We start from the raw sequence: 242,800 nt of genomic DNA, 5'->3' as shown, positions 1-242,800 counted from the left end.
GAGCCGGCCTGGGGCTCTGTGCCGGGTGTAGAGCCTGCTGAAGATTCTTTGTCTCCCTCTGCCCTTCTCCTGCTTGCTCTCAGGCGCGCTCTCTCTTTCTCTCAAAAAAATATTTACCATTTCGACCATTTTAACTGTGCCGTTCACAGTTCAGTGGCATTTAAGTTCAGATCGTTCACCCCCACCGTCCATTCCCTGAACGTCACCATCTTCCCCGACTGAACTCTGTCCCCGCAGAGACCCGCTCCCCAGCACCCATCCCGTGCCCCCACACCACGCCCGCCACCCTACTATGTCTCTCTGTTTGCCTACTTCAGAGATCTCATAGAATGGAATCGTACTCTATGCATCCTTTGCTGTCTCGGCTTATATCACTTAGCAGGCTTTCCAGGTTCACCCGTGTTGAAACATGTATCAGAATTTTATCCCTTTTTGGGGCGCCTGGGTGGCTCAGTCGGTTAAGCGGCCGACTTCCGCTCAGGTCATGATTTCGCAGTCCGTGAGTTCGAGCCCGCGTCGGGCTCTGTGCTGACAGCTCCGAGCCTGGAGCCTGTTTCAGATTCTGTGTCTCCCTCTCTCTGACCCTCCCCCGTTCATGCTCTGTCTCTCTCTGTCTCAAAAATAAATAAACGTTTGAAAAAATTAAAAAAAAAGAATTTTATCCCTTTTTGGGGTGCCCGGTGGCTTGGTCTGTGGACCATGCAAGTCTTGACCTCGAGATTGTGAGGTTGAGCCCCACGCTGGGTGTAGAGATTACTTGAAAATGAAATCTTTTTTATTTAAATATGAAATTTATTGTCAAATTGGTTTCCATACAACACCCAGTGCTCATCCCAACAGGTGCCCTCCTCGATGCCGGTCACCCACTTTCCCCTCCCTCCCACCCCCCAGAAAATAAAATCTTAAAAACATAGAATTTTGTTCCTTTTTAAGGCTGAAGAACGTTTCATTGTATGTCTCTTGTCACATTTTGTTTATCCATATGACATTTTGTTTATTCATTCATTATTGGTTGCTTGGGGTACAAATATCTGTTCCAGTCCCGACTTGCGATTCATTTGAGTTTACGCCCAGAAGTGGAATTACTTCAAATATCTCTTAGACATCTACTGATGTCATGTTTTTGCCCTCTGATACATTCATATTACTAATTATAGTAACATAATTCCTAATTGAATCATCTGTGCACTCTTGACATGAACTTCACTTGATTCATTCTTCCTTCCTTCCTTCCTTTCTCTCTCTCCTTTTTTTCTTGCAACAGTACCCTTTTATTATTCTTTTTTAATGTTTATGTGCTTATTTTGAGAGACAGCATGAGTGGGAGAGAAGGAGAGAGAGAGGGAGAGAGAGAATTCCAAGCAGGCTCCTGGCTGTCAGTGCAGAGCCCGGCGCAGGGCTCGATCCCACAAACCGTGAGATCGTGACCTGATCCGAAGTGAAGAGTCAGACGCTTAACTGACTGAGCCACCCACATGCCCCCCCCCATTACTCTTGAAATCGTCGTTCTATAGATGATAAATTATATGGGCACAGTTCAATACAGTGAAGCAACAGTTATCATTTCTATTGTATAGGTGAAAGGGGGAAGGTTCAGAGAGGTTAGCTGACCTGCTCAAGGTCACACGGCTAGAATTTGTCTGTTAAAACACAGGTGCAGAGCAGGCCGAGTGCTATTTCTTGTGCCCGGAAATAGTCCTTATACCCCCACCCCAAATACAAATGTCACACTTTCTGACTATATATTTGTGGGGGGGGGGGGGGGCTAAATTATTTTTTTATTAAATCCCTCTCCTCGGGGAACCTGGGTGGCTCAGTCAGTGGAGTGGCTGACTCTTGATTTCAGCTTGGGTCGTGATCCCAGGGTCATGAGATCGAGCCCCAGGTCCACACCCAGTGTGAAGCCTACTTGGGATTCTGTCTCTTTCCCTCTGTCCTTGTCTCCTGCTTGTGCCCTCCCTCTCTCTCTCTGTCTAAAATAAAAAAATAAATAAATAAATTCGTGTCCTCTATTAGATGAGGGGCCCCAGGGGAGCCCAAACCAGACCCGTCTCATTCGTGACTGTACTGCAAAGTATATTCACTTCTTAATCTGCTTTGGAAATTATATCAGCAATATTTTTATTTTCAAAATGTGCGTTACTATTTATCAGTGATAGTGATCTGCAGTCTTCCTTGTTGTTGTCTTTGTCACGTCTGGAGACCAGTTGCGTCCATTCGTCAGCCCGGACTCTTGCAACCAACCCACAGACGGGGCATCTGTGGCGCTAATGTTCTCCTGGGAGGAGAGGTCCTTCCGCTTTCATAAAACACATTTGGAAGCTTTTCTTTCTTTTCTTTCACACACCAGAACTACCTGCTTCTGAAAGGTCTGAGACTGACGTCTCTCCCCATTTTCTTCTCCGCTCGGCTGTTCTCTTTATTCTGGGGCCCATGTTGGCAATGTCCATTTCCTCGCCTCCCTAGCCATCCCGCTGCGGGAGTGTGCCTTAAAACCCCGAGGCCCCTGTCCTGGCCCACGGGGGCATTGGGGCCCCTCCGTCTGGAGCCAGGAAGCCTGGAGCAAAGGCACAAGGGGCCCCACCCAGAGCCCGGGAGAGAGTGAGGAGCCCGGAGCCTGGCCCCTGGGGGGGGGGGCAGTGCTTCTCCCAGCTGGGCTCTGCCCCTCCCCCGGCCTTCCTGCCCTCTCCTTCGCGAAACCCCTCTTCTCCCGGTCTGTCTGCCACCCTTGTCTCTGGCTCTGCCCACTCTGGCAGACCGAGAGGAAGAGAAGGTCCACCTCCTGAGTCCAGGGGAAGTGCAAGAGAAAACCAGAAGACAGTTCACACATACCGACGAATGCCTGACGCTAGAGGGACTGGTCATACCAAGTGTCGGTGAGGATATGGACCCGGGGCGGGGGGGGGGGGGGGGGGGCGGGCTGTGAGCTGGGACAGCCACTGTGGATACCTTATGAAAGAAGTTCTTACGGACTTGAACTTCACCTACCCTAAGCAATTCCACTGCTAGGTTCTACCAAAAACACATGAATGCGTCTGTCCCCACAAAGACGCGTGGGTGACTGTAGCAGCTGCAAAGCAACCGAATGCCCGTTAGCAAAATGAGCAGGTCGACAAACCTGGTGAATCTGCACTGATGCAGACTGGCTGGGTCCGTGGACTCAGAGGGGGTCCCGCGGGAGCAGCCCAGGCGGTCGTTGGTTTTGCACAGGATAGAAATGAAATGTGAGGCAGAGGAAATGAGAGCGGGGTTGATTGAGAGAGAATGTACATACAGACGGAGCATCGGGGACGCTCAGAAAGGAGAGGGCGAGGCGTCTCATCTTTGCCTGGGGCCTGGCCTTGTTACTGAGGACAGCGGCCCGGTGCACGTCTTCTCCGTAATTGAGGAACAAGGGCGAGGGTCGACGTGTCCTCGAGAAGTCACCGGCGCCCTGGTGCCAGGGGTCTTGATGAGTCCGTGGGCTTGGAAAGCCTTTGTGACAACCCCGTCCGTGACTCCTTAGATGTCACCTGCTGTGCTGGAAGACTCCAAAGAAAGCATTAGCTCTTGAAGAGAAACAGGAAAGCAGGGGGGAAAAAAAGCAGTTTTTCACAGGGTCCCTCTAGTTTCCCTGTGTCAGTATTCTGGGACGCCACTCACTTCTAGAAAGGAATAGATGTCCTGTTATGTGTACAAATGTCACAGGTCATATGCGTCCATTTAGGCGAAGTTGTCAAACACGCAAAAGCAATGTGTAGGGATAGAGGCCACAAGGGTGTTTACCCTTGGGGGTTGGTTTCACGGAGCCTCCGCTGTCCACGCAGGGAAAGGTCAGGTCGCACAGTTAATATGCTTTGGCTCAGCGGAAAAACTTTACTTTTATTAATGTAGTTCTAAGTATTTTTAAATTCTCATCATGATCTTGAAAACTTTGCAACGTATGGCGATTGTGTGTGTGTGTGTGTGTGTGCGTGCGCGCGCGCATGCTACTACTCCTGACCTAATTGTGCTGGGCTCCAAGAATGCTTTGTGGCTACAATGCTCTCATTGGCTTCGGATGCCGCTCACAGACATGGGGGGACAGCAGCCTCTCAGAGCACCCCAAGTCACAGGCTGGTTCACATTTTCTGCAGCGTCACAGACTGTTTTCTGTTTGACTCCGATACCTTCCAGGGAAGCCCACAGAAACCTCCACGATGTTAGATTTGTCTATTTCTCCCTGGAGTTCTGTCGATTGTTGCTTTATGTATTTTGAAAGTATTTTAACATTATTCCTAAATGTTGTTTTGTGCCAGAGTCGACTCTGTCCCACAGCTCTCCAGTTCCCTGGGCTAGCAGGTGCCCAACACTATCTTTTTCCTCATCCTTTCACACCTAATCTTCTGCAGTCATGTGTTAGGTGTGCCTCTAGTAAGCGGCGCATGCCTGCATGTTGTGGTTTCGATATGCCATGACAATCTCTCACCGCGCCCCCATCTGAAGTCCCCTCAGAGGTGACATCTGTCGGGCCTGCCTTGTCCGCACCTGGCCCACCACGCATCCTGACACGTGAAAATCAATCACGATCAAAAATCAATAACAAAAGCCGGCGGGGCTGTGGAGAAATTGGACCCTTCTGCCTGGCTGCTGGGCGTGCGAAACGGGCTGCCCCCGTGGGAAACGGTGTGGCGGCTTTGACAACCATACGTGGAATTAGCGTATGGTCCGGTCCTGCCACCCCAGCTGTGCTCCCAGGAGAAAGGAAAACATCCGTGCACGCCATGGCGTAACCCACAGGGACCAAAAGGTGGAAGCAGCAGGACGAACGGATAAGGGACGGTTGTGCGTGCGCACGACGGAATACTCTGGGGCCCTTTCAAGGAAGAGAGACGCCCCACAAAATGGATGAACCCGGGAAACACGCTGACCGAAAGGAGCCGCACACAAAAGACACATACTGAGTGATTCCATTGCTATGACACGTCCATAGCATGCAATCCATGGAGGCAGACGAGTGGGTGTCAGTGGCTGGGTGGGGGGCGGGGGGCGGGGGGAGAGGGACTGACGAGTGACTGCTCATGGGTCCAGGGGCTCTTTTCGGGATGATGGAAACGTTCTGCAATGAGACAGGGGTGATGGTTGCACGACCCTGAGCATATACCAAAACACCAGTGATTTGGGCCCGTTAAAAGAATGAATGGCATGGGATGTGATGTAGATCTCAGTTTAAAAGTGTATTTTCAGGGCACCTGGGAGGCTCAGTCGGTTGACTCTCTGACTTCGCCTGAGGTCATGACCTCACAGTTCTTGGGTTCGCCCCCCCGTCGGGCTCTGTGCTGACAGCTCGAGCCTGCTTCGGATTCTGTGTCTCCCTCTCTCTCTGCCCCTGCCCTGCTCGCGCTCTGTCTCTCAAAAAGCAATAAATAAGCATTTGAAAAATAAACACTTAAAAAATTAAAAAAATAAAAGTGTATTTTCAAAATGAGATTTGGATCCCAAGTCACGGTGGTGAGGGCTTCAGTCACAAACAAGAAAGTAACAGCCAACAGCCAAGGGAGGGAAGTCTAAAGCCCCGGGGCAAACCCCACCTTGACTACTTCCTACCTCCTTGAACTTGAAGGTCATTCAACTTCTCTAAACTCACTTTCCTAGACGGTAAGCCCTCGAGAACTGTTAGCATCTGGCAGTGTGATGCCGTTTCCGTCTCCAAGGCGAGCCAGCCATGGGGAGCCGGGCCCCCTCCCCACGGACCCCCGCTGAGCTGCTCACCTGCACCCTCCCCTCGGCAGGAGACAGAACTCCCAGAGCACACCCCGCTGGTGAAAGGCAAAGGTCGACACCGAGTGTTTTCTAATGTGGCTAAGTGCAGAAATAAAATGTATCATTTGAACCATTTGTAAGAGTTCGGCTCTGTGGCATAAAGAACATTCATATTCTGTGCAACCGTCCCAAAGTGATCCCCCTCCCCCTCCCCTTCCCCCTCCCCCTCTCCCAGCCCCGCCCCGCACCCACCCTGCTTCCTGTCTCTCTGAATCCGACTGCTCCGGGCAGCCCGTAGGAGTGGAATCCTCCGGTATCTGTCCCTTCGTGTCTGGCCTCTTTCACTCAGCCGTGTGTCCGAGGTTCATCGATGTGGGAGCAGGTGTCTGCCTCCCCTTCCCTTTCTTTCTTTTTTAATGTTTACTTATGCTCAAGAGACACAGAGTGAGCATAAGCAGGGGAGGGGCAGAGACAGAATCCGAAGCAGGTTCCAGGCTCCGAGCTGTCAGCACAGAGCCTGACACGGGGCTCGAACTCACGGGCTGAGCCGTGAGATCATGACCTGAGCCGCAGTCAGACACTCAACCAACCGAGCCACCCAGGCGCCCCATCTCTTTCCCTTTCAAGACCGTGTTAGGTCCGTGGCTGGGAAATCCTCCGATGGTATCCGGTACCCCGTGCGCCCCTGCACCTGGCTACAAGTTGCCAAATGGCTCAGGGAAGAGGTTGCTGAAACGGCTGTGGGTTCACAGGTGCAGGGGCGCACGGGCAGATACCCTCGTGAAGGGCGCACATGCAAGGTCTGGACCGTGTGGCACAGTTATGGAAAGTCACAACGCGTGCACTAGGACTTCTCACCCGTGGGAAAGGTATGAGAGCCTGTGGGGCAAGGGTGTCCCCATCTCCGCACGGTGCGTTCCTCTGGGGCAGGAAGGCAGGGACGGGGCTCCAATTTAATCCGTCGGGTTTCCCGTCTTTCAACGGAAGAGACCTGAGCCGGGGAGATGGCGGCAGCGCGTACAGCCCGGCAGAGGCCCCCGTGGAAGTGAGGCAGGGCTGAGAAAGAAGAGGCAGAAGTAGAACCAGAAGTCAGCGATTCTGAAGAGACACAGAGGGCAAAGATCAAAGCGAAGGGCAGGAAATGGAAAAAAGACTAGAAAAACAAGACCACGGTTGGAAGCACCTGCCATGCTCCCGGGGCCCAGGCTGCAGACGGCAAGCGGGCTTGGGCGGCTCGCCAGACCCCCAGGGACCAGGCCCCGGAAATCAGCGAGCCGCAGGCCCAGCGCACGCAGCGCTCGTCTTGGCGATGGGCACGGCGACCACGGAAAGGACCCGGGATACAAGCCTCCACTCAGAAGGGGAAGAGTTGCTCCCTAATCACATGGGTATCTGGGGGCTGAGCGGAGGACATAAATCACCCAGTTTATCCTCATGCAAAGATTTCAAAAGAGGAGACATGGAAACACACCATAAGAGGCTCTTAGCAATAAAGAACAAACTGACGGTTGACGGAGGGAGGTGGGTGGGGGACGGGCTAGATGGGCGATGGGCATTAAGGAGGGCACTTGTGATGAGCACTGGGTCTTGTATGCAAGTGATGAATCACTGAACTCCACTCCTGAGACCAATATTGCACTGTGTGTTGACTAAATAAAATAATTTTTAAAAAATTTCAACTTACGGAGATCTTCCCAGGTGAGAGGGAGCTGTTGTCCCAGAGCGCCGGCTAACTCTGGTTTGGCAAACTGTCATGTTGACAATAACAGCCGCTCTGTTTTATTTCTAAATGTAGATTCTGTTTTTACAATTATGGTTTTTACTAATTTTTTAAATCTTTAACACCCAACGTGGGGCTCGAACTCCCGATCCCTAGATAAAGAGTCACAGGCTCCACCGACTGAGCCAGCCAGGTACCCCTGTTTTGAATAATCTTTGAATAATTAAAATTTTATAATGAAAGAGATCTGAAGCAGCCATAGGATGCTAAGCAAACCTTAGGATGCTAAGGTTTGACAAGTATAATCTACGCACCCAGAAAAATGTTTTCAGCAAGACCCGAAACCCAAAAACTATGTAGAAAAAGACAGACATCTAGACATACAGGACTCCGTAAATCTTCAACCGTGTTACTTTAAAATATCCACAAAGTCAAAAGACAAACGATAGATAAAGAAAACATATTTACCATCTGTATGACAGATGAATGGTTAAGATCTATACTATAAAAAAGGGCTCCTACAAATTAAGAAAAGACAGCTGCATGGGGCGCCTGGGTGGCTCAGTCAGGTGAGCGTCTGACTTCGGCTCAGGTCATGATCTCATGGTTTGTGAGTTCAAGGCCCGCGTCAGGCTCTGTGCTGACGGCTCAGAGCCTGGAGCCTGCTTCGGATTCTGGGTCTCACTCTCTCTCTGCCCCTCCCCTGCTCACACTCTGTCTCTGTATGACAGATGAGTGATTAATGTCTATAATATAAAAAAGAGCTCCTACAAATTAAGAAAATACAGTTGCAGAACGAGGGAAGCATATCAACAAGCAACTGACAGACAAATCTAAACTTGCAACAGACGAGCCCCTGAGCACTAGCTGCATACGTGCGTGTGCGCGTGTGTGCCAGTGTACGGAGGGGGTGGCAGGAATTAAAGTCGCGATGAGATCTCGCTTTGCCACCATCAGATTGGCACAAAGTGAAAACGTGTGCTCACACCTCTCTGGTACGGGGCGGCCGGGGGTGGCCTCCATGTCGCTGGTAGAAACGTGAATCATGAGCGTCAGGTGGAAAAGCAGCCCAGGGTTGTCAAACCCACATGCCCTTCGATGACACTCCTGAGACGGACCCAGATAAAGGCGGCTCGTTCCAGGGCATGGAAGCGGAGGACCCTTGCAGGCAACGAAAGCTGGGAAGGAGTCAGGGCACCAGATGAGGACAGGGTGAAGAAGCCCACGATTACCCACAGCCATGGGCACAACGTCACTAAAGCGCAAGGGGCCCTCGGGCAGTGTCTGCACCTGTCACGCACCTGCACACGCCTGCGTGTCCGGTGGCAGGGCCCCCAGAATCCTGCCAGTCCTCTCCATTGACTCGTGGTCCGTCCCCCACCCCCACGAGCCTGTATCCCATCCATGGGCAGCAAAGCCACTACAGCTATTTTCACCGGGGTGGGGGTGGGGGTGGGGGGGCTCGGATTCCCAGGCTGTGGTACAGGAAAGCAAGGAGGAGACCAGGCTGAAACCCCACCGTCGCCCTTTCCGGGGACAGGCAGAGCAGCGCCGTGGGTGGGACTTTGGGCACGGAGGTGGCATGCCTGCATTTCTGATGCAACCGTCAGCCAAGTTGGACCTGTAGACTTTCAGTTTCTGTGAAGTGAGGGAGTTGGGGCAGACGGTTTCCGAGATCCCTCCCAGCTTTGGGACCTCTGAACCGTTTAGGCCCAAAGCAGGGAGAGGGCCCCTCTAGTGACCACCAGCTTCTCAGCGGGAAGAGGGACGCCACACTGCCAACAGGGCCAAGGAGAAGAGGGAAGGGCGGCAGAGCTCAGTGGGCAGGGTCAGGGGGAGGGCGGGTGGGGGCACAGCCACCTGCCTTCTTCCTCCAGGGGCCCCAACCCAGGGGTTGGGCTGAGGAACAGAAGTTTCCCACCCTCTGGCTTTGCTTGGATCAGCTGACTTAGCAAATAAAAAGACAAGATACCCAGTTAAATGTGAATTTAGGATAAATAATGAAACAATTTTCTTACTACAAGCACGTGGTATTTGGGACAGGCTGGAACTGAAACATCATTTGTGCTGCTGCGTTTTATCAGATAACCTTGGACAGAGACCAGCAGGATAGAGGGGTTCAGGTTTCTGGAGGTCCCCACACCCTCCCGTGTCCCCTTGGGTGCAGCCCCCCCCACGCCAGGGCCCCCCGGGCCCCCCAGCGGCGTGCACAGTTCTCCATGAAACTGTCCTGAATCACCCTAATCTGAGCCTGCCACCTGTTTCCTGTGGGGACCCAGCCTGACACAGGAGTGGAATGAAAACCAGAAGGTTCTCAGGCTTACTTATTAAATACGTATTGGTAAAAACGAAATGAAACAAAATGAAAAGTTACTGCTCAAAGGTGTGGGATGAACACAGCTATGCAGAACCCCGACACTTCTCAGGGGACCCGCCCCGTTGGTGACAGAAACAGCTGCTGAGAGCAACCCACCCCATATGAGACCCTGGTCCCCTCTCCCTCCACCCACCCACCCTCACCTCTCACCGGGCCCCCGCAGGACAGGACACAGGACGCAGGACACACATCTCCCGGTCCTTCCTCCCTCTGGCCTGAGGGAAGGGTGGCCGTCCTGGCGACCCCCAGAGCGCTGTTCCCCTTCTAAGGCATCCGGAGCCTTTAACACACTGCCATGGAACAAAGCTGTTTCCCCAAGCAAATGCCAGCCTGTTCCTCACGCACTGGCGCGTCCCGCCTCTGGGCCCCAGACCCCGGGCCAGGCCACACCATCCGCCCAGGCCTTGCGGGAGGGGCAGAGCTCAGCTGGCCGCTGCCCAAGCAGAGGCGACGCTCGTGGGCCCCCACCTGTGGGGTTCTTCGGGCGGTGGCCTGGTCAGGACCCACCGCCCGCTCGCGGGGTGCCCAGCTGGGACAGAACATCCAGTACGGGGACCCGGTTTCCACAGCAATGGTCCACATGGCAACCCGCAGGCTCCAGGAAGAGGGGCCTGGGGGGACACTGAGTGGGTGCGTGTAGGCAGCCCGTCCCGAGAGGCCGTTTGGAAGGAACACAGTGTCCTCTCGAACGCTGTCTTCACCTCTGTTTCTACAGACTGAACGCCTCTCAGACAGCGGGGGATAAAACAGGCGTCTAAGAAGCACATGAAAAAAATGGAAAAAAAAGAGCACATTAACAAGTGGAAGAAAGAACATGAACAGCACGGCCTTCAAGGGTCCGAAGAGGGCAGAAACCCTCAGCCTCTCTTCGGCCACAGTGTCACCCCTGGGCTCGCTGCTTCGGACACTGTTGTCTGCACGAGAAGCATGGGGGGGGGGGGGTTCAAGATGCCCACTCCAGGGCCCTGCCTGACACGCCATCAGGAGACCGTGGTTCCTGAGGGCCCGGGACGGCAGGGGTGTGGGGCTGGCTCATGCCCTGCTCTGGGTCTCTCCATGGAAACAGACACGTGACACTTCAGTAACCACTGCTACGGAGGACATCTGAGCCACACCCTGGCTCTGAGGGCAACGTTGCGTTGAGAATTCAACTTTTGACATCTGTGTTTCTTCATCCGGACGGCCCTGTCTGGTTCCGTGAAGGGTCTGCGGTGACGTGGCTCCTTCCGTGTGACCTGCTGTCAGCACGGCCGTCACTGATGCCACATCGGTCTGCTCAGCATGGGTTTGTGACTCAGTCTCCCCGTCAGCAGCCCACGGACGTGACCTGAACCGCGAAGCCATTGCAGACAAACGTTCCCCTGCCGCCATGAGAGTGATGGATTTCTCGGGCTCGTTTTATTTGGAAAGAATTTCAAAGTACAGAAGAGTTACAAGAGCAGGACAATGAGTCCCTGAACCCCCTGCACTTAGCTATTTGCTTTATCTCTTTGAAAGTAAGTGGCACACAGCATAACATCTCACGCCTAAATACCGAAGCCCGTGGTTTCGGAGGAAGGGACGGCCCTCCACGGAGCCCTCGCATCTGTCACACCCGGGAAGGAAATTTCACACCGGCGACATGGCGGCAATCAGTGGCTGGAAGCGGCTTCTCTCCGCGCTTCAACGCGCCTTCCCATCCGGAGGAAGTCTCCGGCTGGTGCTTAAACCGGTCAGAAACAAGAAGGCGCAGTGGAACTGGAGCACGTCACACACTTTGGACCAGAAGTGGCCCGTGAGCCGCTGGAAGAGACGCCACCGAGCGAGCTGGTGGTCACACAGCTTGAGGACCACGAAGCCCGCGCAGGACAGCACGCCCAGCGCCAAGTGCCTTCCCGAGGAGGCGCCGCCGTGGCGCCCGTGAGCGTGCAGGGCCCGGCCCACGGCCACCGCGATGTGTGCGGCCAGCGCGGCCTCAAAGCCGCAGGGGTGCAGCCAGGCGAGGCCGTAACTGCCGAGGGAGAGGCCCTCGATAGCCAGGAACAGGCCGGGCCTCCAGCCCCTGTCCAGGGAGAGGCACCAGGCCGCGGGCCACGCGAAGATGGGCAATGTGAGCCACTGGTCCAGCACAGCGGCGCGGTGCGTCTGCGTGGCGACCCGCAGCCACTGCACCGGGCCATACACCAGGGCCATGGCGGCAAACACGTCCTTCAGGTAGCGAGCCCTCCATGCGTGCACGGGGTGCCCCAGGGGAACCGCCTTCCTCCGCAGCCAGTACACCCCCAGGAGCACGTAGGCCACGTTAACGAGTGAGTTGAAGGGCATGGCCAGGAAGACGGGGAGGCCGGCGACCGGGGCTTCAGCGTAGTGTTCGTAGCCCACTTGAATGGAGACGCCGTCGAAAACCCCCGCGTAGACGACGGCCAGGCAGAAGCAGCTGGCCACAGCCACGTGGCACAGCGCCCGCGTGGACTCGGGCTGCATGCGGAACCGCAGGTGTGACTGGCAGGTCAGAACTCACACACTCGGCTTCCGCCAAGCAACGCGCCCCGGCCCCCCTCGCTGGGCCAGCCGTGGCTCCGCCGACTGGGGAGCAGAAGTGGAAGGGCGTTCTGCCTTTTTCCTCTGTGGTTACAAAAAGAGGGTGGTTAGAAAGAAAACCATCCAGGGGGCGCCTGGGGGGCTCAGTGGGTTAAGCCACCGACCCCGGCTCAGGTCATGATCTCGCTGTTCCTGACTTCGAGCCCCAAGTCCGTGCTGACGGTGCGGAGCCTGCTTGGATTCCCTCTCCCTCTCTCTCTCTCTCTCTCCCTCGCTGCCCCTCCTCTGCTCACCTGCTCTCTCAAAAAATAAAAAAACTTAAAAAATTAAAAAATGAAAGAAAGAAAACCAACCAGAAATAAAAGTGAAGCGCTACCCACAGCATGGTCACCTTCTTACTCATGGCTTCCAGAATCATGGCTTCTAGAATCATCTAGATCTCCCCTAGAGGTTTCATGCCTTTCTCTCCTGACACCCATGCGCTCTGTCCTTCAGTCCTTCATCTGTGTACTGTGACACCCGGCTCACTGCCCTCCTTCCCTTAGAGCCGCTGCATTCACACACTTCAACCTTTCCTAGGACTGTTGCTACAATTCAGAATGGGCTTCCCTGCCTCAGTGGTGTCATAAATGTTGAAGTTTCCAGCTGGCCCCAAGCCCTTTTCACCAAATACCCAGTTTGACACCATTCCCTGTGGTCCAAGTTCTAGAATCCAAGGCAAGGGATGGGGCGGTGCGAGAGGAGGAGGAGGGGAGGGGGCAGGAGGAGGGGAAGGAAGGGGGGAGAGGACAGCGGGAGGAGGAAGAGCATCTGCCGGGTGGGCCTTCCTGCCCTGCCCCGAAGCGCCACACCATCCCAAATCCCCTGCTTCCCTTGGCCCACAATAAACCTTCCATTTCCTGCAGTTGGAGAAGCAGACAGTTTAAAAAGAACATGCAGTTATCATGACTGTCAACTGCTCTGGGGCCAGCTGCGCTGTGACTTGGCCCAGTAGCCTAGAAGCATGTTGCCATGGAACAGAGAAAAGGTTCCGCGCTCTGAAAATGACTCAAAGCCAAAACGGCAGGCCGGTGGGGAAGAGAGGGACTGCCTGTGTTCAAACTCCGGCTCCCCACACCTGCTAATTGTGTGACCTTGGGCCTTCACCGGTCTGGGCCCCAGTTTGCACACGTGTAGAATGGCGATGCCTCCAGTACCTCCAGGAGCAGTCCTCGTGTGGGCTAAATTCTTACAGGTGGAGACCACTTAGCACCTTTTGTTTTTGAGGCACAGCTCCATTTCCCCCTGCAACGCAGGCCCTGAAAGGGCAGGGCAGGGTCTGATTCCCCCGCTCTCCTTCCCAAGCTCTGTGAATACCTGCTCAATTTCAATTCACGGCCATTCAAGCACAAAGCCCACATGTCTCTGTCCTTCCTGTGCTTTCACTGGCACATTACCATTTCGCTTTTCACGTGGCCCTGGGCAGCCACCTCTATTTTCTGGGGACAGTGCTGCTGGCCTTTCCTGCTCCCGTCCTGCCTCGGGGGTCCGTTGTTAAGGAGGACCATGGGGCCCAGCATTTCCCCCAGTGAACCAGAGCCCCCATACTGACTCTACAGCTCCTCATTGAGCGTGAGCCTCTGCCTCAGCTTGCGGTCCACGCCCGCCCCAGCTCTTTCCCTAAGAGCCTCTGGGTCCAGGGGGCTAGGTCTGTCCTGGGGTTCCCGTTCCCAGGCTGCCCACTGCTAATGTGGTCTGTGCACGACAGCCAACCCCCCCCACCCCCAGCACGTTCCGCAAGAGCGCCCCTGGAGTGGATCGTGCCAGTCCCGCTTAACACCTTTTGGTGGCTGGCTCTCTACTCCACGCGTGATCACGTCCCAGTCTCTCGGCCACACGTCCAAGTGCCCTCCCGCTGGAGTCCTGAAAGCTCCCTAGGCCCGGTCTGTCCTGCCCAGAGTGAGATTCTGCAGGCCGCCTCCCCTCCTGCCTCACGTCTGCTGACACTTTCCACTCAGCTGCCATTCTCTTGCAGCGGCTTCCCCACTCAGCTGCTGACTCCAGCCGGGACAGCTCACCTGCACCTATCCGGGGCCCGGCTCTGTGTCATGAAGTGCCAGGCCTTTGGGACCTGCGCTAGCCTGACCCTCCCGTCTGCCAGCAAGCATGGGTAAGAGCCGGGGACAGGAGCAAAACACTGTCAGCTTGATAGAGAAGGTCCAGGAAGGGCGTGGAGAGTGACTCCTCTCTCTGGCTGCTGGGCAGAGTCCACCCGAGCCCTTGTGCAAGCTGAAAGTGACATGTCATCCAACCAATTTCCCAAGTCCACCAAGGAGACCAGGCTGGGTACTTTATGGCCTAGCTCCTCCATACACCATGGCTCCTGCCATGACCCTTGTGACATGACCCTCAAAGTTCTTTACAGATTCCCCCAGCACCTGGCACACAAAGGCCAAAGGCACTGGCCCACAGTTGTGGAGTCTTTTGGAGAAGTTCTGCAAAGCAGGACGATAGCCTGGCTAAGGGGTTAACACATGTTCCTCACTCTCCCCTGCTTCCCGCGGCTATATGCATTTATGCAGGAGCCACTGTCACCTGTCACAGTGCTGGCTTCTTCCCTGTAGCATTTATGACCACTGCTTGTTGTGTCCCTGACTGTCCCGACCACCCTTGCTGCCTTTCTGCAGATAAGGGGGTGCCAGCTTGAAGGCTGTAATGTGGGACATCCCTTGCAGGTGAGGTCACTCTGGGACACCTGGATACCCAAGAAGCCTCAAACAACTCCAGTGACTCCTGAACTCCAGGGAGAGAACTGCTGAACTCAGTCAAGGTCTTTGGAAACCAGCAGCTCACCTTCCTTATTTTACGGGGAGGGACCCGGGGCCATAGAGGGGAGGTGAATACCCAAGGTCATTTAGGGCAATTGGCGGCACACCCATATACAGGCCCCAGGGCTCTTGTCCTCTGGCCGCCACAGGTCTCTGTGGCCTTTCCCAAACAAATGCTTCCAAATACACAGAAACAGAGTTACAACATAAACTTAACAGGTCGAGAGATGGTATGAAAATATTTTGGAAAATGTGTGATATGGTAATATATGTGCTTCTCTACTGGTAAGTTAAATGACAGGACGTACGGGCAGGTCTTGTACTTGAGTTCATTTCAAGATGACTACAACAAAAGCTAAGTGATCTGAAATGGTGTCACTTCCATAGGCCACCAGGCTAACACTCTGTGTGTGCTCTGTGGCCTATATTCGTAGTTGCGGGAAACGCCAATTTCAAATCGGGGTTGGTGAAAATAAAAATGAAATAAAGCTGAGAGAAAGTGGAAAAATCCTCTGTGGTTGCCTCAAGCTCACAGACACCAGCTCAGGGCCCCTGCACTACAGCCTGAGTCTGCCAGTGCAGATAACCATGCAGCCACCGGCCGGCCTCCTGCAAGATTTAGCACATGGGGATGCCAGTACCCACCTCTTAAGGTTGCTGCGAGAACTTACAGTATTGGCGCGAAAAGGCCAGCGATCACCATCCGGGTATTTGCCTCTCTATCTTGGCTGGGGAAAATTCAAATCTCGGGAAAGGGCGGACCCGAGAAGCGGCCCTGCGCCTGCGCGCGGGGCGGGGCGCCAGGCTCTGGGAAGCAGGCGGAGCGGGGTGACGCGGGGTGACGCGAGGTGACGCGGGGCGACACGGAGCTCTCCCGCGCCCGCCCGCTCGGTTCGGGTACCGCCGGCCTGGCCGCCCGCCCTGCAGCCGGCGGGGCGGGGGACGGGGAGCGGGCCCGGGCGCGCGGCGCGTCTCCTTTCGTTAGAGCGCGGGCGGTGGCGCCGGCGCTCGGGGGCGGGGCCGGCGAGCCTGGGAGCCGGCTGCGTCACCGCCCACTCGCCCCGCCTCCGACTCCCCCCGCGGCGTGTCTTGGGCCGCTTCTCCCGCGGCCCCTGGGTGTGGGGAGCGGAAACGTGCACTCTCCGGCCCGAGCTGCAGCTCTAACGTTTCCCGTCGGCCGTCCCCAGCAGCCTATGCCCTGTCCCCACTGCCAGTTAAAGGCAACTCCTCGGGCGTGTGTTCCTTAAACGACCCGGGGGAATGTTCCCAGGGGGGGCGGGGCCGAGCTCGTTTGAGGCATCCTCATCCGGGCATTCACCAGAGGCCTCAACCGCCATCTTTGTTTTGTGCTGAAAGTCGCTATTGACGCCCGTGGACGGCCGGGCGAAGGGAAGTGGCAAGATGGCGGCTCCCAGGGCGGAGGCGTGAGGGCGCAATGGGGGGGGAGGGGGTGGGCCGCGGGGCTGGGCGCGCCTGCGCCTGACCCGAGAGCGGCCTGAGCCCTAGCTAGGCGCGCGGTGGACCTGGGCCCTCGCCCCGGGGCAGCGCGGGGGTCCTTTAAGAGGCCTTGGCTCTGAGAAGCCGTGCGAGGGCGGGGGGTGGGGGGGGGGAAACAGTGACGTAGCCCGACTCCGCCCCCTCGCCCGACCGCCGTTGCCGCCATGTTTAGTTGTTACTTCTTCACACAAGATGGCGGCTCCCAGGGAGGAGGCATGAGCGCCCTGCCGTTACCGCTCCTCCTGCCGTACAGTTGCCACTCCGGGGCCTAACTCTGGCTCTTTGGAGCGGCTCCTGTGGGAAGGAGTCATAAAGAGGGAAGCGAGGATCGGACGCTGCCTTGCGTTTGGTTTGCAGTGGAAGAACTGACCCAGGAGGAAGAGAATAGGGGGGAAGGGGGAGTTAGTCTCAAGATGGCGGCTCCCAGGGCGGCAGGCGCAGCCTGAGCAGCAGAGGCGGACTCAGGGGAGAGGTTCGAGACTTCACAAGCTGTACGGCGCGAGTCTCCGACCAGCCCCCGAGAATTCGAGTTCGTTCCACTGGCCTCCGGCGCGCCTTTGTCCTTCACGAGTGTCGAGGCTGTTTCGGGAGCGGCGGCTGCACTAAGCGCTGGGCGGGGAAGCGGGACGGTCTCAAGATGGCGGCTCCCACAATTGTGGTGTGAGCGCCGGCGGGGCTGGGACAACCGCGGCGCTTGTGGCTCCTTTCCACCCGCCCCGGAAGCCGGCCAGTGCAGGGGACTTGGGGGGTGTGGGAACCGGGCCGGGGCTCCGCCATTTCCGGCGGGGGAGGGCTACGACTGAGGAAGGGAGGAGAGAGGGACGGCTCAAGATGGCGGCTCCCAGGGCCTCCCGCCCGAGCTTGTAAGCGGGAGCGCCCGAGCGAGTTGTCAGGGCGGCGGGACTCGGCGGCCTCCGGCTTCTCGGGGCTAGGCGCTCGAAAGTTTCGGGAGGCTCTTGAAGAGACGGGGTGAGCTAGAAGAAGGGGAAGAGCCGAAGGGAAGGAGGGTAGTTAAGATGGCGGCCTCCATGGAACCGTCCACCGCTGTGTGAGGAACCGCTTCTCCGTGAGAGCTACCTTAGACGAAAGGGGGTGTGTGTGAGAGGAATTGGGGGGCTCCCTTCCCGCTTGGTGACTTTTCCCCCACCGCGGCCTTTCCCGTAACTATGGCTTCGGCCGTGTCGCCCGCCAACTCTCCAGCGGTGCTCCTGCAGCCCCGCTGGAAGCGAGTGGTGGGCTGGTCGGGTCCGGTGCCCCGGCCCCGCCACGGCCACCGAGCCGTGGCCATCAAGGAACTCATCGTGGTGTTTGGCGGCGGCAACGAGGGGATAGTGGACGAACTGCACGTGTACAACACGGGTGAGTGCAAAGCCCGCTGGGTCCTGGGATCTTTCCCTCCCTCCCTCCATCTCCTCCCTCTCCCTCGTCTTCCCTCCCTCCCCTCCTCCCCCTCTTTCCCTCCTCCCCTCCCTCCCTCCCCTCCTTTCTCTTCCCCTTCCCTCCTGCCTCCTCTCCCTCCCGTTCCTCCCTCTCCCTCCGCACTGATCTGCTCTCTCTCTTCCGAGACCCTTTGGTCGGCCCGGCTTCTGTGCCTTTTCCTGCTCTCTCCCCGTTCTTCCTCTGCCCCCCCTCCCCTGCGTTTGAGGGGTGCTTTTCATTATCCGACAGAAATCCAGTCCGGTTGGTGAGGGGGCGGGGGCGTCGCCGGCGTTGACTCGAGACAGACACCGTTACCCCGCCGGGCGGGCGGGCTGGCGGATGCGTCCCTTTGGCGCAGGCAAAGTCCCACCCCCTTCTTCCCTCCTTCTGCGCCTGCTCAGCTCTTCTTCCTCTTTGATGCTTTTTCGGGAGAAATGACAGCTTCTAGATGACGGATTAGGGGCAGAGTTGAGCCCCTGATTCCGACCTGGGGGGTTGTGTGCCCCGCTGGGTGACCGTCTCAGGGTTTGTGCACCCACAGATAGGGCGGCGTTGCTGCTGCTCCCCCTTTTGCCATTTAGTTCTGCGGTGTTTGCTCCAAATTGCTTCTTTTTTGGATCGGGGGCCCTCCGGTGTAGGAGGTGAATTCCAGTGACCCCATGGTGGGCTAGGTGGACCCTTACCTCTCCTCTTTCTGTGAGGCCGAGGTTGCCGTGCCCCCGTTCATATCTCCCCCAATCCCAGGGCGCTGTTAATTGGGAGGAACGGGATTCCTCGGGACACACAAAGCTGCGGTGCGTGCCCCTTGCCTGGCGTCCTTGCCAGGTCTTGGACTGGGCCGCAGCCTCCTGCAGCCTCTTGCCCGTGGCGGCCCCTTGGCCTGGTTTGCACACGGAGCCGTTGCCTGTGGAAGGGACGTTGGCTTACGGCGCCTCGCCTTGCTCAGAAGGAGGGGCTGGGCACTCTCCCTGAGGCCAGCGGGCCTGTGTGCGCTGTGTTCTGGGGGGGAGAGCGGGAGAGAGCCCAAGACACCCCCCCCCCCGGGAGGGGGGAAAGCAGTCTCACAGCGCACCCTGCACACCCACACGCCTGTCAGTAGTCTTTCAGGAAGTTCCCCTCTGTGGGGGGTGGGGGGGGTGCGTTGGGGTCGGTGGTGGCTGAGAGCTGTTTTCCAGCTCTGCCCCCAGGCATCACATCTAGCAGGCTCCATTTCTCCAGGTCTGTCCTTTCCCAGGGCTCTGGCAATACCAGCTCCTTGAGTCTGGGCCCCACCTCCCACCTGTGAGGGTGCTCTGGGGTTGGGAGTTGGCGCCCAAGGGAGAAAGTGGTTAGAGCAGTGAGGGCTGGGTGCTCCCCTCCCCCTCCCTTGAGGCAGAGTGCAGTTTTCTCCGCACCTTGTAGCTGGCTGCCCCTACCGAGTTGACTTTCAAAGGCTGGTGGGTTGATGGCGACCCTTTGCATTCTGGCTCTTGGCACCTGTTGCCTCCAGCGAGGCCGGGCTGGTTGGCGGTGCTCCCTGCAGGCGTAGACAGCTGCTGTGGCCGCAGTCAGCCGGGGAAGGTGAGGCTGAGGGGCAGGGCTGTTTTTAGAGAGGCCGTCGCCCTGAGCAGAACCTTCTAAACTCCTTGGACTGTCTTTATTCTCACAAGGCCCGGAGCAGGCTCCTTAACAGGGAAATACAATTTTAGAAAGTAGGACAGGGGCCTAATTACCATCAGCTCTGAAGTCCACTGCTTCCAGGGGCTTCTGCATATTCATTAGTTTATGAAAATGAATCGGGCCACTTTGGCATTAATTCATTCCCCATCTGCAAGCGTGGGTCGTGTAGTAGAGGGTAGTCCGCCTTCTGAAGGGCCGCAGCCCCGGATTCCTCCAGTTAGCAGTTTGGAAACTGCCCTTACCAACTCCTTAGGCGATTTCTCAGGAGAGTCACCAGCAGACCCAACTCCCGGGTCCTCACCAAGTGTTGCCCATTATCTGAAGGGCGCAGGAACTTGGCCGGCTTTCGCTGTGTGTCCGCGCTTCTGGTAGCTGCAGGGTTCTTGCGCTCCCTTCGGGACAGATGGGGCTTGGTGTTGCCCTCCTGCCGCCAGTGGCGGCACGGCTGCCTGGCTGCCTTTCCGCTTGCCGTCGTTTCGGTTTAAGTCAGGGCAGGGCAGATCCTTGCGCCTCTTCCTTCTTCTCTCGCCCTCTTCCTTCTGCGGGACGGGAGACCCATTCCTTGTTGTTGAGCTCGGTGGCTCCAGGGGGCGCGTTTGGGGCGCTTGTGAGCACTTTGCCGTCTTGGTTAGCTCGGTGGTCTGGGGGTGACGAGCTGGGGGCCAGCAGGTGTGTGTGAGAAAGTGTGTCCTTCCTCTTCAGCGGCGGTTACCACGGCGGCTGTGGGATACTTGATTGGCCTTTGGGAGTTCTTAGGGTAGCTACTGTCCTTGGCCTTGGGGAGTTGTATTTCAGGGTAGCAAAGCGGATTATGGAGGACCTGGTACCGAGGGAAGACTGTGACCGGTCACCACATCAGCTGCCCAAGGCTGGTCTGCGTCCGTGATTCTTTAATGTCCAGTGACTGTTAACAGCTGGAAGGAGCTTTGCAAAGCATCTAGCGGCACTTCCTTGTTTTTGCACATGAGGAAATTGGGGTATGTGAGGGGAAGTGACAGGTCTAGGGGTCACCCTGCCAGCCGGTGGTAGGGTCACGCGGGAGTGCCTGGAGTCCAGCTCTTCCTGGACATAGTTGGGCTCTCTTCTTCAGTTAACAGTCACAGGCCACCTCCTTGGAAACACCTCGCTGCTCCTCTGTCCCTGTAGCTCATTGGTCACTAAGTTGAGCTTGTCTCAGATCCGTTCCCCCTCCATTATGAGACCTCCCCTCTTCTCACTTGGCTTTTGCAGTCACTTCCTGATTGGCCCTATTAGTTTCATTTGTCAGGAAATCCTGTTCACCCTTCAAGGCCTGGCTCCAAAGTCACCTTTTCTGAGAAGCCCCCTCTGCCAAATTGCCCTGTTCTGTGCTCCCCAGACTTGACCTTGGTGCAGACTCCCCCCCCCGCCCCGGGCTGCTTTTCCCATCATGGGGGGGAGGGCGTGGCAGCCTTCCTACTACATTGGAAGCTTGAGGATGGGAGCGGTCTACTCCGTGCCTCCCCGCACTTGGTGTTGCGTCTGCCACACAGGAAGTGCCGTGTTATGACCGAGCGAACAGAAGGGCTACCGGTCGGTCGGTCTACCCAACTGTGCGGGTGCAGGTCTCTAGCGGAGGGTGCATAGAGGTTGACGGGAGCAACTACAGGTGGGTTTGGCAAGTGTGGAAAGGGGTGGGAGCGGCTGATGAAACACGGAAACTGCGGGTGTCAAGCTTGCTGAGGAGAGACAAGGTGGAGTCAGGTTTCTGACCAGCCCACGGAGGGTCCTGTGTGCAGGTGGCCTCCTCTCCTCAGACCACGCCCCCAGCTGCGAGCATTGACCGGCTGGAGCGAATGGAGAACAAGGGACCGGAGGCGGGGTCACCCGCTGGATGAGCTACAGATAACATGATTAAGGGGTACCTGAGAGCAGCCGGTGTGTTTGAGGCAGCGGCCGTGCCATCTGGAGGGCAGCACTGGGGCTGTGGCTTCATGCCACCAAGTGCCTGATGGACCGCTCTTGATGGCGGTGTAGGGCCCCTGCCCCGTGTTCTAGAACAAGACCAGCGCCTCTTAAATGAGGGGTGTCACAGGTCACTTCCAGCCTGGCCGGCCGCATCAGCGATGAGAGCGGGATAGGAAAGCAGCGGGTCGGTCCTGTTTGCCGTGTAGCTTTGTCCCAGGCCTGACCGCTGGCCCCATGGTGGCCCCGTAGCTGCGTGCATCAGCCCAGAGGGCGCTCAGGTGGGCGAGGATAGCCGATTCCTCCCTGTACGGTGGGCACCTAGCGGTCGCTTTTAAGCTGGTGACAAGGTTCTTGCCTGTGTCTGTCCGTTTTGCTCTATAACCTCAGGTAAGTCACTTCCTCTCTTGGGTTCTGTTCCTTTATCAATCGAGGGAGCTTGGCCTAGGCAGTCTCCCAGGTTTCTTTCAGCTTTTTATCCTGGTAAGTTGGATGAAACTCCGTCTCTTTCAATTTGTGCATGGGTGGTTTGCCTCGGCACAGAAAGCTGCTGCTTTTCTTGGTTTGTTTTTGCCCCAGGAATGACAGTGAGGGAGGGAGCTGGGACCTGGGGTCTGGGCGCACGCGTGTGCAGCAGGCAGTGCAGCCTCGCACCTGCACCAGGACGACGGCAGAGGGGGACAGTGGTGCTGGGCGTGCTGGAGTCCCAGTGACCCCACCGAACTGTTGAGGGGGGGAGGGGGTCAACAGCCTGTTCCAAAGCAAAGCTGGAGAGGTGGGGAGTGGGGAGCGACAGGAACGCTTTCACCTCGGGAAAGGCTGTAACTGTCCTGGGGGTTACTGGTGTGCTTTTAGATGAGGACAGGCCTTTGGGCCAATGTGTACATGAGGCCCCAGGGTGACAACAAAGGACTTGTTACCTAGTACGCAGGAAGGACGTATGCATAACCAAGTATGCATAACCAAGTACGTGCCTGTGCAGAGGCTGAGAAGCAGTCGAGCAGCCGGGCCCCCCCCCCCACCCCGAGGCCCTCCCTGTGGGACTATCCTGACCCTCATTTGGACTCCAGGGCTGCCCCTTTCATGCTCCGGTGCCTCCGTCTCAAGTCACTGACGTTTGACCAATACCGGTTTAGGGGCACCGAATCAGATTTGCATCTGGCACCCGGTTTGAGGTTTTTGGAGAAAGTGTGGCGTGCCGTTTAGGGAGAGTCCTTTAAATAATGTGTAATGAGAAGGACCCCTCAAAAAGAGGAGGATGTGTGCCCCGTGACTCTTCTGGGAGGCCCTGGCTTGGCAAGTGTCTGGGGAGCTGAACATAGGACACAAGCCTTAAGTGAGGGGAGGAGCGGGGTGCTGGATGGTTCTGGTGGTCTCCCCACCCCAGCCCCGGTTACAGGGGATGGATTCGGGGGACGCTTCTGCAGCCAGCAGAGGCTGTGGAGGCTGCCTCAGAAGCTGATGCTACTGCCACCGCTTCTGGATTTCAAGAATGTTCTAGATTGGTGTGGGTGTGGCATGAGGGGAGGGGTGGTATAGAACATCACCTAGGAAACGCCAGCCGAGATGGAGTCTTGCCCCCCTCCCTGGCTCTCCTCAGCCAGCGGACTGGACTTCCTTGATTGGCCACCCTCGCCTGCTCGCCTCCTGCCACTGGCACCTGCAGGGAGGGAGGGCACTGGCTGGTCACAGTCACTCTGTGAACCACTTGGAGGTGTGGCCCCCGTGCCCCCAGGAAGAGGTGCATGGGGCCACCGAGAGGGTATCTTGGGTGTTAGACCTTTCTTTCCAATGATCCACTGAGCAGTTGGGGAAGGAAGTCAGGGCCCACGTTCCCAGAAGCTAATGAATTAGTGACTTCCCGCTTATTAAGACGACCTTGATGAGAAGCCAGGTGGTTGCAGGCTGTCGCAAGGTGGCTTCTGAGGCAAGGGACTTAAAAGATGGCTCGGATGGGGTGCTGGGACTGGATACTGAAATGAGAAGGCCCCACACCCTGGGACAAGGAGGCGCTGTCTTGGCTCCTCCTTTGTCAGGCCACGTTTCGTGGGCTGCTGGATTTGGGGAGTGGGAGGAGTGGGGGCTCTGGTTCTTAGGAGTCCCCAAGGTATTCTGACTTCTTCCGCTTCCTTTTGTTCCCCCAGCGACTAACCAGTGGTTCATCCCAGCCGTGAGAGGGGACATCCCCCCTGGGTGTGCCGCGTATGGCTTCGTGTGTGACGGCACTCGCCTGCTGGTGTTTGGTGGGATGGTGGAGTATGGGAAATACAGCAATGACCTCTACGAGCTCCAGGTAACGGCCCCCAGCGTGCTCCCCGTGTGGGGGTAGGGGTGGGGAGGCTGCCCAGGAGGCCTCCCATGGTCCCGTGCCTCCCTCACCCCTACCAGGCCCTCCCTCCACAACAAATGGCCCAGGCCCCGATTGTGGCCAGCTCGTTCCTGATTAAATCCCCGAGTCTTGATTTTGCAGGCAAGCCGGTGGGAATGGAAGAGACTCAAAGCAAAGACGCCCAAAAATGGACCCCCTCCGTGTCCTCGGCTCGGGCACAGCTTCTCCCTCGTGGGCAACAAGTGCTACCTGTTTGGGGGTCTGGCCAACGATAGCGAGGACCCCAAGAACAACATTCCGAGGTGAGGCCTCGCCCTCTCCGTGTGCAAGCCCGTGAGGGTGGGTGTGCTTCGCCACATGCCAGCCAATGGCACCGTGCCGGGTTCCTTCCTTCTGTGATGTGAGAGGGTGACGCTAGATGCCCTCGAAGGAGTTTCTGGCTCCGAGGTCTCTAACCAGGAGGAGGTGGCATGGCAGGAGGGCTGGGCCCGGGGGTCAGCAACCCACCTTGCCTTGGGCCGGTCTCTGCTCCTCAGGCCACCTTGGGGCTGGCGCTCTCCTTCCTAGCCCTTGCTACCTGCAGACTTAGTGGTGGTATTTTCCAAGGCTGGTGGCTGAGTGCCTTCGTGAAGTCTGAAGGTAGTCCCAAGCCAGCACCCCTCTTCCCCTGGGGGCCCATGTACAGTGCCCGGCTTTGTGTGCGAGGCAGCCTGCCGCTCCCCTCGGACTCACACTTATCCTTGGGAGCTTCTGGCAGCCCCTCCTCCAGGCTGAGGGTAGAGGAACTTGGAGTTCAGCGTAGATTTGGCCCCCTCTGTCTCCCAGGGAGTCTGCCGTTCACCCCTAGAAGCTGCCGAGGCCTCTGGTGCGTGGAGTCAGCGCTTGCCAGAACTGACCTTTCTTCTCCAGGTACCTGAATGACTTATACATCCTGGAATTGCGGCCGGGCTCCGGAGTGGTGGCCTGGGACATCCCCATCACTTACGGCGTTCTGCCTCCACCCCGGGAGTCCCACACTGCTGTGGTCTATACTGAGAAAGACAACAAGAAGTCCAAGCTGGTGATCTACGGAGGGATGAGCGGCTGCAGGCTGGGGGACCTTTGGACCTTGGATATCGGTAAGACATGGCTACGGCTGTTCCGGGAGCCTCGGAGCAAAGTTAGCAGACTGGGCTGGGCCACCGGCATAGGGTGGTGAGACGGGCTGACGGCCCAGGGAGCGAGTGTGCTGCTCTGCCCCTCATCCTCTTGGCCGGGGGGCGGGGGGCCCCCGTGTGCGTCAGTCACCTTTGCCCCGAGCTTGTGGCACTGCTCTTAAGAAAGAGCGAGGCTCGGTTGGCTGAGTTGGTCTGCCGTCCTACAGGAGGATAAGGGGAGAGAAGCAAAGATCTTCCTAGGATGGAATTAATCTAGATGAGGTAGTGTTCGTCCGTGGTAGACTCTAACAGGAGTGGCATGCCCTGGTGTGTCACGGTCGGGTGGGATGTTGAGAGACCATAAGACCTCGAGGGGCTCCTTGGGCGGGTAAGCAGGGCGGGTGTGAGGACTGGTAGGAAGCAGCTTGGGTGTTCGACCTGAAGGCAGGCTGAGGGAGAAGCTGGCCGGTGGCACCCGTCCGGTAGGTCAGCACCGGCACTCAGAGGAAACCGTTGATCGCGAGTGAGATTCCTGGCACCTGGCCTGTGGACGGTGGGGTGGGGGCCGGTGCGCTAGCGGAGGGTGGGGCGTGGAGTGCAGGGCCTGTGGGGGACGCGCCCCAGCCCCGAGGGACGCAGCTGCCTCCTAGCAGGTGCTCAGGAAGCGTGGGAGGGGCGCAGCCGCCAGGATGGTGAACGCGGCTTGGGAAATGCTGGCATCTGCCGGCCAGAGGGCCTGTCGCAGGCTGGAGGGAGCGCAGGCCCGGAATTCTTACACTGCGCGCAGGCACCCATCTTCCAGAGCCTTCCCTACTTCTGGGCAGCGTCCTCTGGGTCGGAGGGCCCGTGTCTGGCAAGGCGTAGGTGACCCTCCTCCCTCCCTTGCTCTGCACAGAGACTCTGACGTGGAACAAGCCCAGTCTCAGCGGGGTGGCGCCTCTTCCCCGGAGTCTTCACTCAGCCACGACCATAGGAAACAAGTGAGTAGCGGCCACGGCTCTTGTCTTCCCGGCCCGCCCCCACCCCCACGGGGCTCTCGGTTTTGTTCCTGCAATTCCTAAGGCCTGCCGAGGCCCCTTTCCGGCTGGGCTGGCCTTCCGCAGCCCTGTCTTTACATTCCGGCCCTGGGAGACCGAGACAGACTCGGGGTAGAGGGGTGCAGACTGTCCTAGATACTCTCCACGAGCAGCCGGGTGTCTTTGTCAATGCCACGGTCCCAAAGCGAATATGAGAATGATGGGGACTGAGGTGAGCTTTAGATGAGCTCGAGTAACGGCTCCACGTGGTGGAGGTGACGCAGGTCTTGTGAGGGCTGAGCCACCAAGAAGGACAGGGTGGCATCGAGAGCTTTCATGCGCCCTGGGGGCCTCTCCCGGGGAGAGCTGGAGGACCAAGCGTGTTTAGAACTTTCTGGATGGAAGAGGTGGCCTCTAGCTCGGCACCTCCTCTACAACCCTCTCCTACTCTTCCCTCCTTCGTCCCAGAATGTACGTGTTTGGTGGCTGGGTGCCTCTCGTCATGGATGACGTCAAAGTGGCCACACACGAGAAGGAGTGGAAGTGTACCAACACACTGGCTTGTCTCAACCTGGGTATGGCCTCCTCGGGCTCGGAGTAGCCTGCGGAGGGCTGCGGGAGGCTGGCCCTCCTCGGTCCCGAGAGCTGTGTGGGGTGTGCTTCTAAGGCCCGTGCCCCTCGAGTCCACGAGAGGCAGCCACTGGTGCGAGCACTCTGAGGGCGCTCCCTGCTTTCATTCTTGAGTAGGCTCTTTTCCTACACGTGGCCCGCCGTCGAAAGCACGGACGCTTAACCGTGCGCAGCCTCCCTCCCGCCTCCTATCCTGCAGAGGCAGCCGCGCTGGTGGCTTCTCCTCCCCACTGCAGGGACTTTTCTACATGTCCAAGCGTCGTCTGTAGGTTCCTTTATAAACAAACACGACGGCAGCCTGCTCTCGGCGCCGCGCCACGCCTGGCTTTTCGCTTTACTCTGTCTCGGAGACCGTCCCGTCCCATCCCCGCACGGCGAGCGGCCTCATTCTTTTGAATTGCTATCGAGGTGTTGAAACTTGCACAGACGCTACTCCGTGAGTATCCTTGCACTGTCCTCACCTCCGTGCAAGTGTATTTGAAGGGTAAAAGCCTAGAGGTAGGATCACTGTCGAAGGATGTCGCCAAGCCATCCTGCACAGAGGCTGTGCCCGCGTAAATGCCCCCGGCAGTGCTGGCGCGGCGACCGTCAAACAGCTCTTCGCCAAGTTCAATAGGTGATTGACTCTCCCCACGGGCCGGCCCCCCAGCACCCCTGGCTCACCTTGAACCCCGGCTACCACAGGCACGGGAATCAAATTGCCAGGCACCTTATGGTTTAAGTTTGCATTTCGCTTATTTTGAGCGAGGGTATGTATTTTCCCCTAGATCCTCCTGTCGCCTTTTCCGTAACTTGCGTTCCTCTTTGCCTGTCTCTTTTCTACATAGGCTCTTGTGTTGTTTGATGTGCGAGAAGTGAGACCTTCTGGCTGTGCGTTTCAAATAGTTTCCCCAGTTTGTGGTTTATAATTACATCTTTTACGGTCTTTTTGCCGTACCGAGTTATCTTTCGTTCGTTCGTTTGTTTGTTTTTAATTTAGTACTCTTTAATGACTTCCTGGTTTGGATTCCCCATCCCTGACAGCGAAAGGCCAGAGGGCCACTGGGGGTTGTGGGTTCGCTTGCCGTCCTCACTGACCTCCAACCCCACCGTCCCCAGATACCATGGCCTGGGAGACCATCCTGATGGACACGCTGGAGGACAATATTCCCCGGGCCCGAGCCGGCCACTGTGCCGTAGCCATCAACACCCGCCTGTACATTTGGAGTGGGCGCGACGGCTACCGAAAGGCCTGGAACAACCAGGTCTGCTGCAAGGACCTGTGGTACCTGGAGACAGGTGAGGCGGCTGCACGGGGGCCTGCGGGCCTGCCGCGGCGCAGCGGAGCCACAGCGCGGGGCCTCCCGGCACGACCCCTTCTCACCGGCCGTGCCCTCTTGCAGAAAAGCCACCACCCCCGGCCCGGGTACAGCTGGTACGAGCCAACACCAATTCCCTGGAGGTGAGCTGGGGGGCCGTGGCGACAGCCGACAGTTACCTTCTGCAGCTCCAGAAATATGACATTCCCGCCACGGCCGCTACTGCCGCCTCCCCCACGCCCAATCCGGTCCCGTCTGTGCCCGCCAACCCTCCCAAGAGCCCCGCCCCGGCAGCAGCCGCACCTGCCGTGCAGCCGCTGACCCAGGTAGGCATCACGCTCCTGCCCCAGGCTGCTGCCGCGCCCCCGACCACCACCGCCATCCAGGTCTTGCCGACGGTACCCGGCAGCTCAATCTCCGTGCCCACGGCGGCCAGGACTCAAGGTGAGCGGGGCCTCGGACTTCAGAGGGTAGGGGCTACTCGCCGGGAGGCCGTGTGCCCGAGAGGGCCGCTGAAGATAGCACACCTGGCCGTTGGTGGCACTGGCTTGTGGCCGAGCATTGGGGCCGGGAGAAAGCTCGGGCCCGCTTGCGGGGACAGTGGCTGAGGGTGTCTGGAAGGACCGGATGTGAAGCGCCAGCAGGTCCCAGAAGCAGTTTGCGTTCGCACCGGGTGCGACGGAGGCCCGGGCCTCTGCTGATGGCCACCTCCTTCCCTCGCCAGGCGTCCCCGCTGTTCTCAAAGTCACCGGTCCTCAGGCCACGACAGGAACCCCGCTGGTCACCATGCGACCTGCCAGCCAGGCTGGGAAAGCCCCCGTCACCGTGACCTCCCTTCCTGCAGGCGTGCGAATGGTTGTGCCGACGCAGAGTGCCCAGGGCACGGTGAGGAGCTGGTGGGTGGGGTGGGATTTCCTGGTGGTTGGTGGCACCCAGCCTTAGTGCCGTTCAGCCTGGGCTTTTCTGGGCCAGGAATGTACCGGTGAGGCAAATTGTTCTCACGAGTTAATAAGTTGATGCCTCGGAAGGACTTCCCTGCTGTCTGAATCTGATTCAGACGAGGGCATCTTAAACGTGAACTTCCTTGTTTGGAAGCCTGCAGGGAGGACCTAGGCACCTGGGGTTTGACCCAGGGCCAGGAGGAGAGAGCTGTGTCTAATTCTGTGGTCTTTAGAAAGTATCTAGAGCTTCTGGCAAAATCTGTTGCTGGGCCACCGTACCCAGTCAGCAGCAGGGGCCAAGGTGGGGCCGACAGGTGCTGCTGAGAGGGACGCCGGGCGGGATGGAGGCTCTCCGGGCAGGGCCGGGCCTCTCGATGGGTTCTGCTGAAGCGTCTGGAGTAGGGGGCGAGGCAGCCTCGGTCCTGGTGCCGAGTGTGGGCTCATGCCCCCTGTGCCCACCGCAGGTGATTGGCAGCAGCCCGCAGATGAGCGGCATGGCCGCGCTGGCAGCTGCAGCTGCCGCCACCCAGAAGATCCCACCCTCGTCAGCGCCCACGGTGCTGAGTGTCCCAGCAGGCACGACCATCGTCAAAACCGTGGCTGTGACGCCAGGCACCACCACCCTCCCGGCTACTGTAAAGGTGGCCTCCTCGCCGGTCATGGTGAGCATTCCTTGTGCTGGGTTCTGAGCCGGGGCAGCCTCGGGGCCGGGGGCTTCTGAGCGCCGTGTTAAGACAGCAGTCACTCCCTCCGGGCTTTGGACCTGCCCTCGTGGGGCCACCGGCCCATAATTGCCGCTTGCCACGGGCTCTGGAATGAGTGGGTACTTTTCGGGACGTGGCAGCCTGAGGCTGGCCACGCTCTCCGTCGGTGCGGGAAAGGCAAAGCCCGGCAAGCTGCTTCGGGCCCCTCTGGGTGGAAGCTGGGCCTCTCCGCCCTGCCCCACTCACGGCTCGTCGCCACCCCTTCAAGGTGAGCAACCCGGCCACTCGGATGCTGAAGACTGCGGCCGCCCAGGTGGGGACGTCTGTCTCCTCTGCTGCCAACACATCCACCCGCCCCATCATCACGGTGCATAAGTCGGGAACTGTGACAGTGGCCCAGCAAGCCCAGGTGGTGACCACAGTGGTGGGTGGAGTCACCAAGACCATCACCCTGGTGAAGAGCCCCATCTCTGTCCCAGGAGGCAGTGCTCTGGTGAGTGACGGGTGCCACCCGGCTGCATGGGGCCGTGACCGGCCTGTGGCGCTACCCCGGGCCTGGGCCCGGGTCAGGAGAGGCCGGACCCAAGCCGTGCTCGTAATTGGTTTCCGGATCACTCCTTGCTCCGTCCTTTGTTTCAGATTTCCAACCTGGGCAAGGTGATGTCAGTGGTTCAGACCAAACCGGTTCAGACTTCAGCGGTCACAGGCCAGGCATCTACAGGCCCGGTGACTCAGATCATCCAGGTGAGCTTGTGGGACCCAGACTCTGACACTCACGAGGGGGCTCCGGGCCACAGGAAGGAGTTGTGTCCCCTCCTGGAGAAGATCCCTCGAGCACGTGTGGTGCAGAAAGTCCTGCTGCTTGGTGCGGTCGCTCTCAGTCTTCAGAACATCCCCTAAGCGGCTCGGGCCACCGGTGGAGAGTAGCCGGAGCAGACTTTCTGCCACAGTTTGCATCGTGGTAGTCGGTGGTGTCCGTTCACCTTGTTCTCCTCCGGCTGTTTTCCTTTTCGAGACGTACTTTTTGTTTGGCCTTTTTTTCTGAAATTTAAGTAAGCTTTGTGCCCAGCACACGAGCACAGAGCCCAGCGCCGGGTTTGAACGCTCAACCCTGAGGTCAAGACCTGAGCTGAGATCAAGGGTCGGATCCTTAGTCGGCTGAGCCGCTCTTTGCATCTAGACGTTGTTGTCGTCGGCGTTGTTGTTGAGTAGGCTTCCACGTGTTTTTCTGTCGCAGACCAAAGGGCCCCTGCCGGCCGGGACCATCCTGAAGCTGGTAACCTCCGCGGACGGCAAGCCCACCACCATCATCACTACCACGCAGGCCAGCGGGGCCGGGACTAAGCCCACCATCCTGGGCATCAGCAGCGTGTCCCCGAGCACCACCAAGCCGGGCACGACCACCATCATCAAGACCATCCCCATGTCGGCCATCATCACGCAGGCCGGCGCCACAGGTAGGGGCCTCCGCGGTGCGCGGCGGACGCCAGACGGGCAGACGGGGGCTGGGCTGCGGCGTGCTTTTGCTTTTGTTCTGCTTTTTCTCTCTCCTCTCTCTCCTTGCCTCTTGTCGCACGTTCATAGGGAGGTGGCGGGGCTGCGGCTGTACCTGGCACTCTGTTTGCAGTGAGGGGCAGTGGGAGGGACTGCTTGGAAGAGGGCCCGAGGGAAGTGGGGAATGGGCGCCAGAGAAGAGGAGCTCCAGAGGCCAAGCCGCCCTTCTCCCGTCCAGGTGTGACCAGCAGTCCGGGCATCAAGTCCCCCATCACCATTATCACCACCAAGGTGATGACTTCAGGAACCGGAGCGCCTGCCAAAATCATCACAGCTGTCCCTAAAATCGCCACTGGCCACGGGCAGCAAGGAGTGACCCAGGTGAGGCGTGCCGGGCCCTCCCCTCACCCCGGTGTCCAGGCCAGGACCCCAGCAGGCCACACGTGTCCTGAGGGGCCTGGGAGGGGGGCAGCCCAGGCTCTAGGCAAGCTGAGAGTGACACGGGTGATTTCCTCTGGCATTCCAGGTGGTGCTAAAGGGGGCCCCCGGACAGCCGGGCACCATCCTCCGCACCGTGCCCATGGGGGGTGTCCGCCTGGTCACCCCCGTCACCGTCTCTGCCGTCAAGCCAGCAGTCACCACGTTGGTTGTGAAGGGCACCACAGGTGTGTAGCCTGTAGGCTGGGCCCGCTTCCCCACAGGAGGGCTGGCGGGGGGCGCCGGCGCCCTCTCCCAGCCCCCCCCCCTTCCCTTGGGGTGTGCCGGAGGAGAGCTGCCGGAAGGGAGGAGGCGCGGCCACCGGCCTTACCGCCCCCTTCCTGCCCTTAGGCGTCACGACCCTGGGCACAGTGACAGGCACCGTCTCCACCAGCCTTGCCGGAGCTGGGGGCCACAGTACCAGCGCCTCCCTGGCCACGCCCATCACCACGTTGGGCACCATCGCCACCCTCTCGAGCCAAGTGATCAACCCCACCGCCATCACCGTGTCGGCTGCGCAGACCACTCTGACGGCGGCCGGCGGGCTCACCACCCCCACCATCACCATGCAGGTAGGGCGGCCGGAGAGCACGGCGCTGAGGGGTGTGGGGGGGGGGCACACGTCTGTGACCCCAGGCGGGCATGTCTGAGCCCCAGCTCAAGGCTTCTGGGCTTTGTCTTGGGGCCCTGTGCCACGTCCTCTTTTCCTCTCCCGCGTTGCACCCGGGGCCCGCGTCCCTGTCGCGCCATGTGATTCTCAGTCACTGTCTAACCGTCCGTCGTATTGAGACCTCAGACGCGAGGCCTTTCCAGTGGTTGAACACTGGGCTGTTCGACTCGCGATCTAGAGCACGTGACAGATCCCCTTCACGTGCACATGGCACTTTTCTTCCCTTCGTCCGTCTTCAGCTGAGTCCGTAGAAGCGGCAAAGCCTCTGTTGCTGGCCTTTGTGTGGTGCTGGGTTAGCGGGGTTCCCTCCCTGACCCCACAGCTGCTCCCCAGTGCCTGTGGCCTTTGAGGTGGGGACCGTGTCTCTTCCCCGGTCCCTGAGCAAGCCAGCGTCTGGGGGTCAGAGGGCAAGCGGGTTCTGGATTGACCAAGGAGGCTGTCCCTTTAGGAGCCGACGTGGTCCCGGCAGCACGGGTGGCGCTACAGGATGGTGGGAGGGACGGGCAGACGGGAAGTTCCCGAGCTGACTTCCCATCTGGCGTCTCCCGCAGCCTGTCTCCCAGCCTACCCAGGTGACGCTCATCACGGCGCCCAGTGGAGTCGAGGCCCAGCCCGTGCATGACCTCCCTGTGTCCATTCTGGCCTCGCCCACCACAGAACAGCCCACGGCCACGGTCACCATCGCCGATTCAGGCCAGGGTGAGGTGCAGCCGGGCACCGTGACTTTGGTCTGCTCCAACCCGCCCTGCGAGACCCACGAGACGGGCACCACCAACACAGCCACCACCACCGTCGTGGCTAACCTCGGGGGGCAGCCGCAGCCCACCCAAGTGCAGTTCGTCTGTGACAGACAGGAGGCGGCTGCTTCTCTCGTGGCCTCGACGGTGGGGCAGCAGAACGGCAGCGTGGTTCGCGTCTGCTCCAACCCACCGTGCGAGACCCACGAGACGGGCACCACCCATACGGCCACCACCGCCACGTCCAACATGGCTGGGCAGCACGGCTGCTCCAACCCCCCGTGCGAGACCCACGAGACCGGCACCACCAGCACCGCCACCACCGCTGTGTCGAGCATCGGCGCCGGCCAGCAGCGAGACCTCCGCCGTGCCTGCGTGGCCGGCACCGCTCCTGCCGTGGTCCGGGTCGGCATGGCCGCCGGGGTGTCGGAGGGAGCCCAGGGCTCCGTCAAGGCCTCGTGCCAAACCCGCCAGACCGGCGTGACCGGTACCGCCATGACTGTGCTGGCCACCGGGGCCCCATGCTCGGCCGGCCCGCTCCTTGGGCCGGCCCTGGCGGTGGAGGCCGGCGGCCGCGGCGCCACCTTCGTGCAGCTGGCCGCTGTGAGTGGCCAGGTCAGACCCAGCGGCCCCGTGGCCGGCTTGAGTCAGCTGGCGTCCATGGGGCGCCAGCCGGAGGCTCATCACACCCACACGACCAACACCCCCACCACGGTCCGCTCCGCCATGGGTGCCGGAGAGCCCGGCGAGGCACGGGGGACCCCCACACCCGCGTACAAGAGCTCGGCCAGTGGCGCCGTGACTGTGACGGCCCTGGAGGCGCTGCTGTGCCCCTCGGCCACCGCGAGCCAAGTCTGCTCCGACCCGCCGTGCGAGACCCATGACACGGGCACCACCCACACCGCCACTACCTCGAATGCCGGCAGCGCCCAGCGGGTCTGCTCCAACCCACCCTGCGAGACCCATGAGACGGGCACCACCCACACGCCCACCACGGCCACGTCCAACGGGGGTGCGGGCCAGCCTGAGGGCGGGCAGCAGCCCCCCGCCGGCCGCCCCTGCGAGACACACCAGACCACGTCCACCGGTACCACCATGTCGGTCGGTGTGGGCGCCTTGCTCCCCGTGGAGTCCGGCTTGGAGGTGGCGGCGCCTCCCTCCATCGCCCCCCAGGCTGCTGCTTCGTTGCTGGCTCCTTTCCCGACGCAGAGGGTGTGCTCCAACCCCCCTTGTGAGACGCATGAGACGGGCACCACACACACGGCCACCACCGTCACCTCGAACATGAGCTCAAACCAAGGTGAGCGAAGGCCGCCAGCCCGGCGTTAGTCGTCTCCCCGAGCCCGGGGCTCGGGGGCTGAGGGAGGTGGAAACCGAGAGGTCCCCTTAGCCACGGGCCAGTACTTAGATTTCTTGGGGCTCGGTTTCCCAGCAGAGGGTAGAGTTCTCCAGGTGACAGTGTCCCCCGGGGGCAAAGCCAGGTAGAGGTTCTCGGGCTCCTGCTGACCTGCCTCCCCACCCCCACAGGCCCCTACTGGCCTAGTGCTTGTCACCCTTCTCTCTGCTTGCCCCCCTCCTCTGCAGATCCCCCACCAGCCGCCAGTGACCAGGGAGACGTGGAGAGCACCCAGGGCGACAGCGTGAACATCACCAGCTCCAGTGCCGTTACGACAACCGTGTCCTCCACACTGACGAGGGCTGTGACCACTGTGACACAGTCCACCCCGGTCCCGGGCCCCTCGGTACCGGTAAGAGCCCCGGGAGGATCCCCTCGTACCTCCTCTCTGCTGCACACGGCACCCGTGGCCTGTACCATTCCCGAGTTGGACACCAGGTGTCGCTCTTGCACCGAGCACGCTGCCGTTCCTCGGCCCTCTTGCTGACCATAAAAGGGCCGCCTGGGGCACCCAGGCCTAGCGTCTTGCAGACGCTTCTGTTTCCTCCGCGTTTCCCACGGCTTGTCATTTGGCAGTAACCTGTAAGAGGGACACAGCGGGAGCCTGGGTGCCCCTTTGGCTAGACCAGGAAGCGTCTCTGAGGATGGGTGAAGATCAGCCAGCAGGTCCCAAGGGTCTCTCTCTTCATGCTGCATTCGCTCTCTCTCAGTCACCTGCTGCCCCTCCCCGTTGAATGGGGTTTTGCTGGCCCACGGAGAGTGAAAGTCGAGGCCTACAGGGAAGGATGAAGGCTGCCTGCTTCTGGCCGCTCCCTCCTCCCCGCTGACGGGGGCTTCTCTCCCTTTCTAGAAGATCTCATCAATGACTGAGGCTACCCCAGGGGCTCTGACCACCGAAGTCCCCATCCCAGCCACGATAACAGTGACCATAGCCAACACAGAAACTTCTGACATGCCCTTCTCTGCTGTTGACATCCTGCAGCCCCCAGAGGAACTCCAGGCCTCGCCAGGGCCCCGCCAGCAGCTTCCGCCACGGCAGCTCCTGCAACCCGCCTCCACGCCCCTGATGGGGGAGTCCGCCGAGGTCCTGTCAGCCTCCCAGACCCCTGAGCTCCAAGCCGCCGTGGATCTGAGCGGTACAGGGGACCCGTCTTCGGGCCAGGAGCCCGCCAGCTCCGCCGTGGTGGCCACTGTGGTGGTCCAGCCGCCCCCGCCTACGCAGTCTGAAGTAGACCAGCTGTCGCTTCCTCAAGAGCTGATGGCCGAGGCCCAGGCAGGCACCACCACCCTCATGGTGACGGGGCTCACCCCCGAGGAGCTGGCGGTCACCGCTGCCGCTGAAGCAGCCGCCCAGGCTGCAGCCACCGAGGAGGCCCAGGCCCTGGCCATCCAGGCGGTGCTCCAGGCTGCGCAGCAGGCCGTCATGGGTAGGTGCTGGGTGGGGGGGCAGCTCGCCACTCTGTCTTTGTCGAGGCCATACGGGAGACCCAAGGGGGAGATGGGGCCCTCTAGCGGAGCAAAGACACGGGGTTCTGGAGCTTCCCTGCTGACAGCTCTGGCCGGATGGCCGCAGTGATGGGCGGCCTGAGGAGAGGTGGCTCAGTCCACAGCAGGCGGCCTGAGTCAGATGTGACGGCGGCGGGGTGGGGGACCAGTGCGGCGTCTCGGCCGGGCCGGGCACGGCACCCAAAAAGTTAGGCAGGGTCCCTTGGGCCGGGGAGGGCCCGGAAACAAGGTCTGCAGGCCTGCGGCCGGCGACAGATTGCCCTGGCCGGCGCTCCTCTTGAGTAGCGTCTCTCCCCCCCCCACCCCCACCCCCACCCCCCGCCCCCCCGGAGCAGGCACCGGGGAGCCCATGGACACGTCTGAGGCGGCGGCGGCCGTGACGCAGGCCGAGCTGGGCCACCTGTCCGCCGAGGGCCAGGAGGGCCAGGCCACCACCATCCCCATCGTGCTGACGCAGCAGGAGCTGGCCGCTCTGGTGCAGCAACAGCAGCAGCTGCAGGAGGCACAGGCCCAGCAGCACCACCACCTGCCCACCGAGGCCCTGGCGCCTGCTGACAGCCTCAACGACCCGGCCATCGAGAGCAACTGCCTCAACGAGCTGGCCGCCGCCGTCCCCAACACCGTGGCCCTGCTGCCCTCCACAGCCACTGAGAGTAAGCGGGGCCGGCCAGCCGACGCGTGTGGTGTGGCCCGAGGGCAGCCCCTCCCCCCCCCCCCCCCGTGGCAGCCGGGTGTCTGGGGCCGTGCCCGCTGACGTCTTCTTTCCTCGCAGGCCTGGCTCCGTCCAACACGTTTGTGGCCCCCCAGCCGGTCGTGGTAGCCAGCCCTGCCAAACTACAGGCCGCGGCGACCCTGACTGAAGTGGCCAATGGCATCGAGTCCCTGGGCGTGGTGAGTCTTGTACGACGGGGCTTCGGGGGGTGCTGCCTTTGCGCCCCAGAGGCTGAGGGTGTGAGCCCTCCTTCTCCTCTTCCAGAAGCCAGACTTACCGCCCCCGCCCAGCAAAGCCCCTGTGAAGAAGGAGAACCAGTGGTTCGACGTGGGCGTCATTAAGGGTACCAACGTAATGGTGACACACTATTTCCTCCCACCAGACGATGCCGTCCCGTCCGACGTAAGTTTTCCTGGGAGCCGATGCCCTTGGCGGGGTGGATCCTGGCCGTGAGGCAGGTATCCAGGCTCGTGGGAACCTCGGAAGCTTCCCAGGGGTGCCTGTCTCGGGGCCGGCCCTGAACACAGCCAGGCGTAGAGCCTTCTCCACGCGCTTTTCTTGCGCCTCTCGAAGCAGCAGAGGAGCGCAGGCTTGGCCCCCTCCCGCCGCTGCCAGCCCTTTCCCCGTCTCCCTCTCCCACATGGGTCCACATCTTCCCCGGGACAGGACGCTGCTCTGCTGGCCCCAGAGCCCCACCCCAGAACTGCGGGCTCGGCGGCGGGGTTTACGTGCCTCTCTTCTCTCTCTCCCTGCTCTCCCGGCCTCTTGTGCCAGGATGACTCGGGCGCCGTCCCCGACTACAGCCAGCTGAAGAAACAGGAGCTGCAGCCGGGCACGGCCTACAAGTTCCGTGTTGCTGGGGTCAACGCCTGCGGCCGGGGGCCCTTCAGCGAGATCTCTGCTTTCAAGACGTGTCTGCCCGGCTTCCCGGGGGCTCCCTGTGCCATTAAAATCAGCAAAGTGAGTCTCGCCGTGGGGCGGGCCTATCCCCAGCTCGTCCCCCGCCTGCCCGCGGCAGGGCGGGCTCAACCTCAGTCCACACACGGGGTTCTCCCTTCTGTGCTGGGCCACGTGGGGGTGACTCAGCAGGGGCCCCAGGACATGGACTGTCTGCCGGTCATGGAGTGCAGCTTCTGGTCCTGGCTGTCACCGGTTGCTGGAGTGACGGGGGCAGATTCCTTCCGGCTCCCCGTCGTCCTCCTGCTCCCTGACACGGCAGCTCGTGTTCGGTGTGGGTCTGTTACGTGCTGCGTTCCCCGTGGCTCGTTCGGAGGTCTGGGACCTGATGAGGAAACTGAGGCACCCAGAGGCTAAGTGCCAAGTCACACGTTAGGTGGCAGAGCAGGTGGACGAAGGCTGTGTCTTCAGTCCCCGCTCGTTTTATTTTGTTGTTACGCCGGGCCGCCTTCCAGGTTGGGGCAGGCGAGGCCACGTCCTCCCAGCTCCTCGCGTCTGCTGTGTCTACCGTGAGACGGGTCCGTTGTGTCAGGAAGAGGGGCGGAGTCTGAGTGGTGGGTTCTGGAAGCTGTGACGCGTTCTCGCTCCTCTGTCCCTGGGCGGGCAGACGGAGATCGAGGTATAAAGGCCAAAGAAGGCATGGCTTGACCTCTGCCCCCTTGCTTCTAGAGTCCAGATGGTGCTCACCTCACCTGGGAGCCGCCGTCCGTGACGTCCGGCAAGATCATCGAGTACTCGGTGTACCTGGCCATCCAGAGCTCGCAGGCCGGTGGCGAGCCCAAGAGCTCTGCCCCGGCCCAGCTGGCCTTCATGCGGGTGTACTGCGGGCCCAGCCCCTCCTGCTTGGTGCAGTCGTCCAGCCTCTCCAACGCCCACATTGACTATACCACCAAGCCTGCCATCATCTTCCGCATCGCCGCCCGCAACGAGAAGGGCTACGGCCCTGCCACCCAAGTCAGGTGGCTGCAAGGTGGGTGTCGTCCGTCAGGCTCCTTGGCCGAGCCTCGGGTGGGGTGGGCTGACCTGGCCCCAAGCGGGACTTTGGAGCTTTGTTATAGACTCAAGGGAGGTGGCCTCGGGTGCTAGGGAGGAGTTGGAGGGCGCAGGAGGGGCACCTTGCCTCCTCTGTGGGCTCGGGGAATGCTGTCCAGGGTTGTTTGAGGCGAGATAGGGACAGCAAGAACTTGAAGTGGGAGGCACAGGGTGAGGCCCGAGCCCAGGCGGCAGGGGGGTGGGGGGGAGCGGAGGCCCCAGGATGCCCTGTCAGGTTTTGTGCCAGTTCCCGTGAGGCTGATGACGGGAGGACAGGGAGGGCCTCGGAGCCTGAGCCCGGGGGCGACCGCGGGAGGCGGCACACGAAGGCCGAGTGGCCGGCTGCCGACTCGGGCCGACGGGCTCCGGAGCTTGCGGGTGGGGGCCACGCTGTCCCCACGGTGGCCCTCTCGGCCTGTGTGCCGCCATGTGGCTGAAGCCGTCCTGCCTGCCCGCCTCGCTGAGCTGCTTACCGTGCTGTCTTTCCCTTCAGAAACCAGTAAAGACAGCTCCGGCGCCAAGCCAGCCAGCAAGCGGCCCATGTCCTCTCCGGAAATGTAAGCAGAATGCCCCTTTCGGGAACCTTCTAAGGCTGGGGGTTGGAAGGCTGGGGGCTCAACCACTGGGAAGAAGGAGCAGTGGCGATAGTATGGCTCTTCTCTTCCCTAGAAGGATTGGAGAGTGCTAACTGGGTATGAACTCCTACCAGGCCCCGACCACAGAGGTTCGAGTCCCTCCCGCGGTTTCCCAGCACTGCCGGGACCCTTGCTGATAGTGTCTTTCCTCTTTCTTTTCTTCTTCCAAGGAAATCCGCTCCAAAGAAATCTAAGGCAGATGGTCAGTGAGAGGCAGCTCCCTGCTCCTGGATTCTTCGCCAGACCCCCCCTCTGCTTCAGGAACGCCACCTGCCAGGGCCCACCCACCCCACCCTCCCGGCGCTCAAACTTCACCCTCAGGAGCCACTGGCCGCCACTCATTCTCTCTCCCTTTCTGTTTTTAAAATAATCTCAAGAAAGCACATTTTATCATTGCCGCGGGTGGGAGCAGAACCCAGATCTGGAAGAGCAGCGAGCACGTCCGGTGGCAGTGAGCCCCCGACCCCAGCCACGCCAGGGCCCTCGACGGGCGCTACACAGAGACTTTGGACAAAGAAGACAGAACGGAGAGCGTGCCTCTTGCAGCTTCTCCCCTTGGTTCTCGGGAGGGGGGGCGGCCCGGGGCGGAGGGGGTGCGGCAAGGAAGCGGAAGGAAGCCGGCCCCAGCCCCTCCCCTGGCCCGAGAAGACCGGCGGCCGCCCTCGCACCACATGTCCCATCTGCTTCCGTTTTACCTGTTCCCTTTGCATCTCCGCCACCTGGCGGCCCGTGCTTGAGCTTTGTCCAGCCCCGTCAGCCTGGCGATTTCTCAGCGGCCTTCGTACTCCGACCCTCTCCCCTTCCCTCTTCTTTCCTGGGTAGAGAGCTAGAACGCAAGAAGAAAGAGAAAGGAAGGGGGAAGAACCGGCCCCTGGTGGTGGCCTGAGCAGTGTTCTGTGCAAATCTCCTGACTCCCGGCGGGGCGGAGGGCAGCCCCCAGCGAGCCCGGCTTTGGCCCCTGGGTCGGGGTAGGGGCCGCACCACCAACTGCTGCATTTGTTGTATTTTTTTTTTTTTTAAGTTGGAATTGATGAAGTTAACATTTTTATTGTAATTTTAGCCTTAGTGTGTGGGGTTTTGTCCCTTTTTCATTGTTGTTAGTTGTGTACAGAACGTGTATCTTTTTCTTTTTTTTTTTTTTTTTTAACTTTTACTTTTTTCTCTTTGGCTAAGCCTTGGCAGGGATCTTTCTGGAAGAAAAGCTGGGGGCAGCCCAGGCAGGAGAGGTGTGGACTCTCCCCTGTAGGCGTGATGTTTGCCGCCTGGCCCGATTTCCTCTTGCTGGCCCCTGCCGTCTGCCCCTTTGCCCCTTTGCCCGTCCCCAGGCCTCTGGGACAAGGGAGGAGGGAGCTGGCGAAGCTCACTCCCCTCAGGCGATTGCTCCACACTTCTAGGACTGAGCTTGACAGTTGCCGGAGGAGGAGCAGGTCCTGGCCCGCCCCCCCCCTGCCCTCCGCCCCCGGGCCCCCTCCCTGGCATGACCGGCTCGGCTGTCTGCCGCCCTCAGCCGCCAAGCTTCCCGCAGCGGCCGTCTCCACGCAGAGTGGTGTCCAGAGCGGTGGGGTCGGGGGACGGAGGGGAGCTCAGTCTCCGAGGCGGCCCGGGAGGGCACGTGTGCGGCATCACTGGGAGGGAGCCGGGGGAAGAGGCGGGCTATCAGCACCAGCCAGCAGTTGTATACATTTGCAGGGCCGTGGCCGTCCTCCCAGGGCCAAACCCAGGTGGCCCGGGGCTCTGCCCAGTGTGGCTGGCGGTCCGGCTCTCTGCCCCACACCCAGGCTTCAGGCTCGCGAGCAGGCTGTGAGGGACAAGTTCGAGCGAGCAGCCAGTCTCTCCGGACCCCCCCCCCTCCCCATCTCCGCCCTGGAGACGCAGCCGCGGTGAGGGGCCTGGCCTGTGCATGGCCCTGCCGCTGGCCCGCACCTTCTGGGGCCTCTGGTTCGTTGTATTATAGTAGATTTCGCTGTGGAAAATGTCACGTTTAGTCCGTCACCTTGGAGCCCACTCGCCTGGTCCTGTCGTTTTCCCTGTCCCCTCTCCTGAGCGCCCTTGGATTTCTCTTGTTTCTGAGAACAGTACACCCGTTCATCTATTGTAGAGTAACCCCTGTGACTCAATATTACCATAGTGCGATGTCGTTTTGTGCTATTTTGAACAATTAAAAGACTTTTTTTGAAATAAGCACCTTCTGTTTTACTGTGTCTGGGCTCATGGGACTTCGAGGCCAGGGGTGTGACCCTCCCCCAGGGCTGCCCACCCCACCTGGGCGCCTCTCCATCCAAGACTGCTTCCCAAGTTTGAAGGGTCTGCCAAGGCCCCTGGCCCTTGGGACTGAGCTGGGCCAGGGCCTGGTTGCCCGCAGAAGGTCCCATGGTAGCCGGGGTTTAGAACACAGGGGAGGAGTGCCCTGGGCAGCTGCTCCCGACTCCCTGTCTAGAAAGCGGGTCATCGGCCACGGGCCTCCGTGAATGGCTGGGGAGGACTGAGCTGGGCTCTCTTGCGGTGTCCGCTCCCCGGGACGCACGGGTATCGCCTGCGGGGTGGTTCCCGTGTCCGAGGCCCAGCAAGCAGGTGCCGCTGGAGCGGATCCTCTCCTGCCCGGGCTCCATCCTGCACGTGGGCCAGGCCCTGGAAAGAGAAGGAACGGAATTCTCTCGAAGTAGCTCCTCGCAGCCCCGCTGCTGGCGCAATTGCCAGGGTGGGTGGCGTGCCGGGGTTAAACGGGCGGGGTTGGTACTTCCCGCCAACCAGCCAGGAGGGGCTGTGCCGCATCCCGTCACTCTTGCCGGGGACCCAAGGGCTGTGGGGAGAGGCCGTCCTCGTCACCCTCTCATCTAGTCACTCCCTCTCTCCCCTAGCGTGCGTGTACCCACGCGGTGCCAGCTCATGGCCACCTCTCTCGGGAAGCCTCCCAGGGTAATCTCCCCCCCAGTGCTCCCTCCACCGGGTTCACGGTGTCTTGTGTTGGGTCCTGTCCCGTCCATCTTGACACCAGGAGCCATGGCTCCGTCTTCCCCACGGCACCAGCTCTGATCTGGTTTGGAGCCCAGGCGTCTCCAGGGGGCAGGGACCCAGGGAGACGGCAGACATGTGTCCCTCAGGTTGGAGCAGCGGGAACAATGCCTCTGTGTGGGAGGATGCACACCAGCTGGTGCAAAGGGTCCACGTGGGGCTGGCCCCAGAAGGGGAGGGCCCGTGCAGCCGTGCCAGCCGTGCGACAGACGGCTCTGTGGATGCTTGCACTGGGGACGGCCGCCCGGGTTCTTTCCACCCGCCACTCCACCATCCCTCGGCCTGCAAGGCACTCGGGGCCGTGTCACTACAGCATCTTTGGTGCCGGCTCACATCTGAGCACAGCGCTCTGCAGCCTTCTGGGGAGAGGCCCATGCGCACGGGGAGGAGTGGGGCCAGTTCTCTGCCTCGGGACTGGCCAAGACGCCGTCCGTTGGACCCAAGGCCAGGAACCTTGGAACCTCCCACATACCAAGGCTTGCCCTTTGCTAGGCATGACGGGGACGGACGGACTGCAAGGAAGGCAGGGGAGAGGCTGGACGTGAAGGGAAATACCATGAATACTGACAACACGCATCTGTGAGCGGGGCGGGGAGGTACAAGCCCCGCTGGACCCAAAGCCAGCACCTCCCCTAAGCACGAGCTGGGGCCACCGCTCTGGGCTGCCTTGCCCTGCCCAGCCCCTCCCCCACTCGCCCCTCATCCCAACTCAGTTGAAGGGTGGTGAGAGGTGGCTGGGAGCCCATGTGAGGGAGTCGGCCCCGCATTCCCCGTCCCAGACTGTCCCGCCAGCTCACCCAGCATTTCTCCCCAGGAGGATCTTGAGCCCAGGGCGCCCAGCAGCGGCCACTGCCCGCCTCCTTTCCGACTCCGGGGCCTGAGGGGTCTGGGCCGGGCCAGCGTGGGGGCGGTGCCGGAGCACGGGGGGCGGAGTCGTGCGACCGCCAAGCCCCGCCCCCAGGCTCTGCGGCACCTCCCGGAGGAGGGGTCGGGTGGGGCGCCGCTGGGTCAGCTGAATGACAGTCACGGGACAGCGACCAGCTCCGTCTGGCTTCCTGGAGAAGGAGGGATGAGCGGGGGTCTCCGAGTGCGGCAGCCCAGCGGTGGGGCCCGTAGTGGGGACGGCGTTGTCATGAAGGGTTCCCGGGACGGTGGGGTCAGTCCTGGGGCCGGTCCTGGGCCAGAGGGCAGCCTCCGGCACGGGTGCGGGGAGACCCTGAGGTCTGGGTCCCGAGGCCTGGGGGCCTAAGGGGGGCGGGTCAGGTGGTCCTGGGGTCCACAGGAGCCTGGGGTGACTTGGGACACAGAGGAACCTGTCGAGAAGGTTGGGGCCTGGGAAGCTGGGGACCTCTGCGGGGCAGGCGGGTCTCCAAGTCCCGAGTTCCCCTCAGGACATGGAAAAGGAGCAGGAGCGGGAGGCTCTGCAGGCCTGGAAGGAGCGCGTCGGGCAGGAGCTGGACCGCGTGGTGGCTTTCTGGGTGGAGCACTCCCACGACCAGGAGCATGGGTGCGTCTCCCCCTTGTGGTGTCCTCAGCAGGGGTCTTTGCCCCTCCTGAGCCCCTACCTCGCTCTCCGCGGACCCAGATCTGCCGAGCCCCGCAGGGCGGTGGGGCGGGGGTGGTGTGTGTGTGTGTGTGTGTGTGTGTGTGTGTGTGCGCGTGTGTGTGTACAGCCCCTCCCCCGCTTCGCTGATACTGTGCCTCCCACAGGGGGTTCTTCACGTGCCTTGGCCGAGACGGGCAGGTGTATGATGACCTCAAGTATGTGTGGCTGCAGGGGAGGCAGGTAGGGGACGTCAGCTCCGCCTGTCTGCGGTCCACACACACACACGAGGCCGGTCCCCTCCACGCTCTTCCTCCCATGACAGCGGCACCTGAGCACTGCTCGTCCCAGCCCTGAGGACCCCGCTGCTCCCCACTGAAGCCAGATTCCCTCTGCTCCCCCACAGGTGTGGATGTATTGTCGCCTGTACCGCAAACTCGAGCGCTTCCGCAGCCCCGAACTTCTGGACGCGGCAAAAGCAGGTGTCCCCTCCCCTCCCCCCATCTCCCCAGAGGCACCTCCAAGTGTACTCTAGTTCCTAGAGAGGTCTAAAAGCAGCGAAGGGCCTGGGGACGCTCACGGGTGGGAAGGAAGGGGAAGGTGGCAGTGTCCTCACCTGAGTTCTAGCAGGCCGACTTCTCAACCACCAGGTGGCGAATTTTTGCTGCGTTATGCCCGAGTGGCACCTCCTGGAAAGAAGTGTGCCTTTGTGCTGACGCGGGACGGCCGCCCGGTCAAGGTGCAGCGAACCATCTTCAGCGAGTGTTTCTACACCATGGCCATGAACGAGCTGTGGAGGGTGACAGGGGAAGCGCGTTACCAGGTGTGTGGGAGGAAGGCTGCACGTGGGTCTCCCTGATGCATTCCAGTCCTGGGTACCCGCGTTCCCCGCCCCGGGCTCTGCCTGCAGGCCAGGTCTCTCATCAAAGTCAATCCTCTCTTCGGCCCCCCCACCCCGGGGCCCCAGGGCTGCTGGCTACACCCCCCTCGCGGTGCTGTATTGTCACCGGTGGCCCCTCCCAGAAGTCTCTACCTCTGAATCCCTACACTGGGCACCAGGCATAAAGGGACCAATCCTTGCCCTGCCCTGGCCGGGAGGGAGCTCTCCCTCCTCCCTGGAGCCCCCTGTGCTTTCAGACCTGACCTGGATGCCTGGCAGTGGCCTGCACCCACACACTGGGAACCCCCGAGGCAGGGTGGGGCAGATCCACCCCGGCCCCCAGCACCCGACACGGCCCCCAGCACCCGACACGACGCTGGGCCCAGAGTCGGCCCTCGGTGAAGGCGTCCCATGAGTGGGTGGGAGGAGGGGGCTCTCCCCCCACCCCCGTCCCGGTCAGGACCCCACCCCCAGGCAGGACCTCAGGGACCGGGATGCGGCCTCAGCCCCGACCTTCCCCTCGCCTCCCTTCTCCCGACCCAGAGGGAAGCAGTGGAGATGATGGAGCAGATCGTGTACTGGGTGCGGGAGGACCCATCGGGGCTGGGCCGGCCCCGGCTCCCCGGGGCCCCGGCCTCTGAGTCCATGGCGGTGCCCATGATGCTGCTCAACCTCGTGGACCAGCTGGGGGAGGCGGACGAGGAGCTGGCGGAAAACTACGCGGAGCTGGGGGACTGCTGCGCCCAGAGGATCCTGCAGCATGTTCAGGTTGGGGACGTGTCCGGGGGACGGGGAGGCGGATGCTGGCCGCCAGGACGGGTCTCGGGGGGCTGGGGAGCGGGGGACCCCCGCTCCCCACCCCCTGCAGCACCTCCTTGGCTCACGCCCCACCACCGCCACCCCAGCTGGGCGCCGATGGTCCCCTTTACGGATGGGGAGACACGGAGGCCGGGGAAGCGCAGGACCCTACACCCTGGGGAAGGACGAGGGCCCAGGAGAGCTCCGGAGGAAGGGGCCAAGGGCAGGAGGGAGGGTGTCGGAGCCCCTGGCCTGTTAGAGGGAGCAGGAGACCTGTTAGAGGGAGCAGGAGACCAAGTCCTTCCGGGCCTCTGTGGGCAGACCCAGGCCACCCACTCTCGGCCCCCATTCAGTGTGTCCCCCTTCCCACCTCTCAGGGCCCAGCCCGAAGCAAGGGTCAGAATGCACCCAGGCCCTTGGGCCTCTTCCCCTGTGAGCCCGGCCTGCCCAAGACTGCAGGTGACAGAGGGGAGGGAGGGGGCATCTTTCTGGTTGGATGGCAGGGGCTGAAGGCACATTTAGCTTCTCTGTTCCTCCCGCGACAGAGGGATGGACAGGCTGTGCTGGAGAATGTGTCAGAGGATGGTGAGGAACTTTCTGGTTGCCTGGGGCGACATCAGAACCCAGGTGAGGAGTAGGGTGGGCTGGGGGTGGCCCAGGAGGAAGGGAACGCTCACTCTTGGGTTCTGGGCTTCAGGTGTGGGGAGTGCCTGGGGGCTGCCTTGAGCCCTCTGTGCCCTCCACCTGCTGCTGAGGACCAGGCAGGGAGGCGGGGACAGACCTCCCAGGCTGGGGTGTCAGCAGCAGGAGAGGGAGTCGAGGACAGACGGCGAGGGCAAACTTTCTGCAGGGGGGTGGCCGTTGGGCCCGCTAAGGGGCTAAGGGCGACTCCTGCTGTTAGTGAAGGAGAAAGGGAGCCGCCTGCGGGCAGCACAGGGGGGTTGAGCTCCCCCACCCCTTCCCCTGCTTGGGGAAGGCTCTTCTGTCTGCCTCACTTGGAACCCTTGTCAGGCCATGCGTTGGAGGCCGGCTGGTTCCTGCTCCGTCATGCCATCAGGAAGGGCGATCCCGAACTTCGAGCCCACGTTATCGACAAGTTCCTGCTGTTGCCTTTCCACTCTGGGTGGGACCCTGACCACGGAGGCCTCTTCTACTTCCAGGATGCAGACGGCCTCTGCCCCACCCAGGTGGGAATGCGCCCGGGGCCCACGGTACTAGCCTGTTCAAGGCTTTCTTCGCCGGGAGGCGGGTGCTGTCATCACCCATTTTAGAGGGGGACCTGGGTCTCAGAGTGATGAACTTGCCCCGTGTGATCCTGGTGACAAACTCTTGACTTCTAGGCCGGTGGCCCTCAACCTCACGTACGTCCCCCTTGTCCTTGAAAGGCGCTCTGGGTGACTCTGCGGCCTCAGCAGCTGGGGCAGACTTGCCCCTGCAGAGGGTGACTGAGCCTGCCACCGGCAGGAACCGAGTGTCCAAGAGGCTTTAGACAGACTGACAAGAAGATGGGATTTCGATTCTAGGGTTAAAGGAGAGGTCACCCCACCCTGGCCCTTCGGAAGGGGCTGCATGGGGTGCATCCCGTTCAGGAAGCTAGTCCCATTCAGAGGGGCCGTTCAGACCCTCAGAGACATCCATCCTACGATGAAGCTCCAAGTGCTTGGGCCGGATGGGCCTGAGCCGTGATCTGGAGAATGGGGGTGGCTTTCCTGCTGACAGAGGTGGCAGAGGGTGGGACCCAGGGCCCTCAGACCCCGCCACTGCTTTGTGCTTTCAGCTGGAGTGGGCCATGAAGCTCTGGTGGCCCCACAGCGAAGCCATGATTGCCTTCCTCATGGGCTACAGTGACAGCGGGGACCCTGCCTTACTGCACCTCTTCCGCCGGGTGGCCGACTACACCTTCCGCCAGGTGAGTGGGCTCCCGGCTCGGCATGGGTGTGGAGGAAACAGCGGGCAGCCCTTCCTCCCCGGGCCTTTCTGGCCGTGGGAGGACGCTGGGCTGGGCTGGCTGACCCCACACCCCCTTCTTCTCCCCCACACTGGACACGGTCCCTCGGCCGGTCTGGGTTCCTAGAGGTCCGGACCCTCTAGTCAGTCAGCAAAGCGGCCCGTCTGGAGCTGGTGTTTCCACGGGAGGAGGGGCAGAATATAAACAAGGAAATAAGGGTCTGGGGGGGGGGGCAGTGCAAGTGGGAGAGAATACAGGCAGGAGTCTTTCTGCACAGAGGAGTTACCTTGTGTGATTCAGGCATTCCTGGGTCCGGGGGCTTTGGGAGGGAGACTCCAGACCTCGGGCAAAAGCAGGGAGGTAGGAGACTGTAGCTGTCCATCCTGGCCGGTGAGGACAGGGGCCCGGCCTGGGGTGCGAGCCGGTCAGAGGGGTCAGAGTCTGGTCGAGCAGGCAAGGTCTGGGCTGGCCACGATCACTTGGGTGTCATAAGAATGTAGACGATACTGTGAGCCGTGAGGCAAAGTAAGCTTTTGAGACAGGAGAGGAAAGAGGGAATACGAGGGCCCGGCCAAGGTGGCAAGAATGAATCAGCTGTGAGGTAGGAAGGAAGCCAGGGGTCCCTCAGAGGCCAAGCACCGTGAACAGAGTGACATACCAGCTGCCGCTCAGGGGACACCTTGGCTGTTGCGCCTGGTGATGAATGAAGATTCCTGATGTGTTTCTCGAGCCATGATGCACTCCACTGGTAAACCCCAGCACAGGAGGAACTATAGGGGGTCTCGTTCTGGGGTGTGTGGGCTTTGAAACGTGGGAGAAAATGACATCCCCATTTGCGCTGACCTCTGATTGGAATTCAGCACTCGCCTCCACAGTGGTATTAGCAGTGCCCGACTTTGTCACCGGTAGAAATCCCCAATGTGTTCACATTCCACGGCAGGTAGAGAGGCATCTCCAATACTGCACGCACACATCACGGCTTCCAAACACGGCATCAGGACAACTGAGGCTATTAATGCGGAATGCGTTCATAAACAACATGTGTTAGAGGCCAGCAGTGTTAATTGCATAAAGCAAAGTCTAAAGAATATGTTTTCAAGAGCTTGTGATAGCATTGAGCAATTGCAAAGGTTATCACCAACAGGTAAATCAGTACGCGCTATCCAACATAACAGAATACCTAAAGCAATAATTCAGATATCCATGGAAAACCTGGACAGGAAAACAGGTACATTCTTCCTGTGGCAGATCGAGTAGTGGAAAAATAAAGGACATAAACAAAGTCACTAGAGAAATGACATGAATAGACACAGCTCATAGGCCCGAATTTATTTTTTTTAGTGCTTATTTATGTAAAAAATTTTTTTTAATGTTTATTTATTTTTGAGAGAGACAGAGACAGAATGTGAGTGGGTTAGGGGCAGAGAGAGAGGGAGACCCAGAATCAGAAGCAGGCTCCAGGCTCTGAGCTGTCAGCACAGAGCCTGATTTGGGGCTTGAACTCACAAACCATGAGATCGTGACCTGAGCCAAAGTTGGATGCTCAACCAGGGCCCCCCAAGTGTTTATTTATTTTTTAGAGGGAGAGCAGGTGCATGAGCAGGGGGGAGGGACAGAGAGAGGGGGATCTGAAGCTGACAGCAGAGAGCCCAATGCAGGGGCTCAAACTCACAAACCTCGTGATCACAACCTGCCCCGAAGTCAGTCGCTCAACCGACTGAGCCACTCACGTACCCCACAGAGGCATCAGTGTAAAGACATTTTGATAGTGAACTTCAATGTCATTGATTTCGTCTATGATGGTTCCGAGAAGGGGTCCGCCGAAGTGTCTCTGAGGGTAGGAAGCAGAGGGGCCTAGGCCAGGGCTTTGAGGTCCATCCTGGGTGTCTGGGTGGAACTAACAGGCCCAAAGGGGATAGGTGCCTGATGGTAATGCTGGCAGAGGGAAGGAAGGCACACAGAATAATAGGTCGACGGAACTGCTGGGAAGGGGCAGGCTTCAGGTAGCTCTGAGGGAGGGGAAGATGTATTTGGGACCCATGGGGAGGCAGCCAAGAGTGGGATCTCGGTGCTGGGTGTCTACAGTGTCATGTACTGGAACACAGGCTCCGAGTAAGTAACTTGCTACAAAGTTACTTTTGCTTTTTCCTATCAGTTGTATTGAGGTACACTGTATATACACAGTAAAACATGTCCATCTGAAGTGTTCCAATCATTTATAGAACGCTCGCGTCTCTCTCTGTGACCAGCAGCACTATCACGATATATTACATTTATGTCGTCCCCAAACAGGGTGCTTCTTAGTCCTTCTTGTAGCGTTTCAGATCACAGCCTGGAGCCCCTTCCCCCAGCGGGTTATCTCGCGGCCCACTCCCAGCCCCAGGCAGAAAGGAAAAGCCCCACGTTTTCATCTGTGTCCCGGACACCATCTCACCTTTAAAAGCACTGATTCTGGAGCCATGTTACCTGGGGCCCGCCCCGGCTCTGACCCCCGGGTTGCCGTGCGGTGGGGACGGTGGGCCCCTCTTTCCCTGGCCCCGTGGCACCTGGGAGCCCCCCCCCCCCGCAGGCGCTGGCTGTCACGGTCTTGTTATTCCAGTTTCGCGATCCTGAGTACGGTGAATGGTTTGGCTACCTGAACCGAGAGGGTAAGGTCGCTCTCACCATCAAGGGGGGTCCTTTCAAAGGTGAGTGGGGGACAGGGCAGGGCCGCAGGGGCTCGGGGCAGTCGGCCACCCCTGCACCTCCCGACCCCCTGTCGTGCCTCTCCGCCGCAGGCTGCTTCCACGTGCCGAGGTGCCTCGCCATGTGCGAGGAGATGCTGGACGCCCTGCTGAGCCGCCTCGCCCTGGCCCAGAGCCCCGGCACGCAGTGCACTCCCGCCGCCCCCAGCCCCGAAGGCGCGAAATAAAACCGAGCGTGCTCCAGTGCCCGCGTGCGCGCGTCTGTGGGGGTCGCGGGAGGAGGGCGGCCTCCGAGCCGGCTGGAGGGCACGGGCTGACCCGGCCCCGGGGGCGCCGCGCGCGCGCGGGACCGCCCCACCCCGCCGACCGGCCCGCCCCTCGTCGGGGCTCGCCGGGCCATTGGCGCGCCCCGCCCCGCGGGCGCGCCCCACCCCCGCAGCGGCCCACCCCACGCATTGGCCGAGCGGCCACGAGGGCGGGTTCGGCGGCGCGCACTTCCGGCCCGTGGCCGGGGCCCGGCGCGCGCCGCCCCTTCCGCCGCCACCCCCGCGAGCCCGGAGACCCAGCTCCAGCCCCAGCCCCAGCCCCGGCCTGGCCGCCCTGGCGTCGCCTTGGAGCGCGGCGGCAGCTGACTGCGCGTTTCCGATCCGCTGGGAGCCGCGAGCCCCGCCGCCGTTATGAACATCCGCAATGCGAGGGTGAGGGGCAGGGGCGGGAGGCTGTCCGCGCCGCGTGGGTGCGGGCCCGGTGGCCGCGTGCGCATGCTCCCGAGGGGTCCGGCCGAGCCCCGGGCCGGCAGCCCCGCGTGCCTGCGGCCGCAGGGCACGGACAGGTGAAGGCCACCGTCCCGGTGGGGTGGACCTACCGGAACAGGGATGTTGGGGCTCCGTCGGATGGTGTCCCGGAGCCTCCCGGCGCGCAGCTCCATTCCCGGAACAGATGATCTTTGCACAGCGGCAGTGCGCCGCGCCTGTGCAGACAGATAGTCGCGGCGCCCGCCCAGCCCTGCGGGGGTGGGGGTCGGTGAGTAGACAGGGAGCAGGGTTCTAACGTGGCCGAGGCCTCCTGAGTCACCACAGCCCCTGGCCTTCCTGCCCCGCAGCCGGAGGACCTGATGAACATGCAGCACTGCAATCTCTTGTGCCTGCCCGAGAACTACCAGATGAAGTACTACTTCTACCACGGCCTCTCCTGGCCCCAGGTGCGTGTCCCTGCACTTTGCGGTTGGCCGGGGGGGGGGGGGGGGGGGGGGCAGGGGCAGACCCAGGGAAACCCAACAGGGGCAGATTTCGGAGCACCGGCAGTGGGGTGTGCCGAAGGAAACCAAGCCACTGGCCCGGGAGGTCAGGAGCTGTCACTGAACTCGCCACCCGTTCGGTTCCTGTCATGCACACAGTGACAGGCTGGCAGCGGGACCAAGTGTCTGCCGAGGCCTCCTCCAGCTCTGACAGGAGGTCCTTTTCTGACTTCTCTCTTCTCCCTGTCACCTACCTAGCTCTCTTACATCGCAGAGGATGAGAACGGGAAGATTGTGGGGTACGTCCTCGCCAAAATGTGAGTCACGAAGGAAGGAGACAGAAACCCTATGCCAGAGTTGGGGGTGGGGCGTGGATTTGGGGGGTGGGCATCAACATGTGCCTGCTGGGTCTGCGTGGATTGCTTTTTCTTGTTTTAATTAATCAAGAGACTGTTTTTTAGTTCAGTTTTGGGTTTACAAAAAGTCCGGTGGAAAGCGTAGAGAGTTCCGGTGTACCTCCTGCCATCTGCCCCCTGGTTTTCTGGATCGTTAACATCTTGCAGTACGTTGGTGACAGCTGATGGACCAGTCTTGCTACATTTTTACTACAGTCTACTTTATATTAGGGTTCACTGTTTGCACGGTAGCCTTCTATGGATTTGGACAAATGTATAACAACCCATATCTACCTACCTTTACAGAATCAGAAGGAGTTTCACTGCTATAAAAATCTTGGGTGTTACTGCATTTCTCATCTCCGTGTCCCCCCCCCCCCCCCCCCCCCCGCTCCATGGCAGCCACTGATACAGTTACTTCCTGTGTCTGTAGTTTTGCCTTTTCCAGAAAGTCCTATGACTGGAATCCTACAGTATGGAGCTTTTTCAAACTGGCTTCTTTCACCAAAGTCCTATGCGTCGAAAGTTTCCCCACGTCTCTTCATGGTTCGATGGCTCATTTCTTTCTAGCACGATCAGGATTTCCATTGAACTCCGTTGACACCACGCCTGTCTTTTGGCTGCACGAGGGGTTTTGAGAGCCTCAGCTGTAGCCCACCCTGGGTCTGGGGGAACGGTGGAGCCACCAGAGGACTTGGTGCTCCTGCTCTGGGCACACGCTGGGGCTGTGGGGCCCTGAGCGTATCTGCACCAGGCTCCTCTCTAGCCTCTCCTTTCTTCTTGCTGTAGGGAGGAGGACCCGGATGATGTGCCCCACGGACATATCACCTCACTGGTGCGTGGGGCTCGGCCGGGGTGGCGGCAGGGGTGGAGGTGGGCTTGCCTGGGGCAGCCCTCGAGGTCCCCTGCCCTCTCCCACCAGGCTGTGAAGCGTTCCCACCGGCGCCTCGGCCTGGCACAGAAGCTGATGGACCAGGCCTCCCGAGCCATGATAGAGAACTTCAACGCCAAATACGTCTCCCTGCATGTCAGGAAGAGGTGGAAGCCAGGACCGAGGGAGGGAGGGGGTGGGAGAGGAGACAATGTCTTGATGGGGGTCCTGGGGTGCCCTGGTGTGTGGAGATCTGGGGAGGGGGGTGGAGGGGGAGGCGGAGGACCCGGATGTGCTGTCACTGTGTGGCCGAGTCTGCTCAGCTTAGCAGTTCCTTGTTCCCCTGCAGTAACCGGGCCGCCCTGCACCTCTATTCCAACACCCTCAACTTTCAGTAAGTAGCTCCAGATTTTTCTAATGGAATGGGGTGGTCCCAGCTCTGGTGCATCCAGACGGCTGAGGTGGGCTGAGCCGCCTTCCAGGCGGGAGGATGGGGGTGGCTGGAGGACAGACCTGGAGTCAGCTGAGGTGGGGAGCAGGCTGCGGACTCCAGTGTCTGTGGTGCCGGCACCTGCCTGCTGGAGTTCGCTCGAGGCGTGTTGTGAGGCGGGAGAGTTGTGTGGCTTGCTGTGTCGCCTGACGCTGGCTGGGGCTAGGTGAAGAGCACACAGGTGTTTGGGTAAAGGTTCAGGAGTAGAGATGAGGGCCCAGGACATGAGGACAAGCCAAGGTGCAGCACTCGTGGTGAGCTGGCACCTAGAAGCATCTAAGCGGGACCAGGAGAAAGGAGAACATGGCGCTACAGAAACCTAAGCACATCCAGACAGGTAGAGATATCAGCAAGAGCAGTGGAGGGATCTAGAGCCCTGGGTGTCCTGGTGGATGAGGGCAGGTCCACTCAGGGACGTGGGAGTCTCTGTGTGCCTGGCACGGGACAGAGAAAGCCTGGCAGGGAAGTGATGTGTGCAGGACACTGTAGCAAAAGCTACTTGAAAGTGAGGCTGGGCTGGAGGGCCCATTGAGACGGCATTCAGTTTCAGCTTGGTGGCAGATAAAGAGGGACTATTGGGAAGGGCATCCAAGGAGGGATCTTTGACCTGGACGTAGAGGTCTCTGGTGGCCAGCAATCCCACGGTCTTGGGGCTGGCAGGGCTCTCCTAGGCCATCAAGTCCAGTGCCCCTTCCAGTGGCAAGGTCCCCGAGTATGCACACATACCTCCCCGTGCAGCCTTGGCCCCTGAGCTGCTCAGAGCAGGGGCCACATGGCCTGGTGGTGGCTGTCAGGACCCGCGACCGCAGCGCCCCTCCTCCTCAGCTCTAATTGCTAGGCCCGGGAATCAGCCTTGTTCAGTAAGTGACACGGAACCGGGCATGGGGGGGAGGGGATGGCTGAATCCAGGGCTTCAGTTCACAAGAAAGCACAGAAACAGATCCTTGGTAGCCAGATGAGGGACACAGGACAGGGGCAGGCCCCAGAGGGGTAAAGGCGCTGGACGCTGCTTACCGCTTGCTGCTGGACGGCGCAAAGGGAAGGCCACGTTGGAAACGGGGCTTGCTGTCTCCAAAAGGGCCCTTTGGGGGAAAACAGATACCCTGCCCCACTAGCATATGATGCTGGAAGGGTGAGAATTTGTCCCCTGATTTGGGTCGTTCTTTTCTCCACCTCCTGCCTCCAGGATCAGCGAAGTGGAACCCAAATACTACGCAGATGGGGAAGATGCATACGCGATGAAGCGGGACCTCACCCAGATGGCTGATGAGGTAAGTGTCCTGTGGGGCCAGGGCCACAGTCTCACAGATGAGGAGAAGCAAGGCAAAGCATAGGAGGCCCTGCTGGAGGTCAGAGGCAGCTTGGGGTGTGGGGGGAGCCCTGCTGGAGGTCAGGGGCAGCTCTGGACCGGGGTGCTGAGATGGTAGGAAGCCCTCTGTGGCCAGAGGCGAGATGGATTCGTGCCAGCCTTGGCGGCTGTGTTGCCAGGAGTCACGGCCCCGTTTGCCTCAGTTTCTTCAGCTGACAGGTGGGGAGCTGGGCCCCTATCGCCCCAAGATCGCATACTCTCCCGAAGCTTGTACCGCCTGAGGCGTGATGTGAGAGGTGAGGGAGGAGGTCCCTCAGTGTACTGAGAACTAGGGTCCCCAAGGCTCAGGGGTAAGACAGCTGGGCTGAGGAGAAGGTCAGGGGCCTGCCCCAGGCTCCTCGGGGGCCAGGGCCGTTCAACAGGCTTTGCAGCAGACCCCGTGGGGGAGGCACATGCACCCTCACTTTGTGGGACGGGAAACAGGTCCACAGAGGGCAGAGCCAGGACTCCACCCGGGTCTTCTGACTCAGTCCTGCAGGCTGCCCTCACCCGTGGCTTGGGTGGCAGAAGGGGGTCTCTGTGGTCTGGAGACTCAGACCTGTCTCCTTCCTCCTGCCTCTTCCTGGGCTCCTGGCGGCAGCTGAGGCGACACCTGGAGCTGAAGGAGAAGGGCAGGCACGTGGTGCTGGGCTCCATCGAGAACAAGGTGGAGAGCAGGGGCAACTCGCTTCCAAGCTCGGGAGAGGCCTGTCGTGAGGACAAGGGCCTGGCTGCTGAGGATAGTGGTGGTGACAGCAAGGATCTGAGCGAGGTCAGCGAGACCACAGAGAGCACCGATGTCAAGGACAGCTCAGAGGCCTCCGACTCTGCCTCCTAGAGCCTGCACTTGCTCCTCTCCCCACCCCGACCTGCCCGTCCTGTCCTCGCCCCTCAAGGTTTCACAATAAACTTCACCCAGTGGCCTTGGGGAGTTCGTGTGTGCTAGTGTGCACCTTGGGGGCGGGGGCTGCCTCTCCCGGGTCCCTCTGTGTCCCGGGATGTGGACCTCAAAGCCTTTTGGCATGGTGCGTCCTGCCAAGCCCAAGTAGAAGGAAAGAGCTCTGTCGGGGGTTTGGAGGCAGGGCTCCCAAGTCTGATGGCTCTCGGCCCCTACGGGTCCGGGGAAGGGAGACCCCGGACTTCTGGAAGCCAGTCCCTGCCGGGGAGGCAGGCGCTCTGGCTTCTGAGCCCTGCTCTACTGCTCCCTTGCCGGGCTCCTGATGCGTAAAGTCCAGCTGCTCACTGGGCTTCTCTGTTGCTGCCCTACCTGGTAATGCCCTGAGCCCTGGCAACTGTGCTGGATTCCTCCCTCCCCTGCCATCCAGAAGGTTGGCAAGTCCTGTGTGTTCCACCACTGACCACCTACCACCACAACTCCTGTGGAATGTACTCCATAACCTAAGGTTTAATTTGCAAGTTAATAGACTATTGTTAGTAGAGTGTTAGGTATACAAAACAGCTGGCAGTGCAGTTCCCGTCGCCTCTCCCCCCCACCCCCTGGTTTCCCCTATTATTAATATTTTGTATTAAATGTTTTTGTTACAGTTGATGAGCCAATATCCAAACGTTATTAACTATAGTCCAGGGTTTATTTCCCTCTTTGTGTTGTGTATTCTATGATTTTTTTAATGTTTATTTATTTTTGAGAGGCAGGGGATGGCGTGAGCACGGGAGGAGCAGAGAGGGAGAGAGTGAATCCTAAGCAGGCTCCATGCTGTCAGTGCAGAACCGACTCAGGGCTGGAACCCATGAACCCTGAGATCATGACCTGAGCTGAAATCAAGAGACGCTAAACCCTTGGGGCGCCTGGGTGGCTTAGTCGGTTAAGCGTCCGACTTCGGCTCGGGTCATGATCTCGCGGTCCGTGAGTTCGAGCCCCGCGTCGGGCTCTGTGCTGACAGCTCAGAGCCTGGAGCCTGTTTCGGATTCTGTGTCTCCCTCTCTCTCTGACCTTCCCCCATTCATGCTGCCTCTCCCTGTCTCAAAAATAAATAAACATTAAAAAAAAAAAGACACTAAACCCACTGAGCCCCCCCCAGGCGCCCCTCTGGGTTTTCACAAATTGATCATATCATTTCCTGGAGAATAGAAGCCCTCTTTTTTTTTTATTGTGGTTGGCAAATGTTACATTAATTTCAGGCGTACAACGGTGACTCCACAAGTGTATACATTACGCTGTGCTCACAAGCACAGCTACCATGTGTCGCCATACAGTGCTGTCACAATACCACTATCTTCCCTAGGCTGCGCCTTTTAGTCCCTGACTTCCTCGCTTCGGAACTAGAAGCCTGGATCTCCCACTCCCTTTCCCCCGTTTGGCCCTTCCCGCCCATCCCCTCCTCTCTGGCAACCAGCAGTTTGTGCTCTGCATTTCTGGGTCTGTTTCCCTAAGTCCTCCGTTTTTCACGGCTTTACTCCAACCCTAAGATTTGCTCCTGTGCCTCTGTCCCCGTCCTTCCCTCTGGCGGCGGCACTATCACTTGCTGCTGTTAGTCCCTGGCCAGGCCGTGCCCGGGCTGCCCACCTCCCAGCGGAGCCCAACACTCCAGAGCTGTCACCATACTTCACGCGCCTGCCGCTGCAGATGGTCCACCGCGCCCCTGCTAGGCTGAGTAATCCGCCAGCGGGCGGCGGGAGCTCCGTTCTCTCTTTGGCCGGCGCCTGGCACGTGACCCGCAGGCCGCCTGAGAAGCGGCGACTAGAGAGGGGGAGGGCGGAACAGTGCGCCTGCGCGAGCCCGCCGGCTCGCCCGCTCGCCGTAGGGTCGGGAGGCGGGGCCTCGCCTCGCCCCGCGCGTCTGGCGTCAGTCCCTTCCGCTTCGCAAGCCGCGGCGGGCTTGTTTCCCAGGGCTTCTGACTGGTCGGGCGGCGGCGGGGTCGGACTTCCCGCGGCGGGGCCGGACTTCCCGCGGCGGGGCGGGCATGCGCGCTGCGGCGGCCGCGCCCCGGCGCGGGTGGGAGGGAGCCCGCGGAGGCTCCCACGGCAGCGCCCAGCTGCGCTCTCCTCCCTCCCTGGGCCCGCCCCTAGGGACCTGGACCGCCCTCTGCCCTCCGCGCCCTGCGTCCCCGGCGGCGAGTAGACGCTGGGCGGCCCCCAGGGTCGGATTTCCTGGGCGGAGGTGGGGGCCGCGGCGGGGGCGGGGAGGGGAGAGGGGAAGCCGCAGGCCCGAGTGGCCCTTGGGGCCCAGCACTTCCCGCGTCTCTGCAGCGCCCGCCTCTGGGAGGGGCCGCCTCTGTGCCGGCTTGCTGAGCCGAGCTGAGGCTGGAAGGCCGAGGGTGGGAAAGCCGGCCCCCGCCCCGCCTTACCTCCTCGCTGCGTGCCTGGGGGTGGGCTCCGGAGACGACCCCCCAAGCGATGAACCTGTACACAGACCGGGTGCACAACCTTGACCCTTGAAGCCCCCAAACTTTTTTTTTTTTAAAGTTTATTTATCTTGAGAGAGAGCTTGAGCAAGCATGAGTTGGGGAAGGGGAAGAGAAGGAGAGAAAGAGAATCCCAAGTAGGCTTTACACCGTCAGCTGGAAGCCGAGGCGTGGCTTGAACTCACCAACCCGGGGATCATGACCTGAGCCGAAACCAAGAGTCTGACGCCCAATTGACAGAGCCACCTGGGCACCCCAAAATTATTTTTCTCATTCTTTTAGTAATCTCTATGCCCAACGTGGGGCTTGAACTCACTACCCTGAGATCACGAGTTGCATGCTCTTCCGACTGAGCCAGCCAGGTGCCCCTCTGAAGCCGGCATTCTATTTTTTTTTAATAAAAAAATTTTTTTAATGTTTATTTTTGAGAGAGAGAGAGAGAGAGAGAGAGAGACGGAATGTGAACAGGGGAAGGGCAGAGAGAGAGGGAGACGCAGAATCCTAAGCAGGCTCCAGGCTCTGAGTTGCGGGCACAGAGTCTGATGTGGGGCTCCAACTCACAGACCATAAGATCATGACCTAAGCTGAAGTCAGACACTCAGCTGACTGAGCCACCCAGGCACCCTTGTTTTTATTTATTTTTGAGACAGAAAGTACGAGCTGGGGAGGGCCAGAGAGAGAGGGAGAGGGAGACAGGAACCGGAGTGCACTCCACACTGATAGCTGAGAGCCCGATGTGGGGCTCGAACTCCCGCGTGGTGAGATCATGACTGTAGCCAAAGTCAGAGGCTCAGCCGACTGCACCACCCAGGTGCCCCTGAAACCCCCATTCTTACACTTCTGGAAAGTAGGCTTGTAGGAAAATAGGGGCCTCACAGCATCTTCATATGGGACCTTCACTGCCTGATTCATGCCCTTGTGTATTCTCGCTCTGACGTGGATAGCTGTAACAGTCTCCCCATTGATCTCATCTCCTTCTGGTCCATCTATTTGAAAGTAGGGGCTGAAGCCAGTTCACAGCAGTTTCCTGTGGGCTTGAGCTCCATGCATGGCTCTGCTGCGTGGGTGAGGGACCTTGAGGGACCAGTCAGGGCTCAGATGGAGCGTAGGGGGCGAGGTGTGTTGGGGTTAGCTGATGAGGGCATGGGTCCCTGACACAGGAGCAGGTTTGGGGGCGGGAGTGCCCGTGCATGCCTCTGGACGGGGCTCACCTGCCTTGTAGGAGGACTCAAACAGTGGTACTGCTGAGACCGGCTGCTGGGAGCCCAGGTCCTGGCCTGCTGGTGTCTGGCCGGCTCCCGGGGCTTCTGACCCCAGGCCCCATGGACACGTGGTGTCTTAGAGAAGGGCCTGGGTACTGGGCGGGAGTTGGGGTGGGTGGGCAGGGAGCTGAGGAGGTATGTTTTCCCCTTCTGGGCAAAAGAACTGCTCATAGTTTAAAGGCGGGAAGTACCTGCACAGCCTTCCCTTCCTCCCAGAGCTGTAGGTCGAGGTCATATGTGCCCACATTTGCACACAGCCTGACTTTGACATCCGTGCACACACATGCGTGCCTGGACTCCTTGCCCTGGTGCCTACAGGCCTGCCTCCCTGGGCACAAGTCTGGAGCCTCACTGCCTCGCCCCTCTCCCACCATCTTTACCCCGGGGATTTCCCTCCCTCCCAACTGGAGACCGTTGTCTACTCCGGTTTGTCAACTGCCACCTGCACCCTGCCTTCCCAATTTACTGGAGAAACTCTGTTGCCCTTGGGCTTCCAGTTGGTAGAGAGGGGTAGAGGGAAACTCCAGCACTCCCAGAGAAGGGAAGCCCCAAGATTTGCCCTCAGGCTTGCTAAGGCCTTGCTCTGAGGGGGGAAGAGGACGGCTGAACCCCGCCAGCCCCAAGCCTAAAACAGGGCAGGTGCAAGCTGGGGTGGGGGACGCACAAGAGTGTCTTCCGGCAGCAGGAAGTGGTAGGAAGTGGTAACTACCTATGGGGAAATGAGGCTTGTTCCTCCCTACGGGGTTGAGCAGAAGGGGAACCTTAGCCAAACCCTGCTCTCCTCAAAACAAGGGGGGCGGGGGCCCGAGGGAACAATGGCCGAGGTTCTGTTCTCTGGCGCTGACTTTCCTTCCCCACCCACCCTGGGAACTTCCCACCAGCCTCTCCGGGCATGCACTTATCTCCATGGCTGGCAGTGGAGATGGGTAGGTCCCATCTGATGTCCTGGGAGTCTGGGGGAAGCAGGTGACCCAGGGGCGTCCAGGGCCCGGAGCAGCTACGGTAGCGCTGCCCACCGGCATTGAAGGCCCAGGGGCCGTGCTGTGAAGGGTGTGGTTGGGCCGCGGTGAGCAGACAGTTTCTGGGGGCTGCCAGCTTCCTGGAACGTTGAGGCCCTCACACTGGCCCTGGCTGCCTGGCAGCTGAGCATTGGGCACGGGCAGCCCAGGTGTGTGCCCAGCGCTCAGCACGAGGGGGCAGCAAGGTCCAGCTGTAGCGGGACCCTGCCAGGCAGGAACCCCTCGCGGGTGGCGCCAGGCAGGGGAGGGGGGCCGCCCCGCCCCGGGAGCCGTGGGGGGGGGAGGGCGGGGCGGGGCGGAGCCAGAGCAGGGTGCTGGCTGCAGAGCCCCAGGTCCCGGCGCCCGGCCCTCTCGCGGCCGCGTGGGAGCAGCGGGGCTCGACGGCGCGGCCGCCCGGAAGCCATGGCCGCGCATGGGAAGCTGCGCCGGGAGCGGGGGCCGCAGGCCGAGTATGAGGCGCAAGTCAAAGGTGAGAGGACGCTGGGCGCTGCCGGCCCGGTTCCCTTGCGGAGACCCGGAAAAGTCCCGCCGCTGGCCCAGGGCCCGCTGCTCCGCTCCCCGCCCCCCCCAGCCCCCCCCCGCGACCTCCGGAGGGGGTTGAGGGAGGGAGCCCGAGCCTCTTGCCCGCCTCTCTGCCTCCCCTTGGCCTCAACCGCGGGCTGTTCCCCCTACCTTCTTCCCTCCCTTCCTTTGGTCGCTCTGCCCTCCTTGGGTCCCCCTGCACCTCACCCAAGGAGCCCGAGGAGGGAAGGGGGCCCCCTTGAAAGTGGCATTCTAGCCACAGTGAAATCGAACACCTCACTTTTGCTGGGGAGGCCGAGGTAAGGGAGTCTGCGTGCCTAGGTGGCTGGAGTAGCGATGGCTTTGCCTTGAAACCAGTTTTTGGCCCTCTGGTGGGCACCGAGGTGGCTCAGAGTTGAGGGCCGCTGTCTGAGGATGAAACCGGCACTTAGAGATACAGCGGGGCCAGCTTCGAAGCCTTCTGGGGGTAGACCTCCTTGGGTTCTGAGAAACACTTTGTGCAAATCTCATGCAAATCAGCTTTGCAAATTTGCTGTCAGTCTTACTCAGGGCACCGTGACTCTTGCGAAGGAAAGCAGGTAGCATCCAAGTGCCAACAGTTGGGGCCCTAAAATTTCCCCGTGTCTTCAGATGTGTGACCCTCCATATATGACTCTCAATCGCTCTGTTTTCCCGACGAAGGAAACCGAACCTCAGGGAGAAGTGCCTTGCACACGGTCACGGTTCCTCCGAGGGACACGGAGATGACCTTTGAAATTCCTTCCAACCCAGAGATGCAGGTTCCACCATAATTAACCAATGCGAGCAGTTTCCGCCAAAGTGTGCCTGGGTCCTCCCCTCTGGTAGCTCCTGCTGCCCGGAGCCAACTTGAGGTGACTTTGCAGGGCGTGCCAGCTCTGCAGGTGGAGAGAATGACCCCCCAACCCGTTTCCCCAAAACGTCAGGAGGCTGAAGGGCTTTGGAAACTCTTCGGTCAGCAAATATGGGTCAGTTAATTCACACTGAAAAATTGGGAATTTGAGCAAGGCCTCCAGTGACTTTAGCTTGTAAACCCATCCTCCCCCCCCAAAAACTTTTTACCATGCTGAAAAAAAAAAACCAGGATCACTGTCTTGACACCCTAAATTGTGAAAGGTCAGCACAGTCGTGGTTTCGGTCAGCAGAAGTGAGACCGTATGCCTTGCTCACAGGAAGTGCTGGTGGGGCCTGAGGCTCAGCTCTGCAATTCAGGCCTATGTGGATTCCATCCTTCCTTTCCACAGCTGTTTTGCACGCAGCTTTTCTGTCCCAGGCCCGGGGAATACAGCGCTGAGCAAAAGGGAACCAGTCCCTGCCCTCAGACAGCAAACGTCCTCTAACACGATTAGGTTCCAGAATGATGCTGGCCACTCTAAAAGGGGAGAGCGCAGAGGTGGAGGAAGGGGGTGGGAGGAGGGCCAGGGCTAGATTGGGAGGAGGTCGGGAAAGGGTTGATGATGAGTGCATTTGAGCTGAGATCTGAGAGCTGGAGAGTGCCGGGCCGAGGCGGGGGACTGGGCACCAGTTCGCCGCGTTCAGGTGATGCTCAGTCTACTCACACAGCCAGCGTATCTAACCGAGGCATGGCTGCCCTGAAGAAAAAATGAAACCGGCTGGCGTGCTGTTTTGTTCAGCACTGTTCGGTTGTAATTGGTCTCCAGGGACCCGGTGCTCTGGGAGGGCGGGGCAGACACCAGAGGAAGGTGAGGTGAGTGGGGACATGTCAGATCTTTCTTGGAATGAAATGAGATTCACTTTGATCTCAAAAATGTTGCCCTGATTCGGTGACGAATCCCCGGATTGCAGGTGGCATAGGGCCCGCTCCCCCTGGCGCCTGGAGCGGAGAGCCAGCCGCTGGAGCCCGGCCTCAGAGGGTGTGAGCGGACTGGGTCACTCAGCCCTGCCCTGCTCTGCAGCGGCTTTCCTGTCAGGAAGCACCCCCCGCCATCTGACTTCGGCTCAGGTCATGATCTCTTGGTTCGTGGGTTCGAGCCCCGCGTCGGGCTCTGTGCCGACAGCTCGGAGCCTGGAGCCTGCTTCGGACTCTGGGTCTCCCTCTCTCTCTGCTCCTTCCCTGCTCGTTCTCTCTCTCTCTCAAATAAATAAAAATTAAAAAAAAAAAAAAGAAAGAAAGACACCTTCTCTAAAGGGAGAGCAGACAAGGAGATGGGGATGCCGGCAAGCGGTACCCACGGAGGCGGCGCCACGCCCACGGCCCCTGGGAAGTCACTGGCAGGACACAAATGCAAGGACAGGCGCTGAGCTGTTTGCAGGGCAGTTTCTTCAGTGGACCTGGGCCCCTGCTGCTTCTCACCTCCTCCCTCACCTGCTCCCTGGTCTGAGGCCTCTCTGTCTTCTGCCTAGCGCGGCTCTGGAGCTGCCACCGGAGCTGGGCACTTTCTCTCTGCCACCGGAGAGGTCACCTGACCTCTGCCTGGCCTCCCCATGGCAGCCCAGGGGGGAGCCGGACCGTGGTGCTCGGCTGCTGTGTCTCCTCTCTCTCTCGGTGACTGGCTGGAAGTCCTTCCCTGACCACGGGCCCTGTGCCATCTGCGTGTGCCCACGGCTTGCTCCAGCCACACTGGTTCCAACGGCCCACGCCCCCTGTGTGACCTCCTTCAGCTCCTGGCCCCCCTCTAGAAGGACCCCTTCCCGCCCTCACCTCCAGCTCTGCTCTCACCTTGCTGGGTTTGCCTCCTCAGCACCCCGTGCTCCTGGACGTTCTAGTATGTGTGTGGCCCCTTGTGATCTGCACCCCCTTTCCCATCCTGGCTTTGTGAGGGCAAGCACTTGGTCAGCCCTCTGTCACACTGTCTCCGCGTCTGGAACATGCCTGGCACAGACTGGGTATGTAATCAACATTCTGTGGAATGGAGAAATCGATTAATGTCCCTCCCTGGGCACACGGATGGAGATAAATAAGTGGGCGACCCTTTTGCCCGAAGCCCGGGCCGGGACTTGTGACCCGGGAGCCCCCATGCCCACCTGGGCGCCCGGTGGGTGGCAGAAGGTGTCTGTAGCAGGTTAAGTGTGTCATTCAGGCGGTTCTTTGCTTTCGTGGGGAGAGCAGTGTTGCCAAATCAAGCCCGCGATAAGGTGTCAAAAGCCAGCGGTGTGGGGGCCCTGGGCGTGGCGCCTCTGCCAGGAGGTGGGGGTGGGGTGCCCTGTGGGTGGGTGCCGGGGGTGGAAACTGGAGACCGAAAGCAGGCCAACTCCCTCAGTACCTTTCCCTAGTCAGCCCCAGCCAGCTTGCTCTGGCCATTGGCCCCGCCGAGGGGGCTGCCCTTTCCCCGTGGGGGGCCAAGGGCACGCTTCCCGGCCACTGAGGCCACTGGTGGCCACAAGTTCGCCGCAGGTTCAGCAGAGCGCCACGGCAGCCTTGCCCCTGTGCGGCCGCCACCCTGCCTGGGGTCCTGGGCTCCCGAAGGGCAGGAAGTGGCAGGACACACAGCTCAGGGGCTTTCCAGGAACCACGGAGTGACGAGAAGCCCAGTTGAAAGGCACCTGGCTAGGGCCAGGGCCAGATGGCACTGGGGCAGCTCTGGGTTCCCACCGTTGTGACAGGTTCCCACCACCCCGGATCGGCCCCGCTGCCCGTCTGCCCGCAACAGCCTTCCTGTTCTTCAACTGCTTGGGCCTGGCCGGTTCCCTTTAGTCTTAGCCCAGAGGCCCCTTCCCCCTCCCCACCCCGGACTGCCCTGAGCCCAGCGTGCCCCCCCCACCCCGGGGGGCCAGTGTCCTTCCCCTCCTCCGTCTGGGGGGCAACCACGGCGCGGGGGGTGGGGGGGAGGCGCTCAGGCCGTGGCCGGGCCTGAGCCACGGTCCCTCGCAGAGATGCGCTGGCAGCTGAGCGAGCAGCTGCGCTGCCTGGAGCTGCAGGGCGAGCTGCGGCGGGACCTGCTGCAGGAGCTGGCCGAGTTCATGCGGCGGCGTGCCGAGGTGGAGCTGGAGTACTCCCGGGGCCTGGACAAACTGGCCGAGCGCTTCTCCAGCCGAGGCGGCCGCCTGGGGGGCGGCGGCCGGGAGCACCAAAGCTTCCGGTGGGTACTCGCGGGGTGGGGTGGCCACAGTAGAGCCCGAAGCCCGCCTCCCCCGCTCCCGGTCTGAGTGCCCCTCTGCCCCAGGAAGGAGCCGTCCCTGCTGTCGCCCCTGCACTGCTGGGCCGTGTTGCTGCAGCATACGCGGCAGCAGAGCCGGGAGAGCGCCACCCTCAGCGAGGTGCTGGCCGGGCCCCTGGCCCAGCGCCTGAGTCACATCGCGGAGGATGTGGGGCGCATAGTCAAGAAGGTAAGGCCTTCGCCCTGGGCGGCACGCGGCAAGGGAGGTGTGGACGGCCTCAGGGTCTAGGCGGGGCGGGGCCGGGTGGGCGCCAGGCCCAGGGAGCCGGGTGGAGCCTTGAGTGCTGCTGTCAGCACCCCCCCCCCCCCTGGCCCCGGGTCTGCAGCTGCTGTGCGGGGGCAGTGCTGTGGTCACACTCTCGTCCTCAGACCAAGGATCTGGAGCAGCAGCTGCAGGAGGAGCTCCTGGAGGTGGTGTCGGAGCTTCAGACGGTGAGGACAGGGCAGGGCCCGCCCCCGGCGCAGGGAAGCCATCATATCACATCTCCCCAAGCCGGGCTCAAGGATCAGAGGATCGAGAGCCCGGGACAGACCTGGGGTTTGGGGACTGCGAGCACAGCCCTCTCTCTCTGCTCTGGGCACAGGGTGGTTAGGCTGAGCGCTCTCGTGGGATTGGCTACCTCCCGGGTCTGAATCCCAGATGGCCCCGGGGCGGGGGGCGGGGGGGGGGGGGTGGGGAGGACGGGGCGGCCGGGCTGTGGCCGTGGCCTTCAGCAGGGCGGCTTGGCCTCGCTCCTCCCCGCAGGCCAAGAAGACATACCACGTGTACCACATGGAGAGCGTCAATGCTGAGGCCAAGCTCCGGGAGGCTGAGCGGCAAGAGGAGAAGCGGGCGGGCCGCACCGCCGCCACCTCCGCCGCGGCCACCAATGAGGCGGGCCCTGTCCGCAAGAGCTCCCTCAAGAAGGGAGGGCGGCTGGTGGAAAAGGTGGGCCTGGAGGGCGCCCGTCTTCGAAGGCTCCGGTTCTGGCCTTTGTCCCTGCGAGTCCCTGGCCCTCACTGGGGCCTGCCGGGAGGTGGTGCGTGGATGGGGAACGTCGGGCTGGGGAGAGGACAGCCACGGAGCTCCGGTCAGCTCTCCTGGCTTTGGACGGCTCCTCAAGCTGGGGTGGTAGACGCAGGGGCAGGAGAACAGTCTGCCCCGTGCTTCCAGCTCTCCCCTACCCAGCTGGAGTCAAGAGAGCTTTGGTGCTCCCGAGGCCGTCCGCCCACCCAGCCACCCGGCCTCGCACGGTGCCAGCAGGTTGCAGAGGGGCAAGAGGACGCGTGGCATGGGTGATTGGCCAACGTGCGGGGAGAGAGCGTTTGAGGTGGCCCCTGAAAGGATGGGGAGGCCCCGAGCCAGGAGAAGCTGAGGCGCACCTGGGGTTGCCGGCCCGAGTTCATGCGTCACAGGGTGGGGCAGGGGAGGACATTGCGACTTCTGGGCCATTCGTTTGAGGGCCCTGTGGGACATCAGGGGCAGAGGTCCGCACGCAGACGGGGTGTGGAGGTGGAGATCCCAGGGAAGGCCTGAGATGGGGGCCGGCTGGCCGAGTAGGTGACCCTGGTGTACTTGTGCGGTCTTGAGCAGCGTCAGGCCAAATTCTTGGAGCATAAAGTCAAGTGCACAAAGGCTCGCAACGAGTACCTGCTCAGCCTGGCCAGCGTCAATGCTGCCGTCAGCAACTACTACTTGCACGACGTCTTGGATCTCATGGATGTGAGTGCCAGGTGGGCAGGCTGCGCCCGGTGCCCTGTGCCCCGGGGCCCACCCTGAGCCGCATTCTTGCTTCCTCCCCAGTGCTGTGACACAGGATTCCACTTAGCCCTGGGCCAGGTGCTCCGGAGCTATACGGCTGCCGAGACCCGCACCCAGGCCTCCCAGATGCAGGGTCTCGGCAGCCTGGAAGAGGCGGTGGAGGCCCTAGATCCTCCAGGGGACAAGGCCAAGGTTCTGGAGGTGCACGCAGTCGCCTTCTGTCCCCCGCTGCGCTTCGACTACCAGCCCCACGAGGGAGATGAGGTGAGGGTCACGGCGCCTGCCCCTCATGTGCCAAGCAGCGAGGCAAAGGGCTCTGTGCTCTCTGGTCTCTGTTGTCACAGTGGTCCAGTCAAATGAGTTCCACTTGGCTCGGGAGTCTCAACTCCTGCACGTAGCTGATTGCTCAGCCCTCATTCAATGTCCTCGAGGCAAACGAGGCTCCCTGTAAGTTTGGCCACTTGCGTTTGAAGCGAGCAAACTTGTGCCGCTCACTTCTGCAGTTCAGCCAATGAACGCACACGTCCCCACCAGGACAAACACAGCAAAAAGATCACCAGGTTGACGCAGGTACTAGGTGGGTATATGGCTGTCCATATACTCCTCTTCCAAATGTTCTGCATGCTTTGACATTTTGTAATTCAAGGTTGAGGGGAAATGAACCAAAGCAGCGGTAGAATATAGCTAGCGTCTTTTCATTGGTCTCTGAGCTATTTTTTCCTCTACCAGTTTATCCTGGAGGGCACTGAATGGCCTGGGGTTACACGGAGCTGTTAGCTTTTTACTCTGTATTTTGACCCGAGTCACAGTTGAAAAAGTCAAATGTTACTCAAGGCTTACGATGCCACATAGCAGTTCTCTGACTCACCCTTTCTGTTCCCGATTCCACTCCCCAGAAACAGCCACCTCCCAGTGTTCTGGCTGTTGCTTCTGGGGCTGCTCTCCCTGTGTTCAACTTCACAGCAGCCTGCTAGTTGCTTTTCTACTGACTTCCTCCCAGCGCCGGCTAGTGCTCAGCCCCGCCACCCTCTCCTCACCCTCTGCCCTCCTCCACCTCCCACCCCCCGCCCCCGCGGGCAATCTGTGACTCTGCTTGTCTGAAAATGCCTGGATTCTATCCTTGAAATCGATTGGTAGTTTAGCTGGATATAGAATTCAGAGTTGAAAATAATTTTTCCCTTAGACTGGTAAGGGCATCGCTCTAGGATTTCAGTGCTTAGGTGAGAAACCCAATGCCATTCTGATTTCTGATACTTGTGTGTGACCTGCAAGTTTTCTCCCTGAAGCTTTTAGGAGTCTCTTCCCCCCTTGTAAAATTGTACAGTGATGTTCTTCGGGGATCCTGTTTCCTTCTCCATGCTGGACAACTGCTGGGTGCTGTCACTGTAAAATCGTGTGTCCTTAGGTTTGGGGCTCATATTATCCCTTCGATCACTTCCTCTTCTTAACTTTTTAACTTAACTTCTTAACTTTTAACTTAACTTTTTAACTTAACTTTTTAACTTTTCTCTCACTTTCAGGAATTCTTGTAACTGGTTGCTGGACTCCATGGGTTGGTTCTCTAATTTTCTTATCTTTTCTCTTTCCTATTCCCCAACCTCTATTCCTTTTAATTCTGCTTCCTTAGTGATTTCTTCAACCCCTCGTTGACTTTTTAAAACAATTTACTTTCACAGTTTTTGTTTCTAAGAGTTCTGTTTTGTTGTCCAAATTCCAATTTAAAATAACCCTTTGTTCTTGTTTCACGGATATAATATCATGTCCAATCATTCTGAAATATTCATTTTTGTTTTCTTGACATTTTTCTCTGCTCCCTGCATTTTCTTTGTTCTTGCAGTTTTTAAAAAAGCTTGCTTTCATCTTTCTCTTTCATTTTAGAGCTTCCCTCAAATGGCTGGCAATTCTTGGCCATCAGTTCATATTTAAGAGGAAGCGCTGAGAGGTGGATTAGGTAGTTGACATGCTCAGTGGGTTAAGCGTCCACTCTTGGTTTCAGCTCGAGTCACGATCTCACGGTTCATGAGTTCAAGCCCTGAGGTGCGCTCTGTGCCGACAGCTTGGGGCCTGCTTGGGATTCTGTCTGCCTCTTTCTCTGCCCCTCCCCGACCTGCGCTCTCTCAAAAATAAATAATAACAAAAAAATTTTTTTAAAGATATGTGATGTGCACAAACAGAGCTTGTCAACAGAGGGCTTCCCCTCAGGGACTCAGACCATTACTTTGAGGGAGACCCCCATGGTGGGGAGTTGGCGAGTGTCCTGGTAAGAGGGTGCTAGAAAGGGTCAGTAGGACTGGGGCTGAGTTTAAGGGATTTGGGGGAAGGACTCGGCTCTGGCCTAGATACTGTGAGGAAGCAGGGGTAACTCTGATTGGATGTGTTCATAAATCTTATCTGGGAGGCAAGAGGTGGGGGTGGGGTGGGGGATGAAGGGACACGAAGGCAGCCGTTACTCATAGTAGCCCAAACAGAGGGAGGTTTGGCCATTTTTGTGGCTGGGATAGAGTTCTTGTTTTGGTCTGCCCTCACATGTCATTATGGGGTGGTCTTGCTTTGGTCTTCCCCTATCGTGGTCACAGAGTGACCTTGTGTGATGTTGATGCTCTGTGACATTCCTTATGTTCAGTAGGATAACACCCAGTCCCATCTGGGCAGCTCCAGATGGCAGTGGCTGCTTTATTCTTTCTCATCACTAGGAAGTTTTGTCCCCTTCTTTGGCTGTGACTACTGTCCCTAAGTCCAGAATCCCTCTGATTTATCCTTTCTAGAGGGCAGATCTCTAGTTTGCTGCTAATTGTATGGGTTTGAGCGAGGGTCTTCTAACGTCAGTGTTCCCTAGGGCCTGAATAGACTTTTTAAATTTTATTTTTATGCTAAAATATACATGAAATTTACCACTTTAAATGTGTGTGTGTGTGTGTGTGTGTGTGTGTGTGTGTATTTTTAAATAATTTCTATACCCAATGTGGGGCTGGAACTCATGTCTCCAGAACTTTTCCATCTTCCCAAACCACACTCTGTCCTGATTAGACACTAACTCCCCCTTCCCCAACCCCCCCTCCGCGCCCACCATCCTACTTCCTGTCTCTGTGAATTTAGGTCTAGATCTAGACTACTCTAGATCACTCACACAAGTGAAATCATACTGTATTTGTCTATTGTGACTTGCTGGTTTCATTCAGCTTAGTGTCCTCAAGGTTCATCCATTTTGTATCCTGTGACAGCAACTCCTTCCTTTTTTTTTTGAGAGAGAGCACAAGCGGGGGAGGAGCAGAGAGAGGGGAACAGAGGATCTGAAGCGAACTCTGCATTGTCAGCAGTGAGTCCAATATGGGGCCTGAACTCATGAACCATGAGATCATGACCTGAGCCCAAGTAGGACGCCCAACTGACTGAACCACTCAGGTGCCCCACCTTTCTTTCTTTCTTTCTTTCTTTCTTTCTTTCTTTCTTTCTATGTTTATTTTGAGAGAGAGAGAAAGAGCTCGAGCTGGGGAGGGGCAGAGAGAGAGGCCGAGAATCCCAAGGAGGCTCTGTGTTGTCTCTGCAGAGTACGATTTGGGGCTCGATCCCATGAACTGTGCAATCGTGACCTAAGCCAAAATCAAGAGCCTGGTGCTTAACCGACTGAGCCACCTAGGATCTCCTTTCTTCTTTTTTTTTTTTTTAATTTTTTTTTAAATCTTTATTTATTTTTTTTTTTTTTTATTTTTTTTTTTTTTTTTTTATATTTTTTTTTCAACGTTTATTTATTTTTGGGATTGAGAGAGACAAAGCATGAACGGGGGAGGGGCAGAGAGAGAGGGAGACACAGAATCAGAAACAGGCTCCAGGCTCTAAGCCATCAGCCCAGAGCCTGACGCGGGGCTCGAACTCACGGACCGCGAGATCGTGACCTGGCTGAAGTCGGACGCTTAACCGACTGCGCCACCCAGGCGCCCCAATCTTTATTTATTTTTGAGAGAGAGAGAGAGACAGAGTGCAAGCAGGGGAGGAACAGAGAGAGGGAGACACAGAATCTGAAGCAGGCTTCAGGCTCTGAGCTGTCAGCACCGAGCCTGACGCGGGGCTCGAACTCACGAATGGTGAGATCATGACCTGAGCCAAAGTCGGACGCTTAACGGACTGAGCCACCCAGGACTGAGCCCCTCCTTTCTTTTTAAGGCTGAATAATGTTATACTCTGTGGACAGATCACATTTTGCTTATCAATTCATCCGTTGATAGACACTTGGGTTGGTTCCTCCTTTTGGTTGCTGTGAGTCCTCCTGCGGTGAACACAAGTGTGCAAATCTCTTCCAGGGGGCGCCTGGGTGGCTCAGTCGGTTGAGCGTCCGACTTCGGCTCAGGTCACGATCTCATGGCTCATGACTTTGAGCCCCTCATCGGGCTCAGTACTGACAGTGCAGAGGATTGCCTGACATTCTCTCTGTCTCCCTCTCTCTCTGCTCCCCACTGCCCTGTCTCAAAATAAATAAACTTAAAGAAATAATGAACTGCTTTATTGAGGTATGAGCCACATACCATGTCATCTACCCATTTAAAGTGTGCAATTCAGGGGCGCCTGGGTGGCGCAGTCGGTTAAGCGTCCGACTTCAGCCAGGTCACGATCTCACGGTCCGTGAGTTCGAGCCCCGCGTCGGGCTCTGGGCTGATGGCTCGGAGCCTGGAGCCGGTTTCCAATTCTGTGTCTCCCTCTCTCTCTGCCCCTCCCCTGTTCATGCTCTGTCTCTCTCTGTCCCAAAAATAAATAAACGTTGAAAAAAAAATTAAAAAAAAAAATAAAGTGTGCAATTCAGTGGGTTCTAGAATATATGCAGAGTTACGCAACCATCACCACTATCTCCTTCCAAAACACGTTCACCCCTAAAAAGAAACCTTGGACCCATTAAGCAGTCACTCCCCAGTCCCTGGCACCCACTCATCTCACTGTGTAACTTTCCATTCTCTTTATGATGTGTTTTTTTTTTAATGTTTATTTATTTTTGGGAGAGAGAGTATGCAAGAGAGCAGGGTAGGGGCAGAAAGAGAGGGGGAGAGAGAATCCCAAGCAGGTCTGTACTGCCAGTGCAGAGCCCGACACGGGGCTCGAACTCACAAACTGTGAGATCGTGACCTGAGCTGAAATCAAGAGTCAGACGCTCAACCGACTGAGCCACCCAGGCGCCCCTCGCTCATCTGCTTTCTGTCTCTGTGGATTTGCCTCTTCTGGAGTTGTATGTACACGGAAGCATACGACATGTGCCTTTTCTGTCTGGCTTCTTTCATTTAGCAGAATGTCTTCCGGGCTCACCTGCATCATAGCGTGGGGCAGCCAGGACATCATTTTTGTGGCTTGAGTGACATTACACTGTACGGATGTGACACACTTGCTTACCCTTTCATCTGCTGGTACATGCTCGGGCTGCTCCTGTCTGGGGGCTGTTACGAGGAGTGCTGCCCCCAGCGTCTTCACACATGCGTGCTCCTGTCTCTTGGGGAGGGGCCCTTAGCGTCTTCCGGAGCGGGTGTATCATGGCGCGCGGATCGGTGGTTCTGGACAGCAGCCGCCGAGGCAGAGGAAATGTGCATACCTCCCTCGCGCCCACTGCCCAGCCCCACTTCCACGTCTGAGCTTTCTGTCCCCAGGCTCAGCCCTCAGTGCCCTGGACGCTGCCCCACACAGGTGGCCGAGATCCAGGTGGAAATAGAACTGCGGGACGAGATCCTGCCCAGGGCCCAGAATATCCAGAGCCGCCTGGACCGACAGACCATCGAGACGGAGGAGGTATGCGCGCTCCGGCGGGGACTCGGGACTGAAGACGTGGAGCCAGGTGGCCGTGGCCTGCCCTCCCCTTCCCTTCTGACTTGGACTTCCTGTCCCTCGGTTGTGCCCCATTGCTTCCTCCCCTGGTGCCGTCCCCTCCTTAGGTGAGCAAGACTCTGAAGGCCACGCTGCAGGCCTTACTGGAGGTGGTGGCGTCGGAAGACGGGGACGCGCTTGACTCTTTCCAAGCCAGCCCCTCCACCGAGTCCCTCAAGTCCACCAGCTCGGATCCGGGTTCTCGGCAGGCTGGCCGGAGGCGGGGCCAGCAGCAGGAGACTGAGACCTTCTACATCACGGTGCGGCCCCGGGGGCGCAGGGGCAGGGGCAGGGGCAGGGCGCTGGAAGGGCCCAGAGCAGGGATTACAGCTCTGGGCTCTTCTCGGGGCTTCCCAGAAGCTCCAGGAGTACCTGAGTGGACGAAGCATCCTCGCCAAGCTGCAGGCCAAGCATGAGAAACTGCAGGAGGCCATTCAGCGAGGTGGGTCCCCGTCCCGGCCCTTGGCTGCTTCCTCCCCACCCCCAGGGCCAGGAGTGGCACCTGCCCTCAGCCCTCCTGCCTGGGAACCCCAGCCAGCCCACGTTCCTCTCTGCCCGGAGGGGTTGGTCGGCATGCAGGGGCTAGCCGGGCAAGGGTCCCGGCCCCTATCTGGCCACCACCCTTGACCTTCGGGCCTTCCCTTTCTCTGTGCGGTGCATTAAGGACCTGCCGGCCCAAGACGTACAGCAATGTTTTCTCGTCCCCAGGTGACAAGGAGGAGTGGGAGGCGTCTCGGTGAGTGCTTCACGTGGGACTGCTTCGGAGGAGGTGCTGTGCCGCGGGGGCCAGGCTTCAGTGTCCGCACCCCGCCTCCTTGAGGCTCACCTCTGCTGCGCATTGTCCCGCGGCTTCAAGTCTCCGCTTTGCCCTTTGGGTTCTGGAATACCTCGCGGGCTCCAGGGCCCCGTTTGCCTCGGCTAGGGGGCGGGACATCCTGTTCTCCATGCCCCCTCCCCTCCGAGCCAGCTTCCGTTGCCCCCCAGGACCCAGTACACACAGAGAAAACTCCAGAAGAGCCGCCAGCCCCGCCCCAGCTCCCAGTATAACCAGAAGCTCTTCGGGGGAGACATGGAGAAGTTTATCCAGGTACTGGCCCTGCCTCACAGTGCAGCCGCGCTCAGGCCCTCCCCCGCATGTTGGTTTCTGTCCAGCCCGGGGCTCCCGTGTCCTCTGTTGCCGATGACCGGCCAACTGTCCCTTCCTGGATGGGCCTTGTCCGGCCTCCACTGATGGAAGGGAACATCTTTCACTAGTACCAGCCACCTACAGAAAGCCTCGGGCGGGGACGCGCAACGAGTTGAGCCCACAAGCCCCACTTCTGGCTAGCACGGTACTGGGGACCCTAGAAAGCGAAATGAGGGAGGCGAGAAAGGCCTGAAAAGAAGAAATAGCGCTAGCCTTCTTTATGACGTGATGACGCACTTTGTACGTATTGAGAAGAAGCAGGGGGCTACTTAAGCGAACAAATTTGAGTTTTGCAATGTCACCTGATTCCAGGTCAACGTAGAGAATCCGGTTGCGCTTTTACCGGCCAACTTTAAGCAGCAAACAGTGTAAGGCCTAGAACGGCCCCAGGGATATCAGACACGTGGGAGCGACTCTCACAAACCGCGTGCCACACGTCGTTGCCGATAGCCATAATGGATCGTTAAGAGCAAATACAAGTGAGCAGATGACAAGGAGGGACAGTGACGTGAACACCCTCTCTGTTCCCAGAGCTCAGGCCAGCCGGTGCCCCTGGTGGTGGAGAGCTGTGTCCGCTTCATTAACCTGAATGGTAAGCCACCCCCGGGCCCTCCTACTGCCGGCCTGGCGCCCGGCACCCGGCACCGGAGCCTGGCGGGGTGGGGGGCGGGACTCAGCGCCCGTCCGCTCTCATCCTCCCTCAGGCCTGCAGCACGAGGGCATCTTCCGGGTGTCAGGTGCCCAGCTCCGGGTCTCAGAGATCCGCGACGCTTTCGAGAGAGGTAGGGACCGGCAGGATGGGGTGGGCGTGGGGGCTAGCTAGAGCCGCTGTGATCGGCCTTCTGCTCCCTCGGTCACCCTCAGGGGAGGACCCACTGGTGGAAGGCTGTACGGCCCACGACCTGGACTCCGTGGCTGGGGTGCTGAAGCTCTACTTTCGGAGCCTGGACCCCCCGCTCTTCCCGCCGGACCTGTTCGCGGACCTGCTCGCTTCTGCAGGTGAGGCCGGGGCCTGAGGCCGGCTGGGGGGGTGGGGGGCAGGGGCCGCTCTCTGGTGGCTGTGGTCACACTCATGCGCTCCTCTCCTCGGGCGGTGGCCTGGGCCACAGAGCTGGAGGCCGTGGCGGAGCGGGTGGAGCTCGTGAGCCAACTGCTGACCCGGCTGCCCAGACCCGTGCTGGTGGTCCTGCGTTACCTTTTCACCTTCCTCAACCAGTGAGTGTTCCTTAGGGGACGAGGAGGGCTGCCCGTGGGGGTGCAGGGGACACCGGGCGGGGAGCTCCCTGCCCGTGACCCGTGTGTGCTCCCCAGCCTGGCTCAGTACAGCGACGAGAACATGATGGACCCCTACAACCTGGCCGTGTGCTTCGGGCCGACACTGCTGCCCGTGCCCGCGGGGCAGGACCCGGTGGCCCTGCAGGGCCGGGTGAACCAGCTGGTGCAGACGCTTATCGTGCAGCCGTCTCGGGTTTTCCCGCCCGTGAGCCTGCTGCCCGGCCCCGTCTATGAGAAGTGCATGGCACCGCCTTCTACCAGCTGCCTGGGGTAGGCTCTTGGCGGGCCCGGCTCGGGAGCCGAGCACCGGGGAACCCCGTCACCTACTCAGATGCCTCCCTCTGACCTCAGGGACGCCCACCTGGAGGGCCTGGCGGGGGAGAATGAGCCAGAGCTGGAAGCCGGGACCCCGGCCCAGGAGGACGGTGAGTGAGGGAGCTGCGAGACGAGGAGGGCCCGGCCTCCTGGGCGCCCGCCCGCTCCGCCTCCCAGCTCGGACCCCCTTTTCTCCCCAGACCTGGAGGGGGCCGTGGAGGCCGTGGCCTGCTTTGCCTACACGGGCCGCACGGCCCAGGAGCTGAGCTTCCAGCGCGGGGATGTGCTGCGGCTGCTCGAGCGGGCCTCGGGCGACTGGTGGCGGGGCGAGCGCGCGGGCACCCGGGGACTCATCCCGCACAAGTACATCACGCTGCCCACGGGGTGAGTGGGCCGCCTCTCACTCAGCCAGCTTTTCGGCTCGTCCCCTGCCCCGCATCCCTGCTTCCCCAGCCAGCCGGCCCCCCGGGGCCTGCCCCCGGAATGGGCGCTCCCAACAGGTTGTCTCTCTGACCCCAGTGCAGAGAAGCAAGCCGCCGGCCAGGGACCACAGGCTACGGGGGAGCTGCTGAGCAGTCCAGGCGTCCTCCCGGCCACAGAATTTGCCCACCGGTGAGCAAGGAAAAGGTGGTTCCTCGGGAGGACTCGCCGTGGTGGCCCCCCTCACTCACCTCGGCCTGAGCACTGCGGTTGGGGAGCCGAGCGCCGCGCCCGGTCAGAAGGGGCGGGGGTCTGACTGTGGCCGCGTGGACAGGGGCCGGGTGGGGGAGGGCTGTCTGGCTGAGGGACGCCAGAGGAGGGCAGGAGGGACCCACCGGGCCAGCCTCGCTGTTCCCCCTGCCTTGGCCGTGCCCTGGCACGGGAGGAGGTGCCGTCAGGCTCACTGTCCGTCCCCTGCAGGCCAGAGCCATGCACCCCACCTGAGGCCCCTCTGGGCACACCCGGGGGTCCCGCTGGGCACAGGCGGCACTGCTTGGTCCCCACCTCCCCGGAGCGATATGTGGAGGTAGACAAGGTGAGAGCGGGGACTGGCTGCATGCCAGCTGTGGCCCGGTGGGGTGGCCAGGCCTAGGAGTCCAGGGGCAAGGCGGGGAGCTGGGCCACACAGATGCAAATGCCCGAGGGGCCGGAGCCAAGGGGTAAGGGTGGGGTAGGGCAGCCGGGAGACCCCAGGGGAGGCACGTGGCGGGCAGGGCCGGGTGGGGTGCGGGTGGGCACTGTCTGGGAGGCCAGGGAGACAGTGGGTATGAGAGGAGGAGGGGAGATCTGGGCCTCGGCCGAAGGGGTCCCCGCTTCGGGGCTGGGCTGAGGAATTGTTGTCCCCAGAGGCAGCTGTGACGGCCACGCCAAAAGTGACAGAAGAGAAACCGGGCAGGGCAGGTGGGGCGGCTCCCAACAGCTGCCCTCCCTTTCTCTTCTCTCCTCTAGGCCGTGGCACAGACCATGGACTCCGTGTTCAAGGAGCTCTTGGGAAAGACCTCCGCCCGCCAGGGCCTCGGGCCGGCAACCGCCGGCTCCCCCAGCCCCGGACCCGGCAACGTGAAGCCTCCAGCCTGCAGCCGCCTTGGCAAGAACAAAGGCTTCTCCCGCGGCCCCGGGGCCCTGGCGTCACCCGCGTTGTCCCATCCCCAGGGCCTGGACTCACCCCTCAAGCACTGACGCGCTGCTCCCTGGTCTGTCCAGCAAGCGCTGGGCTCCTGCTCTTGTCCCCTCTACAGAGGAAGGTACAGCCGCCCCAACGCCCCCCTGCCTGCCCTAGCCCCGGCTCGGGCCCCTTTGGGAGGGAGCTGAGGAAGGAGGCCGAGGCTGAGGGGCTCATCGGTGACTGTCGGGCGGTGGGCGCCCAGGCTGCTCTCTGCCTGAGCTGAGGGTGCCAGCCTGGTGGAGGTGGGCAGGCGTTGGCCGCTGTTTATAAAGACCTGTGCGCTGACTCCTCCGTGCGAGCCCCTTTTCTGTCTCGGGAGGCTGCACAGGCGGTGGCAGGGTCAGATGCCGGGTGCTCAGCACCGAGTTGCCCTTGCCCAGACCGTGTGGTTTGGGGGCCTGCACCCATGTGGGGGGTTCCCGAGCTGTGCACGTGTGTTGAGGGGGGCAGTCTCAGAAGGTCTTTCCACGCTGCCCTACGACCACTGTCACCCCGATGCAAGGAGGCTCACTGGGTGGAAAATGAGCTGGAACTTTTATTCAGGAGAGCGAGAGGGGAGGGCCAGGGGGGCGAGCGAGGCCCTGCCCCCTTTCCTTCCTCCTGGGCTCCTTGGGACCTCCGTCTCCGGGAAGGCACCGGCTGGGGTGGGAGCCCTGTGCCACCGCGCTGCCGCCGCCGGAGCCTGTCCCCACACCCAGCACCAAGGAGCTGACCTCTGGCTCTTAGTGCCACAGCCAAGTCCCAGAGGGACCCCTTTTCCCAGGGGCTCCCGGGGCCAGCTCCAGGTAGGTGGCTGAGCGTCGCAGAGCCTCTAGAAGGAAGGCGCCGCCTGGCTTGTCAGGAGGAAGTGTCCTTGGCCAGGAAGGAGCTGCCGGTGGCGCAGGACTCCTCGGGGGGCCCCTGGCTGGGGGGGGCCCGTTTCCGGGCCCAGCAGAGCAGGCTGCGCAGCTCAGAGGAGACGCTGCTGCTGAAGGCGGCATAGATCCAGGGGTTGGTACAGCTGTTGAGGCTGGCCAGCAACATCAGCAGCACGAAGGGGGGCCCTGTGGGGGTGGAAGGGTCCGGGCTGGGGCCAAGAGTGCCCGTGCAGGGGCGCGGCAGCCCCTCCTGCCCCTAGGGAATGGCGGTCCACGTGAGCACGTGCGTTGGTGGGGGTAAAGGTGCGTGTGCGGCCAAGCGCGAACGGCCCCTCGCAGCCCCAGCCCCAGCCCCAGCCCTAGCCCCAGCCACACCCACCTTCCCGGGGCGCCTCGGGGTCCCACGCCGACCACAGCTGCACGAGGAAGAAGGGCGCCCAGCACAGCACGTACACAATCACGATCACCAGCGTCATCCTCACGGTCTTGGCCATGGCTGCTGACACCCGGGCCCCCTCACTGGGACTGCCTGTCCGGCGCCCCCCACGGCAGCCCCCGGCCCTCTCTGCCGGCCCCGGCACCAGGCTGGCGTGAATCTCCCGGAAGATGAGCACCTGGCAGGCAGCGATGCCCAGGGCAGGTGCCACAAACACCATTAAGGCGATCCAGGTGACATAGGCTCGGAGGCCCCAGGGCTCAGCAAAGCGGGCCCAGCAGTCAAGGACCCCAGTACCGTCTCCCACGTCACGCTGGGCGAAGATGAAGAGCTGGGGCAGGCTGAGAATGAGCGAGAAGGCCCAGGCCACCAGCACCGGCCGGTTCCAGCGGGCTCCGCCTCCGTGGCGGTATGCCAGCATGGGGCGGCAGATGGCGCGGTGGCGATCCAGCGTCATGGCCAGGATCATGTAGGAGGAGGCGTACATGCCCACCATCTGCAGGTACTTGACTGCCCGGCACAGGGCATCGGGCCCACGGAAGCGGTCGGTGGCATCCCATGCCAGCTGGGGCAGTACTTGGAACAGAGCCACGGCCAGGTCGGCCAAGCACAAGTGGCCAATGAAGACGTGCATGGGCGCCCAGCGACCCCGCCGGCCCCGGCGCACTAGGGCGCTCAGCACCAAGCCATTGCTCAGGGCCACGGCCACAAAGACTGTGGAGAGCAGGGCCAATTCCGCCTGGGCCAGCAGTGGGTCCCGGGTGTCCGACAGCTCCTCCTTGCTGCCGTTGCCAGGTGGAACAGGTCGAGAGAGGGGCCGGGGCACGGCTGGGCAGGGGTGGAGGAAGAGGGCCAGGTTAGGGCGTGCGCTCTGCAGGGGGACCTGGACCCGAGGAAGTTCCAACGGGAGAGGCGGAGCCAGCGGCCTGAGCAGCCGTCCAGCTGGGCCTCCTGCTTCCCTCCGGTGTCCCGGCTCCTGGCAGCCGCAGTCTCCCAACCTCCCCCCTCCTCCCCGGGAGCTCGCAGGGCCATCCCCTCCCCTCCCCACGTTGGCAGCCTGGAGAGGCAGGTGAAGCAGATGTCTGAAAGAGGGGCTTCTCTGCTTCCTCCTAACCCTAACCCTACCTGGCTCATCCCTGTGGAGGGATTGGTGGGGGATGGGTAGGGGCCCAGGGGCTGGAGCCTTACCAGACGTGCTGCTGTATGCCATAAGCGTGGTGGAGCTCGGGCAGGTGTCTTGAGCGCCTGGAGGAGACAGGGTGTCGCACTCAGCCTCTCATCCAAGGGGCCAGGCCCACTGCCCCATTTCTACACAGGTCTGTGTGTGGGGGGGGGGGCAGTGGGGGGTGGGGGGGTGGGGATCCAGCCTGTGTGCAGCTGCGTGTGTGTGTGTGCGCGTTCGTGTGTGTGTGTTCTCGTGATGGGGTTCGGGGGGGTACACCCTTAGCCAGATCAAGGTTGGTGAGGTCTGGTCCCCTGAGCCAGACATGAACCTCAGGGCCCGCTGTGCCCCTCTCAGTACCGGGCAGGGTAACATAGACGCACGAGCCCTAGGACCCACCTCGTCATCCCGCAAGACCTGGAGCAGACACACGCAGACCCTCCCCCTCACCGTGTCCTCCCCCTGCGGCCCAACAGAGGCCAGGAGAGGTGGCCATCCGAGGGCTGGGGCTGGCCAGGGAGAGGCCGGCATGTCCCCGGGGCCCCTCGAAGCCCCTTACCTGGCTGGGCTGTCTGGGCTCCGGGCAGCTGGGCAGTGGCAGGCGAGGAAGGTGGCCCGAGAGCTCGGATCTGCTCTCCATCGCCTGCCCCGCCCCAGCCCGGCCTCTGGGAGTGACCTGCCCAGGAGGGGACTTCCTCTCCCTCTCCTCCCCCACGTGCCTCTCCTGGCCTCCTGCCTGTGGCGGCGGGAAGTAGTCCCCTGGCCTCCTGTGCTGCCTTTCCTGTCCCTGCCCTCCCAGGTCTGTCCCCAAGACTCCTACCCCCCAGCCCCTGAGGGCCTGGACCCTCTCAGGCGGGTCCTCAGCTTGGCCATCCCCCTCAACCCCTGCCTGCCTCTGCCCCCACAGGGCCCACCTTACTAGGTGGCAGGGCTGTGGGAGATCAGTTAGCTCAGCTCCATTTCATAAGTGGGGAAACTGAGGCCAGAGATAGGCGGGGCTGACTGAAGATCACGCAGCTTTTTCGTGGCACAGCTTGACTCCTTTCCCCAGCCAGGCTCCTGCTGTCCCTCTTGGGCCAGGGCGAGGAAGGGGTGACAGCTCGCGTGGAGTCCCCACTACAGAGTGGTGGCTCCTCCCAGGCCTATGAAGGGCCCGCCCCTCCTCAATTAGGGCTGCCGGAGATGAGGCACAGGAAGGGAGGGTGTGGGGTGGGTACAAGCCAGGGCTTAATGTGCCCCTGTGAGAGCCAGCTTCCTCCCCAGGGTCCTGTGGGGGCCAGGGACACCCCCCTCCTCCTGCCCCACCTGCAGCTACCTGTCGTCAGAGGAGGAGGCTTCAGATCTCTGTCTCCCTCTCTGTAACATGCACAGACACAGACACGCCCGAGTGTGTGCAACAGCCATATGCCCGCAAAGGCACACACACTTGACATAGACACAGATAAACACCCGTGTTCCCACACTGTGTGGACGGCCTGACAGTGGGGCTTCCCTGCCAGGGGCTTCGGGCTGGGCTCCCCCTCTCTCCTGTCCTCGGTGTTCAGGATCCCTCCCCGCCCCAGCCCAGCCTTTCCCTCCCATCCCAGGCTCCCTCTTCCCCACCCTCTCCCGCTCTTGCTCTTGCCAGGACCCTGGCCTGGCTCGCACAAGGCCTGCACGGCCCGGCCCGAGGCAGTGGCCTGCAGGCCTCCCAGGGCCAGGCTCTGGGCCCAGCTGGCCCCGTTTTCCTGTTTGTCTTCTCTGATGACCTACAAGGCTAGAGGCCAGCACAGCTCCTCGCTGACCAGGCCCAAGTCCGGCCGACACTGAGGCCTCCTCTTCCTGGCCAGAGGGCCCAGGGGGCAGCACGGCCATCATGCACCCCCCCCCCCCGCACACTGCATCCCTGCACGCTGCACGTACAGCGCACATACTACGTCCACACGTGCCGTGCATTCGCACAATCTCGCGAGCACGCGCGCGCACGCACACACACACGCACACTGCTAGGAGACAGGTTGCAGAATGCTGACAGCCCACGTCTGAACGCTTCAGCCACACCTCCTAAGAACAGGAACATCCTCACTCTCTCCCCTGTAACCACACTGCCGTTAATAACATAGAAGCAAAGAAACCACTTTCTACTGCCTTCCAGATCAACAAAAACGGTAGAAGTGGAGTTCTGGGCACAATTATAGAAGAGCGTTTTCGAGGGAGCCCCTGGTAGAGAATCACACCACACCCAGCACGTCCTTTTTCGTTCTGTCCACCCCTGGGCTGGGGCCTCACAAAGGGATGGGACTTCCCTCGTCTGCCCCAGGTGGGGGGGGGGGGAACCCAGGCACCCGCAGAGCAGCCTTTGTCCTGTCTTGCCCCAGCTGTGTGACCTTGGGCAGGCTCTGCCCAGCTCCTGGGGCCTCGGCTTTTCCCTCGTTTAAAGGGGAAGCCAACACCCGAACGCGGACCATGGTGACAAGTTGGGTAAAGGCCTGGAACCGGCAGGTGAAGAGCTCACTGCACGTAGGGCAGCGCTGGAGGCCAGGGCCGGAAGCTCTGTACGGGTCCCTCTGCCGGGACCTGAGCGAGGCCACGCAGGGATGGGTCCCAGCAGAGAAGTGACAGGCAGGGTGGGGCCCCTGAGCCATGAGGCCACTTCCTCGCCCATCTCTGCTCCCTACGCTCCTTGTTTCCTGTTGTTGAGCCCGGGGTAAGAATGTTGGGGAAGCCCCCTCCCTTCCTCACTGGTTTTCTCCCAGAGGCAAGGGAGGGTTTGTGTCCACATGTAGACCAGACATCATGGGGAGTCCGTACGCACAGCTCGCCCCTGCTCAGCCAGAACAAGTGCTGGGACTTTCAGGAGGAACTGAGAAGCCACCACAGCCAGAGGGCATCCTGGAGAGAGTCTGGATCCTTAGCTGAGAGCCCCCAAGGCTGGCGCGCATGTGCCCCGGGCGCTGTGCCAGGTGACATGCTGGGCCAGGCTGGCCGAGGCCCGTCACCTGCAGGGACTAGCTGATCAGAGGTGACAGGCCTCAGGCAGGCCCCTGCCCCAGCCACCCCCCAGCTCATGGATAGGCTGACTGGCTTACTCACTGTCAGGGCCACATGAGTTAGCAGAGATGGTCCCTGGTTACCCAGAAGCCCCTGTCCTCTGGGTAGAGTGAACTGACAGCCGGGCACTGACCTGGACACCACTCCTCCCTGAGACAGGCAGATGGGCAGGGGCTCTGGGGAGGAGACAGGGGGGATCCCTGAGAAATGTTTGGGGGGGGTGGCCGAATGGGCCCACACTCTCCCCAGGGAGCACTGAGAAGCAGGTTCTGAAGGACTGGAGAAGGCCCTGACCACATGGCTGGCCAGTTACCCCAGCAGGCCTTGGGCCGGGGACAGGACTGAGCAGACGCGCCCCCCCCCCATCCCTGCAGGATTGCATCTGCACAAAGGATTCTGTGGGTGGCCAAAGTGTGGGCTCGTGTGTGCCCCAGCCCCATGTCTGAGGAGAAGACAGGAGGCCTTGGGGTGGGCAGGTGATCAGAGCTGGCAGGCCCCGGGTCTTTGCTCTTCACTGGCTTTCTGTAATCAGAACGCTTTGCTGAACAAACAGCAAGTGCTTCCGGCCCTGTGCCACGGGGGTGTGGGGCGTGGGGCCCCGGGCCCTGCCCCCAGGCCTGTGCCCAGAAGGCTGGGGGCCGGCAGCCCAGGGGAGACTGTTGCCACCACACAGGGGCCAAATGTGGGGACCCCGTTAACGGGTTGACAGAATGGAGAGGAAGGACGTTTCTGAGGCCCGAAATAAACCCTTGAAGGACACTGTAGGGATGAGAGAGAAAGACGAGGGAGCCGAGGACGTGGAGAGTAAGGGTGATGGGGCCAGGAGAACACCCAGGAGAACATCTGCTCAGAGGCCGGAGGGGACACAGGTGCCCCGGGGTCCGGCGAGGGAGCGAGCTGCCCCAGCTGGTCATCCGTCCTGATGGGGTCCCCCCGCAGGTGGCAGATCCTGCAGGGTCGTGGGAGAGTAAGTGCACTGACACCTGCTGAAGTGACAAGCAGAGGCTCCAACGGGGTGAAAGGGCATTGGGTCAGAGGATGGGATCAAAAGGGCCAAAGATACATTTAATAAAACGACGTGCGTGCATGCGTGTGCACATGTATCGAAATGTGTATGGGCCAACGGTGGTGGCAAGACAAGGCGTCCACTCACCTGAGGCCCGAACGAGAGTGAATAAGTCATTTTGAAAGTGAGACCAAGCCTGCTCGCAAGTTTCTGGACAGAGGAGAGTGGTACTTGGACGAGGAGCCCCGAAGCCTGGGGGGTGCAGGGTCCCCCGCAGGACGGGGAGCACCCCTCGCAGGGGCTGAGGACCAGGGGCGTAGAAGACAGGTGAGCAGTTGAGGCCTCTGTCCCCGGATGACCACGAGGTCCTCATCCGAGGGGAAGGCAGCCCGGCAGGAGGCGTCTCCTTTTTGGTCCGAGTTACCCAGGCGCGTGGTTTAAAGTGGCCGATTGTTCGGGGGCACCTGATTTCACCTCCTTCCAGGGGCCCCCTGGGTAATCGCCGCCACCTCGCTCCATAATGAGCCTCCGGCATCCTTTCCCTGCCACCGCCACCGCCACCGCCACCGCCACCGCCACCCACCCTTCTTCCTCTGCTCGCCTCCCTTCCACTTATGGCTGCGTCGTTGTTCGGCGCTCCCACTACTCTGGCTGCCACGACGTACGCAAGGACTTCGCTCCTCGTCCCGCCTCGCTTTTTAAAATCAGACTTTCTGAGGTCTGACTAATAGCCAATCAAATTCACAAATTGCTTAATGAGATCTGACGCACGGACACACATGGTTTAATTTCTCCAGAGTAAATCCTTAGAACTGAGGCTGCTGGGTCAGTTGATGAGGTCCACTACTCTGCCTCTCTGATTTTAACCATTTCAACAGTATTTTATTGGGAACTTATTCTGCATTTTACTTATGACTGATGATGGTGAGAATCTTTTCATATATTTATTTGCCATTTGCATAGTATCTTTGAAGTATCTTTGAAGTATCTAGTCAAATCTTTTGTCAATTTTTTAAAGTTTTTTCAGTTGCTGAGTTGTAAGAGTGTTTTCATTTTCAATGTGTTTTGAATTTTTAAAAATGTTTATTTATTTATTTTGAGAGAGAGAGAGAGAGAGAGAGAGAGAGAAAGAAAGAAAGAGGTCGAGCAGGGGAAGGGCAGAGAGACAGAGAAAAGCACAGAGCCCGGCACAGGGCTCAATGTCACTAACTGTTAGATCATGACCCAAGCGTCAAGAGTCAGATGCTTAACCGACTGAGCCACCCAGGCACTCCTCACTTTTAATATATTTTGGATACAAATTCTTTAAAATTTTTTTAATGTTTCTTTATTTTTGAGAGAGAGACACACACACATACACAGTGCAAGCAGGGCAGTGACAGAGAGAGAAGGAGACACAGCATCTGAGAGCCCGATGGGGGACTCGAACTCACACACCGCAAGATCATGACCTGAGCCGAAGTCAGATGCTTAACCGACTGAGCCACCCAGGCGCCCCTGGATACAGGTTCTTTAACATATACGTTTTGTTTTGCCAGTATGCCTTGTCACTGTATTACAGTCTCTTTTAAGTAATTTCTACCCTGCAAGGTGGGGCTGGAACTTACAACTCTCAGATCAAGAGTCTCGTGCTCTATCGACTGAGCCAGCCCCTAACCATCTCTTTAAAATAAAACAAAAACCTTAGGGGCACCTGGTTGGCTCAGTTGGTAGAGCACATGACTCTTTATCTCAGGGTCGTGTGTTCAAGCTCCGTGTTGGGCATGGAGCCTACTTGAACAAAGAAAAAAAGAAAAAACCAACTTAAGGTGTTTTGAAGATACCGAATTTTATCAGTTTTTTTTCCTTCACAGTTTGTATTTTGTGTATCCTATCTAAAAAGCCTTTGCCTAATTCAGTGTCACAAAGCTATTCTCCTATGATTTATTCTAGAAGTTCGGTATTTCTAGCTCTTATATTTAGGCCTGTAATTCATCTCGAGTTAAATTTTGTGCGTGGTATGGATTAAAGATCCAGGTTCATTCTTTTGCGTGTGGCTATCCAGTTGCCCCCCCCCACAACTGGGAGGAATTGCCTGTTGTGGGTAGTGTATAAAAATACCATTGATATTTGCATACTGACTGTTTATCCTGTGACCTTGCTAAACCCACTTAATCGTTCAATTGGTTTTTGTAGATTTCTTAGGATTTTTTTTTTACCTAGATAATAATGCCATCCCAAATAAAAACGCTTTTACATTTCTTTCTAATCTATATGCCTTTTATTCCTTTTTCTTGCCTTATCACACTTGCTAGGGTTTTTCATAGATGCCCCTTATCAGGCTGAGGAAGTTTCCCTTTATTTCTACTTTATTGAGAACTTTTATCATGAGTAGGTGTTGAATTACGTCAAATGTTTTTCCTGCATCTATTGAGATGATCATGCAGTTTTTCCTTTTTTGTTGTTGTTCTGGTAATATGATTAATTACCTTGACTGATCTTCAAATGTCAAAGCAAACTGGCCTTCCCGAAAGGAACGTTACTTGGTCATGATGTATTATTTTTTTATATATTGCTGTATTTGATTTGCTAAAATTTCGGTTAATATTTTTACAGTGTGTGTATTCACAACGGACACTGGTCTGTAGTTTCCTCTTTGTGTAACATCTTTGGTTTTGGTATAAGGATAATGTTTACCTTGTCAGATGAGTTGGGAACTGTTTCCTCTATTTTCTGGAAGAGTTTGTGTAGAACTGGTGTTCTTTCTTTCGTAACGTTTGGTAGAATTCTCTGTGGCAACGTTTTTAGCTACAAATTCAACTCCTTTCATAGATACGGGGTTATTCAGGTTGTCTATTTCCTCTGGAATGAATTTGATAGTTTGTATCTTTCACATAATTCATCCATTTCATCTAAGTTGTATTGTAATGTATTAGCATATTATTACCATCCTTTTAATGTCTGTAATATCTGTAGTGGTGTCTTCTCTTTCATTTTACTTCTTTCATTTTTGATATTGGTAATTTGTGTATTCTCTCCATTTTTTCTGATCAGACTAGCTAGAGGTTTATCAATTTCACTAATGTTTTCAAAGACAGCTTTGGGTTTCATATATTTACTATATTGTTTTTCTGTTTTCTATTTCTTTGACTTCTGCTCTTCATTATTTTCTTCCTTCTATTTATTTTAAATTTAATTCGCTCTTCCTTTTGTAGTTTACTTGTTAATTTTTTTTATTTGAGAGAGAGAGAGCAGGGGAGAGGGGTAGAGGGTGTGAGAGAGAGAATCTTACACAGGTTCCATGCTCAGTGCAGAGGCTGATGAGTGGAGCTTGATCCCACAACCCTGGGATCATGACCTGAGCTGAAATCAAGAGTCGAAATCAAGAGCCGGACGCTCAACCACCTGAGCCCCCCAGGCACCCCTTCTAGTTTCTTAAAGCGGAAGCTCAAATTGATTTGGGACCCTTTTCCTTTTCTAATATGAACAGTGAATGTTATACGTTTTCCTCTCATCGCTTGTTTAGTTGAATTCCCAAATTTTGATATTTTACGTTTTTAGTTTTATTCAATTCAATACGATTTTTTTTGTATTAGAACAGGTTTTAACTTGTGACTTCCCCTTTGATTCATGGCTTATTTGGAAGTGTATTTTTTCATTTCTAAATATTTGGAAATTTCCTACATATCATTTTGCTATTGATTTCTTTCTTTTTTTAAAAAAAATATTTTTAAGTAATCTCTACATCCAATGTGGGGCTTGAACTTACAACCACGAGATCAAGAGTCGCATGCTCTACTGACCGAGCCAGCCAGGTGCCCCTGTTACAGATTTCTGATTCAGCATCACTGTGGTCAGAAATCCTACTTTGTAGGGCTGTTATCCTTTGTCATGTCTTGAACTCTGTTCTGTTGTCCAGAACATTGTCTGTCGGTGAATGTTACATCTATCCTTGAAAAGAATGTGTATATGTGTATTTTCTTGTTGTTGGGTGTGGTATGCTATAAATATCAATTAGGTCACTTTGGTTGTCAGTGTTGTTCACATCTATATTCTTACTGATTTTTCCCCCGCTTTGTTTTTTTTTTTTTTTTAATTTTTTTTTTCAACGTTTATTTTTATTTTTGGGACAGAGAGAGACAGAGCATGAACGGGGGAGGGGCAGAGAGAGAGGGAGACACAGAATCGGAAACAGGCTCCAGGCTCTGAGCCATCAGCCCAGAGCCCGACGCGGGGCTCGAACTCACGGACCGCGAGATCGTGACCTGGCTGAAGTCGGATGCTTAACCGACTGAGCCACCCAGGCGCCCCTCCCCCGCTTTGTTTTATGAGCTACTGAGAAAAAGATGTTATAGACTCCAACTACATTTGGAGATTTGTGTATTTCTTGACTGATTGCCCTTTTTCCATTATGAAAGATCCCTGCTTATCTCTGATAATATTCTTTGTGTTGAATTCTATTCTGATACTAATATCGTCACACCAGCTTTCTTACGCTGAGCTTGTGCGATATATCTTTTTCCATCCTTTTACTTTCAGCTTGTCTGTGTCTTTATGCTAAAAGTGTGCTTCTTGTAAATAACATTTTATCTAGCCCGACAGTTTCTGCCTTTAACTTGTGTGTGTGGCAGACTGTGTTTTTCAGAGGTAGCCCCAACAATATCTCCCATTCTGCTGTTCTGGAACCTTGCCATTTTGCCATCAAGAGGTGGAATTTGGGGCGCCTGGCTGGCTCAGTCGGTGAAGCATCCCACTTCGGCTCAGGTCACGATCTCACAGTTTTGGGGTTCAAGCCCTGCGTCAGGCTCTGTGCTGAGCCCAGTTGGGGTTCCGTGTCTCCCTCTCTCTCTGCCCCTCCCCTGCCCTTGCTCTCTCTCTCTCTCTCTCTCTCTCTCTCGCTGTCTCTCAAAAATAAATAATTCACATAATGTGGCATAAGCGATGCCGCCTGATTTCTGAGGCTGGGTCAGAAGAGGCAATGCAGCTTCGGCCCTGTTGGCAGGGATATTCAGTCTTCTGGCCTCTAGCTTCCCTGAGGCTGCCATGCTGTGAGGAAGCCCAAGCTAGCCCCTCATGGACAGACCACATGGAAGGGCTCTGACCCGTGAAGAGAGATGCTCACGCAGCTCTAAGTTGCTCCAACTCCACACTGTTCCAGCCCCAGCTGGACAGCGAGCGCACGAAGGACCCTCGGGCGGGACCACCCAGCTGAGCCCTTCCCAGATGCTTCTTTAAAAAAAGAATTGTGGACTTGTGGGGCGCCCGGCTGGCTCGGTCGATGGAGCGTGCGACTCTTGATCTCGTGGTTGGAAGTTCGAGCCCCACGTTGGGTGTGGAGGTTGCTTAAAAATAAAATCTTAGGGGCACCTGGGTGGCTCAGTCGGTTGAGCGTCTGACTTCAGCTCAGGTCATGATCTCACGGTCCGTGGTTCGAGCCCCACGTCGGGCTCTGGGCTGATGGCTCGGAGCCTGGAGCCTGCTTCCAATTCTGTGTCTCCCTCTCTCTCTGCTCCTCCCCCGCGTGTGCTCTGTCTCTCTCTGTCTCCAAAATAAATAAAAACATTAAAAAAATTAAAAATAAATAAAAATAAAATCTTAAACAGATAAGTAAAAATAAATAAAATATTGTGGCCTTGTGATCTGAGTGCCTGGAGATTTTTTTTTCAGTTCCACCTCACCCTGCGACGTTAGCAGATCCATGAACAGGTGCCTCAGGAGTGTCTCTCTCAGGTCTTCTGCCTCGACTGCTGCCGTAGAAGGCTTTTGCTTTGTCCTCAGTGTCGGACTCAGGGAGGCTGGAAGGTTTCTGTCAGTCCCCCTCCCCTGCCTTAAGACAGGTCAGGTCTTCTGTCCTTCCCCGGCCATGGACTGCTGCCGGCAGGAGTGGGGTTGCCCTCAGCTCTCCTGCCCCTGCATTCACACTTCACCCCGTTAGTGCACCGATACCTTCAGGGAAAGCATATCAGCCCAGCTATGCTGCCTCCAGCCTTTGCGGGGAAACCCGTGGAAGAGAGTTGCTGGGCGAACACAAACTCCTCTGTCTGAGGCTGGGGATTCAAACTGCACTGCCACACGACCTTTAAACGTTAGCGAACAGTTCTCTGCTCCCTTCTTCCTCGAGTCTAGGGCCGCTGCCGCCAAGGATAAAAGTGCCCCTGTGTCTTTTTCCTGGGAAGGGCCTGTTGTGTTTCACATTTTGGCCCACTTTGTTTTTCCCCCCACTGTAGCAACTTCAGCTCCCTGATGGGCTTATAAGAAAAAACAATCCATGACTTTGGAGGCTACCGTGCTTCCAAAGTCTTGCAACTTTCTGCATCCCAGACAGATGCAAACATCCACCTACTGACTTGTTCCTTCAGCCTTCCCAGTCTCAGGGGAGGGCACCCGACTGGCAAAAGCCGACCTGCTTCCCGGAGCCTGGCCGGCGCCGTCTGGGAAGTGCCACTCATTCCCCCCTGTTCTTGGTTGTCATTTACATGGATTGAATTTGTGTTCTTATCCCTCATGGTCCTGTTTCCCACAAACTGTTTTCTTCTTCGATTTCATCTCCATTGAAAAAAAATTCTTTTACTGTTTATTCATTTTTTTGAGAGACGGAGAGAGACAGCACAAGGAGGGGCAGAGAGAGAGGGAGACACAGAAGCAGGCTCCAGGCTCTGAGTCATCAGCACAGAGCCCGACGCAGGGCTCGAACCCACGAACTGTGAGATCATGACCTGAGTCGAAGTCGGACGCTCAACCCACTGAGCCACTCAGGTGGCCCTACTCTCTTTATTATTATTATTTTTTTAAGATGTGAAGGAGGGGAATGTCCAGGGTGTGGGTGCTGAGGGCTCAGGCTTGGAGGGCTCATCATCAGGGGTACCCTGGGTCTCGGGCTGCAACGGGGATTGAACTGGAAATCCCGCAAGCCCCTCCAGGTGGTCTGGGGGTGGTGGGTGGAGGCAGTCAGTGACCTCTGACCTCTCCTCGTCCTCAGGCAGTGGTGGCAGTGGTGAACCGAGTGGGCATTCACGCTCTTGCCCTGAGGGGCTGTCGGGCATCCAGGCCCGGCAGAGTGGGTACAGCGATGTGTTCTGGCTGAACTGACCCAAGTCCGTGCTCCGGTCAAACAGCTTGATCACATACCTGTTGGATCGCCGAGGTCCTCCCTCAGCTGGCCCATAACCCACCTCCCTTTCCCCTCCTCCTCTTCCAATGCCTGCAATGGAACAATTCTTCTTCTTTTTTTTTTTTTTTAAGATTTTATTTGTAGTAATCTCTACACCCAACACGGGGCTCGAACGTACAACCTTGAGACCAGGAGTCACATGCTCCACTGAGGGAGCTGGCCAGGCGCCCCTCGCAATGGAGCAATTCTAAGTCGTGGGTGTCCAAGGCGTTCTCGCAGCTTCCTCCTCCAGGTGCTCCCTGTCCATGTGACTCTTCTCCAGCAGACACTGCAAAACAGCATCTAGTCGATTCCAGGCCTTGGCCATCTCCAGCTGCGACTTCTCTACTGTCACATCATCGGGAACATGTCCTGGGTCTGAGGTGTCGCTCGCTGGGTCGGAGGTGCCCCGAGGAGCCCAGGGTCACGAATCGAGGCCCGAGGCCCACAGGGAGAGGCCAGAGGTAAGGTTCGTGTGCGGCCAGTCCTCGGCACTGAGCAGTGTTCGGTGGTGACCGCCACCTCCTGGCTTCCATTCCTTCCTCTTGGAATGGCCGAAGAGCCCAGAGAAAGATCTCCAGTCCGGTGCCTGGGACTGGCTGTCCGCACTTGAACTGAGTAGGGCGAGAGGGCCGGAAGACTCCATGTTCGCTGGGAATGTTCACCTGCCCCGTCCTCCTGTCCCCAGCGTGCTGCCCCTGCAACTGTCCCTGGTGGTGCCCAGCGAAGGCACTTTCTGTGTCATCGTCTCCAAAGAAAGAACTTCCTCTTCTGCGGGGATGGGGGGCGGCATGTGGGGGTCTATCTGCCTCTTGCACAGATTCTCACCCCTGTCTGCACGGCTGATTTATGCGCCACAGGTGAGCTCTGCCGTGGGAATTCGCCGTTCAGCTGGGGCCGCTGCGGGGGTGACTGCCGGACCCCCACGCTCTCGTTGGGGTTACCTCATCTCCTATTACTTTCGTCCTTGGCACCATTTGCTTTTAAAAACTCACTTGCTGTCATTTTAGTAGGGTTTCATAAGGGAGAGCAAATAAATGGCTGTGCTGAATTTGTCCCTTTAAAAAATTTTTTTAAAATTGATTTAAGAGAGACAGAGACAGTGTGAGTGGGGGAGGGGCAGAGACACAGAGGGAGACAGAGAGAGAATCCCAGGCAGGCTCTGTGCCATCAGCACGGAGCGTGACATAGGGCTCGATCTCACGGAACTGCGAGATCTTGACCTGAGCCCGAATCAAGAGTCAGATGCTTACCCACCCGAGCCACCCAGGCACCCCGATTTGTCCCTTTTACATCCAAGTCAACAGTATGTGGAGAAGGTCTGGAAGGGGCCGGAGGCTGGCTGGGGGCATGCACCTGCACTGCGTTCCTTACAAGCCAGATGGTCTGGCGCTCGTGAATCCTCAGTGAGACCCATCTACACACTGACACGGCTTTCTCCTACAGCGTCTGCAGCCTCTGAGCGGGACTGCGGGTGTCACCCGGGCCATTCCGTTCAAAGCCCGGGGGTTTGGAGGAGACACAAGACAACAGGTAACTGAAGTGTGGTCAGCCAGGCCAGGTGCTGCGGAAGTGTCACTGGCAGCGATGAACACAGAGGTGGGGTCTTCGGCAGCTGGGGCCGCCACAACAGAAGGCCACAGGCCGTGTGGCTTAAACGACAGCCGTGTACTTTGTCACCGTTCTGGAGGCAGGATGTCCCAGATCAAGTTCGGACAAGGTCAGTTTCCTTTTCTTGGCTTCTAGATGGTTGTCTTCTTGCCGTGTTCTCACAGAGCAATGGGAGAGGCTGAGGCAGAGACAGAGATGGAGACAGAGAGACAAGTCTCTGTTGTCTGTCTTCATAAGGACAGGAATCCTCTCCAATCAGCGCCCTGCCCTTATGACCTCATTTTGCCTTACTGACTTTCTCAGAGGCCCCGGCTCCAAATACAGCCACATGGTGGGTGAGGGCTTCAGCCTGCGAAGGGGAGGGGTACATGAAATTCAGTTCCTAACAGATGGCCACGCTGTGTATCACAGAGCCTGCCCCAACCTTGGCCTCCGCTGCATGGAGTCCAGCCAGTGTTCAAGAGGAGGAAAGGAGTCACCACCTCTTGAAGGGAGGAACAACAAAGAATTTGTGGCCATAGGTTAAAACCACCAGAACAGAGATATTGATGAACTCTGGGCTTTACTAAGAATGCACATCAAGGGGTGCCTGGGTGGCCCAGTCGGGTGAGCGTCCGACTCTTGATTTTGGCTCAGGTCACGATCTCACGGTTCGTGAGTCTGAGTGCTGCGACGGGCTCTGCGCTGACAGCGCGGAACCTGCTGGGGATTCTCTCTCCGCTCCTCCCCTGCTCAAGCGCTCTCTCCCTTTCTCTCTCAAAATAGATAAATAAACTTAAAAAAAAAAAAAAAGAACGCATGTCAAAATATCTAGAGTCACTATTCAAAGATTCTCGCGGTGCTTCTAAACCGAAAGGAAGATTCCAGAACACAAATTCAATCCATGTAAATGACAACCAAGAACGGGGGCAATGAGCGGCACTTCCCAGACGGTGCGGGCTGGGCTCCGGGAGGCAGGTCGGCTTTTGCCAGTCGGGTGCCCTCCCCTGAGACTGGGAAGGCTGAAGGAAGGCCGCGTTTCTGCCGTGCGGAGCGGTTTTCCTGCTGGATGGCAAGGACGAAGAAGCATGCGGCTTCGGCGGCAGCGCTCCTGTGCCGGGTGGGCCTCCACTCCTTATGGCCGCGGTGACTTCCCGTCCTGGGTTGGTGATCCCTGACTCGTGGCTACGGTGTTGTCTTCTTGAACTCAGCATTTGCTTCGGTGCCCGCGGTGGCGGAGGCCAGGGGCGGCGGCTCCTCGTGGGAGCCGGTTTGGAGGCGGTGGTCTGGGGCCCCTCCAGCGGTCCTGCATGCTTCCCACCCCCTTTCTTAGGCCTACAAAATCTTTTTTTTTTATTTTTTAAAAATGCTTTTATTTTTTATTTTTATTTTTTTTTAATTTTTTTTTCAACGTTTATTTATTTTTGGGACAGAGAGAGACAGAGCATGAACGGGGGAGGGAGGGACAGAGAGAGAGGGAGACACAGAATCGGAAACAGGCTCCAGGCCCTGAGCCATCAGCCCAGAGCCTGACGCGGGGCTCGAACTCACGGACCGCGAGATCGTGACCTGGCTGAAGTCGGACGCTTGACCGACTGCGCCACCCAGGCGCCCCAAAATGCTTTTATTTTTGAGACAGAGCGCGAGTGGGAGAGGGGCAGAGAGAGAGGGAGACACAGAATCGGAAACAGGCTCCAGGCTCTGAGCTGTCAGCACAGAGCCCGACGCGGGGCTCGAACTCATGGACCGTGAGATTGTGACCTGAGCCGAAGTCAGACGCTCGACGGACTGAGCCACCCAGGCGCCCCTCACAAACCTTTTTCTGCGGAAGATGGCTGGAGTGATTTCTGCTTCCCTGGCCTGAACCTTCACTGATAGAAAGTGGGGGCAGAGAAAGAGAAATGTGGAAAGCCGGGCAAATGGGAAGCACTTAACAGGCAGGCAAGAACAAATCCAAGCATTTAGCAAACACCACCGACAGAATCAACTGAACCCTCCAGGTAAAAGACAAAGGTAGAAGAACGTACCCTCTGGCCCAGCAGCCCCAGCTCGGTGACGGTTACAGAAATGAAAGCGGACACAGACCCTGTACGTTAATGCTTCGAGCAGCTCCTCTCAGCGTCGCCCAGAGCTGGAAACCACCCAGCGGGCTTGTGGCTAAACAAAGCGGGATATGGCCAAACACTGGCATGCTACTCGGTAATAAACAGGAATGAACCACTGCCGCGTGCGCACGCACACCAACATGGATGGGTCTCGAAAACCACCCTGAGCGAGGGAAGCCAGCCAAGAGAATACACCCGGCACGATTCAGTCTGAAATTCCAGCGAAGGCAGCAGATTGGGGGGGGGGGGGGGCAGGGCTAGAGGGAGCGAGTGACTTCAAAAGGGTAGGAGAGAATTTGGGGAGGTGATGGAGTTATTCCATATCTTGATTGTGGCGGTGGTTACGGGACGTTTATCGAAAATCGTCGAGCTGTACACCTCACAGAGGCCAATTTTACTACATGTAAACGATGCCTCCGTAAAGCCGAGTTTTAAAAAGGCAACGATCGTTAGGCCGGATCAAAGCAAACCAAACCCCGACGACATGCTGCTTGAAGAGATACACCTGGGACAGGAAGACGCAGACAAATGGAAAGGAGAAAACCAGAGAAAGGTGGGTCAGGCTCATCAGTCCGCCCTGTCAACCTGCTGGCACTTTCTTCCTGCTCCCTCATCACGTGGCCTTTGTCTTGTTGTGGGGGAGGGTCCGGCCTGACTCTGGGCGGCTGCCCTCATCTGGTTGCTGTGCCCAAGACGCGTGGGTCACAGGGAGCCGTGAGGAGCTCAGGCCACTGAAGGTGGTGAGTGGGCGAGACCCAGCCACTGTCTCTGCAGAGCCTCCCGGTCTCCACAGCGAGCGTGTGGCAGCGGAGACCCGGTTCACCGCGTGTTCGAGGCCAATCTTTCCTGCTTCTCTGCCCAGGGACCTCTCTTCTTCCTGTTGTCACTCCCGCTGGCCCCTCTATCTTGGGACGCAGAAGTGGGAGAATGGGCTCTGCAGTCAAACAGAGGCGAGTTCAAACCCCAGCTGTGCCATTCACCTTCCGGGTCATTTTGGTGAAGTCACGTGACCCGTCCGACCTTTGGTTTCCTCATCTGGGAAATGGGGCCCTAGTAACGGGTGGAGGAGCAGGTGAGCAGAAACTCGGCTGGGCGCCTCCCCCCCTCCCCCCCCCCCTCGGGCTGCATGGCCTCCCTTCTGGACCACAGGCTCCTCGCTTGCAGTGAACATCACAAGAGAACGTTCATCATAGGGGGTGGGAAGCACGCAGGACCACTGGAGGGGCCCGAGACCACCGCCTCCAAACAGGCTCCCACGAGACAGAGAGAGAGCACGAGTGGGAGAGGGGCACCGCTGTGCTCTTGGGACTTGAGTTCCCTCATCTGTACTGGGGTCTAATGATGGACTTCCCCGGGGTCGGTGTGTTAAATAAACGTGCTAACACACGAAACGTGCTTCCGACAAGGGCAGGCCGGTGGCAGGGCTCAATGAATGCTATTTCGTGTTGTGACAGTGGTGACCGCGGGCACGGTCTGTGGAGACTGAACCCACCATCGTGCACTGAGGGGGGAGCAGACTCACCGGGCTGCGTCCTCTTACCTCCCTCCTGCCAATGGCAGCAGGGCCACCAGCCTCAAACCCCACCCTCCTGAAAGGAGCAAAGGCTTCGAGGCTGGAGGAAGAGGCTGGTAACTGTTTGGGGTGAGTGGAGAGGCAGAAGTGGCCAGAGAGGAGAGAGGCTGAGCCTATCAGCGGTGGGATCAGAGCAGGCAGGAAGCAGATAGCAGCTCAGTGCCTCATGGAAAACACCCCCCTCCTGGGCGCCCGCCCCCGCCCTCCTTACGGAGCTCCGGGCCAACTGGCCCGGTGCCCACAGCCTCCTCCCTGCTCCCGCAAGGGCCGGGCGAGTGGCAGGAGAGCTCCGCCATCAACCCCCCTCCACCCCCCCCTCCCCCGCTCTGGGTCTACCACCGCCCAACCCTGGGCCCCTGGCGCCCCGGGGGTGGGGTGGGGGGCGGAGCTCCCTTGGCTCCTCCCTCCGAGCAGCCCTCCACCTGCACGCCCCAGACTGACCTCCTCACCGGTCTCCCTCTAAAGACCCCTAGAGGGGCGTCTGGCGGGGCTCAGTCGGTTAAGGGTCAAGCATCCCACTCTGGATTTCTGCTCAGGTCATGATCTCACGCTTGGTGGTTTCCAGCCCCGCACTGGGCTCTGCGCTGCCAGCACGGAGCCTGCTTGGGATTCTCTCACTCCCACTCTTTCTGCCTCTCCCCTGCTCTCTCTCTCTCTGTCTCTCGCAAAATAAATAAGCTTAAACAAAATAAAAGACCCTTAGAACATGGCATCCAGACCGTCACTGAGGGCAGGGCTCCAAGCCTCCCCTTCAGGGGGAGGTGGAAGGGGGATGGGAACTTCAGGCCAGGATGCCCGGGCCCCTCCCACGCGGGCCTCCTGCATGGCTTGGAGGGTCTCGAGAGGCTGAGCTGAAGGCCCCGGAATGCTTCATTGGGCAACAGGCATGCTCATAAAAATACCGTGGCCACCACGGCCGCAATCTGCCATCTGGGCCCTAGGCCTTCCTTGCCCTGAGGCCGGGCTCGGCTCACTCCGGAATTGCGCCCTCCGCCTCCCATCTGAGGTCACGGCCAGGGGGGTCGCGGGAGGGGGGGGGGGCGCAGGGGAGGAACTTCTTCCCGGGCTTCCAGTGCAAGGCTGTAGAGAGAGTGGGGCCGCCGGGAAAGGTCGAGATGGGGCCAATCCCCACCACAAAGAAATAAAACACGGGTCTGGGAAAGCTGGCAGGGAGCTGGAGGAAAATCGAGGAAATGAGAGGGGCGGCTCGGGGGCTCCCTCTCCGCGACCTCCTGGCCCCTGGGCTCCGGGCTGCCTGCGCCCCTGGAGCGTCCTTGGTGGGCTGAAATGGAGGACCGCGGGCCCCACTGGACCGGATCGGGGGCCTAGGATGGGAGGGATGCGGGAGAGAGCCCAGGGCCTCAGGAATCTTGTCCCTTGGGGTTGGGGAGCGTCCAAACACCCCACGACCAGGGTGCGGCCGGGACCCGTTGCGTGTGGGTGCCCGTCGCTCATCAGCGCCCTCGAGGGCCGGGAAAGGGCTGGGGGATGTTTCCCCAGCCGACTCCTCTCTCCACCGCCCAGCCCCGCGCCCCGGGGGGCACCCCGACCCCGCGATCCCTGCCCCGAGCCAACACTGCAGCGCGGGCGCCCGGATGCGGGGCACTCCCGGGCCAGGGACTTCGGGACTGCGGGCGCAGGTCCGGCGGGACCTGGCGGCGGGGGTCCCCCGGAGGTCCCGCGGGGGGCGGGGACCACAGGGGACTCCCAGCCCGCGCCGGGCTCGGCAGCCCGGCTCGGAAGCCGGGGTCCGAGGGGCGAGGGCGCGGCGGGGCGGAGCGGGCGGCGGGGGAGGTGATCTCACTCCCTCCTCCCCCGCCTCCCCTGCGCTCCCCTCCCCCTCCCCTGCGCGCACGCCCGCCCCGCCCCGCCGCCGCTGCCGCCGCAGCATCGGCATCGCAGACGCGCTCCGGCAGCGGGTCCGAGGCCGGCGTGCGCAGAGGCTGGGCGGGCAGCCCGAGCGGCGGCCGCAGCGCAGGTAAGCCGGGCAGGCCTGCCCTCGCGCCCCGGCTGCGGCTGCGGCGTCCCCGGCCCCCCGTCCCAGCCCTGCCCGGCCGGGGTCGGGGGACGAGAGCTAGGAGCGCCGCACGGCCCTGCCCGCAGTTGCGGGCTGGGCGGCTGGAGCCCCACCCAGGCCGGGCACCGGGCTCCGGGCCCCACGGAAGGGAGCCGGGCGGGGGAGGGAGGCCGGGGGCCGGAGCCCGACAGGTGAGCGGTACCTGGGCGACGCCCAAGATGCCGATCTGGAGAGGGACACCAAGCGGGGAGTCAGGCAGGGCCCGTGCGGGCAGGTGGGGGGCCCAAGTTGGCACGTCCCTACGGGTGTGTGCGCGTGTGTGAGAAAGGGAGCGCGGTGCGGGCCGAGCGACCCCCCATCGGCCGCCGTGGGGTGTGGCCCTGGGCGTGGCTGCCCCTCTTCCCCAGCCGACGGCTCTGGCTGAAAATCCCGTCGCCTGCGTGGTAGGGGCTGGCCTAGGCTGCCCCTGCCATGGGGGAGGGGTGAGGACGGGGCAGGGCGCTGCCTGGCCCTCCGCCCCGAGGCGGAGGGGTGGGGAAGGGGGGCTTTGTTCTCCTCCCTCTTCTTTCCAAACCCCAGCCTGGACTCCCCGGGGCTCCCCTGCGAAAGCCTGCCCCGGGACCGGGGTCTCCTCCTGCGGAGGCGCAGGGTGTGTCCGCGGCCTCAGTTTCCGCAGGCTCTTGTGGCTAAGAAAGGGCGCACCGTGTGAGGTCAGCCCGGGCACCAACAGATGGGCGGCTGTGCACAGGGGTGTAGAATGCGGGTCTGTGGGGGACAGGTGAGGGAGGGAGGGTCTCATTGGCTCGCGGCCAGGGATTCTGGAAAGCAAGGTGCCCATGGCGATGTCCCTGCCCACTGTGGGTCTTTTGCCAAGTCTTTCTATCTCGGTTCTGTTATGGGAGGGGCCTGTAATTCCTCCTCCCCCCTCCCTAGGGTCGATTTTGGGGATCTCTCCGTTGGCAGGGGTTGCAAAGAGCACCGTGGTGCAACCTGCCGCCCCCTACAGGGTATCTGGAGCCCGGCTCCTCACTGCCTGTCTGTCTTCGGGAGGCAGGCCCAGGGCCATCTGCCGGCCCGAGGAGTCGCAGGCCTGACACCCCCCTCCAAGTAGGTGCCCTGCTTCCAGTTAACTCCACCCAAAGGGCAGGGGCTTCTGGGCAACCCAGTGCCATCTCTGCTGACTCACGTGGCCCTGACAGTGAATAAGCCAGTCAGCCTTTCTTCCCACAAACTGCTGCCGAGCTTCGTGTTTCTTGTCCCTTACGGGGTGGCTGCGGCAGGGGCCCGTCGGGGCCTCTCTCTCCCGATCAGCTCCTTGCTGTGGGCGGCGGGACTCTGTCTGGCCCAGCCTCTCACCTGGCACTGCACCCATGAAGCACCCACACACGCACCCCTGGGCTCCCCAGCCTCCAGGGGCTCTTGGCTTTCTACGGCCACAAGGCAAGTTGGCATCGGGGCTGAGACCAGCGGCGCCCTCTGGCTCCTCCGTCGTTTCTGTTTGCTGCTTTCTCGTCCTTCTCTCCCTACTCACTGTGTCTGTGTGTGCGCGCGACCCCAGAAGTAATGCATCTTACTGTGGTACACTTGAAATATACAGAAAAGAACAAAAGAAATTAAGGAGCGCTGGTGATCTGATCACCGCTCAGCCTCAGCACACCCCGGCCTCAGTCTCTTTGCTTTGCTACGGGCCGCTCCCCAGAGGCTCCTCCCCCAGCCCCCCAGCCCCCTGCAGAGCACCGAGTGTGCGAGTGTGTGCACGGCGCGCGCCCCGAGGCGGCAGGGTCCCCTTCCTGCAGTGATGAGCTCCTCCCCGGCCGGGAGCTCCTCGGTGGCCGTGGTGTGGACGGTCATTTGCTGGGCAAGTGCCCACTTGGGCCAGGCTCCATGCCACTGATGGAAAAACCGGTAACAAACCAGCCCAACACCATCTTTGTCCTCAGAGAGTACGAATTGCTTTTCTTTTTTCCTTTGTGACTATCTGAAGGAAAAGGGAAGCGAGGAGTGACGGAAGGCCTGGTCCAAGGTCTACTCCCGTGGGCAGGGGCATCGGACTGTTCTCCTGTTAAGCCTCTCTCTGCCGCTGGGGTGGGTGCCTTCCATGGCACCCACTTGGGCAGTGCCGGCTGGGGAGGCTGGAGGGAGCAGCCCCGTGTGCCATACCTGCCACTCTCCAGCCCAGTGACTTGGGACCCTCGGTCCCTTCCCTGCTTTGAGTCTCAGCCCTCTTGGCTATCACATTCATCTCCAAGGTCCCTTTCAAGACCAACGTCTCTGGGGCCACTCTAAATGGCCGCAGCTGGAAAGCACGTCTCGGGGCCCTCTTCTGAGCAGTGAGGGCCACATGGCCTCGCGGAGAGGCCCAACCAGGCCGTGCCAGTCACGCATCAGTGCCAGGCCAGCCTCCAGGAGAGCCAGGGCAAAGGTGATGGCAGCTTTTGCCGGACCCCCTTCTTGGGCAAAAGATTGAACAGTTTGGGGATGAGGGGGATGCGTTTCCAGGGCTGTCTGGGGGCCTGGGGAGGGGCATGCGCTGGGGGAGAATGGAGTAGAGATGGGGGTCCGGTGCAGACCTCTGCAGGAGCGAGGGGGGAGGTGACAGCCGGAGTGCAGTCCCAGGGGCCCTGCCCCACCCTGTGAGTCAGACAATGGGGGAGGCGGTGGGTCTGATCCCCCCTCTAGGGTCACAGGCTGGCAGCTGTCTTTGCCCTGCCCACTCCTGCCGTGATTGGGAAGCCTGGGCTTGGGTCCCTGGGTGGGGCCCGCTGGGATGGGCCCTCAGCAGGCCCTGCCCTCCAGTCTTCCACCCTCCTGCTTGCTCTGACTTGCCCCATTCTGGACGCCTCCCTTCTTCTGCCCTCCCCGCGCCCCCCCCTTGCGCTCTCCTTGCCAGCCACCCACCTCTCCAGGTCCCCCTCCCTCTCCCCACTCAGTTGAGTTTCGCTGTGGGGAGGGCACTACTCCCCTCCTTATCTCCCCCTTCCTCTGCCTGCCCCACCCCTCCCCTTCTGCCTATCTTCTCTCTCTGCTTCTCCCCTGCCCCACTCCCCATGGCCCTGAGCTTGGCCCCAGCTCTGAGCCTCAGCACGGGGGTGACTGCTCATGCCTTTGGGTTGGGCCCACACTGCCCATAGGGGCCTCATCTGACCTGAGGGGTGGACAGGAGGCGCCTGCTGGCCACCAGCCAGAGGACCGGGGGTCAGGCAGTTAGCAAGGCCAGCCTGCCTTCTCCCCAGATATCAACAGGATCTTTGTGGCTTCTTAAAGGCTATGGTCAGATGGTAGGGGGGAGGGGGGTCCCTCTGCAGGGGAAGGCTCTGGGCTGCTGGCCTTTCCAGAAGCTTTTCTTTGTCCAGTTCCCCCCACCCAGGGCCTCGGGAGCCCGCCTGGGCCCTCGTGTTCTCTCTAGGTCTTGAAGCTTCTGAGGGAGTGCCCAGCCACTGTCCTGCCTCTCAGCGGCTCATGCCAGCCTCTGTCCCTAAACCCACCGAGGACGGACGGCTTTGTCAGCCTTGGACTGGGTGGAGCAGGAGGCGGCAGCGTCCTGGGCTTTGTGCACTCAGCCAGGGGGGCCTTCTGAGCCTGTCCATCTTGATGTCGGTCTGATTGAGCTTGAAGGGAGGAGATGAGTTACCGGGAGCCCCTCCCTCAGCTCTCCCGTCTAGAGCCTTCGGAGCTAGGCCCATTGGGAGAGGGCAGCCAGGCTGGATGTTTGCATGGGGGCGATGTTGGGCATGGGCGTGTGCGTAGCTTCCGGTATTCCTCTTTGCATGTGTGGGGATCATCTATCTGGTTGCATGTGTGCATTTGTGTGTGTTCGTGAGAGAGCGTGGGCACACAGATCCTTCTGTGCCCGAATGGGTCCCCTCAGATGCCCCGTGGGCCTGTGTGGGGGAAGGGGCAGGACTGATGGCGGTGGCACAGAGGCTGGCATGCCCGATGCATGACGCGCATGATGTGGGGCTTCCCGCTGTGTGTGTGGGGGTGCCCTCTGACCCCTCCCCTGGCCTCCTGCGTTCATGCCTTAGGAATGCTGAGGCCCTGGGGACAACAGAGGCCCCATTGTCTACCCCAGGCTTCCTGGGCCCCCTCTGTTCTTTAGCCCTTTGGCAGTGGGGAGCCGCGAGGGGGCCGGAGGGGCCTGGCAGTCTCTGAGCCATTTTTAGGCGCCCCCACCCGCCCTTTTGGTCCAGGTGTCCCCGGACTGACGTATCTGAGCAGCACCTTCCCTGCACCGCCTGCCTGCTCTAGCGACAGGCCCCGCCAGCCCATAGCAATGAGAGATACGCTATGCCCTCTAGCCTGGCCCCCGAAGCCCCCTCTAGTGCCAGGTTCATTTGTCAGGTGTGTGTGGGGGGTATTCTGGTCTTGTTTTCAGCCCGCTTTCCAAAGTCAAAGGGGAGGCTTAGAGGGCATCGAGGGAGGCAGCTTTCGGGCTGTGGGCCTCAGTTTCCCCAACTGTGCATGGGAAACTTGGCTGTAGCACTGGCATTCTATGAGTCTTGGCCTCTGCTCTCCTGGGCCTCAGTTTCCCCTTCTGCACGCTGTCCCCAAGCTTAATAGAGAAAGGAATTTGCCTTCTCTTTGGGTGGTGTCCTTGAATGGTGGGTCGAGTAAAGCCCAAGGCCTAGGGATGAGATGGTCCCTGCTCTGTGCTGAGGCGTGATATGGGTCACATCCTACTTCCACGTGGCCTCCTCCCAAGATTTCCATCCCTGCCCCCCCCCCCATTTGCCTGCCATCTGCCTAGCAAATCAGCCCTTCCCTAGGGGACAGGACGGCTTGGAGGCCATCCTCGTCCAGGCCCCTGGCCCTCTGGGAACACACGTACACATGCCTTACACATGCCTGAGAGGCAAGCTGACCTCCCCCCTGCCAGAGTAGTCTTTGGTGGCTTTGGGAACCTCCACGCCATCTAGAACCTTACGCCTGGTGAACGTTAGTGCCAGCTCTGTGACCTTGGACACTGTACTCTGGTTCTCTGAGCCTCAGTTCCCTAATCTGTAAAATTGGGGTAATGATAAGGCCTCCTTCTCCGAAGTGATTTTAAGGATTCATTGGGCGATGTGTGTAAACGTGCTTGGAAGAGCCCTGGCGTGTGGTAAGTGGTATCCATGGATTTATTTAATAAAATGGGGCACCTGGCTGAGACACACACGTGAGGGGGTGGAGAAAAGCCGTTCTGGCCGCAGATGGTGAGATGCCCCCTTCCTTCCCCAGTGGAGACGGTCTGTTCTCACTGCTCTCCCATGAAGGGTTAACCTCTGTCCCACCCCTTCCTCATCCTTTAAGGAGAATGGTCCATTACAGGTGAGCTGCTGTTGCCTTGGAGACTGCAGCCTTGAGGGGGCTGTGGGCTCACTCTGGGGAGGGCCTTGGGAGGGGCGAGGCGGTGGGAACCACAGAGGACAAGGTGGCAGTCCTTTAGCACTTCCAGGCCCCAGATACCTGTGGGGGCTCCCACCCAGCAGCCTCCTTTATGTATTATCTAACCCATTAGGCTGCTGCAGGCAGACAGGCAGGCAGGCAGGCAGGCAGGCTTTCCTCTCCGCTGCCAGTGGGGGGAGTTGGGCTCCATCTCCATGGAAACCCGCCAGCCACAGCCTGGGGGGGGGGAGGGCGAGGAGGAGCCTTAAAGGAACACAGTGCGTAGGGTGGAGGTGACACCCATACCCTCATATACGCACCGACGGGCTCAAAGACCCCCACCAGCCCTTCTGGCAGACAGCCCGGGCATGGATGCCCCCATGCGCTCACTCCCTGAGCCTCAAGGACGTGGACCCAGCACCCACACCCTGACCGTCTCACACACCTGGGGCACTGAGCCCCAGCTGAGCCCCCAGCCCTGCCCCTGGTGGGCCTGCCAGGCCATGGGAAGCTGCCATTCTCAACAGACATTGAGCTGGAGGGCCCTCTGGCTACGTGCCCCTGGAGGGACTCCATTTCTATCAGATGGGAGGGACACGGAGGACCCTACACAGGACCTGGGCACTCACTCACGCGGGACACCCTTGACGCGGGGCATCCTTGAATGTTCGTGAGGGGTGTGTGTGTGGTGTGTGTGTGTGTGTGTGTGTATGGTCAAGGAGTCAGGGAGGAAAGCAGCCACCCCAGATCTCGGCTTCAACCCACGACCTTCCAAGTCCCCCTCAGTAAGAGGACAGGAGGCCAGAAGAGAAGACTCCCCAGGGGACCCAGGGACTGAGGGTGCAGCAAGGGGCGTGGCTCCTCTGCCGCCCTGAGCCCTGAGTGTCTGTGCAGGCTCCAGCGGACGGCAGTCTGCCTCGGTGCCTGCCACGCCCTTTCTTCTTGCCTGTGCGGTGCGGTGTGTCCGGGGGGATGGGTTCCCAGCTAGACCCACTCAGGATCAGCCTGCCTTTGTTGTGCATCGCCCCAGCACAAAGTGCGGGCATGCACACGGACACTCACGGTTGTGCCTGGAGACGTGTGGGTGCCTACCTCCAGCCGGGCGGCTGCTCACTCTGAGTGCTTCTCCCTTCCTGCTGTGGGGGTCCCCACCTCCTCCAGGAGGGCCAGCCAGCAGTGGCTCATTCATCTTGCCTCACAACTGTCTCCTAGCCCCAGTGCCACAAGTGGCCAGGGACCTGCTGCTCTGTCTCTGTTGTTGTGGGCTTTGTCTCTCTGGTCCTGGCTCAACAGCTTCTCTGCTGTTTGTCTCTCTGCCCTGCCTGTCAGTACAGCCTGACCTCTAAGCCCAAGAAGCCCCCCTACTTGGGCCCGCCTCCCTCCTCCCTCCCAGTCCTTTGCCTGGCATGCCCCCCCCCCCCAGGGACAAGGACACTCAAGGAGGCACCACCACGTCTGTGCACATGTGCACACACGCACACCACTCACTCTTCTTGCTCTTTGGACCATTTCCCATCAGGGCTTTCTGCGGCCACCTCTCACCCTTTGTACTCCTTTTCTCTCGCCCTTTCCCCGATGCCGGTCTCTGTTGCTGGATTTCTCCGTCTTGGTTACCGTGGTGGTGGTCCAGCATCCTGTCTTTGTCTCCCATTCCCTGCCCTCCCTCCCCCAGCCCCTCTCCTCAGCCTCTCCTGCTCCCTCCTGCCTCTTTCTCACCCTGTCTGTCACCCTTCAGTCTTCCCCAGCCCATCCCCACCCCTCGCAGACGTGGCCTTGGCTCCATCTGTACACCAGCTTGTGGAACACTCTCGCCTTCCTTGCCCCTGGAGGTGCTGATGGGGGTTGGGGGGCCTGCTGAGCCGACAACCTGAGCTGCTGGCTCTGTAATTGCCTGAGGAATGATGAGAGATCAGAGACCCAGCAGCGGTGGGAGGGGAAGAGGCAGAGCCCCCTCCCAGCTGTCAGGGGCCTCAACCTTCTGGCTCCTGCCTGTCTGAGTTCCCCGGGAAGGCGGCAAGCTGGGTGGCAAATGCCAGGAGACTAAAAGAGGTTGGGTGTGAGACTGTGGGACATCGGGATGGGGCAGAGAATGGGGAGCCAGGGGCTCGGAAGTACTGCATTTTCCCTGCATATACATCCAGGGCATATATGCCGAACCCGATTCTGGGAGCCTAGATTTTGAGGACAAAGACGAGTTCCCATGACCGTGATCATCATTCCAGCAAAGGGAGCTCCCTGGCCTCCTCTGTGCAGGAAGGCCCTTCTTTGAGCTTCCCCTAGCTGGTTTCTCTCCCCTCCCCCCTTCTAAGACTAGAGTGCTCAGAGCTCCCAAGGTTGTCGTTTGATCGCCTGCCCTCTGATCTGAGTCTCCTACTGTTTCCTACAGGCCTTGAAGTGGAGGCCAAGGCCGCCTGGGGCCCACCCTGCTTGTCCGGGCTTTGTGGGGGAAGGTGGGAGCAGAACAGGTCTGCTGTTTGCTCCTTCCTTCTGGGCCCCAGCTCGGTTCTTGCAAGTTGGGAACTGGCCTCGCGTTTGCCACTTCCTGCCCTCTGAGTCCTTCTCTTGGCCTTCAGCCCATCCATGTTGACCTGTCCTGGTGCTTCTCCACCTCCCCCTCCAGCTGTTCACCACCATCCATTTCCCCTACTGAGTCCCCAGGCAGTCTATTGAACTCCCCACTCTTGTCGGGTCCCCTTACACTAAACCAATTTATGTCTCCTAGTCCCTTGCTGACAGAGTCTAGATGCCTTAGCATGGCATTCCAGGCCTCCCTCCCCTCCCCTTCAGCATTCTGGATGAGGCCTCGTCCCCCTTTGATAAGGTGTTGGCTGGGCACAATGAAGATGTCCAGTATGGTCTTGGGGAGTGCATCCAGACCCCAGCTCCAGCCTCCAAGCTCTCTGTCAACCAGCAACCTACTCTTACCCCACCTGCACTTTCTCTCCTTGCCTCTTTCTCACACCCCTTCCTGTTTGGAGTCAAAGACAGCTGTCTTCTTGGGAGTGTGTTTCCTCTTGTAGTCATGGCAGAGAATCCCCGCCCCCCCCCCCCCCCCCGCTTCCCTGGGCCTCCGGTCTTCAGGGCTTCTTGCATGCAGGGAGAATGTGGGTACGGCTGGTGTCACTTGGGCTGGGGTGAACACATCTAGCAGTTGAGCCCTGAAGACTCAGAAAAAGACCCGGGCCTGCCAGACACATGAGAGGTGACAGAAACACTGTCTCAGAGCTCCTCCTGACCCTGGCTTGGAGCATCTGGAAGGGGAGAGGCCACAGTCACCTCTATTGCCTCCCCCCCCCCCCAGGGGCATGAGGGACAGCAGAGAGGTGTTCTTCTACTTCTCTTCCTCCTGCCACATCTTGAGGTCAGGCTTCCTTCCCCCTTCTTCCATTTCTTCAACCTGTTCTGTGAAATGCCACCCTCCCGGGCCCCTTTCCTCCCTTCCCAGTCCCCACTTCCCAAGACCTTCCTGTCCCCCACCAGCTTTGTAGGCCTGAACACCACCCAGAGATCAGTTGGCTCTGAAACCCACAGCAATGAGACAGACGAGAGTTCTTCTCTACATACACGTGCACTCATGCTTGTGTGCACACACAGAGATAGCAGACACGGGGATTCATCCCCCAGAGGTACAGACACACAAGAAGACACACACATGCTCTCGTGTGCACATGCAGCTATCTAGACCCATGCGTTGATTCTTGCAGACACACACCCCCTTTCCAGAAAAGACATATACAAATGTGCTCCTGCATGCACACGCACAGCCACGTAAATACTAATGTGTATATTTGGCTACATGCCCATCCACATCCACACTCATGCACAGAGTGGCCTGTGGCATGCCCAGGGGAGCTGATTGGGGCAACAAGTTGATGCTGAAGAGGCAGCTGGTGTGGAAGCACAGACGGAGAGGAGAAAGGGAATGAAAGGCAACCTGGAGACCTAACCAGTGCTAAGACTTCTAGGTTTCCCCCTCCAAGGTGCGGGGGAGGGAGGGATGGGGGAGCTGGCCCACTGGGGGCGGGGCGGAGGGCGGGGCCAGGAGCCCGGGCTCGCCCAGATGTTAGTCACTAAAGTCGTCCGTTCTCTCCTCTCTCCTCCCCCACCCTTCCTTTCCCTCCTTCCCTCTCCCAGTGCCCCCACCCCTGGCTCCCGCCCCAAGCCGCCCACCAGCCCCCTTCCCTCCGGCCGGAGCCTGAGCCGAGCCCGGCCGGCTGTGCCGTGCCGAGCCGCCGGCGCCGCCGGGAAGATGGCCGTGTCGCTGCGGTACTTGTGGCCTCTCCTTCTGTGCAGCCCCTGCCTGCTCATCCAGATCCCCGAGGAATGTGAGTAGCTGGAGGGAGCCTTGACGCCTCCCTTCGCCGCCGCGCTGGGCTCCTCTTTTATCTTCTGCCTCCTCACCTTCTGCCGGCTCTGGACCCTCCCCTCTACTTTCCTGGGTACAGAGTGGACAGGAGGTACCCCGGACCTCTGGAGAGAAGGACAGGGTGGAAGACGCGGGGTGTGTCAGCACCACGGACAGGGGACCGGCGCGGGCGGGGGAGGGCGGTTTCAGGACCACGGACAGCGGGCTCGGCGCCGGAAGGGCCCCCTCGGTGCTCTCCCTTGGCCCGCTCTCTCCCACCCTCCCCCGGTGTTGTGGCGGGCGGGAGAACGGGGCCGGCCCCCAGTCCTGGGCTAGCTTGTGCAAAGGCCTGGATTCAAGTTTTGCCCTGTTTCTGACCTGAGTAACCTCATCTTCGGCCTCTGGTAACTCTGTGTGTGAACTGCCGCAGGACAAGACACCTTACAAAGGCCCGGCAGTTTTGTAAATCCTGACGATTGGGTGGGGCTGAAGGGGTGAGACTGCTGGAGCTTTCCGTCCGTGGAGGGTCGTGGGTAGGTGTGCGGGTGTTAGGGAGTATGACTGGGGGCTTGTGACAAAACATGAGCATTTGTGTATGCTTGTGAGTTGCACAGACAGTATATTTGGTGTGTGTGGATGTGTGTGGTTGTGATCGACTAGGTGCGGCTATTGAGTGTGATTTTGATTTCCTACATGGATAAGTTTGTGAGTCGCTGTAACTGTTACTTGTTGGTCAGGTCTGTGAAGGTCTGCAGGTGTTTGTTAGCACTTGATTATAGTGGGTCGTGCGTGCATGTGAGCTGGGGCCGTCTGTGAGTACCCATTTGTGTGTGGAGTCTGTGTCACCGTGATGATGTGTTCTCCCCAGTGTGAGCAGGAAGTGTAAACACACTGCTGTGAGTGGCTGTTGGGCTTGTGTGAGGGGCATCTCGCAGGGCAGCAGCATTTGTGTATCTCGAGCCTGCTCCTTGGTGGCTCCAGTCCTTTCTCCCTCACCTTGCCACCTTTGTCTCTGAGCCCGGACCTGGGGGAGGCCAGTGTCCCTGAAAGATGGGCCGGGGGCTGGCGCTGGGGAGCACTGTCTATGCCAGGAATGGGGTAGGGGCTGAGGGAGGCGGGCTTGGAGGACACCTGGTGCTGGGGGGAGGCAGCCAAGGGTTTGGAGGAGGTGGAGAGGGACGGATGGGACAAAGGGTGGGGATGTCCCCTGGGATATGCACACGGAGGTACGTGCAGTCGTGCCTGTGCCGATTCCCTGTGGCAGATGGACATAGATGCACACGTGGGTAGACACAGACGAGCCACCTGTATCCAACCAGGCACAGATATACAGATGGAGCAGAGCCCCCGGAGAAGACACATAGGAGGCACACACACACACACACGCACACACACACAAGCGAGGGGTTTAGACACAAAGGAACAGAGTCATCCGTACACACAGAGGCAGGTGTACGGTACTGAACGGAGGCACACGCACGGCCTTCAGCCGTACTCTGTCAAGACACACCCATATGCAAACACACTCACACACAAACGTCCTGCGCGCGGTACACTCCCGAGCATTCACATGTGTGCCTGGACTCACACACATGTGCTCGTCCTCCTTCCCCTCCGTCTCCTCTTGGTCGCTTTTCAGGCCTCACCCTGGGCACCCACCTGGCCTGCCCTGCTGCCACAGCAACGGGGCCGTCTGGCCGGGTGTGTCCGTCTGTGGAGGGAGGGGCAGGGAGAGTTTGGAGAAAGAGAGAAGTGGGCCGCTCTGGGCACCCGGTGCCGCCCTGTAGGAACCTGCCCTCCAGCTAGAGCTGTCTCTCTCCCTGCCCCTGGGCCCCTTTGTCTCTTTCCCCGTCTTCCTCCACCCAGGCGACTTTCTCCATCCCGGTCACTGTCTCTTGCTCTAGGCTGCCTGTACTGGCCCCTCCCCAGCCCCGGGCTCCCTCTGCAGTGTCCCTCTCCAGGGGACCCGCGACTGAGGTCTTCTGCAGAGACAAAGCTTTCAGAGGCTGTGCACTCCTGCCTTCCCCCGTCCTGCCTCCACGCCTCCTCTCCCCTCCTCACAGCCGCCCTGGCTGGTGCTGGGCCGAGTCCTGTGGCAGGGAAGCAGCAGCTCTGGCCTCAGCCCCGGGCAACTTGGTGGCCGCCCGTTGCCCGGGAGGAAGGAAGGGGAGAAAGAAAAGACTGGAGTCAGCCCTGCAGGCAATGGAAACTCGGATGCAACCAGGCCTTTGGGAGGGTTTCGCAGGGCTGGGGGGGAGAGCGGGGGCAGCCGGGCTCTGAAGGCTGGGCCTGGGTAATTGAAAACACTGAGCTGTGCTAATTGGATTAGGAGGGAAGTGGGCTGGAGCGGGGGAGGGTGCCCTGGATGCTGGGCTGCCTGCCTCCCCACCTTCTGGGGGGGAGGGGGGGTCAGTTCTGCGCCTCCGCCCGTGGGATGCAAGCGTCTGTCCAGAGGGCATTCCTTGTTAAAGGCAGGAATTTCTCCCTGTGTGCTGGGGCCGCAGCCTAGCCCACCCCGAGACCGTCCTGTCCTTCTGGGCCTTGCTCTGCCCCACAACCCCAGCCTGGCCTGTGCCCCCCCATATGACACCACCCGTAGCCCCCTTTCCCTCCATCCCCTTCCCCAGGGGGTCTGCAAGTGTCAGCATTTCTCTCCGCTCTCTCCCTTGCTGCCCGGACTTCTTAGATGAAGGATACCGTGGTAAGTCGGGGGAGGGGGGGGAGTGTTTCCCAGGCCCGGGGCGGGAGGGGCGGGGAAGAGGGGTGCCAGCGAGTCCCCCTGCCACACATGCTCCACTTCTGTGAGCCCTGTGCCCTGTGCGGGTCGCTGCCTTTTCCGGCTCTTGGGTCCTCGTCCCGCTGTCTCACCCATGGGCCATCTTTGTTCTGTCTCTGCCCTGGCCTGGGTTTTCTTGTACCCTCTCCTGCTTCTTGTCGCCACTGCGTCCTCTCTGCTCCCTCTGTCCCCGTGACTTCCTGGTTTCTGTCTCTGGCTTCATCTCTCCCTCAGATGTCTTTCTTTGTACTTTTTGTGGCTGTCCTCTCTGTTCTGTCCCTTTCTACCTTTGTGCCGTGTCCCTTTCTCTCCCTCTTTTCATGGCCCACCCGCCTGTGGCCCAGCCGGGTTGTTTCCAGCTCGTTCTTCCTTGCCCCCCCACCTCCGCGGCCTTGGGGCCTCTGAGGGTTTCAGACCGTGCCTTCCCTCCCAGTGGGACGGGGGTCGAGGCCGTGAAGCCAGCCAGACCCCATCCTCACCACCTCTTCCCTATCCTGTCCCCAGTGATGGAACCACCTGTCATCACCGAACAGTCTCCACGGCGCCTGGTTGTCTTCCCCACAGACGACATCAGCCTCAAGTGCGAGGCCAGCGGCAGACCTGAAGTGCAGTGAGTGACCATCACCTTCTAAGCCCCGTTGTTCACTGCTGACCTCAGCTTCTAGTCCTCTTGCCTCCCAGGGCCACCCAGCTTCTGCGCCCGGATGCCCCGGATCTCTCTCGTGTCCCCTGGTCCTTGCCCTGCACGGCCCGTCCCCGGGGCCCCTGGCTGCTCGCACCGTGGCCTCCAGCCTGTGCCAGCCCCTGTCCTGGGTTCCAGGGCCTTCGGCCTCTGAGCCCTTTTCTGCCCACAGGTTCCGCTGGACTCGGGACGGCGTCCACTTCAAACCCAAGGAGGAAGCGGGTGTGACCGTGCACCAGGCTCCCCATTCCGGCTCCTTCACCATCGCGGGCAACAACAGCAACTTCGCCCAGAGGTTCCAGGGCACCTACCGCTGCTTTGCCAGCAATAAGCTGGGCACCGCCATGTCTCACGAGATCCAGCTCATGGCTGAGGGTGCGAGGCACCGCAGGGGCCTGGGAGGGCCTGGGGGTACACGAGAGGGTCCCCGAACAGGTCTCAGGGAGCGTGTGTGGGGGTCCGGGCCGGGGGTGGCCACGCGCCCCCAGCTGCCGGTTTAGCGGGCGGAAGACACCGGCTGCTCCGCCGGCCGCCCGCCGCCTTCCCCCTTCACTCCCTCGCAGGGTCCTCCTGCTTCTTTGCTTTGTCCCTTTCCGCGCTGCCTTCCTGGTCCCCTCCGTCTCCCCTTCCCTGGTTTCTGCCTCTGGGCTTTGCCCCACCTCGGCCTTGCTGACCTGCCTCGCTCTCCCTTGGGCCTGCTCTGCCTCCGTGTGACCCACTGCCCCCTCCATGCCTCCGCGGCCCCATCTCCTGCCCCACCCTGGGCCGTCTCTCTCCGCTGCGCCCGTCACTCTGTGGCCTCTCTCCTCTGCTCTCCCCTCCTCCCTCCACCTCCGACGCGGCCCCTCCGTCTCCCTCCTTTCTGCCCGCCAGCCAGCTCCGTCGTTATCTGTGTCACCCTGTCCCTGGGGTTTTCCCTCTGCATTCCGTCCTCCCTGAGCTTTCTGCCTCCTGAGCATGCTCCTCTCTCCTCTCCACCCCGCGGGTTACCTTGGGAACTGTTGCCATGGTTTCTGTGTCAGGATGATGGAAGGGTCTGTGACTCCCACATCCTTCCGCAGCTCCCCTCCCCCACCGCTGCACCGCAGCCTCCCCCCCGCCCCCCAACCATCTTAGGCCTCTGGGTGGGAGCTAAGCATTGTGAAGGGTTGGCCCCTCACAGCCATCTGGTCCTCTGTGTGTGGCTTGGGGAGCCCGGAAAGGACCCCGAGTCTCTGCCTCCCACCGTGTGAACTTCTTCGCCACCTGGCCCTCTCACCCTCTTGGCCGTCCCTCCTCCTTTCCACTGCCCTGCCCTGCCTTGACCGGGAGGAGAGTTGGGCCCCACAGTGCCAGCCTCTCTCTGTCCCTTCTAGGTGCCCCCAAGTGGCCGAAGGAGACGGTGAAACCTGTGGAGGTGGAGGAAGGGGAATCGGTGATTTTGCCCTGCCACCCGCCGCCCAGCGCAGAGCCACTCCGGATCTACTGGATGAATAGCAGTGGGTGCCCACAAGCGGCTGCTGCCTGGGGTGGAGGTGTCAGTGGGTACAGCTTCCCGGACGGGGGCCTGACCTTCGCCTCCTTGCCCCCCACCTGCCCCCACAGAGATCTTGCACATCAAACAGGATGAGCGGGTGACGATGGGCCAGAACGGCAATCTCTACTTTGCCAACGTGCTTACGTCGGACAACCACTCGGACTACATCTGCCACGCCCACTTCCCTGGCACCCGGACCATCATCCAGAAGGAGCCCATTGACCTCCGGGTCAAGGCCAGTGAGTCCCTAAGAATCTGATACACCCTCCTCCTCACCTGCTGTCTCATGCTCTGGCACGGCCCATCCCAAAGATCAGGCGACCTTGGTCTTCCTCCAGGATGGCTTGGCTCCCGCTTCGCCTCTGTTCGGACCCCTTCCCAGGAGGCGAGAACAGAGAAGGGGCCCTCCCTTTAACAGAGGAGGAAACAGAGGCCCTAGGGCCTCACAGGGGCATCCACCTGGCCTGGTAACTCTGTGGGTGGAGGGTGGGGTGGGCCGTGCCACCCACCCCTTTTCTCCTCCCAGCCAACAGCATGATCGACAGGAAGCCACGCCTACTCTTCCCCACCAACTCCAGCAGCCACCTGGTGGCCTTGCAGGGGCAGCCGTTGGTCCTGGAGTGCATCGCTGAGGGCTTGTGAGTCTGGGTGCCCCGGGTGGGGGTGGGCAGGCACAAGCGGACCTCTGTCACGGGCCGGGGCTGAGCAGGCTTGCGCTCTCTCTTCCACTGTGCTCCCCTCCCTCGGCCTCCCTCCACTGTGGCCCTGGACAGCCCCACACCCACCATCAAGTGGCTGCGCCCAAGTGGCCCCATGCCGGCCGACCGAGTCACCTACCAGAACCACAACAAGACCCTGCAGCTGCTGAACGTGGTGGAGGAGGACGACGGCGAGTATCGGTGCCTGGCCGAGAACTCGCTGGGCAGCGACCGGCACACCTACTACGTCACTGTGGAGGGTATGGTGCCTCTCCTGGGTCGCGCGGCCTCCCAGGAGCGACCTCCAGGGACGGCAGTGTGCAGTGCCCACTGTCACAGGGGGTGGGCTGGGTCTGGGTCTGGGGCCAGAGCTGGCCGCCGGCCGCCCCTGCTCAGGGCAGCTCGCCACCTCTCGCAGCTGCCCCCTACTGGCTACACAAGCCCCAGAGCCATTTGTATGGGCCTGGAGAGACTGCCCGCCTGGATTGCCAAGTGCAAGGGAGGCCCCAGCCCGAGGTCACCTGGAGAATCAATGGCATTCCCGTGGAGGGTGAGCGGGGCCTCGAACAGGGGCAGGGAGCTTGGGGGGCCCCGGGGAGGAAGGGGAGGGTGACGAGGAGCCTCGCTGTGCCTCACTGCTCCGCCCTGGGCCTCGGGGCCCGCCTGCTGCTCACGCAGAGCTGGCCAAGGACCAGAAGTACCGCATCCAGCGTGGAGCATTGATCCTGAGCAACATGCAGCCCAGCGACACGATGGTGACCCAGTGTGAGGCCCGAAACCGGCACGGGCTGCTGCTGGCCAATGCCTACATCTATGTCGTTCGTGAGTAACCCACCTGTCCCCGCAGTCCACCAGGCAAGACCACCAGACTGACTCGGCCAGCAGCTGCTTTTCTCCTCGCTGGGGCCCTCCACCCCATATCTCGCCCACCCCCATCAATAGCGGTGGCTTGGGGCGGCCGGGGGGACTGGGGCGGGGCGGGGAGAGGGGGGAGTGCTGTGGAGGAAGGGTGGGGTCTTGCCACCATTTACAGATGAAAAAGCAGTTTTAGAGAGTGCTCTGGCCCACCGCGTGTCACTGAGCAGGTGTCACTGAGCGGAGGCTCACCCTGGCCAGGATGTGCCCGAGGCCAGCCTGGTGGCTCCTCTCCCGGAGCCTCCGGGAAGACAAAGGTGGGCCAGGAAGGCTTTCAGGAAGAGGTCGACTGTCAGTGGGGCTCAAGTAATTGGTAAAACTTGGATGCTTGGGATGGGAGGTGCCTCTGAGGCACGCTGGAAGGCAGAGGCTCAGTCTGGCAGGGGTGGGAGTAGGATGCAGGGAAGCACCCAAGGGCCCTCTTGGGAGAGGTTGCCCTGCGGAACCCCGCGCCTGCCCTGGATGCTCACGGGCCCTCGCCCCACCCTGAGTCCTGCCCCGTCCCCTGTAACTACTTCTCCCCCAGAGCTTCCGGCCAAGATCCTGACCCCAGACAACGAGACATACATGGCGGTGGAGGGCAGCACCGCCTATCTCCTGTGCAAGGCCTTTGGAGCCCCTGTGCCCAGCGTCCAGTGGTGAGTGACCCTCCCGGAAGGGGGCGCCTCTAAGCCATATTCTGGCCCAGGGAGCTGGGGAGGGCGGGGAGTCCAGCCCAGCCCGGTGGGGTCTGAGCCAGGCCTGCTCTGCTCACACTAGGCTAGACAAGGAAGGGAAGACCGTGCTACAGGATGAACGCTTCTTCCCCTACACCAACGGGACCCTGGGCATCCGGGACCTCCAGACCAACGACACTGGCCACTACTTCTGCCAGGCTGCCAACGACCAAAACAATGTGACCATTGTGGCTAACCTGCAGGTCAAAGGTCAGATGATACCCCCTCCCCCCCCTTGCCCCCGACTGATGTGATCAACAGCTCCTCCAGGAGGGAGGGTTATGGTCTCTGGAGGACACTAGACTGACCCTCCCTTTCCATCATTGCCCCCAGATGCCACTCAGATCACACAGGGGCCGCAGAGTGCCATCGAGAAGAAAGGCTCAAAAGTGACATTCACGTGCCAGGCCTCCTTTGACCCCTCCCTGCAGCACAGCATCACCTGGCGAGGGGACGGTCGAAACCTGCAGGAGTCTGGGGACGATGACAAGTGCGGGCCCAGCCCCAACCCGGGCCTGGTGGAAGGGGGCAGAGTGGGGAGGGCAGGATGTCCAGACCTCTTGGCCTCATCCGTTGGGAAGCACCCCTGCTTTGAGCAGGAAGATTCTGGCAAGAGGGGGAGGGGGGCAGCAGAACAAAAGGACAAGCACGCGCCCTCTCCCCACCAGGTACTTCATAGAGGACGGGCTCCTGGTCATCCACAGCCTGGACTACAGTGACCAGGGCAACTATAGCTGCGTGGCTGGCACTGAGCTGGACATAGTGGAGAGCAGGGCCGAGCTCCTGGTGGTGGGTGAGTCCTAGGATAGTGTCGGGCTCCCGACCTACAGGCGTGGGGGGCACGGGCCTCCGGGCACAAGAGCCCGGGGTCACGTTGCAGGGCCTTCTCAAGCTGGGGAGGGGGTGGCCAGCTGGCGTATGGGCCAGAGAACCCACCCTCCGTGGCCCTCAGGGAGCCCCGGGCCGGTGCCTCAGCTAGAGCTGTCTGACCGCCACCTGCTGAAGCAGAGCCAGGTGCGCCTGTCTTGGAGACCCGCCGAGGACCACAACGCCCCCATCGAGAGTAAGAGGCCTGAGCGTGGCGCCACCCACCTCCCCGCGGCCACCCCGGGTAGCCTGCCCTCCTTGTGGGACCTCCGTCCTCCCGGGCCCAAGGCTCCAGGACCGCCCACCCCACGGGGCAAGCACCTGGGTTTGGGGCTCACAGTTCCTCCTGGAACTCTGAGAATGCCTGTTGCCTTGGGCGCTCCCTCCCCTCCTCAGGGAGACCCGGACTTACAGCCCCATGTAGCCCTCCCCTCTATGCCGCACGCCTAATTGCCGGCTCGCTTCTTGTCAGAGTATGACATTGAATTTGAGGACAAGGAGATGGCGCCTGAGAAATGGTATAGTCTGGGCAAGGTGCCCGGGAACCAGACCTCCACCACCCTCAAGCTGTCGCCCTATGTCCACTACACCTTTAGAGTTACTGCCATCAACAAGTATGGCTCTGGAGAGCCCAGCCCGGCCTCTGAGACTGTGGTCACGCCTGAGGCAGGTGAGCCACCTGGGAGGGGCGCCTCCAACTCCAGGGCCCCTGGGCTCCTGCAAGGAAGGCCTAGAGAGGTGACTGTGCCCAAGCCCCTGTGCTTCTAGGTTTCCAGTGCGAGGTGGGAGGCAGGGTTCCCCCAGAACTGCTGGCTCCCGGCTCCCAGGGCCGGAAAGGGCTGTTCCTTCCTTGGTCCTTGGCCTTCGCAGCCTCGGCAGGAGCCCATGGCTTTGATGTGTTAACACATTACTTTCCAGCCCCAGAGAAGAACCCTGTGGACGTGAAGGGGGAAGGGAATGAGACCAGCAACATGGTCATCACTTGGAAGGTGAGGGCGCCCCTCCTCCCCCTCGGGCTGAGCGTGGCCCGGGGCATCAGGCCAGGACCAGGTGTTGGCCATGACCCCTGGCTGTGCTGAGGACCAGAGGATGACGGGACATGAGGCTGGTCTCATGGCTGGGCTCGGGAGGGGGTCAAAGGAGGCGGGTGCTCTTGGCCCACCAGCTCCTCTGGTGCTCCTCCTCCTCCAGCCGCTTAGGTGGATGGACTGGAACGCCCCCCAGGTTCAGTACCGCGTCCAGTGGCGCCCCCAGGGGACGCGGGGTGCCTGGCAGGAGCAGATCGTGAGCGACCCCTTCCTGGTTGTGTCCAACACGTCCACCTTTGTGCCTTATGAGATCAAGGTCCAGGCTGTCAACAGCCAGGGCAAAGGCCCTGAGCCCCAGATTACCATTGGCTACTCTGGGGAAGACTGTGAGTATTGGGCTGGCCCCGCCCATGGCGGGGTGGGTATTGGGCTGGCCCCGCCCATGGGGGGGTGGAGCCCCGAATGCGCACAGATGGCCCACACTCCTCCCTCCACGCCGGGGCTCTCCATAGAGCATATCCTAGGAGTAAGGACGTTTTTTTCCATAACCAAAGTGCCATCCTGACAGCACATTTACTGTTGATTTACCACTGTACTTACCTAGTTGGCAGCCGATATTCCAATTGTATCAATTAGTGCTGTCTTTTCCCCCCGGTCCGGGGTCTAGTCCCAGATCCCCCATCAAGTCTGGTTGTCCTGCTTCTTTCTTTTCCCTGCATCTGGAACATTACGAGATGTTAGTTTTGATCACCTGGTCAAGATCCTTCCTGGTTACTCCTTTGTGTACTATTTTTGCCCTTGCAACCGACAAACAGTATGCAAGGAGAGACCCTGGCACTGTGCACACACCGTGCTCATCAAACGGCCCGCCCCCCACGTAGCATCCAAATCTATCTCCCTTCTGTGGGAGGGTTCTGGGCTGGCCTCCGGAGGCCACAGGCCCTCATCCATGCCACCGGCTGTTTCCAGACCCCGAGGCAAGCCCCGAGCTGGAAGGCATCAAGATCCTTAACTCGAGTGCCGTGCTGGTCAGATGGTGGCCCGTGGACCCAGCCCAGGTCAAGGGCCACCTTCGGGGATACAATGTAAGGGTTCGAGGCGTGGGGGCAAGGGGATTCCCAGGGTGAGGTGCGAGGCCACCGGGAGTGGCAGGCTTTGGGGCGGGCCTCTGCCACCTGCTGTCCTAGAGTCATCAGGGTAGGAGGAAAGGTTCTCCATTCAGGGCAGTGGGAAGCCTGCGCCGGAGCGGGGAGGGGGTCTGCCCTGCTGGACACCTTCCGTCCCTACGGGGCCTCCCGTCCACCTGCAGGTGACGTACTGGTGGGAGGGCAGTCAGAGGAAGCACAGCAAGAGGCATGTCCACAAAGGGCACGTGGTGGTGCCCGCCAACACTACCAGCGCCGTCCTGGGAGGCCTGCGGCCCTACAGCTCCTATCATCTGGAGGTGCAGGCCTTTAACGGCCGAGGACTGGGGCCTGCCAGCGAGATGACCTTCAGCACCCCAGAAGGAGGTGAGCTTTGCACCCCACGGCCCTGTCCCCGCCACCCCCCCAGGGCTGGCCGGGCAAGGACCTGCCACCGTGTCTGTGCTTTGCAGTGCCCGGCCACCCTGAGGCATTGCACGTGGAGTGCCAGTCGGACACCAGCCTGCTGCTGCACTGGCAGCCCCCGCTCAGCCACAACGGTGTGCTCACTGGCTACGTGCTCTCTTACCACCCGTGTACGTGCGTCGTCCCGGCCGGGCTCGGCCGACAAGTAGAGGGCGGCTGGGGGGTGGGCGGAGCTGGAGGTCACGGCCAACTCCCAGTCTGTCCTCGCAGTGGATGATGGGGACAAGGAGCAGCTGTCCTTTGACCTTCCGGACCCTGAGCTGCGGATGCACAACCTGACCAACCTTAGCCCGCACCTGCGGTACCGTTTCCAGCTGCAAGCCACCACGAAAGAGGGCCCTGGAGAGGCCATCGTGCGGGAAGGAGGCACCATGGCCTTATCTGGTGAGCTGGAGGGGGCTGAGAAGGCCCCACCGGACAGCCAGGCCCAGGATGGCCAGCCTTGGGCTGCCTCGAGGTCCCACAACGCCCTCTTGCTCCCCAGGGACCCCGGATTTTGGCAACATCTCAGCCATGGCTGGCGAGAATTACAGCGTGGTCTCCTGGGTCCCCAAGGAGGGCCAGTGCAACTTTGGGTTCCAGATCTGGTTCAAAGCCCTGGGAGGTGAGCGCAAAATGCCCCCCGGGGGCGGTGTGGAACCAGGGCGCCGCACGGCACTCCTGCTCACCTCTGCTGCCCTGTCGCCCCTGCAGACGAGAAGACGGGCCCTCATCTGCCACCGCAGTATGTCAGCTACAACCAGAGCTCCTACACGCAGTGGGACCTGCAGCCCGACACAGACTATGAGATCCACCTGCTCAAGGAGAGGGTGCTCCTAAAGATGGCCGTGAAGACCAATGGCACCGGTGACGCATCCCTCCGCCCCGGCCCCGTGCCGCGCCCCCACTCCTCCTCCTGGAATCTCCGTGCCCCCTGTCCCCCCTCCCCCCCGAGGGCCTCCCCAACCAGCCAGCTTCAAGCATGCTTCGGTCCCCTCCCGCCCCTGTGGTGTTTGCCGGCCTGGTCCTCCCCCAGCCCCGGCCAGTTCCCGACACAGAGGGGCTGGGAGTGGGTGTCTCACCTGGGGCCGGGTTCCGTGTCTTCCCGATCTGCCCGCAGGCCGCGTGAGACTCCCTCCCGCTGGCTTCGCCACCGAGGGCTGGTTCATCGGCTTCATCAGCGCCATCATCCTCTTGGTCCTCGTCTTGCTCATCCTCTGCTTCATCAAGCGCAGCAAGGGTGGCAAATACTCAGGTAAGCCCCGGCCTGGGGCTCAGGTGAGGGCGGTAGAGCGGGTACATGACCCCCACCCCCGGTCCCCAAGCCTCCGGCAGGACGGCATGGGCATGTCGGGGGCAGGCGGGGGGCCCAGAGGGAGCTTCTGCGCAGACCAGTAGCAAACGGCAGCCAGGCCCACGTCGGGTGAGTGGTCCACGTCGAAGACTTCCTGGCTTCTGAGCGCTGCCGAGAGAGTCCCCGGGGCCCTCGGAGCACAGGGGGCAAGCCTCGCCCGTGTCCCCAAGCCGGGGATGGGGCCTGATGTCCGGGGTCCGGCGGGGGTGGGAGGGATAGCCGGGCCTTCTCTGTGTCTCCAGTGAAGGATAAGGAGGACACCCAGGTGGACTCTGAGGCCCGGCCGATGAAGGACGAGACCTTCGGCGAGTACAGGTGAGCTGGGGGTAAGAGCAGGTGCTGGCCAGCCGCCCAGCACTGCTCTCGCCCTTATATCTGACCCTGTCTCTCTCTCTTCTCTGTGCCGCTGGGTGATGTCAGGTCCCTGGAGAGGTAAGACAGGGGCGGTGGGAAGACACTGTCAGAGCCTGATAGCAGGGGCCCTCCTGCGGACCGTGTGCCTGGGAGTGCCATCGGCCCCCGCTTGCCGGGGCTCCCCACGCCCCCAGCCCTCTGGCCCCGCAGCTCCCTGTTTTTGGGAGAAGCCAACACGCCCCAGTTCGTCCCCATGCCGACGCTCAGTTTCTGGGCCTACCTGTCACCTCCCTGGCTTCCCCACTCTGGGCTGTGGAAGGGCTGCCAGCTGGACTGGCGCCCCCGTCCGGCTCACCTACAGGCCTAGCGCCCGCTTGTTTCCTCGCATCCCCCAGCATCCTGGGCAGGCCTGGGCCTTGCCCCTCTGGCTCTGTGCGTGTCACCTACCCCCCCACCCCCACCCCGACCCCCGGTATGTGTCAGGGATGAGGACCCTTGCCCCAGTGCATTCAGAGCGCATGGAAGGCAGGTGGACCCTGGGCCAGGCCTCCTCCCTTGGGCTAGCACCTGCCGTCTCCTGCCGGGCTCTAGCGGGCAGCCTCCCACTCCTGCCTGCCCTCTGCCCCCACAGTGACAATGAGGAGAAGGCCTTTGGCAGCAGCCAGCCATCCCTCAATGGAGACATCAAGCCCCTGGGCAGTGATGACAGCTTGGCCGACTACGGGGGCAGCGTGGACGTCCAGTTCAATGAGGACGGCTCCTTCATCGGCCAGTACAGCGGCAAGAAGGAGAAGGAAGCCGCGGGAGGCAATGACAGCTCGGGGGCCGCCTCCCCCATCAACCCTGCTGGGACCCTAGAGTAGCAGGTTCCAGCCAGGCAAGGCCAGGCAGGGCGGAGCCTGGGGCTGGGCCACACGGGAGTCAGAGGCCAAGGCTCCCAAGCCCGACACCTGTGCTGACCTTGGGACGGAGGCTCCTTCCACTCTCTACCAGGCCTCGGCCCCCCGCTCTGGCCTTGGGCCTGTGGGAGGCTTGAAGTTGGGGGCAGAGGAGAGGAACTCACTGCCTTTGATCCCCCTCTGACTACCCGGTCCCCACTTTATTGCCAAAACCCAGCCACACCCCTTCTTGGGCACACACCGCTTTGTTCCAGCCCAGGGGCCAGTCACCCACACATCGGGAGCCTTCAGGTGCTGCCTCACCAGCCTTTGGGCAGAGAGAGGCCGTGGTTGGACAGAGAGGAAGTAGGGCTGGCCGCTCTTCACACAGCCTGGCTGGGACCGGGGACAGACCTCGGCGTCCCCACCATCTGCTCCAACCAGGATGGGAGCTGGGCAAGCTGGCCACGGGTGCAGAGGAGGCCATCTGGAGAGCCCAGAGTCCCCACCTGCCAGTGTCATTCTCATCGACACCTTCCTCCCACTGCCCACCCCGCCCTGCGGCCGGCTTCCAGGAGTTCTATACACACGCTGCCTTCGGTGCCCACCAGACAGCATCCAAGTGGCCTCTGTCACTGCCAGGGTGTGGGGCAGGCACACACCCCCCCCCCCACTGCCCCTGCCACCGCCTGCAGCCCAGAACCCTTTAGCCACCCCGCCCAGCCCCTGTCTGAGTAGTTCCCGTGCTCAGCTTCCCCCGCCCCTCAACCTTGGGAATGTAAATACACCGTGACTTTGAAAGTTTGTGCCCTTGCCTTCCCCCATATGCCACTAGTGTGTAGGCAGATGTCTGAGTCTCTAGGTGGTTTCTAGGTTTTATAGCAATTAGCTTTGATGATCCCATCCTAGGAAAAATAAAAACAGACAAAAAAAAAAAAAAAAGGAAAAAGGAAAGATTGGTTCTCCCAGCTCTGCTGTGCTCCTGCCTGGCAGGCAAGGTGTCCCTCTATGCCTTTGCTTGGTCTGTTGATGAGCCCTTTACAAAAAACAAAAGAAATATATATATATGTACATAAATATCAGAATTATGACAGGCAAATAAAAACCTGCACATGAAGATAAACTGTTGTCCTTTCACTGAGCACGACGCCCCCCGGCCGTGTCCCACACCGACCAGTAGGTGCCAGAGCCAAGCAGGGCAGCTGGGACCACCTGCCGGCCCATTCCCGGCCTCTACCCCGCCAGGCCCTGCCCTGCACCCCTGTGAGCACCCGCCCGGCTCCCTGCCGCAGCGCCAGCGCCCAGTAAAACACGCTTTATTTATGTTTTTAATGTTTATTAATTTTTGAGAGACAGAGCATGCGTGGGGAAGGGGCAGTGAGAGAGGGAGACCGAATCCGAAGCAGGTTCCGGGCTGTGAGCTGTCGGCACAGAGCGCCGATGCAGGGCTCGAACTTGCGAACGGTGAGATCATGACCTGAGCCAAAGTCGAGGCTTAACCGACTGAACCCCCCCCACCCCTCCCCAGGCGTCCCTAGTAAAACACACTTTAAATGAAGGCGAGCCTTCAGTGGGCCCGCGGGCGTGGCCAGCCTGCTTTGGGAATTTCTGAGTCCGTCTGCCCTTCACCGCCACCCCCACCCCCACCCCGGGCTCTCCACGGTGAACTCTTGCCTGCCTCACATCTCAGTAGCAGCCTTTGTTTCATGTGTAACCGAGCACAGAAAGCATCAGAATTTCTCCCCCAAATTCCCGGCTTTCCACGGCCGAGTCAGTCCCCCAAGGCCTGGACCCAAACCCTTTGCTCTCCCGGCCCCGTGGGTGAGGTGCAGTTCGCTGAGGTCAGTCCCTGCGCCTGGGCACCGGGTCCCACCCTCCGTGCCCCACTCGGGGATTGCTCTCTTTCCTGCATCTCTGATTTTTCTGTCTCTGTTGACCAGTCCCGGGAGCAGACCAATGGTGCCGTAATAGCTTCCGTCAGTAACAACACCCCGCGGTTCTTGCCCCGTTTCTCTGCTTCTCTTGACTCTACACTCATCGTCCCGCCTAATCTCCAAGGGTAGCAATCGGGTTCTGTTTCTCGTCCCCAGTGTCTGTGCTTATCTTTACATAACAATAGAATTGTGCTCAGCTCAAGGTACATCCCCCCCCCCCCTTTTGTGAGTAGGTGGGGCAGTGGAACGTGGGTGCGTGGGTAATCTCGAGGCTGGGCCCCCTGCCCCACTCCAGCTCCTCGCTGGGATACGAACGCCACAGTGGCCTGGGGGGGGGGGGGCATGCTACACCGATGAAGGGAAGCTATCGGGCTCTGGGGGATAAAAGGAGTCTCAGGTCCTGACGATGTGGACCTACTGCATCTGCCCGGGGCTGCCTTCCTGGGTGTTAAAAAAAGTTAATGGACTTGGCAGACGGCCCCTCCTCTGCTGTCCTCTCGCCACCCCCCTTGCGGTGTATTCAATAACCGAATATCTCCTTTAAAAAATCAATACACTTTCGGGGTTTTTTTAAGTTTATTTTTATTTGGAGAGACAGAGGCAGTGCAAGCAGGGGAGAGACAGAGAGAGAGGGAGAATTCCAAGCAGGCTGTGCGCTGTCCGCGTGCGGGGCTCAAACCCACAAACCTTGAGATCACAGCCTGAGGTGAAATCGAGAGTCGGACACTTAACCAACTGAGCCACCCAGGCACCCCGGTGGACTTTGGGTTTCAAAGCAAGTTTAGGTTTGCAGAGAAACGGAGCCGAGGGCAGGGTTCCTAGAGAGTTTGTTCCTCACTCTGCTCCTCAGCTGTATCCGCTTCTACTAACATCCCGCAGGGATGTGGGCCACTTGTTACCCCTGATGAGCCAATACCGGTGTGTTATCACTAACCAGGGCCCACGGCTGGCATCAGGGTTCACTCTCCGTGGTGGGTGTCGTGTGGATTTGGACAAATGTATAAGCACAGGGATCCACCTTCACAGGATCGCACAGAATAGTTTCTCGGCCCTGAAAATTCCTGCAAAATGGCTCTATTGAGAGCTTGCACGAAATGAAGTGGACACCCGCTGTCTTCGCCTGCGAATCTGCCACTCAGATGGAACTGCAGAACATTTACATCACTGTGAAAAGCCCCCTCATGCCTCCACCCATCCAATATCCCGCTCCAGAGACAATGGGGCCGGTGGCCGTCTGTGTCAGCTGTTCCCTCCTCGTCACTGCTGACAAATATCCATTGTATGCACACACAATTTATCCATGTCCCTGTTGGTAGTCATTCAGGTGGTTTCCAGTTCTGGCTATCGTGAATCAAGTGGGTACTCGCGGTCCTTCCTCAGAGATACGTGCCCGGGAGGAGAGGCGCTGAACCAGACAGTGGTTGCCACTTCTTAAGCTACTGTCTTTGGGGTCCCAGCCCCACAAGGGCCCTCTTCTGAGCTCAGGGACCCCGGCACTAGGTGAGCCCTGCCCCCGTCTCTTGCTAAGTTTGAGGAGTTGCACCTCCACCCCCACCCCTGTGGTTCCAGCCATAAGGGCTTCGTGAGTCTGCAGGGGCTGCTGTGAGGAAGGACCACAAACCAGAAGCCTCACACAACCAAAATGTATCGTCTCCCACTTCGGGAGGCCAGGAGGCCAGGATCAAGGTGTCATCGGCAGAGTTGTGCTCTCTCTGAAAGGAACCAGGGAAGGATCTGCCATTGTTTTGACTTCCTCACAGGATCCAGACTGATGGAGAAAGTGGTAACAGGCGTGGTGTCAGGAATCCTATCCCCAAAAAGGGGCTTTGTGTATTGGTTTGTTTGCATCTTCAGGCTTGAAAGCACCACCACTTTGAGCCCCCCTTCCCCCACTCCTTCCCATCACCCTGCCTTTCACCTGAGAAATGCGGAGAGGCTGGGAACTCAACTGACTTGGGGATTCTGAATCTGCATAATTCAATTGAGCTGGATTTTCAGTACTGGAGCCCTATGGCTACAAAAAGTAAGAAATATTTAGGGCTTTCATACAAATGAGTACCCACTCTCCTCAAGAACCCCCACAACCATCCCCTGGTGACATTGAACCCATAACTAGGGTCTCTCAGCGAGTTCCAGGGGAACAGGCACACACCAAAAGTATAACAGGATTTTTGTTAGTAAATACTGGCAGAAAGCTGGGAGAATATGTGTGGAAGAGATTTAAACTTGAACTCAATCCTGGCCTAAATTAGGTGATATCAAGATGTCAGAACAATAGAAAATTTGGACAGACCGATTATCAGCAAGGAGATTGAGTCAATAGTCAAAAGATTCCCAACAAATGGGCCACCTGCGTGGCTCAGTCAGTGGAGATTGTAACTCTTGATCTCAGGGTTGTGAGTTCGAGGCCCACAGTGGGTGTAGAGATCACTTAAAAATAAAATCTTTTAAAAAACAAATTCCCAACAAACCAAAGTCCAGGACCAGTCATCGTCAGAGGCAAATTCTACCAAACATTTAAAGAAGAGTTAATACCGGGGCGCCTGGGTGGCTCAGTCGGGTAAGCGTCTGACTTTGGCTGTCATGATCTTGCAGTCCGTGAGCTCGAGCCCCGCGTCGGGCTCTGTGCTGACAGCTCAGAGCCTGGAGCCTGTTTCAGATTCTGTGTCTCCCTCTCTCTCTGACCCTCCCCCATTCATGCTGTCTCTGTCTCAAAAATAAATAAATGTTAAAAAAACATTTAAAGAAAAGTTAATACCTATTCCTCTCAAACTATTCCAAAAAATAGAAGAAGGAAAACTTCCAAATTCATTCTATGAGGCCAGCATGACTCTGATACCAAAGCCAGATAAAGAAACCACAAAAAAAGACAACTACAGGCCAATATTTCTGATTAACATAGATGAAAGAATCCTCAACAAAATACTGGCAAACTGAATCCAACAACACATTAAATCCAACCCATTCACTAGGGGCACCTGGGTGGCTCAGTCGGTTAAGCATCCCACTCTTGATTTCGGCTCAGGTCATGATCTCACAGTTTGTGGGTTGTAGCCCTGCATCAGGCTCTATGCTGACAGCCAGAGTCTGCTTGGGATTCTCTCTCTCCCCTTCTCTCTCTGCTCCTTCCCTGCTCTCACTCTCTCTAAAAATAAACATTAAAAAAAATATCATTCACCACGATCAGGTGGAATTTATTCCTGGGATGCAAGAGTGGTTCAATATTCACAAATCAATCAACATGATGCATCACATCAATAAGAGAAAGGACAAAAACCATATGATCTTTTTGATACATGCAGAAAAAGCATTTGACAAAGTACATCCATTCATGATAAAAACCTCAAGAAAGTCGGTTTAGAGGGAACATACCTCAACATAATAAAGGCCTTCTATATGAAAATCTCACAGCAAACATCCTCCTCAATGGGGAAAAACTGAGACCTTTTCCCTGAAGGCCAGGAACAAGACAAGAATGTCACTCTCACCACTTTTGTTCAACATAGCCCTGGAAGTCCTAGCCACAGAAATCAGACAAGAAAAAGAAATAAAAGGCATCCAAGTGGGTAAGGAGGAAGGAAAACTTTCACTGTTTGCATATGACATACTATATATAGAAAACCCAAAAGACTCCACCAAAAAAAAAAAAAAAACCTGCTGGAACTGATAAGGGAATTCAGTAAAGTTGAAGGATACAAAATTAATGTGCAGAAATTGGTTGTATTTCTAGACACCAAAAATGAAGCAGCAGAAATAAGTTAAGAAAACAATCTTGGGCTCCTGGGTGGCTCAGTCGGTTAAGTGTCTGACTTCGACTCAGGTCATGATCTCACGGCTCCTGAGTTCGAGACCTGAGTTGGGCTCTGTGCTGACAGCTCAGAGCCTGGAGCCTGCTTCGAATTCTGTGTCTCCCTCTTTTTCTGCCCCTCCCCTGCTCGTGCTCTCTCAAAAATAAATAAGCATTAAAATTTTTTTTTAAAAAAAGAAAACAATCTCATTTACAATTGCACTAAGAATAATAAGATACCTAGGAATAAACTTAATGAAAGAGGTGAAAGACCTGTACCCTGAAAACTATAAAACACTGATGAAAGAAAATGAATATGACACAAAAAAATGGAAAGACAGTCCATGCTCATGGATAGGAAGTACAAATATTGTTAAAATGTCTATACTACCCAAAGCAATCTACAGATTTCATGTAATCCCTATCGAAATACCAACAGATTTTTTTCACAGGACAATAACAAACAATCCTAAAATATGGAGCCACAAAAGACCCTGATAGCCAAAGCAATTTTGGAAAAGAAAAACAAAGCTGGAGGCATCGCAATCAATTCCTGACTTCAAGTTATATTACAAAGCCATAGTGATCAAAACAGTATGGTACTGCACAAAAATAGACACATAGATCAATAGAACAGAATAGAAAACCCAGAAATAAACCTACAACTATATGGTCAATTAATCTTCGACAAAGCGGGAAAGAATGGGAATCCAATGGGAAAAAGGCAGTCTCTTCAACAAATGGTGTTGGAAAAACTGATCAGCCACATGCAAAAGAATGAAAGTGGACTGCTTTCTTACACCATACACAAAGATAAACCCCAAATGCATTTAAAGACCTAAATGTGAAACCTGAAACCATAAAAATTGTAGAAGAGACCACAGGCAATTATTTCTCTGACATCAACTGTAGCAACATTTTTCTAGATATGTCTCCTGAAGCAAGGGAAATAAAAGCAAAAATTAAAATTATTGGGACTACATCAAACTTAAAAGCTTTTGCACAGTGAAGGAAACAACCAACAAAACTAAAAGACAGCCTATTGAATAGGAGAAAATATTTGCAAATGACATATCTGATAAAGGATTAGTATCCCAAATATATAAAGAACTTATAAAACTCAACACCCAGAACACAAATAATCCGATTAAAAAATGGACAGAAGACATGAACAGACATGTCTCCAAAGAAGACATCCAGATGGCCAACAAACACATGAAAAGATGCTCAACATCACTCGTCATCAGGGAAATGCAAATCAAAACCACAATTAGATATCACCTCACACCTGTCAGAATGGCTAAAATCAACAACACAAGAAACAACAAGTGTTGGCAAAGATTGGAGAAAAAGGAACCCTCTTGCTTTGTTGGTGGGAATGCAAGTTGGTGTAGCCACGGTGGAAAACAGTATGGAGGTTCCTCAACAAATTAAAAATGGGGGGGGCATGCACACCTGAGTGGCTCAGTTAAGCATCCAACTCTTGGTTTCAGCTCAGGTCATGATCTCATGTTTTTGAGAGTTCGAGCCCCACATTGGGCTCTGCGCTGACAGTGCAGAGCCTGCTTGGGATTCTCTATCTCCCTCTTTCGCTGCCCCTCCCCCGCCTGCTCTATCTCTCTTGAAATAAATAAATAAACTTAAAAAAATTAAAAATAGGGGCACTTGGCAGACTCAGTCAGTAGGACATGTGACTCTTGATCTTGGTATCATGAGTTCGAGCCCCACCTTGGGTATAGAGATTATTTAAAAACAAAAAATATTTTTAAAAAAGTTAAAAATAGAACTGTCCTATGATCCTGTAATCGCACCACTGGATATTTACACCCCAAATACAAAAACACTAATTCAAAGAGGTACATGAACCCCTATGTTTATAACAATATTATTTACAATAGCCAAATTATGGAAGCAACCTAGTGTCTGTCAATGGATGAATGGATAAAGAAGATGTGGTGTATATACACAATGGAACATTATTCAGCCACAGAAAGAATGAAACCTTGCCATTTGCAAAGACATGGATAGAGCTAGAGAGCAAAAGTGAGAGAAAGACAAATACCATATGATTTCATCATATGTGGAATTTAAGAAACAAAACAAATAAGCAAAGGGGAAAAAAAGAGCGAGAGAGAAACCAAGAAACAGATTCTCAATTATAGAGAACAAACTGATGGTTGCCAGAGGGAAGGTGGGTGGGGAGATGGGGAAACAGGTGATGGGGGTCAAGGAGAGCACCTGTGATGAGCACTGGGTGATGTATGGAAGTGTTGAATCACTATATTGCACACAGAACTAATATAATACTGTATGTTAACTATACTGGAATTAAAAAACAAACAAAAACCAAGGAGTTGATGCAAAAAACCAAACCAAAACAAAACAAAACAAATGAAGATGTCAGAACATCCCTGGCTTGATATTGAGGAAGGACCCCAAAGGTGTAACTCCTAGAAGGATTTGCAGAGATTAGTGCCTTGAACTTGAAAGTTGCAGTTGTGGGGCTCCTAGGTGACTCAGTTAATTAAGCATCTGACTTTTCATCTCAGTTCAGGTCTTGATTTCAGGGTTATGAGGTCAAGCCTCAGATTGGGCTCCATGGTGGGCATAGAGCCCACTTAAAAGAAAAAGAGGGGCACCTGGATGCCTCAGTCAATTAAGCATCCAACTCTTGATTTCGGCTCAGGTCATGGTCTCATGGTTTGTGAGTTCCACATCTGGCTCTGTCCTGACAGTGTAGAGCCTGCCTGGTATCTTCTCTCTCTCCCTGTCTCTGCCATTTCCCCACTTGCACACGTGCGCTCTCTCTCTCTCTCTCTTATTCTCAAAAATAAATAAACTAAAAAAAAAAAAGAGAGATAAAGTTGCATTTGTGATCGCACCCCCATTTGTCTATTTGACCCTGTGCAGAAGGTGGAGGCATCTTGGAGGATGACTGTGGATGAGGGCGAACTTAGGCAGTGACTCCCATCGAAAATGCTGCCCCAGAGGCAGTCTCTCTACCAAAGCAGAGCGTCACAGCCCCTGGCCCCTGCTCCGCAGCTGTCATCCTATCAGATAAGTTGCCCCATGCCAACTCACTAAGTCCACCAGAAGCACTTCAATGTCCAACAGTTCACCTTCACAGTCTTGCCTAAGGGCCACGTCACGTCTCCTCCTCTCTGACATAGTACTTAGAGACTTGGTCGTACCATCCCTCACAGGATCCACCGGTCCAGTGCGTGGATGACAACATCCTGATTGAATCTGATGAGCAAGAAGCGGAAAGTACCATGGATGCCCCAGTAGGATATAAGCAAACCAGAAGGTGGGAGTTACACCCCATGAAAATACAGGGAAATAAAACCTCAGTGGAGCTTCCAGAAGTTCAGTGCTCCAAAGCATGTACAAATCCCCTCTTCAAGGTGAAAGACAGGAGGCTGCACCTTGCACCAGCTATCTTTAAAAGTAATGTCTGGTGGACCCTTTTAGATTGGGGAATATATGTCACATATGACGGTGACACGTTGGCCTGTTTCTGTGTCACTTGAGGCGACCACTTCTGTGTGGGGAGACAAGAGATAACTCTGCAGTAAGTCCAGGCTTCAGTGCAAGCTACTCTTCTGATTGGACCTTGTGACCCAGCAGATCTAACCCTATTTGAAATGCCTGTGGAAAGTAGTGATATTGTGAGGAGCCTCTGGCCTTCTTCTGAAAACCACTGTCCTTTGGAAAAACAGATCCGGCTTGCTATTGGGCCCCGGTAGACAATGAACTCTTAGGACTATGGGTGACCATGCGACCCGAGTTTGCCATCAGGAGCTAGGTGTTGGCCTTCCCCATCAAACCTTCGCATATCGTGATGACGGCAAGTGGAATTTTAGAGACAGAAACTCACGTGGCTTCAGCCCACTCCTGCAGCATGGCCTCCCCTCCCTCAGCCTTGTCTGCACTTCCGGAAGTGCTTCATGTGACCAGCTGACTAAGGAGCAGTGGGTGCGGGAGGGTGAGGACGGCCCTGCTTAATCTCCAGGAAGTAGATGGCTGCAGCGTGACAGCACCACTTCCGGGCTACCCTAAGGACCATGGCAAAGTACAATTCTCCAAGTGGACAGGCCCTTGAGCGGTACAGCAGATTGTCGATTCGTTTTTATTTTATTTATTTATTTTAATATGAAATTTATTGTCACATTGGTTTCCATACAACACCCAGTGCTCCTCCCAACAGGTGCCCTCCTCAATGCCCATCACCCACCCTCCCCTCCCTCCCACCCCTCATCAACCCTCAGTTTATTCTCAGTTTTTAAGAGTCTCTTATGGTTTGCCTCCCTTCCTGTCTGTAACTTTTTTCCCCTTCCCCTCCCCCATGGTCTTCTGTTAAGTTTCTTTTTTTAAAAATTGTTTTTAATGTTTATTTATTTTTGAGACAGGGAGACAGAGCACGAGTGGGGGAGGGGCAGAGAGAGAGAGGCACACAGAATCTGAAGCAGAATCCCGGCTTCGAGCTGTAAGCACAGAGCCCGATGTGGGGCTTGAACTCATGAGCTGTGAGATCATGACTTGAGCCGAAGTTGGACGCTTAACCGACTGAGCCACCCAGGCACCCCTATGTTAAGTTTCTCAGGATCCACATAAGAGTGAAAACATATGGCATCTTTCTCTGCCTGACTTATTTCACTTACCATAACAATCTCCAGTTCCATCCACGTTGCTCCAAAAGGCCAGATTTCATTCTTTCTCATTGCCACGTAGTATTCCATTGTGTATATAAACCACAATTTCCTTATCCATTCATCAGTTGATGGACATTTAGGCTCTTTCCATAATTTGGCTATTGTTGAAAGTGCTGCTATAAACATTGGGGTACAGGTGCCCCTCTGCATCAGCACTCCTGTATCCCTCGGGTAAATTCCTAGCAGTGCTATTGCTGGGTCATAGGGTAGGTCTATTTTTAATTTTTTGAGGAACCTCCACACTGTTTTCCAGAGCGGCTGCACCAGTTTGCATTCCCACCAACAGTGCAAGAGGGTTCCCGCTTCTCCCCATCCTCGCCAGCATCTGTAGTCTCCTGATTTGTTCATTTTGTCTGTTCGTTTTTAAAAGTTGTTTTTCAGGGGGCAGAAGTGGCAAAAACAAGCAAAAACAAACAAACAAATACATAAATAAAATTCTTTTTCCGGCTATACTGAGGTAAAATTGATATACACCATTGGTTTGGTACGTGTATACGTTGCGAAATGTTTACCGCAATAAGGTTAGTTAACGTATCCTTTACCTCATAGAATTACCATTTTGTTGTTGTGATGAAAACATTTAAATTCTACTCTCATAGCAACTTTGAGGGATACAACACCGTGTTATGTATCTTATAACTGAAGTTTGTACCCTGTGACCAACATCTCGTCATTACCCGCCCCCCAGCCCCTGACAACCACCCTTCTACTCTCTGCCTCTAGGAGTTCAGCTTTTTGCTTTTTTCTTATTTTTTTTAAGTTTATTTATTTATTTTGAGAGAAAGAGAGCATGAGTGTGAGCGGGAGAGGTGCAGAGAGAGAGAGAGAGAGAGAGAGAGAGAGAATCCCAAGCAGACTCCCCACCATCAGCACGGAACCTGATGCAGGGCTTGATCTCAAGAACTGTGAGATCATAACCTGAGCCAAAATCAAGAGTCAGACACTTAACTGATAGAGCCTCCCAGGTGCCCCATGAATTCAACTTTCCTAGCTTCCACATGTAAATGAGGTCATATGGTATTTGTCTTTCTCTGACTTATTTCACTGAACATCATGCCCTCAAGGTCCATCCATGTTGTCCCAAATGACAGGACTCCCTTCTTTTTTACAGGTGGAAAATATATTCATATATGTATGCCACATCATCTTTTCTTTATCCACCCATTAATAAACAGGTGGTTTCCATGTCTTGGCTATTGTGAATGGTGCTGCTGAACACGAGAGGGCAGATGTCTCTTTGACATAGTGATTTCTTTTCCTTTGGATATATACCCAGAGTTGGGAGAGCTGGATCATCTGGCATTTCTAGTTTTGATTTTTTTGAAGACCCTCCATCTTATTTTCCACAGTGGCTGCACCAATTTACATTCCTATCAAGTGTGCACAAGGGCTCCTTTTTCTCCACATCCTTTCCAACATTCGTTATCTCTTGTCTTTTTGATGATACCTATTCTTTTTTTTTTTTTTGAGTTTATTTATTTATTCTTTCAGTAATCTCTACACCCAATATGGTATTGGAATTCACAACCCCGAGATCAAGACTCACATGCTCTTCCGACGGAGAGTACCTTCCACATGGTACCTCATTGTGATTTTGATTTGCATTTCCCTGATGATTGGTGATGTTGAGCACATTTTCATGAACCTGTTGGTCATTTGTATGTCTTCTTTTTTCTTTAAAAAATTTTTTAAAAGTTTATTTATTTTGAGAGAGAGAGAGACAGAGAGCATGAACAGGGGAGGGGCAGAGAGAGAAGGAGAGAGAGAAAGAATCCCAAGCAGACTCTGCACTGCAGAGCCTGATGTGGGGATCAGACTCACGAACTAGGAGATCACAACCTGAGCCGAAACCAAGAGTCGGCTGAGCCACCCAGACACCCCTTCTTGTATGTCTTCTTTACAAATGTGTATTCAGGTCTTCTGCCGGTTTTTAAATTGAGCTATTTGGGGTTTTTTGCTATTGAGTTGTAGGAGTTTTTTTTTTTTTAAACACACATTTTGGATATTAGCCGTTTATCTTATTTATGATTTGCAAATATTCTCTTCCGTTTTGCAGGCTGCTTTTTCAGTTGTGTTGATTGTTTCCTTTGCTGTGCTGTATCCACGTGGGGCTTGAACTCACAACCCTGAGACCAAGAGTTGCATTCTTTACCAACGGAGCCAGCCAGGCACCCCATGTAGTGGCTATTTAACTTGATGTAGTTGATCGGTCATTCTGACTGGCCTGGGAGATGGGCTAGAAGTATGGATCAACATTGATTCATAGGAAACTGCTAATGATTTGGCTGAAAGGTCGTGACCTGGCAAGAACAGGGTTGGAAGTTGGGGGACAGGTTTGGGGAAGAGGAATGTAGATGGGCCTCTCAGAAGGGCATTCACTGTAGGGGAGACTCTCAATAGCCAGATGGATGCCACTCCAGTGTTGTCTCAACGGGCCCTTGAACTAAATGGCTATGGTGACAGGAGGGCTTATGTATGACTTCAACATTATAGACTGTCCCTTGCCAAGGCCAACCTGGCCCTCACTGCAGCTGCGGGCCTAATCCACTCACAGCAGAGACTCACTGCCCCATGAATTGCAGCAAATTTATGGCTCCAGAGTGGAGACAGCACTCTGAAAAGTGCTCAGGGGCACCTGGGTGGCTCGGTCGGCTGAGTGTCCGACTTCGGCTCAGGTCATGATCTCACAGTCCGTGAGTTCGAGCCCCATGTTGGGCTCTGTGCTGACGGCTCAGAACCTGGAGCTTGTTTCCGATTCTGTGTCTCCCTCTCTCTCTGCCCCTTCCCTGCTCAGGCTCTGTCTCTTTCTGTCTCTCAAAAATGAATACACGTTAAAGAAAAAATTTGAAAGGTGTTCAGACCCTTCAGGAATGAAAGTTTGAGAAACTCCACCAGCTATAGATCCTCAAGCGGCCAAAGTGCTAGCTGCTGGTAAGAGAAATATGGAAAAGACAGAAGAAGAAGGAAGGTATAAAAATCAATTTGGGACAAAGATCTACTCATCTTGCAGCTGCCTAAGTTTATTTATTCTGTGTGTGCTAATTTCTCCGCATAAATCATTTCTCATCAAACTGGTCTTACAGCCCCTTTGGCCTTTGGAGATCATTTTGTATATACCTCCCTTTCACAGAATATATATATATGTGTGTGTGAATTTTGTCTTTGTTCAAAAATTATGTTGTTTATTTTGGTAGGCAGGTAAATCACTTGCCAATCAACTTGATCCTTTTAGGTTAGTTTTTTTTTTTAATGTTTATTGTATTTTTGAGAGAGAGAGAGAGAGAGAGAGAGAGAGAGAATGTTAGTGGGGGAGGAGCAGAGAGAGAGGGAGACACAGAATCCGAAGCGGGCTTCAGGCTCTGAGCTGTCAGCACAGAGCCTGACGTAGGGATTGAACTCATGAGCCATGAGATCATGACGTGAGCCGAAGTCGGACGCTTAACCGACTGAGCCACCCAGGCGCCCCTTAAGTTAGTTTTAGTCTTTGTTAGAAAAGTTTTATTGTCGAAGGGGGATGGGCTAAATGGGTAAGGGGCATTAAGGAATCTACTTCTGAAATCATTGCTTCACTATATGCTAATTTGGATGTAAATTTTTAAAAATAAAAGAGAAAGTTAAAAAAAAAGAAAAGTTTTGAATATCTTTTTATCTAGGACTAGTGTAGCATTACTATTAAGGTCTGACTCTCTGGGGTCTCTGATAAAATACCCTGAATTTTTATTGAGAATTCTACTGTCTGGCTAGTTAGAAGATGAATATCTTCTACCCCTGTGTGAGCTCAGGAATTGTGTAGTTAACCATTTTGTTTGGGTTTTGCTTGATATCATGGAACTTCACTTCATGCATATACAACTTGGTCATTAGCAACACGCCCAAGTAGACGTCTACCTAGATTTTTGAGGTACTTCCTCTGTGTAACTCATTCCAGGTCCCTGGCCTGAAAATTCTTCCTGCCTCGACTTTCTCACAGTTAAATCTCTATCTCCTCAACGCAACAAGACTACCTTGATCTGGTTCAGTCCCTCTTCCCAGAACTGTGTTCTTAGAAGAGTCTGCTGAAGTGAAGCCAGGGAAATTATAGGGCTTACCTCATTTGTTAGAAAAGTTTTATTGTCGAAGGGGGATGGGCTAAATGGGTAAGGGGCATTAAGGAATCTACTTCTGAAATCATTGCTTCACTATATGCTAATTTGGACTCTTTGTGAGAGTCCCTTGGCTCCTATTTTCCAATGCTTGATCACAGTTTCATGTGTTTTTGTTATTTTCCTCTTTTTCTTGTGAAAAACAATGTAATTCTTTTTGAAATTTCAAGTTAAGAAAATTATATATGGTGCCAATAGAAAAAGATACTGAAAATTTGCATATTTGGTTCATGATTAAAATTTTTATTTGGCTTTATTTATTTTTTAAATGTTTCTTTATTTTTGAGAGAGACTGAGTGTGAGCAGGGGAGGGGCAGAGAGAGAGGGAGACACGGAATCCGAAGCAGGCTCCAGGCTCCGAGCTGTCAGCACAGAGCCCGATGCGGGGCTCGAACCCACGAACTGCGAGATCATGACCTGAGCTGAAGTCGGGTGCTTAACCGACTGAGCCACCCAGGCGCCCCCTTATTTGGCTTTATGAATTTAGGAGTACAACATTTTAATATAGTAAAACAATCAGTGAAATGGTAGAAATTACAGACACAAATGAATTACAAAGTTTGTGCAATATTACTTTTAAAATCCTTTTAACTTTTAAATCTAGTGTTAGAACTGAGTCCTTAAATCATTGATCCTCAAGTTTTATAGTGTACAGGAATCATCTGGAATCTTTGCCAAGGAGCAGATTCCTGAGTCCCAACTCTAGTATTTTAATTGACTCAATTTTGAGTGGGGCCGAGATATCACCATTTTTCAGTAATACTTTTATTGATTCTGATGTAGAAGGTCCAAGAGAAAATGCAAATGAAATGTCCTTGTGCTGTTGATATTTTCCTTAGGAGTAACTGTTTAATGACAAAGGACCATATTGGTTCTGCTGGATGAAAACATAATTTAAGCGTTACAATGTCTGGAGGCTACGCAGGTCTTATGCGCAATCATTCCAAATAAGAGAACACAGAAACTAAAAATTTTCTTTTCTGATTTGAACTTTTTGCCTCTCAACTCAGGAGAGAAAAGACGAAAAGATGATATTTAAATTGGGCATGGGTTAAAACATCTTCCAAGCCACCTTTGCGAGAATATTTAAGTGCCTTATGATCACAATGAAGACGTATCGTATTTGAAATGTTTGACAGAGCTCAGGTGGAAGCTGAAACCGCCTAACGTCTAGAAGAATGGGGGAAAAAGAAAATGCCATTTGTGACAAGATTTCATAGCACCCGAGCTCTGGTTTTAATCGGCTCCAAAAGGCAGTTGGCATCAGGTGCTATGCCATGTGTTAGTATTACTTGACTCTGAAGTGAGTCTCTGAAGCTCATGTCCAGGGAGGTCTGGGAGACTGAGGACATTCTCCTTATACTGAGTTTTCCTCTACACTGTGTCCAAATTAGGGCTTTTGCAGGGTTTGGGAGGAGAGGTCACTGTGTCCCAGAAAACCCTAAAGAATAAAAGCTCCTGTACGATGTTCCCTTGACCCCTCCAAAGGTTCAGATTAAAATCATAACAGGCTTGGGAGATTCATTCTCTGAACTTCAACCAGAATCCACAGGCTGGGTTCTGATTTGCTGGAGGCTCTCCATCTATCCTGGAAATTGCTTTTAGCAAAATTTGCAAAGTCCACGAGTGCTGGCTCTTGGCAAAATAGAAAAGAAAATGTAAAAATGGGCTTTGTGCTCCTGGATCTGTGCTTTGAGAAATCTAAATATATTTTAACAAACACCGATGTAGGAAGTGCTAAACCCATATCCCTACCAGTTTCTTTTCCTACTTGAAGTCTTTCCTTTATTGAAAAGTTACTGGATAGCCAGACATAAAGCACTCTGCATATTTCCTTCATTAAGTTTCTTATGAGGCAATCTTATGAGGTAGGTGCTATTTTTATGCCCATTTTGTAGGAAAGCTAATTGAAGATAAACACTATATATTAAATAACTTGCTTACGAGTAAAAGCTAAATGGGGTAGAACAATGGGGGAAGAGTCAACATTTAAATCCAGGCTATCTGACTCTGAGGTTCATGGTTTTAGTGATTACACTGTATTGTAATAACTCAGCCTCTCAACCTATCCTTCCTGGCTATATCCATAAAACACCTATGCCTATAAGGTCCACTCTTTCCAGACCATCTTCCCTGACTTGGGATAATATATCATCAACCTCCTTGAGTTTTGAAGCTCAGACTTTCTTGTAGGCTTAGAAGTCAGTATTCCAATCATATCTGACAGGTCCCTTGTTGGACTGCCTTTGGAGCTCCAAGTCTCTTTTTCAGCAGCCAGATTGGGAATCCAGTACTGTAGACATAAAATGCTCATACTTTCTCATGACACATGAATTCCAATGACTCTTCCTCTTCCAGTGCTGACCTGTTCTGGAGTAGTGCCTGGATTTTTCCTTCTGTCTTCTTTCCCGTTTCACAAAGTTCTGCTTGGCTTTTGTATTTCTACTTTCTAGGACTAGACTCTGTTCTCAGGTTGTCATCTTTTGAGTCAGACATCTTCCACATACAGACACAGTGTTCAATGGTGACGCCACCTGGACTCCTTATTGGTACGGTTAGATTGGATTCCCTATTACCACCTGAGTGGATACACTTGAACAAACATTTAGGGAGCATTTTCTGAGTGCAGGCTCTGTGTTAGGGCCCCAAACACACGACAAGGCATGTTCTCTGTCATTGTCATGTTCACAGTCCAGTGACTGCCCTATATTAAGGAGCCATTTCCTTTCATTTCCTTTCATCAGTTAGCCTTATTCACGGAGTTTTTCCTATGCAACTGCCTTCCTCCAGTTTCACCTTAGTAGGAATATCTCTGCTTGGTCTGTTACAGTTCAATCTTCGAACCCAGATTCGTTAGAGGCCCACCGTGGCACGTGCTTGATAATCTGAGCAAGAGCACCTCCTGTCTCTTCCATGCCACTACTGAGACGTGACCCGAGGCTGACCAGCTGCTTGCCTTCCTCCTCTTCAGACACACGCTCTAGTGGCGTGGACTTTTTTGCTCTATAAACCATTCGAGATTCAGCAACGTTGAAGTTCCTAGCGAGTCTCAAGCACTCACTGGGAGTGAAAGTTGTAGGAGAAGAGTGGTTGAACTCTTCTGAGACAAGCACTGGCAGACAATATCCCACAAGCCCCAATCTGGCCCATCCCCTGTTGCTGCAAATAAAGCTTCACTGAAACACAGCCAAGCTTTTTCATTTCAGTGTCGCCTATGGCTACTTAAAGTATGTACAGTCTGATTGTTTATAGAACAGTCTACACGTCCTTGTTCTAAGACATTAAACTCTTTAGGGAGCATATTAAATAATAATACATGGTTATCTTAAGCACTCTAATGGTTAAGAGAGTAAATTTAAGATGGATATATAACAAAAAGGATACACTCTAATAGTCTTTGTATTTTTTGGCCAAGTCTCTGGCCATATCAGTGACCCTCGGTCCCACGTTATTCTCGCACTTCTTCCAAAGGGGATGCCACTAGTCCTTTCGTACTTTTTATGAGATGGTACAAAGTATTTGGAGTCTTAGGGTCTTGGTTGATGTCTTCTTGCCATGTTGCCAAACAGCATTTAAGTTCCATTTGTCCAACCTTCTTCAAATTCACGTTCTACCACCATTTCAGTCCCAAGCAGAAGAAACCTTCCTTCTAAGCTCAGTGCTTTTATATTTGACTTTGGTTGATTTGTTTTCTGAATATAAACAGTTTTATGGTCCTTGAAAAGGTGAATTTGCTCCTCTAACAAGTTCTCCGGAGATTAAACCAACTTTTTAACAATAATATTACTAATAATGATAAAAACAATAATTGTGAATAATTATTACATATTATAATTATAGTGATAGTGAGCATTATAATAATAACCTATACTAGCTTTGAATGCTTATTATATATGTGGGAAATGGTTCCAAGTTCTGCACATAAATTAAGTCATACAATCCCCATATTTCAGTCAGTCTCGCACCAGAGCCCATGTTTTCAATCACCATGCAAAAGACATATTACTAGGGAGTTTTTGTTGGTTCTTCAACCTGGGCAGAACATAAGTGGTATTACTAGTTGAATGTCTCTGAGGGTGTTCCCTAAAAAAATAGAATACACACATATAGATAAACATATTTCATATACATATATATATACATACTATGCGTTAAGTACACCATAAATGTTTATTGAAAGATGCATAGAAAATTTGCTTATCCAAAATATTGTCAGAAAGTATATGGAAGGCATCGTTGTGGTTTAGAAGGAATGCTTTGATTACTTACCAGACGTAAGCATACTCTCCTAGCAATCGTTTTGCTGAGAGTAACATAGTTGTGTAAATTGGATTAAAACACAGAAGCAAACAAAAATCAATTTTGGACTCCTAACCAGTGATAGAAATAAGTATTACAGCTATGTATAATTTCTTCCTATATTATATTATATTATATTATATTATATTACATTATTATAATTTATTTTCTGCTTCCTTTCCTTTCCCCTTAGTACTTTATATAGCAATTGTTTTGATAGGTAATTTTACAATTTAGTCACTGTGTCACTTAATGTTCAAATGGAACTACGACTTATTTAGAGGAGAAATTATCATCAATACTGTGGCTGTGATTTGGAGATGATTACAAAGGCTGTTGGGGCTTTGTGTCTCTCTTCCTGGGGATAGGGTGGGAGCATATTGTTGTTGTTGTTGTTGTTGTTGTTGGTTTTATTATTTTTTTAGAGAGATGGGGCCAGAGCGAGTGATGCAGAGGGGCAGAGAAAGAGAGAGAATCTTAAGCAGGCTCCATGCCTGACATGGGGCTCGATCCCACAACTGTGGGATCATGACCTGAGCTGATATCAAGTGTCAGATGTTCAACTGACTGAGACACCCAGGCGCCCCGGGTAGGGTCATATTTTTATCAATAATGCTGCCATTTTGTCAGGCAGAGACAAAAAGTTGTCATCATTGCCGATTGAAGTTCAAATACATGTAGAAGTGTTTGTACTGATGTTGAGAAGCCAAGGGGGGCACGGCGGGTGGGGGGGAGGGGGGTAAATACAGCTTTGTGATGCTCGCACTGGGACTCCACAACCACATTTCTTCCTTGTCTCCTGGCTCTCTGTTAGGCTCCAGCAGCAGGGACACTAGAGGAAGACTGTAAGCCTGGAGAAGGGGACAAAGATCCTGTTCCTTCCTGTTTGCTTTCTGTTCCTACTGCTGTCACCCAGCCTTGGCCCGCAGCCTGGGAGCATCAGTTGATTTCCAGCTAATTTCAGCTTTCTTACAACTCATCAGGGGTCACCCTTCCTCAGAGGTCGAAGTCCCAGACCTGTGTGGCCCTTCCTCTAGGCCTTGGCAGTACGGGCAGCAGGCACTCAGCACCCTCTCCTCAGAGTCTGATTTCCAGCTCTGCAGAGCCCCTCCTCTGAGCTTCGAGGTCCATAACCCAGCACCTTCCTTTTCTTCTCCCAGTCTTGAAGGTGGGAGTGGCTTCCCGCCCTCATTGCCTCTGTGCTCAGTTCCTCTAGTACCCAGGCGTCTGCTGCTTGGTTAATCAAGCCTCTATATTAAATCTGCTCTGTGGAAATACTTTGTGTACCTTTTGTTTTCCTGGCTGGATCCTGACTTATAGTGCACTTTAAAGGTTATATGCCAATTATATTCTCAATATACCTAGCAAAAGAAGAAAAATGGGCAAAGTAGAGGAAGAAGGGGTTTACAGAAGAAAACCCCCAAAATGTTAAGAGGCATGTAGAGAAGAGGCTCAAAAAGATATTAAGATGCTCAAACCCATTGGTTATCACAAAAATCCAAATGAAAGCAACAATGAGCTATCACTTTCTATTCATTAGCTGGCAAATACACATACACATCTAGAAACAAACATAATACCAAATGCTGGCAGAGGTGTAGGGATATAGGGGCACCTGTGTACTGCCACTGGGAATATAGACAGACACAGCCATTCTGGACAACAACATATGAGTATTAAGTAGATGCCTAGCCTCCACATCTAGTAATTCTGTTTTTTGGTATATGCCACAAAGTAGTTCTTACACAAGGTGTAAGGTGGCATGTGTAAAAGAAGCTCATTGCAGCTTTGTTTGTGGTGCCCGGGAAGCACAAGCAATGTGGACATCCATCACTGAGGAAGGAGTAAGTAATTTGAAGTACAGTTCTCACCAAGAACAAGCAGACAAGCTCAACCAACTATGGAAAACATTTGCTTGAAAATATCCGAGTGACAGGGGTACCTTGCTGGCTTAGTTGGTGGAGCATGTGACTTTTGATCTCGGGGTTGTCAGTTCAAGCCCCATGTTGGGAGTAGAGATGACTTTAAAAATCTTTAAGGGGGCACCCAGGTGACTCAGTCGGTTAAGCATCCAACACTTGGATTCATCTCACAGTTTGTGAGTTCGAGCCCCATGCTGGGCTCCGTGCTGTCAGCCAGCTTGGAGCCGGCTTGGAATCTGCTCCTCCTATTCCTCTGCTCACTCTCTCTGTCTCTCTCTCAACAATAAACAAACAAACTTAAAACATTTTTTTAAATAAAAATCTTTAAAAAGAAAAAAAGGAAGAAAATATCCAAGAAGAGATAACAGGTAGTGAAGCATTATGGGGCCAAGATATGGGAGAAAGGGGAAACAGAAAGAAGTGATCTCAGTTGCTGATTCCAGAAGAGTCAGCTGGGAGTATGAGAAGCTGGGCACAGCTGTGGACAGACTTATGAGGCAAGGGATCCTGACTTCGGGTTCAGGGCCCACCAAAGAGGTGGCATCTTTGAGTTGAAAACCCAAAGGTCTAGGAGTAAACATAAACTGTATATAGAATAGCCCTATAAATGGACTGTAGCCCTGTCCCATAAGGGACTGTAGTCAAGACCTGAGCTGTTTCAATACCTAGAAACTGGATTAAGGAAATTCAAGATTTCTAGTGTCTTAGCTGCCTGCCAGAAGCAGATATAAATCTTTTCTGGAGGAAGATAGCATCATCCTTTGCCTCATTTTAGTTATGCACTTTTCTATATACAATGTCCAACATTCAATTAAAAACAACCAGGTGATAGAGAGGGAAGAAAGTGTAATAAAAAATAAAGTTACAGGGGCGCCTGGGTGGCGCAGTCGGTTAAGCGTCCGACTTCAGCCAGGTCACGATCTCGCGGTCCGTGAGTTCGAGCCCCGCGTCGGGCTCTGGGTTGATGGCTCAGAGCCTGGAGCCTGTTTCCGATTCTGTGTCTCCCTCTCTCTCTGCCCCTCCCCTGTTCGTGCTCTGTCTCTCTCTGTCCCAAAAATAAATAAACGTTGAAAAAAAAATTAAAAAAAAAATAAAGTTACAAAAGCAGCAGATAACAATAACAGAAGGGCCCTTCACTGGCTCAGTCAGTAGAGCAGGCAACTCTTGAGCTCAGGGTTGTGAATTCAAGCCCCACATTGAGTGTAGAGCTCATTAAAAAACAAGCAAAGAAACAAACAAAACACAGTAACAGAGCTCCAGGGACTCCAGCAAGGGAATTAATGCCAGACTTTATTTTGTTTATTTATATATATGTATTTATTTTGAGAGAGATGGAGAGAGCGTGACTGGGGGAGGGGCTGAGAGAGAGGGAGAGATTGAGAATCCCAAGCAGGTCAGCGTGCAGAAACTGTGAGATCACGATGTGAGCCAAAATCAAGAGTTGGATGCTTAACCGACTGAGCCACCTGGCACCCCTATAGACTTTAAAATAATTCTAGTTAATACATTTAAGGACATAAAAGACAAAACCGAGAAATTGTGAGACATTTTGAAACTACAAAAAGAATAAAATAAAAAGTCTAGAAATGTGAAATACAGCAACCAAAATTAAGAGTTCAGTGGGTTGGTTAAACAGGGGCTGAAGAGAAAATCAGTGAGCTGGAAGTTAGGTCAGAAGAAAATAGCCAGGGGCGCACATTTGGCTCAGTGGGTCAAGTGACTGACTCTTGATTTCAGCTGAGGTCATGATCTCACAGTTGGTGGGATCAAGCTTCCGTCTGGCTCTGTGCTGACAGCATGGAGACTCCTTGGGATTCTCTTGCTCTGCCCCTTCCTCGCTCATGTGCGCACACACACACACACACACACTCTCTCTCTCTCTCAAAATAAATAAATAAGCTTAAAAAAAAAAAAGAAGAAAATAGCCAGAATAAAGTCTGGAGAGGTAAAAGGATAGTACAAGTGTAGAATACTTGCATCCAATGAAAGTATCTATGATAGACCACAAAAGTGGCAATAAATTCTTCCTATTGCTGTATTCACGTCCTTTTACAACTTGACTTTGCAGCTCCTCCCTTCAGGAGATGGGATCCATTTCTGCATGGTCAAATATGGCCTTGGCCATGTGATTTGCTTTGGTCAATGGGACATTACTGAGTGTGAAGCTTAAAAAGCGTTTGTACATCAGGACTTTCTCCCTTGCTGCTCTCTGGAATACTACGACCACTACCATGTGAATCCACCTGGGCTTGTCCGCTGAAGACACAGGCCCCAGTGACCCCAGCGATCCTGTCAGGTGACAGTAAACACATGAGTGAGCCCAGGCGAGACCAAAATAAGAACCATGCAGCTGAGCGTGGCCTAAATCGCTGACACACGTAATTGTGAGTGAATGAATTATTGTTTGGTTGAGGTTCACTGCATACCAAAGCTAACTGATAAACTTTGAGGAGGAAGTAAAATAAAAACACGTTCAGAAAGAAAAAAAACAGAGTGAATTCCTTATTAGTAGAGCTTCACCAAAGAAAGTCGCAAGCTTTTGAAACATGGACTGTAATTGAACAATGCTGAGACATCTAAAGAGCATAATTAGTGGCCTTGCCTTGTTGAGTATGATATAGGTCAGTTGTGCTGTCCAACTTGGTGGTGAATCATATGTGGAACAAGGTGTATGTTAAGTATGCACAGTAGGACCAAGTTACAAGGTGTGTCTTAACACCCTTTGTCAACTGTAAACCCTAAAGTCTCTAAAATATGAGGTCCATTTCTGTCATCAAAAGATCATTTAGGGGCTCAGTTGGTTAAGCATCCAACTCTTGATTTTGGCTCAGGTCGTGATCTCGCGGTTTGTGAGATTGAGCCCCGTGTCGGGCCCTGTGCTGTCAGCACAGAGCCTGCTTGGGATTCTCTCTCTTCCTCGCTCTCTGCCCCTCCCCCACTCATGCTCACTCTCTCAAAAATAAATACATGAAGATTAAAAAATAGTAGAAAAAGATTATTCAAATTTGACTATAATTTCACAGTATACTTTGTTGGAACTGGCTCTTGGTGAAGGATTGAAGTTGAATTTTGAAAATATACTATCACTTCCTTCATTTTAGGTAAAAGTTTAAAATGAACATCCTGAGTTTATGAAAATTACTTTAAAAATTCTTTTTCCGGGGCACCGGGTGGCTCAGTCAGTTAAGCATCCGACTTTGACTCAGGTCATGATCTCACGTTTCTTGAGTGCGAGCCTCACCTTGGGCTCTGTGCTGACAGTGCGGGGCCTGCTTGGGCTTCTCTCTCTCCCTCTCTCTCTGCCCCTCCCCCCCTCAAAAAATGAATAAACTGAAAAAAATTTTTTAAACCTCTTTTTCCATTCCTGACAATATATTATTATTCCTCTACCATGAGATTTATCAAAATAAAATATTAAATAGTTGAGATATATATTATCTTTTGCAACTAAATTCTCATCAGTCTGGCCTTAATTCAATAAGATAACAAGCAAGAAGCTAGATAATATACCAAATTTAAAAACTTTAAATATTAGTATACATGGTATGCATTCCATCATTGATGGGGCAGTGTTTTTCTTTACTGGAACAGACATTTACTCAAATCCATGGATTTGCCTTCCCTGCACACAACGTTTCTGTCAAAACCACCGTGTGTGGACATACAGAGTGCCATATCCACCCTCATGGCATTCCACACAGCATTGCTTCTGATAAAGGAACTCACTTCACAGCAAAAGAAGTGTGTCCAAAAAAAAAAAAAAAAAGAAGTGTGTTGATGGGCCCATGCTCATAGAATTCACTGGTCTCACCATGTTCCCCACCATCCTGAAGCAACTGGCTTGATAGAACAGTGGAATGGCCTTTGGAAGACTCAGTTACAGTGCTGGCTAGGTGGCAATACCTTGCAGGGCTAGAGCAAAGTTTTCCAGAAAGCTATATATACTCTGAATCAACATCTAGTAAATGGTGCTCTTTCTCCCATAGCTAGGATTCATGGGTCCAGGAATCAAGGGGTGGAAATGACACTAACTCCCTATAACTCCTAGTGACCTGCCAGCAAAATTTTTGCTTCCTGTTCCTGTGACGTTATGCTCTGCTGTCCTAGAGGTCTTAATTCCAAAGGGAGGTCTGAGAAGGGAAATGATTCATTTTCAGAAATACCAAATAAAAGCTGTGCTGTCTAGTTAACAGTAGGTTTACAACCTATTGGAAATATGTACACCCCCCCCCCCCTTAATGGAGTCCCAAACCCTTGGACATTTCACTTCCTGGTTCTTCTTCCCTTCTCCGATTCATTGGCTTATTTTCTCAGGCTTTGCAATGAGCATGCTCCAAAGAACAAAGGGAGGAGGGACTAAAAGTCTCTCCATCACCTCAGGGAATGTACATTTGTTCCAATCAGACTGCTTTTAGTCTTCCATGGGCATAGGGAACGTCCGGGTAAGACTGTGACCTCTGCAGTACTCAGCCAATGAGGAACCGGGGAGGGGGGGACTTGCATGCTAGGAGATAAACAGTCTGCTGTAACTGCCCCTAGGGAAGAGACCAAAGCGGCCGGGCAGCAGTCTTAACTTCCAGTTCAATGGAATCAGTGTTGTGCTTCCGTTGGAGATAAGACTTTCCTCCCGTTAGAAATAAGCCCATCGACACAATCAAAGGAGGGATGCAGGGACTTGGAGCACAGTGAAGCGAGGCTTTAATCCACGTTCTAGCACGAGTGGGCGTGTGATGGACAGGCACACTGGGGCAGCTACAGAAGACAATTTATCATGTTCTTTATATGTTCAAGATACCTGTCCTTTCTCAGGTATGTGGCTTGTTACTATTTTCTACCAGACTGTAGCTTGCGTTTTTATCCCCTTACTTAACACAGTCTTTCAGAAAGCAAAAGCTTTTAATTCTAATGAAGTCTGATTTATCAATGTTTCCTTGTATGGATCATGTTTTTGTGTCATATGTATGAGCTTTTTTGCCTGGCCCTAGGTCCTGAGAGATTTCTCTTCTATTTTTTTTTTCCCTAAGAGTTTTACATTTATGCCTATGATCCATTGTGAGTTAATTTTTGTATAAGGTGTCAGACTTTGGTCAAGGTTCATTTTTTGGCCTATGGATGTCCAGTTGCTCCAGTGGTTCCTTGGAAGTCCATCCTTACTCCATGGAATTACTTCTGCGTCTTGGTCAAAAATCAATTTGGGTATATTTGTGAGGGTCTATTTCTGGGTTCTCTATTCTGTTTCATTGATTTGTGTGCCTTTCCTCTACCAATAACCACACCATCTCAGTTACTATAACCATATAATAAGTCTTAAAGTTGGGAAAAGTGATTCTTCCCACTTTACTCTTTCTTTTTTTTCAATTTAATTAATTACTTCATAAATTTACATCCAAGTTAGTTAGCATATAGTGCAACAATGATTTCAGGAGTAGATTCCTTAATGCCCCTTCCCCATTTAGCCCATCCCCCCTCCCACAACCCCTCCAGCAACCCTCTGCTTGTTCTCCATATTTAAGAGTCTCTTATGTTTTGTCCCCCTCCTTGTTTTCATATTATTTTTGCTTCCCTTCCCTTATGTTCATGTTTTAAATTTTTTTTCAACGTTTATTTATTTTTGGGACAGAGAGAGACAGAGCATGAACGGGGGAGGGGGCAGAGAGAGAGGGAGACACAGAATCGGAAACAGGCTCCAGGCTCTGAGCCATCAGCCCAGAGCCCGACGCGGGGCTCGAACTCACGGACCACGAGATCGTGACCTGGCTGAAGTCGGACGCTTAACCGACTGCGCCACCCAGGCGCCCCTCATTTTTTTTTTTAACGTTTATTTATTTATTTATTTATTTATTTATTTATTTTTGGGACAGAGAGAGACAGAGCATGAACGGGGGAGGGGGCAGAGAGAGAGGGAGACACAGAATCGGAAACAGGCTCCAGGCTCTGAGCCATCAGCCCAGAGCCCGACGTGGGGCTCGAACTCACGGACCGCGAGATCGTGACCTGGCTGAAGTCGGATGCTTAACCGACTGCGCCACCCAGGCGCCCCTGTTCATGTTTTATATGAGTGCAGTCCTCATATGAGTGAAGTCATATGATACTTGTCTTTCTCACTTAGCACAATACCCTCCAGTTCCATCCACGTAGTTGCAAATGGCAAGATTTCATTCTTTTTGATTGCCGAGAAATACTCCATTATATATCTATCTATATAAATATCTATACACACACACACACACACACCCCATCTTCTTTCTCCAGTCATCCATCGATGGACATTTGGGCTCTTCCCATACTTTGGCTATTGTCGATAGTGCTGCTATAAACATTGGGGTGCATGTCTCCTTTTGAAACAGCACACCTGTATCCCTTGAATAAATACCTAGTAGTGCAATTGCTGGGTTGTAGGGTAGTTCTACTTTTAACTTTTTGAGGAACCTCCATACTGTTTTCCAGGGTGGCTGCACCAGCTTGCATTCCCACCAACAATGCAAAAGAGATCCTCTTTCTCTGCATCCTCGCCAACATCTTTTGTTGCCTGAGTTGTTAATGTTAGCCATTCTGACACGTGTCAGGTGGTATCTCATTGAGGTTTTGATTTGTATTTCCCTGAAGAGGAGTGATGTGGAGCATTTTTTCATGTGTTGGTTGGCCACCTGGATGTCTTCTTTGGAGAAGTGTCTATTCACGTCTTTGCCCATTTCTTCACTGGATTCTTTGTTTTTTGGGGTGTTGAGTTTGACGAGTTCTTTATAGATTTTGGATACTAACCCTTTATCTGATATGTCATTTGCAAATATCATCTCCCATTCCATTGGTTGCCTTTTAAAAGTTTTGCTGATTGTTTCCTTCGCTGTGCTGAAATTTCTTATTTTGATGAGGTCCCAGTAGTTCATTTTTGCTTTGGTTTCCCTTGCCTCCAGAGACATGTTGAGCAAGAAGTTGCTCCGGCCCAGGTCAAAGAGGTTCTTGCCTGCTTTCTCCTCGAGGATTTTGATGGCTTCTTGTCTTACATTGAGGCCTTTCATCCATTTTTAGTTTATTTTTGTGTCTGGTGTAAGAAAGTGGTCCAGGTTCATTCTTCTGCATGTCGCTGTCCAGTTTTCCCAGCACCACTTGCTGAAGAGACTGTCTTTATTCCATTGGATATTCATTCCTGCTTTGTCAAAGATTAGTTGGCCATACGTTTGTGGGTCCATTTCTGGGTTTTCTATTCTGTTCCATTGATCTGTCTGTTTTTGTGCCAATAACATACTGTCTTGATTATCACAGCTTTGTAATACAGCTTGAGGTCTGGCCCACTTTATTCTTTCTTAAAGATCGCTTGTTATTCTAATTTCTTTGCCTTTCAACATAGATTTTAGGATAATATTGTCTATATCTACAAGAAATTTTTCTGGGATTTTTATAGGAATTGCATTAAATCTGCATGTTAATTTGGGGACAATTGACATCTCTTCTATGTTGAGTCTTGTTTAGATCTTTCATGAGGTTTTATAATTTTCAGCATACAAGTCTTATACATATTTTGTTAGATTTATACCTAAATATTCTTTTGAGCTCTTGTAACTGATATTGTATTTTAATTTTGGTGTTCATATGTTCATTTGTAGTATACTGATTTTTGCACACTGATCTTGTAGACTGTAGCCTTGATGGATTCCCGTATTAGTCCCAGGAGTTTTTTTGTACACTCCTTGGGATTCTCCACATAAACAATCATGTCATCTACAGATAAAGACAGTTTTATTTCTTCCTTTACTTTAAAAATTTTTGTAAAATGTTTATTCATTTTTGAGAGACAGAGAGTGAACAGGGGAGGGGCAGAGATAGAGGGAGACAAAGAATCCGAAGCAGGCTCCAGGCTCTGAGCTGTTTGCACAGGGTCCAACACAGGGCTCGAACCCACGAGCTGTGAGATCATGACCTGAGCCACAGTTGGGACGCTTAATCAACTGAGCCACCCAGGCGCCCCTATTTATTCCTTTCTGACCTGTATGCCTTTTATTTTCTTTTCTTGCCCTAACTCTTGCAAGCGTTGCATTGCAAGCCAATGCATTGGCTAGAACTTCTAGCACTATTTGAATAAGAGTAGTGAGAGCAGACATCCTTGCCTGGTCCCCTCTAGATCTTAAGGGGAAAACAGTCTTTCACTTTTAAGTATAATATAAACTGTAGAGCATTTGTAGCTGCTTGTAATCAAGTTAGGGAGCTTCCCTCTCTCTTCCTATTTTTCTTAGAGTTTTTAATCGTGAACAGGTGTTGCATTTTGTCAAATTTTGTTTGTATCAATTAATACCAGGATGTATTTTTTCTTCTTTTTTTAAGCTGTTAATATGGTGGATTGCATTGATTAATTTTCAAATATTGAACCAGCCTGTATCCCTGGAATAGACCCTCTTTGGTCTTGGTGTATAATTCTCTATCCTGCTGAATTCCATTCACTAATATTTTATTGAGAATTTCTAGGGGCACCTGTGTGGTTCGGTCAGTTAAGCATCAGACTTTGGCTCAAGTCACGATCTCACGGTTTATGACTTCATGCTCCACATTGGTCTTTCCATTCTAAGCACCGAGCCCACTTCGGACCCTCTGTCTCCCTCTCTCTCTGCCCCTCTATGCTCATCTCTCTGTCTCAAAAATAAATAAACATTAGGAAATTAAAGAAAAAGGAATTTCTATGTTTAGGGGCATCTGGGGGACTCAGTCAGTTGAGTGTCTGCCTCTTGATTTGTGCTCAGGTCATGACCTCATGGTTCAAAGGATCAAGCCCCAAGTCAGGCTCTGCACTGAGAGCTTGGAGCCTCCTTGGGATTCTCTCTCTCTCTCTCTCTCTCTCTCTCTCACTCTCTCTGCTCCTCCCTCACTCATGCTCTCTTTTTCTCCCCCAAACAAATAAAAACTTTAAAAAACTGTGTAAAAAAAGAATTCCTGTTTATATTCATTGTATTCAGGGATACTGGTTTGTAGTTTGCCTTAATTTTTATCTGTCTTTGTCTGGTTTTTGTACCAGAATAATACCAGCTTCATAAAATGAATTGATGAGTGCTCCCTCCTCTTCTATTTTCTGGAAAAGATTGTATAGAATGGACAGTTATCTTCTGTTAACGTTTGGCAGAATTCTCCAGTGAAACCATCTGGGACTGGAAGTGTTTGGTTTTTTTTTTTTTTGTGGGGGGAGATTTTAAATCAATTCTATTTCCTTAATAGTTATGGGGTGATTCAAACGATCTATTTTATATTGGATGAGTTGTGGTGGTTTGTGTTTTCGAGGAATTGGTCCGTTTCCATTTCTGTTTTTGTCACACGTATGTGTGTGAGTTATTGGTCGAATTCCTTATTATCCCTTTGATGCCTGGAGGGTCTGTGTTGACATCCCTTATTTCATTCTTGATATCAGGCATTTGTGTTTTCTCTCTTTTTTCTTTGTCAGTTTTCCAGAGGTTGGTCAATTTTATTGATCTTTTCAAGCAACCAGCTCTTTGTTTCATTGATTCTCTCTTGTTTTTCTGATTTTGATGTCCTCTTTTTCATTTTTTATTTTATGTTTTAAGCTCTATACCCAGTGTGGGGCTGGAACTTGCAACCCTGAGATCAACAGTCACATGCTCTACTAACTGAGCCAGCTGGGTGACCCCGATGTCCTTTTATCTTTATTGTTTCCTTCTGCTCTAGGTTCATTCTACTCTTCTTTTTCTAATTCCTCGAGGTAGGAGCTCAGGTTGCTGATTTGAGACTTATCCTTTTTTTTCTAATGTATGCATTTAGTGTATAAATTTCCCTCTCAGTGCTACTTTAGCTGTGTCCCATACACTTGGCGAAGCTGTATTTTCATTTTCTTTTTTTTAATGTTTACTCATTTTTGAGAGAGACAGAGAGAGCATGCAAGAGTGAGGAGTTGGTCAGAGAGAGAAGGTGACAGAGAATCCCAAGCAAGCTCTGCACTGACAGCAGCAAGCCCGATGTGGGGCTTGAACTCACAAACGGTGAGATCATGACATGAGCTGAAGTCAGATGCTTAACCGACTGAGCCACCCAGGGGCCACTATACTTTCATTGTCATTCGGTTCAGTGTATTTTTTAAAATTTCCTTGGACACTTCTTTGACCCATGGATTGTTAGGAAGTATATCATTTCATTTCTAAGTGTTTAGAGATTTTCCTGTTGTCTTTCTGTTATTATTAAGGTGTTTGGCCGATGGGTGTCAATATCAGAAAGGAGACCAAAAATGCCATGTAATTTTAACTTTTTTCTTGTCTCAATGCAAGGAAAGGCAGTCTTTCCTATTTGGGTGGCCAGAAAGCTGCTGCCATTGAGAAGCTACTTGGGCCTCTGAGGTCATCCACTCGCCTTTTCTGTCATCTGATATTACCCGTTTAAAGCCTTCTTCGCCCTGTGCCCCAGACGTTTGCAAAAGCATTTGCCAGTGTGTTTTCCGTTTCGAGCCTCGCTCGTGGAATTCTACAACCAGATTTTGCTCGTTTGGTGGAGCAAGCATTCTGGGGTCCGGACACCACCACCCTCCATGAGTCTGGAAAAACTGAAGGCATGGGAGACCCACTGGGAAGGGTTACTGACGGCCGTACACAAAGCCTTTGGGGACAGGTGACCTGAGAGAAGCTGCAGCGGCGTGCTCAGGAGAGAGTGAGTCCCTCACATGTCTCACCCTCGGTTTTATTGGGGATTTTTGTCTCTGAAAATATATGGCCATAGATCCAAGGGTATATCAAAATCGCTCCTTGTCCCTGACCACCTTTGTCTTGACTCTCGAAACTCAAATGAAGAGAAGGTGGGAAACTGGTGGGGACTGACGATTACCCAAGCTCAGCAGCAGATACCCTGTTTGGGGGACTCCAGAGGAAGACGGACAAAAGAAACCAAAAACTGCTGTGTTAGTTGCTCAGTTGGAACTTTTTTTCTAAAGAGAGTGAGCTCTACTCTGGCCAACCTGTAAGGGAGAGAAAGGAAGAAAGAGACTGTATGTCCTTGTCTGAAGAAACTAGGATAGTGGAAGAGGGATTGTAGAAAAAGACTGGAGGAGGAAGAAACTCCAGGAACAGGATAATCAGGAGCCTAGAGGGACAAGAACCTCAGCTAGGAAACACTCAACGAAAGGCTCAAAACTCCGGGTGCTTGGCTAGCTCAGTTGATGGAGTGTGCGACTCTCGATCTCAGTGTTGCAAATTTGAGCCCCATGTTGGGTGTAGAGGTTACTTAAAGTCTAAAAAAAAAGGCTCAAAACTCAAAGGCTGAGGGAATCTCAGAGGTGGGGACTGGGGACTCTGTATGTCAACAGTATTTCCTAAGGTAACCCATCCTTACCTTTTTGGGAAGGTACAGGTAGCTGGTATCTTGGATTACCTTTCTACTGTTCCTGTTCCTTCGTGGTCTCCACACAAATAGGTTCTCTGGGGATGTGTGTTCTTACTTGCTTCCAAATTGCCCAGAAAACTGCTGGGGAGAGGTTGCCTTTTTCTCCTTCTGGAGGGGATGTCTGTAGAGCTCCTGGGGGAAGACACTTGATTTGGTTACTCTGTGCCTTCTTCTTCTTTTTTTTAAAGGATTCTTTAAAAATATTTTTTTAATGTTTATTTTTGAGAGAGAGAGAGACAGAGACAGAGCACAAGCAGGGGAGGGGCAGAGAGAGGGGGAGACACGGAATCTGAAGCAGGCTCCAGACTCCGAGCTGTCAGCACAGAGCCCAATGCGGGGCTTGAACCACGAGCTGTGAGATCATGACCTGAGCCAAAATCAAGAGTTAGATGCTTAACTGACTGAGCCACCCTGGCACCTTGGTGGTTCAATTTGAGATATAGAACCAAAAAAAAAATTTTACTGAAAGGATAAGCCATAATCATGTGTAAAACAATATCCTTTGTGAAAAGTTGCAGTAGAAAAAATAAAACCCGTTATAAAAGAATTAGAAAAACAAGAGAAAATTTTGAAAAGGCACTCACCCCCTAATACTTCCACATTTCCAATAAAAAAGAACGATGCTGGGGGTGCCTTGGTGGCTCGGTCCGTGAAGCGTCTGACTTCGGCTCAGGTCATGATCTCATGGTTTGTGAGTTCGAACCCTGCATTGGGCTCTGTGCCGATGGCTCGGAGCCTGGAGCCTGCTTCGGATTCTGTGTCTCCCTCTCTCTCTGCCCTTCCCCTGCTCATGCTCTGTCTCTCTCTTTCAAAAATAAATAAACATTAAAAAAAGTTTAAAAAAGAACGGTGCTGGGTGTCTGGGTGGCTCACTCATGAGCGTCTGACTTTGGCTCAGGTCATAGTCTCATGGTCCGTGAGTTCGAGCCCCGCATCGGGCTCTGCGCTGGTAGTGTGGAGACTGCTTGGGATTCTCTCTCTCCCTCTCTCTCTGCCCCCATCCCCCTTGTGCTCTCTCTTTTTCAAAATAAATTTTAAAAAATCAAAAAATAAACTTAATTGCCTCCCAACATCCCCCCACCTCCAAATATCATTCCAGTGGGGATCAGGGCTTCAACAAGTTGTTAAAGAAGAAAATTCAACTGTGTAAATTCAAAGTGATTCATGATTCGGGCAGCATCCTGTCTAGCAAGTGGAAGATTACTCTAAGGAATTGTACAAAGTGGAAGGTTTTTAAGGGAAGAAGGTAGGCCCCAAAAGTTATTAGCAAAATACGAAAAAAAGCATTATTCCAGGCAAGGTCACATTCCCTTAGGGGGAAGGACAAGGAGTCCTTTTTTATTTTTTGAGTTTATTTATTTTGAAAGAGAGAGAGCACAAGCAGGGGAGGGCAGAGAGAAGGAGAGACAGAATCCCAAGCAGGTTCCACACCATCAGCATAGAGCCTCAAAGCAGGTCTTGAACTCACAAACCTTGAGATCATGACCTGAGCTGAGATCAAGAGTTGGATGCTCAACCAACAGAGCCACCCAGGTGCCCCAGGACACAAGGAGTCTTATTAGGTGGATGACCTCATCTTCCTTTGGGGGATGGAGAAGGCCCATGGGACAGATTCCTTCATTGGCACTGATGAGAAAATTTCTGACTGACCATTACGACTTACATTTCTAGGGTAACTTGACAGTGCGATTAGCTTGGGTACTAAGCCCTGGTTGGGTGACTTGGCCTATGTCATGCTATTTGGGGCCTGCGGTTTTCTTCTGAACAATTCCCCCCTTTTGATTAGCCTGTCAGCGTAACAGAGAGATGTGATTGAAACCTAAGGCGTTAGCACGTCTTTGCGCCACGGCTCTGCTCTGTGGTGCTTGTGGCTCTTAGCGAGCCTCAGTGTGATACTCACGGGTCACGTTGTTGCAGAATCCCTGTGATCCTCACAGGCTACAATTCCAGGTCCACAACCCTCAAGTCAGCCATTCTTTTCACTTTTCCTCTGAAGTTCCAGTCGCAGGGACATCACTTGCTTGGTAGTCAGTAGCTGTGAACAGGCATTTACAGCTTTTGAGAGGACACTATCCACCAGGGGGATTTTGGTAACTATAACCAGGACAGTTCATGACGTTTGGAGTGCGCTTCAGAGCCATGGCCCACAAGATGCAAACCAATCCGAGAAAGACCTCAGTGAAGGAGTCACCCTTTGAAGCCAAGTGGCTTGCTCCGTGATCTTATGGGAGGGAATTTCAGCATCCCCGGAAGTGTGAATCCAGATATGACAGGTGATATCAGCCACAGTACAGACACTTCCTTGCTCAGCTAAAAAATAATCCAAGGCTATCCTATTTTCAACAACTATGTGGGCTAGAGAACCTAAGGATCTTTAGCAGAAGATTCTGTAATAATTTCAACTGAGGAAAAATTTCGGATCACAGACTTATTTACATTTATCCCTAACCAAGTCAGGACAGGCCAGAGGAATGAGTCTTGTTCATGAACACTTGTTGGTAAGGCCTTTCTAACTCAACAATTTCAATGCAGGGAGTCAACCGATGAAATCTCTTGCTTTGCTTGTGAGAAACTGGGGCATAATTACATTTCTTCCTGGGCTGAAATAAAAGGTTGGTCTAATTTCCAGAAGTGACTTCCCCACTTTGCAATGGCCTGGGAGATACAGGAAAGGAAAAGGAGAAAGGGTTTCATGTTTAACGCTCTTTTTTAAGTTTTTTTAAAAATTTATTTATATTTGAGAGAGAGGTCAGCAGGAGCGGGAGAGGGGCAGAGAGAGAGGGAGAGGGAGAATCCCAAGGAGGCTCCATGCTGTTGCCACAGAGCACAGAGCCTGATGCGGGGCACGAACCCACAAAACCGTGAGATCACAACCTGACCCAAAACCAAGAGTTGGACAGTCAATAGCACTAGAGGCAATACCCGAGGCCAGGGAAGTCCAGCAGTTCTGACAAATCTATAAGTTTGAAGTTTGAGGATCATCAGTTCTCTTGACCTTACCTGATGATTGAGGATGACAGGGGCAGTGATAATTCCAAGAAGTCTGCGGGTTTTTGTCAAAGCTCACATGATTTGCCCAGTGAAGGGGGTTCCTTGATCACTGGAGACTGGAGAAGGTAGAGCAAGTGAGAAACACGTTCTGACAGCTTCCTCGCCACCATGAGGACCTTGGCCTTGCAGCAGGAGAAAGCTTCAACCTATCTGGAAGACACATACACAATAACAAGAACACATTAACAACCCATGCTGAGTGGCAGTTGAATAAAGTCCAGCCACAGGCGTTTAAAGGGTCCAGAAGGAGGGGCGCCTGGGTGGTTCAGTCGGTGATCCTTTCAGCTCGGGTCAGGATCTCACAGCTCAAGAGTTCGAGCCCCACGTCGGGCTCTGCGCTGACAGTGCAGAGCCTGCTGGGACTCTCTCTCTCCCCCTCTCTCTGCCCATCCCCTGCTCAGGCTCACTCTCTCAAAATGAATAAATAAACATTAAAAAAATAATAAAATAAAGGGTCCAGAAGGAGATCCAAAGCCTCGGAGAACAAAACCAGTTTTTCCAGGATGATGAACCTAACAGGTCAGACATAGCCAGAAGATTGTTTTCATAACTTTATAGAAGTCTTTTCGCCAACATCTATTCATAATTTAAGTCACCTTAAATGTTTACGGTGGGTGAAAAAATGCAAAACCCAAAACACAGGGCTTACCAGCAGGCCAGGAAGAACCAAGTGGCTTAATTTCTGATTCAGGAGCAGACCCTTGCCACGTTACAAGGATGGCAACAGTCTGGCAATGAAGAACCAATTTTTCAAAAAACAAGTATATCTTTATGTAACCAAACCAACAAGGGTCCGCTCCCGGGGGAGTCACAGATACACCAGGTGGAGTGGTAGCGCAAAGTAAACTTTACTTGTAGAAAATAAGGAGATCTTGTGGGTCACTGGGGTTGGGGGGGGCTCCGTCTGCACAGGTGTGAATAGGGGTTGAGATCAAACTGACCTGGGTGGTCTGGACCACTGGGGCTCTTCCTTACACCAGTTTATCTACTCTTGCCTTTTTATTGCAGAGAAACTAAAAGATATCTGCCTGTGCGACTGCCTCAACTGCTCTTTAAATTACAGCCATTCCAAAGGCATATGCTTCCCGAATTTATAAAATGTCCTCATAAATCGGCAAATCGAAAGAATCTTGGTATATTTCACAATACTGTCTAGTTTTCACTAGAGATTAAGGTTTCTAAGGGTTAGGAATTCTTAGTAATAGCTACTAGACTAAGAGAAACAGCTTTGTATGCCAGGAAAGTAAGATGTGTTTTTGGTTACAGAAGGCATGAGAAATGGAGGTGGGTTTTTTTTTTTAATTTTTTTAAATGTTTATTTATTCTTGAGAGCGAGAGAGAGAGAGAGAGAGAGAGAGCATGAGCAGGGGAGGGGCAGAGAGAGAGGGGGACACAGAATCTGAAGCAGGTTCCAGGCTCTGAGCTGTCAGCACAGAGCCCGATGAGGGGCTCGAACCCATGGACCATGAGGTCATGACCTGAGCCGAAGTCGGATGCTTAACTGACTGAGCCACCCGGGGGGCCCCTGGAGATGTTTTTTTTTTATTGAGGGAAAAGAAAGTAATTTTGTCCTAAAGTGAGGTTGATTGTTTAAAGAAGAAAAACAGGGGCATCTGGCTGGCTCATAGTAGAGCATGTGACTCTTCATCTCGGGGTTGTAAGTTTGAGTCCTCCATTGGGTGTAGAGATTACTTAAAAAAAAAAAAAAATCTAGGGCACCCGGGTGGCTCAGTCATTAAGCATCTGACTTTGACTCAGGTCAAGATCTCACGGTTTGTGAGTTCAAGCCCCACTTGGGGTGAGCCCTGCTTCTCTCTCTCTGCCTCTATCTCTCTTTCTCTCTCCCTCTGCCCCTTTTGGGATTCTCTCTCTCTCTGGCCCTTGCTCACTTGTGCCCTGTATTTCTCTCTCAAAAAAAATAATAAAATAAAATAAAAATAAAAAAATCTTTAAAAATAAAATAAAGAAGAAAAACATAGGGTAAAATCAGAATGTGGAAAGGAATCTTTGAAAGGGACTTTTAATGTGTGGCCAAGCTGGCTAAGAGTAAAATAAGTTTATTTAAAAATGAGTGTTAATATCAAAAGTACGTGGGGCACGGGGGACCGAGAAATCTGTACAAACAGACCTCGTTAAACTCACCTTTATCCTCTGTCTTGCCAATTCTTCAGATTCATCACTTCTTTGTATAAAAGAAAGGTTGCCTGCTTTGGTCACTTCTTCAGGTTTTCAGGCTTTGAGAAGGTTCCCGTGTACCTGCAAAAATTCAACAAAATCTGTGCTTTTTTCTTGTTCAGCTGTGTTATGTCAGTTTTATTCTTAGATGCAGCTAGAGACCCAAAGATAGTAGAAGACACCCCCCTCCCCCCCCCCACACCCGATTTGGGTCACCACCCCTTCCCAAGGACACAGATGCATTTGCAAAAGCCCTCTCCAGGAGCCACAGAAAGATGGGTGATGGGTAGAAACCAAACAGGGAGAGTGGTTCGGAGGCCACAGGCAAGTCTGTGCAGAGATCCTGGGGTCTGAGGCAGAGAGAGGAAGGGTCCCTCTGAGAATTGACAGTGTGATCCATTCACAGTATCCCCCCCCCACCTCAGGAATTCACAGGATGGTTCTGTTTCAGGAAGCAACTGTGATCTGGCCTTGAGAATTTCCAATGGCCTCCTTACAATTTACAAGTAGCCCACACCTGATATGGATAAGCAAATGCCTCTGCCCTCAAAGGGACTTGCATTTCAATGAACTTCAGTTTTTAAGGAGTGGAGAGTTGCAAAAAAAAAAAAAAAGAAAGAAAAGAAAGAAAGAAAGAAAGAAAGAAAGAATGGACAATATCCACTCCCCAGGAACCCCTAGTTTGCATTTACTCCAGGAGGCAATTGTGATCTGACCCTAAGAATTTCCAAGGGCTTCCCTTAAAATTTAAAAATGCCTAAGACTCCTCTGTATAAGCAAAGGCCCCCAGGCCCCCAAAGAGACTCAAATCTCAATGCAAGGTCCTTTTAAAGGAAAGGAGTACTTTGGCTGGTTTCCTGGCATTGTTAAAACAATCAAAACAACCACCCTGGACCTGCTGATAAGACCCTATAGAGCCCTCCAGAGCATCTTCAGCCTAGAAAAGTCTTTTCCTCTCCTCTCTTCTCCTCTCCTCTCCACTCCCCCTCCTCCTCTTCTCCTCTCCTCTCTTCTCCTTTCTCCTCCCTTCCCCTCCCCTCCTCTCCTTTCCTTTCTTAGAAAAAACCTTGGCTACTACCTGACACTATACATAAAATCAATTCCAATTGTACTGAAAATCTAAAAATAAAAGGACAGCAAAGCTTGGAGAAGACAACGAGAGAACATCTTCATGATCATGGGGTTGGGGAAGATTTCTTACGACACAGAAAGCACTAACCATAGGGAAAGTGTTGGTACATTAACATTTTCTGGGCTCTGCCAGCACTAGGCCAATGTGGTATTCACATGCTGCCAATGTACCTCCCACGCATGCCACAGTGTGGATTCTACTGGATGGATTCTACGATCTCCATTCTCTTTGCCCCAGTTCTCCAAGCTCCTGTACTATGCGCATACATATACAGAAATGAAGTACCACTCAGCCTTGCGTAATACAGGGCCTATCTCCTCCCCCTGTTCCTGAGGTCCTATAGCTCTGGCCTTTTGCAACGGATACAGGTTTACCTCTTCACAGCAAGCCCCGGACTTAGACAAAGTACACTGGTCTTATCTGGGATATGCTATCACCGGACAGGCCCGCTATTTACTCTGGCTGCCTGTCCCCTGTGGCTTCCATGCAAATTCTTAACATTTTAAAATATTCTTTTAAGTTTATTCATTTATTTTGAGAGAGAGAGAAGACAGAGGCAGAGACAGAGCGCTCTCAGAGCCCAGTGCAGGGCTTGAACTCAGGGACCATGAGATCATGACCTGAGGGGAAATCAACAGTCCAAAGGTTAAGTGACGAGAAACCCAAGTGCCCCCATGCGAATTCTAACTACTTTGGGAAACCCTTAAACTTTGCTTAGGGCTGAGGATACGTGGCTCCCAGTTTTGCTGAAAATGGAGTTGGTAGGGGGTCTCCATGCACCTCCCTACTTTTGTGAGATCACCAGCAGAGTTGAAGCACTGTCTCTCACCACCATGTTCGTGTTTGTACTCGGTTTTAAGAGAGTGAATGTTGGATTTTATCAAATGCCTTATTAACACCTACTGATGTGATCAGGTAGTTTCCTCTGATTTGCCGAGTAATGACTTCTGTGAAAGGACTTCCTGATGTTGAACTATCCTTGTAGTTATGGACTAGACCTTATTTGGTCATATATAATATCTTACTCTTTTGCTGTATTGCCAAATCCAATTGCTTGTTTTTTCTTTAGAATGTTTGCACTTGTATTCAAAAGTGAGAGTTGTCCATAGGTTTTGTTCTAGACTCTCTTTAGTAGGTTTAGATATTAAGTTTGTTGTTGGCTTTGTGGGAGTGAATGTCAAGACTAAGTAATACAAGGGCACCTGGGTGGCTCAGATGGCTAAGCGTCCGACTCTCGCTTTCACTTCAGGTCATGATCTCGTGGTTTCGTGGGATCAGGCCCTGAGTCAGGCTCTGTGCTGACCACTCGGAGCCTAGAGTCTGCTTTGGATTCTGTGTCTCTGGCTCTCTCTCTGCCCCTCCCCTTCTTGTGCTCTGTCTCTGCCTCTCTCAAAAATAAACATTAAAAAAGAGAGAGAGAGGGGCGCCTGGGTGGCGCAGTCGGTTAAGCGTCCGACTTCAGCCAGGTCACGATCTCACAGTCCGTGAGTTCGAGCCCCGCGTCGGGCTCTGGACTGATGGCTCAGAGCCTGGAGCCTGTTTCCGATTCTGTGTCTCCCTCTCTCTGCCCCTCCCCCGTTCATGCTCTGTCTCTCTCTGTCCCAAAAATAAATAAACGTTGAAAAAAAAAAAAAGAGAGAGAGAGTCTGTTTCTTGGTTTGCCCCTCTCTCTCTTAAAAAAAAAAGCATCATGGGGCGCCTGGGTGGCTCCGTCGGTTAAGCGTCCGACTTCAGCTCAGGTCACGATCTCGTGGTCCGTGAGTTCGAGCCCCGCGTCAGGCTCTGGGCTGATGGCTCAGAGCCTGGAGCCTGCTTCCGATTCTGTGTCTCCCTCTCTCTCTGCCCCTCCCCCGTTCATGCTCTGTCTCTCTCTGTCTCAAAAATAAATAAACGTTTAAAAAAAAAAAAGCATCTGACTTCAGCTCAGGTCATGATCTCACCGTTTGTGAGTTTGAGTCTCCTACTGAGTGAGTTCAAGCTCACCTCGGTGAGACCCGCTTCTCTGCCCCTAGTGAGATTCTCTCTCTCTCTCTTTCTGTCTCTCGCTCACTTGTGCCCTCTCTCTCTTTAAAAAAATACAAAAAAGGAAAGAATGCAGTTGAGTATCTTGCTGACTTTGAGGTGAGGAAGATTCCTGAAACCAGACATAAAAAGTATTAATTCCCCTGAACAGAAATTGGTAGATTTAACTATATTAGAAGTGAGAACTTCTGTTTACCAAAGATTTAAAGAAAGTGAAAAGGCAAGCCACAGACTGCGAGAAACATTTGTAGTACATGTAACTGGCAAGGGATTAGTATTCAGAATATGTAAATAATTCCTAGAAATAAATAAGCAAAAGGAAAAAAATACAACTAGCAAAAGCCAAAGCCAGGCATAACACAGAACAGAAAATGCATATGGCCAAGAAACCACTGAAGAAAAGACTGACCTCAGCAGTAACCAGGGAAATGGAAGAGTAGTGAGAGACCATTTCCACCCACCCGCCTGGAGGAAAGTTTGAAAATGCCAGGAGTTGACGAAGATATCGATTCCAAGGGATCTTTTATACCCCACTAGGAGGATAAATTGGTAGGGCCACTTTGGGAAACGATGAGCCCCCCACCGGTCAAATTGAACACATGCATACACACTCGTGCACACGTGTGCGCTATTCCACTCGTGGGCACAGACAGGAGAAAACCTGGCTTATGTTGTCCTACGAGACGTGCACACAAATGTTCACACAACCCTTCAGGAAACGGGGAAATGAATTATGGGATATTACGTGCCAGTAAAAACCTGAATGGACTACAGCTACAAACAACATCTTTTTAAAAAATTTTTGTTTAATGTTTATTTATTTTTGAGACACACACACACACACACACACACAGTGCGAGTGGGGAAGGAGCAGAGAGAGAGAGGGAGACACAGAATCCGAAGCAGGCTCCAGGCTCTGAGCTGACAGCACAGAGCCCAACATGGGGCTCAAATTCACAAGCCGTGAGATCATGACCTGAGTCAAAGTCGGACATTTAACCGACTGAGCCACCCAGACGCCCCTAAAAATTTTCTTAAGGGGATACCTGGCCGGCGTAGTCAGTGGAGCAGGTGACTCTTGATCTCGGGGTTGTGAGTTCGAACCCCACGTTGGGCATGGTGCCTAGTTTAAAAGAATAAATAAATAAACAAATAATTGAAAAAATTTCTTTAAAAAAATAAAAACTAAGGATGGACAAAATGGGTGAAAGGAAATAGGTGATACAGGCTTCCCATTATGAAATAAAGAAGGTCACAGGAATAAAAGGCACAGCATAGGGAATCAGTGGTATTGTAACAGCATTGTACAGTGACAGAAGGTAGTCACAATGGTGGTGGGCACAGCGTGACACCTCGACCTGTTGTACACCTGAAACTAATGTAACATTGTGTGTCAACTATGGTCAAAAAAATTTAAAAAATACGAAAACAAGGGGGAAGCAACTCAAATGCCCATTGACAGATAAATGGAAAGGCACATGTGGTCCATTCAGCCTTAAAATGACATAAAATTCTCAGGACACCTGGGTGGCTCTGTTGGTTAAGCGTCCAACTCTTGATCTCAGGGTTGTGAGTTCAAGTGACTGATGGGACATTTGCTTCTCGAGAAATAGTCTTTACCTGAGAGTGCGGCCTGCGGGCCTCCCACTGCAGAGAAGGGCATGGATTTGCAGAAATGAGAGGGAATTTTTCATTTTTTGATATGGGAGGAAATTTTTAAAAAAAGATATGAAGTTCTGATACATGTTACAACATGGGTGAGTCTTGAAAACATTATACTAATTGAAAGAAATCAGTTATAAACTGACAAGTATTATACAATTCCACCTAAATGAAATATCTAGAATGGGCAAATTCACAGAAACAGAAAATAGGTAAAAAATTACCAGGGGCTGGAGGAAGGGAATGGGGAGCCAGTGCCTAATGGAGATACAGTTTCTTTTTGGGGTGATTAAAATGTTTTGGAAATAATGGTTAGAGTTGCGCATTGGGAATGTAGTTAATGTGTCTGAATTATACTTAAAAATGGTAAAAATGGCAAATTTTGTGTTATATATATTCTATTGTAATTTTCCAAAGCAAGAGAATGATGAAATCTTTTTTTCAGTAGGTTCCACACCTAGCATGGAGCCCAATGTGGGGCCTGAGACCCTGAGGTGAAGACCTGGACTGAGATCAAGAGTTGGATGCTTAACCCACTGAGCCACCAAGATGCCCTGAGAATGATAAGTCTTAACGCAGGCTATTGGCCACTATAGGGTCATGATGGTACATGTAAGTTACTGGTAGTGGTCCTGTGCCACGGTCAGGTGGTAGCTTCGTGGGTGTTAATGAGTTTATTTTTAAAATAAAATGTGGGGTGTTTGCTGGCTCTGTCGGTGGAGTGTGTGACTCTTGATCTCAGGGTTGTAAGTTTGAGACCCACGTTGGATACAGAGATTTTTTTTAATGTTTTATTTTATTTTTGAGAGACAGAGACAGCATGAGTGGGGGAGGAGCAGAGAGAGAGGGAGACAAAGAATCCAAAGCAGGTTCCAGGCCCCGAGCTGTCAGCACAGAGCCCGATGCGGGGCTCGAACCTACAAACTGTGAGATCATGACCTGAGCCGAAGTTGGATGCGTAACTGACTGAGCCACCCAGGTGCCCCAAGATTAGTTTTAAATGATCTCTAAAAAGGGGGGCTCCTGGGTGGCTCAGTCAATTAAGTGCCTGATTCTTGATTTTGGCTCAGGTCATGATCTCATGGTTTGTGAGATCAAGCCCTGTGTGGGGCTCTGTGCTGACTGTGCAGAGTCTGCTTGGGATTCTCTCTCTCCTTCTTTCTCTACCCTGTCCCTGCTCACACTCTCTCTCAAAATAAATAAAATACACTTTAAAAAAAGTTAAAAATCTTAGGCAAACCATAAGAGACTCTTAAATACAGAGAACAAACTGAGGGTTGATGGGGGGTGGGGGAGAGGGGAAAGTGGGTGATGGGCATTAAGGAGGGCACTTGTTGGGATGAGCAGTGGGTGTTGTATGGAAGCCAATTTGACAATAAATTATATACAAAATTTTTAAACCTTAAATCTTTTTTTAAGTTTATTTATTTATTTTGAGAGCGTGAGCACAAGCACGTGAGGAGCAGAGAGAAGAGAAACAGAATCCCAATCAAGCTCTGCACCATCAGTGTAGAGCCCGATGCAGGGCTTGAACACACGAATCATGAGATCATGACCTGTGCCAAGGTTAAGAGTCAGACGCTTAACTGACTGAGCCACCTAGGCACCCCTTAAAAAAAATCTTAAAAAAAAAATAAACAAAATGAAAGTGGGTCTTAAGTGGACAAATTTTATGGATAGTGAGTAATCAGATTCTGTGCATCTGGATAAAAAAAAAAACTAGAAAGGTGCAGCGACTGGATGGCTCAGTCGGTTGAGTCTGACTCTTGATTTCAGCTCAGGTCATGATCCCAGGATCGTGGGATCTGCGTTGGGCTCCACACTGAGCCAGGAGCCTGCTTAGGATTCTCAGTCGGTTGAGCGTCTGACTTTGGCTGAGGTCGTGATCTCTCAGTTCCTGAGTTCGAGCCCTGTGTCGGGCTCTGTGCTGACAGCTCAGAGCCTGAATCCTGCTTCAGATTGTGTGTCTCCCTCTCTCTGTCCCTTCCCCACTCATGCTCTGTCTCTCTCTGTCTCTCAAGGATGAATAAATGTTAAAAAAAAAAAAAACTGAAGAGAAGCCGGACAGAGTTTCTGGGCTGGGGTCTGGCCTCAGCTTCCCTGGGAGTTCCTTTCTGGGGAAGCCAGTGGGCAAGGTCATGAGTGACTACTGGGAAACAGGGTTCCCCAGATGGGCATCTGGCAGGGCTGGGCTGGGGACCAGGAACCATATCCAGTGAAAAAATAAAAGAGTAAGCTCCTGACCTCTTTGCAGCTACCAAGTGTGGCTTGAAGTGGAACCCTTCTACAAGGTGATATGGTGTCTTCAGGAGATCCAAGCTTCAGGGCATGGAGGGATAGCAGCAGAGTCATGACAGGACCAGTCCAGATAAAAGCTTGGGTGAAGCTCGCCCTGGCATTTGGTCTTCAGGTTAAAGAATGTTACAACAGCCATGACAATCATGGTGGAGACAGCCCTCCTGCTATGCGGGGGTGTCCTTCTACTCTCCTCCTTGTTGTTGAGCTCAGATCGAAGTAGCTATCCCTGAATCAATTGACTGTGTCTGATCTTTCTTCCCCCACTCTCTCAGAGGGCTTCATATTTGTTAGGATCTTTCTTTCTTTCTTTCTTTCTTTCTTTCTTCTTTCTTTCTTTCTTTCTTTCTGGGAGAGGGTGCAAGTGAGCAAGGGGCAGAGAGAGAGAGAGAGAGAGATTTGGGGCTTATCTGAAGCAGGGCTTGTGTTCATCCAATGCAGGGCTCAAGCTCACCCCATGCGGGACTCAAACTCACAAATCGTGAGATCATGACCTGAGCCAAAGTCAGATGCTTAACTGACTGAGTCACCCAGGAGTCCTCATTGAAGTGGTTTTATTTTATTTTATGTACAACGAGTTAGCAGTAAGGTAGGCATCTTGGATCTGTGCAGTTAAGGTAGGTCTCTTGGATGACCCATTCAAGGAAGTTCACTAAATCCAACTTAATGAAGCCTGGGTCTTTCAAGCACTGATGGAAACACCAGCGGCACATATTAAGGCCGGGTTTCCGGATCAGACTGTGGTGGTTTAAGCAGATTCAGCAAGAACTGAGAACCCTGGCCAAATTTCCTCCAGTGGCTCCAGTAGAGCTGCTGGTGACCCATTTGGTTCTCTCGGACGCAACGAGGCAAAAGGCTGTTAGGATTTTCTGATGGCAAAAGGAAACCGCCACTAACTCCAACAAGGAAAGGGATGTATTTGGCATGATGCTGAGTAGATCACTGAATTGGTGGAATGTCTGCTCAAGCAGGTCTTGGGACACACAGGCATGACCTGTTTTGAGTGGGGCGCAGAGCAAACTACTGTGCCATTACAGCCATAAGACACAGCCAACCTAAAGGCTCGAGAGGATCTGTCCATGGTAGATAATAATGATGCTGTGAAGAGTCTGGGAAACCTCAGTAGAAGGATCCGAGCATAGACCCATAAAGGTCTGGAGCAAGGCCCTGTCTTCTGTGGCAGAGGTACTTACTCTTCAAAAAGCAGCTATTGGGCGCCTGGGTGGCTCAGTCCATTAAGCGTCAGACTTCTGCTCGGGTCATGATCTCGAGGTTCGTGAGCTCAAGCCCCGCACTGGGCTCTGCGCTGTCAGCCCAATCTGATTTGGATCTTCTGTCTCCCTCTCTCTCTGCCCCTCTCCTACTTGTTCTGTCTCTCTCAAAAGTAAATCAACCTTAACAATAAAGCAGCTGCCATCATGTTACCGGGCCACGATACAGACTTAGAAGCTGACCGTGGGGGAGGGGGGTTGGTGCCTGGGTGGCTCAGTGGGTCAAGTGTCTGAGTCTTGATTTCAAGTCAGGTCATGATCTCACAATTGGTGAGATGGAGGCTCACGTCGGGCTCTGTGCTGACTTGGGATTCTCTCTCTCTCTCTCTCTCTCTCTGTGCGTGCTCTGTCTCAAAACAAATCAATAAGCGCTAAAAAAAAAAGAAGCTGGCCATGGGCCATCAAGTACCTACGTGACTGAGGCCGTCCATCATGAGCTAAGTAAGTACTGGCAGACCCACTGCCACTGCAGAGGTTTCCAAGACCCCCTCCATGGGCCAGATTAATTTGGTGGAGCAGCTCACAGGACTCAGAGAAACTTACTAGATCACCAGTTTATTATAAACGTATATAACTCAGGGGTAGCCTGATTGAAGAGATATGTAAGGCAAGGTATGAGGGCAAGGCACAGAGCTTCTGTGTCCTCTCGAAGCATGTCACTCTCCCATACCTCCAACCCAGGTCTCCAAACCCTGTTCCTTTTTTCTTCCTTTTGGGTTTCAAAGGAGGCTTCATTACAAAGGTGTGATTGATTAAATCATTGGCCGGTGGCCACTGATTCAATCTCCAGCCCCTCTTCCCTCTGTGGAGGTTGGGAAAGAGGAAGGAAAGTTCCAACCCTCTAATTACTCAGTTGGGTCTCCTGGCAACCAGCCCCATCCTTAGGTGCGTACAAAAGTCACCGCATTCACAAAACAAAAGACACCTTTATGACTCTCATCACAGGAAATTCCAAGAGTTTTAAGAGCTCTGAGCCAAAAACAGGGACAAAGACCAAACATATATAATTTTCATCATAAATCACAATGTTACAGTAAGAGGCCAGAAGCTTTGGAGAAGAGGTGGAGATACCTAATGTACCTAGGGGAGTGCACGGGAAGGGTACGTGGATTCCTGTGTCTCTGCCAATGACCCCTGGCAGAGCAGGAAACTCAAACTGAGCCACCAGGTGGATAGAAGGAACCCTGTGGTGGTCAGCCAGCTTCTCTCCATGGTGCAATGGATCCATGAAGGCAATGGCTGTGGTGGAAGGGCTGGAGGTTCTGCATGGGCCTAGAAGGAAGGGTTCTCTCTCAGCAAGGTTGATCTCAATACTGCCATCATTGAGTGCCCAATCCACCAGCAAGCAGAGATCAATGTGGAGCTCTTGGTGTGATGCCATTTCTTAAGGGGACCAGCCAGCCGTTTGGTAGCAGAAAGGTTGTATCAGATTCCTCTCACCCTGATGGGGGGGGGGGCAGTAATTAGTCCAACTTTGGATTTGGATTTGCCTTCCCTATGCACAGCATCTCTGCTAGCAATCCCTCTGAGGGCTTACACACACCTGATCTATTGACATGGTATGCCACAGAACAATACTTCAGAGCAAGGGTGTCTTTTTCCAAGAAACGAGGTGTGGCAAGAAGCACACATGCATGGGAGCCACTGCCCTGCCTCACACTGCATCACCCAGAAACACCCAGAGCCCATTGAAGGTGCAGCAAAGATACTGGCTCAGGGCAAACATCCTGTGGTGCTGGGGAACCTTACTCCATAATGTGACAAATGCAATGAGTCAATAGTCAATACAAGGTGCTGCGAACCAAGGAATGGGAATAGGATTGCTGCTCTCCCCATCATCATTCCCAATGACCCAGTCTATGCAAGCACTTGGGTGGCTCAGTCGTTTAAGCATCGGACTTTGGCTCAGGTCGTGATCTCATGGTTAGTTTGAGCCCTACATGGGGCTCTCTGCTGTCAGCGGAGAGCCTACTTGGGCTCTGTTTTCCTCTCTCTGCCCTTCCCCTTCCCCTGGTCATGTCCTCAGGTGCGCGCGCTCTTTCTCTCAAAAAGAAATAAACACATTAAAAAGAAGGAGCAGTCTATGCTGTCCTTGAATCTGGACTTCGCTATGTGTGGTGGATAGAATTCTGTCCTCCAAAAAGTTCAAGTCCCCCTCCCTGGTACCTGTGAATATGACCTTATTTGGAATTCAGGCCCTTGTAAATGTAATCAAGCTAATAAGAGGTCATGCTGGAGTAGGGTGAGCCCTAAATCCAATGACCAGTGTCCTTATAAGAAAAGAGAAGGTTGGACACAGATACAGAGGAGACACAAGGAGAAGAAGGCCAGGAGAAGACAGATGCAAAACTCTGGAGCAGACCCACCGTTCGATTCCTATCCTCTTGCCCAGGAGTCAGGGAGGAAGAAGGGGCCTTCCCCAACCGCCGCCGTCTAATTAAACCGCCCAGTGTGGTTAATGATTCCGTCACTTGCCAACGCCTGGAAATGAAGCGTGCAGCAATTTAATCAAGTGATCTTCTGCAGCGGGGGGGAGGGGGGGGCTTGGGCTCAGCAACTCTCCCGGGCACCCCATGGGAACCCAGCCCTCAATCCGACGCTGCTTTCCACGCAAAGGCCTTCTCTCTCCAGGCTTGTCCAAGAAGAGAGACGGCAGGTTGTGGGAGAGAGAGAAACAGATGGAGGGAACGTCGAAGCGGTGTGCCCGAGCTCGGGCTGGGGCTGAGAGACACAGGTAGGCAGGGGACTCAGGTGGGCCAGTTCCGTGCGCGCGCGCGAGGGACCCAGGGCATCCGGAGCCCGGGTGGGCTCTCCCCCCACCTCTTTTTATTTCCTTGTTTTTAGCTTATTTTAACAAAGGTGTCCATTTAAACGACAGCGGGGGAACGCCTCACTTGAAGGCTAGAAGCAGTCATTAAAGGGAAGTCGGAGGGAGGGGTGGAGACCCCGGGAACTGGGCTGAAATCGCGCCCCCCTCCCGAGGCCCCGAGCTCTCTGGGGGATCCCGGGAGGCGCTCTTCCGAACAGGACGCCTGTCCCTCGGGCCCGCACCGCGTCGGCCGCACGTCCAGCGCGGAGAGCCCGGGGACCCGACGCCGGCGGTAGCGGGGAGCCGGGACCCCCCGACCACCCAAGCCAAGGCCCCGCCCCCGCCTTTCCGCGCCCGCTCCCGCGGCCCCCGCCGCTCGCGCTTCCACCCCGCCCAGCTCCCCTCCCCCGCGCGCGTGCGCCCCGTCCCCGCGCCCCTCCTCCCCCCCTCCGCCGCCGCCGCCGCCGCCGCCGCGGGCGCGCGCGCGTGCCCGTCGTCCCGGGCGGGAGCTGGAGACTGCGGGGCCGACTGCGGGCCAGAGAGCGGGCGCCGGGAGCGCCGTGAGCGCGGCCGGGCGAGGCGGGAGCGTGGGCGCGGGCCTGGCCGCGGGCGGGGACCGCCGCCGCGCCGCCGTCCCCCAGTCGGCGGGCCGGGCCGCGGCGCCGAGCGCGAGGGCCGGGCTCCCGGGGCCGGTGGCCATGGGTGGGAGCCGGAGGCGGCAGCGGCAGCGGCAGCGGCAGCGGCAGCGGCGGGCCCCGCGGGCGGGGAGGCGCGCGGCCCACGGCCCCTGACGGCCCCCGGCGGCCCGGCGCGCCCCCGCGCCTCCTGGGGGGCCGTCGCCCAGCAACGCCCGGCGCGCCCGCCCATCCCCCGCTGCCCTTTTTCTCCTGGCCGGGTGCGAGGGAGCATGCCCGCGCCCGGCTTCAGCCAGCCCAGTTAACCCGAGGGGCGTGGAGCCGCCCCTCCCTCGGGCCGTCCTCCCCTCCCCCGCTAGGCGGCCCGCCCCCTGCGCTAGGGTATGGCCCCCGGCCCCGGCCCGGGACCCGAGGTCCCGCACTCCGGCCAGTGAAAGGCGTTTTCCCGTTCCCGCCCTCCTCCCCCCGCCGGCCAGCACCATGGGATGTAATATGTGCGTGGTTCAGAAACCGGAGGAGCAGTACAAAGTGATGCTTCAGGTAGGGCGGCGGGGCCGCTGGGGCGGGGGGGCGTGGGCGCCACCTGGGGAAGAAGCCGGCCACAGACCTGGCTGGGGCTGGAGGGCTCGGAGAGGAAGAGGTAGGGAGCCATTCCCGCCCTCAGTTTTGGGGGCTGCTGGGTGTTGGCGCTCCGTGGGAACCGGCCACAGATGGCGGGGGGGGGGGGTGAAGCTGCGTGGGGATGGGGTGCAGGGCGCATCCTTCGGGCGCCCAGAGGGGACGTGAGCCCTGGATCCGGCTCGGCCCGGCTCGGGAAGTGGGGCTCGGCCCCGGGTCCGGTGCGCCTGCACCCCCGGGCCCGGGAGCCCGGAGGCGCGGTGCCGCCGGCGCGGGATGGAGGTTGCATAGCAACGGGCTCCGTTCCCGGCACACGCTGGCCCCGCTGGCCCCAGGGCGGAGGAGGGAGCCGGGCACCCGCGGCGCGGGGGGCGGCCGAATTCAGGTACCCGCGGCCCAGCGGAGCAGGAGCGCGTGGGCGGTCTGGGTGCTTAGCCCGGCGCTCACTCTCCGGCCCGGCCCGGCCCAAATGGTGGGTTCCCAGGCCCGGGGTGCCGCGGGCTCAGCGCGGGGTGCGCCCTGTGCGGGCGGCGGTGCCCGGCTGGCTCTTTGCCCTGCGGGGCCTCGGGCCCCGAGTCGCGGGTGGGGGCGGGGGCGGGGGGCGTGGACCGGCAGGTGCTCCGCGAGGAGGGAGGGGATACGCCCGGCCGCGGGCTCGGAACCCGAGCCCAGCCCGGTGGCCCGGAGCGGGGTTTCCTTGCCTGTGCGTGGCGTGACTTCGTGAGTGCGTGCCTGTGCCCCGTCTGTGTGTGCGCGGAGGCTCCTGCGGCCCCGCGCGTGTGTACTTTCTGTGTGCGCTCAGAGGGGTGTCTAGGAAAATGTCCCGGATGGAGGGGCCTGAGACGCACGCCCCCGGGGCTGAGTGGAGGGAGTTCAAGGTCGGAGGGAGTCGGGACCCAGGGGCAGACTGGGCGCAGACAGGTATGCACTTCAACTCCGGGTTTACCGGTCAGGACTCGGGAGCGGGTGCTAGTCCGCGCGGTGTTGAACGCGGGAATGGGGTCTCTTGAGAGGAATAGGGGGAGCTCCTGTGAGCATCGGTGGGAAGCGGTCGGGGGGGATGGGGGCTGCCGCGGGAGCCCAGCTTTAGTGCTGTGAGCCTAGTTCTGGCCACTGCGAGCGGGAGGGGGCGGGACGGGGACGGGGAACCTTGGTCGGTCCTGGCCGCGCCACTCATCCAGTGTCTCAGGCCCTGTCTCCCGGGGCGCGCGCCGCCCTCCGCTTTTCCCGCTCGCCGCCCTTCGCCTTCTTTCTTCCTTTCTCGCCATCCGCCCCGGGCTGTTTCCTCTCGTCGTGTTCTCGCTGTTTGGAAATCTTGCTCGGCCATTGTCATTACCCGCTCGTGGAATCGGCTTCGGTAATAACTCGGGCCCGGACCGAAAGGCAGTCCCTTGGAATCCCAGCGGTGGGGCACCGGGGCTGCCGGCGAAAGGTTGGGCTGCACTGGTTGGTCGGTGACACCGTGGGATCCCACCCTCACTGCTTCCTTTCTTGCAATCATTCCACCGAAAGGCAAGCGACCCCAAGGCTGTGGGCTCTTCACTTCCTCAGAGAGGGATTGATGTAGTACTTCATTTAAGGCCGACCTCATGGGGGTGTGTGTGGAAAGCGGAGGGCCACCTGCGCAGCGCGACAGGCTTGAAATGAGCCGTGGTTTAGAGGCGACACGGAGGTGACCCTTCGGGCTCCCCCTGGCACTTGGGGGGAGGCTGCCACAGTTGAGGCTGGGACTGCCTTCAGGGAGGCTCCATGTGGGAGGAGCGCTTGGGGTGAACCTGTGCAGCAAAGCTCAGAGCCAAGCTTTCCTTGAGAGAGAGGCCAAACCCCTGGCGAGTAGACCCCCAGGAGGAGAGCCCGTCATGCCAGGTGTCCTCTGCAATTTCCTAGTCTAAGCTGCAGCCATCACAGACCAGTCTCTGGGGACACTGATCCCTTTTAAAACTCTTGAAGAAATTTGGACCGAGTCAGAGGCTGGATGTAGTTTTGGGGCACCTGGGCGGTTCACTCAGGTTAAACGCCCAACTCTTGGTTTGGGCTCAGGTCATGATCTCACCGTTCTTGGGTTCCAGCCCCACGTCAGGCTCTGTGCTGACAGTGCAGAGCCTGCTTGGGATTCTCTCTCTGTCTCTGTCTCTCTGCTGCTCCCCTGCGCTCGCTCTTTTTCTCTCTCTCTGTCAGAATAAATAAATAAATAAATAAATAAACTTAAAATTTTTTTTAAAACTCGGGACACCTGGGTGGCTCAGTCAGTTTTAGGCTCAGGTCATGATCTCGCAGTTCGTGAGTTCAAGCCTCACATAGGGCTCTTTGGGGACAGCTCAGAGCCTAGAGCCTGCTTCAGATTCTGTGTCTCCCTCTCTCTCTGCCCCTTGCCTGCTCAGTCTGTCTCTCAAAACTAAACATTAAAAGAATTTTTTTTTGATTAAAAAAAATAAAGAGGAGACAAAAGAAGATTGAATACAAAGGATCTGGAAAACAGGGAAAACCATCCGTTGTCCCACAAGACCCCATTTCTCGGGGCTGGAGCCCCAGGCACAGCAGGGAGAGCGTTTCCTGGCCCAGTCTGATCTTTTTCTCAGAGCAGAAAGGAACTTTTGTCCCCAAAGACCAGCCGGACCCCTTGCCTGTAGACATGGTGCTCCTCTAGTGTCAGTGGCACTTCTCCCTGTCCAGGCTGTGTCTGCCTGTGGCCTCTGCGCCGTATGAGAGTAAGGGACCCCACTGGGGACACAGTGCAGCCCAGGGAAATGCACATACGTGCATACCTCTGCCACCCCGTCAAGAACCCCAAGTCTCTGTCCTAGCCTTCAGTTCCAGGTCCTTTGCTCCTGATGGCTCACATGCACAGAACAGACGACAGCTTTATTGAGGTATAATTCACATACCCTGGTAATAGGTGCAGTCGGCGGTTTTTACTATGTTCAGAGAGCTGTGCAACTGTCCCCACTACCTCGTTCTGGAAGATTGTCCTCGCCTTAAAAAGAAACCCTGTCTTCTTCTTCTTCCTTTTTTTTTTTTTTAAAGTTTATTGATTTTGAAAGAGGGGGGTGGGGAGAATCCTAAGGGCTAATGGCGTGGAGCCCAACACAAGGCTCGATCCCACGAGATCTGACCCGATCCCACGAGATCCTGACCTGAGCCGAAATGAAGAGTCCAACGCTCAACCACCTGAGCCAGCCAGGTGCCCCAGAAACCCCGTCTTCTTAAGCAGTCATATATGCATTTAACCCAACGCCTCCCAGCCCCTGGCAACCACGAATCTACTTTGAACCATACGAGCCATACAAATACAGTCTTCGATTGTTTATGTGTGTGGCTTCTTAGATTTATCATGTTTTCTTTTTTTTTTTTCAACGTTTATTTATTTTTGGGACAGAGAGAGACAGAGCATGAACGGGGGAGGGGCAGAGAGAGAGGGAGACACAGAATCGGAAACAGGCTCCAGGCTCTGAGCCATCAGCCCAGAGCCTGACGCGGGGCTCGAACTCACGGACCGCGAGATCGTGACCTGGCTGAAGTCGGACGCTCAACCGACTGCGCCACCCAGGCGCCCCTATCATGTTTTCTTTTAAAAAAATATTTTTTAAGTGCTCTCTACCCCCAATATAGGGCTCAAACTCACAACCCCGAGATCAAGAGTGCCCCTACCATGTTTTCAAGGTTCATTTATATTGTAGCCCAAATAAGTACTACATTTCTGTTTTTAAGTTTATTATTATTATCATTATTATTATTATTTTTAGTAATATCTACACCCAATGTGGGGCTTGAACGCATGACCTGACATCGAGAGTCACACATGCTTCTGACCAAACCAGCCAGGCGCTCTCCCTAAATCTCTTTTTACTGCTGAATAACATGACAGTGTGACTGTAGCAAATAATATTTATCCGTTCATCCATTGATGGACATTGCAGTTGCTTCCACCTTTTCACTATTGTGAGTAATGCTGCTGTGAACATGGGTGTGCAAATATCTGAGTCCCTGCTTTTATTTTAAATTTAGTTATTTTGAGAGAGAAGGGAGGGCAGGGGAAGAGAAAGAGGGAGAGAGAGAATCACAAGCAGGTTCTGCACTGTCAGCACAGAGCCCAATGCCGGGCTTGAACTCAAAAACCACGAGATCATGACCTGAGCCACAATCCGGAGTCGGACGCTTAACGGACGGAGCCACTCGGTTGCCCGTTATTTCATTTTTTAAAAAATTTAATTTTTGGTCCGACTTCAGCTTGGGTTTCGGAGTTGAAGACCCACGTCGGGCTCTGCGCTAACAGCTTGGAGCCTGCTTGGGATTCTGTGTCTCCCTGTCTCTCTGCTCCTTCCCCATTCTCTCTCTCTCTCTCTCTCTCTCTCTCTCTCTCAAAAATCAATCAACCAATAAACAAATGTTAAAAAAAGAGAGCACAGAGGTACTGGACCACTGCCTTCTAGCTAGCGGTGCTGCTGGCTGGAGTGGTGGTCATTAGGATGCACTCTGTGGGCGGCCTCCCTGGGGTCTACTCTTTAAAAAAAAAAAAGAAGATTTTAAGTAATCTCTATATCCAACGTAGGCCGCAAACCCACAACTCCAAGATCAAGGGTTGCACGCTCCTACCGACTGAGCCAGCTGGGCGCCCCGAGTCCCTGCTTTTAATTCTTTCAGGTATATACCCTGAAATGGAGTTGCTGGATCGGATGGTAATTCTGTTTAATTTTTTGAGGAGCTGCGGAACTCTTCGGCAGGGACAAGCCATTTTACATTCCCGCAGGAGTGGGAGAGGGTTCCAGTTTCTCCACATTCCCCCGACACGTGCGTCTGATTTTCACCATCCTACTGTCTGTGCGGTGGTATCACGGCGGGTTTGATTTGCATTTCCTGATGTCTAAGTGATGTGAAGTATCTTTTCGTGTGCTGTTGGCCACTTAGAGATCTTTTCTGGAGAAATGTCTGTCTTCATGCCAGTGCCACGCTGCTTTTACTCTGGCCTTGTCAGTAAATTTTAAAATCAGCAAGTGTGAGTCCTCCATTTTTGTACCCTTCAAGACTGTTCTGATTGTTCTGGGTCCCTTCAGTTTGTATATGAATTTTAGGATCAGCTTGCCGGGTTCTGAAAAGAGGCCAGCGGAATTGAATTTGTAGATCAATTGTGGGTGGAGTATGACCCATGAACATGGGATGTCTTTCCACGTGGGTCTTCAATTTCTTTCTTTCTTTTTTTCATGTTTGTTTATTTTGAGAGAGGGGGGAAAACATGAGCAAGGGAGGGGTAGAGAGACAAGGAGAGAGAGAATCCCTAGCAGGCTCCGCGCTGTCAGCACAGAGCCCGACGTGTTCCCAAACTGGGCTCAGTCTCACGAATTTCGAGATCACGACCTGAGCCGAAATCAAGAGCCCTTTGCTCAACCCCTTCAACCAACTGAGCTACCCAGCTGCCCTGGTTCTTCAGTTTCTTTAAACAGTGTCTTGCACTTTTGTTACATTTATTCCTGAGTATTTTATTCTTTGTGATGCTTTTATAAGTAGAATTGTTTTCTTTTTCTTTCTTTTTTTTTTTAAGTTTGTTTTTCTTTTTTAGTAGTCTCTCCACCCAACATGGGACTCAGACTCACAATCTCGAGACCAAGGCACGCTCTTCTGACTGAGTCAAGCCAGGCACCCCTGGAATTGTTTTATTTATTTATTTATTTATTTATTTATTTTTATTTAAAACATTTTTTTAATGTTTATTTATTTTTGAGACAGAGTGCGAGTGGGGGAGGGGCAGAGAGAGAGAGGGAGACACAGAATCCGAAACAGGCTCCAGGCTCCTAGCTGTCAGCACAGAGCCCGATGCGGGGCTCGAACCCACCAACCGTGAGATCATGACCTGAGCCGAAGTCGGACGCTTAACCGATTGAGCCACCTGGGCGCCCCTGGAATTGTTTTCTTAACTTCTTTTTCATTGTTCTCACTGGCACTGTATCGAAATGCAGTTGATTTTTAGATATTCATCCTGTATTCTGCAACCTTACTGAATTCATTTATTAGCTCTAATTGTTTTTTAGTGGATTCTTCAGGATTTTCTATATGTAGGGTTATGTCATGGGCAAATAGAGATAGTTTTACATTTGCCTTTCCAATCCGGATGCCTTTTATTTCTTTCTTGCCTCTTCGCTCTGGCTAGGATCTCGAGTACAATATTGAATAGACTGGTGAGAGCAGACATCCTTGCCTTGCTCCTGATCTAACAGGAGAAGCTTCCAGTCTTTCACCAGTGAGTATAAAATTAGCTGTAGGTCTTTCACAGATGCTCTTTATCAAGTCAAGGAGGTTCCCTTTTATTCCTAGTTTGAGTGTTTTTATCATGAAGAGTTGTTAGATTTTATCAAATGCTTTTGCAGTGGCTATTGAGATGCTCACTGCTCCGGCCCCTTATTCTACCGCCGTGGCCTGCCACGAGCACCAGCCACAAGCACCTGCCACACACGCACTAAATGTGGCATGTCGGAGCCCTACTTCTATTTCTGTCATCTTCTTCTTGTCTTCCACTTAACCGAGCAGGGGTGTTGGGGTGCGGGCGGGGGTGGGGGCGGGGATGCGACATACTGACAAGCTTGAAAATGTAGAAAGATCCTGCGGTCTTGCCCCTTGAGTTAGGAAGAGGAAGGATCCAGGTTGCAGACGGTGGAAGGTGGGGAGGGAGAGCATCAGCACCAAGGCACACGGTGCCTTCTGAGAGCCCTTCCTGGAGCCCTTCCTGCTGGGGGCCTGCGTCCTGCCCTCTGGCACCTGGACCCCTTTGTCAGGGATCTAATCAAGCCCCTCTTTGTCGCCCCCCCCCCCGTCACCCCAGTCTTCCATACCTTGGTTCCCCCGCCCCCTGCCACCATCACGGTCTTGCTGGCAGGTGCATAGGAGACCCCCTGTGACAAAGGAAACTGGCCTCCCGGCCTACTCCGCCCACTCCCTGCCAGGCCTGGCCACACCTCCACTCTTCTCTCAGTCTGGGGGCCCAGTGCCTCACCACCACCACCTTCCGCCCTCTGTCCACATTCAGAGACGTCAAACACCAGCCTGCCTTGTGGCAGCAAGGTCTTTCCTCCAGCACCTGCTTGCTGAGCCAGCCACCGTTCTGTGTGCTGAGGGTCCACAGACCCCTCTCTCCCTCCCCCTGGGCCTTTTCACAAGGGGAGAGGCTGGCCACGAGCAAAGAGGCGACGGTTGGGGGAGAGAAGGGCCCACGGGGCTGCGGGGGGCCATGGGGAGGGCAGTGGGCTCACGCCTGTCCCCTCTTTCCATCTTCCTCCACCCTGCACGGCGGCTCTCCTCGCCCTGACGTGCTCTTTCCCCCTTGAGTGGGGGCGTCCTGTGAGCCGGACTGGGCTGTGTCCTTGCACACCGCCTGTCCTGGAGTGGGCCCTCTGGGAATAATTGTGCAGTCCGTGAACGGGGCATTGAAGTCCAACAGCCATGATCTGCATAGCGTCACCATGTTTTACCATTGTCTCAAATGTTTTGTTATATATTTACACGTATATTTAAATGTTTATGTATTTGTATATATATTTTAAAGCTTATTTATTTATTTAGAGAGGTACAGAGACAGTGTGAGTGGGGAGGGGCAGAGAGAGAGGAAAAGAGAGGCTCCCAGGCAGGCTCTGTGCCGACAGCACAGAACCCGATGCGGGGTTCATACTCATGAACTGTGAGATCGTGACCCGAGCCAAAGCCGATGCTTAACCAACAGCCACCCGGGCACCCCTGTCTCAAAATCTTTAAATGCCTTTCCTGCCTTCCTTCCTTCCCTCAGTTCCAAGGACTGTCTGAGCCGTTGATGGAAAATCCTAGAAAATGCAAACTAATCTGCAGTTACAGAAAGCACATCAGCATTTGCAGGGATGGGCAGGAGGGAGGGATGACAAAGGGACACGAGGACACTTCAGCATGATGGAAATGGTCAGTCTTGATTGTGATGATGGTTTCATGAGTGTATGTTTACAAAACTTTAAACTGTATGCTCCAAATATGTGCATTTCATCATATGGCAAGGACACCTCAGTAAAGCTTTAAAAACAAGAAATGCGTGTAACACACACTCACCGAAGGAAAAAGCACTTAGCCCAGCAGGGGCACCTGGTGGGGGTGGGCGGGTCTTTCCTTCCTTCTACTTTAGGGTCCCCACCAGGGAAGAACGGGCCATGTGGGAATAAAGAGTGCCCACCTCCCAAGGTCATCGCCATGGGGACATCACCCACCTTTGCTGAGCTGCACCAGTTCCCCTGGGATCTCATTTGGCCCGGGTTGGAATTGTTGCCATCAGGCCATTCGGTTGGTGGTGAAGGCAGCTGGATGGAGACAGCCTCACTCATGGACATGACACTGTTAATGTCCAGTGACAGAAGAATGTTCACTATTATTTTCTAATTGGGGCTTCTCTAATGGGAAAGGAAGGGGGGGGGGGGACACAGGAAGAGGAGCCCTGAGTTGTGAAGAAGTGTAAGGCATGAGACGAGTTAGGAGCCAAAGGAGGAAACTGAGAAGCTGGGGCTCAGGGGCTGGTTTTGGGCTGTGGCAGGCATGTCCCCTCTTTGTAGTGCAATCTGCCTCTTGCTTTCTGTGAGCAGTGGAAATGAAGGGCACCTCATAAAGAATATCCTTTCGATTACTGCTAGACTTGGATCATGCCCTTGGACCAGTCAGGTGAGCCCAGAGGTGGGTGGGTGGATATTTTCAGTTGTGGTGAGCTTACACCCAAAGCTTGATCTTGACGATGACCTCAGGAATTGCTTCGCGTTTTCACACAGGCTGCATGGGGTATCCTCCCTTCCCAGCACCTGAGGGGCCTGCTCGCAGCTAGAAGGGCACGGGAGCCGGGGCCGATGGTCAGATTACAGCAGACCCTGGGTGGCCACCACCCATCCACTCAGCAGCTTTGGGGTGGGAAGGGGTGAGAGGGAAGGAGAGACCCTTTGAACCATCTACCTGGTGTTTGAACCCCATTCAGGTGTGCGCGTGCATCCTTCCCGGTTCCTCGAGAGGGCGTCCTGGGCCAGTGCAACGCCACTGCGAGGCCCTTGTTGAAATGCAGACTCTGATTAAACGGGTCTGGGGCCTGAGATTCCGCGTTTCTCACAGGTGCTCAGGCGATGTCCATGCTGCTGGTGCTTGGACCGACCACAGCAAGTAGCAAGGACTTCTGGAAGAAATGGGGTAAATCAGTGAGGCCCTGAATCACATCAGCGCCACCTTACAATGCGATTGTTATAAACAAGAGGCAGGGCATCACCTTAGACCTACCAAACCAATTCCCAGGGGTCATTGCCCAACTGAGGTCCCCAGGGACATCGTCTACTTTTCTGTGCTGGGTGCAACTAACCAATCCTCCTCTCCCATCCACCCTTACCAACGTGCAGACAGCTGACATGGACACCCACACGTACACCGAACTACCAAACTATGAAGGCTTCTGGGAGGAAGCCCCCACCCATGCTTCCTTTTCTTTCTTTCTCCTGCCCCTGGGCAAGAAGGGGTGGGCACGATTATGGGGTTGGCTGTCCTGGTTTGTCCAGGCAGCCACGACCGGGGGCCTGCCAGTTGCCGGGCCAGTGACATCATGATGGAGCGTAATGCCGTGTCCCCGCTGGAATACAAACTAAGGACTTTTTTTTAGCCACTGATGCAATTCGTTTAGGCAAGGATCATCCTTGGATGGTAAAACCATTACATAAAGGTGGTCAGGGAACAAGATAGTCGTAGGGTCTCAAGGTATTACCCCAGGTTTCTTGTAAATTTGGAAGGGAAAAGGAGAGACCTGGCAGCCACGACCTTGACCACGTGATTAAACTAAATCAAGCCTCCCCAACAATAGGACAGCCTGATCCAGTACCTCCTGATGCTGTTGGTGGGGAGGGGGTAGAACCCAGCACTTTGTCAAAGCAGTTAAGCTGAATGTAAGGAGGGCAGATCCAGACTCTGGGGCTTTGTGCAAGGCAGCTGCCCTGCACTCTTCCAAGAGGTCAATGTCATGCAATTAAAACAACAACAACAACACAGAGTGGATAGATTGTTCTGAATTAAAAGATACTAGACACACAACAACCAAATGTAACGTGTGTGGCCTTGAGTGGATCACGGGTCCAGAAAGAAAAACAAACAAGCTTTAAAGGCATTAGTGGTACAATTGGAGAGATGTGGGAGCAGCTGATGATTGGGTCGTGCTAAATCCATGAGCATATTAAGGGTGTTGTGGTTTCTCCTGGAGTGGGAGCATTGGTGTTGGCACCTCCTTTGCAAAACGTGTGTGTAGAAAGGAGAGAGCAGGTGTCGCAGTGTGCACTCTGGGGGCCAGCTGCCTGAAGGGAATGCAGGTATCCGCTGTCAGATGTTGCGAGGGTCCTGTGGATTGACAAATTTCAAACTCCAGAGTTGGGAAAATAGGAACGAGGACTTGTGCTGGGCCATTGAAAAGAGAAGTGTGCAGAGAGCCTGCCCTTGGCTCAGGCCTCCTTTCTCTGGCTTCTCTTCCCGCCCCCCCCCCCCCCCGACGCTTTGTGTGGAGCTCGGTGTGGAGGTCCCCGTGACACTTCTCTGGGCCCTGGAAGCCAGAGACACAGGTACACCCAGGGTATACCCTTGGGCACTCGGGTCAGCCAGCCTAGAACCATTGATCAGGACTCAGGGCCCCAGGGCAGGGGGCAACTTCCGGCTTCTGCTCCCCCCCCCCCCCGCCCATTTCTTAATCCGCAGGTGGGGTTGGCGGAGTCCTCACGTAGCAGCCTACGGCCCCACTAGAAATTTATGTAGTTAACCCCCTACTCCCCGCGTTACCAAGAGTGGGAGGGGCCTTTAGCAGGCCCCGCCGGACACACAGGCCAGCGCTCCTTTCTCAGCCCCCTCCGCCCTCCTGCCTCCTCCTCGCCTTGCCCAGAGATGTCGGATCCCAGCACTTGGGACATGGCGAGGAACCCCCCACCGCGAGCCCCCGCACCGCTGCGCCCGGCTCCTTAGGTCAGGGCCTGGGGACTGGCTCCGGCCGGGGGTGGGGGGGTCGGGGTGTCGGAGGACCCGCGGCCCGCGCGGGAGGCGAGCGTGCCACCCCACCCGCGCGGCCGCCACCGCCACCGCCGCCCTCTTTGTCTGCGGCTCCGCGCCCGGGGGGCGGGGCGGGCGCGCCTGGGCCCCGCCCTCCGCCGCCCGGGGCGTCGCAGCCGGGGGCGGGGCGGGGCCGAGCCCTCCCCGCCGCGCGCGCGCGCGCGCGCGCGCGCCCCCCCCCCCCCCCCCATGCCCTGCAGCGGCCGGTCGGTCGGCCCGCTTCCCGCGCAGCCTTCGTCCGCCCCCGTGGCCCCCTCGCCTACTCCCGGCGGCCCCCACCCGTTCTCGAGGTCCGGTCCCCGCAGTCCTTCCCCCCACCCCCACCCCGCCGTCCTGGGCAGGAAGTTTCCCCCGTGCGAACCTCCCGTCGGCGTTCAGACCGCTCCGGTGTCTCGCCTGGTAAAATGCAAAGGCAGCGCTCTCCCGCAGCCCCCGGCCACTCCCACCCCATTCTTTGCAAAAGTTCCCCAAAGGCTGAGTCTCTACGGGGCCGAGCTTCAACCCCCCCCCCCCCCCCCCAGCCAGCTGGGTGCCCCCCTCTGCGGCGGTCCACCTCTTAACAAATGCAAATGCCAACGGTCAGTCCTTTCCTCCTCGTCGCTCTGTCCTGCTCTGATTCCCCCCTCCTCTCTGGCTGACCCGTAAACTCTGGGTCTCTCTCTCCACCCGCTCATGGTCCTCCATGGGCCTCTTTCCTTGTCTACGTTCAACCCCTCGTGGTCTCCTCCATCTCATGGTTTTATTTTATTAAATTCTTTTTTATTTTTAAGTAATGTCTGGGCCCAATGTAGGGCTCGAACCCACAACTCTGAGATCAGGAGTCACATCCTCTACCGACTGCGCCAGCCAGGCGCCCCATCTCATTTTAAATCAAGAACATTCCCTAGTTGAATTCCTTAACAGTGGTCACATGACAACCGGTTTGGTGGTTTGGGTTTGGGACACATGTAGGTGGAATGGGGCAATGGGGATGTCTGCATGTTTCAGGGGCTTCACATCAGAGACAAAAATTTTCCATTAATAAAACATGCCCACCTCCTGTGTTTACACCAACCCCTGCATCCTCCCCAGGGGTCCTCATTTCTGTGGCCTCTGGGGATCTAGGCGGCAGTCTTATATTTTTATTGTGGAAAAAAATATGACATAAAATTTACCGTGAGTGCCATGTATACATTCACAGTGTTGTGCAACCATCCCCACTGTTTATTTCCAGAACACGTCCACCATCCGAAAAGGGAACTTCATACCCATGAAACAGGCACTCCCATTCTCCCCTCCCCGAGCCCCCTGCAACCACTCATCTGCTTTGTGCAGATGAGTGTGATTTCCATTCATCTGGAATCATACAGTATGTGCCCTTTTGTGCCTCTGCCTTCGTTTCCCTGACTAGACTGTTCCCATCCATGTCGTAGCAGGTATCAGGACTTCATCCCTTTATGTGGCTGAATGACCCGCTGTGTGGGTGTTACTGCACTGTGTTTATCCATCTGTTGGTAGACATTTACGGTGCTTCCAAATTTTGGCGATTATGAATAGTGCTGCTCTGAACATTTGTGTACGAGTTTTTGTTTGGATGCCTGTTTTCCATTCTTGTGGGATTGCTGGGTCATATGGTAACTCTAGACTTTTCCACATGCACTGCCCCATTTTACATTCCCACAAGCAATGTGTGAGAGTTTCATTTTTCCACATCCTCATCAACATTTCTTTTCCATTGCTTTTTAGATCTTATTTTTTAATTTTTTAAAAGTAATCTCCACATCCAATGTGGCGCTCGAACTCATGACCCCGAGATCGAGAGTCGCATGCTCTTCCGACTGGGCCAGCCAGGCGTCCCTCTTTTCCATTTTTTAATTCCACCTAACCCTAGTGGGGCGGGTGAGGCTGTATGCTCTAGATATGCCCTTTCCTGATGATGGGTGATGTCAGGCACTCTCTCTTGCGCTTGCTGGGTGTCCTTCCTCCCACCCTGTCCCTTGTCCCGAGCCCAGCAGCAGGTCCTGGCAGTCCCCATCTCCACTGCCACCTCCATGTCAGGCCAAGCTATCGTTATCTCTGGTCTGGGCCACTGTGGTTGCCTGCTGGTCTTTCCCCTGCCGCCACTTGGTCCCCTGCTCCGTGCTCCTCACGGAGGCCATGACGATGGCCGGCCTCTCCTGTGTGTGCGCGTTATTCTCTGGGAGCACCAAGGGCTTAGTGATGCCTGGAATGTTCTTCAAAGTCCCTCCCGTGGCCGCCTCCTTGTCATCATTCAGGTCTTGTGCCAGTATCCCCAGGGAGACCGTCCCCACTTCAGCATTTTCTCCCACATAACTCAGTGGGATGAGTTATGCAGCCCGATGGCTGGTTTCTTGCCTGGGTTCTGCCCTGGGGCACCAGCCTCCCCTGCCCCAAGGGATCACGTCTGCCTCATTCATGGCTGTTCTTCCAGTCCTCCCAGTGTTCTGATGAGTGTTAGTCTGGGGAAGGCTGTGGGCCTGCTGCGCTCGGGAACACATGCCCTCTTCCTTCCAGTGGTTCCCAGCTGACTGAGGACACAGAGGGTCATTTATGCACCCATAACCCTGTGCTGAGCTCATCTGCTGGGCTGTCTGCCGCGGAGCTCCTGACATGCGCTTTGCCCCCTTCCCCTCCCAACGTCTTCCCACAGCCTGAAGCAGTCAGCTTCTGGACGGGTGCCCTGGGGCAGAGGGGAGCCCTCCCTGCTGCCTGGGCCCCCTTCTCCACTGTCCCTCTGTTTCCTGGAGAAGCCACTTGGAGACAGCGCAGGTTTGGGCCTGGAGTCCCTTGTCTTCAGCCCCCTGGGAACGAGAGAATGCAGTGGGCAGTGGCCTAGTCGCCCAGACCCACTTCCATACAGCCTCTGACGCCCCACTCCCCTTCCTTGCTCACTCCCAACACCCCTGATTGCCAGAAAGTTCTTCCCACCCCCACCAAAACTCCCTCCTGACTCTCCTTTATTTTTATTTTATTTACTTTTTAATTTACAACCAAGGTAGCATCTAGTGCAATAATGATTTCAGGAGTAGCATCCAGTGATGCATGCCCTACATATAACACCCAGTGCTCATCCCAACAAGTGTCCTCCTTAATGCCCTTGCCCAATAAGCCCATCCCCACACCCATGATCCCTCCAGCAAACCCTCAGTTTGTTCTCTATTTTTAATAGTCTCTTGTGTTTTCTCCCCTCCCTGTTTTTATATTATTTTTGTTTCCCTTCCCTTACGTTCGTCTGCTTTGTCTCTTAAAGTCCTCATATGAGTAAAGTCATATGATATTTGTCTTTCTCTGACTGACTAATTTCACTTAACATAATACCCTCCAGTTCCATCCACGTAGCTGCAAATGGCAAGATTTCATTTTTTTTTTCAACATTTTTATTTATTTTTGGGACAGAGAGAGACAGAGCATGAACGGGGGAGGGGCAGAGAGAGAGGGAGACACAGAATCGGAAGCAGGCTCCAGGCTCCGAGCCATCAGCCCAGAGCCCGACGCGGGGCTCGAACTCACGGACCGCGAGATCGTGACCTGGCTCAAGTCAGACGCTTAACCGACTGCGCCACCCAGGTGCCCCAAGATTTCATTCTTTTTGATTGCCGAGTAATACTCCCTTGTCTATAGACCACATCTTCTTTATCCATTCATCCATCGATGGACATTTAGGCTCCTTCCGTACTTTGGCTATTGTTGATAGTGTTGCTATAAACATGGGGGTGAATGTGTCCCTCCGAAACAGCATACCTGTATCCATTGGATAAATGCCTAGTAGTGCAATTGCTGGGTCGTAGGGTAGTTCTATTTTTAGTTTTTTGAGGAACCTCCATACTGTTTTCCAGAGTGGCTGCACCAGCTTGCATTCCCACCAGCAATGCAAAAGAGATCCTCTTTCTCCGCATCCTCGCCAACACCTGTTGTTGCCTGATGTGTTAATGTTAGCCATTCTGACAGGTGTCAGGTGGTATCTCATTGTGGTTTTGATTTGTATTTCCCTGATGATGAGTGATGTTGAGCATTTTTTCATGTGTCGGTTGGCCATCTGGATGTCTTCTTTGGAGAAGTGTCTATTCATGTCTTTTGCCCATTTCTTCATTGGATTCTTTGTTTTTTGGGTGTTGAGTTTGATAAGTTCTTTATAGATTTTGGATACTAACCCTTTATCTGATATGTCATTTGCAAATATCATCTCCCATTATGTCAGTTGCCTTTTAGTTTTGCTGATTGTTTCCTTTGTTGTGCAGAAGCTTTTCGTTTTGATGAGGTCCCAGTAGTTCATTTTTGCTTTGGTTTCCCTTGCCTCCGGAGACGTGTTGAGTAAGAAGGTGCTGCGGCCCAGGTCAAAGAGGTTCTTGCCTGCTTTCTCCTCGAGGATTTTGATGGCTTCTTGTCTTACATTGAGGCCTTTCATCCATTTTTAGTTTATTTTTGTGTCTGGTGTAAGAAAGTGGTCCAGGTTCATTCTTCTGCATGTCGCTGTCCAGTTTTCCCAGCACCACTTGCTGAAGAGACTGTCTTTATTCCATTGGATAGCCTTTCCTGCTTTGTCAAAGATTAGTTGGCCATACGTTTGTGGGTCCATGTCTGGATTCTCTATTCTGTTCCATTGATCTGAGTGTCTGTTCTTGTGCCAGTACCATACTGTCTTGATGATTACAGCTTTGTAACACAGCTTGAAGTCCAGGATTGTGATGCTCCCAGCTTTGGTTTTCTTTTTCAAGATTGCTTTGGCTATTTGGGGTCTTTTCTGGTTCCATACAAAGTTTAGGAGTGTGTGTTCTAGCTCTGAAGAATGCTGGTGTTATTTTGATAGGGATTGCATTGAATATGTAGATTGCTGTGGGTAGTATTGACATTTTTAACAATATTTGTTCTTCCTAACCAGGAGCATGGAATCTTTTTCCATTTTTTTGTGTCTTCTTCAATTTCTTTCATGAGCTTTCTATAGTTTTCAGGATATAGATTTTTCACCTTTGGTTAGGTTTATTTTTAGGTATTTTATGTTTTTGGTGCAGTTGTAAATGGGATCAATTCCTTGATTTCTCTTTCTGTTGCTTCATTATTGGTGTATAGGAATGCAGTTGATTTCTGTGCATTGATTTTATATCCTGCGACTTTGCTGAATTCATGGATCAGTTCTAGCAGTTTTTTGGTGGAATCTTTTGGGTTTTCCATACAGAGTATCATGTCCCCTGTGAAGAGTGAAAGTTTGAATTCCTCCTGACCGATTTGGATGCTTTTTATTCCTTTGTGTTTTCAGATTGCTGAGGCTAAGCCTTCCAGTACTATGTTGAATAACAGTGACGAGAGTGGACATCCCTGTGGTGTTCCTGACCTTAGGGGGAAAGCTCTCACTTTTTCCCTATTGAGGAGATATTAGCCATAGGTCTTTCATATATGGCTTTTATGATCTCGAGGTATAATCATTCTCTCCCTACTTTCTTGAGGGTTTTTATCAAGAAAGGATGCTGTATTTTGTCAAATGCTTTCTCTGCATCTATTGAGAGGATCAAGATCACATGATCTTGTCCTTTCTTTTATTGATGTGATGAATCACATTGATTGATTTGCAGATATTGAACCAGCCCTGCATCCCGGGTATAAATCCCACTTGGTTGTGGTGAATAATTCTTTTAATGTGTTGTTGGATCTGGTTGGCTAGTATCTTGTTGAGGATTTTTGCATACGTGTTCATCAGGGAAATTGGTCTGTAGTTCTCCTTTTTAGTGGGGTCTTTGTGTGGTTTTGGAATCAAGATAATGCTGGCTTCATAGAATGAGTTTGGAAGTTTTCCCTCCATTTCTATTTTGTGTAACAGCTTCAAAAGAATAAGTGTTTACTCTTCTTTAAATGTTTGGTAGAATTCCCCTGGAAAGCCATCTGGCCCTGGTCTCTGGTTTCTTGGGAAATTTTTGGTTACTGACTCAATTTCTTTACTGGTTATGCCGACCCTCCTTTAAAGCCTGGGTTGTGCCCTAGTCACATCTTGTCTCCTCACCCCACTACCTGACTGGCTACCCCAAGCCTGTCCACCCCCTGGTGGGGAGGGGTCCCACCCCTGCCACCTGGCTTGCATTGAGGGGCTGGGGTGGGCATTGTGGGTGGGATGGGCATGGGCTCCTTCTGAAGGCAGACCTGGGGGCCTGTCTGCTCTGCCTCCCTGCCTCTTGGCTGGTGCTTACGGAATCAGTGCTCTCTCCCAACCCCAGGGCCCTCCTGTCATCTTCTGCTGAGACACTGGGACCCACACCTTGGTCACCCACAGAACACCTTCCATAAATCCCACCTTAGAGGGAGCCAGTAGGGAGCAGGCAGAGGGGGCTGGGCCAGGGGAATGGGGGGGGGGGTGTCTGCTCAATCCTGTCCTGTCCCCCTAGTTAGCCTCTTTTTTTTTTAATTTTTAAAAATGTTTTATTTATTCTTGAGAGAAAGAGAGACAGAGCATGAATGAGGGAGGGGCACAGCAAGAGAAGGACACAGAATCTGAAGCAGGCTCCAGGCTCTGAGCTGTCAGCACAGAGCCCAACGCGGGGCTTGAACTCACAAACCATCAGATTGTGACCTAAGCCGAAGTCGGATGCTCAACCGACTGAGCCACCCAGGCACCCCCCGCCCCTAGTTAGCCTCTTGAGGCTAACTGGCCAGCTCCGTGGTCAGGCCCTTCCGTCTTCTGGAGCCCATTTCCCAGTGGCCCCTGCGGTGGGTGTGGGGCCCTCTCGGCCACTTCGTCTAGGGGGTGGGTAGCTGTGATCCATCCCCCCCACCTGGGCCCACAGCCCGAGGGCCCCCCGGGGCCTCCTTCACTCCCTCTGGGACTCCAGGCACCTGGAAGCCGCCTCTTCCTTTTGTGGGACACCCAGGCAGGGCAATGAAGGCAGTAGAGGGACAAAGGAGTGTCTCCTGAGTCTCGTCGGATCGGATCGGGTGTGGATGTGGAGTGTGATGTAACTTCATTACTACCACTCTCCTTTAATCGGCACCCAAGGGGCTGGAGCCTGGAGGCTGCAGTCCCCGCTCGGGCTTCCCAGGAGCCAGGAGCACAAACCAGAGCCTGCCACCGAGTCTGGAGCCGTGGGGAAACTGAGGAAAGCTCGGAACATATCACAGGCCACGTTGTTTCTGTATGTTTTCTCTCTGATTATAAAGGTGATGTTCATCGGAGAAAGTACTATAAAAAACAAAAGAGAGAAGAATCCCCTGTAAATCCATCTCCAAGATACAACCACTGCTAACGCTTTTCTATTTTTGTGAATTTCCTGATAGTCTTTAAAGAAAGTATTGTGTAACGTTGAACCCATTTGCACATACACACGTACGAGTGAAAACTCAGCCAGCCACCCGTCCCTCCCTGCCTCTGTCCGAGCTGGGCTGCCTCCTACTCACTGAGACCCTTGCTCCCAGAATTGGGGTCACACTGCTTTAAGCAGATCTTTTTGCTTAATATTTTATCGTGAGAATTTTCCAGCCACGTTCTTTTTTTTTTTTTTTAAGTTTATAAGCACTTTTTCCCCCCAAAACAGTATAGGCATGTTGTATACAGTTTGGGAAAAGGGGGAAAAAAATCTCAGATTTCCCTCGCACAGTGTTTTTATATATTCTTTCTCAGCCTTTGTCCATAAACAGATATTTTATAAGGTAGGCCTCAGAGTTCCCATGTCATTTTATATCTTTTTTTGAGAAACAGGCTTGCTGTTGGCAGACTGTGGTAGGGCAGCCGTATGCTTCAGTGAGGTCGACACTTCATACCGAAGATCGTTGTAAAGGTTTTGCCACTAAAACGAATTTTGGTACCTCAACGAGTTCAGTATAGAATGACCTCAGGGCCCGGCAGTTGCACTCCTAGGCATACACCCCAAAGATCTGAAAACAGGGACTCAGACGAAAAGTTGCACACAGGGGTGCACGGCAGCACTGTTTGCAGTGGCCCCAAAGTGCAAACAACCCAGTGTCTACTGACGGATGAACAGGCCAGCGAAATGTGGTCCCTGCATTTGGGGGACCAGTAGGGAATATTCAGCCGTAGACAGAATGGAGTGCCGATGCCTCCTGCAGCCTCGCGGGAACCTATAAACCATGCTAAGGACATTGTTCAGTTGCATTTATGTGTGGACAGAAAAGAGAGCGGTAGGGGCTGGGGTGAATGTGGAGACAAGGGGCAGGGGGTCACCTTCCGGGGGGATGAAAATGTGCCAGAACGAGATACAGGCTGTGGTTACAGAAAAATGTGAATGAGCTAAGTGCCACTGAAGTGTATACCTAAAAACTTGTTTTAGTTTATTTAGTTTTGAGAGACAGAGAGAGAGAGAGAGAGAGAGCAGGAGAGGGGCACAGAGAGAGAGGGACAGAGAGAATCCCAAGCAGGCTCCACACTGTCAGCACAGAGCCCGATGTGGGGCTCACACTCAGGAACTGTGAGATCATGACCTCAGCCAAAGTCAAGAGTTGGACGCTTAACCGACTGACTGCCCCACCCCCCCAGGCACCTCTGAAGTGCACCCTTTAAAATGGTAAAAATGGTAAATGTTGTGTTAGGTATATTTTACAGCAACACAAAAAACTATGCTGCTCTGCACAGCCTTGTAATTCACGTGCTGTCATTATCATTTAGAATCTACTACTTAGAGATGATTTATTGGATCAAAGGGGAAATGATGAACATTTTCAAGATTCTTTAGAGTTATTAACAAATTTCTCCAGAAAGTTTCCCCTTTTAACAGCAGGTGAGATTCAGACAGAGTGTGTGACTGGGCGACAGGGTCAGCCAGGATGAGGGAACCCTTAGTGCCGTGGGGTCTGCGAGGGGCCACTGTCCTTGGGACCTGTGGAGCCGGGGCTTGCCAGGTGCTTTGGTGTCTGGGGACCCAGGGCAGCGAGTGCTCTCCCAGTGTGTAAACGGGAACCGGGCCACATGCTAGGAGAGTGTGAGGGCCGCCTGGGCCACATTAGAGCAACGGGCGCACCTCCAAGGCTTCGATCCCCTCTCCCCACCATGTAAGTGGAGTGACTTCCAGCTCAGCCTTGGGTTGGAGCGGCAGGTCTCTGGCCAACCCGCCTGGGCCCATGTCGGCAGCGGGGACCGGCTCCGTGTGTGCGGAGTCCTCAAGCAGGGAGCACCGAGTCGCTCTCTGGAGGGGCAGTGCTTGACGATCCGCTGGCTTTGTGAGCGCACCGTGACACCAGCGGGATTGGCAGTTGGGGGGGGGAGGCGTTGAGGTGGGCTTCGGGCGTGTGTGGGTGTCGCAAGACGAAGTGGATTTCTTCTGGATTGTTCCAAAGGCGGGAGGTTTGTACTTGATGAAGGCAGCATCTTCTAATAGACTTTCTGACAACGAGCATGGCCAGCAAGCACCGCTCTCCCCAGATCAGAAGTGGCATTGCCAGTGTGATCCTAATTGTGGATTCCCTCTGGATAGAAGGCTCCCTGGCCTGGTGGGAGAGACAGACGTAGAAGCAGAGCTGAGGGCCACCTCGGAGGCTCGGGTGGGGCCCCTAGGGGCCTGGCTTCCCCTCCGAGCTGTGGATGAGGACGTCTCGCCTGCCTGTGGGGAGTCGAATCGCAGGCCTGTCAGGCCATGTCCACATGCTGGGTCTCCTTTTTGTCCCGGGGTTTTCGTTGGGCCTTTCGTGGCGCCCTCAGCATGCGTCTGCTTGCCAGCGAGTGTGACTCTTCGGCCAGGGATGGATGCACCTGGCACCTGTCCTTGCGTGGGTGTGGGTGACAGGAGGGAGCCAGGCGGTGATGAGTGGCTACGGGGGGGAGGAAAGAAGGATGTGTGAGGCGGGGGACGGAGGAGACCGAATGATAGAGGCTCACCCAGCTTTAAGCAGGGGCATGGCGGGGGAGGGAGGGGAGGAGGAGACCCTCTGGAAGGAGAAGGGGATTCAACACAGGGTCAAAACCCGCCCCCCTACCACCGAGCCCTAGCGCCCACCCACACACGCCACCCGCTCCCACTCCCCACCCACAAAGGCCACCCTCACGCACGCTCTACCCACACCCCTATGCCCGTTCCCACCCACCCACACTCACATGCCCCCAGCCCTCACCCCTGCCACCCTCGTGGGCACCTACTTCCCACGTCCCCCCCAACCGCTGCTTGTATAGAAAGGACGGGCTTTCTTCCATGGTGGCCTGAGATGCCCCGGCGCTGGGCCCCCGCTTCCTCTGCTTCCCACTCGACGCGCTTGTGCGAGCACTCTGAACACAGCCTGGCACAGTCGCCCTTCGGCAAACCGGAGCGGCTCTCTGTCCCTGCTTTGTGGCTATTCGCAGTAACAGCCGTCAGGCCACCCAGCCCAGAAAGCTCCATGGCCCCAAGCCCCCCAGTGTCGCCCTCCAAGTAGGTGATGGCATCGCGAGCTGCCCAGCGGGCCTCCCTGCCCCCGGCTGCCCCTCCACACGCAACCGTTTTGAAATCTTTCTCAACTACAGAAAAGCTTCCAGCCGTCCGACCTCGCTTTTGGCCCGTTGGCCTCAGCGTCTCTCCCCTAAAAAGGCAGGTCCGAAGCCGCCTGCGCACACCCATCCCTGACCCCATTCTATTCCTTCCCTTGTGGGCGGATTTGGGTTTGTCATCCTAATGCCCGTTTTCTCCTACTGATACCCTTAATGAGCACAAGTGTTTCCATACACCACACGCACGAGCGAGCCCGATTCTTTGATCGATTCTACCCACGGCACATCCTTGGGCTGTTTCCCCGCATTGGCCATTGTGACACGATGCTGCTGACACCCCAGCGGCCAGAAGGGGCATCTTTCCAAATGCTTATGGCTTGCTTCGGGCTCCCTCTTCCGTGAGTGTTGGTTTTCCTGTTGAGTTGTTTGTATTTTCTTATTGTTTTGTTGGAAATCTTCTGTGTAACGCTCTGGGTAGTCCTTTATCGGTTCTATGCTTGTAAGGATCTTCTCACAGCCGATCTCTTTTCACCGTGCTTATGTCCTTTGTTCAAATTTATGTCTTTTCCATTCTTGCTTGTCTGTTTTGTAACCTTAAGAATTGCTTCTCTGTTGCAACATCATTGACATTGTTCTCTCGCCTCCGAGGTAGGCGATTTTGCTTTGTCCATTTAGGACTTTGATCCATTTTGGATCGCCTGTCGGGGGCTTGGAGTGTGGGCAGCAGGGGAGGAGCGGGAGTGGGTCCCGGGTGTCTCTGTGGGGACAGTCTCTGGCGTGTGTGCACGTTTGTGTGTGACCCGAGGAGGGGAATCTGAGGGCAAGCCGGCCTCGTTTCGGACAATGTTGAGGCTGGTGTGCACGACTTTCTCTAACTCGAGATGGCAGGATGAGGACAGGGCTTGAGGCAGGACGAGAAGAGGTCTTAACACAACACTGGGTCCTCACTGTGTGCCTGCCCCCGAGATACTCTGCCCATCCCCCACACTTCCGTAGCACCCCCCCCCCCCCCCGTGGCTCTCACCCCCTGTGGGAGGGGCTCATTTCTTACTGGTCACCGGCTGTCTCTGCCCTGCTTACCTTCATTGGCTTGGGGGGCCCACCCTGCGTGAGGAAGGGGAAAGAGAGGAGGCTGAAGGAACACACGGGTCAAAGGGAAGGCTGCTGGGCTGCCCAAGCGTCACTCTGATGACTCATGACCCATCTCTAGCGGCGCCCATCCTCCTGGTGACATCCCAGCCCACCCCGCATTCCCCTCCCCACTGTCTGGGCCCAGTTTCCATAGCAACGCTGCAGCCGGAAAACCAACAGATTCCAGGGAGAAAGACATTCCTGCATTTCTCAGTGTCACCTGAGCATCCTGTTGCACATTTGTGGCTCTGCTCCAGGAGTTCCGGGGAGACACCTACCCCTTGGAGATCCCGAGGACAGCCCAGCCCTGTTGCATTTTAGGGAAGCACTTGACTTAAGGGCGCTGGGGCGCTGGGAAGCGTCCGAAACAAAAAGCCCCACTTTGGAGCTGTTGCTAATTTCTGTGGTGCAAGTACTCCCATCACGGCCACCAGCGTGATGTCGCTGAACACGGAAAGAGATGCAGGTCCCGCGCCATTATGTAGGATGTCCTCTTTCCAGACACGTGACGCATTAGGAACCCTGAGAGTGCAAACAGGAAAGGGTAGGAAGATCATTAGACAGTCGTGAGCTTGGAGTACTGGCTGCCTTTGCTTGTAATATAATTCATTCCGTTGTAAGATTAGTTCATCAAAATGGCGATAACGGCCGTGTTTAACAAGGGGCTTGCAAATTTCCTGGCAGCTTCACAGTCAACTCTGCTAAGGGCTCCAGGGCCGTTCCTGCCATCCCTGTGTCTACAGGCTTTCCCAGACGGCCCTTTCCTCGCCTTTCCAATGCACACCTGCAGCGGGCCTCTCCCCTGCGCGCTCAGCCTTGACCCTGCAGCCTCTCGGGCCGTACCCGCCACATTCGGACACTTACCATTAGTTGCAAACCAATACCTTCTTGGCTGGTTTTTGTTTTCTTCTTTATGATTTTCTGTGTTTTTCGAATGCTCTACAATGAACCTGTGTTTCTTTGATGATTAGACCCGACTGATTAAAAAAATCTTTTCTGACTATGGAGAGTTTGGGGAGAGGGAGACCTAAATACTGAGGTTATTATTTACAAGGACATAATCAAGTAGCAGATAGGTAATTATTTGGGCTCCATGGCTCAGAGGAGCCACTGGTTGGCCAGGGGGCCCTAGGACTCCCTGTGCTTCCTAAGACGGCCTTCTCCTTGGAATGACAGCCAGGGCTTGATCTGTTATGCGGCAGCCAGAAGACACGATTTTGCAGTTGGGTTGGGCATCTGTGTGAAGAACCCCATCCCCCTGAGACACCCAGGGACAGAGGTGGCACTGTGGGAATTCGGAGACTGGGACCTGTGCCCAAGTGCGGCCCCTCCCCCCTCTTCTTGCTGAACCTCTGTCCTTGCACGGGTGCTGGGTCCGTGGGCCCTGCACTCTCCGTGCTGCCTTCACTTCCCCTTGCAAACCAGCCTCCCCTCTCCTTTCTCCTGATGCGGGCCAGGTGCCCCTGCTCGGGGAGCCTTCCCTACCCCCTTCCTAGATGGGGTGTGGCGGGCCCTGTGCTTCCTTGGTAGCAAAGGTCTGCTTCAGTGGCGACTCGCTGGGTGTGGCCGTTCGCAGTACCCCCACTAGTGCGTGTGCTCCCTTCCGTGAGCTGCCGCCGCCATTTCCCCTCCTTCTGGAACTGCTTCCCGATCTGCACCCTCCGCCCCTCACTGGCCTCGTGGCACGTGTCCTGAACAATGTCCGTGTCTGTTGGGGCCTCAGCCAGGGCCCACCCAGCGCACCCAGGCTGCTGCAGAAACGAGCAGAAACAAGCGGCCAGGCTGGGGCCGGCCCTTTGCCCCCGGTTGCCTTGAGGGCACACCTTGCTCCGCCCAGCGGGGCCCAGAGAGCACTCCACCCTCCGCCCACCACCCACCACCCAACACTGGGGGTCTCTTCCTGGAAGGCTGCAGCAGCCCAGCCTCCTTGAACACCGCCCCCAACTCTGACCACTACAGCCCCGTCTGGCTCATGACCTTGACTCACTCCCTCCCTTCTGCTCCCTCAGTTTCCTCATCTGCACAATGGTGGTTGGGGTCAGGATTCCGGGGGAGATGCACATCAAGGCACCAGAGAAATGGTGATGGTCTTGTAAGGGTCGCTTCCTTGGCACCTCCCTTAGGTTGCCTTGCAGTGTCAGGAGGGAGGCTCTGTGTGTCACCTTCTCTCTTCAGCAAGTCTGTCATTGCCTTGACGACACAGATCCTGTCCTTCGTGTCTGCGTGCTCTTTCCAGCCCTCCGGCCCGAGGCCATTTATTGACTGACTCCCGTTGGGAGAGGAATCAAGGTCTTCCTCTAGCCTTGCTGTCAGATGAGCTTCTAGACACCAGCTCTGGCCTCAGTACTGCCCGAAGGAGTGAGGAGGATGGAGGAGTGGGTGGCTTCTGCTGGAGGAGGGCCGGGGCGTGTTCCAGGGCGAGGGCAGAGCCCCCAGACCCAGTGCACGGTCGCCGGGGCTCCCCGAGCCCCGGACGGCACCGTGTAGGGCAGGGCGAAGGGGGCTCACTTGAGAATGAGGGTGGAGAGCCCACCCGCCACCGGTGGCAGGTGGCGGAGAGCGGGGCGGGGCTCGCCGCGTGCTCACGGGGGCGTGTCTCTGCCGCAGGTGAACGGGAAGGAGCTCTCCAAGCTGTCTCAGGAGCAAACCCTGGAGGCCCTGCGCTCCTCCAAGGAGCCCCTAGTGATCCAGGTGCTGAGACGCAGCCCCCGCCTCCGGGGGGACAGCTCGTGCCATGACCTGCAGCTGGTGGACAGTGGCACTCAGACCGACATCACCTTTGAGCATATCATGGCGCTGGGCAAGCTGCGCCCGCCCACCCCGCCCATGGTCATCCTGGAGCCGTACGTCCTGTCTGAGCTGTGAGTCGCCCTCAGGAGGGCCCCGGGCCCTGCCTCCAGAGAGGGCACGCCACCCAGACGCTGCCTTGCCGCAGCTCTGGGCACGGCAGGGAGACCCCGACTGGCCTGTCCTCTCAGGCGGGAAGCAGGCTCCTTGGCCTCCAGAGCTGACTGTGGCATCCACGGGCTCAGAAATTTCTAGGCTTCTAGCCTCAGGCTGGACAGCAGCCGGTGAAGGGACCAGGGGAGGCTGACATACAGGTTCCCTGTGGTAGCTACCCCAGGGCCAGGGGACTTTGCTGCCTCGGCCCTTCCTTCTTCCTCCTCTGTCCCCCTCTGCCGTCCATTGTCTTCTGCCTCTCAAGCCTCCCTCTCTGAATCTTCCACCATCCTGGTCTGTCCCATCCATCTCTTCGGCTTCTTTCTGGCCCGCTCAGAAGAAGGGCCTCTTGTCCAGGCCCGTGGCTCACTCCGCTAATCGAAACCCGGGCTGCAGGGAGGTAGTCCCGGGATCCCCTCCTCTGCCGAGAGCGAGGCCCCAGGCCGCCAGCAGCCACGCTTAGCCTTGGGGCCAGGAGGGCTGCCCCTGGAGGTAGAGCGGGCCCTCCTGCCCTCCCCAGCAGTCCTCTGGGGCCTGGATAACTCCTGGGGGCGTTGCATGAGCGGGGCCAGTGCCAGGTGGGAGGGACACCTGTAGTTTGGAGAAGTTGGTACCCTGTCGGCCGGTGGGGGCTGGGCGACGGGGTGGGGCGGGGTGGGGAGAGGTAGGCATGCCTGTGTCCTCAGTGCAGTCCCCTGCACACTCCTGTCCAAGAAGCATTCCCGGCCTTTGCATGGATGCATGTATGTAGCTCAGAAGCAGGGGCTCCGTGCTGAGCGCGCTGGGACCGGCCAGCCTGGGGGCTGAGGCTAGGGCGTGAGAAGACCAGATGGTTGGCCTGACCCCCCTTCTCCTGGGCAGCCCCCCCATCAGCCATGAGTATTATGACCCAGCGGAGTTCATGGAGGGCGGCCCACAGGAGGCAGACCGTATGGACGAGCTGGAGTATGAGGTGAGCCAGGCGGCCAGGCCGGGACAGGGCCCACAGCCAGCTCCAGGGGCCAGCCCCGGGATGGCTGTCTGTAGCCCGGCTCAGGCCTGGCTCCTGTTGTCTGCAGGCGGCCGAGCCTTGTGGCCCTTGCCCACGCGCGACTGGTGACTCAGGCTCACGGGCCAGGTTGGGTCAGGTTGGACTGAGTCGGGGAGGGCACGGGAGAGGTCCCTCAGCCAGTCCGTGTCAGCGAGTGTGTGTCCCACGCATGTCCGTGTCCCGTGCGTCCCGTGTGTCTTGTGTGTGTCTGGGCATTTCCCGGTAGGGTAGGCCGTGGCACACTCGCGCCCCTGGGGATGGCAAGAGAGACCCTCTGAGTTGGAGGCTGGAAGCTTGGCTCAGGTGATGTGCCGCTGCTGGGGGTGGGGCTGGGCCGTGGGGCTGGGCTGTGGCTGCCGGCCGTGCAGCACGCCTCCGCGCTCACACGTTCTGGGGGCTTCCTTCCTCCGCGCCCCCCATTCCCCGCATGGCAGGAGGTGGAGCTGTATAAGACCAGCCACCGAGACAAGCTAGGCCTGATGGTTTGCTACCGCACGGACGATGAGGAGGACCTGGGCATCTATGTTGGAGAGGTACGAAGGCGGGGCGCAGGAGTAGAGTGTTCTAGGAGGCGGTGGAGCCCCACGCCTCCTCCCTGTGTGCCAGGACATCAGGGCCAGACTCTGATGGTGTCCACCTGCACGGCACCAGCAGCGGGGGGAGGCACCGTGGTGGCGGGTGCTGACGCAGGGTCTGGCACGTGGAGAGTCCCCGCACCTACCCCTGTGGCCTGTCCTTGTCGCCCAGGGCACTGAGGCTGCGCCCAGGGCACTGAGGCTGCGCATAAAGAGCCGACCGCTGGGGATGGGGCCTGCTTAGCATCACATAGGGCAGCTGATGTCTTCCGTGTGTGTTCATCCCGGCAGCCCTCCCCAGGGGGGGGATGGGGACAGTGATGGGGACAGTGAGCGAGGCCGAAGTCCCAGCCAGGCTTTGTTCCCCTCCTACGCCCTGCAGCCAGCCTCTCCCGGTACTCACGGGATCCTTCTTCCCCACCGGCCCATGGCAGATGTCTGTGTGTCCACAGGAGGGTGGATGGCTCCCCAGCTGCCCCCCACGTGCTGGTAGCGCTCTGATCAAGTCAGCCTCCGTATGACTGTCTGACTGTCCACCAAGCCCCAGGGCTGATATTTTGGTGTGGACGTATGCGAGGGAAAGTGTCCGGCTGCCGCCATTTACCCAGCCAGTGACAGGTTTCCATGCAAAAAGAGTATACGAGTGCCAGCTGGGGGCATGGGCCTGGGCCTGGGGGTGGTGGCCAGGGGCTGGGAAGCTCTCGGCTGGCAAGTTCGTGGCTCGTGCTGGGGAGCGGTGACTAGCCCAAGACCCAGTTTTGTTCCTGCCTCCTGGAGCTTGGAAGCGTCTGGTCTGAGCTGCAGACGGAGCAAGCAAGGAGGAGGCTTCAGTTTGCTTTGGGGGTTTGGGGGTCCCCAAGGTGAGGCTGCCCCTTGCTACCCAAAGGGAACCTTAGTGAAGCGTGCCGGGCCACCGTGATGCATCTGCCTTGCAGGTGAATCCCAACAGCATTGCAGCCAAAGACGGCCGGATCCGCGAGGGCGACCGGATCATCCAGGTGAGCAGGGCCGGCAGGCCTGACCGAGGCCTTGCTGCCCTGGCCGCCCAGCTACCGGTCCATAGCCAGCCCCAGCTCTCTCCAGCTGTGCCTGAAACCAGGGAGAGAGCTGGGTCTCCTCCCTCTCCTGTACTGCTGCCCCTGGTGGCTCCCGTGTGCTCATGGGATCTGCTGGCATCGAGGAGGGCCTGTGCCGCTCTGGCACCTAGTCAGCCTCTCCATCCATCCTGCAGGCATGAGCACCCCCCCCCCCCCCCCCGTCCCACGCCACATTGTCCTCGGGGCACAAGTGCTCTTGCACGGGCCGGGCTGTCCTGGTCCTGAGCACCTTCCAGCCAGTTTCCATCCTGTCAGAGCTCCAGAGCCTTTCCTGGCTCACAGTGCTCTGCCTGGAGCTCCCTGCGAGGGCATCCGTGCAGTTCGGCCGGGGCCCGTGCCACAGCCAGCCCTGGCGTTCTTGTTGACGGTCCCTTGGCTTGTCACAGATAAATGGCGTGGACGTCCAGAACCGGGAAGAGGCGGTGGCCATTCTGAGCCAGGAGGAGAACACCAACATCTCGCTGCTGGTGGCCCGGCCTGAGAGCCAGGTGTGTGTGCCCGGTGGGATACTGTGGGACCCCTGGCATCGGGCTTCTGCCTTGGAAGCTGCTGATCTGTGACAAGGGCGAAGATATGCCAGCGGCCCGGCCCCGCTGGAGGGTGGGTAGTGTCTTTGGGGCGAGTCTGCCCTTCCGGCCTCGGATGGCTGAGTGTTCACCTTCACTGAGACCAGGAGGCCGGGTGTGAGGCCTAGAGGCCGCTGTGGGGGGCGGTGTCTGGGGAGGTCCTTAAAGCAGAGGGGACAGCACAGGCCTGTCTCTGCAGCTGGCAAAGCGGTGGAAGGACAGTGACCGGGATGACTTTCTGGATGACTTTGGCTCTGAGCATGAGGGGGAGCTGCGCGCACGGAAGCTGAAACCCCCCGCTGCCCAGCAGGTGAGGAAGGAGGCCGGAGGCGGGTCGCGGGGAGGGCATATGGGAGGCCGGGGGGGGGGGGGTGGCGGCGGGGGGCTGGACCCAAAGGCCCTTCCGACCCTCCGACCCTCCGACCCTCCGACCCTCCGGCCTCCGCGGGCCGCACGCTGAGTGGGGCTCGTCTTTCTGCCCCAGCTTGGCAACGAAGAGGAGAAAGGGGTCCCCGATGTGGGCACGGGCCTGAGCAACAGCCAGGAGCTGGACAGTGGGGTGGGCCGCACCGACGAGAGCACCCGCACCGAGGAGAGCTCCGAGCACGACCTGCTGGGCGACGAGCCCGCCAGCGCCGCCGACACCCCCGGGGCCCTGCGCAAGAGCCGTGACCTGCACTTCAGCATGGACTCCCTGCTGGCCGAGGGGGCAGCGCTGGGTGGGGGCGACCTCCCGGGCCTCACGGAGGAGGAGTACGAGCGCTACCGCGAGCTGCTGGAGATCAAGGGCCACCTGGAGAACGGCAACCAGCTGGGCCTCCCCTTCCCCAGGGCGTCTGGCGGCGGCAACAGCGCCCTGGATGTGAACCGCAACGAGAGCTTGGGCCACGAGATGGCCATGCTGGAGGAGGAGCTGCGACACTTGGAGTTCAAGTGCCGCAACATCCTGCGGGCGCAGAAGATGCAGCAGCTGCGTGAGCGCTGCATGAAGGCCTGGCTGCTGGAGGAGGAGGGTCTCTACGACCTGGGGGCCGGCGAGCCCAAGAAGCACGAGCTGTCGGACATCTCCGAGCTGCCAGAGAAGTCGGACAAGGACAGTACCAGCGCCTACAACACCGGGGAGAGCTGCCGCAGCACCCCGCTGCTCGCAGAGCCCCTGCCGGAGAGCCCCCTGCGGCGGGCCACCGCCGGCAACTCCAACTTGAACCGGACCCCTCCCGGCCCCGCCGGCCCCACCCACCCCAAGGCAGCCCCTCCGCAGGGGAGCCCCGCCAAGTTCCGATCTCTCTCCCGGGATCCCGAGCTGGGCCGGAGACCGCACTCGGAGGAGCGAGTCCGCCGGAGCCCCAAGCCAGGCGTGACCCTGGAGCGCGTGGGCCCTGAAGGCAGCCCTTACCTCTCGCGGCGCCACCGCGGCCAGGGCCAAGAGAGCGAGCACTACCACAGCTGTGTGCAGCTGGCCCCGCCGCGCGGCCTGGAAGAGCTGGGCCACGGGCCCCTCACTCTGGCCGGCGGCCCCCGGGTGGGCGGGGCAGCGGCGGCCACCGAAGCCCCCCGCATGGAGTGGAAGGTCAAGGTGCGCAGCGATGGGACCCGCTATGTGGCCAAGCGGCCGGTGCGCGATCGCCTCCTCAAAGCCCGGGCCCTGAAGATCCGGGAGGAGCGCAGCGGCATGACCACCGACGATGATGCGGTGAGCGAGATGAAGATGGGCCGCTACTGGAGCAAGGAGGAGCGGAAGCAGCACCTGATCCGGGCCCGGGAGCAGCGGAAGCGGCGCGAGTTCATGATGCAGAGCCGGCTGGAGTGCCTGCGGGAGCAGCAGAACGGCGACAGCAAGGCCGAGCTCAACATCATTGCCTTGAGCCACCGCAAAACCATGAAGAAGCGGAACAAGAAGATTCTGGACAACTGGATCACCATCCAGGAGATGCTGGCCCACGGCACTCGCTCCGCCGACGGCAAGCGGGTCTACAACCCTCTGCTCTCCGTCACCACTGTCTGAGCCCCGCTGTGCTCCGGGGCAGGCCTTCTGCCCCCCTCCCCCCTCCAGGTCCAGGGAGCCTCCCAAGACCCTGTCCCCTGCTCTCCCTTAGAATCTAGTGTGTGTCTGTGTGTACGCACGGCGTGTGTGCACCTGTCTTTGTGTGTGTGCACAGGACCTTGTTGCCAGAGAGAAGCCCCCGAGGAGAAGGGATGCCTCTCTCCACCGGCTACTTCCTGCTCTCCAAGCACAGCGGCCACGTCGCCAGCTGGCACGGGGGACAACCTTTCCGCTGTGTGCCGGCCACGTGTGCCTAACGCGAGCGCAGGCACACGCACGCGCACACGCAGTCCCCTCTCCGGAGCTCTCGGCGTGGGTACTTGGGGGCGTGGGTACTTGGGGACGGGAAAGGACTGAAAAGGAGAGACGAAGAGGACTGTCCTAAGCACAAGAGAATGCCTGGCTGTGAAGCTGAGCACGGCCTCGCCCCCTGCCGGGAGACTTGGTTATTTGTAGACAAAGGCACCCCTGAGTTTTGTGGTTTTTCTCCCTTTCTGTGCTTGCCGGTTGTTGTTTTTCTGTTTTGTGGACTTGCCCTGGGGGCTGGCGGCTCCTTCAGGCGGCCTGACAAAGCGGAACCCCCAGTGATGGCTGGGAAGGAGGTGGGGGGGGGGGGAAGGAAGAGAGGGAGGGCTGGGGCAGGGGGAGGGAAGGGTCGGGGAAGAAGGGGAGAAGGGGAAGCAGCTTTCTTGGTGGTCTCCGCCGTGAGGTGTGGGGATGGGCAGCCTTCGATGCGGCCTGCGAGGCCCACTCTGGAGCCCACGTCCTTCCCCGATGACCGAGGGAGAGCCAAGATGGAAGTAGCAGTGGAAGAACTCAGTGACAAGACCCGTGCTGACCTTAGGGAGCGGCCGCACCCAAGAGGGACGGGCCGCCCAGCCGGGTTGCCTGGGGAGAAGACGCTCCCTAAGTGTGGACCCGGCCCAGGCCTCGAGGCCATCCCGGCTCAGAGAGCCTCAGACCAGAGGCACACAGGCTGCCTGCCCCTGCCCCCCCCATTGGCATTGGGAGAATAAAGTAAGCTGCCTTTTTGAGGTGACTCCTGGTCTCTGTGTTCATTCTCGTTGGGCCAGGACACGGGAAGAAGGTTTTGGGGGGCGGGCACGGGCAAGGCAGGGGCCAATTGAAAGCTATGCTCTGTGCCTTCTCGGTGTGTCACTGAGGAACGGCAAGGTCTTCTGAAGTCCGTCGTGTACTCTGGGAGCACACACGACAGTCACCTGAATTATTTCAGAAGTGTGACGTGGTCACAGGGATGGCGCCCAGATGCAGGAAGGATGGCAGAGGACTGGCTTAGCGCCGGTGGCAGGGCATGTGGATGAGGCCGGCACTAGGTGGTCTAGTGGCACTAGGTGGTCTAGCGGAACCCTTGAGAAGTGGGCTCCACCCTCCCCGCCCCCCCCCCCCCCCCCAGCTCAGGAAGCACTCTAGAAGAGGGAAGGAGCTGGGAATGTCTTTTTGAAGTATATTTTGAAAGAGAGCGCATGCAAGTGGGGAAAGGGCAGAGAGGGAATCCCAAGGCTCCACACCATCAGCACAGAACCCGATGCAGGGTTCGAACTTACAAACTGTGAGATCAAGACCTAAGCCAAAACCAAGAGTTGGATGCTTCACCAACTGAGCCCCCCAGGCGTCCCAGAGCTGGGAAGTTCTAGAAGGCACAAACTCCTCTCCTTATTTGGGGACCCCCACGGGGCCTAGTACGGAGCTTGCTGAGTAAAGGTCTTTTGGCCACATGGGTGAACATCTAGGTGGTCAGAGGCCCCTTCCATGTTGGGAACTCCCAGAGGGGCAGCCAGATGTTCGTGGTTCCGTTCAGTGCAGCAACTGGGCATGTGCTAAGTGCTGGGTGGGGGACCAGGGCCCCAAAGACCGCAACTCCGGGGGCCCCAGCTCGTCTTGTGTGCAGTGCCCCCTGGGGTGGGCAGCACAGCAGTGAAGGAGCTGTCTCCCAAGCACACGCAGGACGCTGCCAGCAGCCGAAGTGCACAAGGAGGCATTAAAATTGTATTGAAACATCAGTGTAGGCCTCTCATTAATCCCCCTGATTGACTGAGATGGGTATGAGCGGGAAATCCCAGTAAGTGTTTCCAGAAGCCACCTGCTCTGTGGGAAAGGCTGGGCCCTGAGGGCGGGCCACAGCTGGGGGTGGCGGGGGGGGGGGGGGGGGGCGGAGAAGGCCCGGTCCATCACACCGCAGGCCTGGAACCCCAGCACATGGGGAGGGAGGAAAGGGCTTGTTGGTGAAAAGGGGCAGATGGTAAAGGAAGGGGTTGGGGCTGGGGACAGGCTTTCTCAGCCCTCCTAGGCCTCTGGAGCCCAGCACTAGGCACATCTGTTCTGCAGAGGGGCCAACTGGGCCCCAAGCAGGCCCCATAGAGGATGGGGCCCCAAAAGCCTGGCCCCAGCTGCGGGAAAACTGGCTGGAAGCCAACTGGAGACTGGGGCCAACTGAGGGGCTGCTGAGGGACTCACTTTGATGGCTCTAAAGGCACCCCATTCTTGTCTGGGAGGAGAGAGTGCCGGAGGCCCAGTGTTCTTGGGACGTGGGCCAGGACAGGCCCATAAACTGTGTGGAGTCCCTTGCCACGTGGAAGCTGGCACCAGGGGTCCTGGGAGAGGTGGCGCCAGGAGGGCCAGCAACCCTTAGCTATTGCTGCCCTGGAACGGACGTCACGTTTGGGTCCTATTGCCGTGGAGCAGAATCAAAGAGCCACCAGGCAGCCACAAGCGGCCACTGTTCGCCCTGCGTGCCTGGCACAGGGTGTTGGCAGAACCCCTCCCCCTTCACCCCTCGGCAAGGCGGGGGAGCAGCAATCCCTGCCAGCAGGCGCCCCCCGAACCCCCCACCGCTGGTTTCCCGGAAGTTCGGGAAGCCCATCAGCCAGCGGTCCTAGCCTTGCCTGACCCTCGGGGGACTCTCGAGGGTCCCCTGCTGCTCCAAGTCTCCTGCTGCACCCCTGCTTCTGGGAAGGAGTCAGCCCTTCCCCACAGCCTCCATTCCTGTCACTTTGTCCCCACCCACTTCGAGGACTGAGAGTCAAGGAGCGGGGAGAGGCTGGTGTCCCCTAGGCAGTCCCCAGGCAGTCCCAGGTCACAAGCCACCCTCCACACACCCGGGCCCTCCCAGTGCCACAGAGCACTAGGTGCTCAGGGGAGACGGGGCACTGAGACGAGATGCAGGACGAACTGGAAGAGGCGAGATTGGCTCCTCAGAGACGTGGGGACTCATGTCACCTTTCCTTCCACTTTCCTGTGCCTTCTACACGTCCCGCTGGACACCACGAAGGGAGAGCACAGGGGGAGGCAACACGGAGGTGGGGTGCGGGACCTGGAGGGACCACCCCGCTGCCCGCCACCAGGTGCAGCGGTCTTAGCCACACCAGCAAGTAGGGGGGCCCACGACGCCCCACGGCAACAGCGCAGGAGGTACGTGCTCGGGAGCGTGGCTCGAGCCCAGGGCTCCGTGCAGGTGGCGCTGCACCTACGTGTGCTGCTGACTGCCACGTTCCAGGGAAGCCGGCCACGGCCCCTGACTTTCTCTGGGCAGCTGCCCTTCTGCTGGCAGGTCACCGGGCCCTCTCCCAGGCGGGCCACAGAGACCCTGCCGTGCAGCGGCCAGGTGAGGGCGGGAGAGAACGAGGCCGTCCCCTCTGCCAGAAGACAGCAGGTGCTGGGTAGAAGCGCAACCCCACGGCCTGCCCAAGCCTATGCGGGCAGCTGGGAGAGGCAGAAGGCAGACACCGTGGGCACCGGGCAGGGAAGGCCCATCTGGGGCCAAGGAAGGACAGCCTGCGACAGCAGAGCGAGGCCCCAGCCAGTGCCTGCGCCATCCAGGTGGCTAAGGGGACCGGTGGCCCAGCTCTGCGCATGTGCAGAAGGCACGACAACGCAAGTCGGGAGCCCACGTCCTGAATACCGGTGACAGCCAGCAACTGTTTATTGCAAGTAGCAAGGAGGGCCCCTCGGTGCCACCTTCAAGCCTGGATGTGACTCTTGGCACTGAAGGCCAGGTAGTAGATCACCAGGCCGATGGCTGCAGCCAGTACCTCGGTAGAGACCCAGGGTCCATTCCAGGTGCCCTGCAAGAAAGGAGACCAAAGCCACCTCAGGGGAGAGAAGGGCAAGGAACCAGCCAGCCCCGGCCACCTGCCCTCTAGGGCGCGAAGGCACACCGACCCTCTCCCGGCCCGTCCCCACCCCTCAAAAAGGGCAAGGCTTGTGGCGTGCTCCCTGCTTCCCCTGAGACCGGCTGGCCTCTTCAGCACGCTTACCCGATGGTCCACACTGACTGTGAACAGGGGTGGGATGATAGAAATGTCCTCGTTATTTCTCTGAGCCTGCAAGGAGATGCTGGGGTCAGGGGTGCCGCCAGGCAGGGTGGGGAGAGGTTGGACGGGCAGGAACGTTGGCCCAAGCCATGGAAGACAGAAGAGCCGGGCAAGAGAGAAACGCGGAAGGTGCGAGCACAGGCGTGGCAGGTGGTCAGGAAGGCACACCACCCCCCCACCCCCGACCCTGGGTCAGCCTTCTCTGTGAAGGCAAGGCCCCTAGTGGCCTGGAGCTCGGGTAAGAGGCACTACAGGGTGAAGGTGGCCGTGGAAGTGAGGTGCACCCTCCCTCCTGTAGGCCTGGGCGGGGCTCCGGGTCGCTGATACTCACCTTCCTCAGCAGACTGTAGGACTCCTCGTCAAAGAATCTGACCTCATAGGTGCCTGCATGGGCACTCTTGTGGTCTAGGCTCCAGGACACCTGGGTTGGGTAGGTTTGACCAAGGTGGGCACAGTGGACACATCCAGGCCCCTCGGCAGCACTGACACAGTACCACCACCCGCAGCCTGAGTCAAACAACCGCAATCCTGCTCCACTGGGCCATCCCTAGGGCTTCAAAGTCATGCCGGTGGGCAGGTGGCCTCCCCCCAAATGACAACCGCGGCATCAGCATCCCTTACCTGATAACGTCCCACGTCCTGGCCCCGGGTCACGGGAAATTGTTTTCCACTGACATCAGCATAAAGAGCCATATTCTGGGACGGGACAAAGAGAGAGTCACCTTCTCCCTCCCCCCCCAAGTCAGCAGAAACCCCACTGTGCTGCTCACAGCAGCACTCGTGGCCTGTGGGCAGGGAGGCTGGACACACTTGGGGACCACACTGTGTCTGGCAGGGGGCACCACGTAAGAGCCATGGAGGTACGCCTGCCGCAACCGGAGCGATGCCAGGAAGCCGACCCCCGTCGATGCTGTTACTGCCTCTGCACATCTACCCACTATGGCCCGACCTCCCTAACCCACGGCAAGCCTGTTAACTGTGAACACGGGTGGGGTAACTGAAGTGTACTCATTCCTCTGAGCCTGGGAGAGGGTGTTGGGGTCAGGGGGTGCCCCCGAGCCACCCAAGGAGTGTTGCACTCAGGAAAGACCACCTAGGCAAACAGCAACCAGGAAAGGGCTCCAGGCTATGGGCGCTCAGGAGCCGAACCCCTGCTGTTTCTCATTTCCCAGCACCCTTACAAGGCACAGCAAGACGTCTACCTACATTTCCACACCGAGGCAGACTAGGAAAATGTTCTCTTAACACCTGCTTCACACAGTCTGGCCTGGTTGTGCCCTACCCTCTCTCCTCTACCCGTAAGTCAAAATCCTCAATCTCCCTCTGTCTACATGGGTCCCTGGGTCTGATCCCATCAACTGCCAGTGAGGACCTGATGCCCAAGGTCCCAGGCTCCCTGTGGACCTCTGGCTCTGGCTGAATCCCCCCTGGACCCTGCCTCACCTGGACCCTGTTCTTGCATGTCAGGGAGATCTCCACGATGAAAACGGTCTCAGTGGAAATGACGGCATCCGAGGTGGTGTAGTAGGAAGGGGTGATCTGGGGCTCCACGCAGGCCTCTGCTGTGGGGAGAAGGCAGACGTGCTTACGTAAGGCCCAACTTGTGGGTGCTGGGCTGGGGGGCAGAAGGGACTGCCCAAACCCACTTCCCAGACCTTGTCGGCTGACACACGGGGCCCTTTGGAACCTGTCAGGTGGGATGTGAGAGACAGATCCGAACACTCAGTCAGAAGTGCAGTGGCGGTGGAAGGGGTAGGGTGGGATGGCCTTGAAGGAAGGCCAGGGCTGCGAAGGCTTTGTACAGGCGGAACCTCAACGTAAGGGCAAAAGAGCAGGTGAGCGAGCACGCACGTGGGAGGGGGTGGAGGCGGCAGCAGGACGGACTCACTGCACAACTGGGGCCTGTGGCTGGACCTATGGACACGGAAGCCACGCGAGGGCTTGGGGTTGCAGCCGGACCTCGATTCAGAGCCGTGCACAGCCCTGGCCAGTTTATTGACGGCACCCTCCGCAGACACCAAGCATGGTGCAGCTTGCAACCCGTGAGGGCTTGAGATGCAAGGGTCTCTGCCCCCACCCACGGCTGGCAGAAGGCCAAGACTGGCCCCAGTGTCTCCGAGGGAAGGAAACGGGCACAGCTTGTACCCCTTTAACAGGGCTGCCCCGAGAGAAAGGAGGCTGCCTCAGCCATCATCACGCTGCTCGAGGCTGCAGGGAAGGAAGGACACTGCCTAAATCACAGGGTGCCAAGCAGATGCTACCAGTGGGAAAGTTCTCAGCCAGCTGCTCTCTGAATGTGTCCTGGCACAGCCATGCATGAGGCAGACAGAGAAGCCTTGCAGCTGGGCAGCAGGAGGAAGATGCCTGGGAACGTTAGTGGGGGCTGGTTCTCAGGGGCCACATCTGTGCCCCGCTAAGCTTGGCTTTTTTCCTAAGGACCTTGTGGAGCACCACAGGGTTTTACAGTCAGGTTTGTCCCTTCCAGACACCACTGGCTACACCATGGGTAATTCCTGAGGGGCAGGTGAGAAGGGCGCGGGTAGGGAAGCCAGTTAGGCTGATGAAACCCTCCAGGCACCAAAGGCACTGGCCCGAGTGGCGGCGTGGTGTGGCGCATAGGTAAAGTGAATGTGTACAAAGTATCCCTGACTCAGGCCCCCCCAGACTTAGCGCTGGCTCCTGCAAGGACCTCCTCCTCAACACGCTTCTGGACTCCAGTTCCTGAGTTCAACCCCGCCACCAGGTGTTAAGAATCTCTCAAGAATGTACATGTAGATCTGACCGTGGCTCAACTCTGCTGAAAAGCCCTGTAAGAATACACCAGGGCCTCAGGGAAAAAGTCAAGGGTCTGGCCCGGCACTCAAGCCCTCCCCCACCCTTTTCCCCTTTCTTCCCTCTTTTCCAATCTAACTTGCCCACGTTCATGGTCCTTCTGTCGGGCCCCATCCCCGCTTCCTCTCTTCACTTACAGCTCCCTTCCTGGGGAGGCCTGGCCCCACTGCACCGGGTCAGGTGGCTCCTCTCCCACTAGCCTAGTCTTTCACTCGGATAGCCCTGCGCTGCCGAGTTTTGCTCTTGTCCGACCACCCCTACCCCCTCCAGGACTGGGAACTCCGGGTGGGAGCAGGGACGTATGTCACTTTCCCTGCTGGAGCTGGGAACGAGACAGACTCTGGTACTCTTCCTCGGAGGGGCGGACGCGGGGGGGGGGGGGGTAGGTTTGGGAAGTTTTGGCTGTTTCTTCCAGCAGCCTGGCCGCTGGGTAAACGTGTGTGGTGCAGGAGCGTGTGGTGGCCTCGGTCGCCGCGCCCCGGGGCCACCTGCCGCTCGGAGGAAGAAGGCCCAGAACCCCGCTTCGCCCGTACCCCTCCTCCCCCCACGCACCACCAGTCGTGGGAGAGAGGCTCGCCAGAAAGGGGCTCCGGCCAGGCCGCTACCTGAGCAGCAGGAGAGGCTGGACAGCAGGAGTAGCGCCAGGGCGCCGAGAGATGCCAGCGCCGCCATCGCCTCTTCTCTGCCGAGAGAAAAAGGGAGAGACTCCCCTGAACACGAGGGGCAAACGAGGAAGCGCGACGCGTAAGCAGCGGGGGCAGCCAATCAGGCGCCGGCGGGCCAGTGACGCCACAGGCGGCACTGACGTGTCCCCTCCCCAGACCAGAGGCCTCGGTGGCCGCCCCATCAAGATGGCGACGGCGGCGGCAGCGGCGGCGACTGCGGCGGCGGCGGCGGCGGCGGCGGCGGCGGCGGAGGCGGTGGCGCTCTCGGCGCCGGAAGGGGGCGTGAGAACAGGCGCGTCAGCGCGCGTGCGCACTACTGGGTCCATGCCGGCTCCCGGCACTTCGCGCCCTGCCAAGCTCTCGCGAGAGCGGTGTCTACGTGTCTGGACGTGCGGCGGTTCTCACTTTCCGTCATGGCGCTGAAGGTGGCGGCGGTCATCGGTGGCGCTGCGAAAGCGGTGCTCAGACCGGCCCTCCTCTGCCGTCCTTGGGAGGTGAGAAGGGGTAGCGGGCCGCGGGGACAGCCGCAGCACTCGCTGGGCCGGGCCGAGGGCGGCTGGCTTGCGGAGCGTCTTGGAGCCCGATTGGCTGTGGGCCCCGTGAGGGGCGGGGCGAGGGCTACGCGCTGGAGTTGATTGGCTGCCTCCGCTGTCAGTGAGGGGATTGGATCAAGTTGGCCCTTTGTTGGGCTTTCCCAGGGGTCTGGGTCTTGGGCGGGGGGAGCCCCGGAGGGGCGGGGAGAGCGGGCAGCGGCCGGCAGAGTGTCAACTCCCTAGTATACTGTGGGAGCCCTGCCGAAGCGGTCACGTGTCCCGGCCCGCCTTCCTCTTGCGGCCTCAGGAATCCTGTTCCTAGCCCCAGTACCTCCTCGGGTTTTTCTGTTGCGGACCTTTTTGTCACTTGTCCCTGTGGAGTTGGAGAACCGAATTTTGCTAAGTGTTCCGGACATCACCCCCCCGCCCCGACATTTTTATAGTTCCAGATGCTTTTTCATCCCGCAGGCGTCCAGAATGGGAGGGAGCTAGATTTTCTGACGCTGGTGAGGTGGGGTGGCCGTGGGGGCTTTGTTTCCGCAGTTCCCGTTTAGGACCTTGGCTATTCACTCAAGTCTCATTCCTCTCTCTTTACACACTTAAATGAGGATAACTTAGTCCCTGGGTGGGTCAGAAGCCATCCGAAGCATCAGGGAGCCAAGACTGACTTTAGGGGACAAGAGGTATGACCTCCCGGCCTGGCTCCCCCCCAACTAACCTACAGTGTGGCCACCCTCCTGTCTCTGGGTTCCAATTTCCCCCCTGTCTCAAAGGATCTAGCCCACCCTGACCTTCCAGAATCCTGTGACTTTGCTGACACTCCTTGTGGACGCATGTGCTATGCCTCTGCCTTCTGACCCCCTCGGGAAGACTACCCTTTGACAGCTTATGCTTTATGAAATTCTCATTTCTCTTAACTTGCTGATGAGGGGCTTGCCAGAGGCCCTGACGGCTCTGGCAGCTGGGCTCCCTTGGTGTCTTGGTGAAGACTTTTGTGTCCTCCCTGACCTCCCTTTCTATGTGTGCTTGTGTCCATGTTAGGGTGGGAGGAGGGCAGTGAATGGTTGGTAGCTGGGCAGTGCCTTGCCCTGAGACTGGTTGTCCTGGGTATGGGAAGCTTTAGAAATGAACCGTAGATCTTTGGTCCGACTGATTGGGACCTTGTGGGAAAAACACGCAGCCACCATCGGCACTTGATGTAACATAAACATGCCAGGGAAAGGAGCCTCGCTAAGATGTGGAGCATGGGAATCCTTTGTCAGGAACACATACCACCCAGGACCCCTTTATTTCTGTGGCGCCATCACAGCATGGCTGACGGTCCACCTCCCTGCTTAACGAGTGAGCGGCAGGCCTGCGCATATGTCCCATCCTGCCTTCAACTGGGCGTCTCTGATGGGTAGCGTCACAGAGTGGCATAGGTGTGAGGCAGAACCTGTGTAAGCCCTCGAGGGAAGGTGCCTGTATCTGTCCTGAGCAAGGTCAGGGGAGTAAGTCTATCTTGAGAGCTCTCTGGGGCTTTGGCTAAAGCCTGAAGGAAACATCTAGCATCGGGACCAGGTGAGGGAGAGGTTTAGCCCAGGTGGTGATGTGATCCAAGGCGGGCGGTGGGGGTGGTGGCCCAGATACAGAGCTAGGTGCGGGGACAGCTCACCACCGTGGCCGAGTTACCTGCGTAGCACCAACGGACTCCCAGGAGGATTTACCGCTGGGAGCTGTAGGGGTCCACCGCATGCCGCCCCCACCACTGGACATCAGCCATGAAAACTGGCCTAAGGGGCTGGTGTAGTGAAGGAGTGGGCCTGCCCTGCTGGGGACCAAATGGCTTGCTGCGTCCTCCCAGCAGCCACGTGAAGTGGGTGCCTCTGTTCCGTGGGTTTTAGACAGGAAGCTCAGCAAGGTTAAACTGTTTGCTACCAAGAGATGGTGGGTTTAGACCGAGGCCTCCCTGACCCCCAAGCCCACCATCTCTTCCTTCATTTTCTGGCGCGTTCATTAATTCAGGAAATGTTTCTTATGTCTGAGCTCTGGACCAGGCATTCTGTTCGGTCTTGGGATGACAGTAGGAAATTGGACCGATATGGCTTCCAGCCTCAAGGACTTCGGGGTTGGGGAGGGACCGAGGCAGTTGCTAGGGACAACCTAAGGATATTGTGGTTGGTGGGGTGGGGGTGGGGGGACAGTGAATGGTTGGTAGCTGGGCAGTGCCTTGCCCTGAGACTGGTTGTGTCAGCCAAGGGGGACCAACAACTTGGCAGCCTTAGGGCATCAGAGAAGGCTTCCTGGAAGAAAGGCGGTGGAAGCCTCCTTCCACAAGTCATGTCGAGAGCCTACAAGTAAGGTGAATCCAGGGGTGCCTGGGTGGTTAAGCATCAGACTCTTGATTTCATCTCCAGTCGTGAATTCATGGGTTGGGCTCCACACTGAGTGTGGAGCCTGCTTAGGATTCTCTTCCTCTCCCTCTGCCCCTCCCCTGCTTGTGTGCCTTCTCTCTCTCTCTCTCTCTCTCTCTCTCTCTCTCTCAAAAAAAAAAAAGAAAAAAAGATGAGTCCAGATACTGACAAGTGCTAGAAAGGAAAATTGGAAAGCCCTGAGTGTGCCTGTGGCTGCAGATCCAGGGGCCACATGGATGAGCAGATACCCCGAAGCCTTTTGTCCTAGTAGTCACCTTTCTCCTGGCCCCTGGCTTGGCTGAGTGAGTGGCACACCTATGCCGCCAGAGCCTGTGCGAGTGGCCGCCTTGTGAATACCAGCGTGGGAAACCCAGAGGGGATGATCAGCCTCTGTCTGAGCTTTCTAGACTTCTAGCAGGAAGGTATGGCTCTTTGCAAGATGCCCACGGTGACCCTGCCGTTGGCTGGAATACTCTGATGCTGCCCCAGCGGGAAATTGGCAGAGCATCTCCAAGTGACAAAAAGGACCTTGGCTCTGCCCCTGCCTCTTTGGATTGAGAGACACTGGGTGTGTTCCCAGGTGGGGAGCAGCAGGAGCAGAGTGAGGATGCCTAGGCCTTCCGCAGTGGCACGTGGCAGACAAGCGTCTACCTCCAGGACTGTGTGGGGACCCTAGATGGATCACTGCTCAACAGCTGTCCCCTTTGACTCGGATGGCTTTTACTCTGAAGCTGTCAGACATGGCATTGGGGTGGCTAAACATGGCTGTTTCTGAGTCGGGGGGTTGGGGACGTTCATCTTCCACGTAGGCCACAGAGCAGTTTTGCAGTCCTTCGTAAAAGCTCTCTGAGAGATTGGTGTCTGTTATTCTTCTAAAAATGGTTAGATTTTCCCTGGCGCGTTTGCTTTGGACTTGTGATTCCGGAGGGCCGTTCCCACGATGCCAACAGTGGCTGTCTCTGGGTGGACAGGGGACTGGGTGCTATCTTTTTGTTCTGATCTCCGTGTTAGGACTGTGTGTTGTTTTGTCATAAGAAACAAGATTTTTTTATACATTTTTAAGTTTCGCTCATTTATTTTGAGACGGAGAGAGAGGGAGAACCCCAAGCAGGCTCCACACTGTCAGCACAGAGCCCGACGTGGGGCTCGATTCCACGAACCGTGAGATCATGACCTGAGCCAAAATCAAGAGTCAGATGCTTAACCGACTGAGCCACCCAGGCGCCCCATAAGGAAAAAAGATTTTAAAAATGACAAAATGATTGTTGTGGCCGCTCCAGGGTTTGCCATGTGCATTGTGCCAACTTTTCCACGTTACAGACAACAAACATCACTGGGCAGGACTAATTATTGGCTAATAAAGAATCAGACAACACAAGAGAGAAACATTTCTTAAGTTGATTAAGAGCTGATTGCAGAGCTGACAGAAGCATAGAGGGTCGCCGCGACCCTCCACGATGCTTTGACTGGCTGGTCCTTGGGAAATGGAGGCTCTTGGGCCATTTGGGCGCGTACCACGAGCCGTTCACCACATGATGGTGCAGGGGTCAGGCAGAGGGATGATGCGTGGGACCTGGCTGGGCATGGTGGGGACGGTTCCTCTTCCCTGCCAAGAGTTCAGCTGGCCTTTACCGAATCGGCTTTCTGGGCCAGACAACAACCACTGGCATCTGGTTCTCTTCGCCAGGTTCTAGGTGCCCATGAGGCCCCCCGGAGGAGCTTCTCCGTAAGTACCTGCCAGAGCGTGTACGCGCATGTGTATGTGTGTGCGCCTGAGAACGCTAGTGTTTATGCACGTATGCACCTGTCTGTGCGTGCGTAGGTGTGTGCGTGCGTGCACGTATGTGTGCTGTGCCTGCCTGTTTGTTCCCTGGCGCTCCGGGTCCTTCTCTCTGAGGCACAGTCTCAGAGGTCGCCCACCCCTCCTCACCCGAAGCGCACTACACAGTATCCCCATTCCCTGGGCACAGCCTCGTTCCTCCAACCCTGGCTGATTCGTGTCTTCTTCCTTTCTGTCCCTCCTCTAGCAACAGACAATTGTGAGTATTCCTCTCATCTGCCTGTTAAGTTTTGGGGCTTTTAGTTGCTCTGGGATTGAGCCAAGTCCAGGCGGGGGTGGGAACTGCTTCTGCCGCCACCCTCCCGACCAAGGACCCCCCCCCCCACACACACACACCGTGATTAACTTGTCTGGGCTGGGGTGGCGGGGTCAGGTAACCCCAAGCTGGAACCTCATGACTGGCCGGCCCACCGGGCCCACCCTCACCTTCCCGTCTCTCCAGCCTCCGTCGGCTAAGTATGGTGGGCGGCACACGGTGACCATGATCCCGGGGGATGGCATCGGGCCAGAGCTCATGTTGCATGTCAAGTCTGTGTTCAGGTACACGGCCCCTGGGCCTACCTCCCCTTGACCCGTACCCCTAGGGGAGCTTATACCCTGGTGGGGCGGCGGGGGGGCTTGAGAACTGTGCCAAGAGGGACCGTCAGCCCAGAAGCCCACTGGCCAGGGCTCCGCCCCAGCGCCCCTTGAGGCAGCAGCAGGAGGGCTGAAAGCCCAGGCCTTTTGTCCCAGTGCCTGTGATCCCGGGCGCGAGGAAGGTGGCAGCAGTCCTGCTGCTAACTGTGTTGTAGAGTTCAAGTATCTCCCTGTCAGTTGGCGCGGTCGACCCCGTCTCCCCTCAGGCAGAGCCAGGTCAGGGTGGACAGCGGTGGTGGCCAGGCCTCTGCGCCCAGCGGTCCAGGCGGGCTTCCTAGAAGAGGCGTGGGGGAGGCCTGGGGCTCGCCACCTTGACCCAGTTCTGCCCCAGGCACGCATGTGTGCCGGTGGACTTTGAAGAGGTGCACGTGAGCTCCAACGCTGACGAAGAAGACATCCGCAATGCCATCATGGCCATCCGCCGGAACCGCGTGGCCCTGAAGGGTGAGCGCGGGGGCCAGGGCGGGGCACCGTGCACGATCCCTCTCATTTCCAAGCCGACACACACTTGTCCCTGGGGCCGCACGACTTGGACTTTAGGGTTTTTCTGGCTGGGGAGGACCCTTGGGCTTGGAGAGCGGACAGAAACTTTTGGGGTCTGTGCCGCGATTCTGAGAGCTTGTGGCACTAGGCTGGACAGGAGCCTGTTCAGTAAAGGGCTTCCCCCACCCCCTTCTCTCCTGGGGCGCAGCCCTCTCTGCCGGGGTCAGCTTTGACCCTCGGGGTCTTTTTCTCACGGTTTGTGACATACGGTTTGTATGTCACAGGGATGCGGTTTTAACCCTCTCCCGCCGCCTTGCCCGTAGCTGGCACAGCTGTGGGTGTTACAGGCAGGAATTCTAGCCCTTCCTCTGTTTGCCTGGGTTTGGTACATGTTCTTAAAATGCTTGCATTACTCGTTCTGTAAGCTATAGTCCATCACCTGCTCTGTGTGAGCAGAGTTGAACCCGGGTGGAGCCCCAGCCCCTGGCAGTCAAGCAGAGGGGCCAGCGTGGCAACTGAAGGGTGTCTGAGGCATTGTGGGCAAAGGCGGTGTGGGCAGGGCGTGACTTGGAGGGGGCGGTGGCCCCAGTGGGCCCTGAGAAAAGCCTGCTCTTCAAGGCACCCTCTGACCGCCTTTTCTTGGAGGCTGCTGACCCCCTCTTGCGCCCATTCTTTTTGCCCGGGTCCGCCCTGGCCCAAACTATAGTCTTTTCCAGGCAGCCACCACCTGCCCCTGAACTGGGGCTCATGTGGCGCCTCGATGCAGGGCCCGACGGTGACGCCAGCCAAGGTCACATTGCTGGCGCCAGGCTGGCTAGCCAGCCGGTTAGTGAGCAGGAGTGGTCACTTTCTCTCCAGCCAGACCCCGATCTTGCCATTTCCTGCCCGGGGTCTGGCAAGGTCTCCTAGCCAGCTGCCAACCCTTGTTCATTCATCTGTTCGTTCATTAAGTATTTATCGAGTGCCCGCTGCGTGCCAGTCCCTCTCTAGGCCCTTGGAACCCCTCAGTGAACCGCACGCGCTCTCTGCCCTCGCGGGGCTTACGTGAGAGACCACCCTGGCGCTCTGTGAGGTACCTCTGCCGGTAAAGCCACCTCCTCTGCTTGATGCTGCCTTGGGCACGCGTTCCCTTGCTCAGGATGGGGAATGTGGTGGCGTCGCTGAGCCCAGGGGCCCCCTCTCCAGCCTGTCTTTTTTCCGTCCCACAGGTAATATTGAAACAAACCATAACCTGCCACCGTCCCACAAATCCCGAAACAACATCCTTCGGTGAGAGCCCAGTGCACAGGGTGGGGGCTCGGCAGGGGCGGAGTGTGGCAGCAGACGGTCGTGGCACCGGCCGGCTGCTCTTCTCTCTGTGTTCCCAGTACCAGCCTGGACCTCTATGCCAATGTCATCCACTGTAAGAGCCTGCCAGGAGTGGTGACCCGGCACAGGGACATAGATATCCTCATTGTCCGGGAAAACACAGAGGGCGAGTACAGCAGCCTAGAACACGAGGTGGGTGGGACCCAGGCTGTCCCCTTATTGTCTTGGGTCGTGGGGTCTGGGGACAAGCCGGGCCAGGCCCAGGGAGAAGCTTGTGCTGGAGGGACTCTTCTCCCCATCTGTCCCAGAGTGTGGCTGGAGTGGTGGAGAGCCTGAAAATCATCACCAAGGCCAAGTCCCTGCGCATCGCCGAATATGCCTTCAAACTGGCCCAGGAGAGTGGGCGCAAGAAAGTGACAGCCGTGCACAAGGCCAACATCATGTATGTCCCACCCCTGCCGTGTCCCTGCCCGTTCCGCAAGCAGTTGTGAAACGGCTGAATTGAACACTCTCCTCCGCCCTGCTGTTAGGGACTTGGGGCCCCGGACCCCGCTGCCCCCCAAGGGGCCGTGCCCAGGGGCGTGCCCTCTTGCCCCTTTCCCAGCCGCGGCATCACCACAGCGCATACTTTGGGCAGGTAGAGCAGGATCGTGCCCGTCGTACAGGCGGGGGACTGGTCAGGGGTCAGAACCCAGCTTCTCTGGCCATCTGTATACCCCATGCCTCCGGCTGACTGTTACAGTGGCCAAGCTGGCGTCTTGTGCTCCCCTCCTAGGAAACTGGGCGACGGGCTCTTCCTCCAGTGCTGCAAGGAGGTGGCAGCCCGCTACCCCCAGATCACCTTTGAGAACATGATCGTGGACAACACCACCATGCAGGTAGGTGGCCTGCCGGGTTCCACGGCAACCTGCCTCTGGCGCGGTGGGCTTCCCGTGCGCTCCAGCTTTTCTGCCTGTCCCCCTTGCCCTGCAGCTGGTGTCCCGGCCCCAGCAGTTTGATGTCATGGTGATGCCTAATCTCTACGGGAACATTGTCAACAATGTCTGCGCAGGACTGGTCGGGGGCCCCGGCCTCGTGGCTGGGGCCAACTATGGCCACGTGTACGCCGTGTTTGAGACGGTGAGTGTCGCCAGGGCCGCTGGCCTTTCTGTGCTAGAGAGCTCGCATCTCATCCACTTCGCCGAAAGTATAGGATATGGTGTGGCCATCGCCACTGTCTCGTCCCAGAATGTTGTCGTCCCCCCGGTATTGGGGGCACCTGGGGGGCTCAGTCGGTTGAGCAACTGACTCTTGATTTCTGCTCAGGTCATGATCTCACGGTTTGTGAGTTCGAGCCCTGCACTGGGCTCCGTGCTAACAGTGTGGAGCCTGCTTGGGATTCTCTCTCTCCCTCTCTCTTTGCCCCTACCCCACTTGTACTCTCTCTCTCTCTCAAAGTAAATACATAATCTTTAAAAAAAAGAAGAAACCCTGTGCTTGTTGGTTGTTACTCGCACTCCCCGCCCAGTCCCTGGCCACCACTGATCTGCTGTCTTGTCCCTCTGGCTTTGCCTTTTCTGGCCATCTCCCACACGGAGTCATATACCGTGTGGCCTTCTATGATTGGCTTCTCTCCCTTAGTGCAGTATTTTGTTTTCCTTAATTTTAGAGAAAGAGCGTGTGAGAGCAGGGGAGTGGGGCAGAGGGAGAGAGAGAATCCTAAGCAGTTATGCTCAGTGTGGAGCCCGATGTGGGGCTCAATCACACAACTCTAGGATCATGACCTGAGCTGAAATCAAGAGTGGGAGGCTCAACCGACTGAGCCAACCAGGCGCCCCATTAACGTAGTATTTTTAAGGCCTATCCACACTGTGGCATGGCTATATGCCCCAACAACATTCCTTATGGTGGCTGAATAATATCGTATCGTACAGAGAGACCACGTTTTGTTGGTCTCTTAGCTTCTATTTTTAGGTCTTTTTTTTTTTTATGAGGTAAAATTCACATAACAGTGTGAAACCATTAAAAAAATTTTTTTTAATGTCTATTTTTGCGAGAGAGAGAGAGAGAGAGAGACAGACACACACAGCTCATGAGCAGGGGAGGAGCAGAGAGAGAGGGAGACACAGAAGCGGGCTCCAGGTTTCGAGCTGTCAGCGCAGAGCCTGACGCGAGGCTTGAACTCACGAACCGTGAGATCTGAGCCGAACTTGGGACACTCAGTCGACTGAGCCTCCTGGGTGCCCCACCCCGCTTTCTTACCATCCCCTTTCCTGTCTTGCCCTCTCGAGGCTACAAGGAACACGGGCAAGAGTATTGCCAATAAGAACATCGCCAACCCCACCGCCACGCTGCTGGCAAGTTGCATGATGCTCGACCACCTCAAGTAAGCAGCTCCGTGACCCCCAGCTGCCAGCCCCCCCGGCCAGCCCCCAGGCCCCAAGCACCAAAAGCTTCCCTCCCTCCTTAGGCTCCACTCCTATGCCGCCTCCATCCGTAAGGCCGTGTTGGCGTCCATGGACAACGAAAACGTGAGGCTCCTCTTGCCCCGCCTTCCCCCCCCCCCCCCCCCCCCCGCCGTGGGGGTTGAGCTGGTGTGCTACCTGAGGGGCAGAGGTGATGACCTGTCACTTCCTGCTGTCCCCAAGGGGAGGGCGGTACCGGCCAGGGTAGGGCTCTCTTGGCCTTAGCTCGTACCACTGCCCTCCTGCTGGCAGGCCCCGCCCCTGCAAGCCACGGGAGACCGCGGGCGGCAGGGTAGGGGTCAGGGCTCAGGTGTGCGCTCAAGTTCGCGCATCTCCCACAGATGCACACCCCGGACATCGGGGGCCAGGGCACTACGTCGGAAGCCATCCAGGACATCATCCGCCACATCCGCATCATCAACGGCCGGGCTGTGGAAGCGTAGGCTGTCCCTGGGCCTGCCTCAGCTCACTCCCCCTCCCGCTCCCAGCACCCCAGCTTGGTGGGCGGACCCAGAGTAAATCAGCTTCCGTCCCGGCTGCTGTGTTTCTGTCACTCCGGGACGCTGACGTTTCAGTTCACACTTTATTAAGAAAAGAAACACGCACACTTCCCGTCCGGGGCCCCTCTGTGAGGGCTGGGGACAGAACAAATGCTGAATGGTGGGCCTGGCTCCAGCATCTCTCTGCCCTGTCGCGGAGCGTGGGGCGCAGGGCGCGAGAGAGCTCGTACACTGCAGGGTGGAGGAGGGCAGCTCCCGAGGGGTGGCTCGCAGGGTGGCAGGAGCCGACCGGCTTTCCCTGAAGGCACTGGGAGGGGGTGGGGGGGCAGGCACGCCTCAAGCTGCACAGAGTGCCTGTGGGGCTTAAGGGTTGAGCCAAGGGTGCCGGAGGCAGTCGGCTGCGCTGGCCCGCTTCTCGGGGATGTACTCCATCATGGGCAGCAGGAAGGCGCTGAACTGCGTGGCCTGCTCCAGGGGCCACTCGTATTTCTCCATGAGCACCTCGTACAGGCCCCAGTGCTTGAGGTTGTGGATGTGCCGCAGCTCTCCTGGGGGCCGGCCAGCGGGCCGGAGGTTAGGCTCTGCCAGGAAGGGGGCCTCTGGACCCCGTGCCCCCCTCCCCCGGTTCTGGAGCCCATGCTCCCTGCCCTACCCCCCACATCCAGGGGGCCCGAGCCCGCTCGGCCCTACCTCTCCGGTTGAAGAACTCCCGGGAATAGCGGCCCGAGAGGGCGAAGGCTGGGGGGATGTCTCCCAGAAGCTCCACGATGTGGGCGATGTGGTCTGTGGACAGAGAGGAGGCTGGGCAGTGGCTGGGCGGCCGGGAGGCCCCCAGGCTGAGCCCAGGGCCCGCCTCCCCCTACCCTCGTCACGACTGTAGTCTTCTCCAGAGTGAGGCTCGAATAGGTAGTCTCCGGTGGCCAGCTCGAAGGCCTGGAAGGGGGAGAAGGTGAGGCTGCCGGCGGGGGCGGGGTGGGGGGGGGGACCTGCCCTAGGCCAGGGCAGCTGGGGCGTACCATGCAGGCCGTGCTCCAGATGTCGGCGGGGGGGCCGTACTCGGCTCCGATCAGCACTTCCACGGCCCGGTACTGGCGTGTCTGGATGTCCTCGGTGAAGTGCTTGTGCTGGAGGCAAGGGGAGCCCTGGGGAGGAGCCAGGGCCGCGGCTGGCCCGCCCCCAGCGGCCCCCACCATCTCCCACCTCTGGGCCGGGCAACCAAGGAGCTCAGTGGGGCTCCCTCTGAGCCTCAGGGTCCCCAGAGGTCCCGAGAGGGACTGGCCTCTTCCCAGGGGTCCCCGCCCCTTGCAATGGGTCCAGTTCTGGTGACTGGATGGGACGGACGCTGGTCTGGGCTCGGTCCCGGGTCTGTGTCAGGAGGCAGAGCCCGGGGTCTGGACGAGTGGCGGTTCGGGGCCCGTGGGGCTCGGAGGAGGCCGGCCTGTGCCCCTGCCCTCGCAGCCGGGTGCCCACTCTGCTCTCCAGACTGGCTCATACCACCCAGCAGGCGTTGCCCAGGTCTGCGATCTTGATCTTGATCTTGTCTGCGTTTTGGGGCTCTAGGGGGTTCACCAGGAGGTTCGAGGCACCAAACGGTGCTGGAGAAGGAAGAGAAGGGGGAGAGGCTGAGCCGGCTGGGCCCCCGCCTGTCCAGCCCCGCCGAGCCCACCGGCAGGCCCGGCCCAACTTACTGCTGGGCGACAGGAGGCCCCCGGTCTCCCGCTGGTTGGAGGAGCCTGAGAGGATGGAGCACGAGGCGGGAGAGAAAAGGGAGCCCGAGAAGCCTGACGTCTGGGAGCCCGGGCTGAGGCTGCGCTCGCCCCCGGTGGCGGGGGAGGAGGAGGCGGGGGAGGGGCCGGCCCCGGCCCCGCCCCCGGGGTGGCAGCCGGAAGAGGAGGTGGAGCCGCTGCCCCCCTCGAGCCTCGAGCCAGCGTCTGGGGAGAGGGGCAGAGGCGGGGTGTGAGCCGGCACCCCGGTGGCCTGCGCTTGCCGGGCGCGCGCCGCGGCCCCTCACCCTCGGCCTGGGCCGCCGCCTCCATGGCTTCCAGCCTCTGCAGGTCCCGCAGGCGCTCCTCCAGCAGCCGCTTCTGCAGTTTCCGCTTGCGCCGCATCTTCTTCCTCTTGTTCTTCGACAGCTTCCCGGGCTGCCATCAGAGCCCGGGTCACCCCAGGGTTCCCACCGCCCAGCCCCTGAGCGCCCACGCCTCTCCCTGCGGCCTGCATGCTCATGGGGGACGGGGCCTCTGGGCCCTAGGGCCACCGAGGACGTAAACGCCGGGCCACCCCGCTGTGGCCCATGCCTCGGCGCCAGTCCTTCGCTACCCGAAGCTAGACTTTTGGGGGCAGCTGATGGGCCTTCGTCTAGCTCAGAGCCCGCCTCCCCTGGGGGCGGGCGTGGGGCAGCTTGGGCCCCTCCTGGCCCTGGACGCACCGTCCGCCCACAGAGGCAGTGGCGCCCAAGCGACCGCCCACGTGTGCGACCCACCCTGTGTCTCACCCTCATCCCTGGGGAGGGCAGGGACGTGGGGAGGGGGTGGGGCCAGAGAGGCCGAGGAGGGAGCTCTGAGGAGATGGGGAGATGAGGCCCAGGCAAAGAGGGGCACCCCAACTTACCAAGACCTCCTGGGGGGCAGTGCTGACTGAGGGGGGGCAGTCGGAGCATCGGGGCAGAGAAAGGAACAAAGACTCAGGCAGGGGCTGAGGCCCACAGGCCCCTCCCTGGGCCCACGCGGGCTCGCGCTGGTACCTGTGGAACGGGATGGGGGCGGGGCCCCCGACTGCTGCCACTCTGTGGCCTCCGTGGCCAGGCGCCTGATGTAGGCGTCGCCCACACACAGCAGGATGTTCTCGGGCTTGATGTCTGTGTGGATGATCTTGCACTTGGTGTGGAGGTAGTCCAGGCCATGCAGCACCTGGGGAGAGCCACTCCGGAACTTTCACAGCCCCGCCCCGGCCGCCTCGCCACACTCCCAGAGCACGCGTGATGCTCACCTGCCTCACGATGCTCTTGACGCAGGGCACGGGCAGGCCTTGGTAGTTGGACTTGATGATCCACTTGAGGAGCTGGTGGCCCAGGACTTCCAGCACCATGCACACATCTGGGGCTGGGAGTGAAGGGTGGCCAGAGGGCCCACGGCAGGGGGGCACGGGCCCCGCCCACCCGCAGCTGGGGAGCAACGGGGTCTGGCGGTGCAGAGTCACCACCTGCCCGGTGTCGTTATGGTGTCCCTGCCACTCTCGGGTGTGCCACTTGGGAGGTACCTTGGGTGCTTGTCCCGGGGGCAGGGCACCGGAGGAGCAGACACGGAGGCCTGTCAGGCCAGCCGCACTCCCGTGCCCAAGTATTTGCCAGAGAGCCTCTGGAGCAGCTCCTCAGTGGACAGCACTGCCATTTGGGGGTAACTCGGCAATGCCCGTGGATAACCGATGCCCGCCCGGTCATCCGCTGGCCCCCGCACAAACACAACCCCCGAAGCGGTGGGGCTGTTTTGCAGACTAGAGTCACTAGAAGGGATAAGCCCCCATTGTGCAGATCAGTAAACCGAGGCCCCGGCAGCTGGGATGGCGGGAGCGGGCACCGCTGCCGCCACACCGCTTTGCTCGTCCTGCAAAGGATACGGACTCCGTTAACCCCTGAGATCCTGAAGTCATCGATGAGCTGGACAATGGTCTCTCTTTTGGGGTCACTGGGGTCACTGTCCCGGACCTGGAGCAAAGCGACCACGAACGAACGGCTCCACCCTGGCCCTCACCAGCTGCTCCCTGCTGCGCCCCCCGCGCACCTCCGGCCTCGGCTGCGGCTCCCTGGCCTGCTCCCGCAGGTCCTCCCAGGCAGAGCCAGCTGGAGCCTGCCCCTCTGGGAACTCCGCCCTGCCTGGGAGCCGGGAGCGGGGAGGGTGGCGCCTCACACATTTCAGGAGCTTGATCTCATCCACAGCGGTCTCCGTGTAATGCCCCGCGCTCTTCACCACTTTCAGGGCCACGAAGCGCTTGCGCCTGCAACACCGAGCTCCGCGTCGGCCGCCGGCCCGGCCAGACCCGTGGGGGCATCGTGGTGGCCCCAACGGAGCCCAGGGGTGGGCTCCTGGCTGGCACTGGGCCCCGGGGGGTGGTGGGCGGAGGGGGCACTTACTGGATATCCCAGCAGAGCCAGACGGTGGAGAAGTGGCCCCAGCCCAGCTTGCGCACCACGTGGTACCGCCCATTGAACAGGTCGCCGATCTTCACAGGGTAGTAGCCGCCTGGAGAAGGAGTCCATAGAGCGTGGTGGGTGGTGGCGCCTTCCTGGGGGGGGGGGGGGCGGCCAGGACGATCCAGCCCCGCCGGCCCCCTGGCCCACGTGGGCCGGCCTCGGCACCCTCCTCCTCCCCAGCTGCCCTGTGTCCCGCGGCAGCCACCTGGCCGCCTGCGCCGAGGCCAGGCCTCACCCTTGCAGTAGTCCTTGGGGTCCTCCTGCTCCTCGTCATCGGAGCCCAGCAGCCCCTGCAGCATCCGCGGCGCCGGTGTGGCGGGGGCGAGTTCGGAGCCCGAAGACTCGGGCCCGCAAGAGGCCTGCGAGCTGCGGGTTGGGGGGCGGGCAGTGAGCACTCGAGGCTCCGGGCACGGCGGTGGGGGGGTGCCCAGGGCGCCCGGGCCGAACCCTACCTGCTGCTGCTGCCGCCGCCGCTGTCCCCGCCGCCGCCACCGGCGCTGGCGCTCATCCCGGCCGCGCGGCCCGCAGCTCCCGCGCCCCGGGCGGCTGCTCCTGTGGGGCCCGGCGGCGGCCCGCGCATTTATAGCCTCGGCCGCTGATCTCACCCGCCTTTATAAATAGCCTCCCAGCTGCTCGGCTGTGGGCAAGGTATGCGGCGGGAGGAGGCGGTGCGGCCACGGGCTGCCCGGGAAAGCCTGGTCCCCGGGCCCAGCCGCCCCCCGCCCCCGCCCTGCCCCAGGGGTGGCCGAGGGGGCCCACTGAGCGGGGACTGCCGGCAACCTGCTTCCCAGGCGGAGTCCCTGCGCTCCGGAGCTGGAGCCAGCTGAGGCGGGGCGGTGGACAGGACAGCCCAGTCCTCAGGTCGGGCGCTACTTCACACCCCACATACCCTAGGGCGCCGTGACACTTTCGGAACATTCTCTGGCTTCCTGCTGGGCCTCTGCTAGCCTTCGCGAAGGAGGCCCTCCCCATTCCCATGGGTGCCCTGTTCCCTGCCCGCTCTCAGTGGGGTTCCCACTTTTCCTGTGGCTCATTGACCACTTAGGCAGGCGCCCCCCTCTCCCTGAATGTGGTGTCGCTGGGGATCCCGGATGATGGAGTCAGGGGCATGAGCTGAAGGCAACTGGCGGCTCCCACCAGAGGTGCTGGGATGGTGTCGAAGCCCGGGAACCCACCCACTGAGGACCCCAGCCCTGACACAGTGTGGTCTCCCCTCCAGCTCCTCAGCGCCCGGCCATCCCTGCCTTCCTCCCTGCGTCCACCAGCATGTGCCACGTGCCCACGTGGGAGGCACGGGGACCCATCTGCCCTGGCCCTGCCCTCAGGGGTCCTCCTCCGGTGGGGCCCACACAAGCCCCCAGCTCTAACAGGCCGGTGACAGAGGGACCTCCAGGTCAGGCAGAGCCCTCTGGAGCCTGTGACTTTGGGGCTGCATCCGAGGGACCAGGAAGAGTCGGTTGCCCAGCAAGGGGTGGGTGGGCGAGCTTCCAGGGCGGTGCAGGACCCGGCTGGGGTGAGGTCTGCAGCAGGATAGGCCGGGGGCCTCTTTGGCCACAGAGGGGTCGGGGGTGGGGAGAAGCAGGGAGGCCCTGGGCGGCCAAGGGTCCTCACGGAACCTGTGGGCGTTTGTGTGAGATCCTCGCAGAGGCTGACGGGCACTTTTGCTCTTTGGAAACATCACTCTGGCTGCTCCCAGGAGGGAGCGGAGGGGGCCGGTGTGGAGCGGGGAGGCCAGCTGGGGACTGTCGGACAGTCAGAAAGAAGCAGTGGGGGCTCGGCAGTGACCGTGGTGAGGCCAAGATGGGAGACGCTTGGTCCTGCTGTCCCTGGGCCAGGAACGAATTGGTAGGGGTAGGGCGGGGTGGCCGTAGGTGGGGGCGGGTGGGCCAAGGGAGGCGGTGAGGGGACAGAAGAGAGGAAGGCCCGGGGGGGGGGGGTGCCGGATGGCCCTTTTTCCTCGGGCAGAAGTCACAGCTGCGGGGCCGAGGGGAGGACCAAGAAGGGAGGCACTGAGTAAACTCTCACAGGGACAGGCACAGGCTGGGGGTTTTTCTAAAAAGATGTATTTCTATTTTATTTCCAGATGTGATTCTCCAGCAAGCAAATAAATATAGTGGGGGAGGCGGGGGAGAGAGGTAAGGATTACGATAAATTAGAAAGAAGCGGGGTAGGGGAAGGAAGGGCGGGTGGTGGGAGAGGTGGCAGGGAGCCCCCTGGTGGGCACGACCCCCTTCCGCGCCCTGCCGGCCCCTCCTCGGCTGCTGGCTCCATCCGGGCAGCGCTGCTCCTCTCCAGGCCGCTGGGCCTCAGGTGACCGGCTCACAGGTCCGTCACTTTGTTCTCCACCAGGGCTGCTACCTGCTGCAGGCGGCAGGCCAGCTGCATCTTCTGGCCCACGGGATCCTCCTCCAGGGCACCAATGATCTGCCAGGGCAGAAGAGGGTGCCCTCCCTGAGGCCTCCGTGCTCCGCCCGTTACCCAGGGCCGTGCCAGCCTGGGGGGGGTCCAGCAGGAGCTGCCCCAGGCCTCCCCGAGGAATCTGGACAGAAGCCACGCTCCTTCCCCAACCTGGGCCCTCCCCCCCCCCCCCCCCCCGCCCAGATGGGCCCAGACACCTGCTTCCACCGGCAGGGAGGATCCCCGGGGCCTGGCTCTGGGCTCTGGGGCCGTGCCCCACTTCCCCGCCGCCCCCCCCCCTGCCTCGAGCGCCCCTCCCCCCACTGGAGCGCCGCAGGCCTCACCTGGTCGTAATACCTGTGGATGTGGTTGTAGAGCTCTTGCAAAGCTTCCAGGCAGTGGGGGGCTGATGTGTAGTTCTGGGGGCAGCACGTGGAGGGGTGAGCCCCGGCCTGGACCTTAAACCCCAAACCTCCCCCCTCCACCCCGCCCCCACCCGAACATGGAGGAGTGCGCCCCCTGGGCTGCGCCTCACCCCGGAGAGCTCGGCCAGAGCCGAGTTCATCTCCTGATAGCTGGCCGGGGAGCTCTGGCGGATGTCGGAGTAGTATCTGGCAGGGGAGACACGGTTAGGCGCAGGCAGCACCCCCCCCAGTCCCCCCCCCCCCCGTGGCCCGACACCTACCTCTCCACCATCTGCTTGTAGCGAGGGATCTCCCGGGCATACAGCAGTTTGTTCACTGGGGAGTCCTGCTCCGGGTAGGGGTGGGCCTGAGCGGGGAGGCGGGGGAGCTCCGGCCCTGTCACCCTGAATGCATCACCGGTGCCCTCCCCCCACCCCCGGGCCTCCCGGCCCGTTAGGTGCCACCACCCCAACCCCACTCCCAGGCCCGCTCAGGGCTGGGTACTGAGCCTCCGTGGCGTGTGCCCTGAGCCTTTCCTTGTCACCCCTCTGGAAGCTACCAGGGCCGGCTCTGCCTTTACCCGGCCCACTTTATGCTCCGAGATAGTGCAGGAGTCGATGAAGGTTTGGGCGATGACCGCCAGGATGGCATCCACGTTGTCTGACACGCGCACGTCAAAGATGAGCTGTGGGTTCTTCAGGGCGTTCACCCAGAATCGCAACAGCAGGCTGGGGACACGGGTCGGCCACAGGCATCGTCAGCCCGGGCCTCGGACCTGAGTTCCGCAGGGAGCTGTCTTACGAGTCCGTGTCGGGGGCGGCCAGAAATCCAGGGTGCGTGACACCACACGTAGGTTCGCGTCCTGGCCCTGTGGCCCCCACCCCGGGCAATGTCCTCATCCCTCTGGGACTCCATGTCTCGACCGCATGGGGGCGGGGACAGTAGGCGAGGCACCTGTTAGTCTTCCAGATGTGCAAGGTCTCCGGGTCCTCAATGCCATGCTTCTCTGCCAGCTCGTCCAGGAAGTCGAACAGGTACTTGACGGCTATGGGCACGGGCCTGTTCACGCTGAGGATGGCCTGGAACGTGTCGTCCACAAACTTCTGCAGCGTGCCCTAGAAGGCATGGGAGGGGCCGTGCGGGAGGCCGGGGCGGGCTCCGTCAGTGGGTGGGGCCCCTCTACCTCTCGGGACCACGCCCTCTCCACGTCGGGACCACGCCCTCTCCACTGCCCAGTCAGGGCCCCCCTCCAGGAACCTTCCCAGCCTTGTGGCTCCTCCCTCCAGCTCCGCAGCTACACCGACCTTCATGGAGAGCAGGCGGGTGAGGTAGATTTCTGGAATTGCCTTCGCGCGCGCCCGCTCCCGTTCTCGCTCCCTCAGGCTGCTGCGCCGGGCCTTAGCCCCTTCCGGCTCTTCGGTGGCTTTCACCAGGTGCCAGAGGTGGACCCCGCCTTCCTCGCCATCCTCCAACATGGGGGTGTCTGAGGGCGCAGAAGCCCGGCCTCAGTCCTGTGCCCCTGCCTGCTCTCCCACACCACCGGCCGGGGATGCCCAGCCTGGGAAAAGAGAGGCAGAGAGGGTGGCAGCCGAGGGGCTCGCTCAGCCCAACACCCCGTGGTCCCAGAGCTCCCCAGCCAGGACGAGCTGGCGCCCTCGTCTGCCCCAGGCCCTCGGCCCAGCCTAGAGCGTTCGCTTGCCCACTGGCGCGGTGTGGGGGACACCCAGGCAAGGCAGACGGCAAGCCCAGGGCTCCTGCCTGCCCACTTCAGCTCTGGGGCGCAGATGGGCGCATGGGGGCCGCAGGACTCACTCTCCCCCAAGGGGCAGCTCTGGGCCAGGCTCTGGGAGACGGCGCCTCCCTTGTGCAGCTGGGGGATGAGCCTCACTGTGGCTCCGTCTGGGACCTGGTGGGGCAATGAGCAGAAGCTGGGCTCCCTCCCTGGCTGATCCAGAGATGGGGGCCTGCCTCCCCCCAGCACCTGCCCGCCGGTTACCTTGTAGTGCTGTAGGGTGTTGAGTCTCTTCCAGTGGTTCTGGGTCACCGAGGTCAGGTCCTCATCTGACAGGGTCAGATGACCAGCGAGACCCGAGCGCCACTCTGGGGGCACGTGGGGAGGCCGATTAGCCTGCAGCCTGTCCCCCAAGCCTGCCATTTGAAGCAAGGCCCGGCTGAGCATCTACAGGTGGGAACAGGCCCATGTGGGGATGGGGGGGGGGGTGGGCTCTCTCACCGAGGTCTAGGGCGTGCACTGAGGGCCTTTGGGAGAAGGGGGTGCCCTTGTAGACTTGGTCCAACACCTTCTCTTTGACCTGGGTGATGGTGTCTGTGTCGAGCACCCGGGCAGGCACGCGCTGTGCCGCACCACTCCCCGCGGCCCCGCCGGCCCTGGGGCCCACCAACACCATCAGCGTCAGGGGCCGGAAGTCCACATCCTCCCGAAGCAGGCGGCTGTCATTCAGGGTCCGTTTTGCCTTGCCGGTCACGGCGTCCACGGGGCCCTTGTCCACCTGGTACTGGATGGCCCGGAGGAGCATGTACAGCGGCTCACCGGCCACCTCCTGCAAGCATCGGGACAGGCCCGTGTCAGCTCCGAGGGGAGACGCCTCCGCCCCACGCCTTCCCCCTTTCCAAGCCCTCGTAGCCCGAGGCCCCGGGGAGAATTGGGGCCAGGTCCGCGAGGCCACACGCAGCAGCCCGCGCGTGAAGCGAGGGGACGAGGTGTCACCTGGGGTGCCCCTCACCTTCAGGAAGGCGTAGAGACAGATGGACAGCCAGTTGGTAAGCAGTTTCTCTACCATGGTCTCTGTCCTGGGGGGAGCAGGCCCCAGGTCAGAGGGGGTGGTGCTGCGGGGCCACCCCGTCCCCGGGCCGAGGTGGGCAAAGGGGGGAAGCCAGGGCTCTGCCACCTGTCGGTCCCCTTTGCCCGGGCCCCCGGGAAGGATGCCCATCTACCTCCCTACCGGTGCCTTCTGTCCTGGCCTGCCTCCTGGGGGTTCCCGGCCCTGCCCGGCCCCAGGATGGGGCAGGGCCGGCGGGCAGGCGGGCAGCTCAGCGGGGAGTCCCCCACCCCTGCTCCCGGGCCCCGTGGTCGGGCCAGAGCCAACCTGCGCAGCATGAGCTTGGGGTTCTTGTGCACGTAATGGGCGGCCAGGTCACTTAGCAGAGTCCTCATGATGTCAGTCAGGTACTCAAGCTTGCCATGCAGCGCCAGAGACAGCAGAGAAGCCACGTGGCAGCGGTCCCGCTGGGAGAAGCCGGGCTGCTCCTCCAGGGTGTGGATGAGCTGGGGGGGGGGGGGCGGTGCGGGGCGGCACTTAGGGGAGCCCCGCGTATTCTCCCACCTTTGTGCCCCCACCCGCTGCCCGGCCCTGCCGCACCCCCGCCCCCGGGCGCCCTGCCCAGCCACATAGTCCTCACCGTGAGGAGGAAGAGCTTGCTGTTGAGCAGGTTGGAGAGCTGCGTCAGGCCCTGGCGCACGGGGGCGCGGCGGCCCTCTTCGCCAGGCCCCTCGGGTGCGGGCTGCAGTGGGCAGCCGCCGCGCCCTGGGAAGAAGACTCGCTCGGCATACGTGTGGTAGTCCAGGAAGGGGATCCCGCTGGCCTCCAGGTCGCTGCTGAGGTCGGTCATCTCGGTCATCAGGTCTGCGGGCCGGGAGTCACCCAGGTGTGGGCTTGGGCCCAGCTGGGCCCTCTGCCAACCGCCCCCTCCCCGCGGCCCCACCCCACCTGTGAACTCCTTGCGGCACTGGTCACCCACGCCAATCTCCAGGTTCTCCAGCTGCACCAGAACCTTCTGATAGTCCCGCAGGGCCTGCTTGCTCTTGTGCCTGCAGCCCGGGGACCAGGTGTCAGCCGCGGGCCCGAGCCTGGGGGGGCCGAGGTCACGGAGCCAGGGTGGCCAGCTGTCTGGAGGCCTGCCGTGGGGGGGGGGGGGAACGTCTCTGCACCAGTGAAGGGGCAAGCTCGCGAAGGGGTCGTGGGGCGCTCTCACCTGTACATGAGGGTGAGGAGGAGTACAGCGGCAATGAGAACCGCAGCGCCCATGCCCAGGCCCACCTGGGCCTCCACAGGGAAGGCGGACAGAGGGGGCTCCGTCTCATACTGGACGGGGCCCAGGGCCAGGCGCACGTTGCCCATCTGAACCTGGGGGGAACGGGGCTCCTGAGTGCGGGCCTTCAAGGCTCCGCCTGCCCAGCCGCCAAGGCACCCAGAGCCCCGCCTCACCACGAACTGCGGCAGGCTACTGGAGCCGTTGGCTGGCTGGGGGGCCCGCGACGGCGGCTCGCAGTAGAGGTGGGTGAGCGTGAGGGTCTTCACCAGGCACTCGCCATCACCGATGTGCACGCGCACCTCCTCCTTGCTGATCCCCAGGTTGAGGCCTTGGCCCTGGGAGACACACCGGGGGGGGGGGCTCGAGCCAGGACAGCCAGCCTAGGCGCGCGCTTCCCGCACAGAGCCGGCCGGCGGAAGCCCTCACCTCCACGTCCAGGACGTTGCCCGGCTTGAGGCGGTAGGGGCGGGCAGGCTCCTCGCGGCTGAGGGGGGCCAGGCGGGGGTTGGGCTGGTACAGGAAGTCCTGGCCCCCGCTGGCGCTGGCGAAGTCTACGTGCACGTTGTCTAGGGTGAAAAAGACCCGCTGCGGGTGCGCCCCATCTGGCACGGCAGGGCTCTGGCACAGGAGGAGACTGGACGAGTTGACGGAACAGACGGTGGAGCACTAGGAGGCAGCCGGGGGCAGGACCAGGTGGGGTGAGCTGGGGCTCCCTCGCTCGCTCCCTGGGGGCCAGGGGGACCCCGGGCCCCCGTCCTCCCTCCGCGGGCACGACCGGCCCCGCTGCCGGCCCGTGGGGCGCTCACCTGCAGCAGGCCTCCCTCGAGCTGGATACAAGCCTGGGGGGCTGCAGCGGGGGCCCCGCAGCTCCTCGTCGGGGTTGAGGCCGGGGGCCGGGCCCCTGCGACCTGCATCTCCGCCGGGGCCTCCAGCCACACGGACAGCAGGGGCCGCCGCACCACGTCCAGGCCCGTGCCCCTGGCTCGGATCAGCCGCCCGCCCCTGTGCCAGGGCGGCAGTCAGCAGGGGCGAGGCGCGGGCGGGAGGCCCCGCCCCCGCCCCGCCTCCCCGGCCAGGTGTGGCGGCGACCCCGAGCGGACTGGGTCCTCACCCCCGGAAGCTGACGCTGGGCTCTGCCGCCACAAGCTGGGGGTTGGCGGTGTAGTGGAACGGGCTGGCGGGCAGCGTGCGCTGGGCGTGGCCAAACACCACTCGAACCACAGCTTCTCCTGGGCTGGCCTGGGACATGGTGCGGCACACAATGGCCTCGGGACACACCGGCTCCCGGCTGCAGGGTGGGGAGGGGTCTGGCATCTTGCGCTCTAGCCTGGGCCTGGCCACCCCACCAGACCCAACGTCGCCTCCCTCAGTGAGGGCACAGGGTACTAGGGATGGGCACAGTGGCCGTTTCTGTTGCACTTTGATGGGGGCTTTTAGGGAGCCCTGAGTCCACTGCCCCCGGTACATGAGGGGACAGTGAGGCCTGCAGGGAATGCCCCGAGCTGACAGCAGCCAGCTTGGGGCCAGGAGGAGAGACACTCACATAGGACAGGGTTGTCCACCCACAAAGACGCTGACGTTGCCTCCTGTCTGCAGGTGCTGCCCGTGGATGGTGAGCTGGGTACCCCCTGCCTGGGGGCCCCACTGGGGGCTCAGGCTCAGCAGGACGGGGTCCTGGGGGACAGAGCAGCCTGGGGCAGCCATGGCAGCCTGGCCTGGCACTCACTCACCTCGGCTCTGGTCCCCGAGGCACTTGTGCTTCCTCACCCGGGCCACCGCCCACCACACCCTCCTTCCGGAACCCCTGTGTCAGGGCTTCTGCAGCCCCGCGGCTCTCCTTCTAGCTGCCCTGCCCTCGGAGGGGGCTCTTCTCTCCTCACTGCGTCTCTGCCCCTCGGGACGGCCTCCTCTGCCACGGCTTACACCTCCCAGCCCCCCACCCCCACCCCAGCTCTAAACCCTGAGATCCAATCACCACCTTCGGGCGCCGCAGAACTCCCGATACTAACCGGGCCCTGCCTCCCTCCGCTCCCGCCCTGGGCTTCCTGGCTTCAGAATTAGCCCCAGTGGATGGCGGGGGCTCAAGCTAGTGTCTGGAGGCGTCCTCGCTCTCCCTCACTCCCGAGCTGTGCCGGCAGGAAGCTCCAGTCCCTCACTGCCCTCCCCCCCCCCCCCCCCCCCGGACAGATGCCACCACTGTCCTCGGCTCAGGGGCCTGAACGAACAGTCAGATCCGCGGCTTCGCTCCTGGACTAGTGGCGGCCCTTCGTGCGACCTCCCAGGCCAACTTTGAAAGCCTCACCTAGATGTCCATGCCCTCCTGCCCCTCCCTCCTACTGTCGCTCTGTGCGGGGACCACCCAGGCGTGGGCACTGACCTGGTAGGTGAAATGCTGGGTTGAGACGCCTGGTGGCCGATTCTTAATGGCCACTTGGACTGGCCCTGTGGTGCCGTTGGGGGCAGGGGATGTCACGCACACAATCCTGGGGAATGGAGACCCGGTGGCTGGTCAGGCCCTCCCTCAGCAGGAGCCGTGGGCCACTCACCGGCCACTGCCCAGGACCTGCGCCCTCTCGCTGCCAGCTCCCCTCTCCTTCCCTCCCCTGGCTCATCTTCCTTTGGCGCATCTGGCCCGGGCCCATGTTCCTTGGCTCCAGGCCTCCCTTCTCTGGGCAGCCGCTCTCTGAGGGCCTCCCCGGGAGGGCATCCCTCCCCCGCCCCCCGGGCAGCTAGGATGCCTCACCGGGCAGAGGTGCGGTAGAGGGAGGGCTCAGGGCTGCAGGGCCGGCCAGCCACATTCACAGCGTCTCGCACCTCAGCAAAGTCCCGGCCCAGGTTGGAGCCCCAGATGGTGAGGGCCAAGCCGCCCTCGGGGGGCCCGGTCAGGGGCTCGATCTGCAGCAGGGAAGGGTGACGATGGAGTGTTCGGATCCCACATCCGACCTGCAATAGGGGTGCCCGGCCAGCTGACCAGCCTGAGGCAGGACAGAGCCGCTAGGGCTCGGGGGCCTGAGCGCAGGCTGGTCTGACCTGGGTGAGGCCAGGAGAGTGGAGAGCGTGGCAGGGCGGGTGGGGAGGGGGTGGAAGGGTGGGCCGTGGGATGGGGGGCAGCAGAGGGGCTGGGGGCTCACTGCGTCGATGCTGGGCGTGGGACACAGCAGCTCCACGGCCCCGGGGGGGCATAGAGGACCGTAGCGACAGGCGGGCTGCCCGTGGCTGCACCACAGACAGCCCAGGCTTCCGTTGGCTGCCTGGCAGCGGCTGCAGTCGGGGTGGCCCACGGCACAGTCGTACAGGGTCACTAGGGAAGGCCAGGCGGTGCACTGAGGCGCATCCCATCTGCCACACGCCTTGTGCCACCCGCCCTGCCGTCCCCAAGCTCACCATGAAGAGCGTGGGCATTGTCCAGCCGTTGCCCCTTGCCCCGGGTGATATAGATGGGCACCGGGAGCTCCTGCTGGGCCATGGAGGGGTAGAACTGTGGGTGGAGGGTGGGGTCAGGCTGGGCCCGACTCAGGATGCCCCTGGCCCCCGTCTCCTCCAGGACCCTCCTCCCAGAATGGGTGCCTCGCTTCCGTGCCCACGTCTCCCGGCAGACTGCGAGCCTGGGGCAGAGGCTGTGGGTGCCATGTTCCCACTGCACGGCCCGGGCCTACGCAGAGCAGGCCTCGGGATGGCGACAGGACACCGATGGCCCGGAAGGGTCTGCGAGGCAAGGGCCGTGCGGGGCCCCCGAGGGCTACAGAAAGTGTGTGGTGGCAGGTGAGGCTGTGGGGCGGCCACACACCTGCTGGGCCTGGCAGTAGATGAGGCCCACGTCCCCTGCCGTCTCTTCCAGAGAGGCCGGCAGCCTTCGAAGTTCTCCGGGCAGCTCCAGCCAGCAGTGGTACGAGGCGGGCAGGCTCTGGGAGTGGACGTCGTCAGGACCCTGGACATGGTCAGCCCCCCCCCATCCCCATCCCCCACTCACTCCGAAATGCTGAAGGTTCCGCACGCGCAGGGCCAAACGGCTCTCCCAACCGACAGGCACCAGGAGGGGACCCGCTGGGCCCTCCACCCGGGGACAGGCCCCTGGGCCACGCACCTGGACATCCGTCTGCGGAAAGGAGACCCTTTAGCCCTTCGGAAGTTGAGGGGCCCGGGCAGGGCATAGCGTGGGTCGGGGGCTGGGCCCACCCACCTCCTGGGCACTGTAGACGGTCACCTCCCCCTCTGGGCAGTGCTCCCCGTACACACAGCGGCTGCTCCGTGGGCACCAGTGGCACCGCCAGAGGCTGCCCACACAAGCGCGGCACCTGGAGGGGCGGGGGGGGGGGGTGGTGGCTGCTCAGGCTGGGCTCCGTCGGGGGCTGCCACCCCTGCCCAGCAGCCAGGCCCAGCACTCACGGGGCGGCCGCCTCCAAGGCCTGGACAGCGCTGCAGTCGTAGAAGGAGAAGTTGGTGGCGGCCACGGCCACGTCCTCAAACATCAAAGCCAGGGGCAAGGTGACGTGGTCTGGGAGGGGATGGTGGTAGGTCATGCGGCTCCTGCCCCTGCAGCTCCCGCCCCGGTCCCCAACCTCCCCGCCCCAGGGGCCCCTCACCTGTGCCTGGAGGGTTAAGAGGCAGCTGATCTTGGGGAGGAGTGATGCAGGCTACGTGGGGCCCTTCCACGTGAGCCAAACTGTCGTAGTCCCCAAAGGCGCAATGGAAGTATTCATCCATGGCCAGGGTGGGCAGCCGAGGGACAGACAAGGTGACCTGGGACACACGCAAGGAAAACAGAGCAGGCAGGGGCTTCTCGGTGTGTGTGTGGGGGGTGTCTCAGCAAAGGAGATGCTGCTAGGGCAGAGCAGGGGTGAGGGTGGAGCGGGGTGGGAGCAGAGACAGCAGGACAGGAGGCCGGGGAGGCCTGGGGGCAGCCCCCCACCCCCACCACCGCAGGCAGCTAGTGGCGGGCATCTTACCACGCCCTGCTCCTGGCGCGGGCGGTGGGCCGGCAGCAAGGTCTGCACATGCGGGCAGTGGCTGTCCTCGTAGCTCCACAGCCACTGGTTGGCCTGGGCTGCTCGGTCGCATTGGCCCTTGCGGGTACACCTGTGGGACAGGGGCCCGTTGGCCTGCCACGTGGGTCTCAGGGGGAGTGAAAGGGACTATGCTCAAGAGGAAGGGGCCGAGGGGGCGCCTGGGTGTCTCAGTCACTTGAGTGTCCAACTTCGGCTCAGGTCATGATCTCGCATTTCATGGGTTCGAGCCCCGCGTCGGGCCCTGTGCCGACAGCTCAGAGCCTGGAGCCTGCTTCAGGTTCTGGGTCTCCCTCGCTCTCTGCCCCTGCCCTGCTCGTTCTCCGTCTGTCTCCCTCCCTCCCTCCCTCCCTCTCTCTCTCTCTCAAAAATAAATGAAACATTAAAAAATATATATATAAACATTAAAAAAAAAGAGGAAGGGGCCAAGCAGACAGGGCTTCCCGGTCAGTGTGCAGGCTTTGGGGGCCACTGCCGCACGGGGAAGGCTTGCCACCGGAGGAGGCCTGGCTGGGGGCGGGGCTGGCAAAGGAGGAGGAAGCAGGCTGGGCCTCCAGGGGCAGGGTGGAGGCAGTGCCCCTGGGGCGCCCTCGGGCACACACCACCTGTCGGCCGCGCTCACCTGCCCTGGAGGACGCACCAGCCACACAGCGGGTCCCGGGCCTGGAGGCAGCTGGCACAGTCAGGGAACTGGGGGCACGCTGCCACGGGCACGCGGTCCACCTGCGGGGGCGGCAAGGGCCAGGGGCGGTGGGTGCGGGGACTCGGGGTGCGTGTGCCCTCCCTGCCCCGGGACAAGCCTCACCCGCTGGGCAGTCAGGACGTAGAGGTGGCTGCCCCTGCCGTCCACCAGCAGGTCTGGGCTGATAGCTGAGCCCAGAAGCCCCACTTGCTGGGAGTGGTACACCTGGCCTCGGGAGCCGTTGACAAAGACCTGGAGGGACGACAAGGCCTGCTCCCGAGATGGCCACGGGCCAGCCACCCAGGGCACGTGCTCTCCTCTCGGTTGGGGCTCCCGGGAGGCACCCTTTCCCGTAGAGCCGGCTCTCCTTCCTGCCAGACCGGGGAGGCCGGGCCATGGGCCCTGCGTGGGAGTGGGGCGGGACGCCCTGTTCTGCCGGCGTCACCTCCCGCTTTGGGCATCACCCGGCCACCCCGGCTAAGGGCCTTGGGAGCCAGGGGCAGGAGGGCAGCTGCAGGGATGTGAGCAGGTCACGAGGAGGCCAGAGTCTGCCTCGCAGAGACCTCCGGGGCCAGGCCGGCTCTGGGGACCGGGCACTGCCCACCCCATCCCCGTGCCAATCCTGCCCACCTTGACCGCTGGCTCCCGCTACGATCTGGAGCAATGGGGGCTGCCCAGGAGGTTCCTGGGAAGTCATCCTAAGTCACACACCTAGGCGTCCCAGGAGGCGGCACCCGGCCAGCCATCGGTGTTTGGCTTGGCCTTCCGACCTGCCAGTGGACGCGGCCCGAGAGGCGCAAGGGACCTGGGGCTTCCCCGAGCAGGGCAGGGGCACCCCCAGTCAAGCCAGTGAGGCCAGGCCTCGCCGGGCAGTGTGGAGGCCTTTGGCGCTCGGGGCCCAGGGCTCGGGCAGCCCCTCCTCAGTCAGGGCCTCACCTTATGCAGCTGCCCCTGGGTGTCCCCCAGGACAGCTATCGTGTGCCCATCTGCCTGGAGGCCTGTCACGGCGCTGATGGGCTGCCGGAGCTGCAGCAGCGGCCTGGCCTCCAGGGGCTGGCGGCCAGCAATGGGGCTGGGCGTGTGCTCGTCACCGCAGGGGTATGACTCGGGGGAGTCCTGGGTGGACAGGGAGGGGATCAGATTCCTGGAAGAGGCAGGAAGTGCCTTCCCCCGGACCCAGAGCTAGTCAAGGCTGGAGGGTGAGGCCAGGGAACCCTGGGGGACCCGGGACAGAGTGGTCAGGCCCCCAGCCCCGTGTCAGGACAAGCTCACACAGCAGAGAGACACAGGCCAAGGGCAACCAGGAGCCTGCCCCTCCCGGACATCCTCTAAGCAGCCGGTTGTCACCTGACAGCATCCAGCCACCCACAGCCCGGGACTACGTGTGGCGGTCCCTGCCTTGGGCCGAGAGACACCGCGGAGCGACAGGGACGGAGAGGCAGGCCAGGCAAGACGGGGCCGCCTCACGAAGGCGGCACACAAAGCCCGCGGTGACAGGGGCACTCACGGGGGGCAGGGCGACGCAGCGAGACGTGACTCCATACTCCACGGAGGCCTCCTCTGTGCCGCTGGGGCCCCGGCCACCCGCCGTGTAGCAAAGGCGCCGGGCCCGGTCCATGCTCCCGTCCAGCTCAGCCAAGGGAAAGGCGCACAGGGCTGCCTGCGCCCCGCTGGGGCCTGCGGCAAATGCCCCCAGCAAGGTGGTCGGGGCGAGGAAGGCAGCCTGGATGAGGCCCTGGCCCTGGCAGGTGAGGGGCACCTCCACGTAGGAGTAAAGGTTGGCATCCCCGAGACAGAGCCGGGCCACGTAGGAGCGGTACTCGGCCTGCGCCCGCGCGCCCCGGCGGCGGAAGACGAAGTAGGCGGAGCGGGCGTTGGCAAAGGCCCCCACGTAGCTGTTGTTGTAGTCCGAGAAGTCGCCCACCACCAGGCGGCCCAGGCCCTCGCTGGAGAAGGGCTGCGGCCCGGCCAGCTGGCGCACGGTCAGGGGTGGCACCCCTCCCGACAGCTTGCCCGCCAGGCCTCTGGCCACCAGCAGGAGGTCCCGGCCTGGCGTAGGCACCACCAGGCCCACCGTGGCCACCCCCGGGGCGTTGGCGGCCACGAACTGCCCGTCGCCAGGGTCCTCGGCCTGGTACAGCACCTGGGCCACATCGTCAAGGCGCCGCTTCTCACACACGCCCTGCCGCACCTGCCCGCAGGCCACGAGCTCCCCGGCCCGGCCGCTCACCAGCAGCAGCTGGTTGGCGTTGTCGGTGAGCCGGGCCTGCGGGCAGTCCGCCGGGTCACGGAAGGGCACGCAGTCGGGACTGTCGAACACAGGGCCGGTGACAGCCACGGCCTCCAGCTGCAGCTCGGGGCTGAGCTGGAAGAGGCGGTTCACGGCGCCCACGTAGAGGGTGCCTCGGCCAGGGGCCAGGGCCAAGTGGTTGAAGGTGGTGTTGGGGGCGGAGAAGTGACGGGCCTCGGCCAGGGGCGGCGGGCACAGCAGGAGCACGAGCAGGAGGTGGGGCCCGAGGGGAGGCCGGGGAGCCATCACAGGTACCTGGGGGGAGAGCGCAGCCAAGCGAGGCCTGGTTGGGGCGGGGGGCGGGGGGTGGGGGGAGAGCACCAGCTTCCACACCCTATGCCCGCACGCACGTGTCAGGGCAGTGAAAGACACCGATGAGGAGGGGTGGAGAGAGCACCAGAGGAAGAGGAGGATCCAGAAGGGAGACAGATAGGAAGGGAGACAGAGGACAGAGAGAGAGACAGAGGGAGACAGGGAGAAAAGGGGCAGAGAGAGAGACAGAGAGAGGCACAGAGAGAGTATCCACGAGATGGGGAGAGGGTGGGCTGGGGCGCACACACACGTGTGCCCGAGGAAAGAATTTCTCTCATCTCCTACTTAAGCATCTACATTGTTGAAGGACGGGGCGGGTCCTGAAAAGGCACAAGAACAAAACAGAAGGACTCTGAGCCACGGAGGGGCAGTGAGAGAGGGGAAAGGGCGGGAGAGGAGGGAGGGGCAGGGGAGAAGCGGGAGGTGCTGATGGGGAGACACCAGGGGAGGCGGAGAGGCTGCGGCAGCCAGGCAAGCGGGAAGGGGAGGGAAAGACAAGGAAGAGGACAGGGACGTAGAACAAAGGCTGGTGGCAGTTGTCAGCCTGGGGGCAAGGGGAGCAGGGCCACCATGCAAGGTGGGGGACAGCCACAGCAAGAGAGAGAGACGGTGAGGGCGTGGAGAGAAACCTCGCCCTGGGCGGGCAGGGCCAGCTGTAAAGAGGGACCCTCTCCAGGACGCCTGGGTGGCTCAGCCAGCTGAGCGTCCGACTTCGGCTCAGGTCACGATCTGATGGTTCGCGGGTTCGAGCCCCGCGTCGGGCTCTGTGCTGACAGCTCGGAGCCTGGAGCCTGCCTCAGATTCTGAGTCTCCCTCTCTGTCTCTCTGCCCCTTCCCCGCTCACGTGGCAATGGAGGCAGGGCAGAGGAGAGGGCTGGGAGGGGGTCAGAGCGGGGACTGGGGGACACCTGGGAGCCAGCCAGAGTGGGCACTTGGGGAGGCCATGGGGAAGCACCGAGAGATGACACTGGGTGCAGGGGTAGAGCGGGGGCCCCAGCCCCGGGGTGCTGACGTGCAGGCGTGAGAGAGAGAGAGAGAGAGAGAGAGAGAGAGAGAGAAGGGTGAGCCTGCCTGAGGAGAGGGCACTCGGGGGTGAAGCCAGGCCTGGGCACCCCCACCCCCACCCATGTGGAGCCATTCGGAGCTCACGCTAAAGCTATCTCCCTTGGGCCTGTGGGGGCCCCGAGCCTCCAGAGGAGGCCGCCCCGCGTCCTGGCCCCTGCTCCACAACCTCGGGTCCCCGCGGCTGCCAGGTGACGAGGCGACAGGAAGCGCCGGCTCACCACGCAGAGCTCCCGGGCGCAGAGCCGCAGAGAAGGGGACAGAGTCCAGGTCCTAAGTTGGGCTGGGGTCCTGCACAGCTGGGCATGGCCCGCTGTCCCTGGGTGCCCTGCGGCTTGGCGGCGGAGATGCCAGCCCGGGCCCCGGCGGGTGTGCTGGCTGGAGGCAGAGCCCCGAGGAAGGCCCCGGAGCCCCTTATCTCAGGGACACAGACAGGAAGGTCAGGCCCGGCCTGGGGACAGGGGCGTTTCCTGTGGACCCGGGATCTCGGCGGCCAGGCCCGGGCTGTGTGGGTGAGGGGAACAGACGCGGTGCACAGGAGCCCCGCGCCTGGGCTCCCCTGGACCACTGTGCCTGCCCTGCCTCGTACCCCCGCCCCCCGCCCCAGGCACCACGTCTGTGGACGGGGGACCCAGGCGCTTACCGCCTCGAAGAGGAGCGACAGAGGGGTCTCCTGGGCAGCGTGGCGCCGAGGGAGGCCCATCTCCTCAGTTTGGCCGGCCCAGGGCGGCGGCGACGGGCACAAGGCGGCTGTGGGGGGCATTGTCCTGAGTGGGAGGGAGACACTGGAGCCTCGGCCCCGGGGGAGGAGGGAGGCCAGGGGGGCCAAGGGCCCGGCGGCTGGGCTCCACCGCAGCTGGCAGCTTTGTGAATAGTGGCCGGGCCAAGGCAGCCCTGCCTCCACCCCAACAATGTCCCCTCTGTCCGCGGGCCTGGGCCAGGGACTCACTGTCTGGTGCTCTCACCCCCACCCGGGCTGTTCGGGCCGGGGGGCTCCCCGCCACGCCCCACCCCCAGAGAGACACCCCCCGGGACCTGGGGACAAAGGACAGGGTTTCTTCGAGCCAGCAAAATGAGACCCACACGGCCGGCCCCAGCCCACTCCCACCCCGTGCCAGCCAGCGTGCGCCTCTGTGTCCCGCCCCCCGGGTCCCTGTGAAGGGCACAGGGTAGGCCACTGGGCCCCCCACAGGAAGGTCAGGGCGCTGAGCCCCTGCGATGCCAGCCTCAGCCTTGGTAGCCTTGGTGCCCGGTCGAAGTGCCAGTCCTGGCCCTCAATGCCTGCCTTTGTCCGGGCTGGGGGCCGGGAGATGCTGACAAAGGCAGCCCGTCCAGGAGACCTTGCACCCCCCACCCCCCACCCCCTTGGCCCGGAATAAGACTGTCCAGAGAGCAAGCAACCTGTGTCCATCCAGCCCCGCCCCGGGGGACTGGGAAAGTCGTGCCAGGTGCAGCATGATGGTAGGGGGTGGTGCCCGTGGGGGGGGGTGCTGTGGGGGGCGGCTGAGGCAGAGAGGATGTGCACGAGGGGGCGGGGGCATGGCCCCAGGAACCCAGTACTTAGCTTCAGTCGTGGCAACTGGTTTCCCTCGCCCGGGGAAACACGGGCCCTAGATGGGCCTAGAGGTCCCCTCTGCGTGTGGGGCGCAGGAGGGGGTGGGAAGGGAGTGGCGACTGACAGCTGGCTCTCCGGCCAAACTCACAGGGCACCGTCTGCACCCCAGGCTGGCAGAGCAGGGGCCCTGGGCTATGACGGGGGGGCAGGTGCACACGGGGTGGGGTGCCCACTTTCTCCACGGTGCACCGCAGCAGCAGCTTCGGGGCAAGGTGGTGGCAGCGGGGCACACTGCCACCCGGTCGGGCCGGTTGGGTGGCTGTGGGGGTGGGGAGCCAGGCGGGCCTCCTCCCTACCCTGCCACCTGCCCCCAGCCCCGCCAGCTTTCCCATTTGGGGGTTAGAAGCCTGGGGTCCCACCTCCCAGCTCCAGGGCGCCCCCCTCAGGGGGTGCCGTGCCCCTAAGGCCTCAGGAGGTGTTGGATCGGGGCGCCTGATGGCCTTTGACCTCTCCGGCGAGCGGGCCCTGCAGACCCCCGGCTTCTCCCAGACCCAGCACGCCCCAAGGCAGCACCCCACGACCCAGCGTCCCTTGCACCCCACGTCCTCGCCAGCCCCAGTTCCTGCCTACCTGGGTGGGCCGCTGGCAGGGGTTGAAGAGCAGCTGGCAGTGCCCGAAGCGCGTCCCCAGCACAGCCCTGGCCTCCCTCCCACAACGCAATCGCGCCCAACCCCACTTCTCCTGGCGGGGCCTGCCTGGGCCGCCCGGCCCCTCCCCTCCCACCCCTGTGACTGCCGGTGCAGGGCAGGGCGTTGCTGCCCTCTGCTGGCCTCAGTGGGCACCTGGCTGGAGCAGGTGAGAGCGGACAGTGCCCTCCCGTTGGGTGGGCAGGCAGGCATTCCGTAGCACCTACCGGGTGCCGGTCTTGGGCCTCGCAGTGGCGCCGTTCAGAGACAAAGCCCACTGCCACCTGATCCAAGGGTGTCTGTCCCGGGCCTGGGGCGGGGGGGGGGGGCAGAACTACGTGCCCACTGATGAGGCTCCACTGCTGGAACAGCTCATCTCTGGAGGACACCTCGCGTGGGAGGGAGAGGAGGCAAGTCTACGGGGGCTCAGGGCATCAGGGAGAGCTTCACAGAGGAAGTGAGATTTAAGCTGACCTTGAACCACACGTTTCTGCTACTTCTGATGTCCTCCTGACCATCAGGGCTGCTCTAAGTGTTCTGCGTGTGTGAACTCATTCACCCCTTACCATGACCCCAGAAGGGGTACCCTGATTTTCTACAGTTCACAGGTGGGGAAACTGAGGCATGAGAGGTTAGGAAACTTGCACAAAGTTGCAGGGCTAGTTAATGGCAAGGCTAAGAGTCAACTGTAGGGCCCCTGCACTTAACCAGCAGGCCACGTGGCCCTGAACTATGAACCAAGG

At 57.3% G+C, this 242,800-nt stretch overlaps 13 protein-coding genes and 1 pseudogene across 52 annotated transcripts; 7 read left to right on the top strand and 7 right to left on the bottom strand.

The window, feature by feature from the left end:
* Window positions 1–11,201: 11,201 nt before the first annotated feature.
* On the bottom strand, window positions 11,202–16,637 carry TMEM187 (transmembrane protein 187). Of its 2 annotated transcripts, none has more exons than XM_047847429.1 (2): window positions 15,791–16,637; window positions 11,202–12,422 (listed from the first exon to the last, which is right to left on the bottom strand). In XM_047847429.1, the coding sequence occupies exon 2, from the start codon at window positions 12,279–12,281 to the stop codon at window positions 11,481–11,483; it is 801 nt and encodes a 266-aa protein (XP_047703385.1). In that variant the 5' UTR covers window positions 12,282–12,422; window positions 15,791–16,637; the 3' UTR covers window positions 11,202–11,480. The 2 variants fall into 2 exon arrangements, with proteins under 2 accessions (XP_047703385.1, XP_047703386.1); XM_047847430.1 differs by having other exon boundaries at window positions 15,817–16,637.
* An 86-nt stretch (window positions 16,638–16,723) lies between these two features.
* Window positions 16,724–41,494, top strand: HCFC1 (host cell factor C1). 6 transcript variants are annotated; one of them, XM_047847420.1, is made up of 27 exons: window positions 16,724–18,001; window positions 23,788–23,936; window positions 24,114–24,274; window positions 24,882–25,090; window positions 26,004–26,088; window positions 26,593–26,699; window positions 27,853–28,032; window positions 28,137–28,195; window positions 28,403–28,496; window positions 28,777–28,937; window positions 29,458–29,655; window positions 29,966–30,190; window positions 30,337–30,441; window positions 30,935–31,154; window positions 31,430–31,572; window positions 31,718–31,856; window positions 32,020–32,240; window positions 32,890–34,375; window positions 34,660–34,823; window positions 35,454–35,898; window positions 36,310–36,630; window positions 36,750–36,868; window positions 36,954–37,091; window positions 37,464–37,649; window positions 38,316–38,616; window positions 39,172–39,235; window positions 39,484–41,494. In XM_047847420.1, the coding sequence occupies exons 1-27, from the start codon at window positions 17,809–17,811 to the stop codon at window positions 39,521–39,523; spliced, it is 5,913 nt and encodes a 1,970-aa protein (XP_047703376.1). In that variant the 5' UTR covers window positions 16,724–17,808; the 3' UTR covers window positions 39,524–41,494. The 6 variants fall into 6 exon arrangements, with proteins under 6 accessions (XP_047703376.1, XP_047703375.1, XP_047703374.1 ...); XM_047847419.1 differs by having other exon boundaries at window positions 28,137–28,496; window positions 36,313–36,630; XM_047847418.1 differs by having other exon boundaries at window positions 28,137–28,496.
* Window positions 41,495–43,319: 1,825 nt separating this feature from the next.
* RENBP (renin binding protein) lies at window positions 43,320–50,422 on the top strand. Of its 5 annotated transcripts, XM_047847425.1 has the most exons (12): window positions 43,322–43,481; window positions 43,717–43,832; window positions 44,036–44,111; window positions 44,275–44,350; window positions 44,519–44,691; window positions 45,292–45,516; window positions 45,924–46,005; window positions 46,069–46,173; window positions 46,558–46,733; window positions 47,324–47,455; window positions 50,094–50,181; window positions 50,272–50,422. In XM_047847425.1, exons 1-12 carry the CDS (start codon window positions 43,395–43,397, stop codon window positions 50,403–50,405), a joined length of 1,470 nt encoding a protein of 489 aa, XP_047703381.1. In that variant the 5' UTR covers window positions 43,322–43,394; the 3' UTR covers window positions 50,406–50,422. The 5 variants fall into 5 exon arrangements, with proteins under 5 accessions (XP_047703380.1, XP_047703381.1, XP_047703383.1 ...); XM_047847424.1 differs by having other exon boundaries at window positions 43,320–43,481; window positions 50,094–50,422; XM_047847428.1 differs by lacking the exon at window positions 45,924–46,005 and having other exon boundaries at window positions 43,324–43,481; window positions 46,092–46,173.
* Window positions 50,423–50,659: 237 nt separating this feature from the next.
* NAA10 (N-alpha-acetyltransferase 10, NatA catalytic subunit) lies at window positions 50,660–55,442 on the top strand. 3 transcript variants are annotated; one of them, XM_047847432.1, is made up of 8 exons: window positions 50,660–50,876; window positions 51,281–51,379; window positions 51,674–51,732; window positions 52,600–52,645; window positions 52,733–52,848; window positions 53,031–53,075; window positions 54,358–54,442; window positions 55,106–55,442. In XM_047847432.1, the coding sequence occupies exons 1-8, from the start codon at window positions 50,856–50,858 to the stop codon at window positions 55,355–55,357; spliced, it is 723 nt and encodes a 240-aa protein (XP_047703388.1). In that variant the 5' UTR covers window positions 50,660–50,855; the 3' UTR covers window positions 55,358–55,442. The 3 variants fall into 3 exon arrangements, with proteins under 3 accessions (XP_047703388.1, XP_047703389.1, XP_047703387.1); XM_047847433.1 differs by having other exon boundaries at window positions 50,671–50,876; window positions 55,121–55,442; XM_047847431.1 differs by lacking the exon at window positions 50,660–50,876 and adding an exon at window positions 50,950–51,201 and having other exon boundaries at window positions 55,121–55,442.
* Window positions 55,443–60,441: 4,999 nt separating this feature from the next.
* ARHGAP4 (Rho GTPase activating protein 4) lies at window positions 60,442–77,105 on the top strand. Of its 5 annotated transcripts, none has more exons than XM_047847495.1 (22): window positions 60,453–60,631; window positions 64,535–64,742; window positions 64,827–64,989; window positions 65,190–65,252; window positions 65,566–65,748; window positions 66,394–66,522; window positions 66,604–66,825; window positions 72,223–72,324; window positions 72,468–72,659; window positions 72,757–72,841; window positions 73,108–73,135; window positions 73,384–73,486; window positions 74,117–74,177; window positions 74,290–74,367; window positions 74,450–74,584; window positions 74,695–74,800; window positions 74,897–75,130; window positions 75,212–75,285; window positions 75,376–75,559; window positions 75,695–75,787; window positions 76,076–76,190; window positions 76,604–77,105. In XM_047847495.1, exons 1-22 carry the CDS (start codon window positions 60,565–60,567, stop codon window positions 76,832–76,834), a joined length of 2,856 nt encoding a protein of 951 aa, XP_047703451.1. In that variant the 5' UTR covers window positions 60,453–60,564; the 3' UTR covers window positions 76,835–77,105. The 5 variants fall into 5 exon arrangements, 4 of the variants coding, with proteins under 4 accessions (XP_047703454.1, XP_047703451.1, XP_047703452.1 ...); XM_047847496.1 differs by having other exon boundaries at window positions 60,493–60,631; window positions 62,509–64,742; XM_047847497.1 differs by having other exon boundaries at window positions 60,513–60,631; window positions 63,405–64,742.
* Window positions 77,106–77,352: 247 nt separating this feature from the next.
* On the bottom strand, window positions 77,353–79,928 carry AVPR2 (arginine vasopressin receptor 2). Its single transcript, XM_047847500.1, has 4 exons — window positions 79,835–79,928; window positions 79,302–79,358; window positions 78,057–78,941; window positions 77,353–77,863 (listed from the first exon to the last, which is right to left on the bottom strand). The coding sequence occupies exons 2-4, from the start codon at window positions 79,321–79,323 to the stop codon at window positions 77,658–77,660; spliced, it is 1,113 nt and encodes a 370-aa protein (XP_047703456.1). The 5' UTR covers window positions 79,324–79,358; window positions 79,835–79,928; the 3' UTR covers window positions 77,353–77,657.
* Window positions 79,929–90,078: 10,150 nt separating this feature from the next.
* Window positions 90,079–96,004, bottom strand: LOC125159390 (protein lin-37 homolog; annotated as a pseudogene).
* A 1,591-nt stretch (window positions 96,005–97,595) lies between these two features.
* On the top strand, window positions 97,596–121,930 carry L1CAM (L1 cell adhesion molecule). 6 transcript variants are annotated; one of them, XM_047847715.1, is made up of 29 exons: window positions 97,596–97,686; window positions 107,224–107,414; window positions 110,121–110,135; window positions 110,715–110,820; window positions 111,065–111,267; window positions 112,248–112,370; window positions 112,477–112,647; window positions 112,935–113,046; window positions 113,182–113,366; window positions 113,525–113,656; window positions 113,785–113,928; window positions 114,548–114,659; window positions 114,781–114,947; window positions 115,071–115,227; window positions 115,406–115,530; window positions 115,690–115,800; window positions 116,077–116,274; window positions 116,523–116,593; window positions 116,796–117,018; window positions 117,602–117,717; window positions 117,942–118,143; window positions 118,230–118,352; window positions 118,453–118,626; window positions 118,727–118,846; window positions 118,936–119,088; window positions 119,342–119,476; window positions 119,818–119,890; window positions 119,996–120,007; window positions 120,561–121,930. In XM_047847715.1, exons 2-29 carry the CDS (start codon window positions 107,339–107,341, stop codon window positions 120,790–120,792), a joined length of 3,771 nt encoding a protein of 1,256 aa, XP_047703671.1. In that variant the 5' UTR covers window positions 97,596–97,686; window positions 107,224–107,338; the 3' UTR covers window positions 120,793–121,930. The 6 variants fall into 6 exon arrangements, with proteins under 6 accessions (XP_047703671.1, XP_047703674.1, XP_047703672.1 ...); XM_047847718.1 differs by lacking the exon at window positions 110,121–110,135; XM_047847716.1 differs by lacking the exon at window positions 119,996–120,007.
* Window positions 121,931–165,882: 43,952 nt separating this feature from the next.
* On the bottom strand, window positions 165,883–166,129 carry LOC125159389 (40S ribosomal protein S29-like). Its single transcript, XM_047847732.1, is given in 2 exon segments — window positions 165,883–166,071; window positions 166,073–166,129. Coding segments are annotated over 2 exon segments (246 nt in total).
* A 4,370-nt stretch (window positions 166,130–170,499) lies between these two features.
* On the top strand, window positions 170,500–201,420 carry PDZD4 (PDZ domain containing 4). 3 transcript variants are annotated; one of them, XM_047847541.1, is made up of 8 exons: window positions 170,500–170,559; window positions 195,815–196,050; window positions 197,009–197,099; window positions 197,612–197,710; window positions 198,688–198,750; window positions 199,236–199,337; window positions 199,615–199,725; window positions 199,900–201,420. In XM_047847541.1, the coding sequence occupies exons 1-8, from the start codon at window positions 170,500–170,502 to the stop codon at window positions 201,418–201,420; spliced, it is 2,283 nt and encodes a 760-aa protein (XP_047703497.1). The 3 variants fall into 3 exon arrangements, with proteins under 3 accessions (XP_047703497.1, XP_047703496.1, XP_047703498.1); XM_047847540.1 differs by having other exon boundaries at window positions 195,815–196,068; XM_047847542.1 differs by lacking the exons at window positions 195,815–196,050; window positions 197,009–197,099.
* A 3,955-nt stretch (window positions 201,421–205,375) lies between these two features.
* Window positions 205,376–209,384, bottom strand: SSR4 (signal sequence receptor subunit 4). Of its 2 annotated transcripts, none has more exons than XM_047847525.1 (6): window positions 209,228–209,384; window positions 207,234–207,349; window positions 206,412–206,486; window positions 206,122–206,211; window positions 205,734–205,799; window positions 205,376–205,541 (listed from the first exon to the last, which is right to left on the bottom strand). In XM_047847525.1, exons 1-6 carry the CDS (start codon window positions 209,292–209,294, stop codon window positions 205,437–205,439), a joined length of 519 nt encoding a protein of 172 aa, XP_047703481.1. In that variant the 5' UTR covers window positions 209,295–209,384; the 3' UTR covers window positions 205,376–205,436. The 2 variants fall into 2 exon arrangements, with proteins under 2 accessions (XP_047703481.1, XP_047703480.1); XM_047847524.1 differs by having other exon boundaries at window positions 207,234–207,352; window positions 209,228–209,381.
* A 225-nt stretch (window positions 209,385–209,609) lies between these two features.
* On the top strand, window positions 209,610–219,461 carry IDH3G (isocitrate dehydrogenase (NAD(+)) 3 non-catalytic subunit gamma). Of its 2 annotated transcripts, XM_047847522.1 has the most exons (13): window positions 209,616–209,781; window positions 213,901–213,939; window positions 214,241–214,252; window positions 214,496–214,593; window positions 215,021–215,133; window positions 216,381–216,441; window positions 216,540–216,672; window positions 216,789–216,922; window positions 217,256–217,358; window positions 217,453–217,599; window positions 218,751–218,845; window positions 218,930–218,990; window positions 219,266–219,461. In XM_047847522.1, the coding sequence occupies exons 1-13, from the start codon at window positions 209,701–209,703 to the stop codon at window positions 219,365–219,367; spliced, it is 1,179 nt and encodes a 392-aa protein (XP_047703478.1). In that variant the 5' UTR covers window positions 209,616–209,700; the 3' UTR covers window positions 219,368–219,461. The 2 variants fall into 2 exon arrangements, with proteins under 2 accessions (XP_047703479.1, XP_047703478.1); XM_047847523.1 differs by lacking the exon at window positions 214,241–214,252 and having other exon boundaries at window positions 209,610–209,781.
* A 32-nt stretch (window positions 219,462–219,493) lies between these two features.
* SRPK3 (SRSF protein kinase 3) lies at window positions 219,494–224,204 on the bottom strand. Of its 9 annotated transcripts, XM_047847520.1 has the most exons (15): window positions 224,066–224,199; window positions 223,849–223,979; window positions 223,554–223,662; window positions 223,330–223,417; window positions 223,040–223,127; window positions 222,413–222,519; window positions 222,168–222,333; window positions 222,035–222,060; window positions 221,436–221,565; window positions 221,113–221,355; window positions 220,919–221,019; window positions 220,441–220,548; window positions 220,288–220,357; window positions 220,115–220,207; window positions 219,654–219,972 (listed from the first exon to the last, which is right to left on the bottom strand). In XM_047847520.1, the coding sequence occupies exons 1-15, from the start codon at window positions 224,191–224,193 to the stop codon at window positions 219,788–219,790; spliced, it is 1,773 nt and encodes a 590-aa protein (XP_047703476.1). In that variant the 5' UTR covers window positions 224,194–224,199; the 3' UTR covers window positions 219,654–219,787. The 9 variants fall into 9 exon arrangements, 7 of the variants coding, with proteins under 7 accessions (XP_047703470.1, XP_047703476.1, XP_047703472.1 ...); XM_047847517.1 differs by having other exon boundaries at window positions 219,721–219,972; window positions 220,288–220,548; window positions 224,066–224,200; XM_047847518.1 differs by having other exon boundaries at window positions 219,721–219,972; window positions 220,115–220,357.
* Window positions 224,205–225,660: 1,456 nt separating this feature from the next.
* Window positions 225,661–242,108, bottom strand: PLXNB3 (plexin B3). Of its 7 annotated transcripts, none has more exons than XM_047847651.1 (36): window positions 242,002–242,108; window positions 240,460–240,566; window positions 237,660–238,697; window positions 237,089–237,268; window positions 236,276–236,404; window positions 236,093–236,193; window positions 235,414–235,543; window positions 235,051–235,207; window positions 234,854–234,962; window positions 234,648–234,762; window positions 234,438–234,563; window positions 234,255–234,371; window positions 233,852–233,945; window positions 233,599–233,768; window positions 233,211–233,362; window positions 232,845–232,950; window positions 232,011–232,141; window positions 231,579–231,755; window positions 231,274–231,469; window positions 230,894–231,133; window positions 230,641–230,802; window positions 230,408–230,559; window positions 230,143–230,243; window positions 229,835–230,058; window positions 229,522–229,700; window positions 229,159–229,225; window positions 228,648–228,975; window positions 228,411–228,562; window positions 228,227–228,320; window positions 227,719–227,897; window positions 227,369–227,529; window positions 226,995–227,142; window positions 226,696–226,781; window positions 226,546–226,621; window positions 226,355–226,429; window positions 225,661–226,037 (listed from the first exon to the last, which is right to left on the bottom strand). In XM_047847651.1, the coding sequence occupies exons 2-36, from the start codon at window positions 240,517–240,519 to the stop codon at window positions 225,933–225,935; spliced, it is 5,817 nt and encodes a 1,938-aa protein (XP_047703607.1). In that variant the 5' UTR covers window positions 240,520–240,566; window positions 242,002–242,108; the 3' UTR covers window positions 225,661–225,932. The 7 variants fall into 7 exon arrangements, with proteins under 7 accessions (XP_047703607.1, XP_047703603.1, XP_047703604.1 ...); XM_047847647.1 differs by having other exon boundaries at window positions 240,460–240,583; window positions 242,002–242,106; XM_047847648.1 differs by having other exon boundaries at window positions 226,696–226,760; window positions 240,460–240,583; window positions 242,002–242,106.
* Between the last annotated feature and the right edge of the window lie 692 nt (window positions 242,109–242,800).

Source organism: Prionailurus viverrinus, unplaced genomic scaffold (genome assembly GCF_022837055.1).
Source record: "Prionailurus viverrinus isolate Anna unplaced genomic scaffold, UM_Priviv_1.0 scaffold_49, whole genome shotgun sequence".
Classification (NCBI taxonomy): Eukaryota; Metazoa; Chordata; class Mammalia; order Carnivora; family Felidae; genus Prionailurus; species Prionailurus viverrinus.
The sequence above is the reverse complement of the archived record's forward strand: the minus strand, read 5'-3'. Positions and strand labels throughout refer to the sequence as shown.

Coding starts and splice junctions, on each gene's coding strand:
- TMEM187 (XM_047847429.1), bottom strand. CDS start 12,281: ATGCAGCCCGAGTCCACGCGGGCGCTGTGCCACGTGGCTGTGGCCAGC.
- HCFC1 (XM_047847417.1), top strand. CDS start 17,809: ATGGCTTCGGCCGTGTCGCCCGCCAACTCTCCAGCGGTGCTCCTGCAG. Junction 30,191..30,336: donor TCCCAGGAGGCAGTGCTCTG/GTGAGTGACGGG, acceptor CCTTTGTTTCAG/ATTTCCAACCTGGGCAAGGT. Junction 31,857..32,019: donor GGTTGTGAAGGGCACCACAG/GTGTGTAGCCTG, acceptor TCCTGCCCTTAG/GCGTCACGACCCTGGGCACA.
- RENBP (XM_047847424.1), top strand. CDS start 43,395: ATGAGCGGGGGTCTCCGAGTGCGGCAGCCCAGCGGTGGGGCCCGTAGT. Junction 45,517..45,923: donor GGATCCTGCAGCATGTTCAG/GTTGGGGACGTG, acceptor CCCACCTCTCAG/GGCCCAGCCCGAAGCAAGGG. Junction 46,734..47,323: donor ACGGCCTCTGCCCCACCCAG/GTGGGAATGCGC, acceptor TTGTGCTTTCAG/CTGGAGTGGGCCATGAAGCT.
- NAA10 (XM_047847431.1), top strand. CDS start 51,118: ATGATCTTTGCACAGCGGCAGTGCGCCGCGCCTGTGCAGACAGATAGT. Junction 51,733..52,599: donor GGGTACGTCCTCGCCAAAAT/GTGAGTCACGAA, acceptor TTCTTGCTGTAG/GGAGGAGGACCCGGATGATG. Junction 54,443..55,120: donor TCACCCAGATGGCTGATGAG/GTAAGTGTCCTG, acceptor TCCTGGCGGCAG/CTGAGGCGACACCTGGAGCT.
- ARHGAP4 (XM_047847495.1), top strand. CDS start 60,565: ATGGCCGCGCATGGGAAGCTGCGCCGGGAGCGGGGGCCGCAGGCCGAG. Junction 72,325..72,467: donor AGACCATCGAGACGGAGGAG/GTATGCGCGCTC, acceptor TCCCCTCCTTAG/GTGAGCAAGACTCTGAAGGC. Junction 75,286..75,375: donor GACCCCGGCCCAGGAGGACG/GTGAGTGAGGGA, acceptor TTTTCTCCCCAG/ACCTGGAGGGGGCCGTGGAG.
- AVPR2 (XM_047847500.1), bottom strand. CDS start 79,323: ATGGCATACAGCAGCACGTCTG. Junction 78,942..79,301: donor GGCATACAGCAGCACGTCTG/GTAAGGCTCCAG, acceptor ACCCCTGCCCAG/CCGTGCCCCGGCCCCTCTCT. Junction 77,864..78,056: donor CCCCGAGGCGCCCCGGGAAG/GTGGGTGTGGCT, acceptor CCACCCCCACAG/GGCCCCCCTTCGTGCTGCTG.
- L1CAM (XM_047847713.1), top strand. CDS start 110,531: ATGGCCCACCCGCCTGTGGCCCAGCCGGGTTGTTTCCAGCTCGTTCTT. Junction 115,801..116,076: donor CCACAACGCCCCCATCGAGA/GTAAGAGGCCTG, acceptor GCTTCTTGTCAG/AGTATGACATTGAATTTGAG. Junction 118,627..118,726: donor AGGCACCATGGCCTTATCTG/GTGAGCTGGAGG, acceptor CTTGCTCCCCAG/GGACCCCGGATTTTGGCAAC.
- PDZD4 (XM_047847540.1), top strand. CDS start 170,500: ATGGGATGTAATATGTGCGTGGTTCAGAAACCGGAGGAGCAGTACAAA. Junction 198,751..199,235: donor AGGGCGACCGGATCATCCAG/GTGAGCAGGGCC, acceptor GGCTTGTCACAG/ATAAATGGCGTGGACGTCCA. Junction 199,726..199,899: donor AACCCCCCGCTGCCCAGCAG/GTGAGGAAGGAG, acceptor TTTCTGCCCCAG/CTTGGCAACGAAGAGGAGAA.
- SSR4 (XM_047847524.1), bottom strand. CDS start 209,294: ATGGCGGCGCTGGCATCTCTCGGCGCCCTGGCGCTACTCCTGCTGTCC. Junction 207,353..209,227: donor CAGCCTCTCCTGCTGCTCAG/GTAGCGGCCTGG, acceptor TTCTCCCCACAG/CAGAGGCCTGCGTGGAGCCC. Junction 206,487..207,233: donor CATGCAAGAACAGGGTCCAG/GTGAGGCAGGGT, acceptor GTCCCGTCCCAG/AATATGGCTCTTTATGCTGA.
- IDH3G (XM_047847522.1), top strand. CDS start 209,701: ATGGCGCTGAAGGTGGCGGCGGTCATCGGTGGCGCTGCGAAAGCGGTG. Junction 215,134..216,380: donor GAACCGCGTGGCCCTGAAGG/GTGAGCGCGGGG, acceptor TCCGTCCCACAG/GTAATATTGAAACAAACCAT. Junction 218,846..218,929: donor ATGATGCTCGACCACCTCAA/GTAAGCAGCTCC, acceptor CTCCCTCCTTAG/GCTCCACTCCTATGCCGCCT.
- SRPK3 (XM_047847514.1), bottom strand. CDS start 224,193: ATGCGCGGGCCGCCGCCGGGCCCCACAGGAGCAGCCGCCCGGGGCGCG. Junction 222,520..223,039: donor CTCAGGGGTTAACGGAGTCC/GTATCCTTTGCA, acceptor TCCCAGCCCCAG/ATGTGTGCATGGTGCTGGAA. Junction 219,973..220,114: donor GGAGTTCTTCAACCGGAGAG/GTAGGGCCGAGC, acceptor GCCGGCCCCCAG/GAGAGCTGCGGCACATCCAC.
- PLXNB3 (XM_047847647.1), bottom strand. CDS start 240,579: ATGCCCCCCACAGCCGCCTTGTGCCCGTCGCCGCCGCCCTGGGCCGGC. Junction 230,244..230,407: donor CTCCTCACCCTCATGTACAG/GTGAGAGCGCCC, acceptor CCCGGGCTGCAG/GCACAAGAGCAAGCAGGCCC. Junction 230,059..230,142: donor GTGCCGCAAGGAGTTCACAG/GTGGGGTGGGGC, acceptor CCCGGCCCGCAG/ACCTGATGACCGAGATGACC.